We start from the raw sequence: 288,358 nt of genomic DNA, 5'->3' as shown, positions 1-288,358 counted from the left end.
TCTTTTGTTTTTTGTTTTCTCTCCACTTAGCACATGCCCTGAATTTCTTCCATACTAGGAAATAGAGATTGAGCAGACTCTTGTTTTTTTTTTCATTTATGCATACAAGAACTGGGGTGTAGGCCAGAGTTGTGGGGGAGGTGAGAGGATTCCCCAGAGACAGAGTGGGGAGCAGAACAGGCAGACTGACTGAAATACACTGCTGAGGGGAGCAGTGGGCGAGACAGGAGAGGTCTGCTATGCCATGGGGTTAGCTCCCTGGCCAGGATCGGTGGTGATAGCTTGACAGCACTGTCTTTAACTAATCCTTCGCCACCAGACTCTTGTTTATTTGATGGGTCGCCCTGGTGCCAGACCCAAGGATCAGCTGCTCCTTTAAGGAAGAGCCCCTGTCCAGCTATGAGCTGAAGCCTCCATCTGGCAAATCCTTTGGGGTTTCACTCCACTGTTGAGTTGGAGTCACACTCTCCTTGGGGCAGCCCAAGCCCAGGTCTGAGGAGGCTGTAGTATGAGGATTTTATTTATTTAAAAAGATTTATTTATTTATGCATACATGAACTGGGGTACAGCCAGAGGGGGGTGTGTGTGTGTGGGGGGTGGTGTGAGAGGATTCACCAGAGACAGAGAGGGGAACAGAACAGGCAGATTGACTGAAATACACTGCTGAGGGGAGCAGCGGGCGAGACAGGAGAGGTCTGCTGTGCCTTGTGGGCAACTCCCTGGCCAGGATCGAACTCGTGCTGCAGTGGCTGTGGACAGCTTCATAGGTTGTGTCCCAACCCTTTGTACCACCAGGGAGGCCCCCAAGGTCTATTGATTATTTCCCTGATAGTCAATCTGTGCTTTTGGGACTGGTGGGCACCCAGCTAGCTCTAAACTGTGCTTTCATGGACCCCCTTCTCTACCCTAGCCTATTTCTTTTTTCCTACATCCTGTTTCCCACTCTCACTGACTCTTAGCACCTGCTTCTCAGCAAACCCACCCAACACCCACCCACATACAGGACCACATATGTCCAGTCCTCTGCTGATGGATGCTAAAGTTCCTTCCGGTCTTTTGCTAACACACGCCGTGCTGGATGCAAATCCACGCATGCATGTCCTTACACACATGTACAAGAATATCTGGGGAATCAATTCCCAGAGGCTGATTGTGGGTCAATTTAAATTTTGCTTTTATACCCTTTGATATTCTTCCTCTAACACCCCCTCTCCCCTGAGGCTGTACCAGTTACCAGTCCCGCCAGGTAGGGAGGAGAGAATTATTTTCTCACACCCTTGTCAACAGAACGTTTAAAATGTTCCCTGCTTTGTAGGTGAAAAATATTATGTCACCATAGCTTTAATTTGCTTTTATTTTTATTATGAGCAAGGTTGAACATATTCTCAACTTCTTAAAAATGATGGCAAGCAAGTGAAAACATTATTTCATATTAAAAGCAAGCTGCCTGTGTAGACAATTTACATCAGAATTTTAAAGCTAAAATATAATACTTTAAAGAAATCCCCTGCTTGTGGAGGTCTCCTTGTGCTAAATTTCTAGATGTCTTTGGGTACAGATTCTCTTTCCTGGGCTGTTAAGGAAACTGGGAGAGAGAAGTTGGAGCGATCCTGTATGTTGGTGTAGGGGAGATTTTCTTAAAATACAGGAGATTTTCTTAGATTTCTTTATCACACTTGTGTAAGGAATTTTCTGAGGAGTGAATATGTTTAGGTTAAGACATTTAGTACATTTTGGTTTAAAATGTGTAATGAGTTAAAATACATTTTTGTGACTTGTCCTGAGTTGGTGATTAGAAGGTTCTCATTCCTCGCATTCATGACTGCGGGCAGCCTCAGCAAGATAAAGGGTTATGCCAGAAATGCTCACACATCCTCCTTTGCAGGGTGAGTCCTAGGAGGAGCCTCAGTAGTGAAGGCTGAGCCCTCATTTCTAACGTTATAGGAAAAGGACCAGTGGGATTTGTGCTATCTGATGGCAACTCAGCACACGGATGTGGAGAAAGAACCTTGTAAGATTCTGAGCGCTGGTTACACACCAAGGCTGGTGGAGCTGGCGTTCCCTCTCCATCCAGTTCAGAGGATGTTCTGAGGCTCATTTCCCTAACCTGGCTTCCCCAGGGACTGGAGACTGGATCAGGTTAGACCAGAGACTGAGCTGCTGTAACAAAGAAGCCCCAAAATACAATGCCTCAGAAACATGATGAAAGTTTCTTTCTTTTCCGTCTTCCACTGTGGGCTGGTCCAGCACTGGGTAGGAAGTTTGCTTTTGTGAACTCGATCAGAGAGTCAGGTTCCTCCTGACTTACTGCTTTGCCATCCCTGGGGTTTTGCCTTTATTCTTGTGACTGAAGCTGACTCACCATCACAGCATCCTTCCTAGGAGGGAGAAAGAGAGGAAGCTGGGCCAGCAATTTCCTTTTCAGGAAAGTGACAAAGATGCTTGTCACTTGCTCGCACTTTTCCTTGGTGAGAATTTAGTCATATGGTCACACCTAGTTGCTGGGGAGTGAGGTTCCAGAAGGATATGCCCTGTTAAAAGTCCCTGGGGGAGTGGAAAAGGCAGATGGAGGAAGGGAGTTGGGAGACAATTAGCGATCTCTGCCCCATGGATTCAGGAAAGGCAAATATTCTGTATCTCTCCACAATCATACCCGTTCAAGCATCCGGAATTGGTGCCAACAACGGGCACCATTCCTACTTTCTTTCTTAATCAATTTAGTATCAGAGGTGCCTGGTTATCTAAGATGGAAGCTCTTCAACCCTCTTGACACAGAGCTGGGGAGCACCTGCTATGTGTTAGGGACAGGGAGGTCCTCGTAAAGCTTCCGGGAGACTGGAGGAAGCAGACACTCAACAAAGGCCTCATGGCTAGAGAAGTAATTACACGTTATGATGCATTCCTTGAAGGAAAAGTAGCGTGATCTGTGGAAGAGTATGAGAGATGGATCGAACTGATAGCCGACATTGAAGAGAGTCGTGGAGGACGTGGTCTTTAAGCCGAGACCTAAAAAACAAGCGTCCAAGTTGGCTGGTGGATGAGGGAGCTGGTGGATGAGTGCTCTGGGTGGAGGGATTAGAATGGTGAGTGAGGGTCAAGGGAAAATTCTCCTACAGCCTTGCAGGCTAAGGGTATCACTTAGCAATTGTTGTAAATAAACTATCGCAAAATGTGGTTGCTTAAATGGCAGTAACTGATTAGTTTGTAATTCAGCAGGTGGGCATTGAGGCTGGACCCAGGCTGGCTGATTTTTGGGATCTAGGCTGAGCACCTTCCTGCATCTACAGTTAGCTACGGGCCAGCAGATGCCCACGCTTCGGGAGGCAGATCCCCGGGAGTCTGGGGCCCATGCACTGACCTCCATGGGGTCTCTCATCCCCGCCAGGCCAGCTCAGGCAGGCCTGTGCATGCCGTGGCAGGATTCTAGGAGAAAATAGAAGCATGCAAGGTCTCTTGAGACTTAGGCTCAGAACAGACCCGCCATCATCTCTGCCACATTCTATTAGCCAAAGCACATTTCCAGCCCAATCAAGGGGCGAGGAAACAGATTGCAACTCTGGATGGGAGGAGCTGCAGTCACACTGTGAGGACAGGTACTGGGAGAGGTATTTGCCCAATGCGGGGCATTTTTGTAAGCAAGTCAGGTTGTTGGGTGATTGGAAGGCAGAGAGTTTAAAGTGAGCTATAACGGCACACGGCCAAGGTGATTTGTGTTGCAGTGTGGTGGAAACTTTCTCGAGTTTGTCTTATCTTGCCATCTTGCTCGTGAACCCTTTGGATGCCAGGTCTGTGCTATCCTTCCCAGGGCTGGACATGGTGTCCATCTGCCAGCTCACCCTCCCTGGCTGCAAACGAGAATCAAAAGCTTGCTGTCTGCATCACCTCCAGGCTTCCCCGAGAGGTGCTGTTGAGGGGATTTCGTATAGACAGCTTAGCTTGTTTGGAGTTGCGAAGTTAATACCCTCACCACAAGCTGAGCTGTGAAGAGTCCCAGACTTGTCTAAATTATAATTTGTTTGTTGGGCCTTGAGGGGGTCTGGAACGCCTTCCAACTCCTCTCTCACACAATACACAAGCTTATTTGCCCAAACTGGCATTTCTCTTCCGAGCATCTTTTATGGCAGTGCTTTGCCAAGCGTGGTTGGCTGGTTAAGCTCTTGTCTCTCAAGTCACCCATCCTACTCCTCTCTGTCCTGTGGCTCTGGGGCTGGGGTCTGTGAACACCGTTCTCTTTGGTCAACCAGATGTCCGGTCAGTAGAGAGCCTGGAAAGGTGGAGGGAGAGGGATTCTTGTCTTTGCTGTGTACTCGCTCTTCTAGTTAACATCGTGCCAGCAATGACTGTCTCTGTTGGCACGGCAGATGAGCACCCTGGCAGTGCTTCTGGCTCTTACACTTCTTCCCCACACTTCTCAGAGAGGCCAGGTCTTCTCATTCTCTCAGCTCCGAGTCCCGGCTCTGTGGGGTTCTTCTAAGCTTCTAGGTCCTGATAACCCTGTATTCTTTCCTCTGTTTCTTAGGGATGGTAACTGCTTCACACAAGCAGTGTTTCTGTGTTAACTGAATTGGCCCCTTTTTGCATTTTTAGTTCTCTCATACTGTTAAGAAAAATGCTGATAAAATAAATGTGCAGTTTCTGTAGTCCTGCCTGGATTTCGATGATCACATATCGTATAACAGGTTATTTTAAATGGTAAGCAAGTTGAACATTTAAAAAAATACCCACATGGTGCAGCAGACCTCTCCTGTCTCGCCCACTGCTCCCCTCAGCAGTGTGTTTCAGTCAGTCTGCCTGTTCTGTTCCCCGCTCTGTCTCGGTGAATCCTCTCACCCCCGCCATACCCCTCTGGCCTGTACCCCAGTTCTTGTATGCAGAAATAAATCTTTAAAAAAAATTTGAATGGGCATTTATTTAGAATAATGTGGATGATGAAAGGAAATGTGCAACTACCACACTAAATACATTGGTTTTCCAGATATTATTGTTTAAGATTAAAAAAAAACAAATAAGACCTGTCTTAAAGAAAATCCTAAGCAGGTAATAGAAAAAACAGCACACAGGTGAGATAGTGAAGGTGTGTAATGAAGTTTGAAGGTGCTGAATGAAGGCATAGCTACCTGGCCGACTACCTAAAACAACAGCCCTCCTAGCAAGAAAAGGTTTTAAAGAAGAGTAAGATAGAAGGAGGGTGAGAAAGCCCATGAAATCGTATTTCCTGCATTTCTTTACATGCCCAGTCCCTGTGTGAATTACCAGAGTCCCAAAGTTAGCAGCCAAAGCCGGCCTTTCCCTGCACCTGAAAACCAGCTGAGCATTTGTTGGATTTGGAGGATAACTTATATATTCCCATCAACCAACAATGGAGCGTGCAGGCCGCCATTTTGAAAGGCATTCCTTAGCCAGGGCAGAAGTGAGCAGAAAGAAACCAAAGGAGGCACTAAAGTCGGGGGCCCTCATCCCTGTGACTGACCCGTCATCACTAAGTTGCTGGACTCTGAGTCCCTTTTCTGGCAGCACCATGGAGGTCAAATGCCAGATGTGGGGAGACTGCGTGGGTAGGCCAGTGGAGGGAGGGCCACGCAAATGTCGTCAGCGTTGCTGACAGGGAGGGCTGCCATGACATCCTGTTCTGAGAAATCTAATGCCACTGCCTCTTGCTTTAGTGACAAGGAGTTGAGGTAGTTATTTTTGTTCCGAGCAATCCCAGATGGGGAGAAAGCCAACCCACACAGTCTGGAGAGGGGGATTAAGCCTTCAGAGAAGAGACTTCACAAGCGTTTTCGAGGGTGGCTGAGCCTAACGAGGTCACCCCACTGAAACGGTGCCAGAAATGTGACTTGTACATTATGTGAAAATAATTAGAAACAAGTTGGGGGAGGGCATCTTGGTGTGAGATTGGTGCCTCTGAACACTTCAGTAAGGCAAACCTGGGGACCTGTCCCTCCATGACTGACACTCAGTGTCGTGGGCTTTAATTTTATTTCATTTCTGAGAGAAAGGTTGACACAGGTGAACTATAGACAGGAAGGGAGAGGAAACGAAGAACTATTTCACTTCTACCTGAAGGTGACAGCAGAAACTTTTCAATTTAGACATCCAGTCCTTCACAGAGACTTCTTAATCTTCAGAGAGATTCTGATGTGCTAAAATTTTCTGGTTGAATGTTTTTCTTTAGGAAACAATCCTTTAGGAACAGAGGTCCGGAGTTACAGGCAAAAGCAATTCAGAACCACAATTTTTCTCAGATAGCTAACAGTTCCACTTGGAATGATCAACATGATAGAGAAAAAAATGGTTCCACGGTTTCGACACTGATTTTAATCTTTTTGGAATTATTTCTACACATCTTAAATGGCATCCATCCTGTTGTTTATTGATAGGTTTTCCTGAATGTATCTCCACTAAAACTTTTTTTTTTTTAAAAAAAACAACATTGTTTTCTCAATCACTGAAGTTTGCTGCGTGCAAGGTCGAAGGACATTGGAGCAACTTTCTCCTTGATTTCTGGATTGTTTTTGTCGTATTCCTTTGCTCTCATCTGTAATCAGTGCTCAAGTCCCACATAATGGGGCCATCCATTCACCTATCCAACAATTGAGCAAGCGTCTCTCTCAGTCTATAGATATTTATCCTCTAAATTTTCATTCAGTGCTTTTTATTGTGGGTTCTAAGCATCCTGTGCCACGAGGTACCTGCTATTGGCCCAGGATCTCTCCAACATTTATGGCACCAAATGTCTGACTTTATATCTCACTGGTATCTAAGCATAAACATTCTAACTATCAAGTTCACGTATATCTATTAACTTAATAGGGAAATAAAAATAACACCAGTTTCCACTTATTAGACACATACTATGCCAGGCTTTTGTGGTTACCCTGCAAAAATGACATGGGCTTCTCCCTTACCCCCCAAATTTGGTTCAAATGTCCAGATTTATGTGCCACTCATGACACAGAAGGCAGGAAAATGAGGCTTACAGCTCACACAATAAGGCCTTTGGAGAGCAAGAAAGGAGGCTGGCTTAGCATGTATGGGGGCTAGAGGGTGGAACCGCAGTAAGGGACCCATGAGGGCTAAAGCTGTGGACTTCCTGCTGGTTGCAAGAGAGGACATCTAGGGTGGTTTTTTTTTTTTTTTTTTTTTAATCAGTTTGGTCAGACGTAGGACAGAAGGGAGAGAGGGAAGTGTGGCCTTGGAAGATATCAGCAATCAAATATCAAAAATGAAGTCTGACTCTTCATTACAATTCACCCTTCATGTTTGACTAATGACTGCAATGTGCTACGTTTCATTTAATTGAGTTTGAAGTTGTTTAATTAAGCCATTATGGTCCTCCCTGGGCTTGTATCTTGAGTGAGGTAAAGGAGATGAAAGTTCCACTGAGCGCCTCATTAAAGAGCCCAGCATTGTGAATATTGAGAAATGAAATGAGCGCTTTGGTCAAAACTCCACAGGAGATAGGCTGTAACTTGGCGAGCCACTTTAGTATGTGCAGAGACATGTGTGATGATGATTCACAGTTTGGGGATCTATGAAATGAGATCCATGGGGTTCTTTACCCTGAAATAGACAGCCTTGCATAAGGAGTTGCTATTTCTGTCATTGGCAAGACCAGATGGTCAGACTATTGGCAAAGGCCCAGGAGTCTGGAAAAGTGTGCAGAGGGCCTGGGTAACTCGCAGGGCATTCAGTTCTAAGATAACTTCCTGGATTTGAGGCGACTGTGCTGACCCTTGAGTCCCATCTTCTTTTAGGGATGTCCTGGTTAGAGATGGAAATCAGAAGCTTTCTAGCATGTTTCTTCACACTGAATATGAATGTGATCTTGCCTGCAGAAGTAGTGTGTAATGGCAGGGCTGTTGGTGTGGACCCCATGGGTAGCTGAGTAAAGTTGTACTGTGTCCCTTGATGGTGAAGTCATCACCATCAAGGTGATGTGATTAGAGGCTATTAAAAAAGGCAATGAGTAGAAAAGACTTAGCAAATCAACAAAATGCAAAGTATTTACCTGGTGCTGATTGGAAGAGTCAGTAATTTAGGTAATAATGTGCATGAGTGCCTCGATGGGGGGGGGATCACCCATTAAGGCTGCAGTATCCAGAATGCAAGGTGCCATTTCTTCTTTCCAAGGTTAAGAACAGTCCAAATTGGGCTATCAAATGCAGCAGTGGTGGGGATAATCCCCTCGTCTCTAAATAGGTCTTGCATTATGGGTTTTAATCTATGATGCACTGTTTTGATTTATGTTGGGTCTCATTAAATATTTCCATCAGGGGCAGGGAGATCCATGGGATTCTGTTTTTATGAACCTGATTGTAAGCGGCGAAGACTTCATTTAACTTTAATTTCTTTCACTTTGAGCCAGACCAGCTATGCCTGTGCGATATTTCAGGGTAAAGGGCACTTTGATCAAGGGGCATTTAGACAAGGCATTACTTCTGATGGCAAATGAGAGACACGCCATTTTGTCTTGTTTTATGTTCAGTATCCCCCCAAGGATTATAGGGTCCCACTAAATTTAAACCAAGTCTTTTTTTTAAAGATTTATTTATGCATACAAGAACTGGGGTGCAGGCCAGAGATGCGGGAGGTGAGAGGATTCACCGGAGACAGAGTGGGGAGCAGAACAGGTGAATCTACTGAAATGCACTGCTGAGGGGAGCAGCAGGCGAGACAGGAGAGGTCTGCTGCACTATGTAGGTAACTCCCTCGCTGGGGATCAAACTGGTGCTGCAGTGGCTGCCGATAGCTTCACAGTGCTGTGACTTAACCCCTTGCACCACCAGGGAGGCCCTTCAGGCACAACTTTAACTGGAAATAATGCCTGAGCTTGAAAGAAGCAGCTGGCTGAGAATACAAGGTGTCCGTGCTTTGGTGGAGATGCTGCCTGCCTTATGCACCGTCTGCATTGGCATCAAAGACTTGGCAAAATCTTTTTGTTTTTAATATTTTATCTATTTATTTTCTTACATTTTTGTTATTTTTGAATAGTATTTGATTTTTTCCCCTACAGTATAGTCCCCGTAGTTCTCCCACCCCCACAGCACCCCGTGATCCATCACTACAGTCCCTTGTGCTCTTCCCTCCCCTGTATTGTTGGTGACAGTCTTGAAAGGAGTCTTGTCTGGTGCCACGAAAACTGACCTTTTGAGGTATTTTTGCCACAAAATGGATGCACAATAGTACTTTCTTCTTACTTAAGCACGTGTGTTATCTCTCTGTAAAATAAATCCCTGAGCTCTTGATTGAATGCTAATCAGAATTTTCCCTTTTATGAGGGAATAAAAGGCCCCCTTGTTGAACAATTTGGTAGTGAATTCTCTCATGAACACACTTCCCGAGGATTTTGTTAGCCATGGGAATGAAGCGAGTATTTCCATGCAAGGCTCTTCACTTTTTGTTGTTGTTGCTGAGAAACTAGAGATTCGTTCATTCAATTACCCTGTAGGTGGAAAATTGTCCAAACTTACAAAGTTTAAAGGAAGAGCTTCTGCAGAAGGCAGCGGGGAATTATAGTCAAAATCTGAAGACACCTAGGATTACGCAGACGGAAACATAATTCAGAGATTCTCCCCATAGTGACCCAGACTCACTTCATGAAGGACCAAAGCAAATGATTAAGTGAATTCCATTTAATTTGGAGGATTAGGTATTTACTGATGCAACCCCACTCTCTGTTGGTAAAGAGAATCATAAGAACGTTAATTTTTTCTTTTCCTTTGCATTTTTGGGTTCTGATTTTATTTTTTGTAGGGTGGTGCTTTATTTACATCCCCTTAGCCAATGCTGTTCCAGTTTATGTGACCTAAAAGTCTGTGTGTTTCGTCTGTCCAAATAAACTCATATAGCAGTAAACCGTTTGGGAACAGGAGGATGTATGCGGTGGCTCTGACTGGGTTTGGAATTTTTAACACTTGATTTCATTGAAAAGAAAATTTGAAATTGATTTTGTGTTGATATCAAAGATCCCTCCACAATTCCAATTTTTTAATGTAAGCCAAGTGATCTCGGTAATCTCATTCTAACGTAATTTCGAGAATTGAAAATTTTTGTTTTAGGTGCAATTTTAGATCCATTCCCTCTACTACTCAAATAGACCTTGAATCTTAAAATACAAAAAATGAAACCAAGGCTTTTTTTTTTTTAATAGAGGCATGTTTTATTTATTTATTATTTGTTTGTTTGTTTTGTTTATACATGCACTGGGTACAGTCAGAAGCGTGGGAGGGTGAGAGAATTCACCAGAGCCAGAGCGGGGAGCAGAGCAGGCAGAAGGACTGAAGTACACTGCTGAGGAGAGCAGCGGGCGGCAGGAGAGGTCTGCGCGCCATGTGGGACCCTCCTCCGGTGGCCGGGGAGCAGCCGGGGATTGAACCGGCGCTGCAGAGGCTGCGGGCAGCTTCGCAACCCAGCGCTCAACCGCTGCGCCACCGGGGAGGCCCAAAACCAAGGCTTTTTCTTAAAGACAGTTTTTAACTTCTCTGCATTGGTGGGAAATATATTTCAAATGTAGAAAAAAAATTAAATGCAGGCGTTTTGGTGTACGTATTTCTGTGCATTTTTCTGCAAAGGAGGGGCATAGCTTCCTTCAGGTTTCCAAGCAACCTGTGATGCTCATAAAGGGAAGAACAGTAGCTCATGGCCAGTTCGGTTGCTCCTATCTCTGTCCTACCTGGTTCTAGTTATTCCCAATCATAGGTTAGGTTGTTGAGTTCTCTGTATCCCTTTGCACCCCAGCCAGCTACCCTTTAAAAATGGGGAAAAAAAACCCACAAAACAAAACAGGAAGGTTAATCAGTCCAGTTCTCTGGCCCTTAAATCAATCACTCCATCACTGAAGTTATGCATGCATTTCCCAAAGGTAAACAGACTTCTATTTAAATGTTATTGTTCTCATCAGCATTGGCTGTTTTCATTATAAATGTGCTGAGATGTTCTTTTCTAATCTAGTTTATAAATTATGCTTATTACTTTCAGATGTTGAAAAGAACTCTCTCTGTTGTTGTTCCAGGCATCCTTTTTTTCCAATATGCCTTTATTTACTCTGTTCATTTGTGATGAGACTTCATTACCTTTCTCAATGGCCTCTTTGCTTGTGTCGCCAGATTTCCTTATTCTACTATCCTTAGTGTTTGAATCACTTTGATTCACTTGTAGGCATTTTCTTCCTCCTCCCCTGCAATTATATGAATGTCTTTCAAGATCTGTGTTAACCCTTTTTTTCTCGCTGCAACAATTTTTCCTGGAGAGAAGTCACTACAAGCTCCCCCATCCTCAGGCCCCACCCGACTGCTGCCTTCTGCTTTCTCCATGAAGACCTGACCTGCTGAGGTGCGCTCAGGACTTTTAGCTGGTGTGTGGTTTATCTTAATAGTGATGTATTGATTTCATTGTTACCTCCCATCTATAGCAAGGAATACTGGTTTCCAATTACATTACTTATACGAAGTTTCCTATTTAAAAATGCACTTAAATTAAAAAGTGAGTAGATTTAAAGCTGGGGCTGACAAGCTTTTTCTGGAAAGGGTCAAATAGTAAATATTTTTGGCTTTACAGATCAAAGGGTCTGGGTTACCATGACTCAGTTTTGCTGTGGTAGCGTGAAAGGGTCCAGAGGTGTTCTACATGGAGGGGCGGGACAAAGTTTGCCTGTAGGTTTTGTGCTCACCCCTGGTTGAGAGGAAAGTCATTAAAACAAGGATTCAGGGAGTGAGTCTGAGCAGAAATCATAAAGCTAGAATAGAAATGCCTGGATTGAGGCACTTTGGTTTAGCTACCACTCTCTTCAATATGTGTTCTCTCCCACAACTCTGTATGTTTGTAGTGCTGGGAACACATATCCCCTCTTTTGGCCTCCACAGAAAGAAGATAATCACAGTAACTAATGAAGGTGACCTTGGAAGCACCGCCAGATGTCTGTGCATGTATAACCTGTAGAAGGGACAGGACAGGTCCCAAAGAAGCTTCCCTTTCCCACCAGATTATTTACCAGATTATTTACCTCCAGATTATTTACCTGCACATCACTACATAACCTCATGTTTCAGATGAGGGAGACTGAGATTCAGAAACATTAAGGAATTGCTAAAGGGCGCAGAGCAGGCAAGTGGAAGAAGCAGGATTTGAACCAGGTGGTCTGAGTCCAGCACCCACATGCTTAACCATGGTGCTGTCCATGCTGGAATCACCTTGGCTAAGGAGTTGCGTCTTCCTCTCAGGTGATTCAATACAACAGAATCCCGTCTAGTCTTTGGCAACTTGTAAACCTGCCCAAATACCCTTGATGTCCTCCCTCTCACAATTTCCCTGCAAAAGTGACCCAGGAACCTGGTATCTTCCTCTGTACCTGGACTGAGACTTATTTACCAAGCAGGAAGATCCAGGTTTCTCTGAAGATGGAGACACCCAGTCTGTCCATTCGTCAGCTGTTACTCAACATGATAGTTATTTGCCTGCTTGCAGGACGGAGTCACAGTAATAAAAGTAAGAACAGTTAAGCAACACTTGTGTTTGATCACTAGATGCTAGACAGTCTCCTAAGCACTTTGCATATATTGCATTAGAATTCATTAATCCAACTCTTTTTTTTTTTTTAAAGATTTGTTTATTTTTATACAAGAACTGGGTTACAGGCTAGAGGCGCGGGAGGGTGAGAGGATTCACCAGAGACAGAGCAGGGAACAGAGAAGGCAGGCGGACCAAAGTACACTGCTGAGTGGAGCAGCAGGTGAGACAGGTGAGGTCTGCCAGGCCATGTGGGTATCTCCCTGGCCAGCTGGGAATTGAACCGGTGCTGCAGAGGCTGCAGACAGCTTCACAGTGCTGCATTCAACCCACTGCGCCACCAGGGAGGCCCTATTAATCCAACTCTTAATTCCTAATTTATTAATCCAACTCATTAGTTTAACTCTTTGATGAGGGTGTATGAGTTTCCTGTGGCTGCAGGAACACTTTGCCACAAAATGGGTGACTTAACACAACAGAAATTCATACTGTTGTTACACTGGAGGCTAGAGGTCTGAAAAGGAGGTGTGGGTAGGTGTTGCTTCCTCTGAAGGCTCTAGGGGAGAATCCTTCCTGGCCCCTTCTGGCTTCTGGTAGTTGTGGACATTTCCTGGGTTATACCTGTATCTGCCTAGTCTCTGCCTCCATCATCAAATGTTGCTCTTCCCTGTATGTCTGTCTCTGTGTCTCCAAATCTCCCAAATCTTTCCTTACAAGGATGCCAGTTGTTACATTAGGGATCACTCTAATTCAGTAAGACTTTACCTTATTTTAATTACATCTGCAAAGTCCCAATTTCCAAGTAAGGTCACAGTCACAGGTACCAAGGGCTAGGAGTTCAAAATATTTATTTGGGGGCGGTTCACAATTCAACCTACAACAAGTAGATACTGTTATTATTTCCACTTCACAAATGGAGATCCAAAGTACTGAGAGTTTAAGAATCTGTCCAAGGTCACACAGCTTCATTATCTGAGCCAGGATTCAAACTTGGATATTCAGGGTCCCTATGCTCTGTAACCACTATGCTAACCACGGCTTTGCCTGCAGTGTTGCCTGGCACGCCAGACACACCAGACATGCCAGACACACCAGACACGCCAGACACACCAGACACACTGGACATGCCAGACACACTGGACACGCCAGACATGCCAGACACACTGGTGCCCTGCTGCAGCAACTGGCGACAATTAACACACACTGAATTGACTGAATTGGAATGTCCAAAGCCCTGAGACTGCATCCAGGTGGCTTCCAGGAGGCTTGGGGCAGGTTGGGGGGCTTGGCAGTACATGAGGATTCTTGTTTATCTCAACAGGGAATCAGGCTCTGGGGGAGGGGAGCTGGGTGGGCACATGACCAACTCCTGCTGCCACCTGGGTAATTGGTTTTCTGTGTTCATTTCAATAATGAACAATATTAAAGGAGGCTGAAGATGCAATGGAGATACAAGCATTGTGGAGGGAACAAAGAGATTTTGATGTGTCGAGTTGTGATTCTGGGGAAGATGAGGGACATGATAATCGAGTATTAAAACAGTAGAGATTATGCCGAGGCCCTGGCTCCATCCATCATCGTTCTGTCTTGGGCTGGTGGCAGAACTGAATCTGCAGAGATCCCGGCATTATCGTCTCAGTTTATTTACATCTCAAATCAGGTTGCACTGACAGGAGTGAAAGGCATTCCAGGGAAGAAATGTAACTACATGATATATTTCTTACAGAAAGTGCGAACACAATACAGACTATCTGGTTAAATATATCATCCCAGAAACGATCCAACTGCTGAATGCTTAAGTCTGCATTTTATATTTCTTGTCTTGAGACCATTATACACGCTTGAGACCACCTGCCTCTCCTGTGATCTACCTTTCTGATGAGTTCCGCTCCACCCCCCCCCCCCTTAAATGCTGCAGGTATCCTCCAGGATCTGTCTTCCACTATTTCCTTCCTACTCCATATGTGCCTAATAAAGTTTGTAGGGGCAGGGAGGACATTTCCTCTTACCCATTCAGGTTCTTCTTGGTCCAGTTGAGTAATCAAAACAGCACCAGACAGATTAGCAGGAGAAAAAGATCAATTTCATTATGTACTCAGGGAATCTACATACTGAATGAGGGTGCCATTTTCAGTGGGAGAAGACAAAGGCAAATATTCTGAGCTCAGGAATGGGATAGGGGTTCGGGGCGACAGGAAAAGAGGGAGAGTCACTGATGAAAAGAGCATGTGCCCTGTGATTGCACGTTGGCCCGGCCATGTAGCTTGGTGTCTCCAAAAGGAAGGTTTATTTCTGGAGATAACCCGGAATCCGAGTAATACCACCAAATTTCATTCTTCTAGGCTGTTAAAAGAGTGATAGGGTTTCTTTTGAGGCTACAGAGACTCAATTGACCTCACTTGGAAATAATCTGGGTGACATAGTGGCAAGTGTTGGGGAAGCCTGTTCTGAGCACCCTCGGCCTCCGGGGCTGGCTGTGGACTAATCTCTTCCAAATCAGTGGTGTCTTCTCAGGTGCTGGACTCTTGTGTTTTCCTTTTCGGTTATTTAAAGTCTTTTTGAATAGCTGCTACATTTTCAAAGATAAAATCCACACAGTGTAAACAGAGTGAGTAAAAGTCTCTCCTCCTTTCTTTTTCTTTGTCTTCCTACTTTTGCTTTGTAGGAAACCATTGCTCTTCATTTCTTACGACTCGTCCCAGAGGTTGTTGACACATATACAAGAAAAGACAAATAAATGATAATTTTGTCCTCATTTCTGCCTCCAATGTACCCCATCAGACACATATTCTGCACTTTGCTTTCTTCACTTCAGAGCATGCCATGACAATATATGGAGAACTGCTTTTTATTTTCTTCTTTAAGTTTAGCATTGCATGGTTCTCGTTGTGTGATTGGTGCACAGTTTATTTAACCAGGCTCCTGTGGAGGGACATTTGAGTTGTTTTCAGTCACTTGCTGTGATGGTTAATTTGATGTTTCAATTTGACTGGGCCACGAGGTGCCAGATATTTGATTAAACATTATTTCTGGGTGTGTCTGGGAAGATCTTTCTGGATGAGATTAATATTGGATACGGGGGCTGCCAGAGCATTGCCCTTCCCAGTGTGGGCAGGCCTGCCAGTCCATTAAGGACCTGAAGAGAATAAAAGGCTAAGTAAGAAAGATTCTCTCCCTGCCTGTCTTGAGGCTGCATTTGACTTCCCCCTGCATTTGGACTTGGACTCAAACAGAAGCAACACTGTTGGCTCCCCTGGGTCTAGAATTCTCAGTCTCCACACTGTTTTCCATAGGTGCTGGATCCTACATTCCCACTAAAAGTTTATGAGGGTCCTTTTTTCTCACATCTTTTCTAAGACATACTTGAGTCTTTTTGACATGGGCCATTCTCACAGGTGTGATGTCATATCTCCTGGAGAGAATCATCATGATCTGGATTGAATTCTGGCAAAAGGAGTCTGTATGTGTTGTTTTTATAGGACACAGCCTTGACCCATTGATGTAGAACGAATTGTGTTCCTTAAAATTCTTGTGTCGAAGCCCTAGCCCTTGCCGTGACTGTATGTAGAGGGGGTCAAGGTGAAATTCGATCATAGGGTGGAAACCTAGTCCTCTAGGACTGATGTCCTTTAAAGAAGAGGAAGAAGCACCAAAGAGCTCTTTCTCCTTTGTGCGAGTTCAGAGGGAAGGCCATGTGAGGACACAGCAAGGAGGGGCCAGTCTGCAAGCCAGAAACAAGGGCTCTCTTCCTGCCAACTTGATCTTGGACTTCGAACATACAGAACTATGAGAAAATAAATGTCTGTTGTTTACATCACCCAGTCTGTAGCATTTTGTTATGGGGCTTTGGCAGTCTATTGTACCCATGTTGTTTTAAAATAAATTTTAGTTTTACAAGTAAGATGCTTTCATTCTCCTTGTTAAAAAAACAATGTTCAAGTGTCTTTAACCATTACTTCCCTTCCTGGTTCTCTAGACTAGGGGTGGCAAATTACAGTTCTCAGACCACTTAATCCCACTTAGTATCCAAAAGTTTTTTTTTTTTTAATATTAAATTTTATTTTTATATTCCCCCATACAATTGCAAACGCCCCATTCTGACCCCAATCCTTCCCCTCCCGCCCCCACCCCCAAAAAGTGTCTCTGGTTCATAGTTTTTTGTTGATTTTGATTTTCACTTTCTTATATTCATTTTCTTGGTCCCTTATTTAAGTTTTCTAGATTCCTGCTATGAGTGAGACCATCCGGTATTTTTCTTTTTCATTTTGGCTTATTTCGCTGAGCATGATCCCTTCCAGTGCCATCCATGTTGCTGCAAATTGCATGTGTTTATCTTTTTTGAATGCTGAGCAATATTCCATGGTATATATGTACCACATCTTCTTGATCCAGTCATCTATTTTTGGGCATTTGGGTTGTTTCCAAAGCTTAGCTATTGTAAACAGTGCTGCTATAAACATAGGAGTGCAGGTGCTCTTTGGAATTGATGTTTCTGTGTCCTTTGGGTAAATACCTAGGAGTGGAATTGCTGGATCATATGGAAGCTCTATGTTTAGTAGGTCCAGAAATCTCCACACAGCTCTCCATAGTGGTTGGACCAGTTTGCACTCCCACCAACAGTGCACAAGAGTTCCTTTTTCTCCACATCCTCGCCAACATTTGTTGTTGCTAGTTTTTTTAATATGTGCCATTCTTACTGGTGTGAGATGGTATCTCATGGTAGTTTTGATTTGCATTTCCCTGATGACAAGTGATGTTGAACATTTTTTCATATGTCTGTTGGCCATTTGCATTTCCTCTTCAGAGAAGTTTCTTTTTAGCTCTTCTGCCCATTTTTTGACTGGATTATTTTCTTTCTTGTTGCTGAGTCTCATCAGCTCTTTGCAGATTTTTGTGATCAGTCCTTTATCATTAGTGTTGGGTGCAAAAATGTTCTCCCAGTTGGTGGGGTTTCTCTTTGTTTTTGTTATTGTCTCTTTTGCTGTGCAGAAGCTCTTTAATTTGATGTAGTCCCAGCTGTTTATCTTTCTCTTCACTATCACTGCTTTGGGTGATGTGTCTGTAAAGATGTCTTTGATGTGCAAATCCCGTAGTGTTTCGCCTATATTTCCTTCTATGTATTTTATGGTTTCAGGTCTTATGTCTAGTTCTTTAATCCATTTTGAGTTGATTTTTGTGTATGGTGTGAGGTAGTGGTCAAGCTTCATTCTTTTGCATGTAGCGACCCAGTTTTCCCAGCACCATTTATTGAACAAACTTTCTTTGCTCCAATGCATAGTCTTTGCTCCTTTGTCAAAGATTAGTTGACCATAAATCTGTGGGTTTATTTCTAGTACCCAAAAGTTTTATTAGAACACAATGTATTCATTCATATATTGTCTGTGACTTCATTTTCATGTCCGTGGAAAAGCTGATTACTCACCTATGAGACCATAATGCCTGAAAAACCTAAGATAGTAATCATCAGTCCTTTACTGTGTGTTGACCTCTGCTCCAGAGCATCACTAGAAGGAAGCAGTGTTGTTATTTGGCTTGAATTCTTAGAGCTTGTAAGGACTTTACTATTTGGGGTGTGTGTGTGTGTGCATGTTTATGTGTGTTACAGTAATGGTATCATATCTCTCCACACATTTTTTAAGGCAATAAGTCTTAGACACTAGTGCTTGTTCATAAAAACAGATTTACTTCATTGTTTAAACTGCTGCATAATATCCCATAGTATACAAACTTACTACAGTTTTTTTGCATGATCCTATTAATGGGCATTTTGGTTCTTGCTAGTTTTTCTCACAATAAACAATGCTACAACAATGCTGCACCTCCTGTGCACAAGTGTGAGTGATTCTCTGTGATTGATTGATGCCACGATAGGACTTGCCGGACCATGAGGATTATTTTTGAATAATCCATGCATTTACATAATTCAAAAATGAAAATTGATATACAAGGTGTACGTTGTGAAGTTGCACCCAACTTTTCTCTCCTAATATATCTTGGTTGTCTTCATCCCCATAGGTATTCATTTCTTGTCTATCCTTCCAGGTTTCTTTATGAAATGAAAGCAAAGAAGAATCTGTATTCCTATTTTTTTCTTATGTGAAAGGTGGCATACTATACACATCACTTTCTTTATTTCACTGTGTTTTCACTTGACAATGTATTCTGGAGATCCTCCTATAACCATAGATCTTGTTATGTAAGTACACAGAGTATCTGCCCATGCCTCTTAATATACTACTAGATTCTGTAGTATTTCTTTATGTTGCTGGACTGAGTTTATTTAATTAACTCCTTATAGAGGATTGTGTCCTTCACCACCTCCCTCCCTCCCCCCATCTTGCACTGAGACAAATAAGAAGCTAGCATTTTAAATTTCAGTAGACATCGCCATGTGATCATTCCAAGGGGCTGTGCCATTTACAAGCTCACCTGGGTGAATTTTAAGGAGCCAAAACAAAGGGGACCATTGCTTGTAGCTTAAGCTCCAGCCAGGTCAAACAGCTCGAAATTCCCAGAACATGACATGTTCTGTTAGGCATCCATGCTATTTTCTTCATTGGAACCTCCTTTTCTACATCTCATCTGGCTAGCTGACACTGAAAGCTTCCTCTCATGTTTTTTCTTGAAAATCTGTGAAGCCATTCTTCACCCCCCAGGTGAGTTGCTTCTTCCTTCTCTGTGTGGCCAGGATGCTTCGTGTCACATTTTTGCATTCAGGCATTGCTCATTTTATTTCTTAACCAGTCTTTTCTCCTTTTCTTTATTGAGTTGTGGATGTCAGGCCTCCCTGGTGGCGCAAGGGGTTAAGTCTCAGCAGTCTGAGGTTATTCGCAGCCAGTGCAGCATGAGTTCGATCCCCAGCTGGCCAGGGAGCTACCCACATGGTACAGTAGACCTCTCCTGACTTGCCCGCTCCTCCCCTCAGCAGTGTATTTCAGTCAATCTGCCTGTTCTGCTACCCACTCTGTCTCTGGTGACTCCTCTCATCCCTGCATCTCTGGCCTGCACCCCAGTTTTTGTATGCATAAATAAATCAATCTGTAAAAAAAGAATTGTGGACATCTTGAAGGACGAGATCATGTCTGTTCTTCCTTGTGTTCCTAAAGCCAAAGACAGTCCTGTTGAGGAATAGCTACTCAGTAGACATTGACTGAATGAATAAATTAACAAATAAATGATCACTAAAAGTGGAAATGAACTGACCAAATTGAATTTGGGCAATGACTCCATGGGTGTGTTTATCCACTAGTCTGCCAATCATGCAGATGAGCTTGTCTGCGTCTGCTGATGGAATTTCGACGTAATTTGCATGCTGGAGGGGGAGGCTGCCAATTCGCAGAGGATTCTTCTAGGCATTTGTCATTCATTATAGAACATAAGCTCACACTGGAGTTTATGCAGCACAGCCTCAGCCAATTAGAGGAGATTGTAGCTTTGGAAACAAACATCTGTTTGATGCTGGATAAATAATATTTAGAGTCTGGTGTTTTATGACTGTCTATATCACCAATTTGAATCCCATGTAATTTAGTGATTGTCCATGGGCAAGCCACAAGAGATCATTCCTATAACTCAAGTTAAAGCTGCAAAAACCCTGTCTGGCATTTTCTAGCACTGACCTTAAGGGAGGTCGCCTGGGATTGGGGTGCCACCTGGGATTGGAGGTAAGAGTCTACTCAGGGGTAACCATCTTACAGAAAGGATGATACAGAGGAACACCTCCAAATTCCGTGCTGGATAACCTTCTGGCAATGATTCATAGAATATTGGGAAGATAAGAATGTCTTCTGTTTGCCTTTCATAATTGGTTTTCCTGTTTCCAGGGAGAAAGGGGTTAAAGGAAATGTGTAAGGGAAGTATACCACTGATCAGGTTCCTTTCCCATGTAGGTACTTTCCAGATGCTTCTCTCATGATTTTCCCACTTGCAACTTATAACACTGTGAGGTCGGTATTATCAATTCCCATTTTACAAGTAAGCAAAATGCGTTGGAGGGACTTGTCCTGGGCTCCCAGCTAGTAGGTGGCTGCCTGGGGGTTAAAGCTGACTTGATGAAGCCTGTGCCCCAGGGCACCACCCTACCCTCCTTGAGGATGTGGCTAAAGGTATTTGACAGATCATGGACTGTGAGGGAGCTCTGATCTCTGCAGACAGTGCTGGCTGATAGGCAGACCATAAACTCTGCCTCCCTTGCTTCCAAATAAATCAGATGCATCAGCATCTGTGCCCATGGGGGTCTTCAGAACATCATCTAAATGCTTTGTGTGGAAATATGAGGACCTGGTGGAAAGTGCTTGTGGTGGACTTGAGCTTTTAGCAAAGGGTCATTGAGTGGCTCAAAGAGCAGAGTATTTGCTAAGCTAACAAACTGCCTCCCATAACTGTCCATGGAATTAAAAAAACATTTGGGCCACTGGGTTTCAACAGAACCATCTATAGAACTTTAAGTTTATATATATATATAAATATATATATATATATATATATATATATATATATATATATATATATATATATATATCTGGTCACCACCCACAGATATTCTGAGTCCATGGGTATTTTAAACAAGCTTTCCATGCTATTCTGATGCACAGCCAGAGTTTGGAATCTACAGTGTAGTCTATGGATCACTGGAAACAACAGAACTTGAATAAGGATTGCTTTCTTTGGATGCATCTTTTCTTTATCATGTCAAATCTCTCTCTCTCTCTGTCTCTGTCTCTCTCTCTCTATTTTTTTTTTCCCCTAGCAGTCAGAAAATCTTAAAAGCTTTTTGCCACTAAACCATCTGCTGGAGAAATCTCCCACTAGGTTTCAAATGCCAAACTGTTCCCAGTCGCAATTTCCTTTATTATTTTGGGGAAAAGAATAAATTGCATTTCTTCCTTGTGAAAGAAAATACTTTAAAAATAAAAATGTTCATTATGGACCCATAGTAGTTGCTTATAATTTAAAAAGAAATAGCTTTATTAGGCACATGTTCTGTAAGTTTACATCAGACTTTCCCCACAGACTTGATTCTTGCCTGGAGGATAGCAAGCATGGGTGATTACTGAGCCAGGATGCTCTGGCGGGCAGTGGTAACATAAGAATGGAGACCAATTTGGCTCAAAGAATTTCAGGAAGGCTTATTGACTTCTGGATGCCCATAGGCTTTATGGAAGCAAGCCACACAATGCTTCAAGCCTAACTTCAAGGTTTATATGGGTCGGACCCTTGTCACTTTGCATAATCCCCTTCCAGTTCAAAAGCTTCCCTCATTATCATAAAAACTCCCATCCTGTGACAGCCAACAGAAGTGTTATTAAGAGACTTGGGAAAAAGAAATGTGGAAATGCTTCCTTTGCCTTCACTTGGAGATGGTTTTCCTTAAGAGTCTCATTAGGTGATCTTCCAAGTCTTTGAAGTTTGTGTTCTATGGCAGATGGCTAGCTATCCACTTAAACCTCACGATCCCCTTTCTTTAGCATGGAGCAGTATACTCCTGGGGGGCGACATCCCAGCCAGGGCCCACGTGACCCTGTTCCCCTTCATCCAAGCATCATCATCTGATTAACAATGGAACATGAGCAGGAATGATACGTGTCTCTTCTGGGTCAGGGTTTGTTAAGAAATGGGTGCCTTTTCTGTTTCTCTTTCTTTCTTTGCCAACTGAGTACAGATAATTCCAAAGCCTAGAGGGAAGTGCAATCATAAAATGTAAAAAGCCTGGAGCTCTGAATCACTGCATGGAAGAAAGTTGCCAGCTGAACTGAAACACCCTCACTGGGCTTTTGTGTGAGTTAGAAATAAACTCTCCAGTGAAACTACTGGAATTGACTACATCTGTGTAGATTACCCCATTAACCACACTCTGGCTGATCATTGGTGTGCCAGAGATCTTCATCTGGCTTAAGGCACCTTGTCCTCCTGACACAGGGATACACTGATGAGACTAACCACTCCTTTTAATGCCCAGCATGGAACATCTAGGAAAGGTAAAGAACTTTGTCTTGGACACCATCCTAGGAGAATATTTGTTGTCAGGTAGTAACATGATTAGGAAAGGAAATTGAGGATGAGAGAGGACTGTAAACACAGTAGCCATTGGGACAGAGAGACAAAGAATGATTTCTGCCTCATAAGATAGGGGATGTTTCCCCTACCCCAGTCCTGGGCAAGCTTCCCATAACAGGCATTGCATCCTCCACTGTGCTAGACCTTCAGAGATAACACTGGTGTTAACCAGGGAAGAGGGTCACTTTGCATAGAATATGTTTCTTTGCAATACCAATAGCAATATCAATAGTACCAATAGCAATAAATATCTTTCAAAGTCTCCACAAACCAGGCAGTAGGCTAGGTAGAGAGAGGGCAAAATAAATAAATAAATAAATAAATAAATAAATAAATAAATAAATAAATGAATGAATGAATGAATGAATGAATGAAATAATTGGTCTTCAGCATGATTAGCAAGCAGGCAGAGTGACAGAACATAACAGTAAGAAATATTAAAGAACAGGGGCCAAGCACAAAGTGAGTAGCAGGAAGGGACCGACACCAGCCTTCACGCCAGGTGCAATGCTGGGTGGGAAGCCAGGTCAGCATCCAACATCTGGGTGAAACGTAAATAAGAATAAACAAGGTCTCTGCAGTCCCACTGGCCTTAACCATTTAAAATTAATCGTTAGAAGTCGGGCAGGCCTAAAGAGTGAGTCTTTTATGAAAATGTCATTTGACAAGTGAGTGGTGACCACAATAAAAGCTGCAAACTAGTGTTCTAGAATTCAGCCAGCAGGGTGGCAATTATGCCATTCTGGTTGGAGTCAACACCACGTTTTTTCAAATAAGTGCACATCTTTTCTTTTCTTTTCTTTTTTTTTTTTTGCAATGACAGATATTTTAAAAATGAACAATTTGCCTAGCCTGTGAACTGACAGATCAAAAGGGACACCAGCCTTTGAGGGAACCTGGGGCCCAGAGTCCCCAGACTAGGTAGTGTGACCCCTTCACATGCTGGACCATGAGCAGGCGGGGGAGGGTCTGGGGGGAAGAGGGAGGTGTTTGCGAGAGTGGCTTTTTCCAAGCAATACAGGAGTTTTTCATTGTTTTATCAATCCACACCACTGCACCTGGGACTCCGCATAGAATCGCTGTAAAAAATGAAAACACTATTAAGGGGCCTCCCCGGTGGCGCAGCGGTTGAGCGCTGGGTTGCGAAGCTGCCCGCAGCCTCTGCAGTGCCGGTTCGATCCCCGGCTGCTCCCCGGCCACCAGAGGAGGGTCCCACATGGCGCGCAGACCTCTCCTGCCGCCCGCTGCTCCCCTCAGCAGTGCACTTCGGTCCTTCTGCCTGCTCTGCTCCCTGCTCTGGCTCTGGTGAATTCTCTCACCCTCCCGCGCCTCTGACTGTACCCAGTGCTTGTATAAACAAAACAAACAAACAAACAAATAAATAAATAAAAACATGCCTCTATTAAAAAAATGAAAACACTATTAAGGAAAGATAATCTCGCCTTGATCCCAGCTCTAGGGATGACTGCTGCCAACAGTTAGTCCTTCCAGACTTTAAAAAGTTTTCTGCGCCAACATAGACAAGATCACCTGGTGCATGCTGCGCCACCAGCTGGCCTTTCCTCCCCTCTCAAAAAAGGGATATTTGCACATGATGCCATGTGAGCACACCAAGAATTACCCTTGCTCTTGCTTTTTCTTTTATCTCCTAATTAGAAGTTGTGGACCTGAATCGATACCATTATTGAAGTGCTTTTATGCGCGGCTAAGCTGCAGCCTCACATTCACGCAGCATTTTAAGTGTGCATCGTTCTTCGGTGTTGCTGAAAACCGTGTCAAGAGTTATTTCCTGTTGGGAAGGAGAAAATGGTGCAGCCATTGTGGGAAGCAGGATGGAAAGTCCTCGAATAATGAAAGTAGCCACACCATCCAGTTATCCCATTTCTGGATATTTACCTGAAAAAGTACAAAACACTGATTTGAAGAGATCTATCCACCTCATGTTCTCCGCAGCACTGTTTACAATCACCAAGAGCTGGAAACAACCTAAGTGTCCATGGGTGCAGAAGATTCGGTATAGAGTCACAATGGGATACTAAAAAAAGATGAAATCCTGCCATGTGACCTAGAAGGAATTATGCTTAGTGAAGTAAGTCACACCGAGAAAGACAAACACAATATGATTTCACTCATATGTGATATAGAGAGAAAACAAATAACTAAATGAAGCAAAAAATCTACTTTTGGACTGTAAGACCATTAAGTGGTCACCAGAAAGGAGGCGGGTGAATTAGGACAAAGGGAACCATTATTCTGGGAAGGATAGAACAGAACTCTTAGCAGTGCAGTCAATATAATATTTATACATGTTGGTTCTCAGCAATGAACACTGAAACTTGCAATGCAATGTTGCTTCAATAAAAAAACGATAATGGGGCCTCCCTGGTGGTGCAGCGGTTGAGTGCTGGGCTGTGAAGCTGTCTGCAGCCTCTGCAGTGCCAGTTCGATCCCCGGCTGCCGTTGAGGGCCCCCCTTGGCACGCAGACCTCTCCTGCCGCCCGCTGCTCCCCTCAGCAGTGTACTTCATCAGTCTGCCTGTTCTGCTCCCCGCTCTGGCTCTGGTGAATTCTCTCACCCTCCCGCGCTTGCATAAATAAATAAATAAATCTTTAAAAAAAAAGAGATAATGAAGAGACTTCTCCTGCAGCCACCTTTCCTCCCATTCCCTCCCACAGCTGTTTTTCAGTCTCACTCCCTTTCCTGGAGAGCTCTACTGACCTTGACCTCCTAAGTCAATGCTAGACTTTGGCAGGACCTACTGTGCGCCGCTCCTTCTCACCCAGTTCTCTGGTTCCTCTCGCCCCTATGCGCTTCCTGTCTAGCGTTCTACACCTTATCAGATGCTGGAAGCACCTCGCTGGTCTCCTGCCTTGATTTCTCCTTTAGGCTAGTCAGGCAGCATCTCCTAGCAGAAGTCGAATGGTGGAAAACTTTAAATTCAAGGTTGTGTTGTTTGGGGTCCAAGCTGTAAGGAGAGCAGATGAAGGCCACACACTAGGCCTTGCCTGTGCATGCCAGAGGGGCAGTGAGGGGCAGCACAGAAGACAGACACATGGAGTCGATGCTGTTCCCTCTGCCTGGAATGTTTGCTTGTCCCCACACCCAGCTAACACTTGTTTTATTTCTTTGCTCAAATATCCCTTACTCCCAGAGTCCCCATGCTGATTTAGGTCTACTTATTACACATCCCTGAAGTACCCTGTACATCTTCCCAGTCGCCAGGGAACTTCTTCAAAGAACCTGCATTTTTTCCTGTTCACTGTATCACTTTCACCATCACCAGGCCTGGCTCATAGCAGGTGCTCAGTAAATATTTGTTGAATGAATAACCAAGAGTCCAAGAACTCAGGCGAGATGAGGACTGGGTTGCACACCCCAGGACCAGCCTCCTGATGTCCATGGCTAAGGTGACCTGAAAGGCGAGGGTTCCTGGTCTACACCTGCTGCATGTTGTGGGAAAGGCCAGCAGATGTTCTGATGCTTCTAGATGTTCCTGGTGGGCTGTGTCAGATGGGGCTGCCAGCCAGGGCCTGCCATGTCAGGAGACCTTGGGGGAAGGAGCAGATCTCAAGCTATAGCAGATGGTAAGTGCTGTCTTTAGTCTTTAACATTTAAGGAAAAGAACTGGGAATAGACACTCAGCTCAGTGGCAGTTATGATGCATTTAAATAAGTCTTGCAAATCTTTTACAGAAATGCACATGCCTCCAAAATTCTTAATTGCACATGGATTTTGTAGGCACTTCCTTTTGCCCAGTTTTTTATCTCAAAGCCTAGTGCAGAGTGTGGCATCTACACAGCTCACAGGCGGGGGTTGGGTTGCAAGCAGAGGCAGCCCCATACTGAGACATAATGTCACCCAGTGGCCATGGGAGCTTGACCATCTCCCCAGGGAGAGTCATACCTGTAAGTGCAGAGACTGGGTCTTTTGCATCCTTACACCCCTCAATTTATTCTGTCTCTTGTTCTACCCAAGCCAATGTTGGGGACGGTGGGTAGATGCCAACTTCCCTCCCCTACTTTCCTAGAGGACAAAGATTTCTGAATCCGGGAAGCAGGGCATGGGCATTTGAAAATGGAGACACAAACACCCACTTCCTAAGGTTGTTGTAAAGAGCGGGTAAAATCGTGTATGTAAAGTGCCCCAGCCCATGAGTGACCCATGGAAGCTGTCATACAATTACAGCTCTGAAGAGGCAGAATGCCACATGCATCTGATCATGAGCTGTTCAGTCATAGGGCCCTGGACTTAAACTCTGGATTAGTCACTAGTTTTGTGAACTTGACAACATATTCAACTTTTCTGGACCTCAGTGTCCTCTTGGGGAAAAATGGTGCTAAGTAAGTGTCTCATTCACAAAGTTGATGTAGGAGTAAATGCAGCCATGCCTATGTTGTGGGAGAGACCAGCAGTCATTGGTTGGCAGCCTGGCTGGTCATTGAGTAAGTGCTCGTGGAAAAGGTAATCCTCATTAGCACTGTCATTATTATCGGGCAGTTGAGGAATGGGGTATCCTGGCTGCTGGAAATTATCTGGGTAAATTTGGGATTGCAAACTAGTTACCTCTGATCCGTCCAGTTATTGCAGAGAAAAAGACTGGAACTGTCCTTGAATATTCTGTTTTTTCACCCCCCACAGTCAGTCCACCAGGCAATTTGGTTCTCTCTTTAAAACACAGCTGGAATCCAGCTACTTCTCAGCACCCCCACTGTCATGGCTCTTGTCAGAGCTACCATCGCCTCACCCCTGTGCTCCTGCTCCTCCTGTCTGGATCCCCCACAGCCTGTTCTCTACACGGCAGCCAGAGAGGTGCTGGTGCAACCACAGATCATTTCACGTATCTTCCCTGCCATGATCCCCATCCTTCTCCCTCAAGCCCTCGCTAAGAAGCAAAGTCATTCCAGAGACCTGCGCCCGTCCGGCAGGTCTCGCTCCCTCCCTGACCCTCCCTCTCCACTCCTACCCCACTCCCTGTCACTCCATTCCAGCCACACCAATTCCTCTGCTGGTTCTTGCACACCCCAGGCATAGCCCTAGCCTGGGCACTCTGCATCGGCTGTTCCCTCTTCCTGGAGTGCTCGTCTCCTAGACATCCACCTGCTTTCCACACTCGGGCCATCTACCTGGGCCTGCGTGGCATCGGGCTTTGCTGCCTCTGACAAACTGCAGCAGCGGGGTGAGCCTGCTCCCATCGCTAAGACAGGAGTTTCCCTTCCGCCTGGCTTTCAATTCATGCTTGAGGTAATTAGATCTTGGGGGTGATTGACCATGGAAAATCAGTTCTCAATCACTCCTGAACACATAAAAATTTTCATGAAGACATGAAATAAAAATGTTACTGTGCTGGGAACACCGATCAGAAGGGTGATGTTTATGGTGCATTGTTAATTGGATTTCTGCAATGAGATGTTCCATCGGGTGGCGTTTATCTGATGAAACGTGGGCGGTGACAGCAGCTCTCGGCAATGACTCGGGGTGGCTTCGCCCGAGCAGCCACCCAACCCAAGGCTGGGGCGAGGAAAGAGGGTGGAAGAGGGGGTCGGGAGGCCTCATGGTCCAAACTTCTTATCGGTAAATTGCGTGGAGAATGCCATCGCTCAGATTTATCCATGATTTTAATGCATGTTGTGTTTGAGATAATGACCTGTGTCTGGACTTGCACAAAGCCCTGGAAATACTTCTATGAATTGTGTTTTATCTCAAGTACTGCAGCGGGCAGCATCGAGCACTGCCACCGATATCATCTACTGAGAACTCGCTCCCAGGTTCTTTATTAAGGTTTAATTAAATTTTATGTGTTATCAATTAGGATTAATCTACATTTAGTTTGAATTAGAGGGAGCCAATTATAAATAACACCACTTCTCATTTATTCCTGAATACAAAATGAAGATTTTTAAACTTCCTATGGAAAAACTCCCCAACCCCTCGGAACCAAATGTGCCCTTTAAAGAGTTTTATGCCCAGGAGGCTGTGAGTTCTATTAAAATAAAGTGAAAAAATGAGAATTCCTGTAGAAAGGTGTTACAGGCAGAAAATGGGAGTAGTAGGGGAAAGGCGAGGTGGCCCAAATTGTGAATAAAACAGACATCTGGGAGGAGTTGCAAGGAACTTACATTTTCGATTTTCACACTTTTAGAAAATATGTGGATGCGGAATCACCTGTATTGCAACACTTTGTTACAAATAGACACCGTGCTGTGATTCAGGAGGCCTTAGGACAGCATGCAATGCAAAAGACAATCCACTTCCCCACCTATGGCAGTGGCCTTGGACAAAACCACCCCCCAAGGAGGAGCGAGGGGCCTGTGCAGACAGAATGATTGGGAACACATCAGAAGTTTTGCTTCTGAATTTCTGGCTGCACGTGGTGCCACCAGCTAGGAGAAGAGCCGTAACACTAAAGATATAGTTGTGTTGTGGTAGGTGAGGCAGACACACATTTTTTCGGTATTAACCTGGAGCCGGTGGCAGAGACACTGAGGATACACTGTTGTTACTGGAGCATCTTTCTAGAAGAGGCCAGACCAGCTTGTGTTCTGTGGTTGTGTTCAGTGCTGTTAGTCAGATATTTTCCCTTCTTTCTGGGTGCAAGTAGCTGTGTACTTCGCCGCCTCCCCCACCCTCACTCCAGAAGTTGGATAAGGGCATAGACTTGATCAGCCGATGGAATGCTAGCGGGAGTGAAGACTGTCAGCTCCCTGTGGACGTTCTCAGAGGCGGCACTCAGCTTGCCATATTTTTTCCCCATTTCCTGCTGCAGTAACAGGGAAACCTGATGTGTTATGGGACAACCCCAGAAGGAAATGGGATGGCCTGGGTGTGAGTCCTCACCTGCATGCTTAAAAAAAACTTAGAACAAGACCCAAGGGCAGGCACACAGAGAAAGGTTAATAAAAGGTTTATTTATAGAGGAAATGAAAAGGAGGGGGGAATATCAAATGGGGAGATTGAGGAAAAGAGGGAGAAAGAGAAAGTGAGAGAGAGATGAATTGGTCAATGTGTGAGAAAGGTAGTGCTGTCTAAACTAGAACCCCAAGAGCACACTGAAGGCCCGCAAAGTCAAGAGATTGAAGGCCCACTTGTGTTTGGTTTTATACCAAGAATGGCTGCTTAACTCCACCCTGAGCTCCCAGCAACCCCCACCTCAGAAAGTCAAGAGTCATGGGGCGGATCCATGGCATATGGGAGCTGTAATCCTTGGCACCTGGGATCTCTTTGGCATGGAGATGGGGTAGAGTCCATAAAACATCAGTGGGTGGAGTTCATCAGGTCATACTGTTCCCCCAACAGGTTCAGAGATAGCCTTATCAACCTAAGTTGGGCAGAGTCCTCCCACCAACCCACATGGGTCATGTTAGTGTGAGTGAAAAGCAAACATTTGTGGAGTTCAGGCACTGAGTTGTTGGCTAATGGAAACTTCTCAAGCTTTGATTTCCTCTAAGTTTTGGTACCTACCTCATGGTTGTTATAGACTGAAAACAATGAAGTATTTGACACACAAAAATTTTTTTTCAACAGGTACTTACAAATGTTAGCTGCTATTGCCATTGTAGTTGGGGATGCCTATGTATGTAAGTATATATGTATGTATGCATCTCATCTAAATGACCCCATTGGTTTATTAAGCTCTTAGCACTGCAGTTTTTTGCACCCCGCCCCCCAAGCCTGATCACTGGTCCTGAAGCAGCTGCACTTGCTCTCCTTCCTTTAAAGCATTTCCAGAGCAGACAACGCCTTTGAATGCATAGTCCTATTAGTTCCTCTTTGTCCTTATAGCACAATCTCATAATCCCACAATATCTAGTTTAACAAAGTACAAAGGATAGCCTGTGACAGCAGTTCATTCAGAGAAGTTCTATATTTTCAATCAGTAGTTGGAGACCTGGTCTGCAAAGACCTTCTGACGAGTTGTGGTTCATGGGCTCCTCCACAAATATCCAGAAGTTGCAGAGTAACTTGGGATTTAGAACTGAGGCCTCTGCATATTTTCTGACATGCCCAATAAACAGGCATATCCCACACAACTTGTAGGGACTCGAATTCTTTTGGTGACCAATGTAACAAGTACGCCCTAAGACCTCTTCCCATGACACACAGGAAACAATCGTGAGACCAGTTCAACTATTCCCTAGACCTAGGATTTAGAATGTCCAGTTCTTTTGGATAGTGAGATCTTGTTCCAGAATCAGGGTGTGGTCTTAGTGTGTGCAAATTCACTACAGTTAGGAAGGTTTCAGTTGCCAGTGACAGAAACACAGCATGAACCTAGAAGGAAATGTACTGGTGTCTTAGCTGAGAAATTGCCCTGGATAAACCCTTCCAGGTTCCAGTAGTTCCGGGGTCTTCCAAGTGTGTCCTCAGTAATTTCTCTATCCCATTCTGACTTGTTTTCTCTGAATTGATGTTATTTTCGTCACTCTTTCACATGGTGGCAAAGAAGGCACCAGCCCTTTCGTTGCTCTTTTGTTAATGACCCCAACTAAAAGGATGAGCCTTTTTTTCGATAGTTCCAGGAAAGTAGTGGGGAGGACTCCAAGGTTAATTTTTCTAATCTACGAAGAACTTCTGCAAATTGGAAAGATTAAAAAAAACAATAAGCAAAAGATAGGAGTAGGCAATTTTCAGAAGAGGGGATGCAAATGGCTAGTAAGAAAATTAAATTATGGAGCCTCCCCTGGTGGCGCAGGTGGTTGAGCGCAGCGCTGTGAAGCTGTCCATAGCCTCTGCAGCGCTGGTTCGGTCCCGGCCGGCCAGCGAGGGTCCCACATGGTGCAGCAGACCTCTCCTGTCTCATCTGCTGCTCCCCTCAGCAGTGTACTTCGTCAGTCTGCCTGTTCTGCTCCCCGCTCTGTCTCTGCTGAATCCTCCCACGGTCCCACGAATCTGGCCTGTACTCTGGTTCTTGTATAAATAAATAAATCTTAAAAAAAAAAAAGAAAATTAAATTATGCACATTCCTTCCAGGGGAAGGGAACAGGTAAATAAAAATGACAATAAGATCATTTTAGAAATAGATCAAGTTTGGCCAAAATTGACATGATTCATAACCCATGACTTGTGATTGTGTGGTCATATTGGGAAGAGTAAGAATTGCTTCAGCCATTAAAAGAAAGTCTGGAAGTAGCTACTGAAATTAAAAATATACACACTGTTTGACTCAGCCATTCCACTTTGGGCAGACAGAAATAAAAATACAGATCAATAGAAAAATATTTATTACAACGTATCTATTACTTGCAAAAATCCGGAAACAATCCAAATGTCCAAAAATAGGAAATTATTGAGTAAATGATAAATTTTATATTCTAGAGTTTTAGTCAGCTATTGAAAAAAATAGTATATGGAGATATCCCTATAATCTCTTTTTCAATAAAAATAGCAAATTTGCATGATCTCATTTTTTTAAAAAAAGGAAATCTTTCCATGTGACTTTTAATGCATGAATTCATGAGCCCGGAAAAAAATATACAAAGATAGATACCAAACAGTTGACTTTACTTTGGAAAGGAAAGGATCATGTGAGCATATACTGCTAATGTAGTTTGAAAAGAAAATCTGTGTGTGTGCGTGTGTGTGTGTGTGTGTGTTTGTGACAAAATATCCCTTTGTTCCTAAATGTGATGTTGCATGGATCCATTTTGTGGAAAGTTGGTGAGAGCTCCTTTTGGCCTATCTTAGCTATGATGTTTGTACTTCTGTGCTCTGGACCAGGAAGGGATGGTCTCATCCATTGACCTTGGTCACGCTGGATCGTTCATCTGGAGTGGACACAGGGGCATAGGAGGTACGCAGGCATCTTACATTTCAGCAAGTATAACACATGTTGTGCCTGCACATGGCAGGTTCTCTTGAAGATGGGGAGAGGATGAGGGTGCTCCCGGTGGCCAATAGGCCTTTACTGTCAACAGGTCTGAGTCTTGTTTCATCTGCTTGTGTGATGGCTTCTGTTATTGGTTAATGTTGTCATATAGAGACTATGTAGAAGCCTAACAGTCACACTGTAATGAGTTAAAGCCCAGATAATTTTGACTTTGCTCATTTCCCATTTTATCTCATTGTTATTATTAATTCAATTTTTGAGACACAATGAGGGAGTCCATGTTAATCCTCAGATCACCAGGCTTTGTGTTTGTGTCACAATCTGTCAGTGTGTCCATCTAGCAAACATCTAGAGTTCTGGGGACGTGCTAAGCACACACCCCTTGTTCTCAAGGTCTGTGTTTGCCATGTTAACACCAAACACTTATAACTATCTGAAAAGGGGAAAAAATGAAAAATCTAAGTAATCATTGAGTCAAAGGGGAAATAAAGTAAAATCAAAGACCCTTTAGAGAATGAGACTATGAAAATATCAATAATACATATGAAAACTTATGATATAGCTTAAACCCAGCTATTGCCATTATTGTTGAAAATAAAAATGAATGAAGTTATCTTTAAACTGAAGAAGTGCAGAAATTATAAAAGAAAGAACCTCCAAGAAAGTCAAGAAATGCAAAATCCACAGATTCAAAAGCAGAAAACTCAAGATATGATAAATCCCAAGCATACTTTCTAAGAGATGACTCTTGGAAGAAAACCAATAATACAGGTGAACCTCTGGCAAACTGACTGAGGGGGGAAAAACAAAACAAATAAACTTATAAATGGAGAGGAACTCTGAACATCATGTGAAAGATGAAAAAGGCAAGATAATACAACTCTTTGTAAAGAAATGAAAAATCTCAATGCAGATTCTTTTGGGGAAATATGAATTACAAGTATGACTCATGACAAAGTAATGTCTGGAGAGAAAAATATCATATAAACTGAAAAAGTTAAAGTGTTACTAAATAGTGGCTCTAAAATAGCCTCCTTGAACAGAGGTTTTTCTAATGTGCTTTTTTCCCTCCAAATTTCCAGCAACAGCTTATTCCTATACTTGATTGACGGTTCCGGATTATAAAACGGCATGGAAAACTCTCTAATTCATTTTATGAGAACAGAACAAGCCTGAAATCCAATCTTGAGGAATATAAAGGAAGAGAGAGAGAAAAGAGAAGACAAAGGCATTAGACGAAAAACTATAAATAAAATAGCAAACAGAATTCAATAATGCATTAATAGAGGCATTCACCATGACCAAGTACAATTTCGTCCAGGAAAGCAATGACCTTCAGTTTTCAGATCATTTTATTAAAGAAAAAAATACAATAAAATCTTATAGATTCGTTAAGGCACCTTTCTGTAGCTCCCCCATCTCATTCTCTGCCTCCCTCCTTCAATTCCCTGCTCCTTATAAAAACCAGAGATAACGACTCTTTTGAAGTTGGTATTTATGCTTCTAATCTACATTTTGTATCTCACTAACTTTTAAAAGTGTCCATAAATATTTGGCTATATATTGTTTGGGGTGTCCTTTAAAAATTTCATAACTGGCTTTATTTTAAATGGGTCCCCCTGGAATTTTTTGCTTTTGTTCTGTCTGCATTATGTTCTTGTGATTACCCATGTTGATAAAAGTAGATCTAGCACATTCTCTGTGGAAAAGCACCGTAGTTTGCATAGCCATTCTTTTTTATACATGGACCTTTGCAAATAACATGGCGACCACCATGTCATCTTGCCCCGGTGAACCCAGGGCTCTAGGCTCACTCTCCCCTCTGCAGGGTGGGATTTGCATTTGTCCACATCCTTGCTGACTCTTGTGTGGGGTGGGGTTTTATTCCTGTTTTAATTTGCATCTCCCTGATTCCTAGTAAGGTGGAGATATTTCCAGTGTTCACTGGTCAGAAGTGTTTCTTTCTTTCTCACTTGTTTTTTTATATCCTTTGTCTAATTAGAAATATCCTGTTCTTATTGATTTGCAGGATTAAAAAATATATCCTGAATGCTGGTCTGAGACTCTTTAATAACAGGAAATTTATTAATCTAGTACATCATTAATATAAGTCAGAAGTACCCAGTATGTATGTTAAGAGATAACAAAAAAAAGCATTCAATAGAATTGACATTCATTCCTGATTTAAAAAAAAAATTTGTTTTTAAATCTAGAAAGAGCTTCTCTTTCAAATGAGGTGCCCATCAGACTTGATGAAACATCAGGTGTATTCCCATTAGCAATAAAGGGTGTTAATTGTGTGCCCCAAAATTCTTATGTTGAAGTCCTAGGCCCTAGGGGTCAGGATTGTGTTGGAGATACAGTCTTTAAAAGGTAAGGAGTTAATGGGCCTCCCCTGTGGCACAGCGGGTTGAGTGCCATGCTGTGAAGCTGTCCGCAGCCTCTGCACGTGGGTTTGATTCCCGGCCAGCCAGGGAGAAACCCACATAGTGTGGCAGACCTCTCCTGCCTCGCCCGCTGCTCCCCTCAGCAGTGTCTTCATCTGTCTGCCTGCTCTGCTCCCCGCTCTGTCTCTGGTGAATTCTCTCACCCTCCCATGCCTCTGACTGTACCCCAGTTCTTGTATAAATAAATAAAAAATCTTTTAAAAAAAGGTAATGAAGTTAAAATGAAGTTATTGGTATGGGCCCTACGCCAGTGTAACTAATCCTCATAAGAAGAGGAAACCAGGGCCTCCCTGATGGCCCAGGGGTTAACTCTCAGCACTATGACCTCTGTTGCCTAAGTTCGAGTCCCCGCCAGGGAGCTAACCCACAGGTAGCATCTCGCCCACTGCTCCCCTCAGCAGTGTATTTCAGTAAATCTGCCTGTTCTGCGTCCCACTCTCTGGTGAATCTTCTCACCCCCTCAACACCCTGCACCTCTGGCCTTCACCTGGGGTTCTTCTATGCAAAAATAAATAAAAAAAAAAAAAGAGGAAATCAGGGCACGGCTGTGTGTAGAGTGGCAACTCTGTGAAGACACAGGAGAAATGGCTGTTCAGAAGCCAAGAAAAGAGACCTGGAAGAGATCCTTCCTTCCCGGCCTTCAGAAAACACCTTGACTTTGAACTTATAGCCTCCAGAATTGTGAGAAAATACATTATGTTGTTTGAGCTACTCAGTCTAAGGTACTTTGTTATGGCAGCCCTAGCAGCTGAAAACACTCATCTTCACTGATATTATTTAAGTGTGTTGTGAATTTTTTGACCAATACCCCTATGGCAATACAGAGAAAAAAGAGATACAGCTGTGAGAGAGAAAGAAATCAGTGAATCATTTATAAGTGAGATATGAGAACTATGACAACCCCAATAGGTTAGTTCTGGAATGTGGTTGGATATGAGACAAACATCTAAAAATCAATAGTCAATAAAAAACTATTATTAAACATCTTATTTACAGTAGCAACAGAATAACCAGACTCTTTGTAACAGGAGATGTACATGAAAAAACTACAAAATTTTTCTGAGCAGCAGAGCTAGTTTAAATAAATAAAGAGATACAGCACTTGCCTAATGGGAGTATAGAGATTTAAATTCTTCCAAAATTAGCTTACAGACTTAATACATGGAATTTACATTTTTTTAGTAGCTTAATAAAATAATTCTATGGTTCAATTAGGACAATTTGTGAAGGAGCCATAACGGGGGACTTGAAACATCAGATATAATAACTTATTACAATGCTTTAACCACTAAAATAGGTTGACAAGCCTCAAGAATTCAGAACCAGGGCCTCCCCGGTGGCGCAGCGGTTGAGCGCTGGGTTGCAAAGCTGCCCGCAGCCTCTGCAGCGCCGGTTCGATCCCCGGCTGCTCCCCGGTCACCGGAGGAGGGTCCCACATGGAGTGCAGACCTCTCCTGCCGCCCGCTGCTCCCCTCAGCAGTGTACTTCGGTCCTTCTGCCTGTTCTGCTCCCTGCTCTGGCTCTGGTGAATTCTCTCACCCTCCCGCGCTTCTGACTGTACCCAGTGCTTATATAAATAAATAAATAAATCTTAAAAAAAAAAAAGAATTCAGAACCAGGTAGACAGCAGATTCTTAATCATGTATTACTTTAACAATCAGCAGCTGTGGGAGTAGAAAATAAATGATTCAAGGGTAATGTTTTAGGAATCAAAGGCGAGTGGAAGCTGGAATAAGGGAAGGTTGGAGAGCAAGTTAGACCAGAATAGGTGGTGGGTAGTTGTCAGAAGGGCAGAGAAACCAAGTGTTCATCCTCCTTGTTCCCTGGGATCTGTTGCAGTTGGCTTAGGCCCACGCTGTCACGGTCAGCACCAGTCTGGCCTTCCCCATCCTATCTCCCCTCCCTCTGGTTGTGTAGACCGTCTCTCTGAGCCACTCCCTACCCCTGTCCCTTGATGAGCCACTTCACTCAGTAGACATCATGCCTAGGGAAAGTGCTTTATCAAACTCATGAGGGTCAAGACCAGAAAAGTAGTGAATGTCTGGTAAGGAACACTCAGACTTCTCAAGAAATCACTCATAGCAGGAATTTAGAAGACCCAAATAAGGGACCAGGAAAATGACTAATTATAATAAAGTAAAAATCAAAATCAACAAGCAACTATAAACCAGAAACACACTGGGGCGGGGTGGGGGGTGCAGAGGAGGGAGTAGGATCAAAACAAGGGGGGTGGGAATTGTATGGGGAATATAACCAAGATGCAAATGCATACATTGTGCAAAAATGAAAAATGATGTAAAAAAATATAAAATAAAATAAAAATTAAAAAAAAAGAAAAGAAATCATGCCTGGGTGGATGTCCCCCAAGGGTGCCCTGATCATTCGTTCAGTAGTAGGGCTGGTCTCGGCAGCACAAGACTCCGGGGAGCTGCCAGGTGGGGGCAGCCCTCGCCCCACTGGCCCACCTCGCTCTCATCCAGAACTCAGGGGGGGGGCGGGGGGATGGCGGGGCGCCAGGCTAACCTGGAGTGCGAGCGCCCAGGAAGTGAGCTGGTCCTGAGCATCTTATTTGAGGATGAGGAATAGACTCTCACCTGTGAGCAGGGTGGGTGGTGTGCCGGGGCTTGAAGGAGGAGGCGGATGAGCTGTGAGGAAATGCTCTTGGTGCCATGTGTGCTCTAGAACAGCAACTGGCAAATTTTTTCTATAAAGGACTGATGGTAGCCATTTTAGTCTCTGGGGGCCATAGGGTGTTGATTGCAAATACTGAGCCTGCCCTTGCAGTGCAAAAGCAGCCCGATCAGCTCACTTTCCAAATGTTTCACACTCCATGATTAGTGTAGAGACCCGCCTTCTCCCTCCTTCCTGCCCCCCAGCATTGGTGGGGCTGCAGGGCAGGGGCTGCACCCTTGCTGGGGAAACACTGTGCATAAGAGTGTTCCAATAAAGCTTTATTTACAAAACAAGTGGCAAATGGGGTTTCACCTTTGGGCTGTGTATGCGGCGCCCTGGGCTAGAACTCCATTTTGTGGTTAGACCCATTGCCACTGCTTCCTTGCATGACACTGATGAATCATTTTTACTTCTTGAGATTGTTTCCTCATGTCTAACAGGGGGGTAATAATAGGTCTATAGGATTGCTGTACACAGTAAGTGTTCAAGAAATGGGGGTTTTGCTGTTAGTGGCATCATTATGATTAGTGTTTCTTGTCAGGAACAGAACGCACTCGGGGAGGTCACCCCAGGACAAACAAGAACCCCTCTCCCTCCTTTGGCTTAAAAATAAAGTCAGAACACTGATTCCGCTTAACACTTCTGTCAGAAGGCACGATTCTTTACATTTCCCAAGTCTGTAACATCTGTTGGCAGGTCTTTGGATATAATTCACATCAAATCTGAATTCCTGAAGGATCCAGGCTTGTTTTTCAAACTCCAAAGTGGGGGATGAGCTAGAGGTTTGTGTGGAACTGAGACAGGTCAGGGAGCAGGGTTGTTTAGGAGAATAAGTCATTGTCTCCATAAAGTCCTGATTTCTCAGGTGTCCGCAGTGTGGCCTTATGCACTTTGGCTAAATTTCTTCCTCGCTAGAGGAGTCATTTGTTGTGGGACATTTAGGAAGACACACATTTTCCTTCTACTCCTTTCTGCTCCACCAGACCGTCCCCAAGTCCCTGCTCTGGGGAATGCTTCGGTGGCAACATTGTTTTGTCACTGTCAGGAGCCAACATGTGGTCTCTGAAAAGCTGGCTCTATTCAATCAGAGAGCCTCTGGCATTAAGATGTCCGAATTATTTGATTTGACTTTTTTAGAGCTGATAAATCAGTGTCTGAAATCTGTCTTGCAGCCATTTCTGCATCCTTGAGCCTCGGGGAGACCAGCACTCCTGGATCTCTGGCCCCCAATGATGCTTCTGCTTTCCTGGCCCTCACTGCATCTCCCCCTCTGTATCTCCACGTGGCAGCCAGACTCTGCTTGGAAAAATGCGGATTAGATTATATTGAAACATTTTAATGACTTCCTACCAGTCTTAGAATAAAACCTGCACTTCTCATGCTGTCTACGAGACCCAGGGTGATCTGGCCCTCGCCTACTTCTTCCGCTTGTCTTAGGGGTACCAGCCACACGGGTCATTTCTGTTTCTCAAGTTCACTGAAAGGCAGAGGCTCTTCCACGAATGCCAGAGGCTCCCTCTTGCCTTAGGAATTTGGAAGCCTGTTTCCTCTGTGACAACATTTACATCATTTTCCTTTTGCTCTGTAACAAATAGCCCCAAATAGAGTGGGTTGAAACTGCACACCTCTCTATAATCAGGAATTGGAGGTCGTGGGTTCCAAAGGGGCCTTGTTGGGCTAAAATCAAGGTGTATGCCTTCAGGAAGCTCTACGGGGAAAGCCCTTTTCTTTGCCTTTTCTAGTAGAGACCTACATTCCTTGGCTCATGGCTGCCTTGAGACAGAAAAGAGTCCTGGTACAAGGACAGGACAGGACAGGACAAGGACAGAATTTGCTGTTCCCCTGGGCAGCTAAACAAATAATCAAAAGCAAACAAACCAAAATCCTGATTATTCTAGGCCTGGACTCCTGCTGCCTTAATTTTCTTGGCTCTTTGTTTTTTTTTTTTATTACTAACTTGCCCGGCCTGGGCATTCCCAGGCGGTCTTTCCACAGCTTATCAAGTTGGCAGCTATGGAAGAAGGAAGTTGCAGACCCAGAAGACAGAGAGGTTCAAACTGGAGCCGCAGGTGTCCAGCCTCGTGAGGTGCTCACCTTGGAGACGAGCCTACATGACCTCTGACCCCTGACTGAGCTGCTGGGTGCCCACAGCTAATCACAGTACATGGGCTCTAGCCAAGTTCATGCTCCTTCTTTGTCAGCCAATTAAGTTTAATTCCTTTGTTCTTGAATGCCAGTCCTAAAATATGCACAGAACTCTTGCACCCCAGAGAGTCTCTTATGCCCAGAGAGGTCTCCCTGGAGCTCTCTTCCCTTGCACTTTTGCTAATGGATAAAAATTGACTCCTGCTGGCCCTCACCAGAGTCTGTGCAGTCCCCTTTGCAACCTTGACCAGAGGGTCTCAAGAACTCTTTCCTGGTTTGGGAGCGGGACCCCTTGGTTCGCCACCACCCCCATCCCACCAACTCCCAGCAGATGGAGCAGCTGGCTGTGGTGCTCCCAGTTTACCAGCCTGTGTTGTGGGGGAAGTTGAGTGGGGCCGGGGGACCCCCAGATCCTCTCATGGGTCCAGTGACAGCATCACGCTCACCTCTTCCCTTTGTGATTCTTTGTGATTCCTTTCTTCTCTTCTGATTCTCCTGCCTTATTCCCTTTACAAGGGTCCTTGTGATTACAGTGGACCCAGCTGAAAAATACAGCCTAATCTCCCTAGATTTTGAGCTTAATCATATCTGCAAAGTGATCTCTTGTTATGAAAGGTGATATTACATTCAGTAGTGCTGAGAATCTGGAGGTGGACATATTTGGTGTGATCTGGGGGTGGAGGGGTATTCCATCGACCCCAGTGTGCTTCCTGACACAGCTGACTCCTTTCTACCTCTGGTCCTGATCTTAGTACCTCCTTAAAGAGTCCTTTGCCAAACCCATCTATGTAGGTTTCTCCCGATTTTCTTTTATAATACCATTACTTTTCTTTACTGCAAATTCCTTAAAAAATATGCCACCATTAGTTAAAAGCCTCTTTTAATTGGGCAGCCTGTTTCTTAAAGCTGAAGGCATCCTTACTGCGCTGAAAATAATAGCCTGTACCTCAGCCCCTTAATATCCCTAGCCAGAAGGGTCCTCGTCTCCTCACCCATAAGCCCATCCTGCCCTGCCCTGTCTCAGATCCTGGAGAAGGAGCAGACAGAGATGACTTTGGGACTCTTTTGGGATTGCTGGTGGGCAGTGGGTTGTGGGGGAGATGCAGAAGTGAAGGGGTGTAGCTCTCCATCTTTATAGACAAGACTCTCATTCACCCACGAGAGAGTTCCTGGCAGGACCTGTCCTCATTTGAACCAGCACATGGTCTGTCTGGTTAGAGCGCTTTCATGCATTAAAATTTATGGCATTAATCATGGCTCAGTGAGAACCTTCTCTAGGAGGAGTCTCTCTGTTTTAGGTTGGGTTCCCCAGAAGATGGGGATTTGTGTAAAAGTGATTTATTAGGAGGAATTCTTAGGAAAGCCTGAAGGGGAGTGGCAAAGTGGGAGCAGGGCTAGAGAGGCCAAGAGGAGGATCCTATCACCGAGCAAGGCCCCAGATAGGGTGCGTGTGGCTCAGCCCCGGGCCAGTGCAGGCGACTCCCCAAAACGTCCCATGGAGACAAGAAACCTGCTGAGTGTATAAATCTGTACCTGTCACTAACTGCTCAAGAGCTTCCCCCTTAAGGAAATGTATGTACATCCTAGATTTGACTTACCTTGGCATGCATGGGCAAAGTGAGAGTGGTCCTGACAGTGAGACGCAGGTGCAGGCTCAGTGGAAGCAGTGGTTCGTGTGTGGGCAGGACAGCGGGAGCCCTGCTGTGTCCTCTGGCCCTAGGTGGACCCACTAGTTGATTAACACGCGTTCATCGTTCTCAACTCTGGGCCAGGCTCGGAAGACGCAGGTCACAAAGACATGCCCCCAATCCTCCTGAAACTTACAGTAGGGTAGAGGAGACAGATGTCAAATTAAAAAAAAGAAAAAAAGCCCACAGTAACGAGGAACTGTGATTGTATTAGTGTGCTAAATAAAATAAAAAAGAAAACAAACATGGAGCCATTCCAAGGCTGAGTAACAACCAAATCAGCCAGGAAGCTGTCGAGGGTCAAATCCCACATGGAGGTGCCAGGCTGTTGGGATTTAGGAGGACAAGGCCACAGGGCGAAGGAAACCCCACTGACGAGCCACTCGTGGGTATGGAATCCCACCAGTGGAAGCGTGACCACCTGTCCACCAGGCTGACAGCCTCATTTGCATACAGAGGCCTGGCCCCGCCCCATTGGGTGTGGTGAGCACATTCCCTGCAGAGCTCCTGGGCCTGCTGCTTCACGGCTCCTGGGGTGTGAGCCTGCCTGACTGCTGCCCTGAAGCCCCGAATCACTCGAACCACAACTATGCCAGCTGCGGCGGAGGACGGAGGATGAGTGCTGTGGCTGAGAAGGATGGGTTCTTGCTGGAGGGGACCAGGTGTGGTGGGTGGGTGGGTGGAGAAGGCTTCTTTGAACAAATGATGTTGACCCAAGTGCTGAAGCAAAGTCTAAGCCCAGCAAGCAAGGAGAGGAGACTGGCATAAGAGCACCCTGGCAGCCGACCGCTTAGTAACTCAGGGGCCAGACCTGAGCATCAAGCTAGAAAAAGGTGCTTTTATTAAATTTTCAGCAGCCAATTTGCAGTTCCATATGCAATGCGGCTGGGATTAAAATCTGCCCCAGGCTTAATATAAATTGTGATTTTAGGCATAAATATAGGTCTTTTCTGGTAGTTAAAAAAAAAAAAAAAAGCAATGGTAGGAAAGACCAGCGTGAGCCAACAGAGCATGTGCAAGGGTCCAAGGGAGGAATCAACAGGAATGAAAAAAGGCTGGTGTGGCTGGAGTTCCTGGAGCGAGGGTGTGAGTGGTAAGAGATGAGCTGGGGGGTTGCCAGGGGAGGATTCTTTCCTGCGACTCACTTGACTTTTTTACGATTCTGTCCAATGTCTTTCAGACACAGATCTGTGGGTCATTCCAGCATGTTCCCTGGCAGCCCAGGGAACATGGGGACTTAGGGAGGATGTTAGGTGGGGGACAATCTATTTTCAACTGTTCATCTTTTCCCCACTGAAGCTTATAGCTGAAATTAATACATAAATTTACAGCCGCGAGTCAGTTGTGATAAATAATCCCAGAAGTGTTCCGATTATTTACATTTTTATGGAATCTTGCCTGAGCAAACCCAGGGAGCTCACCAGGCACTTGAAGAATTATGTCTTGTTCAAAACCAATTTAATAGCAATGGAAAATAAAGCCATCTGTGGGAACTTGTAGAGCAGAGTAGTAATTCTCTGCCAGATGAGCAATATACAAAAAGCACCAAATCAACCCCAGTGCACCAAGCTCAAAGAAAAGTAACAACCACAACTTAAATGAACCGTCCGAGGACATCAGGCCTCTGAGTGGCTCTGTCTTACACATGATGCGCGAGCATTCAGGTCACGTAGCCACTGAGTGGAGTCCCTGTGATGACTGCACAGCAGAGATGATTGGAGACACTTGTGCAACAGGGAAGTCAGTTCATTCAGTGGAGGGACGAGAGCATGGTTTGGGGCCAAAGAGTTGAGGTTCCTATCTGCATTCTCTCGTTTACTAGCTGGTGGGACGCCCCACGGGTCATCATTTCTGTGTCCTAATATGTAAAAGGGAATAATACGTGTTCGTGTTTTCCCTCCCAACCTAGCACCCTCCCCCATCTAACAGCATTTGCTTTCTCTTCTCCCCCACCCTATAATTTATCATTTTTAAAGCTTTATTGAAGTATAATTTGCATGCATTAAAATTCACCCATTTTGAAATGTACAGTTCGATGAATTTTTAGCAAATTTATATAATTGTGCAATTATCTCCACAGTTCTGTTTTAGACTATTTCCTTCATTTCCCAAAGTTTCCTCTTTCCCATTTATAATCAGTCCCTGCTTCCACCTTCAGCCATTTGGCTTTTCTAGAAATTTCGTGTAAATAGAATCATACAAGGTACAGTCTTATCTGTCGACACTGAGCATGATGGTCCTGAGCTCCGTCGACGCTGCCTTGCAGGTCTCAAGTCTGTTCTTTCTTGTGGCGGATACAGACAGGCCACATTTATTTAACCCTTCACCAGTTGATTAGATATTCAAATTGTCCAGTGCTTGACTGTAATGAATTGCTATGGACGATAGCATATACGCCTGGGTGTGGAAACATATTTTCATTTCACTTGAGTAGGTATCTAGGAATAGAAATGCTGGACTGGCTGGCTGGTAACTTTTTGAGAAACCGCCAAATTGTTTCCCAAAGTGGCTGTCCTGCTTTACATTCCCACCACCACTGTGAAGATGGCCGTTACTCACCCACACGCGGTTCGCCAGCCTTTTATTTAATCCTTCTAAAGAGTGTTGTGGCATTTCGTGGGTTTAGGTGGGCATTTCTGTGAAAGCTAACGCCGTGGAGGACCTTTTTCATATGCTTATTATCTACTGCTCTATCTTCTTGGTGAGGTGTTTACTGAAATCTTTTGTCCATATGAAAAATTGGTTTGTTTTATTACCGAGTTGTAAGTATTTGTTGTCCTGGATACACATCTTTTATCAGATCTGTGTTTTGCAAATATTTTCCTCCAGTGTGAGACTGGTCTTTTTATAAGCCACCTTTACCGTTTTCCCCCTTCTTTCTGAGACCCTCTTTCTGACACCTTCCAGGGAGGGATAACTGGATAGGCCTGGCCAGGGTCATATAACCAACACAACGAGAGGCAGCACTTTTTTTTTTTTGTATTTTGCATACTTAAAAAAAATATATATATTAATTAAAATTTTTTTTACATCATTGTTCATTTTTAAACAATATTTGCTTCCCCCCACCCCCTCAGGTGTAGTCCCCATAGAGTTTCCTTCCCCAGTGCACCCGTGCACCATCACCTCAGTCCCCTGTGCTCTTCACTCCCTCCCTCCCTCTGATCCCTCTCCCGCCTCCTTCCCTGCAGGATGTCTCTGATTTATAATTGTCTGTTTTTGCTTTGTTGTGTTTTGTAGTTATTATTTTTTTTACACTGATGTCTTATTGGGTTCCCCTATATTCCTGCTATAAGTGAAACCATACAATATTTTTCTTTTTCCTTCTGGCTTATTTCACTGAGCATAATTCCTTCTAGTTCCATCCACGTTGCTGTGAATGGCATGAGTTTATCTTTTTTGATTGCTGAATAATATTCCACTGTGTATATATACCACATCTTCTTGATCCAGTCATCTATTTTTGGGCATTTGGGTTGTTTCTAGGTTTTATCTATTGTAAATAGTGCTGCAATAAACATAGGTGCACAGGTGTTCTTTTGAATCAATGTTTTTGTGTCCTTTGGGCAGATCCCTAGGAGTGGAATTGCTGAGTCATATGGTAGCTCCATTTTGAGTAGACTGAGGAACCTCCAGACAGCTTTCCACAGTGGTTGGACCAGTTTGCACTCCCACCAGCAATGTAGGAGAGTTCCTTTTTCACCGCATCCTCGCCAACATTTGTTGTTGCTAGTTTTTTTGCTATGTGCCATTCTCACTGGTGTAAGGTGGTATCTCAGTGTGGTTTTATTTGCATTTCCCTGATTATTAGGGATGTTGAACATTTTTTCATATGCTTGTTGGCCATTTGCATTTTCTCTTTGGAGAAATGTCTTTTCAGTTCTTCTGAGGCAGCACCTTTTGATTGACACCCCACCAACCATCTCACTCTGCAAGGGGAGGTGCCCCAGAGTAAAGGGGGGTATATAACCTAAAGAAGGGGAGTTGTTTCAAGCATGAGGGGAGACACTGGCAGGCGACTGTTTAGTAACTAAGAGACCAGACCTGAGAATCAATCTAGAAAAAGGTGATTTTGTTAAATTGTCACCAGCCAATTTGCAGTTCCATATGCAAAGTGGCTGGGGTTAAAATCTGCCCCAGGCCTAGCTGTAAAATAGCTGTAAGCTATTTAAGGGATAAATATGGTCTTTTTTGATAGTTAAAAAAATTGAATGCTAGGGACTAGATTCACTTCTGTCTGTATAGTAATAGGGTGTGTTTTATGAAGAAGATTATGTACTATTTTCTTCAAGCGGATTTATATTTCTATGATTCAAATCAAATCAAAATGTAGACATTGAAAAGTCTCATTCCTAGGACTATAGGTAAACACTTATGAGTTTATTGTATACTCCTCTGGTCATTTTTAAATTTTGTTACAGAATTGATGAGTGGCTTGTCCTGGGTTTCCTTTCTGGAAGGTGTTGGGGGGTCTGCCGGAGGCTTGAGTAAGCAGGAGGTCTGTTTTATCAGCCCAGTTCCAGCTTCCATGGACCCCAGGTTTTTTATGGGTCACTGAGCCCCCCAGTGTCCTCAGTCATCAGCTTCATTTCTGTGGGCTGTTGCAAGGTCGTGGGCCTGGGGATGAGCATTCTACACCAATAGACTCCAGCTCTTTGTCTAGGGGATACAGAACTTCAGCCTAGAGTTTGGATTCTATCCAGTTCTCTAGAGCTTGGATCAGCAAACTGCAGCAGGAAGGAACCATCCTGCTGGCCACTTGTTGGCCACCTTGTTGGGCAGTTGTTTTTGTAAATGCCTTTATTGGAACACAGCTATATCCATTTATTTATGTTTTGTCTGTGGTTGCTTTTGCTTTACAACAGCAGAGCTGAGTAGCACAGAGAGACAGGATGGCTTTCAAAGCCCAACATATTTTCTATCTGCCTCTTTACAAAGATTTTGCCAACTCAGCTCTAGGAGCTGAAAAGGTCATGAGGTCTTTGCCTATAAAGTGCTCCCTGTGAAGTGCTCCACGTGAAGTGCTCCCTGGTGGTTAATGAAACCCTCTGTGTTTCAGCTCAGTCAAGAAGTCTGGGATGGGCCTCCCCGGTGGCGCAGCTGTTGAGCGCTGGGTTGCGAAGCTGCCCGCAGCCTCTGCAGCGCCGGTTCGATCCCCGGCTGCTCCCCGGTCACCGGAGGAGGGTCCCACATGGCGCGCAGACCTCTCCTGCCGCCCGCTGCTCCCCTCAGCAGTGTACTTCAGTCCTTCTGCCTGCTCTGCTCCCTGCTCTGGCTCTGGTGAATTCTCTCACCCTCCCGCGCTTCTGAATGTACCCAGTGCTTGTATAAATAAATAAATAAATCTTTAAAAAAAAAAAAAAAAAAGAAGTCTGGGAGTCTCTTTGTCACTCCAACTCCTCACCCTATGATCAATTCATCACCAATGACTGGAATTTTCCTCCCAAATGTTCCTCGATTCCACCCACTCCTCTCCATCTCCAGCCACATCATTTTTTTTTTTAAAGAGTTATTCATCTGTTCATACAAGAGCTGGGGCACAGGCCAGAGATGTGGGGAGTGACAGGATTCACCAGAGACAGAGTGGGGAGCAGAACAGGCAGACTGACTGAAATACACTGCTGAGGGGAGCAGCGGGCGAGTCAGGGAGCGGTCTGCTGCACCATGTGGGTAGCTCCCTGGCTGGGGATCGAACTCATGCTGTGGTGGCTGCGGACAGCTTCATAGGTTGTGTTGTAACCCCTTGTGCCACCAGGGAGGCCCCTCCAGCAGCATCATTGCTTCATCTCTTGCCTGGACCACTGCGGGCTGCACAGGACCCTTCCTCTTCTTCCTGCTCTCATTACAAAAGTTTCCATCCATTCCTCACAGAGCAGCCAAGTGAAGATCTGATTAGTCCAGCCTCCTGCTGAAAAATCCTTCCTTGGCTTCCTAATGTTCTTAGAACAGGGACCCGAACCCATGGTCCACTCTGCCTGCCTCCCCCTCTCTCTGCACTCTTCGACCTACACAGAGTTGTGCTCCCTCCAGCAAACAGGGCCTTTGCACATACTACTTCTCTGCCCAAATGCTCCCCACCCTTCCAGCTTTTCCAGTAAAGTCCTTGTCATCCTTCAGGTGTTACTGACCACATCCCTTCCTCAGAAAAAAGCCTCCGAGCTCTCACTATGTAACCCCCACTACAGGCACCTGCAGTGCTCTGTCCCCTGCATCTTCTGGGTCACAGCAGCAATTCTGTATTTGTGTGTGTGTGTTTGTGTGTGTGTATGTGTGTATGTGGGTGTGTTGTCTGTTTTTTTCACAAGAGCAGAACCTATATCTGACTTTGCAGACCCAAATGCCTGGCACAGTGTCCAGCACTAAGTAGAGAACTTCAATCAATAATAATCAGATTAAACAAAAAAAGATCAGAGGGCCTCCCTGGTGGTGCAGGGGTTAAGTCTCAGCACTATCAAGCTTTCGCCAGCCACTGTGGCCTGAGTTCAATCCCCGGCTAGAGAGCTGACCCACGTGGTGCAGCAGACCTCTCCTGTCTCCCCCGGCTGCTCCCCTCAGCAGTGCATTTCAGTTAATCTGTCTGTCCTGCTCCCACTCTGTTTCTGGTGGATCCTCTCACCCCCTGCACCTCAGGCCTACACCCCAGTTCTTGTATGCATAAATTAATAAAATAAACCTCTTCAAAATATTTTAAAAATAGATCAGATAAATAAAGAACAACTCTTACTCCATTCCAGCCACCCCATGTGAGTGATCGGAGAAATTCTGCTCCAGAGCTCGTTGAGGTTTTAGGCGCCAGAGTCTCAACTTCATCCCTGGAGAACTGCATTTAGCGGCGGCGCGAGCTGGCAGAGCCAACCTTGGCTGGTGTTGATTGAACACCACTCTGAGACAGCAGCTGCTGAATTCCTTCCAGTGGGTGTCTCCAGCCCCAGACAGGGCGTACAGCAAACTTCCCTCCAGTCTGTGCCCAGAGATCACTCATCCCGGGAGGGCTGCTGGTCACACTTGCTCCCGGGGCTTCTTCTGCCTCTGGTCTCCCTGAGCTCAGCGGGTGGAGAGGCAGATGCAGAAAGACAGGCAGCTGTCACGCCCCTCCCCCCACGGCCTCCACTCTCCATTAAGTTTTCCAGGGGATGCAGACACCGAATTTTATTTGTTTTTCTGGGCCTGAGCTGCCCCTTGACATGGCCGGTGATTGCTTTTTTAAAACCACGAAGGGAAAGTAGGTCCTTTCATCCACTGATAAGGTGCCAGGTGACAGGGAGATCAGCATCCCAACACATAAATCTGCAACTAATCCTTGGGAATCAATATTTTTCATTAAGAACCTGTGAGAGTTGGGCCATTATGGGGAAAATCTGTTTAGGTTGACACCTTGATGAAGTTATTCAGTCCAGGGGCTTAAGTCATTGAAAGGTAATAAAGAGCATGGAGCAATCTCGGGTCTGGTTAGGGGAGAAAACGATGGGAGTATTGAGCTCCAGTTCAGTGAAAAATGACCCCCTGATTTATCGGGGAATGATGGGGTGCCGGCTCTCAGCAGGTCAAGCCTGACACCATCGACATGGCGGCACCCACGCCCGCTGCCTCTCCATCTGCAGGCGCTGCTGTTTATAAGCTGCCTGGCAGCGGCAGGGCCATGGGAAGGATCTCAGGGGTCTCGGGATACTGCCAGCCTTCTCCGAGTCCACCCTGATAACACGCTGTGCGTGGAAGACGCTCTCCTGTCGGTCACGGAGACAGGCGTGGAAGCTGTCGGCAGCTCCATAGCGAGACTGATGCTGTTGCTGCTGTTAAACCACCTTTATGACCCGTCAGATGGGGAGCGGCTCAGTCTGTCACCGGAAAGAGCCGGGCTGACTTGGAGGCCATCGGAAAAGGCTGTCACACATTTCCTGTGCCCGCCTGTCCATAGACGACGTCCTCGGATGGGCTCTAGGCCTCTTGGAAGCGCATTTTCTGGGTCCCCTCCCCTCTCCCTCCTCCCTGCTCCCTATCATCTGACCACTCCTCCCCTCGCTGCCCTCCCCTCCTCTCTCCCCCTTCCCTTATTTAAAAAAAGAAGAAGCCCCTACCCAGGACCCTGGATCCCTCTTGTTGCGTCTCTTGTCTCTGAGCTGGATGAAACCCCCATTTCTGGTTTTGTGTTGGGAGCCCCATGGCAGATCCTCACATGTTGGGGGTGGACCATCTACACGACAAACAAGTCTCCACCTTGTGAATGTTCATCTCCTCTGTCACATCGCTGCCGCGCATCGACCAGGGCTGGCAGCAGCACCGTGGCTTCCTCTCACATTTTCATGAAGATCGAAAGAGTGGCGGCGTCAGAGGGTTTAGGTTGGATGCACTGGGGTATGATTTCTGATTTAATGCAGCTGAGAGACTCTGCCGGTGAGGGCGGGGGGGGGGGTGGGTAAAGAGATGAAAGGCACGGAGAAGCCCCACTGCACCGAAAAGCCTCACTGGCACGGGCTGGGGCGTGTGTGGGGACAGGAGGGTGGAGCCAGGAATCCAGGTGAAGATCTGAACTAAGGCATTTGCGGGGTGGGGGTGGGGGGGTGGGGGGGTGGGGGTTGGTGGTGGCTAGAAGCAGGTAGGTTCAAGGAGTAGCAAGAAGTCAAAGTGGTAAGAGGTGCTGACAGGATTTGGGTGATGAGGACAAGAGGTTACAGACGAAACAGGTGGGGCTGGAATTCAACAGAGACGACAGGGCTCTGAGGTATTTTTTTTTAAAGATTTATTTATTTATGCATACAAGAATGGGGGTACAGGCCAGATGCACGGGAGGGTGAGAGGGTTCACCAGAGACAAGGTGGGGAGCAGAACAGGCAGACTGACTGAAATACACTGCTGAGGGGAGCAGCGGGCAAGACAGGAGAGGTCTGCCGCGCCATGAGGGTAGCTCCCTGGCTGACTGGGAATCAAACTTGTGCTGCACAGGCTGCGGACAGCCTCACAGCGCTGCGCTCAATGTGCTGTGCCACTGGGGAGGCCCGGGCTGTGAGCTTTTAGTGAGAAGAGGCATTGAAATTCCGACATGAACAGGATCAACTAGAGAGAGAGGGAGGGAGGGGACAGAAAAAGAACCAAGGTCAGATTGAGGCTATCAGAGGGCGAGGGTGGGGAGCCCTGGGGGCATGGGGCTCAGGGGACAAGGATGGCGGATGATGGGTGCTTTGGGGTGCTCCAAAGAGGCGTGAACCTGTTCCTCTGCATGATACCCAGGGTTGTAAACCGACGTCAGAAAAAACAAAGAACCAAGGGTGTAGGGAAGGAAGAGACTGAGGTGTAGCCACAGGGAGAAGGGGAGCCATAGAGGCGTGGAGTCGTGGAACCCGTGGGTGCGCAGGGAGGGAGGAGCCATCTGAGGGGTTAAGGAAGGCCGCAACTCAAACTGCCCATTCAATCTGGCAAACGCCAAGTCACTTGTGAGCCTGCTCATTGAGAAGTGAGTGCAGATTGACCCTGGGACCAGCTTTCACGCTGTGTTCTGGGCTCCCAAGGGTGTCACCGCACAGAGCATTGGGAGTGGTGCCCCTGTTCCTCCAGGACCTGGATGGAAGTGGAGCTTCCGAGACTGCTTCAGAGATGCTTGGCTATGAAGAGGAGCGGAGGGGGCCACTCTCTAGGGGAGTGTTACCTTCATGCTTTTAAATTTGGAGAGACTTGAGCTATTGCTTTGGCATGGAAGGGAAGGGCATGGGGATGAGGGGCCTGTGAAAGGTACAGAAAAAAAAAAGAGGCAGAGAATTTGAGGGTCCTTGTGTAGTCCTTGGGGATGTGAATCAGGATTATGTTTGTGAATGACAACAACCTCGGATTAAAGTAGTTTATACGAGAGAGGAGCTTAGTTTTCGCCTCAAAAAAAGAAGTTCAGAGTCATGCAGTTCAAAGCTGGTGGTCAGATCCTTTTATCTGGGGAGTGACTCTCAACTCATGATCCAAAATGGCAGCTCAAACTCTTAACTCATGATCCAAAATGGCAGCCATCACATCTGCATTCCAATCAACAAGAAGGAAGAAGGGTCAAATTAGGTGTCACCTTTCCTCAAAGTTACACACAAGATTTTTTGTAAATCTTGTCAGCCAGAAATTAGTCACATGATACAGTAGCAGGAGAACCTGAGAAATGTAACTTTTTTTTTCTCCTGTGTGTTCATGTGCCCAACTAAAATGAAAGTTCTGCACCTCCCTGGTGGTGCAGGGGTTAAAGACACAGCGTTATCAAGCTATCACAGCCACTGCAGCACGAGTTCGATCCCTGGCTGACCAGGGGGCTGACCCACATGGTGCAGCAGACCTCTCCTGTCTTGCCTGCTGCTCCCCTCAGCAATGTATTTCAGTCAGTCTGCCTGTTCTGCTCCCCACCCTGTCTCTGGTGAATCCTCTCACCCCCTGCACCTCTGACTTATACCCAAATTCTTGCATGCATAAATAAATACATCCTTAAAGAAATAAAAAAATAACAAAATGAAAGTTCTAATTCTAAAGTAGACAGAGTGAAGAGATTGGGGAAGCTAATGGTCTCTGCCCCTGGAATACTGATAAGGGTTTGGACTAGGTATGTTTTGGACTAGGTATGTTTTGCCATATAATTTATCAACCCAAATGAAACATTTATGGGGGGAGCAAAAGGAGGTACTAAAAATATTGTATAGGTATGAACTGATTTAGAGCAAGCATGGGACTGTGCTAGGGGGACTGGAATGTGAAAGTATCCTCATGGGAACAAGGTCTTTCTGGTTGTATCTCATAATCCGGCAGAGCCTGAACTCATCCCGCTGGAACGCATGTGTCTAGCTTTCTTAGGAAGTTTCCTATAAATGCCAACTTCAGGTGACAACTCTTCTTTAGGTATTTGTGCTCACAAGGCAGCGGCCACCACTGATTGATTGCTTTGTTATGTGACAACTGTTTAATTCATTTCCCACTCAATTTCGCCACAGCCCTCTGAGTCTTAGGAGCAGATACTATTATCATTCCCACTTTATAGTGAGTCCACTGATGCTTGGAGAGATTCAGAGATTTTCAGAATCATTCAAAAAGCAAGTGGCAGAATTCAAATTTGAACTGGCATCTGGAGAACACCGAACGCTGATCTTGTCGCTCCTCTATCAAGCTTCAGCCCCCTTTTAAGCATTCACTTGCCTGCCTGGCCTGCTTACCTGCTTGTGTGTCCTTGGGCTTACATTATGATTCCACATGCCTCATCATTCAGGCAACTCATTTGAACCTTCCAGTTAGTTTCCCTTAGTTCTTCAAACCTTCCCTTGGGCTCCCCCCTCCCTTTCCTATTCCATTCTCGGCTCTGCCCGCCATCTTGTTTTCTATTTATTGACACCTCCATGACCTTGGGCCCATCAGGGACATCACATCAACTGGTTTTCCCACAATAGAGAGGGATGAAGATGAGATACAGAGGATAGGATGCAGCTGCAGAGAAGTTTGCTGATAGGGTGGTGGAGGTGTTAAGTTCTTCCTCCTGTTGGCCACACTTTTCTAGCAGGAAGAAATAAGATCTTAGGGATTAGCGCGGAAGATGGAGAAGATATGGAGCTGACCAAGGAAACTTAAAAGGATGGCCTAGCAGGGTGAGAGCCCTGCAGAGGCTGGGAGACTTACCCGTAGAGTTTCACCATCCCTCCCTAGGATCAGCCTCCCTGCGGTGGGAAGTCAGGGTTGTGGGAAGGCTTGTGTATATGCACCTGTGTTATTCTGCCACAGGTTACAGCTAGTTATTCACATGTCTCTCCCCATGACTAGCCTGTTGGAAACATCAGAATCCAGCCCTTGTTGATTCAAGTACCCCCTGGCACAGGCACACAGTTTGGTACCCTGAGAAGGTCTTCAACAGAAGTGCTAAATGATTTAAAAAAAAAAACAAACAGACAACCTTGGGGGCCTCCCTGGTGGCGCAAGGGGTTAAGCACCGCACTATGAAGCAATCCGCAGCCTCAGCAGGACGAGTTCGATCCCCGCCCAGCCAGGGAGCAACCCACATAACGCAGCAGACCTCTCCTGTCTCGCCTGCAGTGTGCTCCCCTCAGCAGTGTATTTCAGTCAGTCTGTCTGTTCTGCTCCCCGCTCTGTCTCTGGTGAATCCTCTCACCTTCCCCCACCCCCCCATCTCTGGCCTGTACCCCAGAGGTTGTATGCATAAATAAATAAATCTTTAAAAAAAACAACAACATGGTTTTATTTTTATCCAGTGTATCTTGACCTCTTAAGTCCTGGGTCTGCCTTTCATGCTTCATCCTCCATCCCCCCAAATCCTCACTTAAAAATGATTTAATCTTTTTAAACCATTTGTGCTTAATAGCCACTAATTCATTTAGTCATTAAAAAATTAGCCAGGCATTCAATAAAACAACAAATCACAATATTAAATAGCAATGACATGAAAAACAGCATTTACCTCCTTGCTTAAGCAGCTGGTTAGGGTTTTGTGATCCTGCTGTGCTACTGGCGCTGCAGGTCCTGTGTCCTCAGGGACCTGCGACCCGGTGCGCTGCCTCCCTCTTCCTGCAGGTGGCAGCGCGGAGAAGTTGTTAAACCGATGCATTTTGGAATCCGGTTTTCTGGGCTCCAGTCCTGGCACTGTCACCTATGAGCTTGTGACCTTGAGCGAGGTCTTTAACCTCAGTTTCCCCATCTACAGAATGGGGGAGAACAGACGCCCATCCCGCAGGGTTGATAAAAGGTCCTTTGCACAACAGAAGACGGTATCACTGCCCCCCCAACCCCCACCCCATGAGTCTGGGGGATGGACTTCTAGGCTGTGACCATCCGTGGGTTCTCCTTGGACAGCAAGACTCTCTGCGGCCACATCCCTCTGCGGGAAGGGAGGCGTCTAGCTTTTTAATTTTGCTCCCTGTGCTGTCCAAAGGCAGCATCAATTCTGAGCGAAAACGAATGTTTGCCTGCTGCTGGCTGGTTCTGTGCGTATTGATTAGCGACACAGGGGTGGGATGGGGGTACTGTTCTAGAAACACTCTCTTTGATTCCTCAAATAAATCCCCCCCCGGGTCCTGCTAGGAAACTAATTGGGAGTTGATTCTGATGAATAAATGTGCCGCAGCCGCCGGAGGAATTGACCAGGCCGGCAGATGGCTGGAGCATGTGAAACACTCTGTCGCGGCCTTCCAAGGGGCGCATCAATAATAGATCGGCTCCAGTCCTCGGAGAGGGAAGCATTTCTGCAGCAGGTATGAATTATGGATGCCGTTTAGGGTAATGCGGATCTATCTCAAAGGTTCCGCTCAGTTTATGTGCTAGTAAAAGCCGGCAATTTGCTTGTGTTCCAGCTATAATTTGCGCTACATTAAGGGACCCTCCTTTCTATAATGGATGTGCGGTTCAACGCAGGCGCAGTCAGGCTTCGAGGCGCGCCCCGGACAGACGCAAGCACAGCCAGATGTGGGTGTCCACAGGCGATCGCGGGGCGCAGACCCTTTGCTGACCAGGCGGGCAGGCGGCTGCTGGTCTTTCTCACGGTTCCGAGAAGCAGCAGCGCGCCCCTCCTTCTGCGCGTCGCCCAGCAAGTGCACTGGCCGAATGTCCCCAGAGGAGCGCAGAAGAACCCATGCGTTGTCAGTCTAGATGGAAAGACCCAGCAGTTTTGCACGACAAGCGGTAGGGGAGGGGGTCAAGTGCGTAGATTCTGCAACCAGACTGCCGGTGTTTGAATTCTGGCTTTGCCATTTCCAAGCTGCAGGACTTTCTGCAAATCACCCAGCCTTTCTGCGCCTCAGTTTCCTCCTGGCCAAATGATGGTCATAGTAGCAGCCAGGTATGTGCTGAAGCCCAAGCAAACCATGAAAGCCAACTCTACTTAGCAGGTATTTTGTGAGCTGGTTGTTAAAAACAATCATCATTTAAAATGAAATTTTATAAACTCATACTTAAATTATATTAAAACCAAAGGCAATAAGCACTTAAAACTCATCAGTTCCTAATTACTTCATTGCATCTTCGTATCACCTGTGTGCTTTTCTATTTATGTCTAGTGTGTCTGCGTGGTGGCAGTGATGTGGCAGTGTGCTACTGTCCAACTCCAAGGCCCATGACAGCACATGGTTCCTGAGGTTGGTGATGTGGGAGCATTTACACCAGGGGCATGGGCAAATGTTTCCCCCGGGAGCTGATTGTTAAACTTTTAGGAGCACACCATGTTACAGGACCCTGGCCCTAGACCTTGCTTACCTGATATTCCTGTTATTGAGTCCCTGGCTAAAAGGCTGGCCAGCCATTCACCAGTAAGAAACAGACCTTCCACCCTACAGAGACTGCCTGCCTACAGGCAATGACTCCAGAACCAGCTAAAACCTGATGGTTTTGCAGACTCAGATGACAGAAGACTCACCTAGAAGTGACCTAACCCACGCCCAGGCAGGCGACTTGAGGTGCTAAGGAGACATGCCACAAGGGGAAGCATGTGGCTCCTCTGTGCATGCCCTGTTACAGCCCGGCCCAGACATGCTTCCCGCTGCCCCATCTGGTAATCAGCTCCGTAAAACCAGAACCTCCACTGCTACCAGGCCAAATGTGGCCTAGGATATTTCTCTCTACCTCCTATTGTGTGATCCATAATTATGCTCCTCACTTGAAATTTCAAAATCTGTGGGGGATTTATGGGGGAAAGCCAGGAAAAGACCCTTTGGGATCTGTAACCCTAGTACTGACATAATACAATTGTTCGAAGGATGAAATTGTTAACGTGGTGAATATTGCTTTGAACAGGACTTGGCATCATATAAAAATTTGTTAGATTTTTTCCCATAGAATTTTACAGTTTTCTAACACAGACCAAATAAATGGCCACTGTGTTTGAGTGAAAACCTTTAAGGAACTGCACATTCTTCTTCCCAAATCTCCATGATCCATTCACCTAAGGAAAGACCTATTAACTCTCCCCTTGGGGTGAGAATAATCTCAAGTTTCAGAGAAAAATTAGGTTTCAATGTGCATGTTCTCCCGTTACAGACAGATACAGATATATCTCCATGAAAGGGGGGGGGGGTTTGTGCTATCCCCTCCACCCCTTCCATGCAGCTGCCTTGAATCACAAGCCCCAGCATGCCATGAAGCAGACCTCCTGAGTGGGGGAGCTACTGGGAACTAGCGACAGAGCTGAGTGGAATCTGTAACATGCAAGACAGGCAGGCCCGTCACTCCTTGCTTCTCTGGCTTGACTTGTGCCCTGGTTCTGCTGGGAAGGAGGCTTGGAGCAGAGACATGCAGAGACACTTGGAAGGGACGCTTGGGGAGGCCGCTCCTGGTCCTCAGCAGAGACACTGGCAGCCATTGCCCTGACTTCATGGTGGATTATCTGGCACACCTTAAATTCTGACTCTCTCCTTCAGCCCTGGCTCTCAGGGCCCTTGTGGCTCCCTGGGGTACCTCAGACTGTGGCAAGCTTTTGGGCCTCAGTAGCCTTGCTTCAAGCCTACCCTGCTTGGTGGGACATTTGTCCAAGATGGGATGGGTCATTTCAGAGTTTTATTGGGAAACTATTATTAGGAATATTCTTTCTTCTCTTTGCTTTCTGCACACTAGTTCTATGAAAGATCTTTCACACCAAGAGTCTGCTTCCTTTGTCTTTCTGTGGCACGTGGCTGGATCCTTTTTCGAATGTGCACTCTTTAACAATCTGGGGTCCCCGGGCGCCCCTCTGCCATGTGCTAGCTCTTCTTAACTTTTTAAAAGTAAAGGTAAGCTCAGACAAACTATTTCTTCAGTGAGGGTAAATATTCTAGTAGGTTGAGTAGGGTGGAATTCTGCTACCTACAAATTTGATCAAATTATTTCACCTCCTCAGCTCTTTTTTTTTTTTTCTTTTGGTTCAGCTGTAAAAAGAAGATAACAACAGATGCCTCGGGGGCTTGGGTTGTTCTGGTAATGTGCGAGCCAGTTTAACTTTTGGAATCTGCTTGCCTGGGTTCAGATCCTGCCTCTGGCACTTGCTGGCTTGAGGCCTTGGGAAAAACTCTTAATGTCTATAAACTTTAGTTTTCTCATCTGCAAAATGGAAGTGGTAACACTTCTATTTCTTGGTTGTTGTGCAATGAAATGGAACAATGTACTTAAGGAGTTTAGTACATTACCCGCATATAACAGGTGCTTAATAAATCTTAGCAGCGACCATAGCTATTGCCTGAAAATTATGCCTCTCACCACCCCTGGTAACCCAGGTGGTGGCGTGGGAGGGAGGAGGCTGGGCTGATCTGGATGGCTGGCCTGGGATGACTCTCCTTCCTTCTCTCTTGCATGTATTTTCCTCCTAAAACTGTTTGCCCTTAGCTGATGACCTTCCCACCCTGAGGACAAGCCCTTTTGGAGAAAATGCAGCGAAACAATACACCCCTGCGCAAATCTCCAAATCAACCTTCCAGAGCTGGTGTGAGGATTAAATGAAATAATGTAGGTGCAGCCAAGCAATTCATTAGGAATTTAATATGGTGGAAGAGACTGTGGAAGAATGAGTTGTGACTTGTTTTCTTAGCAGGAGGTTCATCGGAAAAGGATAAGATGTTCTTTTTCTTCTCTTGCCCAGGAGCATAAGTGGATCTTTGTGTCCTGAAAGGTGGAGTTTATACTCAAGCAGAGGGAAGAGTTAGTTACCCTTTGCCTCTTTGGGCTGTGGATGCCAGGAGTCTAGGAAGGAACAATGGAGGTCCTAGGAACACTTTGCTCAAAAGTAATGCCTGGGATGTTGTCTCTAAAGTTTGGGAACTCTGGGCAGGGCCTGAGGGGTCCATGGAAGGACACCCTGGGTCCAGGCTTGCATGGGTGTATGGCTGCCGGTCCCCCACCTCCCTTCCAAGAAGCAGAGCAGATGGAGCCACTGGAAGCTCAATGGGGAATCAAATGCCAATGTGACTTGGGGCTTTCCAAGACCCCAAAAGAAGAAAAGGGTTTGAGAAAGGAAGGGGGAGGGCCTAATAAATGAATACTAATTCACCTTGCTAACTCTGTTTTCTTGTGGGTTGGGTTTGAACTGGATAATATTTGGTTTAGAGAACAGTTCATATTTATGACTTGTGTAAGCGCTTCCCTGGCTGTTTCCTCTACTCTCCTGTTTCAACTTTATCACATTTAATCTGAGCCCCAAAGCAATTCAGAGGCTGAAACTCCAAGACTTAGGGCTCCAGGCCCAGGCTGACCTAGTTCGAATCCCCTCACTTGGCAATGTCAGCTTCAATCTTCATGCATCTCAGTTACCCTGTCCATGGCATGGGAATTAAAATAGTTGTGTTTTGAGAACCCAGTGCCTTAAACATAATAAAAGTAAAGGGTGGTGTTATTATTCTATGAGCTATAAATTAAATAGGGCCAAATAAAGTTCCATTAAGCAAAGGCAGAAATGGAGGTGCAGAAAGGCCAGACGTCTCCTCTGAGGTTGGGAGGGACATAGACAGTCAACTCTGGACACCTTTGCTGTCTAAGCCAGGAGGGGACATTTTGTTCCCAGTATTTCTCAGAGCCTGGATCCCAAGTCCAACCTGAATGTTCCAGGTCCTAAGAGCTTTCCAAAGCTATAAATATAAATGGAACTTTCTGAGAAAGCTGCTTGATCAGGGCTTTTGTTGAAGCAGACAACTTTGGCTTTGGCTCTTGCTCTTCATCAGCCTGTTCCATGAATCCGTTGTTTCAGTTTACTCTGTGGTTTCTACTGGAATCTTCCAGAACCACTTTTAGCTTAGAGGGGAGGTGGGTGGGATGCCAATCTCTGACAAAACACAGACAGTGAACAGACCCAGTCTAATTTAGTTGGAGTCGCCAATGAATCTGATGAGACTGTTTTTAAAATTTAAGTGATCTGTGTACTTATTTAAGTATTTTTAGAGCAGGTTTTCTGATTATAAAAGCATTATGTGGCAATTATGGAAAATTTGGAAGTCAGAGATCCTATCTTTTTTTTTTTAAAGGTATGCAGTTTAGTAAAAACCCAAATCTCTAAATTCCATTGGATTTAGAAAACAACTAACAACTTACAGAATTTATAGATTTTCCACTTTATTAATCAGTAAATCAATTAACCAGAAAATCTTTATTGAGAGATTTTTTGTGTGTGCTAAGGCTAGTCCTGGGATTGTAGTGAGAAAATAAAATGAAAAGCTCTGAACTAATAAAAGTCACACAGCCCCAGAGGAGACATGAGTCTAGTGACGTTGTAATTTGTGATCAAGGGTTATGTCCTGGGGGTACAAGAGTTGAGACAGATAATATGGTATGAACAGGGAGATACATGAGCCCCCAAGGTGACAAAAAGTCTTGCTGAAAAAATCCAATAGGGAAAATGTACTATTTCTTAGGTCACAAGTGAAGAAAAGATGATGCCCATCCATCCATCCATCCATCCATCCATCCATCCATCCATCCATCCACACTTCTATCCATTTATCCATACTTTGATCCACCTATCCATCCACTCATGCATTCATGCATCCATCCATCCACTCATGCATGCATGCATCCATCCATCCATCCATACATCCCTCCATCCATGCACTCATCCATCCATCTATGTACTCGTCCATCTATCCATCCATTCATCTATCCATCCACCTGCCCCCATCTATCCAACCAGTCAAAATTTTATATTATACTTAAAGTATAATATACTTGAGGGATAACTGACATACAATAAATGGCACATTTAAAGTGTGCAATTTGATACATTTTGACCTATGTATACACAAGTACCACCATCACCATAATAGAGAAAATAAGCATGTCCATCACCCTCAAAGGCTTTCTGTGCCCCTTTGAAAATTTCCTCACCTACCTTCCCAGGCAACGATTGATCTGCCTTCTGCCAGTAGACATCAATTTGCATTTCCTACAATTTTATCAAAATGAAATAATATAGTATAGTCCTTTTTTTCCCCACCTAGTTTCCTCCCTTTGGAATAATTATTTTGAGATGTATCCATTTTGTATCATGTATCAATATTTTATACTTTCTTATTGCCAATATTCCATTGTATGGTGACAAAACAGTTTAATTCAACTATTGATGGATATTTGGGTTGTTTATAGTTTTTGTCTGTTAACAAACCTGCTGTGAACATTTACATACAGTTTTGTATGGACATACACTCTCAGTTATACTTGGGTAAATTCATAGGTGTAGAATGGTTGGTTTATAGGGTAAGTACATTTTTAAATTTTTAAGAAATTTATAAACTGATTTCCAAATTGATTGTGCTATTTTATATTCCCACCAGAAGGATGTCAGGTTCTATTTTTGTACATTCTTACCAACACTTGGGAAGCTGAAGCATTTCAGATTTTTTTTTAAAGATTTATTTATTTATGCATACAAGAGCTGGGATACAGGCCAGAGGTGCAGGAGGTGAGAGGATTCACCAGAGACAGAGTGGGGAACAGAATAGGTGGAACTACTGAAATACACTTCTGAGGGGAGCAGTGGGGAGACAGGAGAGGTCTGCTGCGCCATGTGGTTCAGCTCCCTGGTCGGGGATCGAACTCCTGCTGCAGTCTGTGGCTAGCTTCACAGTGCTGTGCTCAACCCCTTGCACCACCAGGGAGGCCCAAGCATTTCAGTTTTATGATACTTTAATGTACATTTCTCTATAGGCTAATGAATGAATCTTTTTCTTGTGTGTATTTGCAATCTGTCTGTCTTCTTTGGTTAAGTAGCTGTTCAATTATCTTGACCAGTTTTTACTGGCTTGTTGGTTTTCATATTGAGTTTTGAAGAGTTCTTAACATATGTGGGATGTTTTATCAGCTATGTGATGTATCAAACCTATGAGTCTGTCTGTGGCTCGTCTTTCATCCTCTTAACAGTATCTTTTGAAGAGCAGACGTTTTAAAATTTGATGAAATCTAATTTATCAGTTTGTTCTTTTATGAATAATGCTTTTGAATCTAAATTTCTTTTAGCTTGGATCAGGTTATAAAGGTGTTCTCTTCTAAATGTCTTATAATTTTGTTTTATGTTTAGATTTGATATATGAGTTAATTTTTATTTATGATGTGAGGTGTGGATAGAAGTTCATTTTTCTTTTTGCATATAGATACCTAATTGTTCAGTTCTAGTCATTGGAGGGATTATCCTTTCTCCACTGAATTGCTTTTGTGCCTTTATTATAAGTCAGTTGTCCAAATATATGAGTCTACTTATAAACTCTCTATTCTGTTTCATTGATCATTTGCCTATCTTCTTGCCAGTTTCACATGTTTTGGTTACTATAGCTTTACTATAAGTCTTAAAACCAGATAGTGTTAGTGTTCTGTTCTTTTTTCTAAAGATATTTTGGTTAGCCTAGGTCCTTTGAATTTCTACATGCATTTTTGAATCAGTTTGTCAATTTCTAAAAAAAAAAAAAAAAAAAAAAAACCTGGAAGGGATTTCTATTGGAATTGCATGGAACCTATAAATCAAGTTGGGAGAATTTAAACATCATCTCAACAATACTGAATCCTCATGAACCCACAGTCTATCTCTCCATTTGTCTTTTTAAAATTTCTCTGAGTGAGACATCCTGCAGGGGAGGAGGGAGAGGGATCAGAGGGAGGGACGGAGGAGCACAAGAAACTGAGGTGATGGTGCACGGGTGCATTGGTGAAGGAAATTCTATGGGGACTACACCTGAGTGGATGGGGAACAAATATTGTTTAAAAATGAACAATTATGTAAAAAATATATATATAAAAAAGAAAAAAACCAAAGGCAAACCCTTTTAAAAAATTTTCTGAGTGATGTTTTGTAATTTTCTGTGTATAAATCTTTTATATCTGTTGTCAGATTTATCTAAGTATTTCATTTTTTTTGATGTTATTGTGATGGTATTCTTAAAATTAGTTTAAATTTCTGATATTATACAGACCTCTAACTGATTTTTATAAATGAGATTGTATCCTGCAACTTACTTATTGGTTCTAACAGTTTTTTTCTGTTTATTACATCAGATTTTCTGCTCAGGTGAATGTGTCCTCTGCAAATGAAGACAGTTTGATTTGCTCCTTTTCTATCTTGTTCCTTTTCCCTCCTTCCTTTTTTTTTTTTTTTTTTTATGGCAGTACCATGCCTGCCCCTCCTACCTGCCTGCCTGCTTCCTTCCCTCCTTCTCGCCCTTCCTCGCTCTCCCTGCACCCTTTCCCCCTCTTTTTTTATCTTCTTGCACTAGTTAGAACCTTAAGTAAGTGTAGACGTGATAAGAGAGAACATCCTTGTCTGGTTCCTATCACAGGTAAAAAGCATTTATTCTTTCATCACATTTGCTGTAGGTTATTTGTAGGTGTTTTTATGAGGTTGGAAAAGTTTCCTTTTGGACTTACATTGCTGAAAGTTTTTTTTCTTAATGAGATGAAATAATTGGAATGTCAAACAATGGAGCCGGGATTTGAATTTCTTAGTCTGATCCCTAAGTTTAAGTTCTTACTTTTATTGAAAACCTGTGTAGCTTCTTTCATCCACCTGCTTGTCTCTGTGAATCCAGTAGACTGCAAGATACTTCACGCTACTCCAGCACTTCCCTGAGCTTCCTTGCCCTTATGACCTGGAGACTGTGTAGCCCAATGCCCCTCCCCCTTGACCCTTCCTTGGCATTCCAGACTTCCGGGCTACCTAATCCTTTTTGGAACTTTTCCCTGGTTCTATGGCTCTGCACACCCTTGGCTCTCCAACAGCCACTCTGGCTACTTATTGGCTTCTTGTCTTCATTCTAGTCCTTCAATGTCAGCATTTTCTACAGTTCTGTCTTGGCCCTCCTTGTAGACTACATGTTTTTCCTAAGTGATCTCATTCATATTTGCAGTTCCCACTATCTTCTCTCCATGAATCGTTTCTCCATCATTTTTTTTCAGTCCCTACTCTTGATTTGAAATCTATGGTGTGTATTTCCTGCCACTTGGGCGTTCTGAAGGTATCTCAAGATCAGCTTGACTAACTCAATGGAATCTTTCCCCAAATATCTCCTTAAGTTTCATAAGTAGGGCCCACTGCTACCACCATTAAGCCAACCTAGGCATTAGTGATCAAATTGTTGATTTCCCCCAAAATATTGTTAGCAATTTATTCCTCTGGATAGGTCCCTACCCACCCCCGCCAGTTTCTCATTATCTGTTGACAGGCCTGTTGCAATAATTCCCTAAATGTCTCTTAACCTTCAGTATCTTGTTGCCCATATTGACAAAAATAGAATTTTCCCCACGATATTATTTAATAAATACTAGTCTTATTGGATTAAATAATAAGGTTATTCTATGATCTTCTCATATTGCCCAAACCCACTTTTCCAAGTGAATCCTATTAAAAGCAATACTTGATAACTATTAGCATAGCAAAAAAGAACCTCTTGATTTTTGTATATTTATAACAATAACAACATTTCCTCTTCATTAATTGATGCAATGGGTTACAGTGATAGACTTTGTGCTGTTAAACCATATTTGGTTGGTAGTGAAGGTGTAATACTCTTTGATAAAGTGTTAGACTTAATTTCCTAATAATTCTTTTATAGTTGTATATCTGTATTCATTAGTGAGACTGTGCATTGACTCAATTTTTATGTTTTCTTAAATAATGTAATTTTAATTTCATAAAAGTAATAATATCAAACATACACACATGCGGGCCTGTTATGAATCAGGTGTGGTTGTAAGAACTTCATATTTCATTTGATCATCACTACTAATTTTAAAACATTTTAAATAATGTTTTGCGTAGAAGAGCTGGGGTATAGGCCAGAGGTACAGGGGGTGAGAAGATTCACCAGAGACAGAGTGGGGATCAGAACAGGCGGATCTACCGAAATACACTGCTGACGGGAGGAGCAGGTGAGACAGGAGAGGTCTGCTGCACCCTATGTGGGTCAGCTCCCTGGCTGGGGTTTGAACTCAGGCCATAGCAGTGATGGTCCTGAGACTTACCCTCTAGGCCACCAGAGAGGCCTCTGATTATCACTACCGCTAGAGGCTGCCCACATTCTTTGGCTCATGACCCTCATTAGCCTTCTGTAAAGTCAGTAGTGTGAGTCCTCTTATGACATCTCTCCAACATGCTTTTCTCAGGTCCAGACACTCTCCTTCTGCATCTTTAGATGGTGCCTACTTTGGTGCCTACTAGATGGTGATTACTTTGGAACTAAGGTAATTATCCAGGGTAATCTGTTTCTTTTAAAGTTAGTTGATTAGCAACCTTAATTTCACCTGTAACTTTTATTAATTTGCTAAGTTACAACATGTTCTGGGGATTAGATATGGACATCTTTGTAAGGGGAGGGGGCAGTATTCTTTTGCCTTTTGCCTTTTCTTGTTGTCTTTGATATTCAGATATTCTGAAAATTTACTTTTACATTTTATGCTGTTGATCATCGGGGGCCCCTTTCAATTTAAATTCAGGTCTGTGAAATTTTCTTCTAATATTTGATTATTGCCCCCATTCCATCCCCTCTGTTGTGCTCTCTGGAACACCTTCTAGATGGATTTTGCTGCTTCTGGATGTGTCCTCCATTTCATGTACGTTTTCTTATTGTTTGGTGATTCTTGGTTAAGAGCAAGACGCTGGAGCTGCACTACTTGAGTTTCAGAAACCTGGATACTCCACGCATCAGTTGTGTGTTCTTGGGCAACATACATAACCCCATGGTGCCTGTTTCTTTATCTGCATAAAATGGGGGCAATAAATGAGCCCTTGCCTATGGGGTGGCTGTGAAAATGATGAGACTTAGATTGGCTTAGGCCCCTAGTAAACATTTGCTAAATGTTAGTGATTATTCCTTTTATCATTATCTTTGGATTTATGATCTTCTTTTCATAGATGAGACTACTGATTATAGCAGCTTAACTCTGAGGCTGGTGGGGATGGGCTGGGTGTGTGGCCAAGGGGAACTGACTGGCAGTTGGTGAGGAGGTTCCCTTTGTTATGCAGGTGTGTCACTGGCTGCCTGGGCTTCTGCCCTGCATCTACAGTTCAGAAATAGGGAGTCATGCTCTCCATTTAATCCCCATCAATTTCTGGGGCCTCAAACTATACAAACTTGGATCTGTTCTCCAGGGTTCATGCAATCATTTTCTTAAACAACTATCCTGTAAATCACATAACCTCTATCAAATACCAGATAACTATAAATAAAAGATTTCCCCAAACTGTAGGCTTCCTTGTAATGAACACCAATCTCTTGAGCTCCAGTTCAGTAAAAAGTAAAAATAAAAAAATCCATAGCTATAGATTCATATTAGCCTTTCCTACCATTTTAATAACCATTGTCCAAACACCAATAATGAAAGTATAAACCCTTCCCAGTGCAGAGACCAGCTTCTTTTGTTACAGAATCCAATTTCTTTCCTGATGGGATTTCTCTTTACCAAGTCTAAAGATAACTGTCCTTCTCTTTTTAAATATTTCTGACTTGGAATACTGGTAGGTAGGGCAGCTGTTGGTAACCAAAGTACAGAGAACCATTTCTTCATTCTTTCCATTGTTCATTATTCCTTTAAAACAGTAACAAGAAAACCATAATGAACGTTCCATGTGATCTTCATGCAGGACCTGCAGAGGTGACAGGGCCCAGCGCGCCTTTTCATAATTTATTCTTATTGTCTTTGTCTGGAGCTCTTGACATCATGCATGGCAGCCTCTTTTTCTCTCCCACAGCTTTCCTCTGGGCTGCAGATGTACAAAAATCCTTGGTAAAGGTCGAATTCCAAGGGAAAGGGTTCCAGATTCCTAGCCCTACTCTATGGAAGGGTGGAGAAGGTAGGAAAGACTGGGGAGAAAAGACCCAGCAAAGAAGGGGAGAGAGCGACGAGGAAGCAGCAGAGTGAGATGGGAAAGGAGACCTGGAGGAGGCCCTTGGAGTGGACCCATGTGAAGAAGCTGCACTTGCTTCGTGACCTTGGACTCGCACTGGGGACTTGGGGGACATGGAAGGAGACACTTGAAAGAGACAGAGACGTGGGTGAGAGCCGCAGGGGGAGGCTGACAGTGGCAGCCTTTACCTTGACGTGTACCTTGGTTTTGCTCTTTTCCTTCCAGACTTGCTTGTCCCTTTTGCCCCCTTCCTATGGGTCTCCACCAGACGGTGCCTTAGACTCAGGGCAAGATTTTAGGCCTCAGCCGGCCAGCTTTGGGCCAACCCTGTTTGGCTGGGCATTTACCCATAGGAGACGGGTAACTTTGGGTGTTCCATGGGGAAACTATTTTAACTTTTCTTTCTCTTATCTCTATTGCATACTAATTGTATTAAGTTATTTTCTGTTGAAGGCCTTATGTACTAGAGTATGTTTTATCTTTATGTGGCAGATGGTAGAACCTATTTAGAGTGTGCTGGTTTGGGGGTTCTGGGGTGTCCCTCACCCTGCCTGCTAACACTTTAAGCTTCTCTGAGCACTTAGGTCCTTTCCCAAAACTTTTGCACAGGAAGACTTTATTTGCATGGAAAATCATTTTCCTTTCTCCTGCTCCTTCTAGGTCCCTTCCTCAGGAAAGACTTCCTAGATTTCCAGGACCCATGTCTTCAGCCTCAGCACTTCTTCCCAGCAGGCAGCTCCAATGTGATTATGTAACGCTGGGCACGGGGTTGCTGTCTGTTCCCCCCCAGAACCTAAGATCCCTGTGAACAGAGGCCATTCTATTTTTTTTTTTTTGTCACTGTATCCCCAGTGCTTAGCAGAGTACACTGTTGGTGCTTAATAAATACTTGGCAGAGAAGGAAGGAGGTTGTGTTCCCTACCTTTGGGGTATTTCCAATCCTGTGGATTTGCTAACCACCAGATGTGTGGCCATGGACCCGTCACTTGCTGCTCTGTGCCTCAGTTTCTTCCTCTGTGAAAGAGATAATACTAATACTGGTCATAGAATTTTGAGAATTTAATGAAATAATGGATGTAAAGTTCTTAGAAAGTATCCTATGAATACTAAGCGCAATGTTCAACAAATCTTTGCGATCATGGTGACAAATGCATAATGTTCTTTGGAAATTCTGAGGCAGAAACCACTGGGTTGACACTGTTAGATGTCTCCATGAACAAACAAATGATCTTGGAGGCACAACCCTGGATGGGGTGGTCACAGGAAGGCAGCTCTGAGCAATGGTTTAATATTATTGTCAGAAATATGTCAGTTTTGGTAAGAAATTTTGGTTCACATTGTCTTTAAGATAATGTTGACAGGGCCTCCCCAGTGGCACAGCAGTTGAGCACTGGGTTGTGAAGCTGCCCACAGCCTCTGCAGCACGGGTTTGATCCCCAGCCGCAGGGCGAGGGTCCCACATGGCGCGCAGACCTCTCTTGCCACACCCGCTGCTCCCCTCAGCAGTGTATTTCGTTAGTCTGCCTGTTGTGCTCCCCGCTCTGGCTCTGGTGAATTCTCTCACCCTCCCGCTCTTCTGACTGTACCCAGTGCTTGCATAAATGAATAAATAAATCTTTTTAAAAAATACTTAAAAAAAAGATAATGTTGACAAATTGTGGAGAAAAGGATGAAGTGTGAGAGTTGAGATAACAAGGTGTTTAAAAATTGCTAGACTTGAATTCAAATATGATCTCTTTCCTTGACATCGCTGTGATCTGGAATAAATGAACTGAAATTCTTGGAGCCTTGGTTTATTCCTTTGTGAAATGAACATAATAATGCTTGACCAGGGTGGTGGGAGGATGAAGCCAAATTAAATATGTCCAGTGCGAGGCTCAGTGTGCAGCACGTAGTAGGTATCAGTAGTTATTGTCTCCTTTCTTGGGGAATCTCTTGGTCCAATGGAACAAGGGGAATGTGGGTTGTAATCCTGGCTCACTAGGGATTTGTCTTGTGGTGAGTCCCTTGTGTGCTTGACTTTGGCTTCTCTTCATCAAGAGAGTTGGTCTAGATCTCCAAGATTTCAGCTCTGAAAGTCCAGTAACACGAGATCTCATGTCCCCAACTTCCCATGCTCCAAAGCTGGGGGCCTGTGACCTTTGGGGACACAGTTTCTCCTCAGGTGTATGGATTTGCCATCATGAGGACATTCTGGGTCTACCTAAGGTAAAGGAAGATGGTTGGGTAGGACCAGCCTGGGAGATGCCAGCAGGAGATGGAGGCATTTCAGAGAAGGGCTTCTATTCCTTAAATGTCATTTTTTTTTTTTTAATTTGGGCAGGTCTAAATGAATCAAGTTGTTCTTGCCTTCATTTGTTCACCAGAAACTACTGAGTACCTGTTCTGTGCCAGGCATTGCAAAAGGACCTGGAAAATCAGCAACCGGGAAAAGTCACCCTGGGGCTGGGGTGGCAATTAACTTGTAAACAAACACAGGGAGAGAAGAGGCAATTGTGCTGGAGAGTGGTCTGGGAGGCCTGTCTGGGAAGGTAATGGCTGAGACGAGACCAGGAGTGTTTGACAAAATAAGGGGAAGAGAATTCCAGGCAGGGGGAATAGCAGGTGCAAAGCCTGAAGGCAGAAAGAGCTGGGAGCCAGTCTGATGAGAGGAAAAGGAGCAGCAGCAGGATTGGGTGGGTCTTGGAAGTAAATCTTGCCTTTCTTCCCAGAGCTCCTGAGCTACTGGAATGTTTCAGCCTGGGAGGGGCGGCTCACGTTTAAGACTTCATTTACATTTCAAGAGTGCTCAGAAACCTTTGGATGCAATTTTCTCTGCTGACTTAGGAGAATTAATTAGTTAATATCTGCATGACACTTGAAAATCTTGGAGGAACAGGAACACATTATTATTATTTCCCCATCGAGGCTTTCTAAATGGAGGTCTGAGTACCTGGGATTCTTGCCCAGAGGAGGTTGAATGAGAAATGTCCCGAAGTCCCCCTCTCAAGAAAACATTTCTTTCTCCTGCCCTGCTGGGAAATCTCACTTCCTTTTTATAAGGCCAGAGAGGGACTTGGAAATAGGGCCAGTTCTGACTCTGTAATTAATTTCAAAGAAAGTCTTTTACCTTCACTGCCTATAAAAAGATTAAAAAATAACTTTTGTTTAGGTAATGTCTTTCTCTAGAGAGCTCACTCAACTTGGTGGCAAGGAGTTTGATCTTTTTGCCTTGCTGTGAAGGAGGCAGGAAACCCATACAATCTTTTCATTTTTTTTTACTTTTTAAACATGTAAGAAATTACACCAAAGCTTTCCCAGCCACCTTCGGGGAGCCGGCTGTCTGAACGCTCCCTTCACTTTTCAGGTCCTTGCCCTTGACTCCATTTTCCTTCCTCCTGTGAATCTGGATTTTTGCTGATGCTTTCCCTCCAGTTAATCTCTGGCCTTGGGGTCTCCCTGGTGGTGCAGGTGGTTGAGCACCACACTGTGAAGCTGTCCGCAGCCTCTGCAGCATGGGTTCGATCCCGGCCGGCTGGCGAGGGTCCCACATGGTGCGCAGACTTCTCCTGTCACGCCCGCTGCTCCCCTCAGCAGTGTATTTCATCAGTCTGCCTGTTCTGTTCCCCACTCTGTCTCTGGTGAATCCTCTCGCCCTCCAGCATATCTGGCCTGTACCCCGGTTCTTGTATAAAAATAAATTAATAAAAACATATAAAAATGTATAAAAATAAAATGTATAAAAATAAAACCCAACTCTGGCCTTGTTTTTCCTAATACAGCTAATGTGGGTTGTGCCGTTGCTCCAAGGCAGGCACTCTGCATGCATCATCTCATTTAATTGGAACTTTACGGAAGTAGGGGTTGTTGACTTCCCCAATGTCACAGATGAGGAAACTGAGGCTCACAGGAGCCAAGGAGCTTCCTGAGCTCACAGTGCTTACAAACAGGCAGGGTTGGGACCCAGGCAATTTGCTGCCACAGTGCACATGCGGAAGCATCACCATCACTCTGCCTTCCAATTAAAACCCTGAATAAGTTGGATGTCTCCGCAGTTTCTCTGTGCCACATCCAGGGCACTGAAACCACACTCTATTTATTTTTTGGGTGGCAATACCATTTTTTCTTTTTGTGTATGTGAAGGGGCAGGCGGGGGACAGGCGGAGGTGGGGGAGTGCAAAGTGGAGAGAAATGCCTTTTATGGATCGTGTGCTAAACCTCGCTAAGTCGTAGCTGTGTCTTGGTGCCAGACAACTGAGCCTGCTGACTTCCTGGTACCAAAGGATGACAAGGCTTAAAAAAATCGACTGTCACTGCAGAACTTGGAACAGATTGAAATACAGAGCTTGAGTCATCTGTTTGAGATGCCACTCTTGGCCCCTGCCATGCGAGGCCCAGGTAGAGGTAGGAACACACTTACAAAAGGAACTTTGCTTTCATTCTGATGCCTCGGGATCCCTGTCTGGTGTCAGAGGATTTGGGGACGGTGCTGAGGCTTGGCAAGGCCCCCACTGATGGTGGCTGCTTGTCAGGAGGGGGCAGCTGAGTTACAGGAAGGGCCTCCAGTTCAGCCTTGGAAACACTGAAGTTCCCAACAGAGCCAGGGCGAGGGTGAGGGGGTGCACCCTGTGTTGCAGGTAATCCTCCCGCCCACTCTGCAGCAAATGGTCCTTAGGCCTAGGGATGCCCCATTCCTGGCACCCCCATACAGGTTCCCGGGGTCTGCTGCCCCTGCAATGTCAGCTCCATGATTCCCGAGCCTCCTGAATGTGGCAGACGCATTGTCTGCTTCCAAGTGTGGCTTTCACAGTTTGCCTTTGTCTGATCCCTTGGCTTCGTGGAGAAACCATTTTATTGTTTTAACAGGGTTTGTAAAGGTCTGAATTGGTTATGTCAGCTTAGGAATGCTCAGCCATTAAGTGGGTAGAAATGGAATGTATGCTAAGTGGACTTGAGGGGACAAGTCTTGATTGGAAAGATAGTTGGGGACTCACATGAGAAAAAGGGGAGGGATTCTGGAGTGTTTCTAGGATCAAAAGAGAGCCTCAAACGAAAACAATCAGCCTCCATACAAAATGGATTCATTTGGAAACAAAAGGCAGGACAGAGGGCAGACCAGAGAGAGTGTGCTGCTGGGCCCCACATGAGTGCTTCCTGGGCTCCAAGCCTACAGCCCCCTAAGTCACCCCTGCAGACTCTTCCCTTCAGCATCGCCCCAAGGGGACAGCAGTGCTTTTCATGGGAAATGCAAGTCACCTTGGGCCCTGTCCTTTGCTGATTTACTTATATTTGGGCATTTTCTTTCTAGTCTCCACACTCACTTAAATAGGGTTTCTGTATATTAATTTCACAGACCCAAGAACACATCTGGAGCCCACCCATGTGGAGCAGAAGGCCCAGGGCATGTTAAGTCCTGGCTGCCAGGGTTACAAGTCAATTAGCAATTAAGCAAATGTTAACGATGGGTGTAACAAAATGAGGACCTGCCTCACCTTGACAGTGAGATTGGAGAGAAATTTGGGTGACACCTAAAGAGTGGGATGGTACCAGGAAAGGGCAGTGCCCTGGCTCATTCTGCACAGTGTTTGGAAAATGTCTTGGGCACACAGCATGAGACCTGCCCATCTCTTGCACATGTGATTGAAACTGACCTATGGAGGCCAGAGGTGGTGAGCACAGCTTGCTGCTGTCCTGATTGTCAGCATCGTAAGGTCACAAAATACTTCAGGAAACTCGAGGATGTTGATAGTCATGCCCCGTAGGGGAAGTTCCCTGTTAGCCCAGAAAACACTGAAAGTGTCTCATCCAACCCAATTTTGTGAACATTGCTTCTGGTGGCAAAGGAAGTGCTGACCAGAGCATTTGACCTACTGACAAGCTGGAAGCTGTAACCTGATAGAGTCATTTACAGACTAAAGGATAAAGCAGGAGGCAGTAACTTTCTATAGGTCTTGAAAAAAAAACTTACTGGTGCTAGATTTTGAACCCATTGGTCTAGTAATTTAAGGGAAATAAATCGACTGTAGAACAATACCAGATTCAACTGCCTTGGGTCCACTTACACGCGGACTTTTTTTTTTCTATCTGTGGGCTCCATGTTTATGGATTCAACCACCCCAGCTGGGGGTTGGTTGAGTCAGGAGGATGCAGAACCTGCTGATTTGAACCATAGACTATAAATTACACTTGGATTTTCAATTGTGTGTGTGTGGGGGGGTGGGGGTTAGTGACCCTAAGTCCCTCAATTGCTTAAGGGTCAACTATTACATATTACATACATAGAATAAATAATTGCTATTTGTTATGTATGTATACATACACATATAAATATACAATTAGACTTTTTGATAATTGCATTTTTAAGTCAAGTATGCTGAGTACTTTGTTGAAACTTTCTGGCATCTCATTGGAGGAATCCCACCAGTAAAGTCTGGGTATTTAATCAGAAGTTTACATAAGTTCTGAAAAATAAGAAAGAATTGCTGCAAATAGCAATAAAGACCTACATTAAAAACAAAAGTGGCACCCACCTTAAACAGCAAAGTTGAGGACAAAGAAAGTTGAATGATGCAACAAGCAGAATCGAGACTTGACCTTGGCTGTGACAACAGTGGGTAAAGTTTGAGGAGTGTCAGGACTGTTCAAGCCTTTAACATAGAGGCATCCTCATGTTGAGCCATCTACCAGGTTGACCATAATGAAATCGGTTCTGTAGGCTGTTTCAGGATTTCTAGAGGTCACCAGGAAGGGAACAGGATCCCAGCCTCTCAACCTGCTCTGCTCTCTGATTTAGGGGTTACAGAGCAGCAGGAGGTTCTACCAATTTCTACCCATTCCTTCCCCAATATACCACCTCTTTAAGGAGAGTCCCACAACAGACCTCAAAGAACACCTTTCCTCTGGTCCTGTCCACACTGCACTGAGCAGAAATTCCTACAAGTTCCTGACATGTCAATCACACCTCATTTGTATCCTCAATTCGCTACTGGTGGGTGGAGGCTAGAGAGCTGATACCGGAATTGTCAGGCCTAGTCTCCCAGATAGGAAGGGATCCCAGGCTGCAGGGGCAGCGCTGAACCCCAGCCACTAGACCCCCACGGGTTGGTGTCTCACAAAATCACAGCAGGAACTTCGCAGACTCTCAGGCAAGCAAGTGAGAAGAGGCAGGTTTGTTTGTAGAAAGAAAAAGTTTATTGAGGAGGAAAGGAACAGAAATAAAGTGGGACTCCCAGGCCAGTAAACCAGGCCTGGGAGGGGCAAGGAAGCCAAAGTGGAGTCGTGTCTCAGGGAATATAGACCTTTTTTTCCCTCATTATTCTAAAGCTCCACCAGTCTCTTTGTGATTGGTTAGTTCTCGGCTGTCTCACTTAATTTGCTACTGAGTGGGGGATCTTCACATTCCTTATCTAACAGCTTTCTCTTTCCCCATTTGCTGCATCTTTATCTTTATGGCCCAGTCCTCTGGATGGGCATCCCTGCATTGAAGTTAAACAGCTGCCCTTCTAAGTTGTCCATAAATTAAACCACTCTCCATTTCTCCAATCTCTGCCTCCCTTTACCACCTGAAGGAAATCAAGGCCAGTGTTAACAATGTTGTCCTTGGTCCTGGGATGTTTGTTTTTCCAGGTGGAATTGGTTACACTCCTCTTGCTGCCCTTTTCTCTGAAGCCTTCCTCAATTCTCTGAGGTCCCCTCCTGCAGTGTCCCTAAAACCGCCTAATTCCTAGCTTGCCCTGTGTCTCAGAGCTGTGCACCCCATCAAGGATTATGAACATAAAAACGTGTCTGTTGAAACACATTCTAAACAGACTTTCCTAAAAGGTACACCAGTTTACACTGCTCAAAAACAAGAAACAGAGTACCTTCTCTTTTCCTTCCCTAGGTATTTTTTTTTTTTAATGCCTGCTATTATTTGGGAGGAAATTGCAGTGTCTTGTTGTTTGGATTTGCAATTCTTTCCATGAGCTCACTCACAAAGTACATTTCCTCTTTCATCCATGTCTGTTCAGGTCACAATGGGTTAATGTAAAAGCCCTGAGCCCCCCGCAGGGGAGCCTTGCCTTGGAGATACAACTAATTATATGGGCTCTAGGAGATCTCTGAGCTCATTTCAAGGTAGATCAGAGAAGATTTTTGAAAATGTATTCATCGCTGGGTGGTTTGGTGGAAGGGAGGGAGGGTCGGTGCTTCCTCAGGACTAATTTGTTGCTTGTGTGCAAGGAGACAAGTAGTTCTTGTCATCTGTTCTGTTGTAGGTTTTTAGTTTTTATTCTATAGCCAAGATTTGATATCACTAGAAAATACAATAAATTCATGGACTTTGCAAAAAATAAAATAATGAGTAGATTATTGGGGTGAAAAGGATTTTTTAAATTGAAGTTAATGTGGTTGACGAGAGGGGTCATGCAGGTGGTGGGTGAAACCAGCCAGGTCATGGAGGCAACAGGCAGGGGTGAGGCTGAGGAGAATAGGAGAGAAAGTTCCCCATCTGGAGAGGCTGCTCTGTTCACCTCCAGCTGCCTGGAGCCATGTGGGAATGTGCCCTGTCCTTTTCAAAAGAAGCTGGATTTTTACATGGAATTAATCGGCAGCTAAATTCAAAATACCTCTGCAGGTCACGTAAGACATAAATGATACCAACTACTGGACAGCACCTTGGGTCTAGATTGTGAAGAAATCCTTTTATCTTAATGATTTACCTCTTCTTGGGACCCTCACAAAGGGGGGGAAGATTAAATATTGGGTTCCACCACTTTAGGGCTTTGTTTCTCTTCTTGTGAAGAGACTGGTTTTTTTCAGAACTCTGCTCCTACAGACTCTACAAAGTAGAGAAACAAAATCACTATCCAATCCATCCACCCAGCAGTCATACCACCAAGGAAGGCACCAAGTGAACCATTAGAGCTGATGGTCAGTTTCTCAGCACTGTATAGAGTCTGAGCGAAGCTGCCATGGGCAGTTGTGCAGGTTGTGTACTGTTCAACTGTAGAGGGTCTTAATCACACTGAAGACCATATTGGTGTATGAGTTAAAATTGATTTGAATGTGATTAACTCAGAAAAATAGAGATAAAATATTTCCATTCAATATAATTAGCATAGAATTGAGAAATACACAAGCCAATAGGTGTGTCGGGGAGGGGGAAGTGAATTACCTGGGCGTGGTGGTGTATAATCAAGGTGTCACAGGGAGACGCACAGGAGCCATAGCATCAGGCAGGTTGAGGGAATGAGGCATCCACTGTGGAGTTCTGAAGACAAAAGGGTGTTTTCTGTTACCTATTTCCAGCTTCTGAACTAAGAAGAGTTAACATTCTCAGCTGTGAGCTCTTGAAGTAAGCAAGAACAAAGAGCTTCGTAGGTCTGACCCTCAATAAAATGAAAGTGTAGGGTCAAGGTCTACGGGCTTCTAGTTACACATAGAAATATTGATAAATGTGGAAAATGTTCATGATGTGTTACTAAATGGAAAGCAGCCTCCAAAATGACACACACAATGCTTGTTTTTAAGAAATGTTTTTCCTTTCCTTGCTGAAAAGTGAATTTTCCTTAGCAATAAGCAGGTATATAGAAAGCAAAAGATGGTGAGGCCTCACTCACTAAAATGTGGACCTGCTGACAATTGACCATTTATGCTTTCACTTTTTTCTTGTTTTCTGGGGTTTCTGCATTACTATTACGTATAAATAAAAACCACAATGAGTAGAATTCAATCTGAACATTCCTGATAGAAAGTTTTTGAATGGCACGCTTAACACCAGGGAAAATGATATTTGGTGAGTGAAAAAAAGATTGTAAATGGGGTATTTGCGGAGTGAGGCATGTATACAGCGTGTACAAGGCTGTGCGAGCAAGATAGTGGTTCTCGCTAGCTGGTGGGCCTGGGGCAAATTTTAGTTTCCTTTTCTATATTCTCCCTTCTAATAACTACACTCAGCATTGCAATACAATTCGACAACATAATTAAAATTTCTGTGATCATATCTACATGTTGTCATTGAAGTTAATAAACACCTGTAGCTACAAGGATGCCAGGAAAAAAGGTCTAAGTCGGGAAGCAGATTTATAAATATTCTGTAAGATTTCACAACTTTAAAATCTTCGTATTTGTGATCTTGTTTTGCTTCTTATTTTCATGTGGCAAAACCCTTTAAAAATGGAGAAAGCATTGCTTTGGAAACACCCCATTCCTGCATCAGCTCCTTCCAGAGCTCCCTGTTGAGTTGGAATAAAGTCCAAAGGCCTTAAGCAGACTCAGCCTTGGAAGAGCTGGCTTTGCTCACCACTGTCCTTGCTGGCTCCTGCCCCCGCCATCCTGACTCGGGCACACGCTGTTCTCTGTGCCGGGACACTCTTTCCCCACCCCACCCCCCCAAACTCCTACACAGAATTGAGATACCAGCTAAAATGTCACTTCCTTTGCTCTCTTGCTGCTTCCCCGTTTAGTCATCCTTATTTATATATTCTCAGCACATTGTACATCTTCTATTAAAGGACCCTCGACGCCGCTGTCATTGCTTGTTGAGCTCTCCCTGACTCCACGGAGGTGTGCTCGCCCGTATTCCTCATGCTTAGCACGGGGCCTGCAAACCGAGGTGTTCCGTGAAGACTGGCAGAGTGAACCAGGGGATGCTCACCTTCCCAGGCAGAGTAAAAAGGGAGAGCCGGGAAAGTCCCACTCATTGGGCAGCCTTCAGGGAAGGAGCAGGTGGGTGACACGTGCCAAGGTTTCCAAAGGTCTAGTAAATCCTGATGGCAGCAAAGCCAGGACTGGGGGCAGAGGCACTGGGCTCAGCAGTAGGACAGATGCCTGGCCAGGTGATGTTTAGTCCTGGAACGCAGGGATCACTGGCAGAGGCTGGAGGGTCCACTCTCCAGAGAGGCAAGGACTGCCAGTGGGTGGGAGGCGGCGAGGGGGTGAGGTGGTGGAATTGTAGGAAGTGACACGGGAAAAAGATTTGAGGTCCACACTGCAAAATCCATTTGGTCCACACTTTGGGACTTGAGGCAACACGGAGCCAGCCAAGATTGGTTTTATTATTTTGCACGGATATTTTACAAGTGGTTTAATCGGAAGCAACACCAACTCGCACTGTCATAAGTTTCATGTGACAGCTCTGAGTTCACACGCAGAGGCGCTGTGATCTCCATGGAAGAAAACCCCAAACATGCAAAAAACTCGTTTGATCTGAAATACTAAGCTATTTCATTCAAAATATGTTATCGGAAACAAGCTTAGAAACAGAGTTTACAGGCAGTGTCATTTGGCAGCATTTCTGTTCTGCTGAAACTCTTTAAAAAATTTATAGCAAGATCAACATTCTAATGCCAATAAAGGGAATTTAAAAAAAAAAAAACAAATAAAGAAATGGAATCACCAGTTGGACACAGGAGGATAAAACAAATCTTGTGCAGAAAAGTTACCAGCATGAAAGAACTTCTTAAATTTTTTAAAATGAAAATAATTTTAAAACATGCTCATTGTTTTTTTAAAAATGGCATGAGGAGAACAGACATTACAAAGCGGCTTTTTAAAAAAATTTTTTGTTTTTTTAAGATTTATTTATACATGCACTGGGTACAGTCAGAAGCACGGGAGGGTGAGAGAATTCACCAGAGCCAGAGCAGGGAGCAGAGCAGGCAGAAGGACCGAAGTACACTGCTGAGGGGAGCAGCGGGCGGCAGGAGAGGTCTGCGCGCCGTGTGGGACCCTCACCCTGCAGCCGGGGATCAAGCTGGTGCTGCAGAGGCTGCTGGCAGTTTCGCAGCCCAGCGCTCAACCGCTGTGTGACCGGGGAGGCCCTACAAAGTCGCTTTTAATGAAAAATAATATTCTTGCCTTACCCCTCCCATTTTAGTCTGTTCTCAGAGGCAACCTGTTTGAACTTTTTAAAACTATTTCTTGTAGAGGTTACTCCTGGAACTCTAAATAATATGCAAGGTCAGCAATTTCTTGTTTTATTATCTATAGGCGGACCCCCAAACCTGCCTGCTCTAAATAGGTTCTGCCATCCTCTGCTTAAAGACAAATATACTCTTAGTGTGTGAGAACTTCAATAGAAAGTAACTTTAATACAATGAGTGTGCAATAAAGAGAAGAAAAAGAATATAGTAAGAATTATTCCCAATTAAACACCCTAAGTTGCTCATCCCCTCATGGGTAAATGCCCAGCCAAACAGGGTTGGCCCAAAGCAGGACCACTGAGGCCCAAAACCTTGCCACAAGCCTAAGGCACCATCTGGTGGGGGCCCATAGGAAAGGGTGAGAAGGGGCCACGGAAGTCTGGAAGGAAGAGAAAGCAAAATCATAATGCAAGTCAAGGGCCTCCCTGGTGGCGCAAGGGGTTAAGATGCAACCTTTGAGGCTATCCACAGCCACTGCCGCACAGGTTCGATCCCTGGCCAGGGAGCTACCCACATGGCACAGCAGACCTCTCCTGACTCGCCCGCTGCTCCCTTCCGTGGTGTATTTCAGTCAGTCTGCCTGTTCTGCTCCCCACTCTGTCTCTGGTGAATCCTCTTGCCCCCCACACCTCTGGCCTGTACCCCAGCTCTTGTATGCATAAATAAATAAATCTTAAAAAAAAAATATAAGTCACGAAAAAGGCTGCCACTCTCAGCCTCCTCACGGGTCTCTCACCAACGTCTCTGTCTCTTTCGGCTTCTCCTTCCATGTCCGGAGCCCCTGGCACAAGTCCAAGGCTGAGAAGCAAGCGCAGCTCCTCACATGTCTCTGCTCCACGTGCTTCCTCCAGTGTTCTGTCTCCTTCCTCCTCGCCCCTTCCTCCTGGTTCGCTTCCTATCCCCGCTCAGGTCCACCCTTCCTTGGGTGGGGCAGGGAACCTGGAGCCTCCCCTTTCTGTGGAGACCACTCACCTGTGTGGTGAGATGCAGACTTGGGTGCGAGCCCCCTGGGGAGGCTGACAATGGCAGCCTTTATGCTGACTTGGGTTTTGATTTTGCTCTTTTCCTTCCTAACTTGGCTGGACACTTCTCCTCTTCTCCTACAGGACCCCACCAGAAGGTAATTTCAGCAACAAATTAAGGCTGAAAATTGAATTCTGAGACCCCTGCACACGTGAGGGCTATGACAACCCTGGAAGGGTCAGGTGGCCGGAGGCAGGTGATGGGCAGGTGAGAAAGGACAGAGCTTGGGGACGTTCATGCCTCTTTCTCTTAACAGTCCTTACCCAAAGGGTCAGCAGACTCTTGACTCTGCCTTCCAAACATGCCCAGAGTTGGCTGGGGGCTCCCGCCTCCTCCAGTGCTTCCATCCAGAGGTGCCCCATCTCTCTTGCCTGCCTGTTGTGCTCCCTTGTGATGGGCTCCTGCTTCTCTGCAGAGGTGCTCCTTTGGGGTGCCTTGCTTCTTGCTCAAAACCCGCTACTTCCCTTGATGACACGCTACTTCCCTTCCATCAAAACCTGCTCCGCCACACCTGGACCTTGGCTTCTGTCCTGACTTCCATCTCCTGTCCCCCATCACTCATCTCCTTGCTCCCCACCCTGGCTTTGATGTTCCTCACTCCTCCAAGCACACTCCCCCCGGGGGCCAGTGCACTTTGATGCTCTGTTCAGAATATTCTTCCCCCAGCAATCTGCATGGCTGCTCCTTCCTGAGCATCTCTGGAGGGAGTGGTAGTTAAGTACAAGAAGTGTAGGAAGAGACTTTTTTTTTTTTTTTTTTTGCGGAAGCCTGGCAGGAGGAGAGAAGACAACAGGATCCTAGAAGGAAGTGAGACTGAGGGAGGCTTTTAACAATGAAATGGCCCCAGGCGTGACTTTCGGTTAAAATAGAAGGAGCTGTCAGAAAGGAGGGAGCTGTGAATCCAAGCAAGAGAGAAAAGTGAATGTGGAGAGACTGTCCCCAAGGAGAGGGAGGGCATAAGATCAAAAGCATGAGTGGATGAAACAAAATAAATTAACAAGTTCAAGCCTGAAAGCCGTCATTTTCTCTATGAAATAGCCGGCAGGGTCTGGGTTGGTCTGGGCTAACTTAGGGAGCAAGAGGTGGCAATGTGGGCCGGAAGCAATCAGTTGCTGAGCAGAGCAGGAGAGGGAGATAATCAGGACCTCAAGAAAGGGTTCCCTACCTGCTGAGGGGCCAAGCAGCGCTGGAGACCTTGAATTTGAAGGTTTTCCTGTACGTGCTTGCATGGCTTATTTGTTTCCCCTGGCCATGCTCACGGTCCTGGTGTTATAGCAATAAAATCGCAATAAGGCCTAACATTTAGAAGAGGCTTATGAGTTCCTCCACGTTACAAATGAGGAAACCAAGGCGTAGAGGTTACGCAATTAAAGGTTGCATTAGTCAGAATGCTCTTGAGAAACAGGACCAGTAGGATCTCTTTCTCCCTTTATTGGAAGGGATCATTGGCTCACGATTACAGCAGCTGGCAAATCCCAATGTCTGCTGTCAACAAGCTGGAGACCCAAAGAGCACATCCTGTAGAACTGTGTAAGTACTGGCAGACTTGAGACCCAGAAAGAACCAGTGTTTCAGTTCAAGTCCAAAGGCAGGAAAGAACCCACATCTCTGATCAAACCAGGCAGACAGAGGGCATTCCCTTTTAGCAGGATGGGCCAGGCTTCTAGTGCCTGTCAGATCTTCAGCGATTGCCCGAGGCCTACCCCCACTGGGAAGGGCAATCCACTTTACTCAGCAACCTATTTAGAGGTTGATCTCCAGAAACACCATCTCAGACACACCCAGAATAACACCTGACCAGGTGTCTGGGCTTCCCTTGGCCAGTGAAGTGGACACGTAAGCTTAAGCAGCATAGTTGGGGCATCTGAGTGCAAAGCCGGGCAGTCTCCATCCACCCCGGGCTCCCACTGAATCACAGGGCAAGCAGAGAGCTCTTAGGGTCAGAATAGAACAGGAAAAGGCTCAGAGGAATAAGGAAGTCTCCAGCAATAAGGGCAACAAATTCCAATCAAACACCCCCAGGACTAGGGGCAACAGAACATTCTGGAACAAGGGTGATGAACAAAAGTTTGCTAAGATAAGGGCTGGGGCAGAGCCATTAAGGCAGAGTGAGTGAGACCACCAAGATCTAAGCACTCACAAAGAGACTGTGTTACAGGGTAACCCCGACATGAAATGGGTTGCCTGACTGTGGGTCCTTACCCGTGCGCTTAAAAGGCACTTATAATCAGACTCAACTGCAGGCACACACAAAAAGGTTAGTAAAGGGTTTATTTACAAAAGAAGGGAAAATGAAGAAAATGACTAACTCAGGGAGAAGAGAGTGAGATAAATTTGTGAACGCATCCTGCCAGTCCCCCTGAACTGGAACCCCTATAACATGCTGAGAGCCAGCGAAAAACCAAGAGCCCCCAGGGCTCACATGTCTGGTTATATGCCAAACCTGGCTGCTTGACTGCACCCCCAGGTCCCAGCATCCTCCCTTAGGTGGTGATGACATTAGGGGATTTGCAGTCCTTGGTATCCTGGATCTCCTTGGTCTGGGGTGGGGGTGGAGTCCATAAAACCTATTTGAGGAGTTTGTTCGGGACATCCTTGCCCCCTAACAACTGATGGAACTTTAGGATACTTAGGGAGAGAAGGTGCATATTCCCTGAGACACTGTTAGGGGGAAAGGATTTTCTGAGCTAATCCCATACAGGCTTTGTGGGCCCCACCCCCACTCCAGACCAAAGTCATCAAGACATTGGGAAAGACAAATCCCATCACCACCAAAGGGAAGGTGGCTGGGACCTGAGGGTGGAGTTGGGCAGCCAGGGTTGGTAAAAAACCAAACACTGGGCCTTGGGGTCTCTCACTCTGTCACTCGCCTCCTGGCTTCACGGCTCCTGGCTCGCGACCAGTTCTCAGAGCGCCATTTGGGATTCCAGATCGGCAGATCGGGTAAGACACATTTAAAACGTTGTCTCCCATTTTTCTCCCTGAGTTGTACATTTCCTCGTTTCCCCTTCCCTTGTAAATAAACCTTTTATGAACCTTTCGCGTGTGCCTGCAGTAGAGCATTGATAAGTCCTTTTAAGCTCGTGGGTGAGGACCCATAGCCAGGCACCCTGTTTTGTATTGAGGCTGCACTATAACAGTTTGGTGCCCACTTTGGCTTCCTTGCCCCTCCCTGGCCTGGTTGCCCCAGCCTGGGAGTCCCGCTTTATTTCTGTTTGCTTTCTCCATAATAAGCTTCTCCTTTCTCTAAGCAAATCTGCCTTTTCTCGCTTGCTTGCCTGAGCGTCAGCGAAGTTCCTGCTGTGGCTTTGTGAGACACCAGCCCATGGTGGTCTAGTGGCTGGGACTCAGTACTGCCGCTGCAGCCTGAGACCCATTCCTGGCTGGGAGACTAGGCCTGAAAACCTGAAATGATGGTGTCACCCCCAGAGTCCAAAGCTGAACATTTGCTGACCTGGCGGATGACAGGCAGCTGATGTAATGCCCCGAGGAAAATGCAAGGTGAGAAATACTGGTACTGCAGATATTATTAATCATAGTTATTGTTTTCAGAGGTGCAAGCAAGACTGGGGGGTACTAGAAGCTTCTAGGTATAGGTGAAACCTCTAGGTATTGCTTAAAGTATAGGTGAAGCTGCTGTAGGTCCTGAAAATACAGAGACTTCAATAAATTGAAAGTTTATTCTTTCTCATCATCTAGAGGAGGGCAGGAGGACTTTGCCAAGCCCAGCACAGGCCTTCCACCTCCAGGCACAACAATTTGGGGTGTTACCACCTCCCAGCTGGTGGGAGAGGGAGAGTGCATACTATCATTTTTTAGGATCAACCCCAGAGCTATCCATTCTGGTATCTTCAGCCCCACGTGGCTACTGAGCTCTTAAAATGTGGCTGGACAATGGAGGGAGTCAATTTTATATTTAATTTAGTTATTTTAAATTCACATTAAAAATTGATTTTAATCAGTTACTGGAAAAATTTTAAGTATGTTTGGGAGAACTTAGATGTATAATCTATTTCAACTGTGAATTTTATGAAAATAAATACAGATCACCTACTTCTGATGAAAATACAGTGTCTTTATAGAGATGTACTCTGAGTGTAAAATATCCCCTGAAGTTTGAAGATTGAATATAGGAGAAAGAATGTAAAATATCTCATTAATAATTTTATTTATTTATTTATATTATTATTATTTTTTGGATTGAGGTTACATTGGTTCACAACTGTATATGATTCAGAAGTATAGGGTCACATCTCTTCAGATGTATGTTACAGCACACCCACTACCAGGGCAGCCATACTCCTCGAAAGTTAACATAACTTGTTTCTTTTTTTTGCTTTTTAAAAATACAACGACTAGAAAATTCAGAATGACATATGTGGCTCACATTACATTTCTATTACACTGTGCTGGTCTAGACTTCTGGAAAATGTATACATCACTTAAACTTACATCTCCATTGGCCAGAAATCAGTCCCAAGACAATTACCTTTCTGCTTACTCTAGAAGAGAAACACACATACAACTTTCTCTTGTAACTCTAGTCACTCTTGCTAAATTGCACCTTAAATTTTGATGACACACTGGGCATTTCACACATATAATCATATGATTCTTTTAAGAACCAGCACCCAGCACAATGCCTGGCTCACTGTATGTGCTCAACAAACATTTGTTGAATAAATACATAAATGAATTAGACCATGTAGTGAAGATAAAAGGAGCCAGAAAATATAATTTGCTCATTCAACAAATACTTGAGCACTTTTTGTCCAAAACATGGAGAAAAACAGCAGTGAACAAAACAGACAAAAATTTACGTTCTCTAGAGGAGTGAAGATTAAAATAAACTAAAAAACCCATAACAAACACTATGGGAAAAAATACAAGAGAATGGACAAATGGAGAGATTGAGTGTCAGAGAAGCTTCTTCAAGGAGGTGACATCTGTCCAAAGACCTAAGTGAAGTGTATGAGCTCGACTTGGAGACATCTGGCAGAAGGAGCAGCAAGTGCAAAGATCCTGGGGCCAGAATGTGCTAGTGTTATTGAATGAACAGCAAGAAGGCAAGTGCAAAGCGCCTGGGGTCAGAATGTCCAAGTGCTATTGGAATAACAAGAAGGTAAATTGGTGGAGAGGAGTGGTCAGGAGGGACAGTGACAAAGGATTAAGTCACACAGTAGACTAATTCCACTTAGATTTTATCTCAGGGAAGGAGGCCCTGGAAGAACATTCTTCTGTGAAGCTCTTTAGAATTCTTGCTGCACCTTGTAAGCTATTCTAGTCACAAGAGGCAAGAAGGTACGTACAACTTGGGTCCTGATGGGACAAGAGCCAAGCTTTCTGTCTTTTGGTAAAGAGTTTTCCAAAATTGGTTTACTTAGCTGTGTTCAGCATCTCCACGTTTCCTTTTTGGCTCACTGAAGAGGGAGCAAAGCACTGTTTTGGGCTTCCTTCCAGACTTGGAATTAGTTTGTTTTCTATCTTTTATCACAAACATCCTGCTGCCCTTTGCCAGTATTCCTGGTAATGGAACCTTTTTGTTTTGTTATATTTTAATCTGCTTAGTGCATGCAGCTTGTCTATCTGGCCCCACAAATCACTGGTTATCATCACAGTCAATGGTCTGTGTCCAGCCAATTTCACAGACAAACACCTCTCTCCTGGTCACAGTCCCTGACGTGGGGAAGTCTGATTTACAAAGTCAATAAAAATGCATTCAGGGAATTACTGGATCTGCTGGCTTAATAGATGAGATTAAAATCTCCAAGTTTAGGACAATAAGTCATTTAACATACGTGAGGTGGACAGTGGGCTGTGGAAATGTCAGCTGGTCAGGGGCAGGCACCACTGAAGGGGATTTATTGGGAGACAAAAAGACTAATTGATAAAATTGCCTTCTTGCCTTTCCTTCCATGGAAGGGCAGATATCGTAGTACATTTGACAGGTCACTTTGGAGAGCAGACAATTTTTTGTAGTGGAAGATCACATCAAACAAAAATGTGGGCATTTTAGAGGGATTAATTATTTTTAAGATTTATTTATTTATGCATACAAGAAGTGGGGTACAGGCCAGAGGTGCGGAAGATGAGAAGATTCATCAGAGCAGGCGGATCTACTGAAATACACTGCTGAGGGGACCGGCTGGTGAGACAGGAGAGGTCTGCTGCGCCCTGTGGGTCAGCTCCCTGGCCGGGGATGGAACTCGTGCTGCAGTGGCTGTGGATAGCTTCACAGTGCTGACACTTAACACTTTGCACCACCAGGGAGGCCCTAGGGATTAATTTTTTAATTAAAAGTTTTCCTCATTACCCAGCTAATAAGTGGTCAGCAGACATGCTATAGATTGGCTTTCCTGGAAAGCAGGGGTAAGGAGAGCAGAACTGGGCAGAGGGAGCAACTGGATGGCGATGTAGCCGCAAGAAAGGCCTCAGTTGCTCCCAGGGTTGCTGGGATTAAGACAAGGGCCCAGGCCTTTGTTATGGGATGCAGGGCACAAAGGAAGTGTGCGTGTGAGCCCCGGAAATTGTCTCAACTGATTGTTGTCTGTGGCTAAAGCTGCCCAAGGCTGGGGTACATACCACAGTGTCCACTACAGTAAACATTTAAGCAAAAAGAAACAAAAAGAAGAAAATAAGACAACTATTACCCTCGACTCAACCATCCAGAGAAAGGGAATTTTGTCTTCAGCATCTATATTTTCAATCTTTTACATCATGCAGATAGATGTATGTTTTTGAAATGTGTGTTGTGGGTGTGTCTAAACACAAATAGGCACATTTACATCCACATATATGTGCAAAGATGATTCATACTATTTTGTATCTTGTCTTTTTCTGAATTTAGCATAAACATTTTCTCTGCATTAATAAAGATTAAGATGGACTTGTGTAGTCTTGTATCCTGCTAATTGACAACAAAGAATTTCCATTAAGGAACTCAGCTGAGATGTATATGTAAGATACTCACTACAGGATTATATATATGGGTATATGTATAATATACAGAATTGCTATGTACATATAAAAAGTCCAGAACAGCTGAGTGTACAACAATAGAGATCTGATTAAATATATAAGTTAGTTCTACCATGGCCACTAGTCTGTGGCTAAATATTGAAGAAAAGAATCAGGACACAAAACACTACCATTTGGTGGGAAGAAAAGCGTGTGTACATTGTAAAAATAGAATAGCTACCAACATGTTTCCAATGGTCACATTCAAATGCGGGAATCACAAGTGCCCTTCTTTTTAAAAATTTTTCATCCCCCCTAATCCAGAATTTTCATTTTATGATTAGAAGAAAGTTAACAAAATTTTGATTGGTTCCCAAATACTTCTTGTCATTGAGGTATATAGTTTATTTATTTTTATGTCTATTGAAATAACATTGATTTATAATATGGTATAGGATTGAGGGGTACAGGCACACATCTCCACAAACCTATATGCTCACCCACTACCTGATCCCAGTAATTCCCCACTTTTGGCCCAATGGGCTCCCTCCCCATTTTGTTTCAACCCTCACTCCCCCATTGATAGCCTCAGCTCCGCAGACAGATTTCAAGGTTTGTTTGGGTCTGCTTTTGTCTTTTCCCTTACCTTCTTTCGTTATATTCCATCCATGCGTGAAGTCACGTGTATTTGTCATCTCCTCCGTCATCCTCTCCAGTCCCACCCATGTTGTCACAGCCTCTGTGGAAAACAATATGGAGATTTCACCTTTAATGTTTTTGGAATATTTTGATCCAGCAATTCCTCTTCTAGGTATCAATCAGAAGAATACAAAAACAACAGTTTGAAGGGATATACACACACCTATGTTCACTGCAGCACTATTAACCATAGCCAAGCTATGGGAACAACTTGACAGCTCAATGACAGAGTGGATTCAGAAGATGTGGTCTACACACTCAATGGAATACTACTCAGCTATAAAAAAGATAAAATCTTGCCATTTGCAATAATATGGATGATCTCCAAACATTTTAATAACGCTTTAAAAATTAAAACACTAATTAATGTATATGGCAAAATAGTCAATAAGGCAAAATGGTATACAATGAAATTTATTTCTCTCCCATTCCAGAAACCTCCCTCTTCCCCAGTTCTCTCATTAAGACAAGAATTTGACCACTAGAGCAGTTTCTTTTCCATCTCTGTGGGAAAGTTTTATGTAACACATACTACCCAACAGCTCCCCAACTTAATATATCTTGGAGAACTTCCCAAATCACAGCATATAATCACCTTCATTCTTTTAGTGCCTAACTAGTGTTTTCTCACCAGTGGGAGAGGGAATAAGAGTGACTGGTAATTCCTAATATCACGAGACAAAAAGTATTTGTTGGATGAATGAATTTACTTAAGAGGTGGGAGGGGTTTCCATTCTCTCCTGTCTCATCTGGAGAGCATCGCTCTTCAGTCTTTTCTATCTCTACTTCTTCCGGTCTTTCCCTTTCTTCTCTATATACATGCTCACCACACGCCCGATTTACAGGGATGGAGGAGGAGGGAGGAGGGAAAGGAGGACAGGAAGCAAAATTAAAATACACAATCCAGGCCTCCCTGGTGGCACAAGGGGTTAAGCACCGCAGCCTCTGCAGCATGAGTCCAATCCCTGGCCAAGTTTGATCTCAGGCCTGCCAGGGAGAAACCCACATGACACAGCAGACCTCTCCTGGCTCACCCGCTGCTCCCCTCAGCAGTGTATTTCAGTCAGTCTGCCTGTTCTGTTCCCCGCTCTGTCTCTGGTGAATCCTCACCGCCCCCCACCCCCCGCATCTCTGGCCTGTACCCCAGCTCTTATATGCATAAATAAATAAATCTTTAAAAAAAATACACAATCCCTCTCAACTGTCCTTCCTCATTATTTTCCCCAAGCAACTGATAGATTCACCTACTCTATACCAGGTATTGTTCTAGAATATTCCAGTAAACAAAAATGTTAGCTTCTGCCACCACCTTCGAGTGGGGGAAGACAGACGCTAGACAAGTATGTCAGTGTTGATAGATATCTGGGCCTCCCCCTCTACAGACTGTGATCATTGTTCAGGTCTCCCCTCTGTGTACCTAGAGGGCTCATCTTGTGTGGGTCTGCTGACCCACACTGGCCAAGGAGACACTTTTTTCTCTGTTGCCCACTGGACTCTTCTGTTCTGTGTTCCCTGCTGTCCTGTTAGTTTCTCCCTGGTGACATAGGGCCAGCACTGGCATAAATACTAACAACCATCAATCCATGTGCAAATGCTGTAACAGGTTTTTCACATCTACAATCCTGCATAGACTTTAAATTATACCCATTTGCAGATGAGAAGTCTGAGACCCACAGAAAAGGGGGGACATCACGGCAGGCACCCATGTCTTAGGCATCCTTAATAGCTTAACTGAGCCACAGAAATATGTGTCATCCATCAGGCAATCTTGCTCTTTCCTTTTAAATGTTGGGGACTCGTGCTTTTGTGATAATTACTCCCAGCACCACTGATTTTTCACTCACTGGCTCTTGAATTTGTGCAACTGAAAATCAGTTAAATTATCTAACACAGACGACTAGCTCTGCTCTGTTTCAGGAACATTTCTGAACACTAGGGATACAAAAATTAGGATGGATGGAGTGAATCTAAAGGTGAGGACGTATATAAATGAGCACCATAGACTGCAGATTGGATGGTATAAAATGTAGTAGAAATAATAGTAACATAACAGCATTTCCTGAGCACTAATGTTACAGGGCAGGAGGGGCGCCCTGGTGCCCCCCAACCTGCTGTAGCACTCACAGCCGCCACACACGGTGTTCAGCACTTTACAGGCATGGCGTGGGCAAGCCTTGTGAGAACTGTGAGATTTTATAGACGAGGAAACTCAGGCTCAGAGAAAGTCTGTCCCTGACCAAGGAGTGTTATGAGCTAGAACGCAGGGCGCCCAATTAAATTTAAATTGCAGAGAAGCACATCCCATCCTTAGAACAAAAATGATCCATGGTTTATCTGAAATTCAAATTTAACTGTGTGATCTGTAGTTTTATGTACTAAATCTGACTGCCCCAACTCAAGGTCATCCAACTGGCATTGGGAACCAAATCTGTCTGCCTTAGAGACCGGGCTTGTGACCAGCACCAGGTATGTCACTGCCACACCAGGGCAGCAAGCACCCAGCTCTCCAGTGTGCTTCGGGGCAGATATTTCTTAGCCCTTCCTGGCCTTCGAGGGCTAACGTACCAGAATGGCTCAGGTCCTTGGAGAAGTCAGTGGGGTGTGTGTGTGTGTGCGCGCGTACACGTGTGCGCGCGCGTGCGGGCAGAACTGGAAACAGGAGAGAAGGCAGACTCCTGCCACCTTTGCCCTCCAGGTGCGAGAAGACAGCAGCTAAGCAGCAAAATGAGTGGCTCAGATCTGAGCGGCTCCTTCCGGAGGGAAATCAATGATTTAGTTAAAGCCTCGCCTGCCCTGCGCTGCGGATTGGGGCCGTCCCGGCGGAGCTGCTTTGCAGAGCCTTTTTATAAACCAGCAACAATTTACACTCCAAATGAAGTCCTAATAAACTGCTGCGGCAGCCCTGCCAGGAGCAGGCCGGGTAAACACTTCCTTTTAATAAAACACATGCGCACTGGTCTCCGCGGGGCTGGAGCGCGGTGCAGGGAGCACATCCAGGCGCCTGCAGCTGGACCTGTCCAGGGGTCCTCGGCAACCGCAGCGCAGGGTTTACCTGCGCGTGTGCGTCCAGGTCTGTGCTTCCGCTCTCCGGGTCCCTGGGGTTCAGCCAAGACGGCTCACCGTGGAGGCAGGAATTGCGGAGACCCAGACAATGTGTTCCTGATACCTGACCGCCCTTCTTGGCGCCCTGGCCTGCATGACCTTAGGAACTCTGGCCTGGAGTTGGCCTTTTGGATTCACGCACTTCCTCCGAGCTGTGTGACCTTGGGTATTCTTCCTTGACCTCTCTGAGCCTCACTTGGTTATCTGCAAAAAGGGGAAATAATAGCACCAACCAGAACCAGGCACGGCTCCATGCCTGGCATAGAGTGAGTGCCCCAAGGGAACCATGATTTGATTTTATTATTAAAATGGCATTCTATAGAATGACTATGAAGGTCTTAGCACATATAATACATGCTAAGTCAATGATATAATATTTATATAATTGAATGTATTAATATACAATGCATTATATAATTGAATGTATTAATATTTATATAACTGAATGTAATAAATACTAATTAATTGTATTAATTTATTGTCAAGCATTAATCAGCTCTATCAGGAACACCTTTATAACTTTGAGATAAAGTCACATTACTGTCAATTCTACCCATTGCCCTAACCACATCTTCTTGAAGGTAAACAATAGATTAATCCTGACAAACCTCAAATATTTGCCCTACTCCTGACTGTACCCTAAGTTATGTCTTTTTCAGGGAAAAAATGCACCAATTCTGTTATTTGTCCAGGCATCCTACCGACTCCTTGTCCTCCCAAGTTTAAAGTGTTATAGGGTAGAAGGTGCTACAAAGTCACATTACAAAGGATATGCATCTAGGAAGGAAGAGAAAATTGGAGACCTTATTAAATCAATCAGATACCATGAACTCACTTGAAACCTCCCAATCAGTTTATTTTATCCTTCCCCTGACCCCAGTTGGTTTTTGTTGCTTGTGACTAAAGACCATTCACTGATACAGAGCTGGAAGGAAGAATAGATTGGTGTCTACATCCAAGTCTTGGAGCCAATGGAAGAGAATGTTTCAAAATGGAAGCCATGGTCAACAGTGCCAAGAGTTGGCTAGAAGTCAAGTGACAGGAAAAACTAAGAAAGGCCCATTGAATTTACAAGCAAGTAAGTTATCTGTCACCTTAATAAGAATTGTTTCTGTGGAGAAGTGTGGGCAGAAGCCAGATGGAAGTGGAGAAAGGTAAGGTGGTGGAGATTAAGAGTTATAAACAACTCCGAAGACTCTTGAGTGATATAAAGCATGGAGGAGGATGGGGGTTAGGGAAGGGTTTTCATATTTTGTGTTTCTAGAAGGGAGAAACATGTGAAAGTTGCTGGTAGGGTGGAAAACTTTATTCTGAGCAACTCAACTATGAGGTAGCCCAGCCCCCATTGGGTTAATGGTGTCCCTTCCTTTTGCTGAACCTGTGGATTCTAATTCCTCTGTGGACTTTCACTTTCCTGCATCAACATCTAGCAACTTGCCTGATGCCCCAATAGAAATGCTGCCCATCATTTCCAAAAATGTCCTCTGTTTCTGGCTTATTACACAGTGTGAACATTGTTCCACGCACCCCCTCAAAATCCCCTACCCAAGATGTCGGGTTCTGGACGCTAGTGATGATGGGAAAGTCTCCTCACTCATACTCTGGAGGGGGTTACTTGATTTCCCCAGCTTGATACCAACCCCCCCCCACCCCATCCTGTTGGGACAGTAGTCAATGACATCCTACTTATATGGAAGTCTTGGTAAACTCAGAAAATCAGAAAAGGAAAACTTACCTCTTACATAATTAAATTGTATCTGGAGTGTTGACAGCATGCCCTGGAGGTTGAAGTGGAATGGAAGCCAGTTCCAGGGATAAGAATTAGGGATGAGGGCCTCCCCGGTGGCGCAGCGGTTGAGCGCTGGGTTGCGAAGCTGCCCGCGGCCTCTGCGGCGCCGGTTCGATCCCCGGCTGCTCCCCGGCCACCGGAGGAGGATCCCACATGGTGCGCAGACCTCTCCTGCCACCCGCTGCTCCCCTCAGCAGTGTACTTCAGTCCGTCTGCCTGCTCTGCTCCCCACTCTGGCTCTGGTGAATTCTCTCACCCTCCCGCGCTTCTGACTGTACCCAGTGCATGTATAAACAAAACAAACAAACAAATATAATTAATAAATAAATAAACATGCCTCTATTTAAAAAAAAAAAAAAGAATTAGGGATGATTAATCCCCTAATTTGAGTCCATTGTGAAGGCTGGAACCAACTCATGGAGTAAGTACATACTATCCAGCTCCACCACTTACTTGCTGTGTGATCTTACACAGGTGAATTGACTTCTCTGGACTTCCTCCTCATGAAATTGTGAGGATTAAATAAAATTTCCTCTGTAAAGTAGCATGATGCCTGCCCAATGAATTCCTCTCTCTTCTTTCATACACTATCAGTTATTAAATTATTCTCTCTTGACTCTAAACCAAACTGTCTCTGCCCAGCTTTGTGATGCTGGTACTGGGACTCGGCCTCCACATTTCTGCTGTGCCAGCTGCTCCATGTAATACTCTGTCAATAGGGGGCGCTAGAAGGAGGCTGGGAAACTGGGAGAGGAAAATGGAATTGGCTCCTCCTTCCTATTGCTTCCTACTCCTGGAAGTATCTTCTTAAGATACTTCTCTGGCCCGAATCCAGTTTCTAGTTGTCACAAAAGTCACAGACGAGTCTCATCAGACTCAGAACACCAGCAGCAGCTGGCTGGCACCCTCTACCTAGAGATTAGGGTCCCAGACCCACAGGGCCCTTCCTCCGAGCTGCTGAGTAATAGTAACGCTAGTCTCTTCCTTGGTTGCCCCTACTCAGCGGGGCTAGCTGCTTCTGCAGCGGCCATGTCTGTGACCACTGGATTCTCTTTTCCCTCTCTCAGTTCTGTAGTTATCAACTTCATACCTTGCTAAAAATTCCTCATGCAAATCTCCCCATTGCAATAGCTGCCGCACCTCCTGTCTCTAGATTGGAACTTCGCTGACAACCCCACGCACAGAACTGCACTTACATGTTTCCAGGGATCAGTCCCGTTGTCCTGAGTAGTTTCTTTGCTTGGATCCCAAGATAATGGATTTTCCTGGTGCAGTGCTCACCTCTCCTGGCTGTGGGGAAATGCAGGGGGCCGCCGCCTCTGGAGAATCTAACTCAGGCAGGAAGGCTGAGTTGAGGATCTGGCGGCCATCTTTTCAGTAAGTGCTCCTGGTTTGGGAAATCACTTTTCTGAAGTCAGGGACCAGATTTTTCCATCCTTGTTCCCAGGGCACAGGGCCCTGGCCCGCAGCAGGCCCCATGTGAAAGCTTGTTGAGCGAGTGGACAGACATTCGTACTGTTCTGTGGACAGTTGTCATCTCCCGTGGACCTGAGGACCAAGATGAACTGTGAATGATTCCATGTTTCTCTACCAGGAGGAAGAGCGTGTACCTCAGTAGGAGAGAAGCTTCCCTCAGTCCCGCTTGCTCCTAGAGGTGAGACCTGGGACCAGGAGTTCCAAGTCTAACGTGTATTAGGAATACAGCCAGCTGGAATTTCAGGAAAGCAGCCTATAAAATAAAGAAATACTGTTTTCAGGAAACACCAAGGCCAGCTTTTTCGATGGTGGACTTAGAACTAAACTTCTGCTTGGTTAAATGATATAAAAAATTGGGGACGTTTTGAGGAATTCTGGTGGGAAAAGGTCTCCCCCACCCACCTGGAGTTTTTCTTCCCCTAAGGTAGTAAAAGCAAGGCAGAGTAGATTATGAGTCCCTTTGGTAAGTGAAAACCATTTGGAGACAGTTGAGAAGTTTAAGGTGGTGTCTGAGACCTGGAAGCAGAGGATGGGACTTTATTACCTTTATAGACTGGGAAGAGCCACTAGGGGTTCATTCTTCTTTTTTTTTTTTTTTAAAGATTTATTTATTCATGCATACAAGAGCTAGGGTACAGGCCAGAAGTGGGGGAGGGTGAGAGGATTCACCAGAGACAGAGTGGGGAGCAGAACAGGCAGATCGACTGAAATACACTGCTGAGAGGAGCAGCGGGGGTGACAGAAGAGGTCTGCTCCGCCCCGTGGGTAGCTCCCTGGGTGGCCAGGGATCGAACTCATGCTGCAGTGGCTGCGGACAGCTTCATAGTGCCGTGCTTAACCCCCTGAGCCACCAGGGAGGCCCAGGTTTCATTCTTAACCAATATAACACTTACCCCTAGATGAAGGGATGTTGCTTAGCCATATCCCTTTTGTGCATGTTCGTTTATACTTGCTGGGAAATGTCCATTAATCGACGGGGCCCACTGCCATCCCTTGGAGGACTGGATCTTAAAGCTGGAACTGTGCACCTTCAGAAGTCTCCAGATAATGCTTTGTCAGCCCCACTGTGCAGGGTCCCCGGACAAATTTGGCTAATCATAGGTGGATAGACAATGCAAGAGCAGAAACTCTGACTTCACATTACCTAGAAAGTCTCTGCTCAGCTACTTTGCTGGGAGGAGACACTCATGTTAAAACAAGCCCAAATAACTCATTTCTGGGGACACTGACCCAAGGAGGAAGCATGAATGGCCTGCGGCAACTCTCAACCTGGCTGCTGAGAGCTGGGCTCTGCGTTGCCTGTGGGCTCACGGCCAGTCCACTGCTTGCATGCTTTTCCCTTTACCGTCAAAGGAGAATTTAACAGGGAATTTCTAAAGTAGAGTTTTTCTAAAATAGAGTTCTTTGCAGATCCACTCGACAAACCAAAGTCTGCTTGTAAACCCTCGTCTCCCTTCCACATTGGGAGAGGAGCTCTCCGCTGTTAGGAGGTAACAGCTGGGAAGCTGGTGTGTGGGAGGAGGTTTAGGATTATGGAGCTGCCGCTGCCTGCCGGAGGGACGCCAAGGGAGCCGGAGAAAGCTTGTTCTTCTGAATTAAGCTAATTCCATAGAACCAACCAAGCCTTTGTGTGGGAGGGGCTGTAGGCTTTCTGCACCTGTGTACCTGCATAAAGAGAAAGCTCAATGAGAAGTCAAAAAAAGAAGGAAGAGGCCCTCCCTGGTGGCACAAGGGGTTAAGACACAGCACAATGAAGCTATTTGCAGCCACTGCAGCACAAGTTCGATCCCAGCCAGGGAGCTACCCACATGGCGCAGCAGACCTCTCCTGTCTCACCCGCTGCTCCCCTCAGCAGTGTATTTCAGTCCTTCTGCCTGTTCTGCTGCCCACTCTGTCTCTGGTGAATCCTCTCCCCCTCCCCGCCCCGCATCCCGTACCTCTGGCCTACACTCCAGCTCTTGTATGCATAAATAAACAAAATAAATCTTAAAAAAAAAAAAGAAGGAATAGTAAGCGTGAAGCAGATGAGACAGACAGTGAGAAACGACTTGGGAAATCCCTGAGCGGCAAGGCAGCGGGAACATGGCTGGGGAAGAGAGCCCTAGAGGCTGCCGCAGATGGAGGATGCTGCCTCGTCCAGCACAGCATTAGAGCCCCAAATCCTCCTAGAGATTAATTAGCTTATGATGGAAGGACTCGTATTTACTTCACATGATTGTCTCTCCTCTTCAGGGAGCAAAGCAAAGGAGGGTGAGCAGAGCCAGCTCTTCCGTGAGGCCAACACAGGGGTCTAGGAGCTGTTGCTCTTGGCTGATCTCGGCCCTGCCAGCTGCTTGGACTTGCTAAGAAGGTGTCTGCATTCCAGAGCTTCTGTGGGATGCATGGTGTGTGCACGCATGTGCTCAGGAGATGGAAAATGGATGTAGACACTATTGAACCGGGCATTGCTAGGTAGCTACTTAGAACAAATGAAGCGATTATGCAAACAAAATAAACAAAAAAACGTGAGCAGTGTGTGATGGCAACTGTGCCCCCTGACCTGACTGGTTTTGGAGCAGCTGCCACAAGCCCCTCCCACAGGAAGCCGGCCATGTGGGGCCTCTGCACTGGTCACCCCTGCACATCGTGTTCATCTCTACCAGCTCACAGAATCCGGGGCCAACTGGAAGAGCACTTGCCGTGGTACTTTATCAGGAACATAGGTCAGTTGAAGTCAAGCAAATTACCTGGGGGTAATGAGGGGTCAGAAAAAAATAAACTAAGTTTGCAACCTTGATTTTAGCTTCTTCACAGTCTATGAGAGAAAAGGGAGGAGAGGCAGTCTAACTCCAGGTCCTGCTGGGAAAGTCACCTTCTAATTAGTACTAGTTGAGGACTGTATCTCACAGAGTGGGTAGGGTGATGGGGAACTCAGGATTCGCGTGGCCTGGGGTTGGCAAGGTGGTTTCCCCATCCATACCCTGCAGGGGTAGAGGCAGGGAGAGCGTGCAGGGCCGGCCTCTTGAGAGGTAGCTTCTGCTAGGGGACAGAGCCAGTCAGCGAGGGAGTCTCAGACAGATGCAGTGTGCTCACCTCTTCCCCACCGGCTCCTGTACCTCCCCCTTGGCCTGACCCAGCTGGAATGAAGAAGCTTGGGAACTCGGGGTGTAATGCTTCTGTTTCTACCTCTGGGGCAGAGGCTGGGGTGGAAGGGGGAGAAGGAAGATCAGAGGGACAAGAGGCGACATCTGGCACTGGGAATGGAAGCAACAGATGCTTGAGGATTTCTAAGGCTTCTCTTGGGTCAGCTCCAAACTTTCAGAGTTGTTTTCTACACTGTCAGGTCACCACCCCTACCTATGTTCTGACAGGAGCTGGAGCGCCTGGGAGACTGTAATCGCTGGTGGCAGCCCAGGGAATGCTGCAGGGGAACTTGGCTGGGGGTGGGCAGTCCAGGCCCATGGAGAAGAACCATCTTCTACTAAAGGGACCAAAAACTGGGAGCACCCGAAGCTTGTTGGCAGCTCCACAAAGACAGGGATCTTGTGCCTTGATGATCTTTAACAACTCAAGCAGTGCCCGGATACAGCAGGTGCTCAGTAAAGACTGGCTGAGGGATGAGATGATGGCACAGCATGGCATTCCTAGCATAGGTCCTCACTCCTGTGTTCCTCAGCCCTTGGCCCTCCCAGCATGATGAAGTATCCTGATCTTTCTAGAAACTGCTCTTAGAGAAACCCCAACATCAGAAGGACCCTAACGGGGAAACCACATCCCAGTAACACTCTGGGATTTCTAGGCTCAGAGAATAAAACCTAAAGCCTCTCCCCCAGCTGTCTCCTTCTTACCAGCTGGAAATAACGCTGGGAACAAGTGGCTTGCGTCTCTGCATATTTCTCACTTGGCGAATCAACAAGCGGTTGGATTAGTGCATTAGGTACAGAATGAATGGCTAATGGCATCTGCTGGAAGCTGCACAGAGGCTGTGAAGCTGGTGTTAGGGGACATGCTGAACTGTGGCATGTACCGAGGCAGGCCTCAGATCTTGGTCCTGAGAAGCCCTGAGAACAGGGCAGAGATAGATCTGTTCCTGTGCTTCTTCTTTCTTCAGGGACAACCCAGCTGACACCTCAACCCTGCCCTTTGGATTGTTAAATCAAAACCAAGGGCCAGAGACTTGTTTGCACTCAGTCAATTAATATCTATTTTTAAAATTTAATTTAATTTTGCATAGAAGAACTGAGGTGTAGGTCACAGCGGGGGGTGGTGGTAGGAGGTAAGAGGATTCACCAGAGACAGAGTGGGGAGCAGAAAAGGCAGACTTTCTGAAATACACAGAAGGGGAACAGTGGGTGAGATAGGAGAGGTCTGCTCCGCCATGAGGGTCAGCTCCCTGGCGGAGGATCGAACTTAGGCCATTGCTGTGATAGCATGGAAACTCAATCCCTAGGCCACCAGGGACGCCCCAATTAATATCTATTAAACCTATGTCAGGCATGTGCCAGGCTTGAAGACGAGGCAATCTTCTTACCCTCATCTGAGCTTACAGATGAGAGTACATATCAGAACTACATAGAATTTGTTTTAATACAGATGCCTAGATATTCTGATGTAGCAGGTCTTGATTGGGGACCAGGACTCATCATTTGTAGGAAAAGGCCTCTGGGTGATCCTAATACAGTTGGTCCTGGCCGTATCTTGAGAACCAACTGGTCTAACAGGAATCTTACATTGAGAAAGAGTCCCCAGATCAGATCCTGCTTCCCTAGCTTGGAATACTGCCTTCTTTTTAGGACATTAGGATCTCAAGTAGGCAGAAAGGAGAAAACTCTCCTATTGTCAAAATTATTCTTGAAGTTGTTCTGAAGGGCACCGCGTTGGGAGTTACATTATCTTTGAAAAATACGAGCCAACAGTTTTCCTTCACTAAAGGGAGAAACCTCTGGTTTCACCACTGGACATCAAATGAATGGCTGGCTTGGATGTCCTGCTCTTTAAAGTGTATTAATCTTTAGTCCAGATAGTGTGATCTTTTCTTTATCAGACGTGCACAAGGGATAGCAGATTCAAGGTGCCATTTTGGATTTACCCCGGAGCACACGGTTATTGAATGAACTAGCAGAAAGAAATAGCTTGTACTGTTTAAGTTGTTTCTTTTTCTTAATTTATTTCAAGCCCAAGGAGTTATATTTGCAGAAATAAATGTGCATATGATACAGCTCCATAACTCTAGCTAGATCATAGGAGATACTTGCTACTCGCATGCCCTCTTTTGAGAAGGCTCAGCTTGCAAGCCCACCATTAGCTTTGGAATTCTTTTTTGATTAGGTTCTATAGATTATTATACCATATAGTTTATTGTGCCCTATTGTACCCTATAGGTCACTTATGTGACCTATAGATTATTGTACCCAAGTCATGCGCTGCCCAGCCTTCGGGGCACCTTGAGTGAACAGCGCCCTGGAGTTGTGCAGTACACAACATGCACAACCTTATGCGTTGGCCCAAATTATATTCAAAGTCATTCATTCAGTTCCAAGGATCTGCTCCAGGTCTTTGGTTGGATGGGTGGGGAGTACACTTATTTTCTTGCTTTCAAATAAGATAGCAATGAAAACCCTGACAAATAAACCACCCAAGAGAATCTGAGTATCTGTAATTCCAATTACATTGAACATGAATTCTTCACCTACATGAGTGCCAATTTGTATTATTCTGAGTTCCACTGAAATTGGCCCAAGCCCCTGGGGCGCTTCTTGCCTACTTTCACTTGTTACCTTGGGATAATTGGTTTAAAACTGATTACTGGGTCACTAATTATGGGGCCTATTGACAGTGTATTTCAGCTTAGGGAAGCAATTAAAAAGTTCACCCTAATTAATCAGGGGTAATTAACAGGTCTTAAATTTTGTCAAGAGATTAATTATCAAGAAATCCAGAACAAATCAATGTGCATTCCAGGAGGGTAAAGGCAGGCTTGGTCATTAGAACTGGAGGTTATTTGGGCCATTCACTCACTCATTTAACAAATGTTTACTGAGCACCTACATGGTACCAAGCACTGAGCCCAGAGGCTCCAGGGGCTCTGCTGATATAACTTCCCTTTGGACAGGGAGTAATCAGATGTGTGAATAGGCACTTTTGCAGATGGCTGCAGAGAGCATCCCCAAAGGCATAATAATAGTAATATTCCTAGCTAATTGTCTTAAGCAATTATCATATGCTACATGCAGTGCTAGCAGCTTACAGGCATCATTTCATTATACATCTACAGTGACCCTTTTAGGTAGATACTGTTGGTTATTTAACAGATAAGAAAACTGAGCCCAAGTTGGGTTAAGAAACTTACCCAAGGACACCCAGCTAGGAAGTCATAGGGTTAGATTTTGAATCCAGGGAGAGTGCGGTATGCTCTGTCACATTTCTCATAGTGTCGGTGTTCTGAGAAAGGAGCAGTTTAAGTGAAATCCTCCCTCCAGGGCAGCTACTGGAAAGACAGTATAATGTGCAACGGCCTGGAGCCTGGGTTCTATCTTGGTGCCTCCACTAACTGTCTGAACTTGGACAGGTTCACCCCAGCTCCCTGTGACTCCATTTTCCTCTTCTATAAAACGGGTACTTAATAGTACCAACCTCACTGAACTATTGCCAAGATGATGTGTGTCAAACAGAGTAAATAGTCCCTGGACTTGGTAAATTCTCAGTACGTATTAACTGTTGACACTATTTATTATGGCCTTCTTCCAGATCCAGGCGTTTTGGTTTTGTTTTTTTGCCTTAGCTCTTATTTTCCCAGCTTACATGAGGTTTTAGGAATGACTTAGTTTGAGAGTGTTTTATGCCTTGAATTGTGTCTCTCCCTTCCAGTTCAATGTTGAAGACTTAGCCTCCAGTGTCTGATTTTTTGGCAATGACTGTCAAATCGGGAAGTGAGATCCCTTGGCTGAGGACCCTGGCCGTTGCTGAGCTTCATCTCCGGTGCTTTGCTGTTGAACAGTGTGCAATAGCGTGTGACTTCAGATTGTGTGAGACACTATTTCCTGAACAACTGGGTGGGTGAAAGGAGCAGGAACACATAATTTTTTAATTGAAAAATAAAGAAATCTGAGTCTTGCTCACTTGGCTCCTATTTTTCACATCGAGAAGTTCATGTGACAGCCCACTGGACCTGGTGGATCTTCATGGTCACCTATGCAGCTTTTGAAAGAAATCCTATTTATGTCCAAAGTCATGAAATTTAGGACATACAGACTGCCTTTTAGATATGTTTAGATGTTAATTTTAGTATGCTTCAAGAGTAAAGCATTTTGACGATAAAGAATAGAGAAGCACAAAAAAGAAAATAAAAATTATGAACCTCACCATTCAAAAAAGATAAAAACATGCAATTTGCAGCAACATGGATGGCGCTGGAAGGGATCATGCTCAGCGAAATAAGCCAGAAAGAAAAAGAAAAATACCGGATGGTCTCACTCATAGCAGGAATCTAGAAAACTTAAATAAGGGACCAGGAAAATGAATAACTATAAGAAAGTGAAAATCAAAATCAACAAAAAACTATGAACCAGAGACACTTTTTAGGGGGTGGGGCGGCGGGAGGGGAGGGATTGGGGTCAGAATGGGGGGGTTGAAATTGTATGGGGAATATAAAAATAAAATTTATTATTTAAAAAAAAATTATGAACCTCACCATTCTTAAATAAATTGGCTGGTTTTCTCTCTGCATCCATGTTTTTGAAATAAAATGGGGATTCTTCTCAAATCCTCTTGTAGTCTGTTTATTTTCATGAAAAATATATTTTTAATATTTTCCCATGCTGACGATTCTTCTCCTATCACAACATATTTGACCACAATCAGGAAAGAATTTATAGCTACAGAAAAGTACAAAGAACAACATAATAGACACCTACGTTCCCAGCACGAACAATTAACAACTGTTAATATTTTGTTTTGTTTGCTCCTAGTCATTTTTTTAAAAGAAAAAAAAAAAGCATTACATATGTAGCCAAATTCTCCCAGCAGTGACTCCTTATTTATTTTTCGCCCTTGTGAAAAGCATTATGAGGAATATGATTATTGAACTATAACTGTCAATATCCATCATTCTCTCTGGGTAAGGTCTTAGGAAGAGTGGATCTGCTGGATCAATTGGTGGTAAATGGTAATGGGCCTGTTCCTACATCACAGCCAACACTGGATTATCTTCATTCCCATTATTTTGAACAATCACATTGAAGAGTGGTGACATTTTGTTATTGTCTTAATTTGTATTTCTTTGATTCATACTGACATGAACTATACTGGTTAATTTATAATCATTCTATTGTGAACTGCATTTCAGCACGTCCTTTATTCTGTTGGGATACATATCTTTTCTTTTTGAATTGAAGGACCCTTTTCAGGATTATGGATATTTTTATATATAGCAAATATATTCTGCTGTGCACCATTTGCTTTTCAATTTATTTGTGGTATTTTTTGATATAAGTAAGTTTTGTGGTAACAAAATCCCTTCACCTTTTCTTATATGTTCTCTGCTTTAGTGAAATGTTTAGAAAATCCATCCCCATCCAAAATTCTAAAATGATTCCCTCCAAATGGTTTCAACTATGGCTTTATTTTTACATCAAACTTTAAAAATCACTTGAATTAATTTTGGTGTATGGTATGAGGTAGGGGTGGTATGATCTTTTTCTAAATGGTTATCATGCGTCTTAACTTCATTTAATAAATTATCCCTTTGAGTAAAAATGTCAGTCTTGCCATATATTGTATTGCTTTATATATATTTGTATTGATTTCTGGAAATTTTATTCTGTTTCATTAATTTGCATGTCCTCACGCCCTACTGCTCCTTTAGCGTTTTAATTAGCATGTCTTGTATCTATCTTACGGAGAGTTTCTTTTCTTAAAACTTTTGGCTATTCTTCGCGTTTTGTTTCTCTAGATGATTTATTCCTAAACAGGGGTGAGCATGAGAACAAGTTGTAAAGGTTTTTCATGATAAGCCTGACCAAGACTTGCGTTCTAGGAAAATCAGTGAGACTGGTGCATCTTTCAGAAGTAAACAGAGAAATAGAATCCTAGCTATAGAAGTAAATAGATGAAGCATACATGTAACACTCGCAGGGTAGATAAAGAGCCCACCAGTTGATTCTCAGCCCCTCTTGGATTAAGAACCACTGTTCCAACTCCAAAGGATGAAAAAATTTTGTAAAGCTATATTGAAAATTTTTTAACAAAATGTGGAAGGAGGCTTGGAAACAGCATGAGCAGAAAAAGTTGGGCCAGGAGCCCCACGGGAGCTCTGCAGTGACCTTGTGCATTAAGGTTGTCCTGTGTTCAGCCAAGAGGTCCCTTCATACCCCAATAAATGTGAACTGTACCATGAAGAGTGGCGTGGAGAAGGCAGCTCTCTGTTGCTGGGGCAATTCCTGCAGGGTCTGATAGCTGAAGGTTGACTGACACCTGGGGTAACAAGTCCTTCCTTGAAAGGAGGTCTGAGTGGTGAAGCATGCTGTTCACCACACATGGCCATGGCACTGTTTACAATCAGGCTTTTGCCTACCTCTCTATACTCCTTTAAAATTTCTCTCTCATCTACTTTCCAGGCACACTATTTGTTTTTTCAGTCTGTCAAATGTACGTGTTCCTTTCTGCCCCAGGGCCTTTGCACATACTCTCTCCTCTGCTTAGAATATTCTCTACATTCCTGACCTCTCCTCCTTCCCCTCATCCAGACACCTCCATTCATTCTTCAGGTCTCCGTCCAAGTGTTGTTTTCGCTGAGGAACTTTCCTGGCCCTCCTTCTACGTCTGGTTTTACTTAAGCTTAGTCCTCCACCAGATCAGAGCCAGGAAGTGAGGGACCCACTTATGCCTTTTTCATCAGGGTTCCAAGAGATGGGTCCAAAACTTCGGTGTGCTGGCTTGATGGGGTCAAGTCAGATTCTTTAGATGTCATGTGCTAATTTCCCTCAAAATTTAGCTTAGACTTTTTGAAAATTCTGTCTCTTCCCTGATGGTATGTTGGGGCTGGAGTTTAAAAGGAGAAGCAGCAAGAGACAGAATTACAGTGAGGGGCCTCAAATGGAAAGTGAAATTTAGAAAACATTCTTTTATATGTTTTCACCAATTTTATTAAGATATAATTGCTAAAACATTATAGGTTTAAGGGGCACACAACTTGATATATGTACCTATTGGGAAGTGATTACCACAATGATTTCAGTTCAAAGGTCAGTTCAGATGTCACTCTAGCCAGAACTCCATCTTGTATTAAATAATAAAAATTCAGAGTTTCATGTTACTGAATAATAACAGCATAATAGCCACAGCAATACTGCCCTTTATTGAGCAATTACTATGTGAACATAGTAAAATTTCCTGGGAACACAACCCCTCCCAGCTCTGGCAGACAAGAGACAAGAAAGCCATCTGCATAAACATGAAGTCTGTCAAACAGTTAAGCAAACTCTGATGCCTGTGGGGAAAGCCAGTCTTTTCACTCCCAATAAGGACCAAGAAGCTAATAAAGAAGACTTAACAAGGAACACCAGCCTTTGCGTTTCCATTCTTTAAAAAGGAAGATTAAATTCCCTCCTTGCCTTCTTCTGCACATACACAGCATCAACATACCTTTAGGTCAAAACAGTTTAGAACCAGAAGCCTCCCTGCCAAGAAGGATTACATTTTTAATGTCAGTGACTCACTGTTCCTCCCTATATAAACTAAATTCGAGCTTGTGTTTGTTGGAACAGTTCTGGAAGAGTAAAATCTGTCTGACTGTTTCTCATTTCAATTCTCTAACAAACTCTTTGTCTAACTATCATTAAGACCTTGTTTCCAATTAACAACTATCTAACACTATAGATGTATTTACCTGCCTTATCTCCCGAATCCTCCTTCCAGTGCTAGGGGGAGAAACAATCACTTCTCTCTGTTGCAGACACCGAGGCTCATGAAGGTTAAGTAATTTGCCCAGGATCACACTTATAATTAGTGACAGAGCTGGGCTTTGAAGCCTGGTTATCTGAAGACAGAACCACCAGGTCAAAGCGGCAAGGTCTGGTCTCTTTGATGATGGAACCTACCTGAACATCCCTGAGGGGCTGGGCTACTCACCCAAGCCCCTGGTCCACTGAAGCGCTGGGAGACCCAAGGTCTGCTGGCTGCTGGCTCTGCTTCCCCATCCCCCAGTCCTGCTTCCTCCTCCCACCAGCCCAGCTACTCAAGTCCCAGCATGCCCCGGGCTGCAGCCGGCCTGAGTTATGACACAACTAGCCTGAAAATTCCCCTGTAAAGGGAAAGGGGCCAATCAAATATGAGTTATTCTTATTGTAAGTTCCCCAAAGCCAGGGACCTTGTATGATTTATCTTGGTATAAGCCCCGGCACTGGGAACAGGCCCTGGCACACAGCATGCAATAAATGTTTATAGAATTGACCGGAATTTTCAGAGAGATGGGGGATCAAACACGCAGGCTCACACGCATGCACATGCACGCACACACACGCGCGTCACAGAACACACATGCACACTCTGCACCCGCACGCACACCTACACACACACTGATTTCTTCCCGTGGGTGTGAATTTGCTTCTGTGATCTTTTGTGTCCCCATGCCAAGTTTTGCCTAGAACCTCATCACTCATTTTAATTACATTATTGTGGGCCCTATTTGGCCTTTGGCTATTTTTGAGACCAAATTAGAAAATTCAAAGACAGCCATCTTTCTTCCCAAGAAACACATAGCAGTGCCCAGGGGCAGGAAGGGGAGCCCAGGGGTAGGGGTGGGGACTGACTCTTTCTTGGGAGTCCCTTTTGTTCTGTTTGGACTTAAAAAAAATATGCATGTAACATCTCTTCAAAGCCTAAAAACAGAGACATTTAGAAAAGAAAAAGACACTTGGCTTCAAAAACAACCACTGAGTTGCGTAAAAGCTTTTATAACAGGGTTCGTCAGAATTAAAGTTCAAGGCCTGTTCTGGAAGGAGTCACAGGCCCCTGGGGACAGGTTGCCCCACCCCAAGGGAGAAGGTAGCCAGTACAGGCCAGTGGCCCGCTGGGGCCTGGGGTGCAGATGTCTCCCAGATGAGTCAAAGTGGTGTCTCCTCCCAAGGGCTGCCCACCCAGGAGCCCTCCCTGCAGACTCTGCATGTTTAGTTATGCTCTTTGCTGGGTCAGTGACAGATCTGCAAGGATTAGGAGAGGTAAGCCCTGGAATCTACTCAGTAAGAGGAAAATCTGTCCCTTCATCCTCAGGCTCAAGAGGAAATGATTAAATCTGAGGAGTGGGGCTCGCAGGGCCGGGCTGGCTGCAACCTCTGAGTTCGATGTTCTGTTGCATCTTTTCCTGTGATTTCAGAATCACTGGTGTGTGGTCCCCAGACTTTATGGCAGCTGTTTGGAGCCTCAGAGTCAAACCCAGAGAGGATTGGGGTCTCCAAGGTGGACTGAGCACTTACAACCAGCTAATGAGAGAGTCAGCGCTTTCTTCTGAGTCCAAGATATTCCTAGAGGGATTAATTTTTATCAAATGACTTCTTAATGAGAGTCCGCTTACCTCCAAATTTGGAGCCTTTAAAGCTCCTGAAATTTAAAACTAATCAGCAAGCTGGACTGCTTTGAGTGTGGAGAGTTCACAGAATTAGAAGTTCAGAAGAGAAGAGAACACGTTTGTAACAGCCAGGAGCTAGCAGAGGGGAAGACCGTAGCTTGGAATTCAGCGAGTGACTTTGCTCTGTATCCCTGCAAAAGGCACAGAAATGCCAGTTCAGGGTTTGAAACTGGGGGTCCTGGGGCCTGGCTGTGACTTACACATGTGTTTTGCTTAGTCCATGAGTAATTTTTAAATCTTGGGAAATTTCATGTACAATTGTGGTTTGAGGGCCTCTTTGCAAAATAAGAGATTCTTACAGAAAGGACACTGGGAGGCTCATTCCTAGTCAGGGACCCAACACTGATACCAGGCAAAACCACAGGTACCCAGGGACCCCAGACTGGTAAGAAGAAAAACCTATGTTGCTTGGTCTAAGGGTTCACGTGCATCAAAGCAATGGAACTCTGATGTGCTCAGAGATTCGTCATCTGTGGATACATACAGGGTGGGGTGGGTAGAGAGAGGCAGAGGGGAGGGAAGGATCTGAAGACAGACTCCCAATCACACTCTGCAGTCACTCATCCTCTTGTGGGCAAACAGGCCAGGCCCACAGCTGAACAGGCCAGTCCCCAAAGCAAAGTCACCAGGAGAACCAGTTGCAGGCACTTCCGGCAGAAAATACAGGGCAGGGTTTGCACAGGCCCAGAGGGTGGGAGAGGAGAGTGAGCCAAATATATGTTTAAGCGAAGCCACCAGAGGGCCCAGATGGTGGCTGCCATAGTTTCCGAAGAGAGTTGGGTCCTGCCACTGCCAAAGCTGCCAGAGGGAAAAACCAATGCATTGAGACAGGCGTCTCTTCCTGCCCCACCAGAGAAGCATCCCTTCCTCTTGCATTTACCCTCCTTGTTTAACAAGTTTGTCCTGTTGTACTCTATGGAAAAGAAAGGATATTCCCAAGAAGATAATGTGGAAATTTAACAGCAGGTATTAAATAAACCACCCAAATCTCCCCAGGAATCTCCAGATGCCTGCATCAAAGGACATACCTACCCTGCCTCATCTCCCCCCTTTTTTACTCCTTTGTATAAATACCCCTGCCCTCTGCCAAAGGGCAGGATGGAGGTCTTTCAGTGTGCTACCCTCAGTTTGTTGACAAATTAAACCACTTTCCTTCTCAAACTCTGTTTCCTTTGATTGGCTGGGGGAAACTGAGGCCGGCATTGGTAAAAAACCAGGAGGGCCCTCTGCACGCACGCTGCATCCCTGTCCCCCTTCCGCCACAGTGGCCACACTGCTCGTTCCTTCTTCCCAGCTGCCTCCGGCCCCTCTCCATTCAGGCCGTCTGGTTTGCAGCATGCCTGGCATTGTAGTGTAAGCATCTTTGGCAAGGAGATGGGGTAGGGAATACCACCAAAAGTGCTGTCCTTTGGTCTCCCCACCACCTGCCCCCCCATGCCATGACACATTCTCTAGCAGAATTGACTGGCTTTGCTACATAGGTGACATTCCCCTGAGCTGCCATTGATTGTCCTTTCTGATAGACTGTGTGTGGTCATTTGCCACAGTCCCCACCTTTCCCTATTACCTTTTCAGCTGTATGTATTATGTTACCTGTCTGGTCCTTGTGGGTACATTTGAGTTTTAGTGTCCTGCCCCAGATTAATCACACTCATGCTTAGAAAGATCCATGGGGTGAACTATTTGGCAGAAAGGTGAGATCACTACTCCATTGGGTTTGGTTTGGGGGATTCCTTCACCCCGACCCACACTGTTCTGATTTGGCTTCCCCTATGACTCAACTTCAGTGATCTAATATTTCTCTTTTTGTAGCCTGTGGTGGGTGAGCTCTAAGATGGTTCTAAATTATTCCCATCTGGTACTCACTCCATTGCATAATTCCTCCCGCCTCGCCCCTTGAGTGTGTGTAGGACCCATGACTTACTTCTAACCAATAGACAACAGAGGTTACAGGACATCACCCTATGACTATGCTGCATAGATCATAGTGTTTGTCTTGCCAGCAGACCAACTTCCCTTGCTGGTTTTGGCGAAGCAAGTGGTCATGTTGGAAAGACCCATGTGCACAATCTCAGAGCAGCTCCTAATCAACAAACAGCTGGGAGTGGGGGTTGCATCTGGCTAATAGTCAGCAAGAAACTGAGTTCCTCGTTCTGATAGCCCTCAGGACCTGAATCCTACCAGCAACTCTATGAGTGTGGGGAGCTGACTCTGCCCCAGACAATTTGATGTCAACCTCATTAGACTCCGAAGCAGGAGATTCCGCTAAGCTGGGTCCAGACTCCTGAGCAAGAGAAACTGAGGTAGTAATTGTGAGCTGTCTTAAGCCTCTATGTTTGTGGTGATATTGTTATATAGCAACAGTTAGCTAATCCGCATTCCCATAGGATTTGGAGTTTCAACAACTACATTCTTTTCCGCTTAATCCTATCTCTGTCTTTCAGTAATTGTGTTCAAGGTGTAGAACTGATAATTGCTGCTATAATTTATTTTCCCAAATTTGGATCACCTGCCTTAAGAGTGGTCACTTCTTTTACATGGGGCTGGGGTGAGAGTATGGATTCACTCAACTCACACCTGTTTTGTGGTAGTCACTAAATGTATCCCACAATAAAATGCATATTCCTTGATGGTAGGGATTAAGACTCAGATTCAGGGCCTCCCCTGGTGGCGCAGCAGTTGAGCGCTGGGCTGCGAGGCTGCCCGCAGTCTCTGCGTGGCTGGTTCGTTCCCTGGCCGCCAGCGAGGGTCCCACAAAAAAAAAAAAAAAGACTCAGATCCAGGGATAAAAATGGCGGTCTTCTTCTGTGGGAGTGATTTCTGGTCCTCATCGTCTTCTGGGCACCCTGGAGGGTGATATGGTACAGTCCTTACTTTGGGCAGGGCCATGGGATTAGTGCAGAACAATAAGCTGGAGTAGAAGTTACTTCTGCTCATAGCATGCAATTGTCACAATGTCTCTCTTATGATGATCATGGAGCCCTTGAGTTCTATTAGCTGGTACAGCAACAAGATGCCAGAGTCTCCAGCACCCTGAGCCTCTAAGTAACTGTGTGGAGCACAGCCCGCCCACTGCCAACCTTGCTGGATATGTACGGTGAGGAGGAAGCATAACCTGTTGGGTTAATCCACTGAAATCCTAGGGTTAATATATTATCATAGGAAAACCTAGACCATCTCGACTGAAACATCTCTTAAAGACAGAAGCAAATTATGCCTTACTCTATTTCCTCTTTTATCGCTTATCTTTTTAAGAAAAAGCTGTTAAGAATTTTCTGGTGCTCCTGATAATACATCAGTATATCATAACTCCCACCCATCCTCAGAGACTCAGCTCTGTGTGAAGCCTCCCCTACCCCCCTCCCCCAGGCAGAGTTAGACAATTCCTCCTCCTGCTCCCACGGCACTCTCATCATACCTCTATTAGAGCACTTACCGCATTGTATTGAAATGATTTGTGTATGTCTGTCTCTCCCACCAGACTGTAAGTGTCAGAAGCCTCCTCTATTTCCCTCTTAAGAATCAGAGGAAAATACACCAAAGGAAGGATAAATACAGATAAAAGGCAGCTGCACTGTCTCTCCTCCACTTTCATCTGGCAGTGTTTCAGTTAAGACTCTTTGATTGCAGCTAACAGAAACCCAATCTTGCTACTTTAAGTGAGAAAGGAAAGTATCCGGAGGATAGAGTAGAGTTTGGAATCCAAGGCAAAGATGAACAAGCAACTCAAGAAATTGCAGGGACCAGTGACAGGACTTACCAGCTGCTTCTCTCTGGCTCTGCCGTGGGCCAGCGTAGCTTCCAACCTCTCCACTCTGGGTCCATCAGTATAGTTTTTCAGGAGAGAGTCCAACTGGCTCAGCTTGGGCTAAGCATGTAGCCCTGACCCAGTTCCTGACGGCCACGAGCAGTATCTTGCGATGGAAACCCTGTAGATTTGCACAGTCATACAGGTGATTCTCGGAGATAAGGGGCTTGCAAATCATCTAATAGATGCTTGTGTCTGATGCTATCTTGTCTAGCCTTTAGAAAAAAGCATCTACTTGCCTCTTAGTCTATAGACTCTCTCTCAACTGGATGCTTTCTGCTGAATTCCAACCAAGCACCATTCCTGAAGCCTGTCTTAAATGTCTGAACTTCTGCAGAAACGCACAGTCTCTTTTGGGATACCAGACTATGCCAAACTATGCCCAGAAGTTTGGGCAGCCTGGTTTGCCCTTAGCTGGTTACTCTTTTGACCTTGTTTTTTTTTTTTTTTTAAAGAATTATTTTGTATAGAAGAAAAGTAAGATGCAGACAGGTGAGAGGACTCATTAGAGACAGAGTGGGGAGCAGAACAGGCAGATCCACTGAAATACACTGCAGAGGGGAGCGAGTGAGACAGGAGAGGTCTGCTGTGCCATGTGTGTCAGCTCCCGGGCTGGGGATCGAACCCAGGCCACCGTGGAGTGCCGTTGCAGTGGTAGGGCTGAGACTTAACCCCTAGGCCACCAGGGAGGCCCCTTTCCCTGCTGTTTTTCCTCTTTAGTGGCTCTCAATATCCAGGACACTGGTTTCGACTCATGGGCTTTGTCAGCCTCACCCGAGGTTGATTGCTCAGGCAAGCCTGGCTGTTAGCTGGGAGCTGACAATCAGCGCTCCCATTTGAGACGCACAGAAAAGTATTTTTTGAATTAAAATGAAATGGATTACTAAAAGCTACGTTGTATTATAAGCCTGACTCCTTTTCTGGGATGGAAAACCAGAAACTAACTGGTGTCCTGCAGGGAAGAGCGAGTGCAGCCTTCTTCTGGAAAGAGATCACCTCCTCCTTCATTTCCTCCCTGCAAGTCCTGACCATTATTCCCATTAATTCATTCACTCATTCATTCAGCAGACATTTCTGGGTAACTGTTATTTCAAGTATTTTCTTAGGTCTGGGGATATCAAAATGAAAAAGATCTTTCCTTGCCATTAACTCAAATCTAGTTGGCAGGGGAGGGCTTGGTGTGTGTGTAGACATTTAAATAGGTAGCTGAAATTCTGGGCAATAAAATAGTCAGTGAAGTCTTAATAAAAGAGTGTGGGTTGTGGAGAAACCTCGTTATGAATCCTGCCTTCACCACTTCCTCGCTGTATAACCTTGGACGAGTTATTTGACCTTTCAGGATCTTAGCTGCCTTATCACAAAAGGCTAAAATAATGTCAGTTTTGTAGTGTTGTTATAGTAGATAGAATATTTAAAGAATTAGCATTAAGTAGGTAGAATCTAGCATACAATAAATTACTAATAGATAGAAGTTATTAATGTCATTACGAGATCCACATTATAAAACACACCTACATGTATGATTTCCAATCCTACAACATTGTCTGTCACAGAATGAGTCCTCCACAAATATGTTTTGAATGAATAATGAACCAACCAACCAGCATGCCTTGTACACTCATTTCATATTAGGCATTTGTGTGTGTGTGTTTATATAGTATTTTTAATTTAGAGAAAGATAAAAGTATAATACAGAAGTTAAGAACTTTGCCTTTGGTGTTTGACATATGTGTGTTAAAGAGCCTTGCTATGAACATGGGCTCTGTCTTAGGTGCATAAAAGCAAACCTCACAAGGGGCTTCTAGTACTAATGACGAGGTTGTTCTCTGGAGGAACTGGTAAGGAAGCAAGGAGGCAGGATAAAACAGAATAAGAAACTGGACAAAGATTTCATTTCTGTGGCTTCATTCTGGCCTGGTTCAATCCTGTGGGGACCTCTGGGGTGTGAATTGCACCTGAGTCTGTACTGTCTTGAGGAAGGGGCTGCCCAACCCTCCCTTGCCGCCTCCTACGTTAGCCAGGATTTGGCTGCAGCTGGCCCTGGGAGGAGGGTCATAATCTCTGCAGCATCTCTTTCCTCACAAAGAAAGAGAGTATGAGACCCTAACACTCAACATCAGGACCAGGTGTCATCCAGGGGACTGGGTGCGTAATTGAGAGCATGTTATGGGCTAAACGTATGATTGGCTCTTGACCAATGCAGCTTTGAACTTCCAGGGTCCACTTACATGGGGATCCCCATTATCAATTCAACCAACCTCTGATAGGAAACCCATGGATACAGATAAGTTATCTGTGGATTGTTGACTGTGAAGGGCAGTGCCCAACCCCCAAATTGTTCATGTTGTGTGTGGTACTGCCCTTAAAAATGATGCCCCTCCTTGCAATCTGTGACACACCAAGGAATAGAGGGATCAAGAGTTTAAATAACTCATCCTAGGTCATGCAGTTCCAAGTGGAAAGTGAATCCTGACAACTACTGTGTTCATAAAAATAACTACTTGCTGTTAATTAAATTAGCGTGTGCTAGGTAGTGACATAAACGCTTTTCATCCACCGTCCCATGTACGCTCAAAACAAACCTACAGGGCAAGTCATCTTATTACCCCTCAATTAAAATGAAGAAACAGATGCCAAGAGACATCCCAAATCACATTACTAGCTGTGGTATGGCCAGGATTTGAAGCTGGGCAGCTCACACTCCAAAACTGAAGAATCTTAATCACAACTCTAGGAAGATGTTATAAGGTATTAAGGTTTATTTCTTTCCCACAAAGTTCCCTTGCCTTTCTCCTACTTCCTTCCCCCTATTTGATCAGGGATCAGTCTCTGCGACTCTTTCCTCATAGGACATTTGAAGTGGAGTGGAAATCAGAAAAGAAAGCTTCTTTGGGGGGCTCTTCTCTCAAAATCTTAATCTTTTAGGGAAGAGGGATCTAAGAACACTATGTTGGTAAACTTGAGTCTGCTGTGCTAGAGGAGGAGGAAAAGGATGAGCAGCATCAGTAGGAGACAGGGGGAAAGAAAGGGAGAGAGAAAGAGAGAGAAAGAAAGAGCAACTGGCTTATCCCTGAGCATCCAAAATGAACCCCACTTTCCAGCAGTACTGCTGGGAGAAATCACAAAAACTCAGAGCAGAAAGATAGTGTGGAATTCCAGATAGATGGGACCATGGAAAGCCTCACAGAAGCCTCACTCTCCAAGCATTACAGAGAAACCCAAAGAGGGCTGTTTGAAAGGGAGCTGGGCAGACAGGACGACGGATGGACAGATGACCCAGGACCAAAGGCAGCAGTCACTCGATGCAAAAGACACAGATGTGAAACACCGGAGAAAGGAACAAAGTTAATTAACTTTTTCTACAGTTCAGAGGAAAAGAAAGTGTAGAGCTGAGTTGGGAGGAACAAGGAATATTTACTGCACACCTGGATTTGAAGTTCGAAATGTATACCTGTGGCTAATAGAAAAAGAATTAACCTTGGGGATGGTGGAGACAGTGGTCTGTGTCATGGTGAGTGGAGAGAACGTTCTGTATTGAAGTCAGCATCGCTGGCCATTGAAAAACAAATCCTTCCCTATCTAGTCTCTCCAGGATGTCCCCACCAGGATGGTGGAGGCACTGAACACAGGTCTCAGCAAATCAAAGTTAGAACCCTGATAGGGAGCTTAGAAGAAGCCCATCTGCCCAGGAATACAAATGGGGGAATTTGTTACAAATCAGGGCCCTGGATGGAAAAATTACAAAATCAGCCCACCCATGATAAGTTGAAGTGCCAAGTCTATATCTCAGTGAACATTAAGAATCAAATTTACATGATTGATAAGTGTCTGATTTCTAAAGTGATAAATTTACTTTTGAAACTTGTTCCAGGCTGCTGAACCCCCAAGGGTTCCCTGCAGACATAAATGCAAAACCATGCTGCAATAACATATCATAACCCTGGGTTCCATGGGACTCTCATGGTACAAACAGTACTCACTAGGCTTTAACTGTCATTAACAAACTACAAACCATAGGAAGAAACTGTCAACCACAAGGGAGAGTCAGCAGATACCACAAACAGTAAAAATTAGCAACTCAATAAATTTCAGGTAACAGGACAGCAATCTGAATGATACTGTAAGTTCATTAAAATTTTTGAAGATATAAAAGGAAAAAAAATCCTGGATCATTGTCATCAGTTAACACATAGAGATTTTTTGATTGGATTTAAAAATATAATTGCTATTGATTAGAGATAAACCTAAATAGTAATTTTTACTAATGGTAGAAAGGAGAACATAGCTCAGGTAAATATTAGTCAAAAGAAGGCTGATGTGTCAATAGTAGCACCAGATAAAATATTTAATACAGAAAAGCATAATTAGGGATAAAAATAATTATTTGAGGGAAAATTCACCAGCAGAATGTTGGTGCAACTAACAATACAGCTTCCAAACACATAAGGCAAATATGAGAGAATTACAAAAATTGGCCTACAACCATGGAGGGAGATTTTAGTAACCATTTCTTGAAACTGGTGGACCAAGGAAATGAAAAAAAAAAAAGTACAAATATTGAAGATTCAAACATCACAACTCATAAGCTTTGTCTAATGAATATGATGAGGATATAAAACCTAAAAATTAGACTATGTTCTGGTTAGGCACTTATGGGATATTTATTAAAATTTTCCAAGTCTCAAAAAATAACTAGCAGTGAAAATCTAGAAAAACAGCATCTAGAAAAACAGCACTTTTGGAGTCAGTGGTCTCTAGGTATCTACCCTGGGCTGGACACCGCCCTCTATTGGCTGTGAAATCAAAAGGGTACTAAATTGCCTTAGTGGTAAAAGAAGAAGGAAAACAGGAAAAGCTATCAAAGAGCATGGCATGCCTTAAGAATAGGTATTTTTTTTTGTAAAAATTGTGTCTGTGTTGCTGGCAGTGTAGAAGCAGTCTTTCTGGAGCCCTAAAGAAGCTCACATTTGTACACAAGGAGACAAAGATAACTGTTTGTTCATTGTAATAGTGAAAATTGAACGTCTAAAATGTAATGAAAGAAAAATCCTGTATCTATCTGCTTAATAAAATAAAGCTAGATCTAAAATTTTCAATTTTGAGAAATCTCAAAATCATAATGTTGAAGCTGCAGATAGCATAACATCATTTCTCTCCATTTTAAAGGTGCATCCACGTGAGTCAACATTCACGGAAGGATCCAGGCCCAGCTTCTGGATGTATTTACATGGAGTGTGCGATGCTCAGGGTGGGGGGTGTCTTTTGCTTTATCTGTGACATTCTGTATGTGAATGAGTGTGAAGCAAATATAGGAAAATGTGAACACCTGTGAACGAGTTGGGTGTTGAGAACGTAGATATCTGTTACTGTATGTATGAAACAGTTCATAAATAAAAATTTAAAAATTAAAGTGATCGCAATAAAAATACCTTCGTCGCATCCCTTATCCAGCAAAGTTCCCCAAACCACAGCTGAATGGCCAGTGCAGGGAGCAGCTCAGATGTGGGCCTTTGCTGGCATTTAGCTTGGGGGCAGGGAGACAGGATGGAAATTTATCTCATGAAATCAATAGAGGTAATTTCCTGGTTCAAAGCCATAGATGCACGCGGAACTACCCAACTCTGCAGAGGCCTGTACGCCTAGAGAGGAATCCAAGGGGGTGATGGGGCCCTGAGTTGTTCAGTGTCTGCCTCATATCCCCCCTCACTCTGGGTCTCAATTGGGGTGTGTGGCACGACTGGCCGTAGCTCAGATGCTCTGACAATACCACACTCGTGATGAATGATAATTGTGTTTTCTCTCCATCAGTGTATGGAAATCTGCTTATAGATTCGGATTACGAATTCTGGAAGCTTTATGTTTAATGATTTTTCACCGACCTTAAAGGGCTCTGTACCATTTCAACCGTGACTCTGCCTAAATTCTGGGCGTTGTGGAATTAACTCTGATTTTGCCCTGTGGAAATAACTTCTGTGATTGAGAAACCCTTGAAATGTCACTTCTCCCGTGCCCGAGTTTCTTGCTTGATTCAGAAAACAAAGCGAGAAAGAGAAAAGGCGGAAAGGCGTTTGGGAAAAGACTTTGCAAAGACTGTTTCTCTCGCCCAGGTTTGGAGGAGACCAGTAAATCCAAACTCCATCACCGTCATCCCTGCGGGGAGAGGGCAGCCCACAAGGTCTCGATGGTTCCTCTGTGTGTCCGAAGCAACTGGCCACAAAGTTCAGTTGTAACAGGATTAGACAATATAGCAGCAGGCAGATGGCTACAAAATCAAAAGGTGCTGAGTGACATACATACATGTTAGAAAAAGAAAATTGAATTAGCAGTGACATTTTTTGGCCCCTGGTGTTTTTTTATTTTTATTTTTTGATGTGGAAATAAAGACAAACTTTGATCTTTCTTACTCAGAAGCCGAAGAGGCCATCAAGGGTGGAATATTTCCTCTAATCTTGTTTCTTATTTCCAGCCCGTGTCCCTCCACTCCTCTGTTCCTTGAGGATGGGGCTGCATCCCCCTCTGAATGGATGCTGGATGCTTCTAGTGCAGCCATCCCAGAAGGGAAGTCATGCTGGGGGCCCGTGATCACCGAGGAGAGGGGCTTTCAATTCCCGAGATTTACTTGCTCTTCCTCAGCGTGGAAAATCCATAACCGGTGGACGTAAAATGTAAAACGGGGTGGGGAGATGACATGCAGTGAATATTGAATTATGAATGTCATAACAAGCAAAAATTTTCTTGTTCTTAAATGAAAAATTTCATTATTTTTTCAGGAAGAAAAATAAGGAAAAGAGACCCACCGACAGACACCATCTAAAATTGCCTTTTATGTTCTGAAGATAAAATGATGCAGTGAGTATCCAAACAGGAAAAGAATTATCTTCGAACACAAACACGAAAAGAAAAACAAAACAAAAAATATATATTTAGAACAGGATTCCTCATGGCTCAGACCTTTCGGCTTCAGCAATGAATGCTGTGGTAGACCCAGGTGGTGCCAAGATGAAGCTGAGAAAGGTAGATTGTGACTCAATAGGCATCCGAGTTGGTCGTCAGATGGCAAGGCCAGAGAAAGGTGTCAGAGAGCCTGGAAGAGGGAAGGGTATTGCAAAGATGTCCCAAAAAGACCTTGGCCTGGGGAACTGTGAAATCTGCAGTCAGGGTCCAGATGTTCTGCAAGGGTTTTAAGAAAAGGAGTGATGTGATCCTATAGATGCTTAAAGATATAATACTCTAGCTTGCTGTGTGAAGACTAGGTCAGAAAGTTGAGTAGGGTGGTGTACAAATGAGGAGGGTTTTGCATCTACCAGGCACGAAGAGTTGAAGGCCCTGGATGGTAATGGGGGGAAAGAAGAAGTTGGATTTGAGGTCTCTGGAGAGGAAGAGGCAGGCACCAGAGGACTTGTTGATAGATTGCATTGTGGGAGGAGTGAAGGAGAGAGGAAGGAGTAACAAGGTCTCTAGGTTTCTGGCCTGAGCACTGGGACGATGGCCTTGCCAGTTATTGAAGGGAGGTGCACATCTAGGGCGCAAGACCCCCCATGGACTGACTTTGAACCTGTTCATTTGGACAAGCTAAGACTTCCAAATGATGTGGCCAAGGAAGTCAGTGGATATGCAAGTCAGGAATCATGAAAGATGTTCTCAGCGTCATGCTTCTCTGCAGCTACACACCGCTCTCCCAAATCTTTCCATCGTCTCTGGAACTTTTAGACTGTTCCCTAGATGTCCCTCTATCCTCAGCCTCCTCTGTCACCAGCCTCACTTGCTTCTCCTTCAGTTGTCTTTACTCCAAGAAATGGCATGGCCACATTGAACTCTTGATCCACAATCCTTTCATCCATTTCATTGGAACCGCTGATGTTTCGATTATTGAAATGCAAAAATTTGAAGTTTCCATATGACTTAGAATCAAAACCAAAACTTACAAAAACCCAGACAGTCTTGCATGATCTGGACCCTCTGACATTATCCCTTGCTACGCTCACTCACTTACTTTGTTCCAACCACGCTGGCATTCTTGCTGTTGCCCAAAGACTCCAAGCACATCCTATCCCAGGGCCTTTGCACTAGCTCTTCCTTTTGTCTGAAACACCCCTGTTTCTCCACCTGCTACTTGGTTCCCTCATTTCCTTCATGAGGTTCAACTGTCACTTCATCCATGGGACTTGCCTTGATAAAGTAACATGCCTTCTCCTCATCACCACCTGCCATATGCTATTGATTTGTTTACCTGTTTGTGCTTGGTCTCTGTCCACTAGGATGCAAGTCCCATGAGATTATTGTCTATTATACTCACTGTTGTGTCCCCACAGTCTAGAAAAAACAGTGCCCAGCCTGTGGTACAAACAGAATTGTTGCTGGTGACTAAGAGGAAAATAATCTGGAATTTAGTTTCATTATAACCTCCCCAACATTTATCTTTCTTAGTTGTGAGGTAGGGGCATTAACGTGTGCCCTGCCTGGCTCATGGGTCTGCTATAAGGCCAGATGATTGCTGTGGTCAATGCCCTAATGTTCAGACAGCAAGGGTTAGGCATTTTCATTGGCCATAGACCGTGGCTGAACGTGCAAAAATGCAGAATGTATGGGAATGAATAAAATGGAAGTTTGATACTTGCAAGCTGACCATAGCTCTGAGACCTATAGCAGGAGAGGGGGAGGCAGAGGGCTCAAAAAAGGAGTGGGAAGAGCCCAAAGGACTGTGGTGATGGTTCTTAGGGTGATGTGGTGGTGGGAGAATTATGGGAACGGCACCTGGAGGGGGGGAATCAAATAGTGTCCAAAAATGAGCAACATTTAAGAAATGTAAGAAAATAAAATAATAAATTAAATAATGTAAGAAAATAAAGGTAAGAAAATCAATAAATTTTTTTAAAAAGGAAGTTTGATAATTTCCTGTTATAATTCCATGACGGGTGTGGGGTGGGGGGTTGAAGGAGGAACTTGTTTATTCTCATGGGAGTTCCCTGGCGAGTTCCTATCTTAAAATGATGAGTACATGAAAGATAGAAAGGTGGGCACCGGACCAAAGGTGAATATAAAAGAGCAGTGAGCGTGGACAAGAATGGTTGCAGGGAGGCTGTGGCAGGAAAAAAAAAAAAAGCTAAGGTTTGCAAAAATGTTAAGGATGAGAAAAATTGATTTGGGGGCACAGTTGAAGCAAGAAGATAAACGACAGGATTGTGCCAACAGATGACGGATTAAAAGCAGAACTCAGATCTTAGTTTGTTTCCAACAAAGAAAATGGTCTCCAGATTTCAGATAAGGCATCCTTCAACGGAAATATGAAAAGGAAGGTACAATTCTGCTTCATGGAAGAAAGTGGGGCCCCAATGTCACTGTTATGCCACCCCCTCTCATTTCATGGGTCTTTTTCATCTCCCCCCAAGCTTGGCACCCAGGCCATCTAGGGAGTGTTCCCACCCACTGCACGGCTCAAACTAGGGAGGCAGGGAGTCTGTTCTTCTCCACAACCACACTAGAAGGGGCGTGAGCTGGTGAGCACAGGCGTGCTTGGGGTGTGTGTGTGTGTGTGTGTGTGTGTGTGTGTGTGCACACACACACACAAGGGTACTTCTTCACCAGGGAGGACAAGAGGGTATGTCTTCTGAGAGCAGTGAATGAGGCTTTATTGTTGCCAAGTGTTTCCCCCACCTGAGACAGGACAGTGTGGGGAGCAGGAGTGTTATTGCTCCCCCGTTGCTAATAATTACAGCATAGACAGATATTTGAATTTTCCAGCTTCCTATTAAATATTCCAAGAACTGCTGATTAGATCTTGTGTTCTTCTGGGAGTCCTACAGTGTTCCCAGGATGCAGAACATCCTGGGCGGGTTGTTGGAGAGATGCCTCCAGTAACCACCGCTGGTCTTATTCTTCCAGGCGATGCCCCGGTTGTTGGGCACCGATGTCGACATCCCACACCACGCTCCAGCCCCACACGACAGCCCACATCCCACATGCCCACCACGCTCTGGCCCAGCATGACAGCCAATCAGACACTTGCTTCACATTCCAATCCTGCATCAAGACTAGTCTTGTCACTGGTGGAAAATACATTTCAACATTTGATTATTGCTTGGATGTGATTCCCTGGAATTCTGGAATGGCTTTGAGCTACATTAATTTGCTTTCATTCATTGATAGATCTTTTCTACTAAAACCTGCCTCTTTCCTCTACCCTCTGGCTGTTCTTGCCCTGTCCTTTTCATTGACCAAATAAAGACTTTACTCATTTGTCTTCCTGCTAGACTGATGCTCACGGCTGAACTCTGGACTGGTCACCTAATCATGGGGATCCAACTTTGACCCCCATTATGTGCCCATTTTCCCAGTTCATAGGAATGGGCTCCCATCTGACCGCCAATCTTTGTTCTTATTCTCACAAATTATTTATGCCTTCCATCTCCCCTGGAGACTCCACCTGCCCTCCAGCTGGGGGCTGAGGGCTGCCCCCCGGGAGGGGGGTTCTTGGGTGTTGTCTGCCCGGGTGTCTGAGCCCTGCCCTTGGGGGCCTTTTCCTGCCACTTGTCCTCATTCTTCACAGCAGTGGTTGTGCTAATCAGCAGTCACACGCCTTGGAAACCATCACCTGCTGAATGAACCTAGGAGAGCAGCCCCTTCCTACTCGCCATGGCTTTTCTTTCTAGAAGGAGAATCTGGTCTAGATCATGGTCTGTCTGCTCAGCCTAATCTATTTTACTGTGAGTTCTGAATTTCTCAATACTTTAAAATATGACAATTCTAAAGTACATAAAAGTGGAACTCCCAAACAACTGTTAGTGCCCAGTTGACATCTTGAGGGGTAAAGACTGAGTCTAATTCATCTTTGGGACAGCGGGAAGCCACACATTTTATGGTAAGAAAATCCAAATTAGAAAATGACACTAATCTCTTTCCAAAAAAGGCAAAATTCCAGGAAGCTGAATAGAGTTAAGTGGCAAAATCTTGAATAAAGCCTTACTTTTTGCTTGGTGAGCACTTGGAAAAGAATGTCATGATCATCAAGTAACTTACATGAAATTGACCAAATTTCCCAATTCTGGGGGTTTAGCTCCAGGGTTATGTATACCATACAAGTTGCATATGGCATAACAATCTCTTTGTAGTAAAACATATCTAACATCAAACTTACTTTCTAACCATTTCTAAGTGTCCAGATGAATGGCACTGGTACCTTTATGTGGGTGTGGCATCATCACTGCCACCCAGCCACCCAGCTCCACAGCATTTGCATCTTCCCAAATGGAGCCTTTATCTCTACTTACTCACAGCAAATCTCTGGGGGGCCTCATTCCCCATCCCCTACAATCACCATTCTACATTTCATCTCTATGGCTGTGACCATTTCTAGACACCCCGTGGAAGAGGAACCTGATAACATCTGTCCTTTTGTGTCTGACGACTTCAGCTTAGCAATCATGTCTGCAACATTCATTCATGATGCTGCACCTTCCTCCTTTGGCTGAAGAATAGTCTTCCAATTTTAATGAGATGCATTTTTCTCCCAATACCCTACAGATAAACAGGAGAAATGGGTACTGAGGGATGGGATCCTGACACATGACTGAGTGCATGTCATCTGGGGAAGAAGCTCCGCAATCATTTTATCTGGACTTCCTTAAATGAGGACCCTAGAGGGCCACCAGGCTGACCACTTGGAATGACACGACCAGCTCCAGCCACTCTCACTCTGGAGGATGACCAGAATGTCAGCATAGCCAGGGCACAAGACTGAAGAAGGGGAGGCAAATTGACAATAGCAAATGGAATCTACTAAAATTAGGTTAAAATGTGTGTGCACAGTCACGCCCGCCCCCGGCAGCAGCACAGGATGCAGTAAAGCAGGTCTAAGAGCAGCAGGACCAAGGCTTGTGGGTTTTAATTGACCGCAAGCTCAGTCTGAGTCAACAGTGGGATGTGGCTGCCAAAAAAGCAACTAATGTGATTCAAAGATGCATTAATAGAAGCACAATGTTCTGGGCAAAATAGGCAGGAAATAGTTCTTGTCCGGCCTCGCCAGTTAGGCCACACCTGGAATTTTGTGCTCAACTCAGTACCACAGTTTATGAAGGAGAGAAAAAAACCTGGAGGGCATTGGCAGAGGGCAGATGGGCTGGAAAACGTGCCTCCTGGGCTGGGGAGTCCAGCAGGTAGAAGAGGAAACTGTGCCACATCTGGAAGGCTGGCTTGTGTGGCATTAGGGAATGGAACTATGACTTGTGGATGGAAGTCATGGGAAGTGTTCTAGTTGGAAAAATAAGCCACTTCCTCATAGTTGGACCTATCAGATGATAGAATGGGGGGCTTTGGGCTGAGTTCCCCATCACTGGCGGCAATGAGAGTAGATGGAGAACAGTGGCTCACAGGGGCAATTTTGCCTCCCAGGATCTAGAGACATCATAGATTATCTCAAGCTGGGGGAGGGATGTGCCAATACCTTGCCACCCCTAAAGAGAATTCAAGAAAACTGAGATAACCCCGGTCAAGTTCACTTGGGCAGCTAGTAGCGAAGACAGGCTTTGAACTCAAGTTTGCCCAGCTCAAGAGTCTACAAGTTTTATGTTTACCCTGGACATCTTCTACTAGACTGGTAGGAGTGATTTGGAATCTAAACATCAAAATGTGTAGAGGCTATAGGGCTTGGCTACATAAAACCTGAATGGTGCCCCGCTATGAATGTTTGATCTAGAATGAGGACACCCCCTTAGGATGAGTTCACTGTACAGAGTATCCCCTGGAGCAGAAGAACAAGGATTTTTAAAAAGATTTATTTATTAATATATTTATGCATAGAAGAACTGGGTGGGTGCAGGCCAGAGGGGTGTTTGTGGGAGGTGAGAGGATTCACCAGAGACAGAGTAGGGAACAGAACAGGCAGATTGACTGAAGTACACTGCTGAAAGGAGCAGTGGGGAGACAGGAAAGGTCTGCTGCATCATGTGGGTAGCTCCCTGGCCAGGGATTAGCTCCCTGGCTGGGGATTGACCTCATGCCTCAGTGGCTGGCGATAGCCTGATCGCGCTGAGACTTTAACCCCTGCACCACCAGGAGGCTCCTGAATTCAAGGATATTTTAAAGCTGTTGGCCTGACGCTTTCTCCAACTGGTCTTCTTTAGGACCAAGGATTCCTAGAGATGAAAGCTGTGTGATGGGTCCCAGTGGAAATGGAGAATGATGATGAGTGGGTGTCAGCCTGGTAGTGGAGAGAAGGCAGGAGCCTCTGTCTAGTTTCCCCTCTCCCTTGCCAGGTGTAAGCCTGGGATGGGGTTATTTTAGGGACTGTTAACAAAGGAAAGATTCTTTCAGCTTGACAGGGTAGTGGTAAGGGGCGAGAAGACTCCCACTTTGGTGGGAGTGTTTTGGAGAGATTTAGTTTAGGGCCTGAGTCGGGGAGAGAGGGCTGAGATAGTGTAATTCTCCAGGAGCAATGTGAGGTGTACCTGAGGCTCACGCATGGCCCCTAGGCCACAGTCCCCCAGATCTGTCTTGCTGTCAAAATCACCTGGTGTTCTTAGAATTACAGTTCTCGAGTTGCAGCTCGCACCTACTGAATCTGAATCTCTCAAAGCACTTCACTGGGCCAGAGATGACTGGCTTGGTTTAAAGGATCCAAAATCCTGCCTGGGTTTACCTTTGGGCTTATGCCAGAGGCTTGGAGGCCGACCAAGGTTCTCACTAGAATATAAAGTCAGGGGAGAGAGTGTTTCTCCCAGTGTGGGTGCTTCCCAGTGATGGCAACAAGATAATTCCAGGTGTCACACAACCATCAACTCACAAAGAAAGTAACTCTCTCACGAACATCAGTCAAGCCCTCTGATTCCATCAAGGAGGCTCTTCAGTCTGGTACAGGAGATGTCTTTGACATCTCCCTGCTTATCCTTTGGAACAAGCAGAGATCAATTCTTAAACTCAGTCTCTAGTGGGAAACAACACCTAAAGGATGTAATAACACCTTTGAAACAACTTTATGATATGTGTGTTTAAGGCAACCTTCAATCTTGAGAAAGATGCTGGTTTTTACTTTGAGTAATGATCAGGCTCTCTTTAAAAACACATTATTTAAGTCTAAAAGGTGAAATGATAGAGAGAAAGTTCACAGAAATAATCATATTACTGCTACCTGAGCGAGCGGACATCCTAAAGAAGCAACACCCATGAGGGAAAAGTGGGAAACAAAACCCTGGAATATTCCCATTTCTCAGACTTCCTTCTCTTAGGAATCTCTTAGGAAAGGACACAGTGGAAAAACAGCTTTCCCCCTTCCATGTATTCTTTCATCTATTCTGAGAATAGGGGATTCTAGACATGAGCACACCATCTTCATTAGTATGTTAATAAATGATCTGAAATGAGTGACGGTCCCTCCAGCTCACAGTTTCATTACACAGGCCTTGGGGTGGGTGGAGGTGGTGGGAGGGGTTGGGGAAGAGGCCATTGCTGATGAAAATAAAGGAGCGTTGCCAAGGTCTGCAGCTAGGCCTCCAGCCATCACTGTACGAGCAGGGAAGTGCTAGAAAGTTGTTTGTGTGAAATGGAGTGTGAACTGCCAACGTGTTATTGAGGTGGAGGAGCAGGGAGCAGAGATTGAGGGGAAGAAGAGCTGGGATGCACGGCCAGAAGGAGGGACCCACTTAGCAAGCATCAGCTCCCCTGCCAGTGGGAGACTGGGGGAGTCTGGCTGTCCTTATTCATAGAATACCAGAGAACGCCGCAGCTCACACCCGTGTGTTTGCTACCGCATCTCCATCAACAGATGGAGGTAATAAAGAAGCTAAAAATGGAAACACAAACTGGTGTGTAGCTTTGTTGTGGCCATTTGTCACAGAACAGTCAAGAATCCCTTGTGGTAAGTGTGCTTGTCAAGGTCACCTGTGACCTATTCGGTATTAAATCCAGCAGATACTTGGCTGGCGGGCTGGCGCAGGTCAGGGAGGCCATTCTCCTGGGGCGTGAGGTTGGCCGCTGCCCACCTGCGATCAGGCTCAAGCAATGGCTTGGCTTCCCCGGGGCTTCTGGAAGCTGTTAGTCCCAGCATTGGTCAATAGCCTATGTAATTAATCAACTTAAAGGGAGTGCTGGTTAGCAATGGTTCTTGACCCTGACGGTGCACTATAATCACCTAGGGAGCTTTAAAAAAAAATAATACCAGTCCTAGATTTCACCCAGGACCAATCCGGGGACCTCAGATATCAGCATTTTTCAAATTCACCCCAGATGATTCTCATGTGTTGCCAGGGTTGAGAACCGCTGAGATAGATCAATAAGGGGCCAAGTTCAGACACACGTGAGATGCCAATCTTGTTCCCTCTCTCACCCGTGACCCTCTGCCTCTTTCTTAGACACTCTGAATTGGGGTGGAGGTAAGGAATTGGCACCGAAATGGCAAGTTCATTAAAAACCAATTTGATGCACTTTTACGATTGCTTCCAATTTTATACAAATAATGCTATCAATGAACCTATCACCTTATGTACAAACTTTTGTACATATCCACATACTATTGTCTTGGGATAAATTTCTACCTTGAGTAAAAAGGTATGAATATGTTCTACATTAGGTAATAGACACTGGCAAATGGTCTTCCAGAACATTTGTGCTAATTGGCATACTCAAGTATGTCTGAATATGCCCTTTTTCCATGAGCTCGATGGCTTGGAGTTTGTCATTTAAAAATTTACTGGTACTGGAGGGAACGGGGGTAGAGGGTAGAGCAGGGAAGGGGCTACAGCTTTGGCATGGGTGGTTTGGTGCACATTTGGGAGAATAAATATGTACCCCCAAAATTATAATGCAAAAATTATTGTCTAACTTTATTGGTGATCATTTCTACTTAACATTATTTTATTTTGCTCTTCTTCAGTGTTCAGTTTTTCATTTGTATATTATTAGTTATTTGCATTTCTTTTCTGAAATGGTTATTCAGACCATTTTCCTATGTGGTGGTCATTATTTTTACTGCCTTTTTAAGACTCATTATGTATTAAGGGTATTTTTTAAAAAGATTTATTTATTTATGCATACAAGAACTGGGGCACAGGCCAGAGGTACAGGGGGGTGAGAGGATTCACCAGAGACAGAGTGAGGAACAGAACAGGCAGATTAACTGAAATGCACTGCTGAGGGGAGCAGCGGGGGAGATAGGAGAGGTCTTCTGCGCCATGTGGGTAGCTCCCTGACTGGGGAATCGAACTCATGCTGAAGAGGCTGCAGATAGCTTCATAGTGCTGTGCTTAACTCCTTGCACCACCAGGGAGGCCCTATTAAGGGTATTAAACTTTTTGTGTTATATACACTTCTAATATTTTGTGGGTGTGTCATTTGCATTTAGCATTATATTGAAAACTTTTCAGACATTTTTTAGATATATAATGTGAACTGTTTATATAGTTCACACATAAGACAGATTTGCCAGTCTTATCCTTTAAGGTATCGCCACTGCTTTCAATTTTAAAAAGTTATTGTTTATCTCAAAGTGTTCTTGCAATTATTTTATAGAGTGATTTCTAACATTAAATACTTTGATTTTGCCTGGAATTTGTTTTGGTAAACAAACAGGCTTAATTCCAAAGCCAAATGCCAACTTCATCACATACTGAGCATGAGGGTTGTTTGTGAATTTTTCTCTTTTGCTCCATTGCTCAAGATGTTGTCTATTCTGCCTTGAACTACTACCACACTGTTCAATTATGGCAAATTTATCATTTGTCTTAAGATAGTGCAAAAAGTACATCATTCTTAATGCTTACTTTCAAGTGCATTTTCTCTATTCCTTATGATTCCTACATGAATATTTATTTTGGAAAAGCCTTGTAAAATTATTACAGACTTAATGCATGTTAAGGTAATATTGTTTGCAAATATTGACAAATAGATCTACAGGGTCAAAGAGCAAGCCCAGAGATGAGAGGCACAGTACTTTATAAACTGTGAGAAATGAGAGTACTATTTAGGACTCAATTTGGGGCAACTGCTTATCCAATTGGAAATCATTAGAGTGCCACCTCAGATTACGTACAAAAATGAATTCCAGGAAAATTGGCAAAGTCTATGAACAGTCACTTTACAGACAAGGAACCCTAGATAGCCAAGCAACATATAAAAAGAATTTGCAGAAATTTGCAAATTAGAAACAATTCAATAGCATTTTCCTTCCATATGATTGGTAAGATTATTTTAAAAATATAACTTCTCTATAGGTGGCACAGAGTGAACCCCAGGACCCCACACTAACTCAAACCACATCAGCACAAAGGAGGCAGGAGAAAGTGGCTGGGGGAGTAAGAATTAGCATAGCTCTGTTCAAGGGCGGCTGGCCAGGGTCTACACCTTGTGAACCCACCCAGAGACACATAGAAAGGGCAGCTATGAGCAGGACTCTGCCGGCTGCTAAAATACTGAAAAACTTCTCATTTGGCTGGTTGCAAGTGCTGGAGACCCTGCACTGCCCAGGTCACTTTAAACCTTCCCCTTAGCCCCATACTGTCCCTTGAAGGTAGGCAGCATCATGGTCCTGAGTTTCCCCCTGCACAGAGCATGGGGACCTCCCTCCAGCCCCAGGGTGTGCTCTAGACAGCTGGGGATATTTCACTGTGTTGTCTGTGTTAAAAGAGGTCCTCTCGGAAGCATGATTGCAAGAATAATAGGTTGTAAACAGCCTAAGGCGGAGATCGCTAGCTGCCCAGCAAACATCCAGCCTCTTTTCCAAACAACAGAACCCATTCACATAACTGCTTATTACAAAGAGCTCAGGTCCCAGTTTTCCTGGCAGCTGGGAGTGGCCCATAATTAAATTCCAGCCCTTGAGAGGTGAGCAGACATTACTGTGGGACTTCTGGGAAATCTTAAGGGGTTGGGCACCCTGTCACCCTGTGCTCTTCTTCCAGGCAGTCGCCTGGATTGAGGATGTGATTGTGGGAATTGAAGCGCCCATCTTCAACCACAAGGAGGTGGGGCACAGCCAAAGTTACTGAGAGTCAGAATGTGGGTACTTGATAATTTTATAGAGCTGCCACAGGGACTCTGGACGTCCTTCAAGTGAGACCAGCCAAGTCAGACCCTATTCAGACTGCTGTTGTCTGGGGTTTCTCAGTCATAGGCAGCCAAGTTTTATCTCAGTGAGCACAAAGCTAAATGCCTATTAACAGGTTAATGGTGAAATCAAACATAACATGTAAAAATCTAAATTGGAAACAACTTGACATATGTGAAGAAATTCTTGGCAAGATGGGGTCATATCTCTACAGGCTTCCCCCATTCTCTGAAAGTAGAATGTCCTTCATTGCTGTGATTTGGTAGGTTATTTTTTGGGGTCTGGGAATACTCAAAAATTTTGCAATATAAACACATGGTAATAGTGTTTCTAGGCTCCCAAAATACCCTACCAAATATACGAACCAAAAATATAACAACCCAATCCCGTCATAGGAATGTGCTACTTTCCAATGACAGGGGAAACTTGGAGGCAGCAACAAGTCCAGTGAAAAAAGCAAGTTTCAGAAGATCCTAACCTTGAATATACACTTCTCCCAAACTACCACAGAGTACGCTGGTGTTTCCAATCCATCAAAATATAAAAGAAATACAAAACATATGCCACCTAAACTGTGATGGTGTTAGTTACTTTTGGGGATTAAAGAAAAATTGGGGAGAGGAGAAAAATTGCTGGGTGGATGGGCAATGGATGCCTTGCCGCGGGCAACACTACCCTGTGTTTTTTTTTAAAAAGAGGTCTGATTCATGTACTACCTGTATAGAATAAATTAATTAGGTTTCCCACTTATCCACCAGCTGACCTTCTTAAACTGTTTACCTGCCCGTTGCTTGCTGCCGGCAGGGCCACATTGGAGGTCGGAGCTGACAACGCTGATCGGGTGGAGCAGCCTCCTTGGTACACAGAGATTAGCACGAGCCACTGCTGAGTGCTTCTGTTGGAGAATTTCAAGTTTCTTCCAGAACCCCTCCATCACACAGGTTGCGTTTTTCACCACACCACTGCGTCTAAAGACATGAAATGAAAGTATTCATCTATAAGGACAAAGAAAGGCAGAGGACCAACAGCAAGTGAGAGATGGCAATAAAAATTGGAAATGTAATAGGGTGGTCCCCAGGAAAGGGGGAGGTTCCAGGTTTCCTGCCCCACCCAAAAGGAGGGTGGAGCTGAGCTGAGAGAGAAGCAGCTGCAGAGGAGACTGAGGAAGGAGGAAGCAGAATGGAGATCCAGAAGGAGACCTGGAGGAGGCACATGGGGCCAAGAGACATGCGAAGAAACTGCGCTTGCCTTTTTGTCGTGGACTGGGTGACACAGACGTGGGCGAGAGACCCGTGGGGAGGTGACAATGGTGGTTTTTGTCTTGATTTTGATTTTTCTCTTTTCCTTCCAGACTCGTCTGGCTCTTTCTGATCCTTTTCTGTGGGTCCCCACTGGAAGATGCTTTAGACTTGTGGCAGGCTTTGGGGCCTTGCTCTGGGCCAATCCTGCTTGGGTGGACTTTTACCCACAAAGGGTGAGTGGGAGAGGAGACTTAGGATTCAGTGGTCTTTTGAGGCATTGAGTTGTAAAGAGAGGAATATAATTGGAGCTCTGATAGGAGGGGGAGATGGGATTAAGACAAGGTTCATTTTTCTTTTCTTTTTAAGATGGAAGAAATAGCAACGTATTCATATGGTAATGGAAAGACCCAGTGGAGAGGGGAGAAACTGCTGGCACTGGGGAAAAAGGAAAGGACGGCTGGAGTTGTGGCCTTGAGCAGAAAAGCCTGGACTGGATGTCCAACGCAAGTAGAGGACACACAGACCATCAAATCACATTAACAGGAGAGAAAAGAAAGTATATGGACATAGCTGCAGGCAGGTGGGTAGAGGTGGTGATAAAAATGCTCTCCTGATTGCTTCCATTTTGCTATTGAAGGAGGAAGTAAGATTATCTGCTGATGGAGAGAGGGAGGAGGAAGTAGTAGAAGTTTGAGAAGAGGAGAGAAGGAACTAACTAGTTGTATAGGAGAACAGAGAATAAGCAGACTGAGGAAATGTAGTATAATTTCTAGGAAGTGTTAAGGGCCCTCTTGAAATGAGAAAGAATACATTTTAAGTGAATTTAGTCATTAAGCTTGTGCATTTACTGTGCTCATCTGTGCGGGTGCAGGCCTTGGGCATCGGGTGGACAGATGCTTATCTGTGGAATTTAGACTGAATAAAGAGGGAAGAGGGGACATAAAGCAGTGATCAATGGCTGGAGAAGTCAGTCCTTTAAGAAAAATTGTAGTATGTCCTCATGGCTAAAATTATTGTCTTCCAGGCAAAGGAGTGTTGACGGTATTACCTATCTATTTATTCGAAAAGCACTTATCGAACACCTGCATGAGCTATGTCCAGAGAGGATATTCAGTTACATCCCTAGAAGCATTTAAAATATCAAGGAGATAAGTTGGATCCAAAGCAGGCGGGGCCTTAGGTTACTACTGAGAACAGACATTGATTTTATTTTATTGTCAATAAAATTGTCAAGTAGGTTGAAAGATGCTACCTGGTGGAAAAGTACATCTGTATCAGTCAAAATTACTTAAGTCAAAAAGATAATCTATTGATGAATGTAACTGAAAAATCTGCAGAATAATACTGGCTAACATTTAGTGAGGGTTTGTTAGCCAGAATCTGTTCCAAGTGCAATTCATTTATTATCCTGTTTAATCCTAGTGTTGAACCAGGAGTTGAACCCAGGCAGCAGTTGCTCCCCGTTGCTGTATTACAACCACTAGGCTTGACTATCTCTTGAAGAGACAGCTGCAGGCAAAGCTGGATCCAGGGATTCAAACATTATTAGAACTCAGTCTTTTCACTCTCCCCTTGCTTACTTTTTATTTTAACCTAGGTAACATTAGTTTACAACACTGCATATGTTTCAAGATTATATTTTCTTGCCATGCCCAGCACCAAATGTCCATTTACTGTCCACTACTAACCAATAGGCCCCTTGTATCCATCCCCTAGTCCCTCGAGTATCCACATTCTGTTGTTAGAATCTAAAGGTTTGTTTTTATTTTCTTTATATTATGCAAATGAGTGATATCTTATAGTATTTGTCTCCTTCTGACTTCTTTCATCTAGCACAATCCCCTCAAGGCCCAACCATGCTGTCACAAATGACAAGGTTTCATCTTCTTTTTATGGTTGAGTCGTGTTACATGTGTGTCTATACTACATCTTCTTCCTCCATTGCTCTGTTGTTGGGACTTGGGCTGTTTTCACATCTTGGCTATTGTAAATAGTGTTGCAATAGCCTAGCGGTGCATATATCTTTTCAAGCGAGTGTCTTCATTATCTTCAGGCAAATACCCAGTTCACCTTGCTTACTTCTGTGTTGAATCAAGTCCCAGGATGTTAGTAAACATCATTCATAATAATGTTAAGTTAAAAAAAGAAACCCCACACATAAAAACAGTAGATGTGGAAGGACCCATAAACAAGCAAACAATGTATTTATAGTTGCAAGGATGTAAATAAAATGTTGATAAGAGTTATTTCTGAGTGTTATGATTTGGGGGTATTATTTTCTTTTTATTTATTTATTTTTAAAGATTTATTTATTTATGCATACAAGAGCTGGGGTGTAGGCCAGAGGTTAAGGGGGTGAGAGGATTCACCAGAGACAGAGTGGGGAGCAGAACAGGTGGATCTACTGAAATACGCTGCTGAGGGGAGCAACAGGCAAGGCAGGAGAGGTCTGCTGCACCATGTGGGTCAGCTCCCCAGCTGGCTGGGGAATCAAACTCATGCTGCAGTGACTGGCGATAGCTTCATAGCGCTGTCCTTAACCCTGAGCCACCAGGGAGGCCCTATTTTCTTTTTTTAGTATTTTCATTTGTTTGTACACTGGGGATATAGTTACTGTATGATAAAAACATTGAAGGGAAATAAAAAACTAAGAACAAATATCTCTAAATGTTTCACCAGAGTTAAGTATTCATTCAATCGTGTGGCACTAAGACCTGTGTCCCAGGATATTGATGCTTTGGGGGTGACCACAGCAGTAGCAACATTCTTTTCAGCTTCCACTTGGTTAGGGGGGAGGAGATGAGAGGGATTGTTGCCGGATCAGCTGTACCATATTATTGTACAAGTGAAGAAGCTTAGTGTCTTTCTTGACATTGCAAATAATCTAGTTTGGATACATTTTGAAATGAAATATTAGTTCTTCCTTGGAAGACCTGGTCGGGTAATACTTAGTAGTCAACTAAGAAGGAGAAAAAACCAAGGAATTACATCAGGAGTATATAGACCAAATTCCAAATACCAGGCTGAGCTGACACTGTTTAGTCCCTGCCCCCAAGGAGTTTACAGTCTCATCAGGAAGACACGACAGCAATATAGGATAAGATATTTAGGTTAAATCATGCAGGCGGGGAGGTGGGGGTGCTGAATTGTACCCCCAGGGAAGATCGGGGTAAAGCTGATGGTCAGTTTCACCCATTCTTTCTCTTATGCACTAGTTTCCTCTTTCTGCCTGCAGCATCTGTGAGAATATGGAAAATTCAACCTAGGTGAATTCCCTTATCTACACAATAAGGATAGTAAATAATCTCTATCTTATCTGCTTATTGAGAGGATTAATTTAGGTAATGCATTTAAGTGCTTAGCCCAGTGTCTGATGCTGAATAAATGCTCAATAAATTATGCCTGTGATGATGATGATTGTTAATAACAGAAGTGAACTAGCACAGAGAATGACAAAAGCTTTACAAAGCATTAAAACCAATCATGGTTTCCTGCTCTTCCAGATTTGTGGTTACTGGTCTTCTAGATTTGATGCCCTTGATAGGCCGTATCTGGAGATTTCTTGAGCTGTTGCTCCAAGATGTCCAGAGAATGAAGATGTATAAAATCTTCTCTCATCCTCACACCCAACCTCTTTCCTAAGCGTAGACTATTCATTCACATTCTCTACGTTCGGATGTGATCTTTGCACTTGACACAACTCGCAGACCACGTGACTCCATTTCAAGCTCCTTTGCTTTATGAGAATCACCCTCATTGGGACATTTCCTCATATTGTACAAAACTTGACTCTAGGGAAGAAAATGAAAACTTACATGGAAATAAAATTGAAGAATAAGTCTCAATTAGGTTCAAAGACTTCAGGGAAAGAAAATTCCTTGTTTTATATTTTCAAATTCAAGGTATGAAATGCTGCCTATGATAGTGGGAAGAAAGACTGAAGATAATGCGGGTGCAAAAGAGAAAATAAAGAGTCAGAAAGAAAAGGAAGAGAAAGAAGTGGATTCTGTGGTTGCTCTTCTGTTTACAAGCCCAGTTCTTCTGTCATCTCATTAATTCTGGAAGCTATCTCTCAGTTCTTTTTCTGTGTGAGCTATTCCAAATTCCTCTTTCTACTTACATTAGCCAAAGTCGGTTTCTGTTGCTTGCAATTCAGTAACCCTTACTGATTCATAAATAAAGAAAAAAAAAGCAGTTAAGAGTGGGAAGAAAAAAAATAAGACAGAGAGGAGCAGAGAAGGTGGAGAAAGTAGCTGGAGCCCATGACTGTGTCAGATTTTGAAGGGCTCCTATTCTAGGGTGTGTATAATCTTCAAAATAAGCTCTCCACCTCCACAAAAAATCTTTGTAAAGCTTTTGTCATTCTCTATGTTAGTTTACTTCTGTTATTAGCTATCACCATCACCATCATCATCATCATCATCATCATCACAGACATAATTTATTGAGCATTTATTCAGCACCAGGCACTGGGCTAAGCACTTAGATGCATTACCTAAATGAATCCTCTCAATAAGCAGATAATATAGAGATTATTTACTATCCCTGTTGTGTAGGGATAGTATGTCCACCCGCACATAATTACAATGGTCTGTGTCCCCTGTAATTTAGGTGGCAATTAGTTTTTTAGGGGGGGAGGTGTTCATTGGGACTCTTTCAATTGTGAGTATCAGAAAAATAACTCCAGACCTTCCTCAACTTCCAGTGGGGTTCCATCCTGATAAAGCCATCATAAGTTGAAAATTCATTTAGTACAGCTAACCTACTGAGCAGCACAGCTTAACCTAGCCTACAGTACACATGCAGCAGAAGACACAGGTGGGCGTTTTTCCAACATGATGGAAGGGAAAGATACACAACATTGTTCCAAAATAGACTGGTCACACAGTATCCTGTTAAGACCTTGGGATTGATTGCATGGCTGGAAGCTTCTCCCCAGCATCCAGAGATTACTGCTCCTCAATATAACTAGCTCAGGAAAATATCAAATCCCAAATTCCAAGGACAAGCTGTAAGTCAAACCACCGAAGTTGGGGATCATCTGTAATCAGTTAGTGCAAAAAAGCCCAGTGACTATGCTTCTGACATGGCTGGAAGGGAAACAGCAGGGATTGGATTCTCTGTCTTTCTTATGTGTTTTGTGTTTTTGTGTTTGCTTCGTTCTCCTGAGTCCCCCTCTTGATGGCAGAACTGACCATTGGAAGTGTTAGGCATGATTTGTACTAGGTTACCATCTCAGAAGAAAAAGTCTCTTTCTTCCAACAGTTTCAACAAGAGTTCTGTGGTTAATGGTCTCTGGAAAGATTTGAGCTGATTTCCATTTTGAAGGATGATTAGAAAATTATGATCATCTGGTCCAGTCATATGCCCACTGGCACATAAACCATGCAAGAAAAGAAGGGAAAACTCTTTCTCCAAGGTTGGTGGAGATTACTAGTTGTCCCCCATAACTTTTCTTCAACTTTCTAGTAATAAAAACATTCCAATATTTGCCAGGCATAAGGCCAACCAGCATTGAGACTACATTGCAAGGGAGATCTTGAACTAGAAACTCACATTCCTATATTCATTGCCCTGACCAACTTAATGTAAGTGAAAGCAATGCAGACGGTGTCCAGGAAATTATCTTAAAGGGATATGACATGTCTAAGCATGTTCTTTCCTCCTCACTGAGGGTCAGAATGTGGACAGGCAGGAAGGCTGGAGATGAGGAAGTCATCTTGGGCCACGTGGTGACTTTGAAATGTAGGAAATAAATGGTAAATAAATAAATGCCGAGTCTCTAATGTTATGGTGCCTTACCAGCCAAGAACCACCTTCATCTGCTTTCATGATAGAAGAATAAACATTTATCTCATCCAAGTGGGTGTTATTTGACAAACCACATAATCCAACATAATATTACCTGATCCCCTTAAAGTAGAATCATGGTCCTACTCTAAAGAAATGGGGGGGACCTATTCTAAAGAAATGAGGGTGGGAAGTGCCTACTGCCTCACTCCCTGAAATATTCTACCCATCACAGTTATTACTCAGGTTAGAAACTTGAAGCAAATCTTCCTGGCCCTCATATATCTGAATACTCAGGAACTTCAGCAATGAAATTATGAATTCAGAGATAAAAATAATTTTAAAATTGCGCCAAGCAGAGACTTAAAAGAACTAACTCTATCCATGCTTTTTTTCCCTTAGAAAAAGTGCCTGTCAGAGTGGATTAATCCACATTTAACCTTGTAATTTTAACAATGAAGTACAGAAACAGCAGGCTCATAATGTGAAAAACTGTTCAAAATACATATTAGAACTCCTTTCAACACATTTGTTTTGACATTTTTATTAACAATTTGAGTGAGGAGTTAATGAAATTGTAATCAAACAGAGAGATGACAAAATGCCAATAGAGGCTCATGCCTTGAATAATGGATCATCAAATTGCATACCAGAAAACCAAGAGGGGTTTTGAAGGTCATCATAGCTCCCCATTTTAGAGCAGAGAAAACTGAGTTTCAGAGAGATCAACCCATTTTCTTTCATAAGATCACACCTGGAATCCAGGGCTACTGGGGCTCAACCTTTCTACTTCCTTCTTTGTGAATAAATGAAAACTACACTATGGTTGAAGATTCAAGAACAATGGTTCATTTTAAAAACTTGCAGCAGTAAGCTGATGGGACAAGATAAAATCTAATCAGGTCAAATGTACAAGGATCTACATGTTGGGTCCCACAAAGCCCACTGTACAAGCACAGTGTGGGGTAGATGTGTCTTAATCAGCAGCCCTTGTAAGAAACACTCAGAGAGGCTACTTTGCTGCAAGCTTGAGATGTCAGCAGTGTGCTGTAGCTATAAGGAAAAGAGAACGGAGTCACAGGTGGCGTTGCTAGAAACAGAGTTTACCGAAGGGAGGTGAGAGTCCTGTTGAATTTTCACTTTACACTTGGAATTCCTCATTGAGTTCCAGGTGTCAGATTTTAGAAATGGGACAGACAAATTAGGTCACAGTCAGGATGGAATTACGTGAGGCATGGCCAAACAAGGTTAGGCAACTGCAAAGCACTGTAATTAAGAGCTCGAATCCTGGCGTTAGGTTGCTTGTTTTAATCCCAGTGCTGTCAATTACTAAGTATGTGTTCATTAAGCCTTCATCTCACTGTCCATAAATTAGGAATTATAATAGCACCTGTCTCCAAAGATACACAGGATAGTGCATGTCAAATGATTAGCACATTACTGGCACAAAACAAACACTCAATAAATGTTAGCCACTGTTAAGGATTCGAAGTGACTGGGGATTTGGTAACAATCTCATTGGTTGTGGTGAATATTAAAGGAGTTAGCACATTCCTACCGCTTAAAACAAAAACAGCAATTATTATTGCAGTAGAGGGCTCGACCTAAGGTTTTAGGGATGAACCTGATTTGGGAACAAAATATTCCCTGGCTTAGGCTAAAGCCCATGGAATCAGACCAGGTTAATTCCTTGAGGAAGGATCCTGAAGAAGGATGCTCACTTGTGAGTGTTTTTGTTTGTTTTGCTTTGTTTTGGGAGGGAGGGACAGCGTGAGAGCAGTCACTCAGACTTTCTCCAGGGTGTTAATTGATGAACACCCGGGAAAGGTGACATGGCATGGTTGCATAGTGGCAACTTGGCTGTGTTCTTGGCTGAGGTCATTTAGACCTGTTGCAATGCACCATTCTGGTCCACCCGTGCGGCCACTCAGAGCGGTACTCGAGCCTGCTCTGAGCGTGGCTCCTGAGAATTGTCCCGTGACTATGGTGCAGGGCGCACTCGAAGTGGAATTGCTCCTGGATAAGTCCACCTCGCACGCCACAGCATCCTGGCCCGCAAAGACGCCGTGGGACCCTGGACAGCGCCCCGGGGGCCAGTCCGCCACTAGAGGGCGGCCGCTAAGAGAGGGACCCGCGGGCGCGGGAGGGTGCCGGCGCCTCTGAGGCGCGCTCTCCCTCCAGGCGCCGTGGGCGGCGGAGTGTCAGTGGGGTGGGGGTGTGTGCTTCATGGGTGTGAGACAGAGCAAATCGCCTGGGTGTGAGTCAGCGCGCGGGGGGCTAAAGAGCTCCATGAATAGTCACGGAATTTCACGCTCAGCTCCTCCACCCATCCCGGCTCGAGTGTGCGTCCCGGTGCCGCTGGTGTGTGCGCTCCCAGCACGCACGGTGTCCGATTTAAGGTTGTGTGTGTGTGTTTAGTGCGACGGGGGTGGGAGAGCGAGGGCAGGGTCTCTGTGGGTGTTCCCAAGCCCCTGCTGGAGATTTCTCCCTCCCCCACCCCATGAGGGGTGTAGGGGTGTGTCCGGTCAGGGTACGCGTGTACCAGTGCAAGCGCGCGCGTGTGTGAGTGTGGCGGGGCCGTGTATCAGCGTAGCGTGCCTGCTCCCCGGTCTGTGGGTCTGGATGCTGGCGCAATCTGGACCCGGGTCCCCACCCCTGGGTGTCGAGAGCCCAGCGTGGTGGGGGCGCCTCGCTCCCTGGCGGAGTGAATGCCTCAGCATCCTCTCTCCATCGCCTCAAGCTGGTCAGGGCGCTTTAGGGAGCGGCCTGCGTGGGGAGGGCCTGGGGCTGTGTGTCCAGGGGGGAGTTAGAGTGGGGGTGCAGGGGGCGGGCCAGGTCCCCGGGTGGGGCGCGGGCTCGGGGGACCCGCGCGGCTGACGTCAGGCGACTCCTTAAATAGAGCCGGCAGCGCGCTCCGCTCGGCATTTCTCCAGGAGCCGAAACCCGGCCCGCGCCAGCGCCACCGTCCGACCCGCCCGCCAGCCGGCACCGCCGCGCTGCCGCCGCGCGTTCGGTGCGCCGCGCTCCGACCATCGGGAATGGGGCTGCGGGCGCGGGGTGCGCTCCGAGCCCGGCGCACGGAAGAGCCCAGCAGCGCCCGGAGGCGCCCGGCTGCCCGGAGCCCCACCGCCTAGGAGCAGGAGATGCTGGACGCTCAGCCGCCTGTTCCCCCAGGAGCCGCCGCGCCCGGGATCCCCGGGCATGGTGCGCGCCCCGGCCCGCAGCGCCTGGAGAGGACGGCGCCCCCTCTGCGCTACCCAAGTGGCCCCGGCTGCGCCGCGCGAGCTCTCTAGGCGGCCCAGGGCCACAGCAGCTCCGCCGCTGGCGCCCCCTCGGAAACCATGACCCCCGGTGCGGGCCCATGGAGCCATGGCCTATAGGGTCCTGGGCCGCGCGGGGCCACCTCAGCCGCGGAGGGCGCGCAGGCTGCTCTTCGCCTTCACGCTCTCGCTCTCCTGCACTTACCTGTGTTACAGCCTCCTGTGCTGTTGCGACGACCTCGGCCAGAGCCGCCTCCTCGGCGCGCCCGGCTGCCTCCGAGGCTCCGACGCGGGCGGCCAGAAACTTCTCCAGAAGTCCCGCCCCTGTGATCCCCCGGGGCCGACGCCCAGCGAGCCCAGCGCGCCCAGCGCGCCCGCGGGCGCCGCGCCCGCCCCTCGCCTCCCGGCGGCCAACCACTCCGGCTCGCCCAAGCTGGGCACCAAGCGGCTGCCCCAAGCCCTCATTGTGGGCGTGAAGAAGGGGGGCACCCGGGCCGTGCTGGAGTTTATCCGTGTGCACCCGGACGTGCGGGCCTTGGGCACCGAGCCCCACTTCTTCGACAGGAACTACGGCCGCGGGCTGGACTGGTACAGGTAAGAGGGGGAGTCTCTCTCCCCGCGCCTGGTCTCCTGCCGGCTCCGTCCTTAGAGCCTTTCTCGCGTTTTCTCTTGCCCTTGTGTGGGTTCAGGCCGGCACGTGGGGGGACTCTGGCCGAAGAATCTACCCCGAACTTCCCAGTGATTATGTAGACGGGCACGCGGGCTCCTCAAGCGCAAAGGGCAGTTGTCTCTGGAGACGCTGGCGTGGAAGGGAGATCTGTAGCCAAATTTCTGGCGAGCCACCCCCCACCCCCTCAGGGCTGGCTGCGTGCCTCGCTTTTGGGGTAGAGCTGATTACCCAGGGCCAGGGGAGATGGGGGCACATGCTACCTGAACACTGCCCTAGTAGCCTCCCTCCCCAAGCCCTCAGCAGCCCTCCCCCGAACCCCTCCCCCCCTCCCCCCGCAGGTCTTCCTGGCTTTTGAAAGACCCTGAGAGAGGAAAGTCGGAATGGGGTCCCCTTGAGGCAGGTCTCTGTGCTTGGAGGCCCCAGAGCCCAGGTCTAGTTAAGAAAGCTGGCCCTGAGGTGTCTGGGTGAGAAAGGTCCCTTCTGAGTCCCAGTCCAGGCTCCAGCTAATCGCTGCTGTATCAGGCCTGAGACCCCCTGGCTCTGGCCTGGAGTTAGTGGTCTTAGACTAGGGGAAATACACCCTGTGTTTGAGTCTAGGCTGGGCACGGTAGTGCTAACACATTCTTCAAACTCTCTGAGCTTCAACAGTCTCTGCTCTGTGCAATCTCCAAGGCCTTTCTAAAGTGCTTTCAAAGTGTCCAAAAGACACGGCTTGGGGACACTGCAAGGGGCGACGTGGCAAAGCCAGCAGCCAGCATGTGGAATCTGGGGTCCTGGTAGGCACCTCACCTCCAGTGAAGAGTGGTCAGGATCCCAGGGCCAGGAGCTGCCACACATGTAGACTCTACCACCCAGTGCGCAGGTGGGGGTGGGCATCTCCCAGGCTGGAGCTGTCTCTGGATGGCCTGAAGCTTCTGGAAGGTGGCAGCTTCCTCTGTCAATGGCCATCACCTCCCAGCCCTGTGTGGCGCTGACATGTAGCTCTGGCTCACATGTGGGGTGGTGTCATGTATGGGGTCTCCACAACACATAGTTCACAGAATTCTCACCATTGTCCAGACCCCTAGAAGACTTTCTAGAAATGTCTGCATAGTAATGGAACTGGGGAGGGGAACATGGTAACTGACGCCATAGTTGAGGCTAATTAAAAAAAATGTTTTAATAGAAGTTAACTCTTTAGGAAGGAGAAAGTCATAAGCATATTGGACAAAGGACAACTTTATTAGAGGATCCCACAGGGGTCTCTGGATTTATAAGAAGGGGGGCAACAGGGCTGACCTGTCACCATGGCCTGGGCCCTGGTGGTGGGGGCTAGGGGCGGGCATGCCTGGCCCCCTGGAGACAGATATTCAGTCCATTTCTAGTGGCGGCCAGCTGGGGTTAGCTGGCTGGTGGGTGGCCCAGCACCATCACGCCAGCTTAATGGAATAGGCGGCACAGAGTGGCAGAGCTGATGCTTTCCAAGCTGTGACCACAGACATCCCATCTGGGTGCAGGAGCACGGCGGCAGCCAGACCCCAGCTTGAGAAAGGCAAGTGCCTCCAATAGCAGAGCCTTGGCGGGGCCCCCTGGCCCCCACTCTAATGCACCACAGGTTTCCTCGATGGAAAATCTGAAGATCATTATGAATTCCTTGGCCAACGTGAAGTACCTTTTAAGTGCAAAATGGCAAAATTTGGAGCATCTGGCTCTCAGATATTGTAACCTCCACTAAACATGCAGACCCTGACCCCAGACCCTGCGCACCCCTTTGCTCGCTCCACTGCCAGCCGGCCTACCCCAGGCCTCCTTCCCAGAGCCCGTGTCATTCAGGGATGGCTGCTTTTTATTTTTAACCTTGGCATGTGTGATTCTAAGCCAGCTTAGCTGTGAACCTTAGAGATGGGAGCCGTGCCTTTTTTTTTTTTTTTTTTTTATAGCACATTTGGATTCTGCTAAAATTCTCAGCTGAGTCTTGGTAGGTTTTATTTAACATCAAGTACACTGACAGCTCTGCTTCTTTCTCTACTCCCCCCACCCTTTTCCAGGGTTTGCGTTCCCTTCCCGTTCCCCCTTCCTATTTCTAAAATATATTAGCTCAAGGTCTGGCACTAATGGCCTGTCCCCATCCCTTCCCCAAGAAGTCTGGGGAGCCCCGGCTCAAGGAAGGGCAGTTTGTACTTCTTTCAGTTGCAAATCCACATCCCCAGAGTCCAGGGCTTGCAGTGTGGACTACCATTTCAGCATGAGGTAATCCTGCCCCATTTGGATGCAGTGTCCATAATTTCCAGAACATTTCTCTGTATGTGTTTCATCCTTCATCACTGCTCAAGGAGTAGGCATTAATTGCAGAAATGATGAGGATTTCTGGGATCCTCTGCCACCCGGGTTCTCACTTCATTTCTGAATCGCAAGGACCCGGAGAGCAGGTGACCTGCCCCACGGCCTGCGGGGTGAACACTACACCTCCCCAAAAGTGAGAGCATCTGGAATGGGACCACAAAGCACGCTGATGAAATTCGGGAGCAGCATCCACTGCATGCACTATCCCACAAAGACGTGCCCAGGGGTGTGCGTGCGAGTGTGCATGTACACACATGCGCATTTCCAGCTAAGTGCTCTAACCACTGTGCCACACAGCTGTCCACTGCGAAGTGAGCGTCCACTGAGTAGCCCCTCTGTCCACTGTGGGAGATTGTGTTTTCCAAGGATGGCGTGCAGAGAGGCAGGCAGGGCATCTCATTACGATCTGCCCATGGCAGAGCCCCCAGGCATAGCTCCCTGGGCCCAGAGGCCCTAATCCAGATAGACAATGGAGAAGGCAGGAGCTTCACCTGCAACCAGAGGAGAGACATCCTTCTGTGGGTAAAGGGAGAGAAAGCAGGAGGCAACGTGCTAGAGCCAGAAAGACATGACTGGTCAGGGTCCAGGAAGCAGAGTTTGAAGTTCCCGCACCCCAGCCGGAACACCCTCTTGGGAACCAGCCTGTTTTCAGCCCCCTGAGAAGAGCCCAGCCCTCTGCAGCGGGGTCCTCCCCTTGATATTTTTCAGAGGTGCTGTCACTGGGCTTACTTCACCTGTGCATCTGGCCTGCTTCCCCCACCTGCTCGCCTCCCCAAGCTGGGCCCGCAGGGCGGGCAGGAGGGCAGGGAGGGACCCGGGACCGAGCTGGTCACCTCCATGCGGTACCTGGGTGTGCCCTGCCTGAGAGAATGTTCCGGCAGTAACACCAGGAAGGCCATTTTGAAGAACCAATGAAACACTTTCTATGAAGGTGCCCTGGAAATTTCTGTGGTGTATCGATAAAAAGGTCAGGCAGTAATGTCACAACATTGCCACGGTCACTTCTGGGTACTGTTAGGATGAACTACTGGTTTCTGTCCCTGCTGCTGTTACCAGATGGGGCTGAGGAGTCTGTTCATTGCTGGTTCCATGATAAACTAGGAGACGGCCTGGCCTTAGCTTCTGCTTTCAACTCTTCTAGAATTTTCTTTTCCTTCCCTTCCCCCTTCCTGGCTATGGTGTTGACAAGACATCAATTCACATTTCTGGGTGTCAGTTTTCTCACCTTTAAAATGGGAATGACGTCTGATCTGCTTTACAATCTTGTGAAAATTCCGTAAGGCAGTGTGTGTGTGAAAATGCTTCTCCCAATCTAAGATTATATTTGAGGGGGCGATCCCTTACCAAGAGTCAGGTGTGAGACAGAATATTCAGGGGCTCTGTCTTTTATAAAGAGATAGAAGCTGTGCATCGTCCAGTAATTTTTAGAGTCTCAGGGGAAGCTGAGTCTTGGGTAAAGTGTCCTCAATTGCGTTATTTCAGGGGTGGCAAAGTTGTGGTGGGGGGAGTATGAAGAGGAAGTGAATCTTCTCTAAATGTAGTGAAATGCCAATAAGAGCAAGTTAATACGTGATAATTGACTCTGTGCTCTGGTGCAAAATTTTGATCAATGAGCCTGTTCTGTACATTGTAGACTTCAGAACTCTGGTTATTTATCTGTTCAGCCTCAGTGGTGTTCTGGGGATGGTGCAAGGCATAGAAGACACAGCATTCACCCTGGAGGCAATAGTCTAAGTATGAAAAAGAACAAAAAGCACAGAAGAAGGTCTGTCCAGCTCATTTCAATCAAGAAATCAAATTCAAATAGCAACGGAGAACTCTAGAAAGGCAAGCTTTAGGAAGAAAGAAAAACAGAGGCAGGAGGCAGGAGGCAGGAGGCAGGGCACTTCTGTATGAAGGAGTTGACGCAAGAAGACTTTCCCCTTTATGAAGCTGGTCACTGAAAGGTTCGGCGCGGTAAAGGAGAGGAGAGCCAGGCTACATTTCTCAAAGGGAGGGAAAGTTTATTGCGCCCCGGGCGGACCTCACAGACCCAAGGCGGGGGTCAGTGGAGTCACGCACGTTGTTAGGGGGAAGCAGGGTTTTATAGGGTGAGGAGAGGTCAGATGGGTAGTTGGGCTCGTAGGGCGGGAAAAGTTTGTAGGGCAGGTAGAGGTTCTTTGTCTGAGAAGAGACTCCTAGGGGGAGGGGGGAGGCTCATTGTCTGAGTCCTTCAGGCAGGTATTCACATTCCTGCCCCCCAGGTGGGCTTCCGGGTAGGCTTTTGCATTGTGGCCTGCTGCATGGACCTTTCATACCAGCCTTTTGTTGATAGGAAAAGGGGCGAAGGTTCTTTCTTTGGCTACTTCCTGCTGAAAGGGGGCAAAGACCAAGGGGGTGGCTCAGGCCTGGTTATGAGGGTCTTCTGTAGGGACGCGAGAATATGGGTGGAGAAGGAGTTGGTTAAAGGTGGTAGGAGACATTTCCCGAATGCGAGCCTATATGAATTTTAGGAGGCAAGGAGCGAAAAGAAAAAAATAAGGTTATCATTAGTATTGGCCCCAAGAGTGGGAGGAGCCATGACACTATAGGATTTTGAAAACTTGTCAGCGGAAAGTTGGAGTCCCCGGTTTTACTAGTAATAACATTCTTCCCTGAGGAACAGGCAGGTACCCCCTTTATTAGCTGTTAACAAGTCCAGAGCCCCCCGGTTTTGGAGAGTGACCTGTGCCAGGGCGGTGAGCTGTCTTTGTAATGATGCTAAAGACACATAGGTTTTTTCTAAGGAGGTATCCTTTCGTAAAATTCCTGGGCAGAAATCAGGCTGTGTTCCAGGGCCCCACCTGCCATACTTGCAGCTGCTATCGATGATGCCAGGCTGATTCCAACCATGATTGGAAGAAAGGCTGCCCGCTTAGTTTGATGTGGTGAGAATAACCAACCTAGCTCAGACCGTCTGTACAGAGTTAACTGTGGGGCCACGAGGACTTGGATACGTGGGCCTGGAGTAGCAGAATTACTACACTGAGAGAGAGTCTCATTGCACCAGAAAAAGTTTCCCTTTGCTGTTGTTCGGAGTACAGAAGTAACCGAAATGTTAGAAGCACAGGAATGAAAGCTGACAAGGGCATCAGTTTGATAGCAGGGGTAGCTGTGATTGGAGTCCCATAGGGGGACTGAGAGTTGGGGAGTCTGGCAAGCAAGTTGGGGAGTCTGGTGGTAGTGGTATTGAGATTAATTGGAACTGCCACCAGTAGAGGCCTCCGAAGGGAAGCACAGAGGAAACAAGAGGAGGTGTTAGTCTCAAAAAAGTCTTTTAGGAAGGTTATAGCGTTTTGGATTATATGAATTCAGGTTGAGGGCGTCTCGGTCTTTTCTGATGTTAGCTAATTTTATAGGATTTGTTCTGAATGGAGGATGTCCTGGGAGACTTGGACTTTTTGTGGCATTTTGTGTCGGGACATATTCCTTTGAGATGGACAGTGTTGCCACTGGATAGGAATGCCAGCCAGTGTTAGGGTGAGAGTGATAAGTGCTGTGCATCTGGCCTGTGGGCACTCCGCAGTACCCACCTAGTGGGTGGTCTCAGTGGATCCTGAGACAAAGGTCTCCCTAACTTTGAATTTCCATACACAGGACACTGAGCTAGGGGAGATTTTTGACAAGAAATGCACATCCTAGTAGGACCCAGGTTATAACATACATACTGTTTGTCTTCAGGGGCACGTTTGACCCGTGATAGATGGTGCCAGGAGGGGTGTCCCAGAAGTTTTACTGCTGTAGGCGTGGTGAGAATGACCGTGTGTGGGCCGGTCCACCGAGGCTGCAGTGGCTTTGGCTGAAGCGATTTGAGCAGGACTTGGTCTCCTGGATGCAGTGGTAGGGAAGGTTGGTTGAGGAGGTCGAGATCCGAGGCAGGACTGGGTAAGTACCGGTCTGTGTGTTCTCGGAGCAGTTGCCTGAATAGGGAGAGGTCAATCCTGTCCGGGTAGGTGTCCACGCAGTTGGTGAGCTGCAAAAGAGGGTAGGCGAACTCCCCTTTGAGGTGACACGTGAGCACAGGTTTGACGACGGGAACATATTTGTTAGACTTTTGCACTCAAGGAGGGGTGGAAGAAGAGCAGACTCAGGAATTGGCATTCATTAGGCTCCTAAGTTAGAGTGATGGAGGGGACTGATAGAGAATAGGGGAAGGGTCTGCAGCAGAGTCAGTTGTGAGAGCAAAAGTCCTTGCATCCGCCTTGTTATTCCCTGTGGTAACGTAAGAATTGTCAGTTGGTGTCCTTTCAGTGGAGAATGGCGACTTCAGTTGGAAGCTGCAAGGCTATTAAAATCTTAAGGATAAGTTTAGTGTTCATGATGGAGGCCCCTTGGTGGAAAGGAATCCCCTTTCCTGCCAAATCGCAGCATGACTGTGAACAATAAGGCAGGCATATTTTGAATTTATATAGATGTTGACTTTCTTATGTTTGCTGAGGGTAAGGTCCCTGGTTAAGTGCTATGAGTTTTGTCTTTTGGGAGGTGGTTCTTCCGGGCAGTTTTCCTGTGTCGATTACCTGATCAATGGTAACAGTGGCCTAGGCCACCCTCCGCTGACCGCGCGCATCTTCACAAGAGCTGCCAGTCTACAAGCACAGGAGGCATCTGACAAAGGAGAGTTTGCGCATCTTCCAGGATTTCAGGACAGAAATGGGCGGCAGAAAGGGGACCAGAGACAGGCAGGAGAGTGGCTGGGTTGAGAGAATTAGACTGAGTGAGACTCACTAGAGGGTTTTCGATAAAAAATACATGGAAATTTTGTAAGCAGGAAGGAGTAAGAGTGGAGAGCGAGCGGCGAGACAGGAGGGCCTGAAGGTGGTGCGGGGAATGTACTTAGAGTAAATTTGAGGGATTTTCGGGTGAGTAGAGCTGTTGCCGTCAGGGCTCTAAGGCAGGGTTGCCAGCTCCTAACGGTGGGATCCATCTGCTTGGAGAGATAAGGGATAGGATGCAGGGCTGGTCCGAGAGGCTGGGAAAGGCCGCCTGCCGCAGTGCCCCGACGTTCGGCTGTGAACAGGAGCAAAGGCTTTTCTGGATCAGGAAGGGTAAGGACAGGTGCCTGAAGAAGGATATGTGTGACCCTGCGGACTCTCCGGGGGATTGGAGAGGCCCTTCAGGGAGGCTTTTGCTGCATTTTGCAGTGGCGTGGCTGGGAAAGCAAAATTAGGGATCCAGTGACGGAAAAGTCCAACCTAACCTAGGAAGGAAAGGATTTGTTTTGCCGATTTAGGGGAGAGAAGGTCCCGGATGGCCTGTTTGTGGTCCACCGTCAGCTGTTTGGAGGAAGGAGTTAGGGGAAGACCCAGATAGACGACTGTGGGAACTGAAAGTTGTGCTTTGAATGGGGAGACACGGTAGCCTTTGGAGCACAGGAAGGTGAGGAGTTGTGCAGTGTGTTGCTGAGACAGCGAAAGAGCAGGACGGCAGAGGAGGAGTCAGCAACACACTGGAGGAGAGTGAGGAGTGGAGTATGACATGACGGGAGATCACTAGCTCATGCCTGACCAAGCACATGAGGGCTGTCCCGGGAACCCTGAGGCAAGACTGTCCAGGCCAGTTGCTGGGAGGTGTGTGTCCAGATTTTTTCAAGTAAAAGCGAATAGGAAGTAACATTGAGGATTTAGAGGGATGGTAAAAAAGGCATTTTTGAGGTCAAGCACAGAGAAGTGTGTAGTAGAAGACGGTATGTGAGACAGAAGGGTGTAGGGGTTTGGCACTCCGGGATGGATAGGCACCACCACTTCGTTAATGAGGCGAAGGTCTTGAACTAGGCGCTAAGAACCATCAGGCTTTTTAATGGGGAGAATGGGAGTATTACAGGGCGAGTGGATAGGAGTAAGGAGTCCCTTTCCCAGGAGTCGTTGGCTAATGGGTTTGAGACCCTGACGGTGAGTGAGGGAAATTGGAAACTGGGGGTGAGAGGGAAAAGAAGAGGGATCCTTAAGGCGAATGAGGACTGGGGTACGATGGGTGGCAACAATCAGGATAAAGATATTCCAGAACACGGGGTTGACAGTGGAGGGAGACAGTGGGTAGTCCTGAGAAGGATGGGGAGATGTTTGGAGTCGTGGGAGGGTGAGAGCAGCGCTAGGGTGTTGGAACCATGAGAGAGTAGCCCTGAGTTTGGTCAGGAGGTCGCGACCCAGGAGTGGTGTGGGGCAAGAAGGCATGACTAGGAAAGAGCGGACCAGTGGTCCTGAGCCGAGAAGAAAGGCCGTCAACACCCGTAACCGAGGCCTGAGAAGGATAAACTTGACCGGATTAGGAGGGGAGGACAGAGAAGGTAGACCCCGTGTCAACCAGAAAGGAGATGGACTTACCTGCTACCTTGACCGTTACCCTGGGCTCCTCAAAGGTTATCGGAGTTGATAAGTCTGGGCCTCTTCAGTCCTCAGCCGCCAAACCCAAGACCGCCGGTGGCAAGAGTTGCAGGGGCTGGAAGGACTGGCCCACCACAGCCAGGCGTGGAGGGACAGTCACTTTTCCAGTGACCCTGGACATTGCAGATGAGGCACGGTCCTGGCGGAGGGCGGGGGTTGGGGCGTTGTCTGGGCCAGTGGCCTTCTTGGCCACATTTGAAGCAGGCTTCGGCGGCGGTCGGTTGGTTGGGGCCCATGGGGCCCATTGTCGTCCTCTGTCGGGCAGCAGGCGCTGCAGTCGTTGGAGGAGCAGGGCCTGGAGGTCTCAAGGCAGCTACTGGGGCCTGAGCTTGAAGCTCAGCCTTCTGGCGACTGCAGGGTTCCCTCTCTGCCCTGTCCCGTTCCTCCCGGTTGTTAAATACAGTAAAGGCCATGTTCAGCAGATCCCGGATAGGGGTTTGAGGACTGTCTTCAGCCTTTGGAAGTCAGGAGAGTTTTTTGAGGAAGACAGGGTAATCTTTCAGAACTTATGAAAGTTTATAGGTTTAGGCGCTGCCGGTTGGAGACCAGCTAGGGGACACGTCAGAGGTCAGGGTGGAAGAGAAGATAACATGTAATTACATGCATGGTCATAGGCTTGGATACGATAATGAAATTTAGGTGTAGGTAGTGGGATCGTTTGTGAAAGAGCCAAGACGCTTTTCAAGTTGGGAGAGATCAGACAGAGAAAGGAACATGGACTCTAACTTCTCCTCTCCTTTAATCCCATCCACTTCCCTGCGGGGAGGGAGAAGAGGATCAGCAGGGAGAGGGTATGGCACCAAGATGAAAGGTTCGGCGCGGTAAAGGAGAGGAGAGCCAGGCTACATTTCTCAAAGGGAGGGAAACTTTATTGCGCCCCGGGCGGACCTCACAGACCCAAGGCGGGGGGTCAGTGGAGTCGCGCACGTTGTTAGGGGGAAGCAGGGTTTTATAGGGTGAGGAGAGGTCAGATGGGTAGTTGGGCTCGTAGGGCGGGAAAAGTTTGTAGGGCAGGTAGAGGTTCTTTGTCTGAGAAGAGACTCCTAGGGGGAGGGGGGAGGCTCATTGTCTGAGTCCTCCAGGCAGGTATTCACATTCCTGCCCCCCAGGTGGGCTTCCGGGTAGGCTTTTGCATTGTGGCCTGCTGCATGGACCTTTCAGTCACCACATGGCACGTGCACCGATGCCTGGTGTGCACACCCACACGTGGGCAAGTACACACACAGTTACGGTGTCTGCAGACATGGGACTTTGTAAGGACTTTTCCAGCCTCGGTCCAGGGGGAGGTCACTTGCGCTGATTCAGTGAAACCATTGAGCCCATAAATCCGCGTCTGTCTTGTAGTTCCCCGTCCCCCACAGCAGCGGGGATGCAGTCATTCCAGCACATGCACAGGTCTTGCCAGGTGCTGAGGAACATTCAGAAGAGGCACGCACCACTGTCCTCGCTCAGGAGGCTTTTTGAAGATCTGGCTTCGCTCCCCGCTGGAGCTTAGAGGGACAGTGGATGAGCCCGCCACGAAGAGCAGGCTGCTTCTCAAGCCTTTGGCATGTGGATGTCTAGGGGTGCGGTGAAGACCACACAGCCCCAGTGCTTTCCAGCCAGACCCACATCATTGAGGCTATTTTGGATGAAAAATGCAACAATCTCTCACATATTCCAAGCAGTGCGGTTTTCCCACCTTTTAACATCTCTGAAGTTAGAATGTGTTGGTGTTTATTGGGGTCTTAGACTCAATGAAAGACACTGTTTCCATATTAGCTGAAAATCCCCTCTGCTGTGCTCTGCCCGGGAGGGCAGTGGACCTTCCAAAAAGCCAGTGACAAGGGGGCTGATCCCTGGCTCGGCGGGGAGCCTCCAAGAACCTGCTTATCTCTCCAGCCAGCAGGACTCTCTTCTGCTGGGTCAAGGTGCTGTGCCCATTTGAGATTCCTTACTGCTCTCCACATCAGCTCCCTGAAAGCATCCGTCCTAGAATAAAGGAAACTGCAGGCTGATCTCCACCCGGGAGGGGACAGAAGCCATGGTGGGTGTGTTCCTCAGGGACTGCTATAGTGCACAGATATTTGGAGGCACACCCCATGAGTCCCCAGCAGGCTGTGGGTAGAGTCAATGCCCAACAGGTGCTATGCTGCAGCCAGCACGCAGATTTGCAGAATAACTTCCTTCCCTTTGGGGAGACCTCCATGAATCACTCCAGAATGACTGAGTGACAGAGTGGGTGGGGAGGCAGTGGGAACACACAGCTCCCTGTAAATCGGGGTCCACTGGAGGGCTCGGAGGGGAGGCAGTCTCTGCGTTCCAGGGCTCAGCTGCAGTGGGGAGTGGGTAGATAAGCACCCAGGCTGTGAGTCAGGCTGGAGGGGTCTGAAAGGTCACAGCCGACCTAAACCTGTGGGAATCGCTCTCTCCTCCAGAGCTCACCACGGGGCGGGTTAATCCATTTATTTGTCAAACGCCTACCATTTGCCAGGCTCAGTGCCAGGCTGCTGTACGCTGGCTCTGCTGCCACTGTATTCTCCTAATGGGCTGCACTGAGGGGCTGAAGTGCTTTGTAGTCCACGGGCAGCTTGATAAGGTGGGTAAAAGCCACCCGCCATGGAAGTAACCTAGCATTTCAGAGGTAATTGCTGCCTGTCAAGCGACACAGTGGGCTGTCAGCCCAATGCTGCTTCCACGGGGCTTCCTCAGCAGGATATGGCGGTGGGCGAGGGCACAGGGTTATTGTTACAGCCCCTGATCTTCCAAGGCACATGGGCCAGAGGGATGGGCTGGGTTTCCTGGGCACAAGTCTCGGCCACATCTTCCCACGCTCCGGAAGGAGAGGCACCGATGGTGAATGGCTTCTCTCAGTGTCTCCAGCCACCAGCTCGGACCAGTGCTCCCCCAGTCAGAAAACTAGGGGTGTCTGCTCCGGGTGGAGACCCAAGGGTTTCCCACAGCCATCCAGGATAGCAGGGTTGCGTTGCTTGCATGTTTTCTGAAGGTAGCATTTTCTGGGCTTGATCTACGTGATACAGACTCATCACGTAGTGTCATCAAGATGGCTAGGGCGCTGTGGGAGGTGGGCCAGGCGGCCAAAACGTGGCACAATTGCTACTATTCTTAATAATTTTGTTGAAGCCGGCACATTTAACATTATGTATTTTTAATAAAAAGCCTTTTCATAAAAAGGCATTTTTTTTTCCTTCGGTGTCTATACTGATATTTTAGAGCAGATGATGTAGTCACATCAAGTAAACTTCATAAGTGACGAAGGAGAGTCAATGAAAATCATTCTCCTCCTTCTCCCCCTGCCTTCCCCCTGCAGCCCCTCCTCCCAGAAGCAACTGCAGGGACCTGTTTGTTGGTGTTTCCTCCTGGAGCTGTGCGGGGCCTTTGGAAACCTAGCTCATATTATGCAAACATAATCCAAGTACATATTTTTTGAAAAAACAACTGTCTTTGAAAACTACTCTAAATGGTAAACCAGCATCATTTGCGATAATTACAAAGCAATCATAAAAAAGCAATAGATTGAAAACAAAAAAAAAGCTATTAAATTTTTGCTACCTAAGGTGGCTAGAATGTTCCAAGTCTGCAGCCTGCTCTTTGTTTACAAATGGGTATTAAGGGGTGCTAGTCGCAGCAATTAAAGAAATACTAATATCGGTGTGAGATGCTCCTCCTTAAAGTAATCAGATATGAGCGCGAAGTGGATGACACGTTTCTCACTATGCAGTTTGCCTTTTGTAGGTGGAGTGTAGCCCTGACATCACCCACATGGGCTCCACAGGATGTCATGAGAAAATGCTAGAGCTGGCAGGAAATCCGGCTCCGTTAAATCCAGTGATGCTTCTAGCTCTTTGAGTTCCTTTGATGTGTTCATGATTGGATGAGACAAGTCAAAGGGAAACTCAGAACAAATACGAGCATTAAGAAGAATAGTTTGACCTGCAGTATTTACAAGCTCGCTTACCTCGCCTTCAGAAGGAGTTTCCAGAATAAAGAGGAGAGCAGGCATTGAAAGGAATGAGAGCAAACTTGTAAGGTTACCACCACTTTCTTCACTGGTGGCATTGGTGGGCAATCAGTTTTGCTCTTTCTCCAGAGCCCCTGCCTCTGGCTGCTTCTCATCATGCGCATTCCAGCTCAAATGTCAGCTCCTCCACACTGCTGTCCTTAGCATCCCAGGCTAACTGGCTCACCGTCCTCATCAGCCCCTCTCACGCACACCATCTTGTTTAATAACTTCCTTCTCCTTATTGCAATCTGAACTTATCTTGTTCATTTTTGTTCTTTCCTTACTGTCTCCCCCAGGAGATTAAAATGCCCTGAGAGCAAGCAACGTGTCTATCTTGTTCATGACTTATCTGTGGAGCTCAGAACTGTGCCTGACCCACAGTTGGTGCTTAGCAGAGAGTTATTGAGTGACTAGGCCTAGGTTTGAGGGATGACTAGGAGTTGATGAGTCTGTCCCAAGGCCACACACTGACCCACCTCTGTATCAGTCTCTTCACTCAGGGGTCTCTGGAGACAGGGAGAGAGACAGGGTAGGGTGCTGGTGAGGAGGTCGGCACTGCAACAGATTATTTACTGACCATCTACTCTGTGCCAGGCAATGCTACAGTCACTGGGGAGAGAGCAGTGAACAAACAGGAAGACATCCCTAAATTCCTACAGTGCTTACTTCCTTGGAGTGGGAAGGAGACAGTCAACAAATGAAGAAGTAAATAGTATCTGTGTCAGATGGTCATAAGCACTGGGGAGAAAACATAGGGAAGGGAGCATGGAGAGTTCTCAGGTGGGTAGGATAGAGAGTTCTAGAGTGGTTGGAGGATTCACTGAGAAGGTGGTGTTGGAGCAAAGACCTGGAAGAGGTAATGGGCAAAGTATGCTGTGATCTGGGTGAAGAACATTCTAGGCAGAGGGAAAGCAAAAGCCAAGAAGGCTCTGTGGACAGCAGGGTAACTGACATGATTGAGGAACATCTGGGGGCCAGTATGGTGTGGCATGAGCAGGGAGACCAGTGATGGGGCTTTCGAGGACAGTGTGAGAACCTTGACTTGTACTCTGAGTAAATGGGGCAATGATAGACGGTTTGGCGCTAAGAAGCCATGTGATCTGACTTACACTTGAGCTGCTATGCAGGGGAGTGAGGATGGAAACAGGGGACTAGTCAGAAGGCTTTGCAATGGTCATGGTGGAGGGGGTGAGAGGCGGGCAGAGGCTGGATACATTCTGAAGTGATAGTTGCATGGGGGCAAGGTGTGAGAGTGAGGAGTCAAGGAAGATGATGGAGATGATGACAGTGGTGCCGGTGTCGCTGGCGGTGATGACATCCACTAAGGCCTTGCTGTCTTTCAGGCCCTAAGGTAACAGGCTGGGATTTGAACCTAACATATTTCCCAATTCAACTGCTGGCTTGACTGGCCAAGTGTCGAGCTGTAAATGTCCTTGAACTAGCCAAAGAGTGGAAAGTCATGGTCTACAGCAGCTGGTAGGTGGGGGATGCTTTACCCTCTCTTTCCAGGGATCTTTGAGGCCCTTTTAAAAAATGCTGTGCTTAGGTAGCCTCTTGAGATCCTTTGAAGGTTGAATAAATTTTGCTTGGACCCAGAAAAGGCTCAGGTGACTAAGTGTGCGTGTTACCCAGTTTCTCATCCTGTTCCAGCCTCATCAGCATGCGTGGCAAGGTAGTTGCCTTGATGGCATCGCTAGATTTAGGGGTCTTGTGTGTGGTTTCCTTCCAGCAGAATTGAACACTGTCACACCTTCCTGCAAGATAATTGAGATCTGAGTCTCCCCTACTTCCCCAAAGCTGCTGGAGCATGGGGAGATGTTCTCTGCTGGCAGCCTCTTTGCAGTGCGTTTCTGCTTTGATGGTTTTAATGAAGATATGAAATCATCTAACAGCCTTCATTTCGCTCAAGTGAGATGGCTTAAAGTAGAGGTAGCATTTCCCAGGATCAATCCCCATTTTCAGAAGTGGTTGGTTAAACTCTTTGCAGTTTATGACCACTTCTGGCTGAAACAGTGTGGGATCTGAATTATTAATTCTGTGAAAAATGAGTTAAGTCACTGCAAAGCTCCACGGTGGCCAAATCCTGACTTTAAGCCCCCTTTCTTGTATTTTCTCTAGTGCCAACATCTTCATTAAATAAGAAATTCTTGGGCCATTTGGCCAAATCTCTGTCTGTCAGTCATTTTGCCAGGAGGAAGGAATGTGACTTAATTCAATTGTCCTTTCCTGCCAAGGATGAAGAGGAGGAAATGGGTGTAAATGACTCAGGGAGGTACTTTTGTCAAAGCCATTTTTATAGGTGCTCAAATTTGGACATCATTCAAATGACGACTGTGCAAGCAAGGTCACGTCTACAACAGGAAACTCTGGACAGCTCCACCCGCCCAGGTGGAAGATGCCAAGGGCAGCGTGCGGAAGGATGGGTAGCTCTGAACGTGTAACGTGAGCTGGGCACAGTGACCATCATCACTCTTCAGCCCCATCAGTGTGCCTGGCGAGGGAGCTGCCTTGATCATTTTGCTAGAGAGAGCTTCGATCCCACAAAGAAGCTGTCTGGAGCATTGACCCCATAACACACTCAACCCTACAGGGAAGGATGTCTGTAGGCGTCTACATGGCCGGCCGTGGGGCACTAGAGAGAGGTGGGGACTTGTTCCACGTAGATGCTACTCATTCCATTTAGAGGGAACAAACACTTGTCAACCCCAATATATATTTTTTACCCTCCCTCTATCATGAGATCTAGTTTTTTTTTCCCCTAGAAAAAGGTTGAAATATGGCATAAAAATGTGAGCCCTCAATTTATAATTGTGTCTCACTGAGTCACAACCTTTATAAACTACTTGTAGTCCGAATAGGACACATGTGTGGGCTGGATGTTAAGCTGTTCTTTCATGATTCCGAGAGGGTAGACCTTAGAAACAGGTACGATGGCTTCCTCATCCTGTCTCCCCCACTCATTAGCTGGGGGTTAAGTGGTGTCACCTTTGTTAGCTTTGCTCTCTCCCCTGTAAATGAAGATATCAAGTGTTCCTACTTCCTTGGTGGTTGTAGGGATTGTAGTAGTAGTGATTCATGTTGTAAGTATGTGTATATTTTATTATTACAGTCATGGGTCCCCCTCCCTGGGGTGTGCTTGGAGGAGGTCTGGCTGTCACTGAACTGATGATGCCTGGAAGAGAAGAGGCATAACAGGAACCATTGTCAGGCAAGGAGAGCTGGGGACTTATCAGTTGGGCCAATGGCAGGAGCATCTGGAGTCAGGATGGCCCATGGCTGGAGAAACCCATCTGGTTGTAGAATTGGCCCCTAGGAAGGGAACCCCCCCTCTCCTCATTGTCATTCATGTGTGTGCCCACGAATCCTCCGAGCATTTTGAGTGTGTGAGGCCATCTTGTTCCAAACTGCTTCTTCTTGGGATGGAAGCACTCTGCATCTGGGCCTCTGTGCCCAGCTCACCATGTTTGGAGTTCTCCATCTTTCTTCATGCGTCTTTTGGCTTCAGTCAACTGATGATCAGAGGTTCATGTTTTAGAGACGACTTTACATGTATAGAAGGTGAACACCTTTCTGACTCGGTGGCTTGGTGTAGGCAGAACTTCAACCTGGACAGCAGGGTCTTTCTAACAAAGAGAGGCCAGTGGGATAGGCAGGGGCTGACCAAAAAGACCAGCCTGGGAGAATTTCTGTTTGGCTTTTGTCAGTAGTGGGCATCCACAGAATGGGAGAAGAATATTGGAAAGGTAGGACAGAAGAGACTGGAGGGAGCAAAGAAGGCAGCCACCCCTCAGGAAAACAGCTTGTGTCATAGAGTACATGATTCCCTTTAACACCCGGCAAAGCTCTGATGTGAAGGGAGGTCTGTTGGGATGAGCTGCATGATCGGTGTTGAGTGCCTGGATGCAGAAGCCACTGGTGGAAGAACTGGGAGATTATCCCACCATTGTCTTTGCTTTGGCACCATCTGTCTACAAGCCTCCTTAATCATAGGGTCATCAAAGTTCTATGGAAAATCTCACACAACCTTCTGTCATGGGAGTGCCATCGTCATGATGGATGTTTGGACCTTCTACAAATATTTTTATTTCCATGGGATGAAAATCTGCTCATAATTTTTTCTTTAACATATTTACTCAAATATGAAACTTTGCATCACCATCTTAAATGAGAACCATCACTTGCCCAAAATAGAAAGCAATCATAAAAAAAAAATGCACAGAAAACTGAACAATGCAACTAAACCCCAGCTTGATACCATTTCCTGTGCCAGGTGCTGCTTGGGGTACCCTCTTCGTTCTGTGAAAGAGAGAGATCAGAACTGGTAGCCGTGTTAACTTTTTAGCACCTGAGACTTTCTCCATGATGTAATCAGAAGATTTGAATAGAGCGAAAATGGAAAACTAATTATTTTCTAATGACGTGATTAGCTGACATTTAAAGTCACATCTATGTGCCTCCTACATTTTTTCTTAACACTTTGGGAACTGCTGACCTACCCACCTAGATCCCTCTTGCTTTGATGTCACTGCCTGATTTTATCATAGTTGGTTGTCAGGGTCCATCAACAGCTTGGGAGGGACTGGCTGACATTACAAAATCTGGGTGGTTTAAAAAGCTGTGATTCCAATTTAAATTGCAAATTGATGGGGCATCATGGGAAAAGCAAATGCAGACATGAAGAACTGGAGAAAAAGATCCAGCTATGCGTATTTTAGATCTTTTCCCCTGGATCAGTTTTATATAATTCTATGTGGACTCTAGGTATGATGAGTTCCAATATCTGCTCTCTAATATATTACCTGAGGGCTCACCCAACATTTCTGTACAAGTCATTTATTGTTCCTTAAAAAACGGTAACTTGGATGAATCTCAAAGGCATTTTGCCTAGTGAAAGAAAGGTTACATATTGTATGATTCCATTTATATGACACTCTCCAACAGACAAAACTAAAATGTTGGAGAACAAATCAGTGGTTGCCAGGGTGCAGGGTAGGGAGGGTGGGACTATGAGGAAAGCTGGGATGGGCAGAAGAGGGAATTCTTCGAGCATCTTATTGGGGCAGCGGTCACACGAATCTGTACCTGTACTGAAATTCATAGAGCTCAACCCCAGTAAAATTCTATTTCACTGTATGATGCCTTTAAAATTAAAAATGGTTTTCTTTTTAAGACATCATAACTATAGAAGTCGGTTACCGAAGGGGACCCCACACGCTTCAATAGCATGTGATTCTACTCATAATTATCGCAGAGAGCTCAATTCCCGAACCTTTGGAGTTCAAAAGCCTCTAACGTCTATAATATGAGTTAGAATCAAGGATGTGGGTGGCCTTTAAATCACCCCCAACCCGCACCCACATTCCTGAATGATACTGGGGGCTGAAGTGAAGGTTGGGAAGTTTCCTCTGTAACAAGCCAGAGGGACGTCCAGTCTGGCTTCCGCCTGAAGGTCTGAGGTCAGGACTTATGGGGGGGCAGCAGCAGGCATGCATCTCATAAATCAGGGGGCTGGTTATGGACACGAGGCCGGTAGAGGGCCTGGGAGGAGCAGGAGTGGATGTGGGATGGGGAAAAATGGGTCAGAGCCACAGCGGGTGAGGTACCCCAGGATTCCCCCAACAAAACAATTCCCAGTCTACCAACATCATGTGTGACCTTCAGAGCACCAGACAGCTATGAGGAGGGGGCCAGAAGTGTCGCCCTGCTGACCCCACCCCACCCCACCCCACCCAGAGCCAACTCAGCAAGGACAAGCATTCCTGAAGGCGCCCTTTCCAGCCAGAATGCCTCTCCCTCCCTCCTGGGCTGGGAAGGACACCCACTGTGGCCCGGAGGTGCCCGCAAAGCCCTCTTCCCACTACTGGGGAAAAAATACCCAGGTCCTGGCACCCCACCCGCTGTAAACCCACAGTCACAGCTAAAACCTGGCCATCCACCTTATGCTTCTCCTGTGGCGCCTGCAAGCAGACCCGGTGACCACCAGAGAGGATCCCGCAAAGCTGCCTGCCTGCACGCTGTATCTGCAAAGCGCCCCTGCACCCACAAACCCCATGATTGTTGATTCGTGGCGGTTCGAATGGGTTCCTCATCCCGCAGTGACTAAGACATGGCCGGGGTGGCTGTTGGAGCAGGAGGCAGGGCCGTGAGCGATGCCTGTCTGTGGGCGATAATTGAACCCGTGGAAGTGACAGCAGGAACTCGGGAGCCTGTGGCTGGGCGGGACGTCACGGGCGGGGGTGACCAGAAATAAATGAACACCCTGACGGGGAGGAGCGGCCGGCGAGGTCAGCGCAGAGACCCAGCGAAGCAGAGGGGATGGCTGCCGAGGTCATTCCCCAGCGCCCCCAATCTGTGTGGGTCCCCGAGGCAAAGCTGGCTCCTTATTACTCAGTTTTCCATTCCCCAGGTCATTCATCTGCGTGGACTCTGCCGCCAGCAGCTTTGGTTATTTGTAGTGACCTATTTCAAAAATGATGGTGATCACACTGTGTATCAAGATATCTGCGCGCAGCACCCCCCATGGTGCTCCCCCCAAAAGGAGGGTGACCACACCTGAGAGATCCTGTACCTTCAAAATCTTAACAAGGATGTAAACCAATGGTTCTTCATTAAAAAGTAAAGAAAAAAAAAGTCTGTTGTTTATGTCCCCAACATATAAAAACCTTTACTTTTTCTGGTGCTTATCATCGATAAGTATATGAGTCAGCAAATAAAGATATATCCACACGGTGGAATTCAGCAGAGCAGATCAAAAAAGAAAAAATGTGGTGATATGGAACGATCTCAAGATTTATTGTTCAGTTTAGAAAATAAGGTAAAAACATAGGTTTTTTTTGTGCAAAAGGGGGAAAGAAAAAATATATATTCAAACTTTCGCATTTCTACATAAATAAATTAAGGAGGAAATGCAAGAAACTTATAGTGGGATTAGGTACATGGGGAGGAAGGAGGCTTTTCTCACTGCAAACCTTTTACTTTTTTTTGAACCATGTGAGTATATTCTTCAAAAAAAAATTAAAATAGAAGTTGTATACTGTGGGGCCTCCCTGGTGCGCAAGGGGTTAAGCACCGCGCTATGAAGCAATCCGCAGCCTCTGCAGCACGAGTTCCATCCCCGGCCGGCCAGGGAGCTACCCTCATGGCGCAGCAGACTTCTCCTGACTCGCCCACTGCAGTGTGTTTAATGCAGCAGGGTGCTTCAGTTGATCTGCTTGTTCTGTTCCCCACTCTGTCTCTGGTGACTCCTCTCATTCCCTGCACCTCTGGCCTGTATCCCAGCTCTTGTATGCATAAATAAATAAATCTTTAAAAAAAAAAAAGTTGTATATTGTGGAAAAAATAGGAAAGTAATGAGTGAAAAAGTCACCCAACATTGTACCCCTGGTTGTAGCCACTTCTAGAGTTTTGCTTTTTACCACTTCAGATAAATCGGGTATATTTTATGTACCATTTCACATAAAGGTACCATATTATTGTGTCTTACACATCGTTTCATCATTTCTAATGTCATTTAACAATATGGCTGGGTATCTTTCCATGATAATATAAATGTATCTACAGAATAATTTGAAATGCTTAAATAACATTTAGTTGTATAGACATGCTATGAGTTACTTAATCAAATCTATTAGTGGGCATTTGGCTTGTCCCCACATCTTGTTATTTAAACATAGAAATGCCAGCAGCATGCATTTTGCCCACGGCACCCTCGCCTCAGGCTAATCTCCCGCAGAGGAATATTTGCAGGGTTTGAGAATAAGTATGCTTGAAGAAAAAAAAAAGAAAGAAAGAAAATTGCCAGCTTTCCTCTACCTTTCTGACTGTGTCCCTGAGACATTTGCACTCTGCAGAGCCAAACAGGGTTCCCCCCAGTCTGATCAATGCTGGTAATTAATGGTGTATTTGATGTTTGCTGATTTAATGCATGAAAATGATCTCTTTAACTTGAAGACTTTTGATAACTTAAAAAGTAGTTATTGCCCATTTGTGTTTATTTCCTGAAAATTTTGGATAATTGCTTTTCCTGTGGGAGATTTTTCTTTTTAAAATGGGATGCTTAATGATTCAAGATGCTCACTCTCACTTCATACTTAAGCCATCAGATTATTTCAGATATGACTCTGGTGGGTGAATAGAAGTTGGCTGGCTTTTATATTTTTATCCAGTCTAATAATTATCTCTCACAAGCTTGAAAAATTTTAGCTGTGCTCTGATTACCAATATATCTGGACTTTTCCCTGCCATTCTCTGTTCACTTTCCTGGTTTCTTTCCCCCTCTACTCCCGACTCTGCTGTTGGATTGGGGGAGTTTATTTATTCCCTTTTCTTCCCTCTACTGGGGTGGAAGTTGGTTAAGCCTTTTCTGTGCTTTTTTTTTTAAAGATGTATTTATTTATGCATACAAGAGCTGGGGTACAGGCCAAAGATGCAGGGGGTGAGAGGAGTCACCAGAGACAGAGTGGGGAAAAGAATAGGCAGATTGACCGAAGTACACTGCTGAGGGGAGCAGCGGGCGCGACAGGAGAGGTCTGCTGCACCATGGGGGTTGCTCCCTGGCCGGCTGGGGATTGAACTCGTGCTGCAGAGGCTGCGGACAGCTTCATAGTGCTGTGCTTAACCCCTTGTGCCATCAGGGGCCATCAGGGAGGCCCCTTTTCTGTGCTTTTAAGTTACCCCACATCCCACCAAACAAAGCATCAGCAAAAGTGACCTGGACCTAGGTCATGGCTTCAAACCTGTCCCTTCCCCAATACCATCCTTCATCTGGTTGTCCTGTATTTTACGCCACTTGCCTTTATGACTTTACTATTTATCAACATGGTATGTCTATATGGTTTAAACAGTTAAACAATATCATTAAGGCTTATCATGAAAAGAGCCCACACCAGACTCTTCACATTCTGATGCTTCGGCTCCCTCTACTTCCAAGTTCCTCCATGCCACTGAATAACATGTTTATGTCACTATGTCTTAGAAATCACAAGAAAGATTGTCTTGGGAGTTAAAACCACACCTCTCAATGACTCAGGTAAAAGAAGAATTTCAAGACTGTGACTGTGTCGATAGATGAGAATGAGCTTGCCTACAATACTTGCTAAAACCAGTCAGATGCAACCAAAGCAACCTGGCTTTGATATTAAATGACAAAACTGAATTGACTAAGGATTCAGCCCCCAAAGTTAGAAGAACAACAACAAAATTAAGGAAATAAGGAAGAAGTTATTTGGAAAGAAAAAAATCAGAAACTGAATTGAGGAAAACAGTAACATTGATTAAAAAAATAAATCTAAGAACTGATTCTTTAAAATAATAAAATACACATATTTGTTCTGTTTAATCAAGAAATATAGATAACACAATAGAAAAAATTAATAGTGAGAAAAGGATGTAGCCACACATTAAAAAAGTCACAAATGCTGAAGCATCTTTATGATGCTGAAAAGAATTAGGAAAAATCTAATATGTAAACACTTGGCACATAAACACTTGGCACACTCATTCACTGCTGGACACGTGGGTGGGTTGTTCCCATAGCTTGGCTACCAGCTTCAATGAACAGAGGAACACACACATCCCTCTGGAAGAAGCTGTGGAATCTATACACAGTGGAATACTACTCAGCTATGAAAACAATGATGCAATCTTGTCATTTGTGATGACATGGATGGAAATGGAGGAGATGATGCTAAGCAAAATAAATCAGAAGGAGAAAGACAAATACAAGATAATTTCACTCATATGCAGAATATAAAGAAACAAAACAAAACAAAGGAACAGACAAAGCCAAACCAAAACAAACCTTAGAAATCTGAACTCTGTGGAGTTGAGGCTACCAGAAGGGAAGGGTTAAGGATGGGGAACAACAGGGGAGGGGGGCCCAATGGACAGTGGTGAAGGATTATGGCTGCTTTGGTGACTGCATGGCATGGTAACATAAGAGGTGTGACCCCAAATCATATGCAGCATGGTAGACCAGTATTACTTCAATAAAAAATAACATAATTAAAAAAAAGCTCCATTGCAGCTTCAAGATATTTTCCTAGCATGATTTTTAAAAATAATTTTCCACCTGGCATTCTCAAAGGATGTAGGTAGCATTTTCTCCAAACTCTATCTGCTAATAAATTGCAGAAGAGCTAGATAAAATGTAGGTACTAGATAGAATTAAAGAGAAATAGCTAGAAACAAGCCCCCCTCTATCCCCCAGCAGAGAATTAAAGAGAGGACACAGAGGTGGACAGAATGGGCTGTGGCAGGGCTGCTGCTGAGGACCTCGACCTCTAAGTTTTTAAGTCATCTCAAATAATGTATTTTCTATTTCAAATATTCCATTTGATGTTGTCATTTCTTCTGCAGTTCCATGATAACAACAGAAATTTCTGTTTGCTGGATCTGGTCCTCGCCTTCTTTTCTCCATTCATTTATAACGTTCCTTAGTTGTTTGTTATTATTTCTCACGCAGTTGTCAAACTTGTACGAATTTTTTTTTTTCAGTTACTGTTTTAATTTGAGTCCTTTGCAGGCTGAAGATGATCTTTCTGCTTCTCTTGCACCCCAGTAGTAATTGGTCCAAGTTTAAATTTTTAGTGCAAAATCCTTTTTAAAAAAGACCATCTCTGAACACACGCCCTGTTTTATAGACTGGGCGGGGGGCTGGGCAGAGAAGTTCCATTATCAGCTGGTTTGTTTCATTCTTTGCAAATGGCTTCATTTTTCTTCTCCCTCCTTAGGTGCCTTTACATATAATTTTTCCCTATTGTTTCATTTAGAATATTGGATCGGGGTATGTGGGGGTGTAGTTCTGAGCTGCTCTCACACCTCTATTCCCATTTGCAGCAGCCCCCAGCACTGCCCGCCCCCCATAGTCATTCAAGTCTCATTCAGCTTTCTGGATTTGTCCTCTGTGGCTCTTATCTCTTCTGCCACTTTTTTCTTTTGCTTCTGAATTCTGTAAATGTCTCTTGAGTTGTTTTATTCACTGGGGTCCCATCTCCACTTTTGGCCACTATTGACTTTTGACTTGTCCTCTTCACAGCCACGCTGGTGCAGCTTTCTGAGTCTTGCTGCGGATGCAACTGCAGATTCTCTGACATTCCTTTTGTTTCTGGCAGTGCCTCCACTGCTTTGATATCTACTCTCTGCACTCACTCTGGTGACCTGAACTCCCTTATCCCTTCAAGCATCTGATGACCCTTCTCTTTTCCCTATAGGAGTAGACAGGTGACCCGTTCTTAGGATAGTATTCAGTGTGTGTTCTATGAGAAAGTATGCGGACCTATTTCTTACTCTTTCAGATCCTAAAGAAAAGATATATTTAAATTTTTCCTTATTATTTCAGAGACCTGCCAGTCTGCGAGGCAAAGGAAGGGGCCCAAGGGGGCATGAGCTTTGCTTTTATACAAAAATATATTCCCTCTAAGATCATTGTGGAAGCAAGAAATTGGGTTCTGCGGGGGGAGAGTCTTCCAAAAATCTGGGAGACCTCCATTCTGGGGAAGACCCTAAGATTCTTGGAGAGACAATGAAATGACAATTACAAGCAGTCCCAAGACATAAAGCCTAGTCAAGAGCTCTCGATTTCTTTTATTCCCTGTTAAGTACTGTGTAGGGGTTGGCCACCATTACCCATAGTTCCTTCAGACTGTGCCAAGGCTGGTAGCACCCACTCAGCATTGGGGGAAAATGACAGAAGGCTTTACTTGCAAACCTGCAAGTGCATTTCTCAAGTACAAAAGGTAAAAACTTGCCCTAAGTTGTAGGATGGTGGGGATTGGAGCGAGGTGCTAAAGGAGGGGTGGGAGCAAGGAAAGCCCTTTGTTTTACCCCCAACTTTACTGAGCTGTAATTGACATGGACCCTGTATGTGACTTTAAGGTGCAAAATGCATCAATGTGATACTACATGTTGCAATACGATTATCTCCAAGTAGTATTAGCTGACGCCTCTCTCATTTCACATAACTACCATTTCTTGTTTGTGGTGAGAACATTTAAGCTCTATTCTTTTTGCATCACTCAACTATATAAGAAAGTATTATTAACTATAATCACTATGATGTACATTAGTTGTCCAAACATGTTCATCTTCCAGCTAGACGTTTGTATTCTGACCAATGTCTCCCCATTTCTTCTTCCCCTAACCCCCAGCAACCATCATTTTATGATCTGCTGCTCATAGTATTTCTAGTAAAGTCCTCAAGGACCATCCACATTGTTGGAAATGGCACAATTTCTCATGGCTGAACTATATATATTAATGTTAAATTATATTTTATTATAATATTATTATATAGCTTGCATCTTTTTCATCCGTGATCTGTGGATGGACACTGAGATTATTTCCTTATCTTGACTACTGTGAATGTTATGAAAACTTGGGAATGCAGACATCCTCTTGATTTCCTGTTTTTGTTTCCTTTAGGTATATACCCAGAAGTGGAACTGCTAGATCACACAGTAGTTCTTTATCCCCCCCACTTTTTGAGGAACCTCTGTACTGTTTCCATAGTGGTAGTACCAGTTTACATTTACCAACAGCACACGAAGCTTCCCTATTCTCCATATCGTCACCAAAACTTATTATCTCTTATCTTTTTGATGATGCTTATTCTAACAGTGTGAGGTGATACCTCTTCATGCTTTTAATTTGCATTCCCCTGATGATTAGTGACACTGAGCATCTTTTCATTCATGTATCTCTTGGCCATTTGTAAGCCTTTGGGAAAATGTCTATACAGTTCCTCTACTCATTTCTAAATCAGATTTTTTTGGTTATCGGTTTGTATCAGTTCAGTTCTTTATATATTTTGGAATATTAACCTCTTACCAGATACGTAGTTTGCAAATATTTTTCCCATTCTATATATCACCTTTTAATTTTGTTCATTATTTCTTTTGCTGTGCAGAAACTTTTTAGTTAGATGTTTATTTTTGTTTGCTGTAATTATTTGTGATTTTGATGTCAAAGCCAAAAAGTTGTTGCCAAGACCCATGTCAAGGAGCTTTTGTTTTATTTTTCCTTCTAAGAGTTTTACCATTTCCAGACTTACATTTAAAGCTTTAATCCATTTCAAATTAATTTTTGTGAGTAGTGTAAGATAGGAGTCCAATTTCATTTTCTGCAGGTAGTTATCCAGTTTTCCTAATACCATTCATTAAAGAGACTATCCAGAAAGCCCTTTGTTTTGCTGGAGGTGGAAATGTGAATCCAGTGTGATACCCAACTGTAAATGTTTTTACTTCCTTAATTATAACACAATTTTTCCTAATTTTCATACAATCATATATATTGAATGAGCAAATTAGCATGGTTCTTTTTCACAAAAGTAGATTCAGGGCTCCACAGATAGTACATAATTCCCTTTCTGATTTCTGAGTAGTTTAGCTTCTGGAGTGTGACACTTAGAAGCAGAAAAACAAAGTGGTCACCTGCAGGGACTCTGTGGTCAGGTGACGCGAGGTTTGACACCTGCCTCCTCTTCTGACTTGGGCAGTGACGTACCTGTTTGCCTATGTACAAAGCAGGGAACTAATCTACTCATCCCACAGAGGTAATGTCAGGAGTTGACATGTGCTTAGAAGACCGCACCCACAGCAAGAGCTATATAGTAGTTTCGACTAGCTCATAATTACTGTTGCTAAACATTTAGGTCTTATCTCACTATTAATTTCATCTGTCACCAATTTTCTGCAAGTAATCAGAGATTTCAGCCCCTAGAAGTGGATTTTCCAGAGAGTATGCTCTAATCCTGGTCAATAACCCTATTATCTGCCAAACCGACTCCCTTTTTCCCTTTGAGATACCTGCTAGATGAGTGTCTCTTGCTTGGCATAATTACCCAGCCCATGGCCATTAGAGATAGATATATGGTAGGATATTTGCTTTCTGTGGGCTCTGTATCAGGGAAAACCCCCAAGATCCTAGTAAGACAGACTCACCACCTCAGCCCCACCACCAGTTGTCCTACCACTGCACTTCCTCCAGCCTCTCCTCTTCTGACTTGAAGTCTCCCCTATCTGTCCTGGGCAAACTGTTTGATCACATGCTGCAAAATTGCAGGTTGGTTGAATCTTCCCTCCATCTGGTCTCATCTTTACCTTTAATTGAAATATATTGGACATAGAACATTGGGGAAATTTAGTGCACAGCATGTTGATTTGATACACTTACATGTAGTCATTTGATTGCCATTGTAGCAATAGTTAATACTTCTATGTTTCTTTCTTGTGGTTGTAATAACTAAGATCTAATCACAGCAGATTTGGTGACTCTACTACAGTATTATTGTCTATAGTCACTTTGTGGCGTACTAGGTCTCCAGTATGTATTTATCTACTAGTTGTAACATTCTACTCTTAAACAACATATCACACCCCAGGCCCTAGAAACCACCATTTTACTCAGTATTTATGAGTTTGGCTCTTTTAGAGCCCACATATAAGTGACACATAGTATATGTCTTTGCTGGAGACAAGGTGCAAGTAGTTTAGAGGATGACTCCCTAAAAGCAGGAACAGTGGAATGGGGAGGGGATGCAGGGAAGGGAGGAGAGTGGATCATGGATAGCTGGTTGGCACTGTGGTGACTTGGGCTCAACTCTGCTTGACATCTAAAGAATTTTAAGAAATCATCTGAAAAATGCCTTAAAATCATCCCTCCAAATCCCTGCTATGAGTGAGACCATCTGGTATTTTTCTTTTTCTTTCTGGCTTATTTTGCTGAGCATGATCCCTTCCAGCTCCATCCATGTTGCTGCAAATTGCATGAGTTTATCTTTTTTGATTGCTGAGTAATATTCCATGGTGTATATGTACCACATCTTGATCCAGTCATCTATTTATGGGCATTTGGGTTGTTTCCATAGCTTAGCTATTGTGAATAACCAAAATTAAAATGCATACATTGTGCAAAAATGAAAAATGATGTAAAAAATATATAAACTTCAAAAAAAAATGAAAGATTGCAAAAAAAAAATCATCCCTCCAAATAACTATTGGTTCTGAGTGTCTCCAAGGGGTGTTTCCTTCCTCGTGCTTCTGATCTGCCCCATGTGGGGGACAAGCAAGCACCTCAACTTTGGGTAATGTCCTGGGGCCAAAGATCATGGAAACTCAACAGGTACTTAAGAAGGGGTGTTATTGGGATTCAGAGGAACTAGCCACTGCAGCTTCTGCCGCCACTCAAGGTGGATTCCAGGCTAGGAAGTCTTTTACAGCCTCGCCCACGAGCTGAGAGAAGTCAAGTTCGCTAGTCTCTCTTCCAGAGACCATCCTTTGGGCAGATGAGGACATCTCCCAGGGACCAGGAACTAAGCATTCAACCAGGGACATCTAATTTGCTGCTCACTATTGCTCACTCAGCAATGACCTGCAGGTCCCCCAGTTATTTAGGCTGAGCTTGGTCTGGACAGAGAATCAGGGGCTCAGTCTCATCATGGTCTCTTGCTGAAAGGTGTCCAATAGGCCTCTGTTTGATCTCACTCCTTCAGACCTGACCTTCTCCTCCAGGTGGGAGTGCCTGGAGACACAATGTCAGGGAAGCCAACCATCCCTAGGGCTCTGCCACCCGCCTGTGTCCACTCAGTGCTGACCTCAGATGGGTGCAAAGGAGCCAAGTCTTCACAGACCAGTGACAGAAGCTCTGTTCTCCAAGGGATGCCCAGGGATCCATGGGGGGGAAGGCAAGCTTTTCCCAAGGGTGTTGTCCAAAGAGTTCTTCTCCTAGATCAAGAAACCCATGTTCTAGCTCTAGGAGGTCATCTACTTGACTTTGACCATAGACGAAGGCTGTGCTTTTAATGTCATTGTCTTCACTTGTAGAATTAGAGAATTAGATGACATTTGTATATCCAGAGTGAAGAACAAGTCATAACCCAGGTGGCTTTAGGTGATGCTTGAGGCGAGTGGGATGATATGTGCTCACGCTGTATCCATCCAAACAGTGAAACCATCATGCCCTCCTCAGTCTTCATCCTCTCAATCCAGCTTAGTAAGGAGGAGGTCTCAGTTCAGTGCTCAGAGGTCTATAATACCTCGCTACGCTGTGACACGACCTAGGTAGAATTTAATCTTTGTTTTCCCTCTGTATTTATTTTTATAATTACCTGCTATTTTTAGCAAGAGATACTGGTTTCCTATTTATGATTCGAACAAAGTTTTAGAAAACAAGTATGAAATAGATTAAGGAAGGAGAAAAAGTAGTGAATGGACTTTGAACAGAAATATAAACAGTAGTGCAAAGAATCACGAGAGTTGTATGTGAATTTGGAACAAATGGACTTAGGGCTCCGTAGCCTCACTCTAGAATCTCTGAGCAAGACCCCCTGTACAGTTGAAGTTGAGACTCAGGCGCCATATTCCACAGCTCAGGAATTTGAATGATCTGCTTTGGATCTCTTTGGAATACCCACCTAAGCCCCAACCTTCCAAGGAAACATGTCTGCACCCTTGGATCAAAGAGGCTTTTCTGACAGCAGGAGGAGGCTTCTCTCTCTGACAGCAACTGCAGGAGGAGCCTTAAAAACCAGCAACAGGGCCTCCCCGGTGGCGCAGAGGATGGAGTGCAGCGCTGTGAAGCTGTCCACAGCCTCTGCAGCGCGGGTTGGATCCCGGCTGGCTGCGGAGATACCCACATGGCATGGCAGACCTCTCCTGCCTCGCCCGCTGCTCCCCTCAGCAGTGTATTTCAGTTGTCTGCCTGTTCTGTTCTTCACTCTGTCTCTGGTGACTCCTCTCACCCTCCCGCACATCTGGCCTGTACCCCGGTTCTTGTATAAGTAAAAAATAAATCTTTAAAAAATAAAAAGCAACAAATCGCTGCTTTGGCAGCTTTGACATCCTTGTTTAGTTCAATCCAGGTGTGTTGTCACTGGATCATTTGGGCCAGTGTCCTTTCTGGGGAGAAAATCATTATGAAAAGCTATTGATTAGGTGTCCACAGCTGTGGAAAGTCAGCAGCAGATGCTCCTGGAGCTGCATTTATAAAAGGGCAGGGGTCGTTGAGAAGGGCAAGAATGTGACTGAGAAAGGAGACAATGTGTTTGAAGGACAATGGCATGTGAAGGCAGGTGGCCACTGTCAAGTCAGTTCTTCCTCGGGCCAGGTAGTAGGGTGGAGGGTGCAGGTGTGTGCTAGAGTGTGAGCTGCTACTGTTGACAGAGTGGGGAAAAGTTCTAGGGCTGCTGTTTCTTCTTAGAAAATCCTGCCTTGGTCACATCACCTTAGGACTCAGGCATTGTGATGCAGACCTTGTGTCATCACTCAGTCCCAGCACTGCCCAGCTCAGCCCAGGGCCGCTCCTCATGGTGCAACTATAGCACCCAGCTCCATACTTGACAGCACAACCGAGTTGACACCAGTACCCTCTCTGTGAGCTGCATTCCACTGTGATGACCACAGCACTTGCTGACTGCCCTTCCTAGCTGCACTGAACATCCCTAACCCCCTGTACATACCGCGAAATGAGGCACAGCCTTGTCCCTGGCTATCTCCTCTATGCCTAGGAAAGTGCCTAGAAGCCTAAGAACATAGATAACTGTTTGTTGAATGAATAAACGAGTGTTTATATCACATGGACAGGGCAGGACTCAGCAAAACTCACAGACACCCACTGAAAGCACATTGTACCATTAATTCACAGCTGCAAATACATGAAAGCTTGAAAAGCTACTCAGGAAATCTGGAAGGAACTCTTGGAATGAACAAAAGTGAAGGAGGAGTATAACAATATTCCTTTCTGCCTATAGCTTTAGAATAGTTGTGATTTTGAATGGGCTGTCAATCACATTTGATAAATTAAATCACACCTTACAGCAACATTTTTCAATGCTGTTTTCTTCTTGGCACAAAAGCTGCCGCATAGGTAACTTCTGCGAGTTATGTGAAAATTTCTTTCCTGGGTAGCAGCAATACCACTCTTTTTCTTCAACTCAAGGCAGCATATTATATGCTTTTTTTAGATGACACACAATTTACCCCCTCCCACAAAGATTATAATATGCCCTACACCTGCCACTCCTGCTAGTTAGAATTAATGTCTCTGATGCTTCTAACTTCGTTTTGCTCATAAATTTCTCTGGGAATATAAGGAAAGCTATGGTCCCATCACCCTCAAGTTTATAAATACATACGTGCACCATTTTGCAAGGATTCATCTTACTGCATGGAAAGTGATTGCTTTTAAATCCATGCAGTATGAACATCACCTTTTCTAAGAGCTGTGATAATTTTTTAATGTAAATGGTCACTTTCTGTAAAAAGAATGCTAAAACTTTGTAAAATAAGTCCAAAGGTAGCCTTGAGCTTTATGCCAAAGGAAGATTGGTTATAATGTAACTGATGTTTAGTCTGTATAAGAAACTGAAATTATGGTGCTGGGTGCATCTCATCTTTGACATCGAATCAATTCTGACTTTTGGTTTTGATGGCAACTGGCACCTGACTTTACAAAGGTAAGCAAGAGCAAATAGAATCAGAGAATCCATGGGTAGCTTTGTTCAAGGGGAGCCTTGAGTCAAAGAGCACAAGATTTCCCCAAGACTTCTTAAGTAGAATTCATGCCACATCATTTCCTTTGTACTTGTGTCAGGGAGGTCGACTCTAGCCCAGTCTGCATATTCTCTGCTTGGCAAAGAAACTTCATTATTTCAGAGATGTCGCCTACTTTTGCAATTACCAAAAGGTGCTTACAAAATGGGAATTCTTTGATGGTGTCAGAGAGCATGTAAGAGGTGAAAAAGAGTTGCTGACTGCACTAGGGAGGGAGAGGAAATTTTATCCAGCTGCATGTTAGAGAAATGCATGAGTTGTTATCATTTTCTCCACTACCTACCTCATGCTAATAGGAGAAATGTCAGTGGTTCTGAGTGGATGATGACTTTTTTTGGATGCCCTCCTTACATCCTTTCCCCTGACCCACATCTGAGCCAGCCCCAAGCCACACTGATACTCTCCTTCAACCTCTTTGGAAGTCACCTGCTCTACTTATGTTCTTTTTGGGGTTATACTTATATTTTAACTTAAATAATGTGGAATTTATCAATATTTTACCTTCCCCCCCAAATACAAGCACCTTAGCATATCAGGTCCTATCAACACCTCTGTCTTCATTGTTATTATCTAGGATTTTAGTTACTCCTCAGATCTACCATCATTATCACTTCTTTTTTTGAAAAACAGTAAAATCAATGTAGTTTTATCCAGAGGTTTTCTAATTCTTTTGTTCACTATTGCTTTCACCCACTTCCATTCCTTTCTCCTAAAGCACCCCCTTTAGTAATATTTTCACTAGAAATTCTGTTACTGTATTTTTTTTGCCCTGAAAAGGTCTCTATTTTGCCTCTATACTTGATCAATCATTAGCTCATTATGGAATTTGAAGTTGGCAGTTATTGTCCCACAGATTCTGGAAGATGAAATTCTAGCATCTTCTGAAATTTCTCATTGCTGTTGAGAAATCTGTGCCGAATCCAATCCAGTTGTCATTTCCTTCTAGACTTGTCCTTTTATCTCTGGTTGCTTTGTTACTATCTCTTTGGTTTTCTGTAGTTGCACTACAATGTAGCTAAGTGTGGGTTTGTTTTCATTGTATTTTGATCAGAGACGTTTTGTTTCCTAAAGCAGAGGAACATTGCCTTTTATTAATTCTGGAAAATCCCCAGCCATCACATCTGAGTGTTTTCTTTTCCATTCTGTCTGCTTCCTCCTTCTAGGGTCTCCTGATAGCCGTATGTTGCACCCTCCTGTACATTTCTCCCATCTCTTTGCAGTCTCATGTTTTTCTCCCTTTACTCTCTGTGCTGACCTATAGAAAACTGCCTTTGTATTTTTCACTTGACAGTATTTGTTTTTGACCAGAAAAAAGCTCCAGTGTGGAAAGGCTAGAACTTGTGAACACTTGGGTTTACCTATTCCCTGCCCCATAATGTGCTATTGTTTCATTAGTGTTTCTATGTTTTTCTTATCATCTCCTTAAATATGTGAAATGTTTATTTTTAAAATTTTATTTTAAATTGCATTATTATTTCAAGTTCTTGGGAAAACTCATCCTCTTTTGGTCCATGTCTTCTTATTCTCCATTATGAAGGATCATGTCTTGACATGGTTTGTAATTTTTTATTTTGAGCTCATCTTAGCTGAGGTTGTTTTTGCCATGTGAGAGCTGTTTCTACTGGGTGATGATGTGTTTGCTTCTGGGGCACTGGGGCAAAGTTTTGTTTTAATTTCTTACTTTGGGGTTTCTGTATCATGTGGGTCAAGAGCCCAGGGTTTCAATTTCTCAAGACATAGTTGTTCTTCCCTGAGACCCGAATAAAGACAAAGCCCTTTATATTTCCCCAGGACTAATTTCTCTAGAACTCTAGAAGACTAGAGCTTCTCTCTAGTTTTCCATCCCAATGATGGCAAATATCCCTTATTAGGGCCCCAGTTCAGTGATTTTGAGTCTCATAAGCTTAGGGTCATATCTTTGGTATTTTTAGGGTCTCACAACTCCATCCACTAAGCCCTATAAATGGTCTGTTGTTGCTGTGGGTCACTGTGGCATCATCCTAACAGTATTCTCTTTATTTCTGGCATTCAGAGATTTCCTTTCTTTTCTGGTGAACTTGTCTATTGTTTTTATTGTAATATTTTATCTAGCATTTCCTTTTTTAATATACATTTTTATCTAGCATTTCTATTGATAGGAAAATGTTAGCTCAGGCTACTTTGTTATAGGGCCTCATGATACATCTTTAATCACAGCTACATTTGTTTAGCAACATGATAAACAACCTAGTAGGCTGTGGAAGGTAAGGCTTTTGTGTCACAGCAAATTCAACTTTGGCAGAGTTTCATTCTTTTCAAATTGAGATTTCTTCTCATTACCCAAAACTCCTTTTGTCTGATGTCATTTTGGGATGGACTGATATGAGTTAGGTTTTCAGGCTGGTTGCTGCATTGGACCAAGAGACCCAAACTTGCTAATAATTTATTATTGGTTTTGTCAGTGGTGTCCCCAATATATCTCATTGCAAACACTTTTCATCCTCCCACCTATATTGCTTCTGTTGTCTTGTGTTTGCTATCACTTTGTACCCTCATGTAAACTTAGTGAGATCCTGGACCATGTCACATCCTTGCTTTGTATCATCCACAGTGCCAAGCACATAGTAAGCAGTTAAAAAAATCTGTATGCTATATAGGAACTCATTTGTAATTGGAGATATTAAAATGATAACAATTTGAGATGTCATTTCACACCTATTAGCTAGCAAAAATTAGAAAAATGCCACATGTTGAAGTGGATAAGAGGATATAAGAACTCTCATGCACCACTGATGGGAAGTAGACTGGTATAATTCTGAAGAGCAATCTGACATTACTGTCAAATTATACGTATCAGACTCCAAAGTTCCACTCCTGAGCAATAACCCAAAGGCAGTCTCACGAAGTCCATAAAAAGACATGTGGGAAAGTGGTGGCAGTGTCCTTAAGGTGGCAGGGAGTGGCCACAACATCAATGTCCATTCCTGGGAAAGTGGGTGGGCAGGGAGGGGAGACTCAAAGCACGGATGCCTCTGCCGCATTTAGCATTAGCAGATTAGATAAACACAAATGAATATGGCCAGACTTTCAAAGTCTAACACCAAGTGAAAAGCACAAGTAAGCAATTGAGATATTCAGCACAATACCACTTATGTAAAATTTTAAAAAACCACATGCAAAACAATATACATTTTGCAAGAACATACTCAAGCAAAAAGATGCACATTAAATATATAAGAATGGATTACCTCTGGGAGAAGGGAATGAAGATAAAAGCGAATGCATTAATTAATAGATACATAGAAAAGGGGCTCTGCACAGACCATCGATGATAAACCACAGAGCAAGGAGTATGATTAACTCTCAACACATGATGTTAAAAAAAAAAATAGGAACGAAGCATTTGTTCAGTTGGGAGTCTCATTTTCTCCTTGAATTCTTGCCTGATCAGGCCAGCCTGTGCTTTCTGCAATCCTGTAATTCTTATTTTAATATGTGTTCTCTCCCTCCAACTCGCTGAGAAGCTTTTTAATTGCAGGAGTTTTATCATTCATTGCTACCTGGTTAAAGCAAGATGTAAGTGGAAGAGGAGGGATTCAAGATCACAGGAGCCTCTTCCACTAAGTCTGTGACCTTGGCCAAGGTCAGGGCCTCTTTCTGAGCCTTATTTCCTCATTTAGAAAACAAGGGTAGAGAGGACTTTGGGGTTTGTTACAAGGACTAAATGAAGAAATATGAACTTTCCCCTCTCGTGTAGTACCTATAGGAGATATTTCATCAATGCCAGCTAGCATCCTCTCCTTGATTAGATTTGCTATAGTCCCCAAAATACTACAGGTGTTCAATCAAGGTTTTAGAACAGAAATGAATGAATGTTCACCTTAGACTGGTACAAAAGAGGGTGGCTTTAGCTCTAGCTAAAACAGAACTTCTGTGGGGCATTTTAGAAAAGCATCAGGTTTTTGATGTAGTTGGGAAAAAAATCTCCTGTGAGAACCTTCAGAAAAGAAGTCTCTACTTTCACACCGCACGCCTCTGCCACCCCACACCCCAGCTCTGTTTCTCTGTGTTCAGTCTGGAGGACTCTTCGACTTCTCACTCACCTTGTTCCCCGCTGGTCTCCGGGAGAAGTACGCTGTGTATTCAAGTTGATTTCTCTCTTGCTTTTGTTCTCTTCTGTCTGTTAGAGAGACCATAACTTAACGTGAGGCTGGATGATTATCCCCAGCCTGCCGCAGAGGGAAGAAATCCTGACACTCTACGGTGGACGGTGGTGATTTTCTGAGGCCTTTAGATTGATTGCATTCATCCGAGCAGCAGGTTATATACGCTATAAAATTATCCAGCTGCTTTCTAAAATCTTGCATTCAACCTGAGAGTCTTTAAAAGCTTTCACATTTTGAACATTTTAAATCCAGCAGATTTGGACAATGCAGCTGACTCACCGTGATTTGGATGGGTGTTTTTACCTCTCTATGCCTTGTTTTTCTCATCTAGGAAACGGGAATGATCTTCCCCTGGCTTATTTAAACACCCAGAGAGTGGTGAAGTCCGCAGAGTGCCCTGAAGAGCACATTCTGCAGAAAGACAGTCCTGCTCCAGGCAGTTTGCACCTCCCTCCAGTGTTATTTCACCTCTGCCCACCAGCAGGACCTCACATTGCACGCACACTTACCTCTTGAAAATAATCTGGTCCTCCGTTCCTTTGAAATAAGCTAGCCCCCAGGGACTATGAATATGAGCCAAGAGGAAGAAAACCTTTTGCTAGAATGTTGACCCGTGGAAATGTTGCAGAGCTCATCGCCTGTACGTGAGAGAACCGCCATTGCGGTCAAGTTCTTGTTCTCACTCAGTGGAGACAGACTGAGCGGGCCACATGGGGCTGCAGCAACAGGCACGCCCAACATATTGACGACTTAGATTCGCACAGCAAAGGTTTCTTTCTTACTCAGGCTGCATAGCCTCTAAATGTGGCCCCAGGACCTCAGCTCAGCCTGTTGAGGTCACTCACGGCAACCCTCTGAGGGAGGCTTCATCTCGACATGGCTTCCCAGGTTGCCATGGAAGCAGGAAGGGGCGGTGCGAGTACTGACTCTTCCAGAAAGGCTTGATTCAAGCACAAGCCAGGCATCTTTGAGATCTGCTTCACCTGGTTGCCTCCATCCCCAGCTTCCCATCATCACCTGCCCCAGCCAGCAGAAGACGCAGGGTCCCCTAGAGTAGGGCCCACACCCATCCTGAGAGCCGCAGCCATCCTGACTCGAGGGCCCTGGCTAGGGCAGAGCGATACCCCCTTGGCTTAGTGTAGGGCATCGGCCCCCCGGGAGCAGGGTGCTCCCACAGGATGAAATGCAAGGTGCCCAGTTAAATTCGAATTTCAGAGAACAAAAAATGTTTTAGTATAATTAAGTCTCAAATATTGCCGGGAACATACACTGAAGAAAAGCATTCTTTTTTTAAATCTGAAATTAAAATTTCAGTGGACATCATATATTTTTACTTGCTCAGACTGCTAAGCCTGCGTGGGAGTCCCTCCCCAAACCACATGCAGGGCAGGGTGTTTCCTCCAAAGCAAAATTGGGCTGGAGCATTATAGAATAAGAGACAGTGTCTCCTGGGTGATGTAAACCACAGTTGTTCACTGTAATGACCGTGCCAGGACCGCAAGAATGTGAGGCCCTTTCAGTGTAAGTGTGTGGCATAGCCTGAGCACAGTACCTTCCAGTGACACACACCATTCTAGCCATCCATGGCTGTGTACCGAACAGCCTCCCATCTTAGTCCCTTAAACCAATACTTTATTACTATGTCTCATGACTCCACGGGGTGCCTGGGCTCAGCTGGGCAGTTCTGGCACAGCACCCCTTACGCAACCACAGTCAAGTGTCAGTTGGGACTTATCCCAGTCCTGCTGGGATGACTATGCAGGATGGCACGCTTGCGTGGCTGGCCGCTGGTGTGCTTGGCAGCTGTGAGCTCAGCTGGGACTGCTGACTGGCGTGCCAGCTCACGGCCTCTCCATGTGGCTTGGGCTTCTAGCAGCAGGGCAGCTGGATTCTCAGAAGAAGCATCTCAAGAGCAAGTGTTGCAAGAGGACCAGGTAGAAGCAGCAGGACTTCTTTTGACTTAGCCTCAGAAGTTCCAGAATATCACTTTCGCTGCTTTCTGTTAGTCAAGCATGTCATCAAAGGTGGTCTAGATTCAGGGGCAGAGAGGAATGACCCCTCTCTTAGAGGGAAGGAATTGATAGAGCCATCTTAGAGATTATTAAGCATGTGCTTTATATAATTTAACTCTGACATCAACTATATCAGATGGAAACCCATGTCACCCCATTTTATAGATGAAGAAACCAAATTTTTGGTCAATGGAGGCCAAGGACTTGTCTTTAACCAGCTAGTAAGTGGTTGATCAAGGAATAGAACTTCAGTCTCTTGATTCCAAGTCAATGTTATTTTTTTTTTCTCCATTGCTACCCAGCTCTCTCCTCTTTGGAGTAGCAAAGAAGCTCTCATGTATTCCATATATCCCTGATTCTTGGGGGTTTTCCACCCCCTCTTCAGTCTCCTCTAGGATAATTTAAGCTAAAAGTTAAAGAACTTCCTAGACTAATATAATTTCAAGCCAATTATGGGCTGGTTTGGATTATTAGTCCATGAATATTCATGCCCATCTCCCCTGCTTCGTGGCTTCCTTACTCAGCTCTGTTATCACATGTGACACGCTTTGCTGATTTGACACCATCCATGACTTAGAGCCTGCTTAGGACATTGGGCTTGATCTGGTACTTCAACCACCCAGAACATGTCCCAGGTAGGCAGATGATCCAACGGAGATTCGAGACAGGTGAAATGGAGATTCACCTGACCTGAAGCTCAGATTCCAGCCCAGCCGAGCCCAGCCAAGCTCAGCCTGGACCAGGGGTCTCACCTGAGAGTGATGTTGCCCACCAGGGAACATTTGGCAGTGTCTGGAGACAGTTTGGGTTGTCGCAACTAGGGGCTGTGGATATCTGGCAGAGGTGAGAGATGCTGCTCGCACCCCTCAATGCAGAGAATAACCCCACGAAGAAATAATTACCTGCCCCCCCCCCCCATATCAGCAGTGCTGAGGCTGAGAAACCCTGGGCTAGATGAGTGAACTTCCAGCCCAGCTGTAGATGTGCACAAAAAACAACGCAGCTTTATTAGTAATGGCAGATATAATGGCAAATGTGAGAACAGTGTTTCGTGAAGCAAACTCAATAAATGTTCCTTTCAGCTACACTTAGCAATCTCCCTTCCAGCTTTGCCCCCCAGTCATTTCCTCTGGCAAAGGGAGACCCGGTAGATCATGCTGGATTCCTGCTGGTTCTTTAGATGCCCTGGGAGAGAAAGGCGCCACCTTAAGAGCCACAAATTCCTCCATCCAGTTCTCTGCCATTCTCTTTCTTGCCTCCTTAATGACTCTCTGCCTTGCAAAGTCCGCCCCTTCCCCTCCTGGTCACATTCAATTTGTCTGAAGAATTTTCTCCAGCTGGTTTTTAATGCTTGTTTTCTCCTGCAGAAAAGCTTAGCCTTTTCTCTCATCATCCCAGGCTAGACACTCCAGCCCTGACAAACATCCGCCCTCGATGGTGGCTAATGTCTCAGGAACAGGATTTATTCCGAATCTTTTCAGAAAAGATGAAGTCTTCTTTTGGGTCCTTTATAAAATCCCCACAGCCCTTAAGAGCTTTTTATGAAGTGTTGGTTCCCAGACTGAGAACAGAATCAAGTTCTGACTAATCTACACAAAAGAAATAATAGAAACATCTTTTTACTTATTGAAGAACTTTTTTTACTCATCCCATATTATGTCATCTTATCTTTTTCACACTCTTTGAAGGGTTTTTAATTGAGGCATAATTTGCCTATAGTAAAGTGCACATATCTGAAGGTACAGCTGGATCCATTTTTGCATTTGTGTACACCTGTGTGATCACTACCCAGATGAAGATCCAGAACATTCCATCACTTCAGAAAATCCCCTTTTGCCCCTGTGGGTAAATCACTGCTCCCTATTCTCTTTTCCATCACCAAAGATTAATTTTGCCTGTTCTTGAACTTCATCTAGGTGGAATCATACAATATATCATACAGTATTTACTCATTTGTTTCTGACTTCTTTTCACCCACATAATGTTCTGAAATTCATCCACATTGTTGGGTGTCTCATTTACAGGATTCTGAATGGCCTCTTCCATGAAGAAGAGAAAAGATTCATTTAAGTTTCTACCACTGCTATTTCAGGACTCCACAAGTGGGTAAACAGATAACAAAGGACTTCTGGAAAAAATGGGTACTTTTGGGGCCTCCCTGGTGGTGCAGGGGTTAAAGACAGCTCTATCAAGCGATCGCCAGCTGCTGCAGCATGAGTTCGATTCCCCCAGCCAGCCAGGAAGCAACACACATGGCGCAGCAGACCTCTCCTGTCTCGCCTGCTGCTCCCCTCAGCAGTGTATCTCAGTAGATCTGCCTGTTCTGCTCCCCACTCTGTCTCTGGTGAATCCTCTCACCACCAATACCACCCTGCCCCCAACCCACCCTGTACCCTCCCCGCACCTCTGGCTTACACGCCAGTTCTTATGTGCATAAATAAATAAATCTTTAAAAAAAAAAGAAATGGGAACTTTCACACACTCACCTGAGCTCCCCCTAACTCTCATTAGTTGGAAAACCTGCCCTGGTTTTAGGTACTAGGAATGGCTTCACCTGTTGGGTACAACTCAAGGAGTTCCTGCTAGACCAGTACAGGCAAGGCTGGTCTGAAGGTGCCCTAGAAAGCGACTCTCATCTCCCATCCTGAGGGAGGTGGGAGATGCCAAGGGCAGACAGACATCTCAGCACAAAAGCCAGTGAGGTTGGGGTTCCCCCAGGCTGGAAGGCTGCCATTTGCAGACAGCCCACAAAAGACATCTCCCCATTGCCAGCAGCCAGAGCAAATAGAAGCCCACTGCGACGGGCACCGTCCCAGGCTGGTGTCTGGTTGAGCACGAAGCCTGACAAGCTTATTGGTCTAAGCAACTTGGCTCTTCTTGAGTCAATTTTGGTGATTTATCTTTTCCTAGGAAAACAGCATTTCAGCCAACTTTTCGGTAATGACCAAGAACACACGTGATCTTACAACTGTTTTCTGAACCTGTGGTGGCTGGCTGGCTGGCTGGGGGAGTATTATTTTAACAGTGTGGGAGGTGGGATTGAACTTTCTGAGCCCTCAAAACTTGGCGTCGTCTTCTGACCCCCTTTATCCCACCCAGGTGAAGTCTGGGGCCAGGCTGACTTTGTCCTTTATAGATCAGCTGTACACTGAGTGTCTGTGGAGTTCTGTCCCTTGAAAGTAAATCTTCACCCGGACACATATCTAGATTCGGGTGCCTTTTTATAATTTTGTTTTCCTAATATGATTTGTACTCTTCTAAAACACCAATCTGCTGGTGTTTGCATCTGATTTTGCTCCTGGAACTTCAGTTTTGCTGTTTTGTTTATGGATATAAATTTTCTATGGGTGACATCACAGAGCTTCTCTGTCATAGCCCCCATTGCTTGCCATTCCCCCCTACCTTTTCCCTCCTAATCTGGTGGAACTTCCTCCTGATCTGGGGGAACTTTCTAGAGCTTGTCCTCACCATCACTTAGTTGCTTTTCTACATTGTTCGTGTAGCTGTTACTGTATCAAATGCATTTTTAAATGGCTTAATTTTGTCTGCCTCTAACCAATCATCATTTTTATCTCTTTTCCCCTTTTCATGTCATCTTTTTGCTTCGTGGTGTCTGCATTGTCTTTAACTTTCCTGAAAATATAAAGTAGGTGCTATTCGGATTACTTCTATTCCCTGCAGTAAATCATTTTCAAATGCGCTTTTGTCCTCTGTGCATTTTATGAACACAGTCTTCATAGCTTATGCCCTCATTCCTTTTTATTATATTTAATTGATGCCAGCCCTATCAAGGCCTGGTATTTCCTCCTATGCACAGGACAATGCAATCTTCTCGTAATTTCTCTCACATGAATCCTGAGATGGGAGATTTTGCTATTTCAGGGATTGAGTATCTTGGGGAACCAGGAAGGAAAGTGAGGTCACAGACAAACTTCTCCACCTTTGCCAAGGCAAAGGATGGCAAGGATCAAACACCCTAGGTATCCAGACACCTCAAAACCAGAGGGATATTTGTGAGGTTCAGGCAACATGAAACAAACCCAGAGTGGAGTGGCTTAAGCAAAGGAGAATTTATTGTCACATAAATGAAAAGTCCAGGAGTCCTTCTGACTTCAAGTATGTCTGAGTTTAGGGTGCTATGAGACAATGCAATACCTCTCTCTCAGACTCCCCTCCATTTCTGGTGTTGACCTCATTCTCAGGCTCTTTATGATGGTATGATGCCTGCTACAACTTCAGCTCTCAGAGCCTCCCAATTTCAAATACAAGAGATAAGTTATTGTCCAGCATTTCCAAGAAAAGTCTAGTTCTACACTCGCTGGCTCTGATCGGGTCACGTGCACTCATCACACCTAGGAGGTGGATGTTTTGCCTGGGTTAGATGTGATTCCCATGCCCACTTCTCAAGCAGGGATTTTTTCTCAAAAGAAATGTTGAGGGGCTCTTACTCTAAGAAGGGTGGATGGATGGTAATGGCACAAAAAATAGTTGTTCGTTATGGAAGACTTCTCCCCTGACTGCCATAAAACCACTCCACTTCCTCAGAGCAGTAAATTGTGAGTTGGTTGAGCAGGGCTGCACTGTACTGTTGGACAGGTTGTGCACTACACAATTAGGCCACGTCTACAGGAGCCCAAGTCCCATCACGGACACTGTAGATTTGTATAACTTTTACAGATTTCGACAGATGATAGTATCAGATGGGTTATCTTTTACTATTTGCATAAAAGTGCAGGTTGTATCAAATGGGGGGGGGGGCTCTCCAAGACATTACTCAGTGATTCTTTTTGCAAGCTGCAATCCTCTCCCTGAGCTGCCTGTCCTGATACAGCTTCTTCAACTTATTTTTGCATGTTTAAGTATGGAAGTCCTCAACCTTGCCTTGTCTCTGAGAGATAGAAACCCCATTGCTGAGCCTCCCTGGTGGTGCAGGCGGCTGAGCACCGCACTGTGAAGCTGTCCGCAGCCTCTGCAGCGTGGGTTCGATCCTGGCCGGCCGACAAGAATCCACACGGTGCAGCAGACCTCTCCTGTCTCACCCACTGCTCCCCTCAGCAGTGTATTTTGTCAGTCTGCCTGTTCTGTTCCCCGCTCTGTCTCCAATAAATACTCTCACCCTCCAGCGCATCTAGCCTGTACCCCGATTCTTGTGTAAAAATAAATAAGTCTTTAAAAAAAGAAAAGAAAAAAGAAACCCTATTGCTAACATGAGACTGTTCATTCCGGCTCTCCCCTGCCTAGCCCCCAAGTATGTGTCTTCACTAGGAAGCCAGCTGTCCCCATCCCTTACCTCTTCAGTTCTGATGGTGGAGAGTAGAGGAAGTCCTCCTGGGGGAAGCAGGCTCAGCTCTGGAAGAGCAGGAGAGGCCCGCATCTGTTTCCATTTGGCGCTGATATATCATCAAGTTGGCACTGACCTTGAGCTCCCAGGAAGCAGCAGTTTTGATTTTTCTCTGCTTGGGCATGTCATGTTGCTTCTCTGGGCCTTAAATGAGGGAGCAGGGCTGAGTCATCTCTGAAGGTTTTCCAGATCTCAGATCTGATTCCTGGGGGTGTTCTTCAATTGTAAGAATAAAAACATTTCAACAGATGCTACATAATCTCAATAACACCCTTTATTCAATGTTAATATATAACATATGAGGCACAATCTAAGTGTTTAATATGTATTGTCATTAAATCCTTAAAACAACCCATAGGTATATGTTAATATCATCCATTGTTCAAATGTACGTGCATACTTATGTATTTATTTATGGAGTAATATTGGTTTGTAAGATATATAGATTTCAGGTGCATTATAAGTCAACATCTGAATATACCTCATTATTTATGTTCACCACCAAAAGTCCAGTTTCCATCTTCTGCCATACAATGGGTCCCTTGTACCTAATTTACCCGCTCTCTCCTCCTTCCCTTTTGGTGTTTTGTTCTTATAGTCTGAGAATTAGTGCTTAATTTCTCATTAGTCCTCTTCCTTTATCTTCCACATCCATGAAATCATACTTTGGCTTTCTCTGTCTGACTATTTCACTAAGCATAACACCCTCTAATTCCATCCATGGTATTGCAAATGACAGGCTCTCATCTTTGTTATAGCTGTGTAATATTCCATTGTGTATGTATAGACCATATCTTCTTTATCCAGCCATCAGATGCTGAGCACTTTAGTTGTTTCTACCTCTTGGCTATTATAAATCATGCTGCAAAGAATGATAGATGGGGATGCCTCTATGTTTTCAAATTTGTGTTCTCCTATTCTCTGGGTAAATACCTAGAAGTATATCACCCCATTTTACACATGAGAAAAATGGGCTCATAGAGCCAAAGGGACGCCTTTTTGTTTAAAAACAAATTCAATTGGGTCTCTTACCCATGCTTCTATGTGAGACTTCTTGAGGATGGTAACAAAAATAATATCCATTTTAATGATTCATCTTCATGCAGCTGATGTGGATGAGAATGTGATATGGATCCAGACAGGGCTGGATTCAGATTTTGCCTTCATTATCTAATACCTTAAGCCTTTCTTTTCTCTTATGTGCAGTGGAGACAATATTATGTGCTTCAGAAGAAGGTCAGGATGATGGGATGATTTCCTCTGATCACTTAGCCATAGTATAACTGCTCAGTAAATGCTCCTTCCTGACTTTTTGCACTTGTTTCCTTGCTAATCTTGCCTTTCACCATTATAACTTTTTACACATGAAAATATGATCTTTGGTTGTTTCCTAAGACACGTCTGGCATCTTTCCCACGCGTGTGTTATCCAACGCCATTTTCTTTCTTTATGATAGAGGCCCTTTGAGGGTATTCCTTTTAGAAAGCACCCCTTGCTACTTCCAAGTTAGCCTCTTGCTGAGTATTTGAGATGATTTTCAAGCATAAACTGTGGGAAATGCGTTAATATCATTTCCTTTCTAGCCCCATTTCAAAATGAAAGGGAAATGTTTGGGGAAAAATTCACTTACAACTTTGGCCAGATGCCCAAACTCTCCAAAGAGTCTGACAAACAGAACAAAGTTGAACTCTCTCTAAATAAAATCCCCATGTCTCTGATTCTTCACTGGGGAAGGTTCTTACAGTGACCCATTTGCTAATGATAGCCCGGACATCAATAATGGAATGTGAAAGACAATCTTCTAATCAATTTTTGTTTCTGCTCATTTAGATTAAAGCACAGAAAATGCCCAAATGTTCCATCTGCTTCCTCTAAGATTTCTGGTAGGCTGGAGCCCAATTATGGCTGCCTTATCCATTTTTAATAATCTACTTATGATCATGCAAACACAGGGTGTGATTATACCCACATCAGCTTCTGTTTCAGAGCTTCCATTTCCATCCATAATTAATAAGCCACTCGGTGCAGTGTAGGGGAGCTGAAGGAGAGATGTGAGGGATTCTTAAGTAGGATAGCTTTTTGGGTGGTTGTTCATTCATTCATTTTACAAACCTTTCCTGATGTCTACAACCTGCCAGGCACAGTGCTAGACACCAGAGGTAAAAGCCCCTGCTTTGGCCCTTGTAAGCAGCTCACACTATGGCGAAGATATGTAAACACATATGTTTGTGGTGTGACTTGTGCTTGTTTTTTACCCAGAAAATTCAGCTGCCGAGACAATCAAGATGTTTTATGTTCTCAAATTAAGAAGTATAGGATAATTAGAGTACTATATTATTACAGATATAATTCTAGGAAGGTCTATTTTGGAAGCGATTTCTTCTGTTTGAGGGGGAGTGAGCTATTCTGGGGAGGTAGTCCGATTTAGTAAGGAGAGAGAGTAGTTAGAGCTTGAAGTATACAGACAGACTGCCTGGGTTCAAGTCCCCGCTTTGTACTGTGTGATCTTAGACCAATGCCTTCACCTCTCTGAGCCTGTTCCTGCACTGCAAAATGAAGGAGTTGCCTTCCTGCTTGGGTTTCTCTGGAATAACTCGAATTTGCTTTAGAGGTTGCAAATGTTACATCACTGTAACAAATAATACTCTGTATCTTGTTGATTGGAAACAGGATAAAACCGCAGTCTTTGTTTTATGACCCTGTCCTCACCCATTTCTCCTGGTCAAATGTCTCCCAGGCTCTGGAAAGACCAAAGCCTTCAGGTTAGAAGTGTGCACTATTTTGCAATGCTCACGCTACAAGTTATGGTTCGTGTTTGCAAACAATTCAAACCGCCTCTAATAATTCTTTGCACAAAGGGGATCGTTTGAGAAAGATATTGGGGCCTCACAAATTTGCAGAAGACTAGATAACTGAATTTAGTGCATGTTCTGTTATTATTTGCTGAAAATGTAATTGAATCAATAATTTACTGCTCATTCTCATCGTCAGTGGTGCAGCTGCCAGACTCCCTCATAGCCGTCCGGGGCTGTGTCAGGAATCCGGCACGTCTACCCTCCTGTCTCCAAGTCTTCCTTGGGTCACGGAGGTCTCTCCTGCCAGAGCTGGCTTGTAACCCACCTTGGAGGAAGCCTCCACCTCTGCCTTCAAATTCCCACAGCCAGTCTGGATGGAAAATTCCAGCAATCTATAACCTGTGATTTATAGCTGAATTAAACCTACAGACGTTCATCTCTGGCAGGCGTTGAGCAGTCCCAAATGAAGGTGGCAGGAAACAAATGCTCTCCAGGAGGAAGAGAGTCACTTTCATCTGGTCTTGTCCAGAGGGGTTTTTTTTAGAATGGTGGGGAGGGGAGAGGATTTGAACAGAGATGGGAAGATGCAGTATTTGGGCAGATAGCAAGAGAGTGCGTGGGGATGAGTTGACTGCAGAGCCTGTCAGCTCTCCACTGCCTCCCCACCTGGGGTCCAGCCACTTCATTCTTCAAACATGCAATCACATCCTGCCTCAAAACCTTTGCACTTGCCCTTCTCTCTGGACTTCTCTCCTGCAGCTAGCACATGGCCTGCTTCCCCATCTCACTGAAATCTCTGCTGAATTCCTTGGAACCACACTATTCCTAATTGCAACCAGTGCACCTGGGCACTCACCATCCTAGGTCTGAGTTTTATTCTCTTTGCAGTGATGATCACTTCATACTATATATTTATTTTCAGGGGGGGTCTCACCCCTCAAGGCAGCAATTACCATCTGTTTTTTTCCCTGTTGGCAATTCCCCGTACCCAGGTGAGGAGGACAGCTTGTAGGCTCCCAGGACTTATTTGTGGGAGGAAGGAATATAATAGCCACAAAACAATCACAGGCGTTGGAGAGGTAACTTGCTTTTCTGGCCTTGGAACCCCAGTCCCCGCTGGGGGATCCATCAGGACTCTAGGAGGGTGGGCACCCAGTCTCAACTGAGTCTCTGCCTGTGACCTGCAGGCAGCTGCCCCAGCTGCATCTGAACCAAGCTGAACCCAACTGGCCACTCTGGAAAGTGTTTCTTATTTCAGAGAAGCCTGGAAGGCCGGGCTGGCCCAGGAATGTCTGGGGGCCCAGGAGGGCTGGAGGAGCTAAAGTCCCCAGGAAAAACCTCTCTCTTGTCCTCTTCAGCAGGCATCTCTTCCTTCATCTGGATACTAATTCATGCTTAATCCTGACTTGGGGGGAAGCCTCCTTCTAGTAGTCATGGGCCAATGGAACTTTAAAGAACAACATATAAACCTTTTACCAGAGCCTCTGAGATCTTGGCCACTGCCCACCTCTTGGCCTCCTCTCTTCCTCCCTCCTTGCACACCAACACTCCAGCTTCAGGGACCTTTCTATTTCTTGAGCCCATCAAGCTACTTTCCTGCCACAGGACATTTGCACATCTTTCCTAGAGTGCTCTGCTTTCCAATCTTGGCTTCCTGTCATCATACAAACCTGAACCCACCAGATCCCATGGGGGAGACCATTCTTATCAAACGTAGCTCCCTCCATTCTCTTTCTTTCCTTGGGAACATATTTCACTGTTTAATTTTCACTGCTGGTCTGGCCAACCCCACCTTGGGGATGTGAACTCGGTGAGCGAGGTTTCATTTTTCCTCTGGTTCATTTACCATTGTAGCCTTAATGCCTAGAGCAGCACCCTACACTTCATAGGTGCTCACTAAACATTTGTTGAATGAATAAATGAATGAAGGCACAACAGACAAATTAGGCATTCTTGTTTTTAGATCTAAAGGCAAGTGTTGAGGGTGTGCATCTCATTCATGAGGCAGGTTTCTCTTCAGTTTCTTTGAAGAGAATCAACAGCAAAGGTTGCAAACTGGTAGACTGTGGACTAGATGGAGCCTGTGGATTTGTTGAAGTGTTTGATTGGCCTCCTGCAGTGTTTTAAAGGCAAACTAACCAGGCATCTGTTCTACTTGCAGTCCCAGCTGCTTAGCATCCATTCCCTTATGCTCTTTCCCTCTCACACATTTCTGTTACTTGCCTGGCTCTGGCAGCGTGCAAGCTTGCCCTCCCTGGACTATTAGATCATTTGGGCTCAGGACACTCTGCCACCATCTCTGAGTCTTACTACTATCCTCCTGGATCAGAGTCCCTTCTCAGGGAGCTGGCTGGAGAACTGGTCTTCTTGTGGGGCAATCACATTCCTATGCTCGGGGTAGCAAGGTGTGACTTTCATCTTTCCAGAGAAGGTGAGCAAGATTGACAGCCAGGAGGAAGAAGGACAGGGGGAGAATAAAGGTTTGGAACATGCCCAATGGGGATGCAGGTGGCAGCCCAGGAGAGCAGGAACCATGGCTGTTTTGTTGACTACCAGCCTCCCCAGCACTTAGCATAGCTTGGAACCCAGTGGATGCTAAGGAAATACTAATTGAGTTAAAATTTTTAAGTGGTCATAGGTAACCTGACAGTGCGTGCTTTGAAATTACTCTACCATCAACCTGGTAAAAAGCATGCAGGTGTCCAATGAAAAATTTCACATACCTGTTCATGTCAGTGAATCCTAAGAAGGCCCTGGTACCAGCTTCCTGCTCCCATGAACTCGGCAGGAAACAACTCCACCCAGGGTGAAAGATGGCCCTCAGGAGCAAAGGAGCCTTTTGCAATGTATTAACCATCCATCCAAAGTAAAAATCCCATGACCTCTGCAGCATCATCCAACTTCGCCAGTCACGGGTGTGCTGTTTGCCTCTCTGTCTCACCTCTACTTCCAAGTCTCACACGTCTGTGAACAGCCCTCCCTCCAGCCATGGGCTGGGCTCAGGGTACACACCGAACCGTGGTCTCTGTGGGGCTCTCCTGCTGACATGAGGACCTTTCCATTTTCCACTGGGGTTGGAACCTTTCAAATGTACAGGACATTCTCTTAAAAGGTAGAGTGGAAATTGAAGTCTCAAAGTAACATATAAACTTAAAAACTGAGAATGTGGGGGGGACCATCCGTCGTCTACTTCACACTGTCCCCAGGTTGAGGACTCACTATTATAGTCAGCGTGTAATTTATCTACTTCTGGAGGCGCTGACGTGTTGGATGTCTGACCCTCAGCGACCATCTTAATCAAGCATCCTCTGGTTAAAAACAGCAGAAACGTGTTCAAATTAGGTAAAGCAGAAAGAGGGGCTTTATTATAATGGGGTAGGGATATTTTCACGAAAGCAAGTACAGGAAACTCGCAGGCCTCCATGAAGAGCTGGAGCCGGAACCGAGGAAGTAATTACCTGTTGGAGCACATGGCAAACATTAACTAGGATCTCTGGTTCTCAGTTTCAGGTTTCCAGGAGAGATTGCGTGAGTGCCTGAGCCTGGGCCAAGTGTCTGCAGCTGGTCTAGTCCAGATCACAAGGGGCAGGCTATTCAGTGCAAACAGGATTGCGGGGGTGACTCCTGTGTGTGAAGGGACTGCTTGCTGAGGGGAGCTGTAGAGGATAGTCCAGAATCATCTATTCTAGGGACGGAGCACATGCAAAGCACACAGTTTCTACTTCTTGCAGGAACATGTCCTCAAGACTCTGTAATTAACAAGTAAACCCAAGAGTGGCTGAGCTAGGGGGAGGAGGCGATAGGGCCAGGGCAATGGATGCTGGGGAGAACGGTGGGTGCTTTGGTGGTAGGACAGCCATGGTGACCACATTTGAGAGGACAAATCCTATGCTCTCAAAATATTAACAAGGATGTAAAACAAAGGTACTTCATTAAATAAAAAATAAATAAATGAAATTAATCAAAAAATGCAAAACGGATCTCTGGATAGGTAAATTAAAGGGAAAAATGAAAACTCAAATGCACAATATTAGAAAGAACAGACATCAGATTTTTAATATGTATGTATTGCATTTATTAACAGGTTTAACCTTATAAATAAATGTTTTTCTAGGGTAAAAAAATTGACACAGAAAAAGAGAAAAACTGAGAACATACTAATGACCATGGAAGTATTGGAACATAATGTCCAAAAATAACTGCTAAGCAAAAAATATTTGATGTATGAATTCAACCAAATCTTCAAGGAAATAGGTGATTTATGCTGTTCCAGATATATGAAAAAGTATTTCCTGGTTTATTTTATTAGCAAGTAACTGGATTTGCCCAATATTGAACTCTGAGTACAGATACAGAAAACCTGAATAATAGAAAGAGGAGAAAATAATCTTCAGCTAAATTAGCAAAAAGAAATACGTGTCCAGAGAATTTAAGGAGGGAAAAATGTATTGTAGCATTCTTCCAAGAATGTTAACAGTGATTGTTACTAGGATTCCTAATAATATAATTAAAGATTTTAGTGGGTCAAAAGAAGAAAAAAATGCACAATTGGGACAACTTTAAATTAGGGATTGATGAAAATCAATGGCTACGACTGAAAACAAAATACTGAATTAGGACTAGAGGATAGTATTTTTTCTATTGATTTGATTCATTTTTTACATTATGTTTAAGTGGCATATGAAACTAGAGCAATAGTATACTGTCTGCAATTATTTAGTACTGTTCTGGAAGGGATAGCCAATACAATAAGACAAGAAAAAAGAGGAAATAGACACAAATTCTGAAACGAAGTCACTTTTTTTTTTATGATTAGCAGATGATGGTATTGTCTGCCCATAAAACCAGAGAGAATCATCTGATGTTCTATTAGAATTAATAAAAGAACTTAACGTTTCAGCAGAGGAGGGATTGTCACACACACAGTGGAGCTCAACAACATTGAATATGTTGGGGGAGGAGAGTTATTTACAACAGGAAAAAATATATATAATATATATATTTTAGATTTTTTTAAAGTTTTATTTTGTATTTATACAAGAGTTGGGGTACGGGCCAGATGTGCGGGAGGGTGAGAGGGCCAGATGTGCGGGAGGGTGAGAGGATTCACCAAAGACAGAGTGGGGAACACAACAGGCAGACTGACAAAATACACAGGTGAGGGGAGCAGTGGGTGAGACAGGAGAGGCCTGCTTGCCATGTGGGTTGCTCCGAGGCTGGCGGGGATTGAACCCGCGCTGCAGAGGCTGCAGACAGCTTCACAGCACCGCACTCAACCGCCTGCGCCAACAGGGAGGCCCCCCAAATTAAATATTTTTTTAAATGTGCAGGATCTGCATAAACAAAACTAAAATTTTACTGGATGATATAAACAGAAGTTGACTGGAATAAATGGAAGGCATGTTATGAACCGGGATCAGTGACCCAATTCTCCCAAAAATCATCTTTTTCATTCAATTAAATGTAAACTCAAAGGAAAAGGAAAATCTTGACTTTTAGAGTCTATCTGGAGATTGGTAAGAGCTAAGGAAAGTTTTGAATATGCAAAGTAAGATTATAATTTTTTAAAAGATTTATTTATACAAGTACTGGGGTACAGGCCAGATATGTGGGAGGGTGAGAGGATTCACCAGAGACAGAGCAGGGAATGGAACAGGCAGACTGAATGAAATACACTGCTGAGGGGAGCAGCAGGAGAGACAGGAGAGGTCTGCAGCGCCATGTGGTTTGCTCTGCGGCGGTGGGGATTGAACCAGCACCGCAGAGGCTGCGGACAGCTTCACAGCGCGGTGCTCAACCTCCTGCACCTCCAGGGAGGCCCTAAAATTATAATATTAACAGACAATTTAAGTTTGTAACAGTAAAAAGTATCCTACTGCTAGAAGGACAAAATTCATGAAAATATTTGAATTTAATATATGATAAGGTGGCATTTAAATTGGTGGAAGAACTTGTTTAACAGTATGGAGACAACTGGCTGAACATCTGGAAAATTCTTATTTCTTCATACATATCAGAACATCTTCACCCGATCACAGATTTAAATGTTAAAAATGAGACCTAAAATATTATAGGTCTAGAAAGGTGAAAATTTTCTAAGCATGTCACCTAAGGCAGAAAACATAAAGGAAAAGACAAAGGAATTGGATTCCATAAAAATCTGTAGACAGCAAACAAGCAAAAAACCCCACAAAGGTAAAGCAGGTGAGAAATGTAATGATATATGCAACACTTAGAGTCAAAGATTAGCTGTACTTAACTTTTAATGATTAATAATATAGCAATAAAAAAGAGAGATATACCCTAATTGCCAATTGGACAATGAACATGACTAAGTCATATATTAAAGCAAAAAATCAAATAGGCAATCTACAAATGAAAAAAAAAAATAGCTCAACTCAGTAGTCAGGAAAAAAGATGTAAAATAATGATAACATTTTTTTCGATGAAGGTGGAAAAGTTCCTCTTGTAGTCAATTGATACATCCACAAAAGCCTTTGGTCAAACCCAGAAATCCTGCTTTTAGAAGACAATTTCAAGAAAGGGTGGATGCATATTTAACCTAAAGAATTTTAATATAGGTGTCTTTGAATATTTAAAAATTTAAATATCTGATATGAGACTGATATGAAATACTCTACAACTATTTAAAGAGATGAGGTCCATAAACTCCTATAAATGGAAAGTATTAACATGAAATATTAGCCACTGTAAATTTATCAGTTTACAGTCCAACACATTCATTTAGTGTGATTCAGTTTATTTCTTAAAAAATAGTGTAGATGTACAAAAATCATGCGCACAAATAGAAACACTAGACGTCTGGAAGAATCTACAACACGCTATTCATAGTGTTTATCTCAGCATGGTAGGATTATCTTCATTTTTTCCTTTTTTACTTATCCGATGTGTTATTTCCATGTAAATCAGCCAGAGAATGCAAAGTCAGGAAATATTTTAAAGTCAGCAGCAGTTAAGTTGCAGATCCATTTTTGAGCCCAAGCTCTACCCAGGACTGTTGTTAATCTAAAGATGAATTCCTCCACCACTGTGCTTCATCTCGGCATCCTGGGCATTGATTTGTTTCTTTTTGGAGTTAATTTTGCTGCCGCAGCATTCTAAGGCCTCCTGAGCTGGGGCTGCCTGTTTAACTACTAGTCCTTTGTGTCTTTTGCCAGATTTATTCAGCAGTTTATCTAGCGCTTCTCCTAATTGAATAAAACCCATAATTTCATTTTTAAAATACACGGGCCCATTAGTGTCAGTAATTAGACATTAACAAGTATGAAGGTGGCCCATTAGAGAAACAGCAGCTTTAGGAGGCTCCGCCGTAGAGTCTGCAGGGGGAACCACTTAGAAATGCTGTCTCCTGAGGATTTTTGATGGACCTGTTTGTGATCGTCTGAACAGCAGTGGGACCTACAATGAAATTAGCATTTTCCTGACAGGTACTAAGCAGCGAGACCTGCAGCTGGGATTTATGTTGTTGGAAGAATAGAAGGATGCCCAGTCAAGCCAGAGGCGGGGTTCTCAGGAAAACTAGGGCTGTTTCTGATGTTTCCTTCTGATAGAAACTTCCCTCATCAGCCCGGCCAGACAGATGATTGAGCAGAAGTTCCTCCACCCCATTCCGGAGGCCTCACGGTATTAATATAGTTAAAGACGTGGCTTGGACATATGTGGGTTCAAATCCAGCTCTGCCGCTTTCTGGTTCTGTTTACCCCCAGGCAGGTTATTGCAAATAACACTCAAGGTACGGTGTCCTCATTCAAGATTATAGAGTGTGCCAGAGCTAAAGCCCCGATATCTTCAATTTTCTTTTAATTTGGGTCAGGGGAGGAGGAGCACCCCCTTTACATCACCACTGGCCCAGCTTACGCTGAAGGTAAAGCTTTTAGGGTTTCCATCTTGGGTCAGTCACAATTTTTTTTTTAAAGATTTATTTATGCATACAAGAACTGGGGTGTAGGAAGAAGTTACAGGGGTGCGTGAGAGGATTCACCAGAGAGAGAGTGGGGAGCAGAACAGGTGGAAGTACTGAAATACACTGCTGAGGGGAGCACGGGAGAGTCAGGAGAGGCCTGCGCCATGTGGGTCAGCTCTCTGGGCGGCCGGGGATCAAAGTCATGCTGCAGGGGCTGCGGATAGCTTCATAGTGCTGCGACTCAACCCTTTGTGCCACCAGGGAGGCCCTCACCATTTCTTTGAAAAAAAAAAAAAAAAAGTGGGTAGAAAATGCTAAGGTATAGTGAACACTTAATTTGAGAGTTTTAAAAACACAGTTTTAAATTCTTGCATTAAACATATCTGGTAGGAGTAGTTATTGGTGTCCCTGGGTTTATAGATGAGGAAACTGAGACTTAGAGAGAGACGTAAAGGCTGGCTTAGGGTTCTGGAAAATGTAAGTGGCTCATGTGGAATTTGCATTCAAGCCCTTTGAGTACAGAGTGCAGCTTGCACGCCTCCATGCACCACCTTCTTGTAGGTGTGCTATGCACAACATAGCATTTTAAAGACAATTCCAGGGACTCCACAGACCCACTGTAAAGTCCACCAGGAATGCCCACTAGGCAATGGTGGTGGGGATAATTGAGAATTTGGGGATTTGAATGTGTCCAGAAGCTGACTGCCTCTCACCCACTCTCAGGCAAGCAACCACATCTCTTCTTGGATCACTGTCAACACCCGTGTTGACAGATTCTTGCTGATGCCCTTTCTCGCTTCTGCCTGGCCCTGGCCCTACAGCCCAGGAGAGCCGCTAAAACATAAGTTGGATCAGATTACTCCCCTGCTTCTCATTCAGAGTAGCCTCCAAAGTCCTTCGATGACCTCCCAGTTCCCACACGCTGCCTCTCCTGCTTTGTCTCTCTGGCTTCCTCCACGGTGTTCTCCTTGCACGTTCTGTTCCAGTGACACTGGTGTCCTCCCTCTCCCTAGACGCCAAGTGCAATCCCACCTTGGGGACTGCCCACCTGTGTTTGCCCTGCCTGGAACATGGGCTCCTTTATCACCTCCTGGCCCCACTCACTGCCTTTAAGTCTGCTCAGTCTTGGTTTATCACAATGTTTCATTGTACAGCATTGTACTTCAATATCTCTATAGACTCCATTATGATCACAACCAAAAGTCTAGTTTCTATCCACCACCATACAATGGCCCCTTTTACCTGTCCCAAATCCGTCATCCTCTTCAGGAACCACCTGAAGGCTGTTCTCTTATCTTAGCGTTTGTCTTTGTTTCGTTTGTTCATGTGAGTAAAATCATATGGTGTTCGTCTTTCTCCACCTGACTGATTTCACTTAACATCGTATGCTCTGGTTCATCCATGATGTCACAAATGGCAGTGTTTATCTTTTCTAGAGCTGAGTAGTATTCCGTTGTGTGGACATACTGCATTTTCTTTCCCAATTCATCCAGCAATGGACACTGAAGATGATTCCAATTCTTGGCTTTTGAAAATAATGTTTAAATGAACATGAGGGTGCAGATGTCTCTTCAAATTAGTGTTTTCATCATCTTTGGATAAATAGCCAGACGTGGAATAGCTTGGTCATATAGTATTTCTATTTTAATTTTTTGTGGACTCTCCATACTGTTTTCCATACTGGTTGCACCAATTTATGTTCCCACCAACAGTGAAACACCCCTTCTGAGAGAAGTCTTCCCTAAAACCCTTCATAAAATTTTAGCCTCCCTTATCCTTCATCATCCCTGCCCTCCCTTTATTTTTTTCTCTGCAGATTCTTCTAGAATCTCTGAGATGCTGTAAGTTGTGTTTATTCATATTATCGCCCATCTCCCACAAACATGTGTTGATGGAGACAGAGACTTAGTCTCTTTTGTTCAGTCTTTCTCTGGACTTTGAAACAGTGCCTAATACTTAGTAGGTGCTCAATAAATATTTCATGAGTGAATGAACCTGGCCCAATATCCATGGAAGCTGGGACTTGGGGGCAAAGCCCCAGAAAAGCCAACATGCTTCTTAAATTGAAAACAGTCACTGCTGGTCGCTTTGTGGACGAGAAACCCATGTGGCTGAGGCCCGATGTTGGTCATTACAAGGGGTCTTTCTCAGGCCAGGTTAGGCTCATCTGAAAGTTGCACATAGGTCTGAAATTGCCCTGTGGGGAACCGACCAGGTACATAGGCATTTCGTTGGGTGCCAGTGGAACAATTATAGATGGTACCTGTGCTGCTCCAGCCTGTTTATTGTTGATGGGAGTGAGAGCTGTGTAATGTCAGTACCCAAAGATCCAGTAGCTCAGCAGACACTCTGAGATGAAAATTTCAGAACTTGGCTTGTAAATCTGCTCTCTACACAGAAGTGGGACAGTCTTGTGATTTGTCAGCAGAGCATTAGGATGTCAAATCGCAGCCCTGGAGATAAACTCAAGTAAAAGACTATTTAATAATCCACCCTTCACTTCCCATATCGACCCTAAAGATTATTATTCCAGACTTATTTTCCAGGAGATAAGTTCTCCCTTAAACTCATTCTGATTTTTATTGTCATTTACCCTGAGTTTTATCTCTTATATCAAAATATAGCAAATGCTTCTCTTGGGCAATATTTGGCTTGGAGTTTTGTTTGGCTCACACAGTATTTTGAGAAAAAAATTTATTGGGTGCCAACTTAAGCATAAAAACACAGCAAAAAAATTAAATTTCTGGCTTGCCTTGAAAAATGGGAAAGTTGGACAATAGTGACTTGCTAACAATCAGTTGGAAAGAACTGATTCCCTCTTTAGATGAAGTCTGCAGCCTATGGCTCCCCACCAGCCCCACCCAACTGGGTCTAGACATCTGTTACCTGCCTGAGCCAGGTTGAGGGCAAGCCGCAGCTCCAGCATCCACCAACAGGTGGTGGGCTGCTCTGCTGAGGTGGGAGGAGACCCTAGAATGTCAGATCTTCCCAAACTTCATCCCAAGGAATCCATAATGTGGACTCGTTAGGTGATCTGCCTCCCTGCCTAGGACCCTAGTGTTATAAAGAGGCAAAATGGGAAGGAGCTATTTTTAAGACTTCTAGACTTCCAGCTACACTCTGCTTAGAACAGGCTCTTAAGCCAGAAGGCCTGATGTCAAATTCTGGCTCCACCAATCATCAGATGTGTAGCCACACACATGTATCTTAGCTACTCCGTGCCTCGGTTTCCATATCTTTGAAGTGATGATAAGAATAGTTCTCACCCCACTGGGTTAGGGTTGGGGCTTAAATTGTTCATATCAAGCACCTGGCATGTAGATTGTGGCCAACAATTTTCATCTCATTCATTGGACGAGGGGTCTTGGGGGGGTCCTGGAAATGCGTGAGGTCTGAGTAGGCAGAGCAGATTGCAAACCCTGGCTCCTCTGCCCCCAGGAAACCATACCACTTCCAAGTGTCTCGGCTCCAGAGCCTGTGGAAACAGATCCAGCTCTCAGGTTGCAAAATGGGACGGGTAGAGCCACATAAAACCAAAAACATTTAAAGCCAAGTTCAAAGCTGGCACAGAACAGACAGACATTTCAGCGCTCATGGAATCTTCTCATACTTTAATGGCAAGTTTCTTGGACCGTTTTCCCTCAGCGTCAATGGATTTCCAACTGAGACTTTGGGGTGGCATAACTTAGGCTGGAAGAGGGGGTGCGGGGGAGGAGGGTGGCTTTTTGTCCCTGCTGCAGGTCACTTTCAATACCTAGTCATGTCCCTTGTTCTTTAAGCTTTATAAATGACCATCCTGAGATGATTTGGACACACAGGCATTAAGCCATGTCTAGTCTGGTAACCCCAAATCCACGTGTTTTACTTTTCTTTAGTTGTGGAAGGGAACACTCCAAAATGTAGTGGCTTAAACAATAGCTATTTGTTAAGCTCATTGACTCTGCATGTTGACAGAGGGGCCTGAGCTCACCTGGCCAGTTCTTCTAGTTGAACTTGCTCGTGCAAGTTCTGAGACCAATGAGTGGGTTAATTGGGGCTGACTGGTGTGTGGTGGTCCAGGCTGCTGAGCTACTGGGGACCCCCATCTCCACACGGGCTCTCGTCTCTGGCAGGTTAGGCTGGTGGTGCTCAATGGCAGCCAAGGTGCTCCAGAAACAGCAAGAGAACAGGGGTCCAGGCTTCCCAGTGTCCACATGTGTCACATTTGCCACTGTCCTGTTGGTCAAAGGAAGCCAAGTGGCCAAGTCACATGATTGTGGGAAGGTTCTGCAAAGTTAACATAGAAAAGGGAGTTATTGTGGCCATTTTGCAAGCAACTGATCCCAATATGACCATAAACCGTGCTGGGAAACCATTCCCTGACTTCTATTGAGGAGAAATCCAGGAGGGGAAGTGCTCTTTCTCCCCAGACCCCATCTCCAAGTTCTTGCTGGGAATTTGTCCCTTGGTGACTGACCAGCCTTCCAGAGGGTTCTGTACCTGCTCTTCACAGCCTGCTCCCCTTGAGGGGTTCCCATACTGGTTCCCCAGCCTGTGCTTCCTGCGTGAGGCCACAGCTCATATGACTGTGAGTCGGGGTCTCCTGTAAGCCAAACTCTGCCGAGCCATATGCTGTCTGGGAAAAGGCGTTATTCACCCGGAGCAGCGCTGCTGAGAACTGGCAGAGGCATCTGCTGGGGCTGGAACCTGACACTGGCAGGACAAGTCCTGGGACGGGCTGTACCTGCTGCCCCAGGGAACCGAGCCAGCTGGAAGACGGGTCTCCTGCTTGTCAGACTTCTGGCTCTTCTGACCCTAGGCTACTAGCACCAACAGGGGCAAGGGTTCTGAGACCCCAAGATCCTCAGTAGAGACTCATCAGGGTTTACACCCCAAGCACTCTGCTGGTATCTGGACCCTCTGGGACCTTCTACCCAGTGGCAAGGCACCATGGGCTCCATCCCCCTGGCTCCCCAGGGTGGCATGGATGCAGTGAGCAGGATGCTTACCTGCAGCTTGAATATAAGGGCCAACACCACATCACAAAGAAAGGCTATTGAAGGCCGTACCCTACAGGGACAGTCATAACCACACCCAGTGTTGACGGAGCTTTCACAACGGACCAGGCACTGTGCAGAGCAAGCACCCTCCGAGGTACTATTATCGCTGCTTTAAAGAAAAGGGACAGGTGACATGGGAGGTGCGGTCAGTGGTGCTGGTTTAGCCAAAGGTGAGCAGAAAGGACAATGATCAAGCCCAGCCCGTCTGTCTGTCTGCTCCGGGATCGGTGCCCTTAACACCTGGATTGGGGAGATGGGGAAATAGAGGGGGCCATGAGTGGCTGGAGGAGCTGCTTGGAACGGGGTGAGTTTTATGTCTGTGGTCCAGTGATAATTAGTGCTGGGACCAAAGACCGCCAATGACCACCCTGTGGGAGACCTACAATCGCTGGGGCTCTGGAGGACATTAGACAGGGACGTAACATGACCCGAACAATAAAGAGAGGTAAATCAGAGTATATGAGGAGATGGAAAGTGATCCAGAGACTAACAACACAAGAAATGAGTATAGGAGTGCTGGGGAGGGCTGTCATCTCAAGCAGGGTGGTCAGGGAAGTCTTCTCTGAGAGGGTGCGTTTGACTACAGACTTGCAGAAGGTGAGGGAGGCATGGATCTGAGAGAAGTGCATTCCATGTAGCAAGAGCAGCAAGTGCAAAGGCCCTGAGGTGAGTCTGCTTGACCTGTTCAACTGCAAAGTCACCCAGTGAAGCTGCAGTGGAGTGAGGCAGGGGGAGATGGCTGGAGAGGACGCCAGAGAAGTAAAGCGATGATGCTGACGGACCCAGGCGTTCGCCCAAAGTCCTGTCTATCTGTTCCTGCAACAGCCTTGGGAGGAAAAGTGTGAAAAATTCAGTCAGCCATTTTTTATTGTTTGTATTAGCTGAACAACAGGGCTGGGCCAGGCCATCTAAGCAGATTGTCTGGGCTCTGGCTACACATTCAACACTAGTGCTATTAATATGTCATCACCCACCCAGCGTCTGTGTCTAGACAGCCCCAACCCAGGCTCTGCTTACTGAGCAAATAACTATCAAGTAACTGATTATCTCCTGGAATTGCAACAGAATCCACCAAGAGTTTTGGTGTCTGGTAGGACATCCCAGGAGCCTTCACCTGCCTGCTGTTTCCTGGGGTGAGACTGGTGACCGGCGCTCTCCTATCCCAGGACTATTACTGAGTTCCCCTGGAGGAGACTGAGCTCCTCCTGTGGAGCATGTTTTTCCAGGTGCCCTGTGTGTTCTGTGCCATGACCTTGAAGGGTGAGGGAGATGGTAGATGGAGCAGGAGGCTTCGCACCCTCTTGGTACCCTGGTTGGGAATCCATCCCAGGGGCCTGCCATTGAGCCTCCATGGCCCCAGGGAGCTGGCTCCATTTACATGAGATTAATGGTGTCTGAGGTGTGGCGTGGGGAGGAGAGAACCTGGAGCTAGTGAGCTGAGCTCGTGGCAACATTAATGTGGCTGCACACCCAGCAGGCACTGCCATCCGTCAGTCTGTCAACCCCTGGGGGCCACTGGAGTGTAAACTAATTGGGAGGTAACAGCTACACTGCCAAATTCTTCCCCCAAATGTTTGGGGCTGAAATCTCACCCCATGCACTCAGAGAGGGTGAGGTGATCTCTTTCATCTTCTGCCATCAATTCGGGGCTCAGGGACCTCTGACCTGGGAGGGAGACCCTGATTACCAGGTATGGACTGGGTGAGTCAGGGTGACGTTCATAGTCCCTCGGGTTGTAACATAGAGGCTCCTTGCAGGAGGAGGTCATGGGGCCATCTAAGAACATTCTACCATCCTAGACTTGAGAGAGCAACTGAATGAGGCTCAGCTTTTCTGGTTCTGTCTTGATTTATATTCTTCCCAATTAAGGTGTGGAAAGAAGCTTTGGGTTGAAAAGGATTGCCAGCATCTGTTATGCCTCCCAGCATCCATTCTCGTCTCTCTGACGGGTACCAGACCCCAGTCTTCCTTTGGGGAACCTCTCTTGTACATGTGATCCTGGCTGAGGACCATGCAAGACTGCACTGTCCACTGAGGCGGGCACATGACCTCAGCTGGCCAGTCAGCGAACTCCACCCACCTACTGGCCGTTGTGATTTGCCCAGGGATGGCATGTGATTCAAACTGGGCCAATCGAAACTTCCCTAAGTTATGACGTAGGGGCTCTGGTAGAAATAATTTCCTCTGGAACTCAAGTTGAGCCAGTGGACATCTTCCCCAGTTAAAGGGCGCCTGTAGTCTGCAAAGTGAACCCACAATCTCAAGCTCAGCAGAGCCCACTGATGGTGACGGGGAGCCCTCGTGACACTGTTAGAGCCCCAAGATCCAGCTGGGCCTGGGCCCCCTGAGTATGTGCAGCAGTAAACCCCCTCGCTGTTTGAGCTGTGTTTCTGTCACCTGCAACCGAGGGGCAGACCTGAGTTCGAACCCTAGCTCTGCCATCTACTTCTGTGATCTGCCAGCACTTCCCTCACCTAAACTCACTTTGCTTCTCTGCAAAATAGCAATAATAATGACACACACTTTGTAGGGCTGTCGGGAGGAGTAAAGGTGCTCCTGACTGTTTCTTGACACTGACAGGTGCGCGTTGCCATGCTGGCTCCCTTCTGTCCCTGATGCAGAAGGAGACCTGGGAGAACACTCTGGCCCTTGGCAGGTGGTGTAGACATCAACACAGTTGGAGGGTTAGGGCAGCATCCATGCCAACACCACCAGCCTGGCGCTGTACTCACTGTGCCTCGTGCACTGCCACTATCTTCCTCTGTTCCTTCACGTCCTTGACACCCCCAGCCTCCAGAATGCATGTCCAGCCACACTGAAATAGTGAGAATTAAAGGCAAACAAACTGGGAGAAAGCAGCGCTTGCAGGAAGCCTTCGAGTACAGAACAAAGGTTTATAATAGGGCCAAGGGCCCTGCGTGGCAGAATCCTAAGTTCTCATCGAAATGATGACAGGAAAATTTCCGCTGACCTTGGGAGGCTGCAGAAGTCATTTCATGACAGCTCAGAACTTACGCCAAAGGGTCTGAGCTGACTTTGTTTGCCCTGCAAGAGCTTAAGTTGTCGGTCCTTTGCCTGTTTCTCTTCGCCCAGCATCTTCTCCACTTTGTGGCATTTCGTGGATCCTTAATAAACATCTGATATTCTGGTTTCCCTTCAGAGGATTTAAGTCTTTCATCTTAATAAGCAGCTGGCAAAAAAGCCCAAGCCCGTGGCCTGGGCACGCAGGCTGCAGGCGCAGCTAGTAGGCGATAGTGTCAGGGGATGTTTGATTTGGTCCTTATGTTTGTTTTGTTTTGGTTTTTGTAGCTGTTGATGTTGTTTAAAAACACTTGCCAAAATTTTATAATTAAGCAATTTCACATGAAAATCTTTATTTCTGACTCCATTAAAAAAATAGCATATGTGGGATTTCCAAAGAGAGTCTTGGGGATATTGAGGGAGGTGAACGTAGCTGCGCTCGGATTCCCAGACCAGAGCAACGTTCCTGCTAACCATATGCTCCATTTGGGGCAAATTCGGATCACTTTATAGCCTTGCAGAAGATTATAAATTGCAAACAGATGCCAGTTCCAGAACACGTTTACCATTTGTGCTGCCTTCCCTGAGGGTCCCGGGTGAAAGAAGGTGATAGTAAGAAGCGCAGGTAGCAGTTCTCGCCTCCTTGTGTGAGCGCTCAGGACATCAGCACAGCAGGCGGGGTGAGTCACACAGAAGGCAGAGGCCAAAGGAAACTTTAAAAAAGTGGGGGGAGCTTTTGGGGGGCCACTGAGCGTGAGTTGGAGCAAGAGGAGCAATTTTTCCCGGACAGCAGAGCTCTAAGATGGAAGTATTAAAAGCTGCTCCAGGAAGGCTGGCCTGGCCGTGGGAGATGGATGGGAAGCTCAAGGACTCACAATTAGCGCTGGCCCCCAAAATGAAGTGAGCTGTCTTGGGGGATCACTAGAGTGGCTCGGAGAAGCACTACCTGGTTTTTGTTTTCTTGTTTTTGTTTTTTGGCTGGAGGATAAAATATTAGAAGACAGCTGAGCTGTGTACCTCCCTTCTGCTGAGGTTTGAGGTGAGCAACTAATCACCCCCTTCCCCACTTCCTGGTTCTAAACTAAATTTGAAAAACAGATGCAGGTGGAGGTGAAAATATTTCTGGTGAAGCCAGAGGGGAGAATGCATCTTGAAGCCAAGACCGGAGAGTAGGCATCTCAAACCTCCCAGCGCCCCTGACACTTGACTTGGGGACAGTCTGTTGAGCAAGTTGGGGCCCCACCCAGCCAGCCAGGGAGAGGCCGAACCTGCTTCACCCTCTTTGGGGTCCAGTGGAGAAAAGCCAGGAGGGAGGCTTCCAGAGCTGTCTCTTGAAAGCAGAAGAGGCGGGTCCTGCCTCGGGTGGGATAATGGGTCCCCTTTCCAGGCTAGTCGCAGGGACAGAGGGAGAGAGAGCGACACGGGCGGGGAGAGCTGGGCCACGCCAGGCCCCGGGTCACCACACGGGCGTCCATCCTGACGGCTGTCGCTCCCGTGCCTTCACGTGCCCGCGGCTGTTCTTGGGGCTTCATGGTCTCTATGAATCTCATATTAGCTCGTTTCATCCTTGCAGCGACCCAGCGAAGGATTCCTATGATTGTCTCTGTTTTCTAAATAAGAAACGCAAGTTGCAGAGCAGTTAAGTAGCTTCCCCGGGAACACACAAAGGGCATCACAGCCTGTTCTCTGGGCGCCCCCACAGCAACGGAGGGAGCAGTGGGACGTCCTTCCCGGGGCGTCTGGAGAGGAGGACGTTTGCTGGGGTCTCCGTGGCCCCCCGAGGGCCCCGTGACAGAGGGCACTTCCTGTCACTTCTCCCTGGGGCCAGGGACAGACCCCGCCGTCCCACCCGGGCAGCTGTGGGCTCGGCCGACTCAAGCCGTGTTGAGCCTCGGATCCCTTCCCTGGACTCAGCTTTTCTACCTATAAATTGGAGGGGGACAAATCCACTCTCAGTTTAACCCCTGTGTAGAGCTGGGACGGGGTAAATGTCCACCGGGACCATCATTTCTTTTGGCCACATCCATCTTTAGCCCTGAACCCCTGTGCTTTTCACTCTTTGGGCCACCCCACCCTCACCCCAACACCTGCCTTCACTTGAGGTTCCACGAGAGGTGTCGTGGAAGAGGAAAGCCTTCCCCTCCTTGGCTTCCTATTCAGGAACCCCCACCCCCAGAGCCAGCTCCCTTCATGATTCCTGGAGAGAGAACAGCCGACCCCGCCCCCCAGGAGGAACTTGAGGGTCCCGTCCTCACATCTCACTTCCTGCCACAGGGCCTTCTGTGTGGCTCCGTGGATCCATTTTGTCCTAGATTTTTACCAGGCATGCTCATCTCCTGGGGATAAAGCGGGGACTCTGTGTCCAGGGGGGACGTGCCCCTCCCCTGTGTCAGGAAGAAGCCAAGTATTTGCGGAGAGCGCCGACCCGGAGGCCTGGCGCGGTCACCCGTCACCCCGCCGCCCATGGCTGCCAAAAAGCTGGAGTCGGAGATTTGGGGTCTCTGAGCCCACCCAGCTCTCTCTGCTGGTCAGAGCGTCAGAAATCAGCCTTTCTCTCATGACCCACATGGGGGCCCAGGCTTCCCCCACACCCCAAGACTGAGAGCTAAATGTGCATCGCTGCCTGGGGAGCAGTAACACGCAGATTATCTTCGAAGCCAAATCACCCTGGAGGCTCATTGCTTCTCCCTCCAAATCCTCTCAGACCACCCTGGATTCCACTTTATAGCTGGAGTTAGCAGCACAGTTAAACCCAAAGCAGCCCGTTTATGAATGTGAGATGCCAAGTTGCCCTGCAAAACATGGCAAAGTAACAGATGCTTTAGAGCAATAAACAAACTGAAATATAGCTTTTCTTTTCTTTCTCTGGTGCTAATAGAAAACTTTTCTTGGGAGGACCGCCTGGCGAGGGTGCGGGAGCCCAGGGTGTGTTTGCCTCCCTCCACCGAACCCAGAGCCTACAGGAGCCACATGGGGCCACGTTTGACCCAAACCTCAGTGAATGCTTCCTTGCATGAAGCCCGGGGCCACAGTGAGCTTCGTGCAAAATAGAGACCCCCTCCTGCAAACCCGGCTCCATGGGGGCCAGCGTGGTAAAGCAGACGGGGGCCAGGGCCCCCACATGGCTGTGCACCTTGGGCAGACACATGTTTACAGAAGAAACAAATGATCAATGGTGTCTAATGTTGTAGGCGAGCCAAAGAAGTTTTTGAAAAGTTGCCTTGGATTTATGAGATCATGGGTGGCGTAGCAAGAAATGGATAGAAGAGGAAGTGCAACATCTGTCCAGGGAGAGGAAATCTACGTCCAGAACCAGAGACACTTGGGGTGCTCTCCTTCCACTCTCCGCTCTGTACCTCGCATTTCCAGTGTTGCTGTGGCATCTTCGTTCCATATATGACTGTGAGTCACAAACTTCAGCAGATTTCCTAGCACTGGAGTGGCTTGTGCGTGCTCCGCGGCCTCCCTCGTCCATTCTCTCAATGCTCATTTCAGACCTTTCATGCCACACCATTAACAGCCCCTCAGCAGGTCCCGTTGCTCCCCCAAACCCTTCCGTTGCCCACCCACCCACTTCCGTGTTTGCTCCCTCAGCAGACACCATGGTGGGCTGCCCAGAGCACCTGGCTTCATCCACACCCAGGGGGCTGTGGTTCAGGGAGGGCATGCTTGACCTGGGGAGGGGAGGCCAGCTGCCGACAAGCTCACCCCCTGGGAGACAGCCCTCAATCAACAACAGAGTCAGTGGGGAAATGCCCCAGCCATCTTGTTCTCCAGCTGGGACCGCTCAGGGGGCTACTCCACGCTGTCCCCCACAGTGTCATGCCCCCGTTGCCGCAGCAACACCACCCTCGATAACACATGCTCTCTTGCCTTCCTTCCTGTGGCAGCCTCACTTTCCTGTCTTCATGAATCACCTTCGAAATATATTTCTTGCACTTGCACCCATATCTCTGGGTGTGCTTCTGGGGGGAAATCAACCTGGATGTGCCCTAAGCCCATCGCTGTGCTTCTTTCTCTCATTCCAAACTCACGAACAGACCCAGGGTCTTCTATCCATTTCTTGCTAAACCACCGATGATCTCATAAATCCAAGGCAACTTTTCAAAAACTTTGTTGGCTTGCCTACAGCCTTAGACACCATCGATCATTTGTTCCTTCTGCAAACTATGTTGTCCAGTGGTTTCCATTTCATCATCATGTTAGTGAAGTCATGGTTTCACCACATTAACACTGGTTACTCCTCTTTTATTCAACACGTGGGGCCAGTGTGATGAAGCTGTCCCACAACATCAGCCAGGAACCCACACCCTTTCACTCTTGTTGTTCTGCTATCCTTGGAGTGTCCTTATCTCCATAGTCCAAGGCGGCTCAACCGGGAGCAGGGTGGAGGCATGGAGGATGAGCTGGGATGAAGGCACATCATGTCTGGTGGATTTAGACAGATGGCAAAACTTAGCTGCAAGGGAGGCTGGGAAATATAGTCTTTACCTGGGTGAACAGGTGCCCAGTTAAAATGGGAATTTCTAGTATGACAGAAGAAGGGGTAAGAGGTCCCATCCACTTTAGAGGACAACCAGTCACATGTTTCCTAGTTCTCATCCTTTTACACCCTGTTTCTTCAGTCTTCTGCCTGGATCTTCTCCCCTTTTCTGTCCATTAAGCTTTTATATTTGAGATAAGGATTCTCTTTTCACTCATACCCTACTTCTAATGAAGCTCCTCCATTCTTAGCTTCAGATTCCTCTTCCTTTCTTCCTCCCAAATCTAACCTTCCAGACTTCTGTTAATCATTTCACTTGAATTTCCCAATTCCTATTCTGAATTATCTCCTTCATATACCAAGTAGTCCTCAAACTTAACAAAATCTGAACTGATTTTTCTTCCTTCCCTTTACCCTACATATCCTCTCATCTCCTGCATTGGTGAGTGCCAGATTTCTTTCCTTAGCCATTTGGACTGGAAGCCAAAGAGTCACTGTGGACCTCCACATGGATGTCTAATCCTCTCTCTCTCCCATCACATGGTAACTTCAAACCTTCATCATTTCTATTATATTGAAAAAGTTCCCAAACATGTCTCCTTCCCGCCAGCTTCTGTCCCATCCACTTTCTCTGCCAATTTGCCGCTTTGTGGTTGCACAGTGGTGGTCTTAGGCCATATTCACACCATAAATATGATTTTTTTTATCTACATGGTATCTTTTGAAATCATAAGATTGCAACCTCTGCAAACTGAGATGCTCACATGGAAATTCACATTTCTATATTCAAACCTGCATATCAGCAATTCCTGGTGTTGAGGAGTGGCTGCCTCTTTAAGATAAAATGCATTCTCTCCAGTTTTCCAAGAAAAAGTTCAATGGGCTTCACTCACTTGTGTCTTCTGTCTGGTCCCTGCAGGCATGTGAGTTTCTGGTCCCTGTTCCAAAATAGAAATCTGATCATCATTACAGTGATGCTATCCAACCTACCTATTCATAGCCAGACAAAGGCCAGACACCAAGGCTGCCTTGAAAGTCTCCTCTGCATTTAACCCCTTCCTGTACTTTTGCAGCCTTTTCTTCCCCACTGTCTCATACTCGCCTTTCATTCTTGCCTCTCCGGGCTTTCAGTTTCCTTAGAATGTCACTTGTTCACTCACATAACATGCTTGTATCTAATGTTCTCCCTTACCCCACCCATTGGGCAAATTCTTCCTTATCCTTCAATTTCAGCATCTCTGTGGGAAGTCATCTTATCTTTGCAGTCACTGGAGTTGAGTCAGTGTCACCTTCTAACTTGCTCTCATCACACCTTAAATACATTTTTGCCTCCAGCGTCTCATGGTTCTGTAGCTATTTGTCTCCTCTGCTAGATTACGAACTCCTTAATTAAAGCAAAAATTTGTTCTCAGCACCAAGGACAGTGCACGGCATAAATGAGTTAGCTTCACAACAAATGTTGAAGGAACTGGCTAATGAAACTGTACAGTAGTCATTGCATCAGGAAAATCAAGATCACCCCACTTCCTTTATGATCTGCGCGTCACTGGCAAAAACTTAGACATACACACATACATGCATTTCCTGGAAATTGGCAAAGCAGGAACACAGTACAATGGCATCTGACTCTTGAAACTGCTGGTGATAATTTACAATCAACATCAAACATAGTGGCAGTGATAATAAGTAGAAAGAGAGGCTGAGCAGAGCAGTGTTACATTGTTCACATACAGGGCACTGTACTAACACTTTATGTACATTGTATTTCATCCTCATAGAAGCTCTGTAAGAAATTGTATTAGTCAGGGTTCTCCAGAGAAACAGAACCAATAAGATATAAATAGAGATAGATATGTACAGATACAGATTTTTATGTATGAGGAGATTTATTATAGGAATTGGCACACATGGTTATAGAGGCTGAGAAGTCCCACAATCTGTTGTCTGCAAGCTGGAGAACCAGGAAAATTAGTGGTGTAATTCAGTCCATTTACGAAGGCCTGAGAACCAGGGAGCCTGCATCCGAAGGCAGGAAACGATGATTCCCAGCACTCCAAGAATGAGTTGGCCCCTCCTTCATCTTTCTGTTCCATGTGAGTCCTCAAAGGGTTGGACGCTGTCTACCCACATTGGCGAGGCCACATCTCTTTCCTCAGGCTACAAAATCAGATGCTAATCTCGTCCAAAACACACTCACTTACACCCCAGGAATGATGTTTTATCTGCTGTCTGGGCCTCCCTTAGACCAAACAAGTTGACACCTAAAATCCACTCATGACAGAAACATAGGACTTTCTCCATTTATGTATGAGGCTGGAGTGTCTTGCTTCTTGTGTTCCCACTTCTGAGTGGTGGAAACTGAATCACCACCCAGATCTGAGTTTTTCATGACACTGAAACAGTTTCCTTGGGGCTACACTTTACACACTCAACGGGTTTGTTACCACAGATAGGGCAATGTGGGTAACTGCTTATAATCTTTTTCTGGGAAATAATGGACTTTGACAGATATATTTCCTTAAAGATAAAAATAAAACAGACAAAAGAGCTGCATTTGGCCTAATGACCATTCTTAGGTTTGAGTTCAACATATAGCAATTAAATAGTGACTACCTTCTTCCATTTAAAGATTCTTGGTAAACTGAGGAAAAGACCATTTCTCCTCCATGACAATCTTGTACAATCAGAAAGAACAAAAAAAGAAAGCTTTTGACGTCTTGCCTTTGACCTTGCTAATCAGAAAATCACTTTTCACGTAAGTGCTTACAGTTAATTCATAGTGAAAAAACGTTAACCTATCAGACATTCCACTAATCGTAGTAATTACTATTATTTCTTTAGGGATTTTCTTCCTAGAGGACCATAGCTTTCTTTCTTTTCTTTGAGCCATTGGAATGTTTTTGACAATCATACTTTTAAACACTTTTGCCACATTTTCCTTATTTGGTTATTTAATAAGCAAATTATTCATAAATTTGACACAGGAGGTAATGTGAATATTCTTTGCAACTGTTTTTTCCAGTCATTACAGGGTTTCATAAAGAAAGCTCCATTACATACATCTTTCTGAAATTGATGACCTCTGCATTCCCTTTGTGAAGATATTATCTTCCATTGCATCTCCCAGTGCAAAAACATGTCTTTGTTTTGCTAACTTGCCAAGCACTGGACTCTATGAAAAGTATATTTAATTTGCATCCATCCTCTCCCTCAATTAGTACACTAATCTTATGAGGTAAACACCGTAATTGGTCCCACTTAGCAGATGAGAAAACCGATACTTAAGAACTTACCCATGTTTTTTCATTTAAGTGGTGATAAGTTAGACTTAGAAGCCACGTCAGATCAGCTCCAGAGTCTGTGGGCTTAACCACTAAATTATTGTGCCTTCTAAGTTTTAAAAAGCTATTAAACTAACCGATTGCATGAGAAGTGCCTTTCAGTGGGTTAAGTAAAAGACTTTGTCTGCTCCCCGGGCATCCTGCAACTTGCTAGAGGCAATTGTGTGTAGAAGAAATCACCTGTGTTTAATAGACAAGGGCCCGGGTTTGCTGACATGTTTAGCTAATCCACATAGAGATTGCTGATGAGGATTCTGGTTAATTAGTTGTGGAATTTTAAAAAACGAGCAGATGTGCCATGGTAAAATGCGTTCTACTTCCTGAACCCTGGGGGAAGCACTGGGTAGGTTCTGTGGTTGTGTGTACTTACATATCTTGATTGAACATTCAACAGCATGTTTTGCAAGACTCAGGTATCCTGGCTATGTTCCAGCAGGAATAATTACATTCTGCTTCAGCTCTCCCTATAGTCTCAGACAGGTACAAGATTAATTATAACTACAGGTGACAAGCACCTACTATGCACCAGTCAAAGCTAGGAAACTTTCTTGTATCATTTATAATCCTTTCCACAATCCTGCAGAGTAAGTTTTATTTTACTCCTTTATGGGGTTACTGAGACTTAGGGAGAGGTTACTGGCTTGACTGAAGCTACACATAAGTAAGTGGCAGAAAATGGATTCAAATTTAGACATGTCTGGCTCCAAAACCTGGATTTTTTTCCCCCTTCCGCACTCTTCATTTGGAAAAAAAAATGCACTTGATAAAAAAGTCAAAGAATGCAAAAAGAATATGTAATGAAAAACAAGTTTCCTTCTATTCCTTGGCCTTGCAATTTCCCTTCCCTGCTCCCCCAACCACACTCTCAGGCATCATCCAATATATTCTGTGCATCTATACCTTATTTTCTCTTTGAAGTTGCTGTTATAAGTTGCTTGGCTGAAATGGAGCTAAGGTTCTGTACTGAAGTTTCCTATTTAGAATTTATAAATGCTTTGGGAGCAAAGTGCTGAAGGGTTTTGTATGAATATCAAACAAAGAACAGACTGTTCTATACATCTTTCAGAAAAACCATCAAGAACAGCAGGTCATATCTTTTTATATATCGTTGGAAGGGGTGGAGGATACCAGAATATCTTGGGGGTAATTATGCCCTTCCTTTTGATACCCAAGTACACACACAGTTGCACACACACAGAGAGAAAAGTTATCATTGTACGTAGTATTTTCTAACTTCCTTTCTCAACACATGAATTTAATACCAGCATTTTGCCCATGTCTTAAACACTTTCTGAAATATTATTTATAATCACAGCATAACCTTTCCCTAAGTGCCTATACCATCATTTAATCAATGCCCTATTGTGTACATTTAGGTTGAGTTTTATTATTTTACCACTTTAAGAATACTGTGTCAAGCATCTTTATAATACATCTTTCTGCAAATATCTTGGCATTTCAACAGGATAAATTCTAAAGAGTGCCCTCCATGGAGTTGAGATTTATTTGCAACCTGAGGATTATATGAGAGTGTCTATTTCTGTGTGCCATAGATCACAAAAATAATTCTTACTTTTGTGGTAGGTCAAATACGATCTTATTTGAACATAATTTATGTCTTTGATCCCTAATGAATTTGAATATTTTGCCAATTTTATATCTTCTCTTAGGAGCTGTTTGTGTTCCCCTCAGTATTCTACTGGGATGTGTTTCTTTTTGTTTTATAAAACTCTGTTTACTAAATATGGTAAATATTTCCTATTCTATATGGAACACAGTTCTTTTGCATTTTACTTCCTCTTATGATTTTTTTTTGTCTTTTGAAAATTTTTATGTGCTTTCTTCCTCTGGTTTCATGTTTATAAAGTCTTCCCAATTCTCAAGAATATAAACACATTTTACTGATATTTTAACCTTTTACCTTATTGTTGTCTTTTTAACCTTGCATTATTTCTGCATTTGAGTTAAAATTGCTGTAGGTGTGAATGAGGAACACCAACTCCACTTTCCCCAGATGGTTAGCTAATTGTCCCAACAAAGTCCCAATAATCCATCATTTCCTGACTAATTTTTAAATACCACCTTTATAGCGTGCTTTTTATATAGTCATGTCTATCTCTGATTTGATATTCTGTTCTATTAATCCATTGCCTGTTTCTGAGCCGGAACCATGCTGTTTTAATTACTACGGCTTTACAACATAAATTGTGTGACCTTGCCGTATCCTCCTAGTGATTTGCCTCCCCTAACACCATGCCGTCACCCTTATCTTTCATCTATTCATCCAAAAGAAACTTCATAATTGTAATATCAAATTCAATTTTTAGAACCTCTTGGGATTTAGATTGGCATTACATTTGATTTATAGATTAATTTGAAAGGAATCGATGTCTTTCTAATATGATGATTTCCTCTCTTTCCATTTATTAAAGTTTTAATTAGATTGTCTATAAATTATAGAAGAGCATTAAAATTGTGTTACAGGCATCTTTGTCTTGCCTAACTTAATGAGCCTCATAGCCAGGAGGTTACCAGCGTAGGCACAAGAGTCAAGCACTCGAGTTTATACTCTGTCTTCACCGGTCTTTAGGTAGGTTACTTCTCTGGGCCATAAGATTTCCTTATGTGAATACTAAGACTAATCCGAACACCTAAGGCTAATCATAGGCTCATACCTTATGATACTGTGATGAGGTTTAAAGAAAATAATACCTGAGAAGGTACTTAGAATTGTGCCCACCACGTGCTCACAAAAATGTTAGCAACTGATGTTATTTAATCCTCCAGCTAGTGCCCATGGAGACCGACATTAAAAGTTTCTGAAGGTTGTTGCTTTTTCTTAAATAGTAATGGATGCTGAGTTTACTAAATGCCTTTTTGGAATTTGTTGAGATGATCATTTATTCTTTTGACCTATTTCTGTGCTGAATTATGGTTCTGTATTCCAGACATCAATGGGACAAGGTAGCTTTCCTGTAACACATGGTGCTTTGGTAGATATTACTTGAAATGTTGACAGGGCAGTTTCTCTTGAGAGAGATCTTCTACTTGTGGACCTGGGATAGAAAGGTCCCACTCTTGGTCTCCTTGGAGGCACAGAGGTTAAAGTCTCAGCGCTATCAAGCTATCCGCAGCCACTGAGGCATGAGTTCGATCCCCAGCCAGGGAGCTAACCCACATGGCGCAGCAGACCTCTCCTGTCTCGCCCACTGCTCCCCTCAGCAGTGTATTTCAGTAGATCTGCCTGTTCTGCTCCCCACTCTGTCGCTGGTGAATCCTCTCACCCTCCACACCTCTGGCCTACACCCCAGTTCTTGTATGCATAAATACATCTTTTAAAAAAAAAAATCCCACTCTTCACCATGCCTGGTGCCTGTGAGCTGCCTGGTTCAGTAGCCCCAAAAGGATAATGTCCCCCATGTCTGCCCTAACTGGAGGAGGATCCCAGCAGGGCTGGAGAGTCAGAGGGAGCTCTGCAGGTCCAGTGGCTCCATCTAGAGACCTCTAACATTGTGGCTCTGCCAGTCCCTGTCACTCCACCAGGTGCCTCCAATTCTCCAGCTATTAGGAGATTCAAGCACCCTCTTTCTTCCTATTACTGGCATTCCCGTCCCTGCAATCACTGCATTTCAGCTTCTCTTCAATGCTTGTCACTAGTTAGCTTCCATTCTTAGAAAAATAGGTCCTACTCATTGTCTGGCACCAGCTCTTCACCCTTCCTCCACATGTTGACTTTCTACCTTTTGTCCATTTATTATCAACTTAGCGGTGATGCAAGAGGGAGTAGAGATGAACCCTGCATTTGATCCACCTTGTACTTTAGAAATTTTACTAGGAATTTGGCCCTTTATCAATGTTAAATGAGCCACTTTGTCTCAGTTAATGGCTTTTCCCTTGGCTTCTACGTCTTCTGGTATGAATATCGTGATGCGAGCTTTCTTTAGACTGACACTTGGCTGATCTGTCTTAGCCTCTCCATTTTCATACGAGATGTTTCTGTCCCTGTGTCTGGGTTAGTCCTGTAAACACAAATACACTCTAGGTTTTATTTTAGAATGAGAAGTCTTAACGGGTGTCGTTTTAAAAATTATGGTATTTGCCCTCCGGACTATAGTTTTTAATATGAACCTGATCAGCTGCACAGCTACACCTCTGTACAGCCTCCTCAACAATTTGGCTATTTTTTCCCTTGTTTTCCTTTTTTTTAAAATTAATTAATTAATTAATTATTTTTATTTATACAAGCACTGGGTATAGTCAGAAGCACGGGAGGGTGAGAGAATTCACCAGAGTCAGAACAGGGAACAGAACAGGCAGACTGATGAAATACACTGCTGAGGGGAGCAGCGGGCGGCAGGAGAGGTCTGCGCTCCATGTGGGACCCTCCTCCGGTGGCCGGGGAGCAGCCGGGGATCGAACCGGCGCTGCAGAGGCTGCGGGCAGTTTTGCAACCCAGCGTTCAACCGCTGCGCCACTGGGGAGGCCCTCCCTTGTTTTCCTTTCCTGTCTCTTTCTTAACATGAACTACATTTTCTTTGCTTTGTTACTGTCCAGTGTTTTGGAAGATATGTGTCCTGTTTTTAATTCTTTATTTTGCAGTTTCTTTTAAGATGATAAATGAGTACACAGTACCTTTGGGTAAAGAATTTCATGTGCCTTTTATTCTGCCCCGTCTGTTTCCTGTTTTAGTGCCAACTTTCCAGCCATTATTCATTTAAATAAATTTTTATGGAAATAACATTGGTTTATAACATTGATAAAATTCAGGTGCTATAATTATATGACTGCCATATATGTCACTACAACTGCATTATAATTAGACCTGTCTCTACTGTGTGGTGATCTTCACCAAAAGTCTTGTTTCATCCACTCATTTAATCTGGGGTCTGGAATATGATTTATCAAATTTGATTTTTTTCAACTTTATTGAGATATAAATTACAGTTTTATATCTTCTTTTTAAAGACAAAGTACATGTATTAGCTATTTGGACTTAGTGCTTTGTTCAGTCCCAATCATTGTCCTTTCTGCACAACTTTTGCACTCTCCAGCTTTTTCACATCATCACTCAGGTTCTTGCTTTTTTTTTTTTAAAGGAACTTTTGGGAGAACAAGGTGGACTGCTTTACACACCATTAGATATCTTTCCTTCACCTTCACAAACAAATTGGCTAAGTTCTAAGTATTGGGAGTCACACATTTTTTCCTGCAAAACTCTCTGGATGGTAATTGTGTTTTTCAAACATGTGATGCTACTGAAAAGTTTTTATCTAGCTTGAATTTTAGAGAAATGGTTTGGTTTACTTTATCCATACTGGGTACCTATGACACTTAAACAACTTTGGCATTTACATATAATTTTAAATGTTTACTCTGGTGCATGTTTGTATAGAGGATGGATGGGTGGATGGATGGATAGATGGGAGGAAAGATGGACGGAAGAAAGAATGGATGGATTTATAGATGTGGGTTTTACTTGGTTTGGACTTAGCTGGCCTTTCATCTTCCCACGTAGCCATCTTTTATCTCTGGAAATGTCTCTTTAATGAAATTTTCCCACTAGCTCTGTCCAATTTGTTTTGGGTTTCTCCCTTAATAACATTGCAAACAATATGTTGCCTAAGACGGCTCTGTCTTCCATGCCACCTTTGGTCTCATCTGCTCCATCTTGCAAAATTCTCCTTGAGAAGCTAGGATCAGGTTCAGGTCTGCTCCGATGTCATTTACTATGCCACTAATTCTGTTTTTCACTGCTGCTGGCGTAGTTTGCTGCTACATTTTTAGATTCTCTGCCATACCACCTCGCCTCATCCATATCCATTTTTCTCTAATCCTGTTGTCTTTTTGCATCATCCTGTGGTCTTTTCATGCAAGCCAATGCTCACCTTTTGACCTTTGGCTCAAATATCCTTCTTGGGAATTTGCTGACCATTCACTTTCCTTGTAATAGTTGCTCTTTTTTTTCCCCCATCACCCCAAGATATAATTATATATTTTACTTTGCCACTGTCTCCACCAGATCAGAGGCTCCAAAGGGGCAAGCACTGCATCTGTTTCATTTGGAGCCATGATCTCGGTGCCTAACCCAGTGCCTGGCACACAGTGTAATCATCGTTTGTTGAAGGGGCACGTGTCCACACTGCTCTGGCTTCGGATTCCCTTTGGCTTTACCAACATTGCTTTGAGCCAGAAGTTCCCAAACCTTAGTCATTAAAGAATCGCCTTTTTTTTTTTTTAACCAGATTCATGTGCCATTTGGACTATTATTTACATAATCTTTGCCTTTAGGTCAATTTACATTTTCTATGTTCAATGCTTACTTGAGCCTCATCCCCAGCAGTTAAATCTGTTAAGGGAAGCTGATGTTCTAGTTCCAATTTTCTAAAATACATTAAAATAAACACATAACTGTAATAAATGTAGATTTCATCCACAAGTCCCCTGCACCCCTGGCTGTATTTGGGGACCCCTCTGTAGAGAACTGGGGCTACTGCATTTCCTCAAGGAGCCCTGCCTTTCTGACTTGATTCCTCCCCCATCGACTCACCAACAAGCATGAGTCACTCTATGTTGGCTGCTGTGACGAGATGGCACAGTGACAAGGACAGAAGATGCCACAATCAGCAGGGAAGACACTGTCCCTTCCTGATGGGGTCTACAGACAGATTGGGGGAAGGTAGTAGGAAAACAAACAGGGATGTGTGATTGTTACAGAGTGTGCTTAGAGCTGTGAGGGAAACAAGTCATGGGATTTAGAGAGTGACATTTGAGAGAGGTGACATCTGAGCCGAGACCTGAGGATGAGAAGGATGGAGTCATAGAGCAGCTGGGGGAAGGGTTCCAGGCTTAAAGGACAGCAAGGACCTGGGGGGCAGGAGAGGGTAGGACTGGAGAACCCAAGAGGCTGCTAGTTCATCTCCCAAGCATCCTGAACGCCTCCCAGAGTCAAGACACAGAGCCGGGCCATTCTACAGCTCAGAAGCCAGACGTGTATGTAGGCTCCCCAGTTCAGGGGAGCTTGGACCTGCAGAAGTTTCAGTCACTCAGCAGCCATTCATGTGGCTTCTGGCACATAGGAGGCCTGGGTGACATGTGACTTTCCCCGCGGACTGCGCACCGCTCTCCTGGTTCCCTGCATGATCAGAAAGCCAACTCCCCGCTGCCCCTCTGCCTCCATGGAGCTTCATGCGTCCTGATGCAGCTGGTCTGCGGGACACACGTGGCAAGGACTCCTGTCCTGTCTGTGGTCGATTTCTCCCAAGGAGGCAACAGGAATTGCTCGGGGACAAGCAGGTGTTCACGCCATTTGCTGCCGTGGAGTCACCTCCCACTAGGGGGCACTGTAGGCTGCAGGAAGGGGGGCAGGCCGGCAGACTGCATCCTGCACAACTTACTACCCCCTGGGGCTTCTAGAATGTGAGAATATAAAACTTGGTGTTAGAAAATGAAAACAAACTCACTGACTCATCCAGTTATTGGGGAGTTTGCAGAGGCCTGGAAAGTATTCAGAACTGCTGGGGTCCAGGGGTCCTTAGAGTGGAGGCCTGGGCGGGAGGGGGGGGTAGTGAGGGGGTACAGTGTTGGGGGACACTCCAGGTGGGGATGCACTGGTGGAAGCTGGAGGGGCAGGCCCCTGCGTGGAGGGTTGTGTCCTTGCTCGTAGGAAACCTTATGTGTTTGGCAGCAGGAAGCGAAGAGGCTTTGAGTTTGAGTGCCTCCGTTATTCTCTGTGGCGCATGGTGCCAGCTCATCTGCCATGAAGGGCCGAAAGGTGTGCCCACCTGTAGGGAATGGAGAAACTCTGCGATAGTCCTTATGCAGAGTGGGAGAGCGAGCTGGCCAGAGGGCATGGAGCCCTTTGAGTTGGCAACCAGGTGTAGAGCAGAGGCAGCCAGTCCTCGGGCATCAGTGTGACTCAGTAAGTACCTGTTCAGTTTCCTCACATTTTGGAGGGTGCCCTGCAGGCCCCTGGGGAGGATCTGTCATCCCACCTGGCAGAAGTGGCTCCCAAATGTCTATACTGGGTGGGAGGCAGAGGTAGGAGCGACAAGCCATTGGGGGAAGGGTGGGAAGCATCTCTTAAAGTTGCTATGAACACTTTTCACTGAGATTAGCTTAGGAGACTTCAGAGAGGGTGAAAGTCCCCTAACCCACCACTTGGTTGCCTTGGCATGACTTGGGAGTCCCCAGCTACATCTTTTCTCAAGGTGTTGATGTCACTGGGGAGAGCCACGCAGGAGCCAGCTGCCTGAGGACGGAAGCTGGAAGGTGGAGGCTCACTGGGGAAAGGCCCTGAGCTGCTGCCTGCACCTTCCTCCGTGGCTAGGGGCGCTGTGAGGGACCCGGCTGGGACCTGGGTTGGAGGAGACTGATTCCCAGTTGGGTTTGGTTACAGATTAGATGTGGGTGTTGCTGGGGCAACCAGTGGGGGGTGGGGCCATTCATTGAGGCCCACAGGAGAAAATTGAGGAAAAATATGTGCATGGAAAAGGACTAGGAAGGAGGGAAAAAATAGTGTGTTCCCAAAGTCAATGAAGAGCTATGTTTCTCACAAAGTGAAGAGGGCGTGTCCAGAGAGCTGGGACCAGACCAGACCAAGGAAGGGCTGGCATTTGGGGTGCTCAGAAGAGCCACCTCCAAGGGTCATAGGGCAGGAGACAGATGGGACAAGTTGAGGAGGAATGTGACGTGAGGAAGTAGAACCACTGAATTGTATTTTAAGAACTTTGCAGGAAAAAGGAAATACTTAGCTCTATAACCAGAGAGGGTGCAGGCGTGACTGAGTGGCTTTTTGAAAATGAAAAAGCCTTAAGCTCGACCGCATGGGACTACAGTTAACCATACTATGTTGGATATTTGAAAGTCGCCAAGAGAGCAGATCTCCAAGGTTCTTATCATGAGAAAAAATATTAATTTTGTGGTCAGCTAGACTTACGGTATGATCATTTTGCAATATATACTAATATATACTACACCAAGGCATAATGTGTACACCTGCAATGAATACATTATTCATCATATATGGCTAAATGATAATTACATGAGAGAGAGGTAGACAGGAAGAGAGGGAGGAGAAGACAAAATAAAGGGGGTATTAGGCAGAGAAGGAGGAACCTGTTAATGGTTGGATACAATACTTAGTGGTTTCCATGTTCATCCAGCCCAGTGAAGGCTGCATTATTATTACCATCCACCTGCTGCAATGAGGAAATTCATGCGAAAGTCACAAGGCCGAGAAACAGAAAAGCTACAGCTCTAATCTGGGTTTTCTGAATTCAAATCATTCACAGCTCTTCATCCATCAACTAGCTAATTCCGTTTAATGCAAGAAACATTCCCTGCTGTGCAATTCGTGCCAGTATGGCCAGGGCTGTTATAAATCCTTGCTGCTTGAAGTGTGGTCCATGGACCAGCAGGTCAGCCTCACTGAGGGCAGCTTAGAAATGCAGACTCTCAGCCCCGGTCCCTAGACTCACCGAGTCAGAGTCTGCATTTGAACAAGAACCTCCACCCCTGGGATTCAACTGCACTTGGAATCTCATCACAGACTCAAGGGAACTGCTCCCTGGGAAAGACAGGGTAGGGTGAAGGATGAGAAGAAGCTAAGCCCAGGTAGAGAAAGAATAATTCCAGAGTTTCCTCTCTGAGAGTGTCCCCACAGTCAGACCAGGCTAATAGCAGATGGTGTCTGGGAAATTGAGGTCTAGCTGCCTGCAAGCATATTGGAACTGTACGTGGAGCAGCAAGACCCATTCATTCCACCCTGCACCACCCTCTGCCTTTCAGAGCCAGCCTCCGACAGAGCAGCTGTGTGTTCCCAGGCTCCCACCCTGGCTTCCCAGCCACACCTCGGCTCTTCCAAACATGCTCCCTCCCCCTCCCTCCACAAAACTCCTTCCATCCAGGTTCTCTGCTTCCTAAACTATATCCACGGAGGCTTTTCAACACTGCTTTGCACTAGCTAGTTTTTCTAACTACAAAGAGTACATGCTCATGGTGTAGAAAATAAAAATCCGTTGAGGACAGAAAGGTGGAAATGAAGTTCCATTCTACAAAACAGTCCACCCACGGTTCCTCTCTGGATCCTGTGATCACTGTATCCTTCTAGAGATAGCTGGTGCCTATCCACACTTAACAAATATGTGCGCATTTTGTATGTAAACAGGCATATCTTGAGCTTCCTGTTCTGCAACTTGTTTTTTTCACTTAATTATATGTTCGTGACTCCTTCCTGTAGACTATCTATAGATCCACCTCATTTTTTAACAGACACATAATAATCTATTGGATGGCCTCACTGTGGTTTATTGAACCAGTCTCCTACTAATGGACTTGTAGGTTGTGCCTGGTCTCTGTTATAAGCAATGCTTCAGTAGCCAGGTGAATGCTAGCTGCTGTAACAAGCAAATCCCCAGATAAACATGTATTTCTAGCTTAGGATGATGGTCCAAGACAATTGTTTTCCTAGCTGCAAAAGGTTTTTCCCTGTCCCTTCCGCTTTTTGGACCTGCTCTCTTCTAGAAGCTTAGGATTCTCTGCATTTAGCTAGAGCTCAGAAAGGACAGCAAAGGGGACATATCTACTTTATACGCTCTTTCACCTGGCGGTAATACTGAACTTCTACTCACTGTCTATGGCAAGAACGAGTCACAGGGCCCCCATCTGGATTCAGGGGGTGCTGGGAAATGTAGCCCAAACCTGGGGAGATTTTCTGTAGAAACAGAGATGCACTGTGGAGGGAGGATCAGGTCCATGTCTCCCCATCTCTGCCAAAATGGCTGCAACAAACAGTCTTGCACAGGTATCTACATGCTTGTTCAAATGAATTTTCAGAATTGGAAGTGCTGGGCTAAAAACTGTGTGCATTTTCCCTTTGGGTGGATAATACACAGTCGCCCTCTTAAAGATTGCAAGATTTACACACCACCAATGTTGGAGCACTCAGCTCTACACACTCTTACCAGCTATATAACTGCTATTTTTGAAAAACTAATTTTCCAGTCTTACAGGTAAATAATATTATCTCCTCATGGTTTTTATTTGCATTTCTTTAATTCTGAGAGAGATTGACTATCTTTCGAATATTTATTTTCCACCTGTGACTTTTTCAATTTACTCTTCTCATAGCCTGTGTTCCTTTATTCTACCAGTTGATTCTCTTTTTCTTATCGATTTGAAGGAACTTTAAAAATATATAAAACGTATAAACATATACATGAAAAACAGATATGAAGTTAAATCTTTGTTTCTTTGTGCAAATATCTTTCCAGCTAGTCATTTTTCCTTTTATTTTTATTTATGGTATTTTTCTATTCCAGAGAGTCCCATTTTTAATGTAGTCTAACTTCTCAGTCTCCCTTCATGATTTTTGTCTCATGCTTAGAAAGCTGTCCTCATGCCAAGATTAATTTTATATTCTCACGTTTTCTTCCAGTGCTAGAATCACACTTGGATCCAGATTTTGCTACTTGCTATGTTGCTTTGGCGATTGATTTTATTTCTCGGTGTCCCAGTTTCCTCAACCCACAACAGGAATGCAGAGAGTACTGCTTTGTAGAGTTAATGTGAAGGAATGAGGTGGTCCGGGCAGAGAGCTGAGAACCACGTCTGGTCCTCAGACATGGCACAACGGTGCACTATTAGCTTGTCTATTGTTTCAGTCAGCTCAGGCCCCTATAACAAAAAGACCACAAACTGGGCAGCATAAATAACACAAATTTATTGCTCACAGTCTGGAGACTGGAAGTCCAAGATCAAGACGCCAGGTGACTTGTTCCGGTGACTTGTTCCGGATGAGAACTCTCTCGTTGCTGGTAGATGGCCATCTTCCTGCTGTGTCCTCAGATGGCAGAGAGAAGAGAGCTCGCCTTACAAGGGCACCAAGTTCGTTAGAAAGGCCCCGCCCTCATGACCTAATCACCTCCCACAGGCCCCCCTCTATTGGGGGTTAGACATCATAGAAACTTGGGGGTGGTGGGGACACAGATATTTGATCAGGAGCGGACCACATGTGTGGCTGACATAGCTGCAGGCCATTCCTTTTTGTTTTAAGATATACAAGATGACTTTTGATGTACGTGCACTTTGTGAAATGATTACGGCAGTCAAGTTAATTAACACATCTATCACCTCACATAGTTACCACCTGAGTGAGTGTGAGAGTGTGTGTGTGTGTGTGTGTGTGTCAGGAGCACCTATGCTTGACTCTCAGCAGATTTCAGGCCTATAATCCATGTTGCAACTGGAGTCACCACACCGAGCACTGGCTCCCCAGAACCCACTCACCTCATACCTGACATATTGCACCCTTTGACTAACACCTTCCCATGTCCCTCACCCCCTGCTCCCCAGGTTCTGTGAAGTTGACACATCGATTCCACACGTAATTGCAATCCTGTAGTATTTGTCTGTGTCTGGCTCATTTACTCGGTCATAAAAAGGAAGAATCCCTACTACTTGACACACAGATCATGGCGGGGGGCCTGTGCTCAGGGGAGGAAGATGTGAGCCCTTTCCTATGGTTAGCAAGTGACAGAACGCAAGCTCAGGCCTCCATCCCAAACCCTGTGGTCACAGGCAGTCGCTACAGCCCCACGAGCCCCCCAGTATCTCCATAAGAAACATCACGTGAGAAGAATCCCTTTCTGGTCCCCATCAGCCACAAGGCAGGACTCAGGACCAGTTCCACAACGCACAGGTATGGGGCAAAGAATGGCCTTCCTGGGGAAGCACGCAAGCCAGGTCTCAGAAGAGACAGGATTGGGGTGGCTCTGTCTTCTCACCATTACGCTGGAGGATGTGCCAAGGCTGGACAGCTTGGGATATACTCAGGGGAAGAGACTCCTCCACCCCCACACCCCATCTGCTCCCCTTCTTATAGGGCAGGGGATAGAGCAGCCTTGTCAGTGGGGGATAATCAAACTCCTGGGACACCAGGCCTCTGGACTTGATGCCAGCTCTTTACAGTTGACCAATTGACTGGCAAATCAGCCCAACACCTGGGTTCCTTGATCACCCACAGGTCAGGCACAGCTCCTCCAGCCAGAGGTGGGGAGGGAGCCACCAGCTTTTGGTCAGTACAGCCATGTGACACATAAGGACATTGTGGTCAGCGGCACAGGTGACAGTGGTCCCTGTGTATAACCTAAGTGTGCAGTGGACAGTCCCACCTAGGTTTGTGTAATTACACTCTGACACTTGCATGAGGAAATCACTTAGCGACACATCTCTCTGTGACAGTCGTGAGCCCTACCTCCTGTGACCTTACACTCTAGGGCGATGACAATGTGGGAGACAAAGACAATGTGTGGAAAAAAATGGAAGACATCTATAGTGACTACTATAGAGCCACAACAGTAGCAAATGCCTAACCCTTCTGGGAAGGGGGCAATAATAAAGGGCAATTAGGGGAGGCTCCCTGGTGGAGGTGACAGTGAACTGATTGCTGAGAGAAGAAAACATCTTGTGGAACAAACTATGCAGGGCTTCGCCCAGAGGGCCCCACATTCCAAGATCCCTTAGCATGGAGGCGGGTGGGGAGAACGCAGAACAGTCCAGTCTGACCAGAAAAGCCACATAATTCCCATTGAGGACTTTATCCTGCAAGCCGTGAGGAATTATTAATAGAGTTCAAGCCGAGACTTAGTCCCTGGAACCTGGGTCACGTGAATGTCAGCATTTACGGCTGTGGACTCGGATGCCAGCGGTCCGGTCCCGCGACGCCAGAAGGGCCTCATTTCCCGCCCAGCCAGCCCGGGTTGCAGCGCGGCGCTCAGTCGCTCAGGGTTGCATAGGTGTAGTTGTGGGACCCCGTTTAAACCTTCTCCCTCCTCTTCGGCTCCTAATTATCCCTCTGGAGACTGCAATGGTTTTCAAGGAGCCTCGTTGTCGTGTTAGGAGCTAATAAATCACCGGAGCCCCCGGGCAGCCAGGCCTTCCCCAGCCCGCAGGCAGGTGTGTTCAGATTTAGCAGCAAAAGAAACCTCCCATCGGCAGCACCCGGAGGGGCCAGGGCTGAGAGTCCCCAGCATGGCGGGCTCATCCGGGCCACTCGTGGGACACTCGGGAGCGCCTTGTGAAGAGGGGAGGAGGCCGCTGTCTGCCGCCTGAGTGACCAGAGCTGAGGCAAACAATTCCATTTCCGGAGAGCCTCAGGCCAAGAGAAGCGCATTTAGATTTCTTTTCTTTTTTCTTTTTGCTAGGGGTGGCGAGAAGTCTGGGTTTTTTCCGGGGGAAGAAGGAGCCGAGCTGTTAGTGGCCGGGGAAGGCCCCAGATCCTCTTCTTCCTCATTGTTCCCAGAGGGAGCTGCTCTCTCTCCCCTCTGGGTGCCGTTCGTCTGCGAGGTGCTGAGAACACAAGTGTGACTGGCCTTCTCCGGGCACTCACAGTCTGCAGTGCAGGGGCATGAGCAGGCATGGCTGCCCTGTACACACCCCCATGTGTACACACTGTATTACAGAGTAAAGAGCACCCCCATTTCCTCAGGAGGGGCTTTGCTTCAGGCTGCCCTCCCACGCCCCTCTGAGCATAGCATCATGGCGAGGAGCTTGTCAGAGACGCAGATTCCTGGCCAGGGCCCAAAGCCTGGTGGTTGGGAATGTGCAGAGAAGGGCCGGGACTCGGGGCAGTGCATCCCTCGTGCCATCTCAATACTCACGAGCCACTGTGCTAAACTCCGTGGTCAAAGCAGCACGCAGTGTGGACTCATGGATCTTAGCCCTGGCGGCCCACTGGAATCATCTGGGGGAGCTTTAAAATTGTGGCTGCTGGTCCCCTGCCCCCAGATGTTCGGATTTAGTTTGTGTGGGCTGGGGCCCGGTCCTGTGCATCTCCAGAGGCCCTCCAGCGGGTCCCTGTGTGCAGCTCAACGCCAGAGGGAGCCTTGGGCAAAGGCCAGTGCTGAAACAGAAATGGCATGAGATGTGTTCCTTCAAGTCTCATTTTCCTTGCCACGTTTGGAGGTTTGGGTAGAAGCAAAGCTTGGCCTCCCTTCAGTCTTGACACCTGAGCACCATGGCGAGGGTGAAGGCTTAGAAATAACACAATGACTTCCCTCCCCAGACACCTTCCTCTGCCCAAGGTCAGAGTATCAAGGAAAGTGGCGGGGGGGACTTCATAAATGAAAGTCACTTCTGGGAATGAAGCAACTTCTCCACGGGCACCTTCCTCACCACTGGGTCTGTGATCAGTTAATTGTGCCAGGACGGCAAACATGGATGAGAAACATACCCACATTGTTGACGATTTGTTGCTATAAATGGATGACATCGAATAAGTTCCACGCATAGGTTGGAGTAAGTTCCACAACGGGCTGAGGGTCCTCACAGGTGGATGCACAAAGTGCCAAGAAGTTAGAAAAAAGCATTTGCAGAGGGCATAGCCTTGGTTTTGGACACGGATAGGGGAGCAGATATTTGCCAAAATGAGTGAGACAAGAATGATCCAGGGTCTTAAAAGATAAACAAGAAGCTCAGCAAGTGTAAAACACATGAAAATGCAGGACCTGTTTGGGGAGTAGATTTTGTGTGTAGCATGACCTGAATACAAGGTCACCAGCAAAGGGCGAGGTATTAATTCTAAAAAGGTAGGCAGAGGCCTTGAGGACCAAGTCAAGGACAATGGGCTTTATTCGATGGGATAATAGCTGACAAGACCAGGTTGGCTTCCTTACCTGGCAGGGGAGATGCCGTGATCACGAAGGTGACTTTTCCAGAGCAAGACTCATCCATTGCATTCCAGATGTGCTGACCCCTGCTATTTCCCCAAACATGGGAAACTCGACTGCCTCATGTGTGGCCACGGGGGACTGTGTTCGTGCTCTCCCCTATAAAAGAAAAAAGAAGATTGGATGTGCTTGAGAAAGATGTTCCTGGTGGGCACAGAATGCAGAATGGATTGAAAGGGAGAGGACAGCAGAAGCATGGAGCTCAGAGTGAACGCTGTTTTCTGGGGTAGATGACAGGGAATAGGTACACCACCTGAGGTGGTGCAGGAGGGCCTAGGAGAGAAGTGGGAGGTGAGAACTCACAAGAATAAAGACTTTGATGCAAAAAAGGAGTCCAGAATGATAACAAGGGTTTCTTCCTTTGTGAGTGGATTCATGGCCATGGCATCTGTGCAAACAGGCAAAATAGAGACGAAAGTCAGGGGAGGAACATGATGAGTTCCGGTGTAGAGGTGAGACGTCTCAGTCTAGAACATGACAGCGTGGCAAGTTGGATCTGCGGCCCCAGGTTTTTGATTCAGCAGTTCCTCGGGGTGGTTAAAGACTGGAAAGGAGTGAGGTCATCCAGGAAAACCAGGTAGAAGGAAAAGAAGTGAGAAGGGTCTAGATGCTTTGGGGAGAATTGAGAAGTTGAAAAGGGTCTATACCTCAAAGTAAAACTTCATTCAAAAAATATTGATGGCACAAATAAATATTGACTTTACTTGTGTCATTGACTATGGCAGACTCCGGAGGTACAAATAAGGTCCATCCTGCCCTGCCCTTGTGGTGCTTATAATCCAGTGGGATAAGCATAGTTTCCACAGAGAGGAAGCCAGGTGGTAAAAGGTAGGCTAGAGTGTGTGGATGGAAAGCAACAGAAACCATTTCTGACCAACTTATTGGAAAAATGTATTGGACGGATGTGTAATGACTCATAGAACACAGAGGAATGTAGAACCAGGTCTTAGAAATGGCGAGAACCAAGATAGCAGAAGGGTTTGGCACCAGAAACTGATGAGGAGTTTCTTTCTAGGCTCCTATGCCTAGTTGAAAGATTTAGTCCAACCATTTCAATCCTTAAGATACATTTTCATCTTTATGACATAATTAGCGCTGGCTTATGACATAGTTGGCCTTACTGCCGTCATGTGCCCAACCAACCAATCTGCTAAAATTTTATCCAGAGCTGACGTGGTTAGTGCCTCAAAGGAAAACCTGGGGGCTGTTGCCAGATGCAGGGGAAATTGTTGCTGATCAGATTAAAGTAACAGATGTGAGGTAAGGCCAAACTGAGTGTTGGACTATTCTTGCAGGAATTCTTGCAAAGTTGCATAGAGAAGAAAAGAGGCTGAAGATTAAGAGGGTTGCATGGTGAGGGGAAAGCTCAGCTGCTGCCTAGCAGCTGGAAACAAACTAGCAAACTAGAAACTGTGACATAAGGAGGAAAAATGAGTCTTCAGGAAAAGTGTAATTTCTCACCACTGCACCCTACATGTACATAGAGTAGGAAGATAGGTGGACAGACAGACAAGACAAACAGTATGTATACAATGTATGTATGTAACATATGTGTGTAATATATGTATGTAATGCATGTGTGTATACACATGTGTCTATAATCTCCTTGCACATATCACATAGGGCTCCAGGATTCTATTTCAATGATCTGAGGAAAAATAAAGAGGGAAGGGTGCTTTGCCTGGGAGAGCGAACCTTTGAAGTACACAGCCATCATTTGCACCACAGGGTGGCATTGTGTGTATGATGCCGTTTACAGCCTGGTTTTTGTGTCTTCTGAGTAATTGTAATTTGGTTTTGCAGCGGATATGCCAATTAGGAATTAGGAAGGTGAAGCTTCATGTGAGAGCATAGCCAAGGGACTGATGGATGCTCTGAAGATGTTTGGAATTGGCCAGAATTTTCTAAACCAGTAAGCAAAAAGATGTGTTCATCAGTGCTCCTGGCAAAAGCTCATAGCTCCTTAGTCAAATAAGCTCAGGAAAAGCTGTACCCCCAAGTCTTTTCTTGTATAGTCTTTAGCGCATTAAAGGATATTGCAAAGAAATCTGTTTAATGGGTTGTCAGATCAACTTTATATCAATAACCCCCATGCAGTTGGGAAAATCCTTAAACAGTTTAAATCACTGTGACATTTGTATAATTTCATCTACTCATCATAAATGCCAATACCTAATTACAACATGTGCCAGCATCATACAATGTGGCCAGATCTCTAAAGTAGGGCTAAAGAATTCTGTTCAAGTGCACTTCTGAATGTTTGCTAATAATGATAGCCTACTAAAAAAATGAATGACTACTCAATATTAATAAGTACTATTCGAATTTTCAACTCACTGAGGTCCATTATAGACTTTGGCCTGGAAGCAGTTTATCGGTTGTGCCAGCCTATCAGTTGCACAATGAATTTGCAGTTTCAAGGGGATCATGGTCAGGGGTGTGGGGACAGTACAGGGGACAGGATCCTAGGCAGGTGAACCCCTGCCTACCTTGCTTTCTGAGACAACCAGGAGGGATGCATGTAACAGTTCAAGAAAAGGAGAGGAAGGTTGAGGGAATTAGGGGTGACAACACCCATCTTTTAGTGTAGGGGAGACTGGCTGTATATTAGGGTTGTGCAGGAGTAAGGTTGGAAGCTGGTGATGAGAGAAGCAGAACACTTCCTATGAAGACTGAGAGAAAGGCCTGGAAAGACAAATATAAAAGATTATTGAGCAGTACTGGGAGCTCACTTGAAGGTAGAATTGATAAATATAGAAAGGATCCAGTTGTCCGGGTCAGCAATTTTCTCTATTGCTGTTTGGCAACCTAAAGACAGAAAGGGCGAAAGGTTGGAAGGATGCATTATTACAAACCCAGAGCAAGCAGTTCAAGGAAACTGATGGTAAAGAAGACAACATCTCATCTGTTGAAATGGTTGGTACAGAGAAAAGTGCAATCAGAGGATCATGGATGAATTTGAAGATCAGGTATAATGAGTGGGAGCCTGGTAAAGGTGGGAGGAAATAAAGCTGCCATCTGTATTAATTTTTTCTGGCTGTCATAACAAATTACCACAAACTGGATGGTTTGCAACAACAGAAATTTCTTTTACAGTTTTGGAGGCCAGAAGTCTAAGACCAAATTGTCAGTGGAGTTATTTCCTTCAGGAGGCTCTGAGGATGAATATGCTGTTTCCTTTCTAACTTTTGCTGACTGCCAACAATCCTTGGCATTTCTTGGCTTGTAGATATATCCCTTCATGGTCTGCCTTCTTCACTGTCTCTTTCTCCCTCTCTTCTAAGGATACTCCTTATGGGCCTAGGGCTCAACCTAATTAAGGAGAACCCCATCCCAAGATCCCTAACTGGCTTATACTTTTTCCCCAAATAAGTTCACATGCATAGGTTCTGGATGGACCTATCTCTTGGGCGGGGACGTGGGGGGCACCATTCAGCCCACTACACAGTGCTGGAGTGGAATTTCAGAGTGAATCACTTCAGAATGAGGGCAACTCTAATGATGAGACTCAAGGGATGATCATGGCCATGAGGATGAGATGCTAAATGGGAAGAGAAAATGGGTATATTTGGTCAAAGAATTGTGTGAGGCCAGGTTGTTGGGTAGAGATGATAATCAGAGCTCAGAAGGATGCGGGGAGCCAGGAGGTTGCATTCCACAAGAATGTGAACATGACTGCCTTGGTCGCGTTCTCTGGTCATGACTGCTGGTGTTGGGAATGAGTGAAGGATGAACTAGTGATGGAACGTTCTCAACTCTGCATTTACATACATCATCTGAGCAACATTCCCAAAGAACCCACTCCCAATCAGTTGGTTGCAGAAGGGGACTAGACAGCTGTGGTTTTTCATTCCCTTGTGGTCTAATATCCATCCAGGTTTAAGAAAAACTAGTTTAAGATAGAGCGTGACCATAATGAGGAGCGAGTGGTGTTCCCCTCCGTCTAGACCTGAAAGAAACACAGGTGGGAAAGAGACTTCAGTGCTTCCCACCATCAATCCTTAATGCCTCCAGCAGAGACGTTGTCAGCCATGGGGTCGAGAGTGAGAAGTTGCCTCCCAGCTGTCAGACGGAGGTTCTGATCCACCCAGAGTTCTGAGGGTCTCTGGGCTTATGCCAAGGATGTATTTCAGATGTGTTCCAGCAGGAAGAGAGATCAGAATTCATTTCTAAAATCCTTACTAGTTCTCCCTAACCAACATTTCCCCCCCAAAAAGATTTCCTTAATATAGTTGAAGTATCTTTCGCCAGAACAATACTTACTGGCTTCCTTTGTACTGTTCTGAATATGTAATAAATGCATTAAAAGTTTCCAGCAGCATAAAAGGTTTACAATAAAAAGCTATTCTCATTTATCCCTGACCCCTGGCTCTGCTCCCACTCAAGTGCCCTCCCCAGAAGCAATTGCTTTTATCCACTTCTCCTGCATCCTTCCCGGAGGAGAGGCCACATCTTGCCTTTTTTCATTGAACCTTCTAGCTTGGAAATCATTCCACTTTAGTACACACAGATCTACCCAGCCCTATTAATTAGCTGGTCTGTCATTTTTTTTTAAACCCATACAGATGGACATTTAGGTGGTTTTTTCTAAAGCAACCCTGTTAAAGATTTGTTTAAAATCAACAGGCATTCAAGGTGTTGGAGATCTAATGCACAGCACAGTGATTCTAGACAATTACTACTCTATTATATACATCGAACTTGCTAAGTAGTAGATCTTACAGCGGCTTCCTCGCCATGTAGGCACAGGTGGCCTCCAAGGCCACAGCAGAGAGGCGAGGGACTCCATGAGCCAGCTGGGCGGAGAGAAATGACCCCTGGGGACCCCCCAGGCATCCCCATCTGATGGTACGTTTCTTGTGCCCACAGGAGTCTGATGCCCCGGACCCTCGAGAGCCAGATCACGCTGGAGAAGACACCCAGCTACTTCGTCACTCAAGAGGCCCCTCGACGGATCTTCAACATGTCCCGAGACACCAAGCTGATCGTGGTGGTGCGGAACCCGGTGACCCGTGCCATCTCTGATTACACCCAGACGCTGTCCAAGAAGCCGGACATCCCGACCTTCGAGGGCCTCTCATTCCGCAACCGTACGCTGGGCCTGGTGGACGCGTCCTGGAATGCCATCCGCATCGGTATGTACGCGCTGCACCTGGAGAGCTGGCTGCGCTACTTCCCCCTGGCACAGATCCACTTTGTCAGCGGCGAGCGGCTCATCACCGACCCTGCGGGCGAGATGGGGCGCGTCCAGGACTTCCTGGGCATCAAGAGGTTCATCACGGACAAGCACTTCTACTTCAACAAGACCAAAGGTTTCCCTTGCTTGAAAAAAACAGAATCGAGCCTCCTGCCTCGGTGCCTGGGCAAATCGAAAGGCAGAACTCATGTACAGATCGATCCTGAAGTGATAGACCAGCTCCGGGAATTTTATAGACCTTATAATATTAAATTTTATGAAACTGTCGGGCAGGACTTCCGATGGGAATAAGCCCCTGGGATGCCCGGGCTCCTCTGCTTCTCTGCTCCATGAGATTCACCCCTAGAGCCTGTAATCCTCTTCCCCTGCAAAGCCAGGCTGTGCCCCCCACCATCCCACCCAGGGTTCCTGCACAGCCAAGGCCAGGAGACTAGGGCGTGGGGAGACCCTGCCCCTAGCTCTCCCCAGGCTGTCCAGGCAAGTTGATCTGTTCCTGGTGTGTTCAGTCAATTCCAAATCATTTCCCTCCAGCCCTAGGAAGCCTTGGGAACATGCTTTAAGAAGAGTGGCTCTTCCAATTTTGATAGATTTTATAAGTGGCGGGGGCTCTGTTGCTATGAACACAGCAGGCTGTCTCTGTCACCGTCCACCGCTGAGTGGGCTTGTTAATTCCGAGGGGCATGAACCTCCCCTCTGAGCTGGTCTCCCGAGCAGCCCTGTGCCGTAGGCTTGTCCTCCTGACCTTAGCAGCTCATCAAGAGGCTGCAGAGCCGGAAGCACCGCCTGGTCACTCCTAGGAGACAGGTGGTTTGATGATGAAATAAACCAGAGGTTTCAAAGCCTGTGGTCTCAACACTGCCTGAAGGGTAACTGTCTTTGGAAACCACTCTGTGACTCTCCCCATTCCCTGTGGACTGAAGCACATAATTCCGCTGTTACGGGTACTTTCCTCTCACGAGCTTTCATGTTCAGCATGCAATGGAATCATGCTTGTCCATGTGAAATAAATATGGCTCTCTCGTGTCCTTAACACTGGGCTTTGCTCTGTATCCCGAGCCCGGAGCACAGCTCCCTCATTCAGTTCCTCTCATGCCAGATAGGACTCGTCCTGGGCATGGTCCTGAAGGCAGAGAGGAGTGGGGATGGCTTGGGGGGCAGTGAGGGGAGCAAAGACCACATGGGTAAGAAGCAAGGGGAGAAATGGGAACAGAGGTTCTTGCTGGCAGAGGCTGGGGCAGACACATCCTAGGGAGATCTGTGGGGACATCTTTCTGAAATATGAGTCTCAGATTAAGTTTAACAGCCAAAGTGCCAACCTAGAGGCCCCGGGGCTCATAGGACACCAGATCCGTGTTTACTCAGCCAGTATGTCTTGAAATACTTTCCAACAGTTGCAACCTGGGAGTGTCCATATAAAAAAAGGGGTTTCCAGCTTCTTCGTTCTGAATGGAGACTTGGCTATACTGAGCCTGAAGTCCAACATGGCAGCAGTTGGCTGCCGCCTTTGCATGGGGGTGTGCTCCCCAGTTTTTCCATCTCTACCTAACCCCCCTCACCGGTTTACATTATCTCTGGCCGCTGTAGGCATTTGGCTTCACGCCCCTGCTTTGGGTGACCCCCTGCATGATGCCTAAGACAATCCCAGTGACACTTGCTGGTTCATCTCCTTGCTCCAACCTCACAGTAACAAGATTTTCTTGACTATTTCAAGCCTCTGGGCCCTTGCCTCTGTGCTCGCTCCACCCGTCTCCAGCTGACGGAAACCCACGTTCCTGTGAGACCACTCCAGAGCACCAGCTTGATATTTGTGAAAACTTCCCCAACCAAGCCCAGTCATCTGCTTCCCTTTAGTACTTTGTATGTAGCTTAGTGGCAGCTTCTATCACGCGGTTATCATTGTTTGTGTAGAGATCTGTCTGCACAACGGGCTGTGAACTCCCCAAGGGTCGACACGGTATCTGGCCAACATGTAAAAGGTACTTAGCAGATGTTTGGCGGATGGATCCATGAATGGGGAGGACGGATGTGGCAGGCCTGGGAGCATGAACAGAAATGTCCAAAGCAGCTCACTTTTGGACACGCTTCGCAGATTGTTCCATGGTACCCTCAGGGACGGATCGCTGAGTCTCTAGGCCACTTTGCCTTTGTCCACTCGCTCGGGCATGGTAGAGGGTCACTGAAAATCAGGGTCTGACTTGCAAGATTGGAGGACACAAAACCTAAGATATTCAATTGTTTCTTGGTCCATCATGCTGCCCAGGGCGTCTTACAGATCAGAAGACAGACTGTGGTCTAAGGAGCCCCTTCTGCCCCCGTGGGCAAGGAGGGGTCACTTGGAGCTACCACTGTGACCAGAAGGATGGGTTGTAGGTGGACATGAATCAAGTGCCCTCATATATTCCCAGCCAAACGCATCAAGTGTCCTGTGTTCCTGGTCCCTGGTTTGGCCAAAGCAGCGTTCAAAGGGAAACAAAATGACGTTAGGACATAAAGCAAAGAGCCAGGAAAAAATGGGAAATTCACTTGATTATCCTGACTAGGGACAGTCCAGTCAGAATTAATGGGAAATCTGAATGTTGAGTGCCCAAATTCAACTTTATTCTTTTGTATTACAAGAATTCCCAGACTGAGTAGCCTCTGAGTATTAATGAATAGGTCAGAGTCTATTCTAATTAGCATATCAATCATGGTATGCAAATGAAAGATGCTAAAGTACCTTAAAAACCCATGCTTGAATGAGTAAAATCCAGTGTACATGAATCTGCTCAGCAAACTGATATTTAATCCACTGCAAATGTACCCTTTCGCCCAGATCTCCCAAGGGCAAACTTGCACAAATTCCAAATTAGTACAGTTTAAATAGATGAAGTTTGACTCTTCGGTCTGAGACTAAACAGGCTCCTCCATGTGTTGGTAGGTAGGCGTGTGTGTGTGTGTGTGTGTGTGTGTGTGTGCGTGTGTGCGTGCATGTGTGCGCGTGCCCGTGCATGCGTCTCACTAACAACCCAGGGTATATGTCAACTCCATAGTATCAGAGAATCGGTCTCTTTCCATGCTAGTGCCTGCAAGTCACAATGGCTAACCCCATGTCTGCAGAAAGAAGCAGGAAAGTAAGTGAAGTCTCCCAAAAGAGGATAATCTGGTCTACTGACTTGGAGCCCGGTAGCAAGAATCTATGTATCCAGGTGTGCCTGGATCTTGCATGGGGAAAACTTCAGACATGCCCAGATTGTCAGATATGGGGGTGGGGACACTGGAGGCAGCGGGGAGGGACCCTACATGACAGAATTGCGGGTATGTTTGACTTTCTCTCTTTGTTTCTGAACTAGAAATGGAATAAAATAAAATAAAATAATAAAATATAATCAAGAAGGAAAGCTGTCATTGACGGAGTCCTGATCCTCAGGGTCAGCTGCCACAGAGCTTGTGGACCAGAGTCTATTGTCATGTACAGTCTGACCATTGTCAGTTCAAACCCTTAATCTCTCAGTAGCAGAATGGGGGCATGGGGTTCAAATAATCCTCTTCCAGGGGAGGTTGTAACATCCCTTCTACTTATAGCTTGCTCACTTTGTGAATGGTGCCCCTTGGGCATATGCTAGGGTGGTGGTAATCGAGTTCACTCACACACTTCTAGGTGGAATGCAGTTGTTTGGTCACAGTTAGATGCCAGGGGAGCTATGAAATGTAATGTTTCATTTGGGTGGTACAGTGCTCCGTGAAAGATGGGCTACTCTGTGGCAGACATTGGGGGAACGCCTCGCTATCTTGGCTATAGAACAGAATCTATGCATCCAGCTGTGTCTGGGTCTCTCTCTGAGGTTCTGTGAGTGTCTATCTGGGAGTGTGTTCCTCCAAACCTACGAGAATGTGCCTGAGTCTGCGTTAGCCCTGCCTGACCTTCCCTGCCTCTTTCTAAAGACAATATAGAGGACAGCACAACTTTGGAAGCCCTGTAGATCTGAGTTTGAATCCTACTTCTGCTCTTTCCTAGCTGTATGACTTTAGCCAAATGGTCTAACTTCTTTGAGCAAGTTTGAGCATCAGTAAATTGGTACAGAAAACTTATGGTCCAAAATAGATGTTGGTGCACCAGCCATCACATCTGTGTTTCAGTCAAAAAGAAGAAGAAAAGAGGGCCTCCCTGGTGGTGCAGCAGGTTGAGTGCTGCACTGTGAAGCTGTCTGCAGCCTCTGCAGTGCGGGTTCTATTCCCGGCCGGCCAGGGAGAGACCCACATGGCATGGCAGACCTCTCCTGCCGCCCGCTGCTCCCCTCAGCAGTGTCTTCGGTCCGTCTGCCTGTTCTGCTCCCCGCTCTGTCTCTGGTGAATTCTCTCACCTTCCCGCACCTCTGACCTGTACCCCAGTTCTTGTATAAATAAATAAATCTTAAAAAAAAGAAGAGGAAAAGAAAGATGTTAGAAAAACTCATCCTAATCAAGTCAGTCCCTTTTGAGAGTTCCCAGAATTCTACTCAGTAATTTACACTTACATCTCATGGACCACCTCTAGCTGAAAGGGAGACTAGAAACCATAAACTTTTAGTTGAACTCTTTGCCTCCCTAACAACCCAAGATTTTAATACTAAGGAGGAAGGAGTGGATGTAGAGAGTGCAATGAACAGTCTTTGTTACAATAAAACGCCAACTGTTAGAAAAAATGGTCTTTTAGATTGCCAACATTTTCTAACCAATCTTCAAAATGGCTCCAGTAAAACATGGATGGAACTGGACGGGATTGTGCTACGTTAAATAAGTTAGAAGGAGAAAGACAAACACCAGATGATTTCACTCATATGTGGAATAGAGAGAAAACTAATCAACAAACAACAACAAACCCACAAAGGAATTGACAATGAAGCCAAATAAACCCTAGGAAGATGACTGGAGAATGGAGGCTACTAGTGGGGGAGAGAGGGTGGGCACGGGGGGAGAGGAAGGGGGAACAATGACCCATGGTAAAGGACTAGGTGTGTCTGGATGGTGGGCCTGGCCTGGGAACCTGCATCTGAGGTGTGGCCCTATCCCCCAAATCACGTGCAGTGCTGTAAACCAGTGTTGCTTCCATAAAGGAGAAGACAAATGGCTCCACATTTGAGGCTTCCAGTGTGTCTCCATATCCTCTCCACTCAACTCCAAAGGCGTAGACCTGCCCTAAGCAGAGACCTCCCTGCCTTCAACTCCAGCTAGGAAATTGGCTCTTAGGGAGAGGTATGTTGGGCCAAGAAGGGGCCTCTGATTGCGAGCTTTTGCCAACTTCCCTTCCCGGAGTCAATGCACCGCCCCACTGCCCCAGGGCAATCACCAAGAGACCAATGTGAGGTCTCTGGATGCAGAGGGAGAAGTGGGCTCCTCAGAGTCCTGAACCCTCTCCCCAGAGGCTGCAGGGCCAGCTCTCAGGTGTCCGCTCAGCTGGCCCTGACTCCCCATGGCATTAGCACTCCTGCCCTGCTGCCCAACCAGGGAACACTGGGAGAATAATCCGAGGCCCAAGTCCTGTTGAGCAGGTGTGAGCCCGGTGCCCGCCATGACCCTGAGCTCGGGGCCCGGGGCAGCCTATTTTCCACACACTACAAGGAGTCAGCTCGCATTTCACCTGATGATGTGAATACAAACATTTAATTCACCCAAATTCAATTACATCCCGTCAGAGAGAGGAGAGAGGTGGTGGAAGTCGTGTGAGCAGTTAACCCGCCACCCTCCTCATGAGTACATGCTCCAGACACCCTGAGCAGGGCTGGGGATCTTTTGTCCCAGAGATCCCTGCCTCCCGTCACAGGAGTCACACTGCAGACTGCGATTCTGATGCTGATTATTGACTCTTTTCCACCCCCTGCCTGGGAACCTCCCTTGGGTGCCCAACTGGATAAACAGGAATGTGTGGGACCCACTGAAGGCAAAAGGGGTTTTACTGACTCGCCTTTGTCCTGTGGCCTGTTGACTTGGGAACCCATTCAATAAGAGGCAGCATTGCTGTATTTGCGCCCCTCAATTTGCCATCCACTTCCCATGTGCCCACACACTCAGAACGCAGAAGGGACCAGACCACGAGTGAAAGGTGAGAGCAGGCAATGGGACAGGACATCAGCGCCTTCCTGATGCCTACAGTACCCCTCCTCCTGCTGGGCCTGGGGGTACAGGGCTGGCTCCCCTTCACACTCAGCAGAGTTTGGAGGGATTGCTCCCAGCGGGTGCCACACGGCTGATGTTTATTTGCTCCCGCGCCTGGAAGGACTGGAGATGAGTCTGTGACTGACACGTGTCGGCTGCTCCGTGTCTGGCTGGGGCATGACTGACGACCTTGACTAATTGGATCACAGCTGACTGACTGCTTTGTGGGCGCGGCCCGCCCAGCGCACCTCAGCCTGGAGCTCATCTGAGGGTGCTGGGGCAACAGGGTGGCCACTGGCTGCTGCTGAGGGGCCTGCAGTCCTGCCCTCTGGCTTCTGGGGAGGGGTGGGTCTACTCCTCTCTTGGCTGAGCATAGGATGCATTTACAGCGCGACTGCGGCTGCTCCCAGCCCCTGCCCTGACCCTCCCTCCACACTGGGCATCTGGCTGTATCAGAGCCTGCAGGTCTCTCCACCCAGGGGGACCTGGATCTCCCAGGGCTCAGCTCAAGGCTCATCAAAGTGGCATCTCTGAACCCTCACTGCAGCAACTGCAGCCATTCAGAGGCCAGGGGACTCTGGGAGACGTGGAAACACAAGGATAAAACGCAGAGGCTGAGTGAGTATCCAGGACAGCGGCATTTACCCAGGACTTCAGTCCCTGCTTTGAATACTAGGAACTGGACTTGTAAACTTGTTAAAGGGAATCCCATCCTTTCATATGCTTTCTATCATTCTGCCTTTGTCATAGCAGAGATTTAATTCCCGTTTTGTGGAAGGAAGAAATGGAGGCTGAGTTTTTTTTTTAAGCGACTGTGCTAAGGTCACACGGTCAGGACTGAAAATTGTCTTTGGAGAGGATCCTGACATCACAGAGGCTATTAGGCCTGAGAATGAACAGACGTTGTCCTTTTGCTAGCATTCTTGAAGTCCAGTATGGTATTTATCAGGATTTCAACATTTAATATCTGAGAAATGGAGATAATATGAAATTGAGCATAAATCCTGGTGTTTTGTTTGTGGCAACAAGGCCAGCAGAGAGGTGTGGGTTTGACCCAAGCCTGCCCTTAGAAATTAAAGTGACATTCAGAGAGTGGAGTTGCTGCAGGGCTCAACATAAAATTCCAGATCAAAAGTTAAATCACCAAGAGGTAGCAAGAACCACATCACAAAATGTACATAAATGCCCCATGTTGATGGACCTCCAACATAGCCCTGAGGCCCCTAAGAGTCAAGGCAAAGAGGAAAATATGAGCTAATAATGATGTGAGCACAAAAGAGAGAGGATCAATTTCCGGAGGGAGATTTTTACAGAAAAGCTGCTGGTCAACATAATGTATTCTTGATAATTACTTTCACAGGAAATCTTAGGATAATCCACATATTAGTCTTTCTTATGGAAAATAATGATAAACATGAAATAGTAAGAATATGGAATAATGGGTCTATTAAGGGAATTCTATGGAGATCAAGGTGATATTGGGCAGAATTTCAAATGAGGGGCTGCTCTGAATGATAAAAGGATAAAGCCTGGAGAATTCTGAGTGGGAATAATTATTACCTTAGCCTTCCTAGAACATCAGCCAGCTGATTTGGGCATTAGCTGTAGGCAAATGATCTACAACTGAGGACACTGGTGAGCATATGAAAGGGAAGTACCTTCTGATTTCATGTAAAAGTAGAAATGAAGAAATAGTGAACCAAAATGGCAAGTTATAATGAAAACAACTAAACGCTTGATTATTCTTTAAAAAAAACTGTGGGTGGGGGGATTTTGTAGGAGTAACTATTGACAGCACCAAGAATTTGTCTCCCAAAATGTCCTGAGTTAATTACAAAATTCAATCAATGCCATGTCACTGAACCACCAGTTATTGCCATGGTCCTGGTCTTGAAGATTCTGGGGGGAGAAAGTTCCAAGGTCCCACTTTCACCTTGTGGCACATGTGCCTGCATAAATGTGACCCCAAGCTAGGGTGGCCCACCTTTTCTCCAGTGATATTTTTCTAAAGTGTTTTGCCAAATTGAGTCATGAAGTGGGACCAGGCCAATGGCACATTCAGCTGCCAATATTCAGCTGTCTGAACCTGCAAAGATGGCAATCTCGTATGGTTCCCTCTAAACCTTCAGGAATTTAGGAAAAATTGTCATCCACTGTACTTGTAGTGTCTAACTCATTTGAGTCCCTCAAATGTATTTAAAGTCACATCTGAACAAATAGATGGATTTAAAACACTGTTTTTTCCCCTTCTCATATTTTATGAAATGATATTATTGAAATTCTTCTCATTAATCTTTGGCATCATGGTCTCGTTTTAAGTGAATCTAATAGATCTCACCCTGCATGGCTGGGAGTCCTACTTTATGAATCCATGACACGAGGGAATTTTCTCCCCATTCCATGCCTATTCACAGGACATTTCAGACCGCTGATCTTGCCAGTGGTGCCATGCATGATCCCAGAAATGAATCATCTTGCTTCTTAAGAGGAGCTTAAAAAGGTTTGCTCACATCTAGTACTTTCCCTGTGAGTTCACATCTCAAAGAATAACGACTAAGTCTGTGCTCAATTTCTTTGCCTTCCCTGTTACCAAGTCCATCCGGCGACCTATATAAACATCCCAAATTAGCATTGAGTCAGCTCACATCAGCTTCTACAAACAGTTCTTCGTGGTTCAAAATGAAGTAATTTTAGACACTGTCTTCTAATGTAGAGACTTTATAAGGACTTAAATATAAGAGGACTCCATCTTTTCAAGGGGAATTCTTCAGTGGTGGGGGGAGCCAATCCCTCCTAATATAAGCATATTTGGAGACAACTTTCATTTTCAGTACAAGTGTGTAGCAGTTAACCTTTGGGGCAATTTTGGAGCAAAATGGCCCCAGGTAAGCAAATGAATGAGTCATTTGAGAGGGAAAAATAATGTTTCTCATTTGGATGCCAGTTTTTTTTTTTCTCTTTTGCGAATTGCAGATTTTCTTTTTGGCATGGTTCATGGATGGCTAATTCTACCTGGCACCCACTTAGCCCACAGGTTTGGCTGTTTTGTGTTGGCTCCAGTAACATGTGAATATAACCTTGGCATTCCAGTGGATATAAGGATACCAGTTTCCCTCTTTGCTATGGCACTAGAACATGTCTCTAGTTCACCTAGGAATTGCATCAGATAGTGGAAGGACACAATGTCATTTGATGTCATTTTTTAAAAAATGGAAAATTTGCTATCCTACCCACTCTGATTCTCACAATGGAATTAGAAAAATGAAAGAGAGAGAAAATGAGAATTAATACCCTTGGATCAATACTAATAAGATCATCTGACTTGACCCATAAATGATTTAAATGATTTATACATATTTGAAATCAAAGCCAATAATACATCAAAGGTCTTAATTTATTCATTCTAACTACCCTACTGAGTGGAACAGAATGAAACCACGGTCAACGGTCAACTAACTGAACTTCAGCTGCCCGTCCCTCATGGAGAACATTAGGGCAAGAGCTTATGCTGCAGTTGGGGAAGTGGAATGAGACACTGGGGTTTCAGGGAACAGTAAATTTTTAAGATTTATTTATTTATTCATACAAGAACTGTGATATACACCAGAGGTCCGGGGAGTGAGAAGATTCACTAGAGACAGAGTGGGGGGCAGAACAGGCAGACTAACTGAAATACACTGCTGAGGGGAGCAGCGGGCGAGACATGAGAGGTCTGCTGCACCGTGTGGGTCAGCTCCCTGGCTGGGGATTGAACTTGTGCTGCAGTGGCTGCAACTGCTTCATGGTGCTGATGCTTAACCCCTGTGCCACCAGGGAGACCCTCAGAGAACAGTAATTAAACCAATGAATTTAGACATTTGACCATCACCTTGCACTGGTTATCAGGTGTGATTATCACCTTAATCTTTCCCTGTGAATCACTCCTTTTTATTTATTTTAAAAGAAAACGTGTTTCTATTATACCTGGAAAATAAGTCCTACTCCGCCTTAGCCTTTGTAATAAGAATGTCATTGTCACCTCCCATCTGCCTTGTTCTTTTTTGTCTTTTTTTCTCAGTTAGTTGAGATTTTAGATGGAAAGAATAGAGTTGTAACTTCTTGGGTCTCTCGAATTCAAGCAAAGCAACTTTAAAAATTGTCGATATGCTACCAGAATCCTCTCACATCCCCACAATGAGCTATTCGTTCCACTTTGGTTTACAATAAATATGGACAATGTTATGGGATGTTGTAGAAATTTATCCTTGTTAGTAGGTGAAAAAGAACAGATTTAATGACATGGAAATGGAGAATTTATATGGCTGTAAATCCTAGACTGCATGGGACAGACCCACGATTGATAGTCTTGAACTAATGAATGGGATGGGACTTGGGGCATCGAGAAGGGAGGGGGGAATCCCCACGACAGGGGAGGGTGACTTACATGGCAAATTTAGGTGCTCTAGATGCTTGCCTGCCATAAATTGGGTTCCTCTGATAAAAAGGTTATTCTAATGATGACTCCAAATCTGGGTAATATGCATTCTCGAAGGTACTGTCAACAGAGCACTTCTTCTGCAGAGCACTCTTCTCTGCATTGTCATGATGGACCTTACCCCCACCAGCCAAGTCATATGATCGTATTAGTATTTTTCTGGACACCTCAGAAAAAAAGCATATCTGGACATCAGGGGGGAGGCCTATCCTTTAAAGCATATGTCCAAACTCATTGAATTGTGTACATTAAGCATGTGCATGCTTTTTTCCATATACAATTATATCCCCATAAAGCTGTGTAGAGAAAAAAAAAATACTCAAGACTCCCCCACACAGCAAAAAAGTTTTTTTGAACTTCCAGGGGATGCTAATCTATAGGCTCCACTTGAATAGCAAGGCCTCAGAGGTCAGGAAGACAGGGAGGGTATGTCACTGGAATTGGGAGAAACTTCTAGGCATCAACGCTGAGTCTGCATCCCCCATACCCTGCTGAGCGTTCGGGCCTCCCCAGATCTCCCATTGACAGTGTTATCCTCTGTTCTACTACCAAGAAATGAGTTATTTCCAAAAGAACTTTTGAGAGACAACCTTAGTTAACTTTCTGAGTATTGCAACCTTTGACTATAAAAGAAATAGGTGCCCCCCCCAAAAATAGATGTGCCACAAATAAGGCAAATGGTACCATTTGTTAAATTTCCACGAATGGCTTCACAAGGGGCTTTTTGATTGTTTCCTATATGTTTGATATTACAGATAAACTGTTAAATAAAAATAATGGATATACAAGTGAGAGAAGGAAAGTTATAAAGGATAAAGATGACTTATAATTCCACTACCCAGCTATACATCTGGGTATTTAGCCTTTGGAGGGGCAGAAAGGAAATTTCCCCCATTTCCCTGAGATCTTCTGAGCTGGGTCAAGCAATAAAATTAATATCAGACAGATTAGTAGGCGAAAGACAAATGTAATCATGTTAGGTTATAGATTCTAAAGCCAATCAGGAAACATGAGGAGACTATATCTATGTCCTGAGCCAACGAATGGAGTAGGGGCTGGGCCTTCCAAGAGAGAGGAGGTGCACCCCACGGTCAACAGAGTGTGACATGTGACAAAGACCAGATGTCCTGTAATTGCATGTTTGTCCTGCCATGTAGATACGTTTCTCTGACAGAAAGGTTATTTCTGGTAAAAATCCTAGTTCTGGGTAACACCCCCAACTTTCATTGTATGGGGAGTTAGGAGGTGGCAAATTTTATTGAGAGCCTTCAGGACCTGAATGACCTCAGCTCTAAATCATGCACATGCCAAGGTGACACATCTCAGGGAGACTTATTCTTCACCTGTAGGGCCTTCTTCTTGTTAAAAGGACATCATAATTGTGCCAGTACATGTGTCTAGTGCCCTTCATGCATCCCAATGAAATGGCCACAGGAAAATAATCAAAATGGGTGGGAGGAAGAGGATCTGTGTTGAGTAACAGAGCCTGCCAAGTCACGGCCTGATGAGGGACTCGCACAAAGGGGCCCCTGTGACAGGGACAGGGTAGGACATGGGGCAGGAGACTGGGCCCCAGAGCTGCCACCTGGCTGGCCCAGGACCACACACCGGTCTGTGAGGAGGCCCTGGCTGTGAGCACCTCCCCGGGACAGGACTCTCAGAGCAGTGGCTGCAAACTGATGCAGCCAAAGGCCAGGCTGAGAGGAAACTGCTAGGCCCATTAGGAAACTCCTCTCTGCTAAGCTCACTCCCCCTGACACTCAACTCCTACTCATCCCAGGCAACCAAATTCCAATCCAGCAAAAGAAAACTACAAAAATACAAGCACCCATTCTCCCCTTTGTCTGAGGCAAAAGGACCCAGGAGGCCCCATGGGCTCTGGGTAGAGTCTGTTCTTTGAAACCCGGAAAGGGAGAAGAAGCTCTTCCCCTGGAAAGATGCCCAAGGAAAGAAAAATTAATAAGGGGTGGGTGAGGGGAGACTAAGAGAAGATTGGGGAGTATAAATAAAAATTGTCCTTAGACATAAGCCAAGAAAAATGGGAAAGATTTTTGGGCCTCCCTTGGTGGCACAGGTGGTTGAGCGCTGCACTATGAAGCTGTCTGCAGCCTCTGCAGCGCCGGTTCAATCCCAGCCAGCCGCGGAGATACCCACATGGCACAGCAGACCTCCCCTGTCTTGCCCGCTGCTCCCCTCAGCAGCGTATCTCAGTCAGTCTGCCTGTTCTGGTCTCCGCTCTGTCTCTGGTGAATCTTCTTACCCTCCCGCACATCTGGCCTGTACCCTGGTTCTTGTATAAATAAATAAATAAATCTTTAAAAAAAAAAAAAAGAAGAAAAAGGGGAAAGATTTTTATAAGTATTCCTATCTCATGTTTTCTGGAGATTTGAGAAGACATTAGAGTTTATAAAAAGATGGTAATTAAGAAATCCTGGGTTTAGCCTAAAGAAGGGAGAGGTCAGGGTGAAAGTCTTCAGATTGAGATAATTGGGGATCCAGTTTTCACCCTGCCACGTGTTAGCTGTGTGAACTTGACCACTCTGTGCCTCAGTTTCCCCATCTGTAAAAAGGACTGATAAGAGTAGCCCTCATGTTGTTGCAGAATTCTCCAGAAGATGAATGTGATGATAGAAGTCATTTTTTGTCACTAATGTTACAATTTTTTTTCCTCTTAAAAAAAAAAAAAAAACACCAAATTTTAAAACGCACAGCTTCTGGTTTCTAGAGGGTGGATTTAACCTGCCTGTTTATTTCTAGTCCCTCCTTAAAATGCCTCTGAAATGACAGAAAACAAAAACCCTAGCTACCTTGGGAGAGGGAGAGTGGTGTACCAACGTGGGGAGGTGCTGTGGGGTCCCAGAAGATGTAAAATGGATGTGGACAGGCTGCGGGGAAACTCCTCTGGGGCTGAGGGGCAGGTGTGAAGCAGCCTTGGCCAGGCAGGCCGCCTGCCCGCCCGCCCAAGGCTCCCTGGCCGGCTCTTCCTGCCCAGTTGGAGGAGGAAAGGCAGGAGCAGACCCTCCCAACCTGGGCACTGATCAGGAAGGATTGGGTTGGGGGATGAGGGTCTGTGTTGGGTAACGCAGCCTTTCCCAAGCGTTTCCATGGGGCCAGGTATTGTTGATTTTTCCCCCATGGCAGGAGCCATTGGGGGAGTTACACAATGTGCCTGAGCGTGTGTACGTGTGTGTGCAAGTGTGCGGATGGGCATATGTACATGTATTTATATTCCAGGCCTTCAGGCCCAGCCCTGTAAGCTCCTCTCTGTGGAAGGAAACCCGGTGGGAAGTTTGGGGAGCCCTCCCTCCGTCAAATACAATGGCAGCTGGACTCTGTGGCAGAACATGTCACTCCAAACCCCTGTGCAGAGATCTCCCTTCCTCTGGGGTCCCTGCATCTTCCCAGAGCAAGAGGACTCAAAGCGACATGGCGGCTTGTTCATAATTTCCATGATCCTCAGTACCAGCTACTAAGCCGGCAGCCTACTCCACATAAGCAATAATAATTTATAGTTGCAGTTAATGGGCTGTTTTATAGGAACCCACAATTATAATTGGATGTCAAGTGTTGTGAATCTCAGCGGATGGAAAGCGACAACCACTGGGGCCTGGTGTTTAATTTTTTAATGTGATTATTAAATTTCCCATCTCCTTGCTCCTCTAGCTTCTCTCAACGTGGTTTCCAGCTGTGGCCCCATCTCTGTCAGTGCTGTCCTCTCAGGCCCAGAATCTTGAAATTTACTTCTGCAAACCTATTTCTGGTCCTCTGACCTACTGAGCTTGGGTGACCCATTGTCCTTGGCCTGCAGAAATAGGGCAGCTACCAACTTTTCTGATTGGGAAACTGCCCCCCACACACACACACTCCTCAAAAAACCCTAGTCAAGAAAACCTCCCATGTTCCCAGCTTTGCTCAGCTCAATTTGCACAAACTGAACTCCACGACCCAAGCCCATTCAGAAGGTGACCACAGGGAGCACCTAAGCCCACGGGCCATAGGCTTCCAGAAAGGACTGCCTTGGAATTTTGCAGTCAGAATCTGTCCTTCCAGGATACAGATTAACACGGGATTCACCGTTAGCAAGTATCAGGGAAGTGTTTGGAGAAGCAGCAAGCAGACTGGGGAACCATGCAGAATATACTTTTCTATGTCCACTCCTGAGTGAGGGAGAAGGCAGAGCCTTCCTCTAATCAGGGTGGGGAAGACCTTCCAGGAGAGGATATGCCAGCGAATGGTTGAACAGGAAAAGGCAGGGACAGAGAGAGGCTGGTCAGATGTTACTGTCTGGTGGTGACCCCATACCCACCTGCCCCATCCATCTCAGATCCCAGCTCAGCCAAGACCCCAGTGTCAAAGCCAAGTACAAAACCTAGTCCCAAGTTTAGCCAAGAGGAAAGCTGGGCAAGAATCCAAGAATTTCCTGGGCAATTGGGACACCAGCCAAAGGCTGATCCAAGTATAACCCTAGAGCACTCTCCAGAACCTATTTTAGAACAGTGTCAAACCCAGAACCCAATGGGGTACTTTCCTTGAATTCAGTCTTGTACAAAAGCCATAACTGTGGCTAAAATCCCATAAATTCCTTATGTCAGGTTAAGGAATAAGGTGTGGAGTCAAAAGCACAAATTATTGAATACCATCATCCAATAATCATTACTTGATTCCAGAACCTTCTGAGCTACCATTTCTCTATTGGAAGGGAACCCCATGCTTAACAAACCTGTCTCATTGCATCCGAAATATCTTATTTCACACGGACTTGCAGTTCTCTGGGGACAGAGACTCATTCCATTCAACTGGGAAATCCCAAATTTAGCACAGGGCCTGGCATAATAAACACTGGCTCAATGACTGGTGGAGGAACAGGGGTTTCCTGAAAAGCAAGATGGTCTTTGGAGTCCATCAGAGTGAGATGAGAAGCCCTATGCCGGCATTTCTTAGATGTGTGACCTTGAGCGTGTCCCTTCACCCTCCTCTGCCATGAAATGCCATGGGGGGAACGTGGAGCAGTGGATCTAAACTGCCTAGTACAGAATGTTGGTTTCCTTTTTCTTTCTCCAAGGGCAGACTCTTGGAGGATGATATTAGATAACATTTTTTTTTTTTTTCTATCCATTACTGAATGCAAGATCCTCAGAGAGTTTCCAATTCCTAGAGTTCTGGTGACAGGCCAGGTCCACTGCTCCATCCTGCAGCCCGATATTCTTATCATGCATCTTTCCAAGATGGAGTCCCCGTAGCTTTTTTTTTTTTTTTTAATAGAGGCATGTTTTATTTATTTATTTATTTATTTGTTTGTTTTTGTTTATACAAGCACTGGGTACAGTCAGAAGCGCGGGAGGGTGAGAGAATTCACCAGAGCCAGAGCGGGGAGCAGAGCAGGCAGAAGGATCGAAGTACACTGCTGAGGGAGCAGCGGGCGGCAGGAGAGGTCTGCGCGTCATGTGGGACCCTCCTCCGGTGGCCGGGGAGTAGCTGGGGATCGAACCGGCGCTTCCGAGGCCGCGGGCAGCTTCGCAAACCAGCGCTCAACCGCTGCGCCACCGGGGAGGCCCCCCCGAAGCTTTTTGAATTAGTTGACTGTTGCCACGATAGGCCATGTAACAAACCACCCCCGAACGCCAATAGTACACAATAAACTAGTGTTGCTCAGGAACCCCTAGGCTGGCTAAGCCATTCTGCTGATCTAGAACATCACTGACTGCTCTCATGCATCTGCAGTCAGCTGGGGTCCTCAGCTCTGCTCCACAGGATTCTCACCCTCCTGCAGGCAGCCAACGTGGGTCACTGCACAGGCAGGGGAAGGGTGCAAGGGAGGAGGGCAAGCCTACAAGCACCCCTGAAGCTGGACTCAGATGTCCTACAGCCTCTTTCCAAGGCAAAAAGCTTCCTCCTACCTAAATTTCTCTCAGTTTCTCCCCTCAGAAGATGCCCCTCCCCTCTGCAGCTTCCATGCCAGCAGGTAAACCCAGGTCAAGGGGTGTTACTGTCTCTGTTGGCAAAGAAGCTTCTGGGTGAGCTCCAGAGAGGACGAAAGAAGACTCCTAGCCTGAATTTTCTCTATTTTCTCACACACCCTCACAAGGAGGCCCTAGTTTCCAGAGCAAGCACAGAACTCTGTCTCCCGACAGGAGGGACTTTACCTTATGAGGAAAAGGGATTCAGAAAAGGGAAGGCTTGGGATCGTTTTTGTAAATCAAAATACCTTCTGTGTCCTCCTTTGCCCTTTGAGCTTAAGAAGAAATGACATGCTTGCCCTGGGTCAGAAGCCTATCACAAGTCCCCTCCCTGCCACCCCAGCCTTCCTCAACCTTAGTGCTCTTGCCAGTGACAGCGATAAGAATGGCTGACCCCTTGGCCTTCCTGTTGCTGCTTTGGGCCTTGCCCAGCCCTCTGGACACGAGGACAGGAAGAGAGAGCCGAGCAGCAGATGTCAGCACCACTGTCTGGCGCTGGCGCTAGGCCCACCTGCCCTACGGAAGCAAGGCCTGTTGCTGACTCAGGTCCCAGGCCAGCCCTGACCCCATTGTCCAAGGCCACAGGTCATGGAGCTCTCCGCCTCCCAGGAAGCATTCCTCCCAGATGCCCACGTGGACAGGCACCAGCACGATATTTTTTATCCATTCCATGTTTTACCCAAGTCAGTGGGAAAAACCAAAGGTACCTGCCAAGACCAGTTCTCTCAAGGCAACTCATCTACACAGCACAGACGTTTCCCTGCTGCCCGTGTCTACTGCTACCTTCCCCCAGGTGACCCTAACAGAGCCACCTCCCGTCTCTCCCCAGCTGGCGTCTATTTCATTTGCATTTTCTCAAATGTGGTTATCCTAAGGCGAGAGGCCATCGCCAGGGCCACCAGAAGTGGGGGCCCTGTGGACTCGGTCTTCACTGAGACCCACATTTCCCTTGGTGAAAATCTGCTCTTGGGGCCAAAAAACAAAACACGTCCCATGGCGGTTTGTGCCTCATTTTCTCCCTTAGTCTTTCTCCAGACAAGACTGAGCTGACCGCTATGGTTTCTCACCCAATTCATTTGACTTCTACGCATTGGCCACAATATTTATCTCCTCCTCTAAGCAGATTCCCTTCTGATCAATACCGTCCACTCAAGACCTCCCTCTTGGGCTTGGGAGGAGGTAAAATGGATAATGCATTTAAGTTCTTGGTACAGAGCTCAAGCAACTCGATAAAGATGAACTGGCAGCACTGCTGTTAGCATTAACATCGCGTCAGCACTGGCGTGTGACCATCCTCCTTAGAATTTACTAGGGTCTTAGCATTAGTTGTTACTTCTGTGTCCTACACATTGTTTCCAAGGCAAAAAGCTTCCTCCTACCCAAGTTTCTCTCAGTTTCTCCCCTCAAAAGATGCCCCTCACCTCTGCAGCTTCCATGCCAGCAGGTAAACCCAGGTCAAGGGGTGTTACTGTCTCTGTTGGCAAAGAAGCTTCTGGGTGAGCTCCAGAGAGGAAGAAAGAAGACTCCTGGCCTGCATTTTCTCTATTGACTTGACCCAAGCAGAGGCAGGTGCCTGGACACTCGGTGGCCCTGGGGAGAGAAACTGTGGGTTTCCCTTCAGAACTAAGATGAGGAAACCAGCAGCTGGCAGAAAAGGAATATGACACAAACTCTGTGCTGGAATAGCTATAAATAGGGGAAGTCAATGGAGTGGAAAGGAAAGCATTTAACAGCTAAGTGTTCTTTGCAACAGCAGGCTCACACCTCATTTTATCAGACATTATTTACACAAAAGAAGGAGCTACGGTGCTTATGGCATCATTAGGCAAGGATTACATCCTTAACTGGGACTGCAGAGGCCCAGGGGAAGCAACGTCTCTAGAACTCCTCAAGGGCACCCAGGAAACCAGTGTGGCCTCAGTCATCCCGTAGTCAGCCAGAAACTCTGCCGCTCGTTTTCTCTCTCACTTCATTCTCAGTCCGCTCTGTCTCAAAAGTCAGGGGTGCAAGGATGTGACCCCTCTTCATTTTCAATAATCAGCCTAATTTCCCATTCAGAGCCTCCTGGGCTGGCTAGAACCTCTCCCTCAGTCTCAGGGCATCCCCCAGCTCAACCAGGTTGTACTGGCAAGGCCCTGGGGTCACATGTCTTGCCAAGACTCGGGGCTAGGGGTCGTGAGCCTCAGTCACCTCTGAGAAGTCCATCATTCCTCTGCATTCCACCTGCGTGGAGTCCTCTCTGCCGCTGCTGGTGTGGGACCAAGGATGTGTATTGGGGCTGGGGACCCGGTCCCTGTGGTCTTGATCCTGGATACGACCTGTTCCCATTTCTCCCTGGGGTCATTCTGCCTCCCCACCACCCCAGGGACCCGCTGACCTCTCTCCCCAACCACAGCGCAGAGAATATCTTTTTTTCTTATTCTTTCGGAACCGCCCCCCCTCCCACCCCGCCGCGCTTTCCTGAATCTTCCAAGCCACTCTGCCTCCTCCCATCCTAACACGTTTAGGTTTCAGCAACACCGACAGAAATCTCAGGGGGATACTTCTCCCTTCAGCCCTGACACATTTCTCCCTCAAGGCGATCAAATACTGAGTCTGCCACCTGCCTGCATGGGGGGAGAAAATACAATTTGATGCCTCATGGTATTACCCAAGCACCAGCATTTAAGAAACTGCATTCTACTCAGAAATCTTTCCTTTGGGAACACACCTGTGCGCTCAGAGGGTTGCTGGTCTGTTGCCACCAGGCCTGGAGGGTGTCAACTTGCCCCCAGCTCCTACCAGGTCGGGTGTTTGTGCCGGAGGGGTGAGGTGTCCAAGGAGGAGGTGGGTGGAAGAGTCTTTGGAAGCATGGGAGAGAACTGGGCCCACCCCGTCCTGTAGTTTGTGCCCCACATCACTCTGTTTGCTCAGAGACCCTCTAAAGAATCAACCAGCTGCAGGTACCGAGACCCAGGAGAGAAGCCTTTGCCCATGCTGGGGTCCGAGGGTCTCTATTTTATGTAGGTTGATCAGGGAAAGTCCTTCTGATGAAGTGACCTTGAGCAGAGATTCAGGGGTCACTGAATGATCCCTGATGGGGTCACCTGCGGGGGGGGGGGGGCGGTTGCTGGAGGAAAGCTGGTGGAACTGAGCACAAGTGGTGAGGATGACAGGGTAGGAGAGAGAACCTAGGAAACATGAAAGGCAGAGCCGGTCGAGTGCCTGGTCCTGACAAGAACCTGGCTTGATGCTAAGCACAGGTTTCCCCTGCTAATTGAAACTAGAACATTCTAGTTGGGTGTGATTTACCAGGTTATACCAGGGGAAGTAGGAATATTCAAAGATTTTCCCATATACATGAACATTACATTATATTAACATGGTAATAGCATTCCCAGCTCAAAAAATAACCTAGCAAGTCATACTAAATAGGAACCTCTACTTTCAGACAATGAGGGAATCCTGTCTCAGGAGGAACCACCGGACAGTTTTAACGAGGAGAAGACCATGAAGCATGTGGAAACTATCTCTCAGTCTCAGGTATGCGGAATGGATTGTGGGGAGACGTGGGCATGGGGTGAGGCCAGCTGGGTGGCCGGCACTGTAGCACAGCCAGACAGTGATGGTGGCTTGGACCAGCATGGAAGTGGGAAGCCTGAGAAGTGGACACAGGCAAAGTATATTTTGGAGACAGAGTTGACAGGTCATGTTGAAACACTGGATGTTGGAGGTAAGGGACAGAAAGAAACCAAGAAAGAGCACGACATTGTTCCTCTCATGGCCAAGTTCACAGTAGATCACAAAAGACTTTTTGTAAGTAGCAAGCTCCAAGAGTCAATTTTTTAATCACCTGGTCTTGGAACTTTCCAGAAAAATGTTCACTGTCCTTTGTTGCCTCCTCAGGCAACAAGAGCTTAGAGCTTATATTTCTAACCGGGTAGTCTCCTAAAATGGGAACAATTCCCATCAAACTAGGATCTGATTGAGGCTGAATAAAACTGGTGGAAGTAGTGATAAGTGGATTTTTCCTCCAGCACCCCAGTGGCATCAGCCTCTGCTCAGACACCTCCCGATAATGGGGAACTCATTATGTCTAAAACAGTCTATTTTGGCTAGCTTGATTTCCTAATAAAAGCTACTCTTTGAGCTGTCAAAAATCCAGAAATAGTACAAATTAAAACCAGACCAGTAAAATAGTATTTAATAAGAATCCATTGTGCACAGAACATTTCATAAACTGGGAATCTTCAAATTTAAAACTGAGATGAAGTTCAGAGGAATGATATTATAGGATGGCTTATGAAGTAAAAATGAGGAGGTTATTTAACCTTTACAGCGATTGGTTATGACAATGAGAGTTTCCAGAAAGGAGGGGGGTGGTTAAAAGTGATTATCTTACAGCATTTTAGGGAGACAACTTCAGTTTCTATAATCTAAGTTATGTTTTGCTATATGCATGAAAAAAGCTAAGCTTAGTTTGGCTTATGTGGCTTAAATGGTTTTTGTTTGCTTGGGGGATTTTCAAGTCTGGTCTCAGTTTTGTTTCATTTTGTTTTATTTTAACACAACCAAATGTAAGCATCTATATATCTTCTGCTTGAATTTATTTTCCTTCAATGCATAGGGAGTTGGAAGATCAGAAAACTGAGCTCTTTATAAGAACAAGGGATTATTCCTTGTATAGTCTTCCATTCTCTCGTTTCGCTTCATTTATTAGCTGGTCCTTCTGGAAGGGTCTCCTTTTGAGGGAATGTATGAATGAGCCCCCTACACATACATTTAGATAAAGTCTGTCAGTCTAGGCCAGCTGCTATAACAAACAAGCCCAACATCCTAACAAGTGAACAGTAAAACTTTATTTCTTGCTTATATCACAGAGTAAATTCTTTGCCACTCCTCCAGATAAAGATGGGGTCTTTTCCTCCTCCCATTAGATTTGGGTTGACCCCGATGACTGGCTTAACAAATGGAATTTGCCAGAAATGATGCTGTGCCAATTCAGATTAACCTGGAGCTTCAAGTATGAGGACACCCAAGCTAGCCTTAAAGTGTTGAAGCTGCTTCATCAAAAGCCCTGCCATTTACTTACTGAGTTCTCCTGGGTGACTGGCTATAGCGCACACTGTTAAGGCCAAACCAATAGCCAGTTGCCTATGTTTGATTTTGCGGCCTGCCACTTGCTAGCTACGGGACATCATGCAAGTTCCTAGACTATGCTGGTTCTGTTTCTTCATCTGGAAAAGCACATACTAAGAATGTCCACCTTATAGAGTTACTATCAGCATCGGATCAATGAACAGATGTCAGGGGCTTAGTGTAGTGTCTGGCCCAAGTGTCATGGCTGCTGATGTGAGCAGGAGGAGGGCGCTGCTGAGTTCGGATTGGTTAAACTGGCTCAGACTCAAGTTCTAATATCAGGGAGAAGTGGTTGCTGTCCTAGAGTGGGTTTCCAAGAAGCAGGCCTTGAAACAAGGATTCAGGTGCAAGTAACATTGCTGCTCTCAGGAGTCAAAAACAAAAAACAAAACAGTGGGGCATGGGAAGGTGGGACTGGGCAGGGGCGAGGCCGGGGCATGGTTCCAAGCAGGGCAGTTTCTATTTCCACAGCAGAACCTAATCCTAACTACACAATGATACTCCCTGACAACCCTCCGGGCTGCAGTCACTAATGTCTTAATATTAGTTAGCGCTAACTTTTATTGAACAAATGCCATGTTCTAGGTTCTGTGCCAGGCACTTTCCATACTTATCTTGCTAATTTTCAAGCCCTGATGAGCTATTACATCATCATAATAGGTCCTAACAGACAAATAATTCACTCAAGTTTCTGTTTGTTTAAGTAAATATCTGGTGGTGTTTAGTTCATTAGATTCTGCAGATGAGCTGTCCCCAGAAACAAGAGCTTCCTCTGAATAATGGCTGGGGAGATATGCACATTTATTTATAAATCTATTGACCGATGCCAACTTCCCTAGTGCACTGAGATCTGGATGGGGCCTACGTGGAATAATTGCAGATTATTCATTCTTAAGTGAGGCCAAAAGGGTGTAATTGCAATGTAGCTTGAAGCCCTCAGTCTGGCAGGGCCCAAGGTCAGGGCTGATGGATAGGTTTCACCCTGAGCACCAACCCTGATTGATTAGCAGGCACTTGGAGCTATAGTTAGGGATCTTTAGGCTCTATCAGTGAGACCGCTGAGATGGATTAGTGATGTCTGCATGGGTGGAATGGCGTGTCTTATTCCCTTCAGCTGCTGTAACAAAAAATACCATATAAACTTATGGGTGGCTTATAAAACAGAAAATTATGTGTCACGGTTCTTGGGAGCTAGTTCTTGGGACCCAGGCACCAACAGATTGTGTGGGGGGACAACAAGCGTACTGACACGAATTGGGGGGAAGGGGTAGGTAGGGTAGGGCAAGGAAACAAGCATTTAGACCAGAACGCCCTGGTGTGAACTGTAAGAATACATGGGCCTGAGAAACCTGCGTTCATAATGCCATTGCACAGATGAGGAAGCTGAGCTCCAAAGCACATAGTTATTTCCCCAAAGTCACAGCCAGCAGGAGAAAGCTGGAATCACAGGGTGGCTTGAAGCTTGTTGAGCTCAGGGCTGACGTCCTAATATGCAGCTAACTCATTCACACCAGCAGCCGCCTGGCCCTACAGCAGCGAGGGCCTAACGAGGACGCCTCTGACTGGGGCTTCAGACCCAGGAGGCAACTTCCACTTGCGCCAACCCAGCCCCCGACGTCAGACCCAGGCCAGGACCTACCTGGCCAGGTCAGAGCAGGCTTTGGCTGGGCGCCACCCCCCACCCCCCACCCCCTCCCCGCCAGGCCCGTCCCGACCCACCCCGCCCCGCGGGGCCAGCGACCAGGCAGGAGCCGAGCCGCCCAGCGTGCGCGCTGCCCTCCGCAGCCCCAGCGCTCAGCTATTGATCCTGGCGCTCCCGGCAGCCGCCTCTGCCAAGAGAGGCAATTTACCACCAACTCCGAGGTCACAGGCGGGGCCCAGCCGCCCGCTGGCGCTTTGAAGCCGCTATAAAAACCATTTAAAGGGCCACTTTGTGCGCCGCAGCGCTGCTCTCACCAGAGGAGGAGGGAAGAGCAGGAGCTGCGGGCCCACGCGCCCCGGAGCCTGCTGTTGAGCCTCCAGCTGGACTAGAAACCCCAAGACCTGTGCTGCTCCTTTCCCCGCCTCGGGAGAGGCTGCAGGAGCTGCGGGCGGTGTGCAGGGCGGGAGGGCGCCCCAGGGCGGTGTGCAGCCCCCCCACCCCCTCAAGCACCTCCAGGGCGCCTGCCCTGCGCCTGGCACCCGCCCACGTCTTCGCAGCTGCACCACCTGCGCCTCTGCGACCACCTTGCCCATTTCTCAAAGGCAAACCCGAGGCTCAGAGAAGGCTGTGACCTGCTGCAGATTTCACAGCTGCTAAATAGCCAAGCCGGGACTTAAACTCGGGTAGTTCAACGCCAAAGCCCAAGGTGTTCATTAAATCGCTAAGGGGTCCGCAGCACCTGCGCGTGCCTAAAGGCCATCACCCCGGCCTCCAGGGCAGCTGCCTCGTGTAACGGGGCTGGACAGCGACGCAGGATGCAAGGACCGCGCCAGGAACTGTTGGCTGCTCCCGTCTGTCCCCCAATTCTCCTGCCCGCCCCCCCCAACCCCCCCCCGCGCCCCCCCCCCCCCCGCCCCAGGCTGTTCCTGTTCCTCCTGGGCTGGTGCCCGTCCTGCTCCTCTGCCCGTTCCGCTGCCGCCACCTGCAGGTGAGTTGGCCACTTTCTTTTGGGCCACGGTTGAATCCACTCATTTATTCATTCATTTGGTGCGTCGCTCCGCAGACATTTATTGATTTCTGCTCTGTGCCAGGAGCACCGAACTGGGCCGTTCTTCTGGGTAGGGGCGTTCGGGGGAACACACGGTTCCCACCGTCTAGCAGGGGAGACAGACATTTAACGGAGCTGTGGTGGTTCAGGGCAGGTGCCCCGGGGGAGGGTCATGTAGGTGGCCGTCTGAAGGAGGAGATGCTATGCCGGCAAAGAAGAAATGGCAGCAGAACAGCGTGGACAACGAGCCCCAGCTGAGCCCCAGCACAGGCAGGATCTCCTGTTCCATTAAGAGAGGAGCCAAACTGACCCGTGTGGGGCTGAAGCTGTGGTTTCTGCATATTCGCTGCATTGTTTGAGATGGTCAGCGGAGATGTCCTTAGACTCAGGCTAAGCCTCATGCAAGCACAGCTTCCCTGCAAGCACCCTGCCTTCTGGAGGACAATCACGCATCTCAGGGGAGGCTCTGAGGTAGGAAGGAAGCTGGACTTGATTGCAAAGGGCCTTGTGAGCCAAGACAACTTTTTTAATAAATTGAAGTAGCGTTGGTTTCTAATATAAGTTTCAGGTGCATATCATTATGATTCAACATCCACATAGATTACCTTCCGATCGCCACCAAAAGTCTTCTTCCCACCCCCCACTGAGCGCCTTTACTTCCCCACTGCCGCCTCCCCCTCTGGTTATGACCAATCTGTTCTCTTGACAGGGATAGACCTTGAGGAGCTGCTGCTAAGTGAAGGGAGAGACAACTCCTGTATTACTTCATTCCTAGGTAGACTATCACAAAGCCCGGTTACTCAACTCTTTTGGCTTTTCTCAAGCAAATGGCAAGTCAGAAAAATGTGGAGTACTTTAGGGACCCTGACCAGATCTCCCACAAGTCATTGTGAGGGTTGAACAGCACTCAGGGAAGCCTGGGGCAGGAAAAAAAAAGAGAAAGGGAGGAGGGAGGAAAGAAAAACACTTGCTTCTTGGATTTGAAATCCTATATTCAGGCGCTGAGAGATGAAGGCCGAGTCTATGAAAGCCAGACAGGATGTCTCTGCCCATTTGGGGTGCCCTTGGTCTATGGGAATGGCTGACCCCTGGGGTAGGCCTGGAGGGAGTGGATAGGTCAGAGGTGCCCTGACTTTGCCAGCTTTCCCCAGACACTTAGACCTGCCACGCCCTTCACCTTCTCCTTACGGAGACCACGGAGCCTGCTGTGCAGAGCCCTCCCTTCTGCCCATCCCTGGTGGGGGTTCCTGGGCATCTTCATGCTCTGTTCTACCCACTGCTGCCTCCAGCGGAGGGGCACATCCTGTCTTGCTTGGGACTCATTTCTGTCTTTACCCTGGATTCCACACTTGGGTTTCCACCCAGTGCCCCATCTTTGGATCTTCAATATTTTTTCATTCCCCTCCCTGGCAGCGAACTTGAATGTCTGGAGCTAAACAGATGGCTCTTTCCCTCCACCTTGCCACTTTGTCTCTCCACTGTTACACTTGTCTCTAAACAGCAGCCCGTTTGTCCTCTCTCTATGACATTTTGTCTAAGGGCAACAAAGTGCCCACACCTGGAGCATTTGCTGCCTGCAGTTCTGTGCTGTTTTATGCAGGAGCTCATCCGTGTCCACATGAGTTATGATCTCATTTTACAGATGCGGAAGCTGAGGCTGGGGAGGGAGATGAAGTCAATGGCTCAGTCATAATCCTAAGTCCTGCCTCTAGCCATGGAGTCGTAGTGGGCTGTGGGTGAGGGCAGCCTGCTGTCCTATTTCCTGCTGTGCCCTGGTAAATAGGAAGCATTTGCTAAATATTTGTTGAATGAATGAATAAATGTTCAAACACTTTAGTGCCTCTTTGCCCATTTGTCTAGAGACCTTTCCTGCAAAGTTGTATAATTTGGTAATAAATACATTTGGTATAATGTTTAATGTATCATTGTGTTTCATAATTCTAGGATTCCTTTATGAATTAAATATCTTGAAAAATAAGATAGAGTGGAATTCAATACAATTTTGCACCCATCTATCTCTCGTCTCCATCCTTGCTGTCAAAACACCAATGCCTTCTTAAACAGGAGAGAATGCTGACCACATATTAATTTGATTTAGCTCATGAAATACACTCAGGCATGCACAGTTAAAAAAAAATTCAAGAAAGACAAAAATAATCAAAAGGGATGAATTTGGCACATCTTGTACAAAATGCTGCAGGTCTGAAAATATTTATTGAGCAAAACATACACATTCTAAAAGGTTATTCAGTAGATTGAAGAGAAAAAAGGCATCTACCCAAGAATAAAATAGTACAGTTTTTTTTATGCTTCAAAAAAATTTAAAACTAACTCAAAAATTCCCTAAGGCAAATTGAAGAAGATATATCCTTCTATTTATATGAACAGGCAATAGGCTGAATTGGCTTTAGATAAATTAGCTGGTAGCAAGCAGCATGGGTTAGGTTCTGCCGCAGTAACAACTTTCAACTCTCAGTGACTTAACACAACACGCTCCACACTTCCAACACTGCTCCAGGCTGTCTTTATTCCAGGATCCAGGCTGATGGTACAGGATATTCTTGAAATATTATTGAAAGGAGATAAGCCCTGGCCTGACATTAAGACTGACATATGTCACTTCAGCTCACAGTTGATTGACTAGAGCAAATCTCATCGCTCCACCTGAGCTCTGCAGGGCAGGGATGTTATAATCCCCCCACAGGGAGGCCACCATGTTAACACCCTTCACTTTGGGCATATGGATTTAGGTAAATGGTTAATAGGATACTTTCTTTCTCTGCTCCGATACAGCCTTCCTTTAGGTCACAAACTTTAATGTGCATGAAGCCACTGGGAGCTAAGTAATGCAGACACCTGGGGTCCACTTCCAGAGTCTGGAGGAAACTAAAGAGACACAGAAATGAAAGGCAATGTGGGTCCTGGACTGGTTCCTGGAACAGCAAAAGGACTACTGGGGAAGCACTGGTGAAATCTGAGTGTGCTCTGCAGTTTACTAAACAGAACTGTGCCGATGTTAATTCCTGGCCTCAAACACTGCACTGTGGCTGTGTGAGATATTAACACTAAGGGAAGATGGGTGAGGGAGACACAGGAACTCTACTATTTTCTTGACTTTTCCATAAGTCTAAAATTATTCAAAATAAAAAGTTAAAAACTGAAGTTATTATAAAATATTCACGTCACGGGATCATGGTGATATTAGGAGATCATAGCCGTAAAGAGCAAGGTGCTATATTTTGTCCCTCTGTCTGCTCTTCCTGTGGAACCTGGTACAGTGGCCGGAGTTCTGCAGCAGCACTAAGTGCCTGGCTTATTGAATTAGCTTGAGAAAAGGAAAGAGAAGCTAACTTTATATTAGTCACACTTAGGATAACCCCGTGTGGAAGGAATTATTATCCTCACTTTATAGATGAGAAAGTAGAAGCACAAGAGGGTTTAGAGCTTATAGGACAACCATTTCTGCCAAAGCTACAGTGTGACCACCCCTCCCGACAGCACTTCAGTGGAGGGGAGCACTTTCTGCAATCCCAGGCACCCCACCCCACCCCTTCCAGCTTCCTGCTTCGTGGGCTCAGAAAACAGGGCTGCTTCTGCCAGTTTCCTGCTGAACACTCGGATTTCATTAGCAAGCACAATCCTAATTGAACTTTTATTCACTAGCCACAACTCGGCAATTAATCAAGCTTCTCCAAAGCTCAGAGCATGTGTTCACTTCCTTTTAGGGAGAGAGAGAAAGGAAAGCAAACCTCAATCCTCATTCCTAGGGCAATGTACCCTGCTCTTGTGCTGGTTTCTGCCTCTCCCTGTGTTCCCAGGAAACTGCGCACTCAATAATTTCTAAAGAAGGCTGTTAGATTCAGGTGGTAATCACAGCCCCCTTCTGGCACATTCCCTGGACTCCTGGCCTCATTAGAAATCCTCTCATTGCCTGCTTCCAGCCTCTAGCTTGCAAGTAAATGCTGGCCTCTGCTCTCCTTCCTGCCAGAATCTCAAGGCACCTCGTTTACTTTTTTCTTAATGTAACATTTATTGTCGTTTTCCTCCTGTTCTCTGATTAAGGAAGGAATACGTGCTCATTGCAGAAAAATTGGAAAATGTGAAAAATCACAAAGAGACTGAAACTCAATCATACTGCCCCCAGCCAGAAATAAGCACTGCTAATAGATGGAAACACAAGTGATCCTTGACTATCTTAAATATGACTTTTGTGCAAATTGCACGATATGTCAAAAATCTCTAAATCAGAAATTCAAACATCAAGTATAAACAAGGGTGGGGCCACTCCATCACACAGGTCCAGGGGGTACCACTCACATTAGTCTATGGGAAAGAAGCCCTCTGAAGGGCTGTGCACGAGCTTGTCAACCAGGTACAAGGCCTGTGAAGACAACATAAAACAAGTTGCAGGTAAACAAAAGGGCCATGCCAGCTCCTGAGAATTGTTGCAATGTAGGGATGTAGGACCAGTCCTGCTAGAATCTTAGCATTTTTCAAAAAGAGCTAGAAATCTGGAATTTCAAATACAATCATTTAATTTTTGAATGCTGGCAACTAATTTGACTTTTAAAAAACCCTGCAAAACAAACAGGCCTCGCCCTCCCCTGGTGGTGCAGCGGTTGAGCGCTGGGCTGCGAGGCTGCCCGCAGCCTCTGCAGTGCCAGTTCGTTCCCTGGCTGCTGTCGAGGGTCCCACCAAAACAAACAAAACAAAACCAAAAACAGGCCTCATCTGGACTGTGGGGTAGCAGGTCAACCCAGGATCTTCCCCACTTCTGGCCCAACTTCTCCATCCCTTCCCATTCTGACCCCCATCAGCTTTAGTCTCTCCATGGAGTGGCTGAAAGATTTCTCTTCCTAGGCAGGGAGATCCACTGCAATAGTCCTATACTCCGGTGGGCTGGCAAGAGGACCAGACACTTCCCGTGCCCCTTCTCTGACATTCTCTCCTCCTTTACAAATGGTTAATGAACACATTGTCTTCCAGTCACATAAAAACCTCTCTTTGAGAGTAATTTGGGGGAATACAATGTTCAGTAACATTTGAGCCCCCCAGCGATGCTTTGATGGATGCCTCAGATGAATGTTCAGAGGGGAGATTAAAGACTAGGGGTGCCCAAGCACCAGCCCCCCATCCCAAGAAGTGGAGGGAAGTGCCAACAGGGCCTGGGGAATTGGAGATGCTCATGACTATGTCCCTGTTAAGGAGGACAATTGACCTGTTCTTTATTTTGAGACCACATTCACTCATATGACTATGAAGATGTGTCCCACCCATTGGATTATGAGCTAACTGGGAATAAGAGTCTGGTTTTGTTTCCTGATGTGTCTCTGGTGCCCAGCAGAGGCATTGGCAGAGCAGAGGTACTCAGTGAACACCATTGAGAGTGGAGGAGAGCCCATGTGGGTACTGCAAACCCCTCTTACCCTTGGCCAGGGAATAGTACCTCTGAAGAGTGTGCCCCTCCACATGAAATCCTCTACAAGTCAGGATATTCCTTCTTTTGTTTAAATTCTCTAGGAATAGTAATCCTCTGTAATATGTAAGCCCACTATTTCACTTTCATAGAGGAACTCCCCAAGATACTTTTAGCAAAATGTTATGTCTAAAAGTACGAAATTTGTGACTGTTCTTTCAATATTTCATCTCTGTGTGTATATTGTAGTTCATACTTCATAATCATGTCTTTCATACGACCACATAACTATTTTCCTGGGACAATAAATATTTTTCTGTAACGTTTAGAATTCCACTGTATGACTGTATCATAATTGTATTTCCTGTCAATGAGCATTAGACTGCTTCCAATTTTTTTATATTGGTGGTAAACATCCCTCTCTAGAAAATATATTACTTATGTTTTAAGTCTCTTTGCATTACATTATTTTGTGTTAAATTGATCAAGCAGTATGCCTATTTGGATGCACAAGTTGTTTTACATAAATATGGTACCAAACTCCTGTGTGCTGTATATGAGTATTCATTTCCTCACCCCTTAGTCATGGTAAATTAAGAGCTACTTTGTGGGGAGAGACACCAAACCACTTAGATGAGGCATCAATCAAAGCATTTCTGGGATGCTCAAATATTACTGTATTTGAGCTCAAATATTACTGTATTACCAAACAGAGGCTCTTAAATGGTTGGAAGTAATGTTGATGAGTCATTTATACAGTAGGATTAAGACCTTTCAAGAGACTTACTTAAAGAATAAATGGTGGTCACATTGCTATCTAAGGTCCAAATACTTGTGAGGATGTTATTTTGCTCAATGGAACATGCAAATTCAGGGCCACAGCTGAAAAGTTGGGGCACAGCCAAAGACACTGAAGATTGACTTTAAATTGTTTTCCTTCCCCATTCTTCCCCACATAAAACTCAGCCACTCTGTCTCGTAATTACTGGACAAATGTTTAATGAACATCATTTTTAATGAGTATTTTGCATTAATTAGAATGACAGCCATGATAAATTTGTAGCTGACAAAAGCTGAAGAGCAGTATTGTATGCCCCATTTTTCAGGGAACTGGTCTAAGTACGCGTCCTTTCATACGTTTATATAAGCAAAGGAAAATATGGATAATAACACATCATTTTTAACAGTGCCTATTAGGGACATTAGTTTGTAGAGAAGAAAAAAAGATGATTAATTTTACTTTCGTTGCTTGAATTGCGTCAATTGTTTGATGAGTTTCAACAAGCACATACAACTTGTATTATTCAAATGTTTAATTTTTAATTCTGTTTGAAGAGGCACCAAATTGTAACATTGAATAGGCCACAATTCTCAGTCCATGTCTGAGTAGATATTATCTTCTTTGAGATCTTTGCTGAAAAATCAGCAGTATTAAATATTGATGATATGAAAATAGCAATAGGTATCTCTTCTTATCCTTAACTATATAGGATATATCTAGTATTTTGCTTTTAAGTGAGTGTAGATATTGTTTTAAGATAGAAATTCCTCATCATACTAAGGAACTATACCTTGATTCCAATTTTACATGGAGTTGTTAAGAAAAAAATGAATATTAATAATTATCGAATGTTTTTCTTTTTTTCAGAATCTACAGAGTTGAATATTTGGCTTCATTCTTTGTACCTGATAATACAATCAGATGTTTCACAACTTTCGTGACATTAAACCATCCTTGTATTATAAGACTAACCTGGGTTAGATCATACATCATTACACTTTTAGTACAATCTTAGAATCAATTTGATTAGAAATGATTTGATTATAATTTTATTTAGGATTTTTATATCAATATTCAGAAGGAAGTTGATCACTTTCTTTTTTGTGATATTTATAAATCAGATCTTATCAGTTAGAGTAGCTTCATTTAAAAAAAAAAAACACCAAATTTTTCTTCTTTTAATTTGCTCTACCTATCCAAACAGTCTGGAAGTCACTTGTTCTTTGTTTAAAAGATCTCACCTATAAAACCGTCTGAACATGGAATCTTTTGGGAAGAATGGTTGTGCTCATTTGTTTAGAACTTTGCCCATTTCTTCCAAGGCTTATTTACATCTGCTTTTTTCCTTAGTTTTATTCATTTGTATTCCTTAAAAATGATCCAGATTTTCAAATGTATTTGCATTGTATTATAGTATATTATTTGGTAATTCTTTTAAAATATCCTCTAAATTAATAATTATGATTCCTTTCCTATTCTGAATGTCACCTATTTTCTTAGCTTTCCTGCAGATTTGTCTATGTAATGGTCTTGGATGTAGCTTTCCATTTTTATTGGTCTTCGCTTTTCTAGTTAAATTTATGGTTGTTCTTTTTATTTTTTTTATTTATTTTTTTTTTCATATCTCTTATTTATTTTTTTTAATATTAAATTTTATTTTTATATTCCCCCATACAATTGCAAACGCCCCATTCTGACCCCAATCCTTCCCCTCCCGCCCCCCACCCCCCAAAAAGTGTCTCTGGTTCATAGTTTTTTGTTGATTTTGATTTTCACTTTCTTATATTCATTTTCCTGGTCCCTTATTTAAGTTTTCTAGATTCCTGCTATGAGTGAGACCTATGGTTGTTCTTTTTAAAACTCCTCTTTCCTGTTTTCCTTGGTGTTATTTTATTTCTTTCGCTTCCTCATTGTGTTTTTTTTTTTTTTAATTTAAAGAGCAGGTTTATTAGAGACAGGGACAGAAGAGTAAAAGACACTTGCATAGACACAAGCTGGCAGGGAGAGCTGCCCTGATAGGAACAGATTTGGGAGAGAGGCCTGCATGGCCGCAGGCGGGAGACCTTGAGGAGAGCTGCCTCCGCTGAGGGAGGTCAGAGAGGAGAAGCCTCGGCAGGTACAGGTCACCTGCAGGCAGGAGGCTGCTGCCCTGCGGAGGGACAGAGTCGGTGAAAGGACGCACCTGCATAGTCACAGGTGGGCAGAAAAACTGCTCTTCTTCCTCATTCTTAAGGTCAAAGCTCATTACATTATTCTTGCTTTTTACTTGTTTAATGACTAAAGCATTTGAAGGCAATTATTTCTCCTGAAACCAGTGTTCACTTTTCTCATGAAATCAAATGTTACATTTCCTTTCCACTTGCTTTGAAATGGTTTATACCCACAGCTGAGTTTTTAGGAGTTTTGTTAAATAATTATTTCAGAGATTATTTTAAATTAAAAATAGATTCATTATAGAAAACAAAAAGAAGGGTAAAATCATGCAGAATTCTACCATCAGACGGCGGGGTACTTCTTTCCATCATTAGCACATATTGCTGCTTCTGTCCTTTTAAATATCATATGACCTTTTTGTTTCAAAAGTCACCATTCCTTCCTAGATATCACAGGTGTGGTTATTGGAACCTCTTGCTACTCGTGAGGTCCTCCAGTAATTTATAGAAATGTAGAGAGAGATTCTAGATTTTTGTGGTGGCTTCTTTCTGAGAGAAGATAGAGGACCCGTGGCAAAGATGTCATATGTGAACCTATTGCTTTGCCTCCGTCTTTTTCAAATACCCAGGCGTGGTGGCGGGCAGCTGTGTTCCCAGCTACTTGGGAGGCTGAGGCTGGAGGATCCCTTGAGCCCAGGAGCTCTGCCTGCAGGGTGCTCTGCTGATGGGGTGTCCGCACTAAGGGGGGGAATCACTTAAGTGAACTCCAGGAGCCGGGAACCACCAGGTTGCCTAAGGAGGGGTGAACCCACTCCAGTCAGCACGGAGCAGGTCAAATACCCAACCCTGGCATCAAGTGAGCAGCCAAGAGAACAAAAAGACAAAGATTCCTTATGCCCACCACCCCCGCCCACACCTTGCCCAGGACAACTGGACAAAAATTTACCATCACAGGTCTCCCCCGTGGCGCAGCAGTTGAGCGCTGGGTTGCGAAGCTGCCCGCAGCCTCTGCAGCGCCGGTTCGATCCCCGGCTGCTCCCCGGCCACCGGAGGAGGGTCCCGTATGGCGCGCAGACCTCTCCTGCCGCCCGCTGCTCCCCTCAGCAGTGTACTTCGGTCCTTCTGCCTGCTCTGCTCCCCACTCTGGCTCTGGTGAATTCTCTCACCCTCCAGGCTTCTGACTGTACCCAGTGCTTGTGTAAATAAATAAATAAATAAATAAATCTTTAAAAAAAAAATTACCATCACATCCCCAAATTTACAACCGTGCAGCCTCACTTTGTTCATCTATAAAACGGGACACTAGCTCATAGGGTACTGGTGCCTTGTAAGATAATACACCGAAGAATTTACCTGCATATAACACACACTCCCTGAATGGCGGCTGCTGCTGTGAAACCCCCACGATTTTCGAAAAAAGCAAGACCAACAAAGATCTCACTTCTCAGCTGAGACTCAAGGGGACCTCCGAGCCTGCTACTCATCTGCAGTTTCACAAAAGCAATTAAAGCTGGCCGCGATCCTGACTCTCCATCGTCCTTGAATCCCGAGCTACCCTATGGAGGGAGGAAGCCAGTGCCCTTCCGCGCATTCCCGCGCTGTTTATTATGCCAGAGAGGCAGCTCAGACTCATTACTACTGCGGAATACAGGCCCCCAGGGGCTGAAGTGGAGCCGGATAATTACAAGCAGATCCCTAATAGGTATGGACTCAATGGAAACAAGTCAATCAGGAACGCGGCAGTTATGTCTAAACTATTCCAACCCACACCCCAGCCCAGGAGACTGCTAATGAGGGCCAGGACTCTGAGGATGGGGCGCAGCACACCAGCGCCCCCCTGGAGAAGGCGCACTGAGGCCATCCTAATCCCCACCCCTCCCTGAGCTGCCCCAAGGTCCAGAGCTGGGACAACCTTGTGGCTACGGGTTTGGTTTGATTTCAGAATCTTCTCTGAGAGTGCAAAGAGAGGATTCAGGACCCACAAACTGTGAAATCTTGATCAAAAATTGGAAGTAAACCATGCCTTTTGGGATCCTCCAAAAAAAAAAAAAAAAGATGGAAACTTGAAGGCAGTTCATGCCACCAGCCAGCTCTGTCATTCTTGGGCACCATACAAAATCTTTGTGTTGGGTCATGGCTCCTCCGGGGATGACTGATCCCCCCCCCCATTATCCTGAGCATCTTCCCCATCACCTCTTCCAACCCCAAGCAGAAGAGAAGCCGTCTGGGCAGATCCTGACCACCATTCCCCCAGCCTCACAATGGCACACATGTCCACCTGGACACTCAAATACCCAAGCATGGTGGCGGGCACAGGTGTCTTCAGTGTTCACGAGGACATCTGTCCAGTTGGTGGGGTGCACAGCCTTGATGTCTCCCCATCATGAGCCATACCTGGCACTTCTTGGCACCTCCGAGCAGGGCCCCTTATCAGAAATGCTAGATGCTTCAGCTCTAACCTTATTCTCCCTCTTGCCCCCATTTGTCTCCATGGCATTAAGGCCCAAAGTCTTGTCCTCATTTTCTTAATCTGTGGACTTCTCAGCTTGACATCCTTCCCTGAATACCCCAGGCCCCATAATCCCTCGCTTCTGCCGACTGCTTTCCACCCACACCATCGATCCCCTGTTCCTCTGCCACTTCCTGCCTAACCCAGAATCTGTTCAGGCTGCTGGGAACTGCCTCAGAAACTCACACAAATGTCACTACAAATTCAGGATCTCCAGCGTCTGTTTCACTCTCCAACCTGTCTAAGAATCAGTTGAAGACTGAAGTCAAGTGTAAATATGTTTTGGTTTAATTGTCAAACTCAATCAAGTCTTCTTGCTTCACTGATATGTTGGTGCTTCTACCTAGGAGAACCTGTGACTAAGAGAAGACCAACTAGCGCCTCCGAGCCAAGCAGCAACAAGGTTCTGTTTTAATAAATGGGATATGACATTATCACTATTGTCCCACTGAAGAGACCACCACACTTGCCCTGGAGACAGCTCCAGAAGCTTCTGGAATGAATTCCTCACCACCCTGCAGTGGAGTCTGGTGGTAGCATTCCTCACCGGTCACTTGCCCTTGCACAATGACCTCAATAAGCAAGGGGCTGTCCACGCATCCAGGACTATCACTCAGAGCCAAGGCATACAGGCCCAGCGGCTTTTCTTATTTCTTTTTTTTTAAAGATCCATTCATCTATGCAAGAACCAGGGTACAGGCCAGATATGTGGGAGGGTAAGAGGATTCACCAGAGACAGAGCGAACAGAACAGGCAGATGTACTGAAATACACTGCTGAGGGGAGCAGCGGGCGAGTCAGGAGAGGTCTGCTGTGCCATGTGGGCTTTTCCCCAGCTGGCTGGGATAGAACCTGCACTGCAGAGGCTGCAGACAGCCCCACAGTGCAGTGGTCAACCGCCTGCGCCACCAGAGAGGACCTCAGAGGCTTTCTTATCTCTAAAGTGAGGAGGAGGCTGGGTCTCTAACAACCCACCTCCCCATCCTTGAGAACTAGAGCACACGGATTCCTTGCTTAGGGGCAAGACTTAGTCATTTGATCCATGGAAGTGGTGCATGAGGGGTCAAGAAGAGCAAGACTTTCCCCCCAGAATATGTACATATGGTCTTTCTTATTAAAAGCAAACAATAGGGGCCTCCCCAGTGGCGCAGTGGTTGAGTGCTGGGTTGCGAAGCTGCCCGCAGCCTCTGCAGTGCTGGTTCGATTCCCGGCTGCTCCCCGGCCACCGGAGGAGGGTCCCACATGGTACGCAGATCTCTCCTGCTGCCCGCTGCTCCCCTCAGCAGTGTATTTCGTCAGCCTGCCTGTTCTGCTCCCCGCTCTGGCTCTGGTGAATTCTCTCACCCTCCCGCGCTTCTGACTCTACCCAGTGCTTGTATAAATAAATAAATAAATCTTAAAAAAAAAAGTGGAAAGAAAAATAGAAATTTAAAATAAATAAATAAATAAATAAAAGCAAACAATACATTACACTAATTCCTTAAACGATGACACAGTTTATCTATACCCCAGGTAGCGCTAGCCATCAGGCCATCGATCACCCCCTCACTGGCCTGAACAGCTGCCTTTGAAACTCCCTGAGCCACCGAGCCCTGCTCAGTGACCTTGGTGACCTGTGTGGTCTGAATGATGGGGCTCATTTGTCTTTAGTGCTCACACTTGTCCCCTCCCTATCAGCAAATCCCAGGCACAGGCAATAGGAAATGAATAGTATGGGAGGCCAAAGTGGGTGCAAGTAGTAGGAATTAAACTCACTATGGGATCCCAGGGCTAGTTCTGGTCACTTTCCTCATTTCCATTTGGTATTAAATGAGATAACAAATCCAGGAGACTTAAAACTGGGCCTGGGACATAGTAGGTGCTCAGCTTGGGCTGGTTGGCCTATAATGGTAGGCAACGTCATGTAGTAGTTGGGACTCTAGCGCCGCATTCCTCTGGTCAAAGCCCATCTCTATCACTCCCATGCTGTGACCTTGATCTAGTTTCTTAGTGTCTCTATGGCTTAGTTCCTCCTCCTTGATTTGGAGATAATAATAGTCACAGTCCCATTGGATTGTCACAAACAGTTGCTTGGCGCATAGGAAGCAATCAATGAGTATTACGTGCTTTTATTAAAAAGATGATGATGATGATTAAAGGACTTTTGAAGCCTATGTACCATCTTTCTTTCTTTTCCCCTCTCCTTTTAGCCCCACCTACCCTACAATACCCATACCCAATATCCATGGATCCTTTCTGTCTTTGCAGGCATGTGAGAGAGGTTTCATATTTGTTTGGTAGATGAAAGATTTATTCTTTGACCCTCCTCCCTTGGAGAGGTGGGATCTGATTCCCTTGATCTTGAATCTAGATTGCTCCTAGGGACACTTGGCAACAAAATGCAGCAAACATAATGTTTGGGGTTATGCAAGGCTGGGTCAGCTTCAGCTTGAATCTGAGGGAACACTGGTTATTGGAACACCCCTTCTCAGAACACAGCACCAGGCTGTGAGAAACCCATGTCACATAAAAGGACCACAACTGAGGTCTGCACATCAGCCAGCAACAATCACCAGCCTTGTGGATGGTTCTGGACACCCACCCTGCACACCTTCGATGACTACAGCCCAGCTGCCATCTCCTGCATGGCAGACCCCAAGTAAGAACCACCCAGCAGAGTCCAGTCAGTCCACAGAAACATGAGCGATAAAAGTGACTTGTTTCAAGCCACTAAGCTTTGGGGTGATTCAATACAGCAGAAATAAATAACCAGAACAGTGTCCAGTCTTGGAGCATGTCAGTACAACTGGCCACCTGCCACTGTCCTCAAACCCTGCCTCCCCCCCCCCCCCCCCGTTGCTCCCTCACTGCACGGCGGGGCCTCCACATCACAGATCCTAGAGCTGAGCCCGCAGGAAAGGTCCAGACAGGGGTTTGCTCAGAAAGCCCAAGAGGCATTCAATGCATTGTAAGTCACCCAAAATCCAAGAGCAGGGGGCTGGTGAGCTTGCTGCTCCCCACTGTGTTCCACAGACACCTGCCAGAGCCTACCCTGGCTCGAGCTCACTCTCCTCAACTCCTGACGTAGCTTTTCCCCAGCACCTGCTTCTCTCGCGCTTCTCACCAATGTCCTCATCCATCTACACTTTCTCTTTTCTCCACATTATAAATTCCGTTGCTTCAAACTGTCCCTTGATGGTGACACACACATGAACCCAACCCACTAACCTGTCTAAACGCCGCTTGGTCAAATGTCCCAGACCCAATTCCTGACAGTGAGGCAGTCAGAGGCCCAGCCCTGGCCCAGCCCTGGGAAGGCAGCACCATGGTGCCTGGTGAGGTTTCCAACAGCAGAGGCGGGTGGAGGACAAGTCAAGGGGACCCACACCCCCAGAATGACTCTCTCGCATTTGTGTGATCGGGGGTGCCATCCCTTCCCCTCGAGTCTTCTGTCTCCTCCATAGAATGAAATTGTTCCTTCAAATGTGCGTGTGGGGAGGGTATGAGGGGGCTTGGGGGGGACTTCTGGAAGTTGTTCCAGAATCTAAGGGAAGCAAGTATCTCCTTTTCTTTTACTACGCAAACAACTCTATCCGATAGGAACGTCGGTCTTCCTCACTCAGCTGGGGAAACTGAGGTGAGGCCAGATTAAGAGGGGTGCTCAGCTCACCCAGCCGGTCAGTGACTCAGAGGGACCCGGATACAAGCCCGTGTCCAGCGGGGCTCCCTGAACCCCATCTGTGCCCACAGTCGGAGTACCCAGGAGGGAAACGATGTAAAAGGAGCGGCTGGGAAGGCCCGGACAGCCCCGTGCTCCTTGCAGACCGAAGCTGCTTCCCGCAGGCGCCAATGCTGCGTTCTGCGAAGCATCTCGGGACGCGGGGGCCTGGTTAGTCATAATGAGCTGGATGTGAACCCAGAGGCCTCGAGGAGAAAGGACTGCTCACGGTGAGGACCCCAGGCCCGGGGGATGGTGCGTGATATCGTAATACAAGGGAGGGGAGACGGCTCCATCTCTATGAATCCCAGTCGGTGGAGATCTGTTCCAGAAACAGGCTCGCTTCTGCGGCTGGAGCCGTGGGCAGCGGCCCTGCTCTCTGTAACCCTTTGGTCTTTACCAGGCTGTGCATTCAGAACATGTGCTGGGTCCTGGCCCAGCTCAGGGTGCTCCCTCTCACCCCTCTAACGAGCGCAGCCCCCAGGAGGGAGGGCAGAGGCCTGCGGGGTCAGCTGGAAGGGCTCGGTCTCCTCCCTACAGATCACCGGCCAGAGAACAGGCTTCGAGGGTCTCAAATGCGCATCTGAATTTCTTCTCTGCGTGTCCCTCCCTGGCCTGAATACAGATGAAGGCAGTGGCCGCTCAGGGGCTCTCGAGCCTTTTTTAGTGTCTTCCAGGAGACAAGGGAGAATCCTTCCACCCCGGGGCTCTCAGCTGGGGATCCCCCAGACTGGGACATCAGCATGGGGGTGCCTGCAGAGGAAGCAGGGATGCTGAGAGCACTCAGCATTCCAATACAAATTCTGTGGACACCCTTTCATGGACTCATTTTGTAGGTAATTTTTTAAAAGCGCATACGGGTGAGTGGAAGAGATGATCATCTTTCATAATAGCCGTCTTGATGTCGCACTTACTCTTCTGAGAATTAAAATATTAACTCACTTAACACTTTAACATTTTAAATGGCACGATCCATTGTGATTTTCATTTTATAGAAAGTCATAAAAGATTTTCAAAGAGCTTAAGAAGGTTTTCTCAGGTTAGACATCTAAACGGCGAGGCTGAGGTTTCGACCTAAACAAATGGGCACGAGAGTCGTGTCAGCTGACTTTTGCAACGTGACAATCATCCACAATCCAAATGACTTTAAACAGCACCCAGTCATTATTGCTCATGGTTATGCCAAGGGGCAGGCTGGTACTTCTGATCTGGGTCAGGTCAGCTGATCTCTGTGGTCAGCTGGCAGCTTGGCCAGAGCGGGGGTGGTCAGGGTGGCCTCCCCCCCAAGTAGCTGGTGTTTGGCTCCACGTCCACTGGGGGTGATGGGCCTGGCCTGGCTACATGCCTCTCATCCAGCATGCTCTCCCACACTTATTCCATGAGAAGTGGGCGCCAGGGACCCATGATGGATCAGAGAGAAAAGAAGCCAGTAAGCAAAGGTTGCTTGAGCCCCTACTTGTCTCATGTTTGCCAGCATCCCACTGGCCAAAGCAAGCACAAGGTCAGCCCAGGGTCAGCGTGGGAGGGGACTGCCAAGGTTCTGGACACAATGGGGGGATAACCAGGAGCTATTTTTACAATCTCCACAATAGTCTCAGCTCAGAGCCACTCACTAACCCGCCTCTTCGGCTTCCAACAGCCTTAATACAACTCTGACTCTCAAGAGGGCAGGGAAAACCTGAAGAATCTTGTAGCCCAAAGGACCAGATACACCTCATCCACACCAAATCATGCTCCCCACCCCAAGTCGGCACCCCACTATTGCATGCAGACAGAATCTGACAAAGCACCTGTGAACAGAAAAGATGGTGGCTTGTGAATCAGGGGAATTGGAGTTACCTGCAGCAAGCTGTGTGGCCTTGGGCAGGTAACCTCATGTCTCTGGGCCTTAAGGACTTTATTCCATTAAATGACCCCACATATTTAATAAACAGTGGAAACTGAGTGTTTATTAAATAAGTGGGGTCGTTTAAAATGCAGTTGTGAAAATAGATGGTCCTTGGCCCACATGAAGCATTTAACATAGGGGGGAAACTGGTGGTCATTGAATAATCTGAGCAATGAGCGCGTAATCACAGACCGTGGGGGGTGCTCCGAAGGACGGAAGCCTAGGTCTGTGAGAGGTCAGTACGAAGGAACTCGGGTAGGTCATGAGGGGGGAATGAAGGAAGGGCCCCCACAGCTGAAGGGGCGCTGAGAGGAAGACCCCAGGAGGGCTGGGGATGACAGCGAAGTGTCATGGGGACAGTCTCCATGGACCTCACGAGCATCTCCATGTCTTGACAGCAGACTTCCCGACCGCCTTTGCCCTAGGCTGCCTGTTCAAGGATATTTGTACAGAAGAGCTTTGGATGATGTCATTTTGTTTTGACATCGGCTATTTCACTTAAAGTCAGTTTCCCAGAAGCTGGCCCAGAAGTTATGTGGGGACTTACTGTGGATCTGTAGCGCAGCCATCCCAGGCCGGGCAGCTTCACAGCTGGTGCAGGCAGACGGAAAAGGGAGCCTTGGAGCCCTCAGTACCCTTAAGATGCCTTTGAGGCTGAAGCAGGGGACCGGACACAGCTGAGCAGCAGGCAGGGAGAGAGCAGCTGAGCCCAGCCTCCCAGTCGCCGTGTCTCCCCTTCCAGCCCTCGCTTCTCTGCCCAGGTGTCCGTGTTTACATATGCACGTGCCCGGAGCGCCTGCTTCTCGCCCAGCTGTCCGTTATCACAGGTCCATGTGTCCTGTGCTCGCGCTTTTTGCACTAACATGATATTGCGTGTGGGTAACGCAGCCCGGGACGAAAGCAAGGCCGCGGTGGTAGCTGAAGGATAGAGGCGGGAGATGAAGAAGAGCCTGGGCCGCTCCATTTTCCCTGCAGTACCATCAGCCCCGGGGCGGGGGCAGGCGTGCTCAGTGCCCTGTCAAAGATTTGGGTTCCCCTCTGGCGCAGAGAGCATCCCCTGAGCCTCTTCACATCACCCTGTAGGAACCAGGGCCCAAAAACCAAAGCAAAATAATGATACTCTGGACTCCGCTGTCGCCGTGAGCAATCAACCGTCTTTTTCCCTCTGGCCCTGGTGTCTCGCGTCTTCTGCCACATCCACGAAGCTGTGCAGGCCAACGGGTGAGCTGGGAAGGCAGAGCCCCGGGCGGTGCTTGCTACGCACAGGTTCCCCAACAAGCACACAGATGGAAGCTTGAGGACAGGTGCGGCCGTGGGGGAGGGGACGGGGTGGTGTTCTAGGCAGAGAACTGCACACACAGCTTTGGAGGTGATGGAGAACAAGGAATGGAGGGCGAGTGCCAACCAGGAGTGGGAGGAGAGAACTTGATGGGGACGGAGAGAGCGAAGCCAGACGGGTGGCAGGGCTGGACAACCGTGGGAGGCAGAGAGACGTTTTCCGAAAGGCAGCGTCAGCCACTGAAGGAAGTTGGACAGACTAGCCTCAAAATCCTTCAAGGGAGATACTGAATGTTCCACCACCTTAGCCTCCCAAACCTTTTGTACCTCCACACCCCCGAAGACACAGACTTGGTTGCAGCCCAGGTTGGCATAGCAACCGATGATGTGGCTGTTTCCACCATGGTTTTATTTTTTGCCGGCTCTAGACTGTCAAGCTGGCACTCGGTGTATCTGGGCAGCGCGTGCTGGGCAGGAGGAGGACAGGAAGGCTGACTTGCCACTGGCTGGGCTCTGGACAGCGAAGGAACCTGAGACCCTGAAGCATCCTTTCTGGCCGGATAATCGCTGCTGCTGTGATCCACTCAGGCCAGGCAAAATGGCATCTTTCCTAGAACCCCTGATATGGGGTTCTAGACACACAAGAAGTAGAAACTAGTTGAATATGGCAAGAGAGATCACACCTGGGGCTTTGGAAGTGGCTAATCCTCTTATGTGAGTATCTGTGGTATACACGTGTAAGGGAGGAAATGACCACAGTGCAGGTTTTCTGATCCAGCAGACCGGGTGAAGGAGGAGTCAGGGTCCTCAGTGGGTTTTTTTTTTTTGCAGGTCTTTTATGGGATTACCAGGTACACGGCAGGCAGGGGTGCTGGGGGGCCAGGAGGTTGGCAGGCCTCCCAGCCCCCAGCAAATCCGCACTCTCTCTGGGCTCTCTAGTGTTCTCTGCTTCTGCTTCTTGGCTTCTCTCTTGGCTTCTCTTGGGCTTCTCCTGCTTCTTTCTCAGCTTCTTCTGGCGTCCCCATGACGCCGCCCTTAAAAGCACAGTCTTAGCCCAGGTGAATCCCATCTACATAGGCCCACACCCTACCCCAGGTGCCCGCCATCAGGCATGCATTCGGGACCGCAAGGATCCATCATCCATCCTGATGGTGGGAGGGCAGAAAAGCCTGACATTTTCTTTACCCTACAACACGGTATATTTAAGTGTAAGTAGACTCAGCCTGCCTAGGTTCAAACCCTGGCTTCCCTGACCTACTAGCTTTATAACCTCAAGCAAATTAATTACTCTGTGCCTCAGTTTCCCTATCTGTCAAGTGGGACCTAACTTGGTGGGGCCTAACTTCCTCATGCCCACAGCCGCTATCATAAGCTGCTATCATAAGGTTATCATGAAGATTACATGAGGATTAAATAAAGTATTGAGATATTCAATCTAAATATCATTTTTTCTATCTAATTTAAAATACTAAATTATTTCTATGCACAGCACATGGTATGTATTCAGTAAATATGCACAATCATCACTATTCTCATCACCTGCCATTTAAGACCTCCACCATTCAACTCCCACCAGAGCAGGCTCCATACAACAAACTCAACAACTCTAGTCAGTACATCATATTCAGAGAAACTCTTGGAGTCTGTTGGAATCCCTGCACTTTGATATTTAAAACCTGCCGACATGTAGAGTAGGGGCTCACTCCATCCTGATTTATTGATGACGCCCCAGAATTTACAAACGTTCCAAGACCGAGGTGGATGGGGGAGGGGTGCCCACAATCGTCCTTGGGCTCCAAGGTCTTCAAACTGGGGAGTTTTTCCAGTCAACCCACAGAACACAAGAGGCAATACATCATTTCTGCCACTATGTCACTAAGGGTTGAGGAGCCTTGTTTACTTGGGACTAGATAACTGACACAAAACCCACAGATTCCTCTCCACACTCCAGAGACTCTGGAGCAGGGTCCCAGGGGCTACTGCTGTGACCCTGGCAGGTTTCACTCCCGCAGTTTCCTCCAGCGGCCCACCCACCCTCTCCTGGCTGTAAGAATCACCCACAGAGTCCTGGGCCTCCACCTGGTCCCTCTGAATCAGACTGAAGAGACTAGATGTGCAGATGGAAGACGGCCAGGCCACAAGTAAAAATAGAGCTCTGGGCCATTATCAGCACAACCAGCCCAGGAAGCTGCACAACCTCTGTAGCCAGCGGCCCACGTCACCAGCCCTTGATCAATAGCTTCCTTCATTTCGGGCCCTGCTTACAATTTAGGAGCAAGCAGAGAAATACAAAGCTGCCCCCCCCTAACCAATCACATGGGATCCCCCATGCCAGTTATCCACCTCCACCTTCCTCATGCCCACAGCTGCTATCAGGGCACCCCCAAGCCTTCCTTTCTCCCCCATAAAGCTCTCCCACTCTCTGCCTGCCTTGAGTTTCTGCCAGCACTCTCCCTAACTGGAGCAAGCTCTGAATAAACAGGCTTTGTTTGTCCTTATTGGGTGGTCTTCATTTATTTCCACAGAATTTACATATTAATTAGGAACAAGCGATTGTTATCACTGGGGAAGTTTGGAGGCCCCTCCCCCATTCCCACCCTTTTGGTGCTGGAAGGGCGTGAGGGAGCAGCATCTTGGGCATCACCCAAGAGAGTGATTGAAATGCACACGTTGGGCCCCTGCTCCAGGCCTACTGATCAGAATCTCCATTTAACAAGATCCCCGAGGTGACCCTTCAGCACATTAAAGTGTGAAAAGCATTGATGGGAGCATTGATCCAGGTCAGGGGGTCCCAACCCTGGGTGCGCATTACAATCCTCCAGGGGCCCCTTAGAAAGCCAGGGCTGGTCTCCATTCGGCGTCTGATTTAATTGGCCTCACCAGGGCACGGGTGCCCGTGGTCTTAAAAGCTCCCAGGCGGTCCTCATCCGCAGCCTCTGCTAAGAACCAACCTAGGACAAGGATTCTCGCTCTGGTGTGCGTCCCAATCATTCTGGAGAGGCGCCAGGGGCACAGAGGTCCAGGCTTGATCAAGGGAGATCGCCCCGGGTTTGGTGAGAATTCCAAGTTCCCAGGTCACGTTGAAACGAACCAAAGTAGGAGAACCACTCTGAGGGGCAGGGTCCCCCGGAAGCTGCTCATTCTGTGCTGGGCACGACCCACACTTCAGATGAATGAACAGCCCTCTAGGGTAACCACCCTGCAGGCTCATGATCTGGGATCCCTGATGAGAAAGCAAGAGACCACAAGCTCCTCACGAGGAGATGAGGCGCTCAAGAGATGGAACGACCTCATGGAAGAAGAGCAAATATTCCAGCCCTTTAATTACACCGTGTTAAAACTACCTAAGTAGGGCCCCACCTGGTTCTCGGGGAGCAGCGAGCAGACCCAGCCCCTGATACTCCCTTCTGCTGAACTGCATGAGCTTTACTAAGTTATTGCTTGGTACCTGCAGGATTAGAGTCTCCATTAAATCTATTTCTTGGAGAGCTCAAGGACCCAGAATCTGGGAACAGTTCTGTTCTTTCTCCCTCCATCCTAGAGCTCTTCTTCAGTTCAAGGAACAAGGGAACCAGGGTTTTGACTCCTCAAAGCAGGGTCACCACCTAGTGGTGTAGCAGAGTAACTGCAGGCTCTACCTGGCGTTAAGAAAATGCTGTCAAAAACACGACTCCCGTGGGTGGGTAGAAAGGTCTGATTTGATGGTGAAGAGTGGACTTTGAAAGGTGTGCTGGACCCCATTCCTGGCCCACTCTCTGCTACTCCCCTCTCTTCCCCATGAGATTCCTAGCTCTTCAGTTTGTTTGGGGAGTCTCCCCTGGGTGCTGGCTAGCAGGACTCTGTTTTGGCTCATGGTTATTTACTTCGCTGCATGACCGCTGGCTTGGTTAGTGTGCCCAGCTTCTGGATGCAACTATTTAGTCATTGGACTATTTAGGCATGTTTGGGCCATAATTTGAGCCTCAGCGAGGCTCAAGCCTGCTGCTCTTCCCCAGCTGTGGATAAGAGATGTTCTCTCTGCTTGGATATGTGTCCACTATATAGACCTTTTTCCCTTCCACAAGACACAGGGAAACTGATCCATCCTTGCCCAGAAAAAAAACCCAAACCACATAAGGTGGCATCATCTACTCCCCACTGTCAAATGGGGTCACTAATCAGCCACCAGAGGTGTCCTTGCTTCCTCAAAAACTGCAGTTTAAGGTGCTGCCCTCACCTGGTTTCTTACTCCTCCCTAAAGCATGAACCAGGATCAAGAACTAGACACTCTCCCCTCAAGGAGTAAGAGTGAAGCTGGGATTAATGGGGTTTAGGGGTGTCTTATCTTTTACAACATCCCAGGAAAGGGTAGAGAACGGCCAAGCCAGGTGAATAGCTCACTCTTTTCCCTGGATTCTTTATTTTGACAGAAATGACTATGATGGTGAGAGAAAATCACCCAAGGAGATGGAGACTGATGATTCATTCATTTGTTTTCTCTAGGCAAATATTTAATGAGCACTTACTATATGCCAGGTTCTGTTCTAAGTGCTATCTCACAGCTTGGAGCAAAACAGAAAAAACAGGGCCTCCCCTGGTGGCGCAGGTGGTTGAGCGCCACGCTGTGAAGCTGTCCGCAGCCTCTGCAGCGCCGGTTCAATCCCGACCAGCCGGCGAAGGTCCCACATGGCGCTGCTGACCTCTCCTGCCTCGCCCACTGCTCCCCTCAGCAATGCATTTCGTCAGTCTGCCTGTTCTGTTCCCCACTCTGTCTCTGGTGAATCCTCTCACCCTCCCACACATCTGGCCTGTACCCCGGTTCTTGTGTAAAATGAATAAATAAATCTTCTAAAAAAATACAGAAAAAACGTGCATGTGCTTCTGGACCTGAATTCCAAAGTGGCGAGATGGACAATATAAGATAAGGAAAACACGTAGTGTGTTAGCAGTAAGGGCTAAGGAAAAATTAAATCAGGCAATGAGAAGGTAGACATTTGAATGGAGACCCAAAGATGGGGAGGAAATGAACCAAGTGCATATCTGGGAAAGGAACATTCCAAGGGGAAGTAAAAGCAAGAGCAAAGTCCTGACATGGGGCTGTGCCATGTCCCAGGAGTTACAGGAGAGCCAGTGACTGGGAAGGGTGAGTGGAAGGAGGAGTCAGAGATAAGGACAAAGAGGCGCTGAGTGGGTCAGAAGACAAGGGTCTTGGGGGCCCTTGTGGAGTTTTGAGCAGATGAGTGACAAGATCTAAATTTTGCATAATGGGACCAATTTGACTGCTGGATGGAGAATGGACTGAAGGGGCAAAGGATTCTGAGAGGCACATGTGGAAGCAATGAATCCATTTAGGAAGCAAGAGATGATGGTGTCTTGGATCAGGATGAGCCTTTGCAATGGTGAAGGTTGGAAGGGCTGGATAGATGGGTAGGTGGGTGGATGGGTGGGTGGGTGGATGATGGATGGATGGATGATGGATGGATGATGGATGGATGGGTGGATGAGTGGATACATGGGTGGGTGGGTGGAAGGGTGGGTAGGTGGATGGATGGGTGGATGATGGATGAATGGATGGATGGATGAATAGATGACAGGAATGGAAAAATCCCATTTCCCTGATTTTCATTGTGTTATTGTGATTGGTCAATTTTAGAATAGTTCAAGTAGCTGACCACCAAGCTAAGTACATTCCACCAGAAACAACAATTGTAGCTACAGTTGAAACCCTGAGGAGGGAGGACCCTCAACAGACACCCAGGGAAGCCAGACTTGGAGCCTCTCTTTCTTTCTTGTCAGCCCAGTTGAGGTGAGAGACATTCTAAAACTGGACTTTGGACACTGCAGGGAATTTTCAGTACATGTGAAACATCTGCTGACTTAGGGCTTGGTGCGCAGTTCTTTATGTAAGCACATTTTACATAACCTTGCACAGAGAAGGCTCTAGAGATCATGCCTGCCCTATTTAGTAACTATTCCCAAGAGGACTGTCTTTAAGGGCCCTTTGTCTGAGTGACATGGAGAGAGATGGCACCTCGCATGGGCAAAGTGTCCCAATACTTAACCAATGTGTCTTGTCCCTGCGACAGCCTTCGTGATACCTCCAGGCTCTCAGCCCTGCCCAGGCTTCTCTCCCAGCTACGCCTCACCTCACCCACAGGGAGACTGGAGACAGCAAGTTTGTCAAAAGTAAAACCCACTTTGACTAACTCAGCAGACAATGCCTCAGGATGGCTTAGTCCTGCAATGCCCAGGCTACATTCAGTCTGACCACAAAAGCTTCTTCTGCTCCTCACAGTCATTAACAGCCCTGAGGTCAGTGGTCGTGCCGGCCTGAGCAGTGATACACAGCCACAGCCGGGTACGCGGCCACCGGGGCGCAGGTGCTCACTGGGGAGCAAGCGGCAGACAGACGAGGGTATATTTTCCCCTTTACTCATAAAGATACCTGCAGAGCAGCTAAGTGAATACATCTGTGAGGGTCTTGAATCTCTCTGTGTCTCCCTGTCTCTCTGTCCCTGTGTGACTCTGTCTCTCCATGTGACTATTTCTCTGTGTCTCTCAGTCTCCGTGTGACTCTTTATCTCTCTGTGTGACTCTGTCTCTGTGTCTCTGTCTCTGTGTGACTATATCTCTATGTATCGCTCTCATTCTGTGTGTCTGTCTCTGTCTCTGTATGATGCTGTCTCTCTGTGTGACTATTTCTCTGTGTGTCTCTCTGTCTCTGTATATCTCTGTGTCTCTTTGTCTCTCTGTGTGACTCTGTCTCTGTGTGTGTCTCTCTCACACACTCACACACACTCATATACATGCACTCTGGATATATTTTGCTTTTATAAATAGCATTGGCGAACATGTGCTGTGATAATGATGTCTGAGAAAGTTAGCCAAGGAGAGAGGAAAAATGTCTTCATGAGAAAGAAAAAAAAGAGCCACATGAGCCACATCTGGAACAAAAGTTCAAGGGAGAATCTCAAGTTATCATTAAGATGAAACAACAATAGGGACGTAATTGTCTGTTGGCCCTCTCAAAAGCAAGTGCTCACTTTAAAAATGGAGCAATCAACTCAAGTGTTTAAATTTGTCTGTATAAAAAAAATTTAATGAAATAAAAACTCCTTAAAGAAATGTACATAGAAATATGTAAACAGGTACTTTCATTAAAAAGTATGATTCAAATGAATAGTTGAAATGAATATCTTGATTACAAGCTAATAAAAAAAATGAAATATAAAAACATAAGAGAAATATCATAAATATGTGTTTCTAATGATCTAATAGACTAGACATCATGAAAAGTATCCTTGACACCAAGCAGGTAAAAATTCTTATAAACGATAAACTAAGCTAGGATGCAAATAACAGAAATCCCCCACATACCAACATATGAAGTGAGGGCTGAAAATAGAGCGATGAACTGACAATAGTACAGGCATGGGATAGTTACTAATCTCAGTGACCAAGAGGTTTCTATAGTTTTATAGATTTTCACAGTTACATGGGGAACATGTGAACAAAATCCTAGACCTATCCCTGATGGGAAAATAATGCCGAGACTCTCAAAGAAGATACCCTTGCTGAAAAGTTTGATTAGAAAATAACTCACCCACTGGCACAGAGACTAAAGAGTTTTATCTGATGCCTTTTGGACTCAGGCTGGTAGGCAAAAGGAAAAAAAAATTCCCTGAGAATTCCTAGCCACAGAATTACTTTTATGTGCATTTGGGGTTTAAATTGTACTCCCTACATGGCTTGGAAAACTTCAAGATGAAAAATTAGTAGAGTGATTCATTTGGTAGCAATTCAGGGTATCTAGAAGAAGAAAATGCAGATTGTCTCCAGAGGTGCCCACCCTCCACCCAAACCCCCCAGAGACCACAGGTAGTGTTCCACTAAACATTGGCTTACTATCCAACACTAGAATCACACAAATAAACCCACAGCAGAAACAACCAACATAGAATTAAGCTCCCAAGAACTTCATGCCATAGAATAGTCAAATTCAGAAGTGAAAATTATATATTTTTTAAAAGAAGAAATATATAAAATACTATCCAAAACAAACAGAGCAAGATTTTAAAAAACAATCTATCACTTCTGGAAATACAAAGTAAGTTAAGTCAAAAAATTCAGTGAACAGATAAAGGGAAAATAATGAACTAGCAAGGTGACCTGAAAAACCACTCATAATATTGCACAGAGAGATGCAGAGATACAGTAATGAGTATTTGAGACACTGAGGGAATAAAAGAAGGGAATAGGAAGAATGAAGAAAAGCCATCCTTGAAGAAATGCTGAGAATTTTCCAAAACATATAAATAAATTAATCCTAAGACTCAGAAAGCACACAAATACAATTTTTAAAAATTCACAACCATGCACATCAAGGTGAAGCTGAACTATATTCAAATTATTCCTCCTTGCCCCCCACTAAGTGGAAAAACCTTGAAAGTCACAAAAGGTATTAAAATTTAAATGACAGAAGACTTCTCCATAGCAGCCATGGAAAATTGTAAACAATTGAAAGCGATGTCAATGTGCTAAAAGAAAATAGTTGTCAACTTAAAATTGCATATCTAGCTGAACTATCATTCTCTAACAAACACTAAATGTCACTTAAGACCATAGAATAAAAAATATCTCTACTAAGCAACAGATAGAGAAAGTATTTCAGGAAGAAAGTAAATTGCTGAAGACTAAAATACACAAAGAAATGTGTATACAAGAGGGTCTGTGGATGTGGTGGTCCTACATACATTTGATCAGAACCATAACAGCATGAGGCATCTCAATCCTAAAGCAGAGATGGCTTTTGAGGACAATGAAGTGTACAGATGATGTACACTCCCTGTGAAACATACTGATCTGGAAAATCTTTTGCCATCAGAACCTTCCAAAATCTTTTCTACAGCTCCCTCTACTGCCCCAGGGTGCTCTCCCCTCTGCATGAACTCAACCTGCAACCTCATCCTCCTTCAAAGCTACAGAACTGTTAATTTTCTAGATAATCCTTCCAATCCATATGCCAGCTTTCTGCTCAACTGACTGCTATTCTGAATAAAACAGTCTGATGCCTCATTTTAGTTGCAAACATATTAAAGACACTTATTTTACATTAACCACAAAGTTTTCTTTGCCTAATGAAGACATCTGTTTTTTTTTTTTAAAAAAAAAAAAAAAAAGAAGAAGGGCTGTTGGAAGCTTTTGTTAATTTTCTCATTGGTCTTTGATTCTATAGATAGAATTTTCCAAGCTGAAAAAATGTGAGATAAATCTTCAGTCATTAAGTCATCTGAAATTTCTGTGTCTTTTTTTCATTGCAAAAACCAGGGAAAATAAGACTAGACTGGGAACAGATAAAATCTCCATTTCTTAAAACAAGGTTACATGGTAAATAAGCCCTCTATTTAGACCTTGGTGATCTAATATATTGCTTCTCCATGAGTTGAGCTCATGCTATTCTGCCATAGAAAATTGGAAGAGAACTATATGTTCATGTGCTGAGGACACGGCTTTATTATCCTGAAGCAAGATTTATTACCATGGACCTCATGAGAAAAGTAACTCTGATTCTTAACTACAATCATAAAAAATAGCTCGATATCAGTCTTGTAAAACTGAAAATTACTGTCTTTGGTAGACATTCCTCAAATTCATTTGATCAATATTAAATGACCATCTACCAAGTTAACATTTTTTGGCATCTGTGTATATTTTGCTGCTAACTCAACCCACAGACTCTTAGGGAGACTGTGTTGTCGACAGCAAATGTCCTTTAGACATTTGGAAATGTTCCAACTTGGAAGGTTTTCCTAGTCCTGGCTAAATAACAGTGTGTACATATTCATGAGGCAAGAAATAATATGGTTTGTTTGAGAACTATGAATATTGCTACTGCATGAGTATTTGGAGAGCAGGTTGTAAAATTGCAGAAATAAGTAGGGGTCAGCTCACAAAGACTGAACTACCCATGCAGGCCAGGTTGCAACTTTATCTCATTACTAGATTTCTACCCAAAGAGTATTGCTGTGGAGAAGTAGCATGAAGACATTACATGTCAAAAGGCATGAGATATGTTCAATGTAGCACACAAAGGTAAATTTATAGCTTGAAGTGATACTAACATCTAAAAAAGAATAAAATAATTCATCTTAGACTTTTGAAAGGAAAATAAAAGGAGTAACTAGGCTCTCAAATCTCATTTTATACCTTATGTTTTCTATTTGTTCTATCTCTTAAAATACTCTCGTCCATTTTTAAAATCATATTCAGATTTTTACTCATCCCTCAAGACCCACATCAAACAAGTTCTGTGAATAGTTTGACTACCTTTATTGACACAGTATCTTGCAGATAATATTTTCACTTTTATCATTATCTTTATGTCTGTCTCCATCCCTAGATTGTCAACTTCCTAAGGACAAGAACTTGTTTATCTTTGCATCCCCAATTCTTGGGACAGCATCGCACATACAGTGGCTAATTGTTCACATACATTTAGTGAATGAATGAATGAATGAATGAATGAATAGCGCCCATGGAGCTGGACTTGCAGATGAATGTATACAACAGAGGCAGACTATTCAGTCCCTGGGTAATCAGGGCCTGTGTCTCTGTCTGGGTCCTGGGAGAAGTCTAGCTCACAAAATTTAATAATGCCCAGTAAATATTTTATAATGAACTGAAAGGATCTGGTCCACTACAAAGTAAAGAGCCAAACCTCAGGAATATGTTTATACCGATATCCCAAAGGATCTGGGGTCAAATATCTGTGGCAAGGAAGTAATGCAAAATTGAGCTCTGGGACTGCAAGAAATATCAGAGGGCTCTTGAACCTTATCAACCACCATGGTCCTGGGGACATTTATTGAAAAATTTATTTATCAGGGTTGGTGACCCCTGGATTTGAATTTGCCTGTCTACTCTTAAAGCTACTCATTAATCTGCAGAAAGTTCTCTGAATCTTGATCATTACAGTCTTATTAGCATATCATTAATTTCTATGTAAAGCAGGGGTCATAGACCATCACTGTGACATGATAATTCCTCAAAATGTAGGGAATTGAATGACTTAAATTCCTAAACAGAAATGAGAAGATATATTTCAAAAAATGGTTCATGATAACTGACCAAGAAATATCATTGAGTAAGAAATGGTATTTTGTAGGGTAGAAAAGAGAAAGTCAAAAATTCCAGGCAAGGCTCCTACTTAAAAAGCTAATGTCCAATGAAGATTTGTCAAAAAATTAAAATTACAAATACAGATGATACAGTAACTCCACTTCTGGATACTTACCCAAAGGAAATGAAAATGTTAACTCAAAAAGACTTACACACCTCCATGTTCATTGCAGCGTTATTTACAATAGCCAAGATATGTAAGCAATCTAAGTGTCCTTCGATGGATGGATACCCAAAAAAAGTGGTGTACATAAGAAATGGAATATTATTTGACCATACTAAAAGGGGAAAGCTTGCTATTTGCAACCACACGAATGAATCTTGACGCTTAAGGGCATTGTGCTTGGTTAAATAAGCCAGACAAATACCATCTCGTCTCACTCATAAGTGAATCTAAAACAAACCAAGCTCTTGAATAGAGAACATTCAATGGTTACTGGGGAGAGGCAGAGGTAGCAAAATGGAAGAAGGGAGTGAAAAATAAGGAAATTTCAGTTAGGGACTCTAGTTAATAACTCTGTATATTTTGAAAGTTGCTAAGAGAGTAGATCTTAAAGATCCTCATTACAAGGAAAAAGAAATCCTGCATGTGGTAACAGATGTTAACTAGACTTATCATTTTGATCATTTTGCAGTATACAAATATCAAGGCGCTATGTTGTACACCAGAGACTGTTATGTATCACGTCAATTATACCTCAATTTAAAGTTTTTTCCAAAGTGCACATGTAAACCTCAAGAGCTGTACAGCATTGCTGTCCGATTGAACTTTCTATGCTGCTGCAAGTGACCATTGCTGCACCATCTGGTACATGTTGTTTTTATTCATGCATCTAGGCAGACACAGAGGGGATCAGACACGATTCACAGCAGCTTTGGACCTGGCATAACAAGCATTAAGGTGACTGAGACCAGGTAAGACTAGAGTAGGGATTTACGACGGAATGTTCACCGCAACACGCTGTCTACCTTTCCGTGATAGGAAATACCAAACACCAAGCAGCCCCAGACCCAGCACCCAGGCTTGACAAGCAGCCAACTCATGCATAATTTTGTTTAATCTAAAACCCCACCCATTCCACCCTACCCCACACACTAGACTATAGAGCACTATATTTTTGTTTGTTATGGAAAACATCATATACATCCTAACGTAGGCAAAATAGTACAATGACCCTTCATACGCCCCCCTCCCAACTTCAACAATTATCAAGACGTGGCCAGTCTGCTTCCGTCTGTCCTTGTCTCTCCTCCCATCCTTGTATTATCCACAAGCCTCAAAACATTTCATCTATGAAGAGTCCATGAATGTGTCAAAAGGTGAGGACAGTATTCGTTTTACACAGCCACAGCTCCATTATCACACCCCAACAAAATTAGCACCCTTTTCCTGCTATCACAAAATATCCAGTGTTCAGATTTCCAATTGTGTCATAAATAGAAAAAAAATGTAAGGGTTTATTTGAATGGAGAATCAACGAAGGTTCGCAGGTGGCTATCTGCTGAGACGTCTCTCGAGTGTCTCTCACCTGCAGCCCTCTTCTCCACCACCACCCACTCCTCTCACATTCCTGGCAATTTCTTTGCTGAAGAAACCAGGTCATTTGTCTGTGGAATTTTTCACAGTCTAAATTGTGCAGCACTATTTTTAATGACAGAACATTGGCACCCATAGATGCTGTCCACCAACAGGAAGCCAGTTAAATAAATGAGGATGTTGCCACACAATGGAATTTATAAAAGCTGTGTGATTAATTTTCATCAAACAGGTAGATGCGACCAAACTTTAAGCATCTACACAGGGCTGGGTTCTATTCCAGGTGTTAGAGCGGTGACCCCTTGGAGCCTGTATTTTAATGGAGGGCGATAGACAATAAGTACTTACGTAATTAAAATGCATAGTATGTCAGATGGCGGTACGTGCAGTGGGAAATCAGGCCACAACATAAGGAGGCAGGGACAGGATGGTTACAATGTGCAGCAGGAAGAGCAGAGAGGCTCATGAGAAGGTGGAGGTGAGAGCAGGGAGCTTGTGCAGGTTTGTGGAGAAAGCACTGGGGACAGAGGCAGCAGCCAGTGCAAAAGCCCGGGTGGGACCATCACGAGAACCCTGGACTTCACTCTGGGTGACATGGAGCCACAGGACTTTCCCGTGAGAAACTGAAAAGGGATGCGATCGTGCAGCGTGACTAGAGAAAGGGACCAAACTCCCTCTGGGGCCTGGTCCATGCGTGCTTGGAAAGAAACTACCTAAGGGGAAGGAAGTTGGACCTCGCTGGGCTGTTCCTCCGCCAACCCCTGCAGCTGAGGCTGTGCCTCCGATAATGACGGAGCCTCTCACAGGGGTCAGCGAGAAGGTGCGAGGGCCCCCGAACCCCTCCTCTGAGGCTCAGGACAAAGAGGTCTGCGGTACGTGAAGATTTTAGGAGGACCTTCCTACAGGAAGGTCAATTCTATGGTGAGACCCCACTTCCTGCAGGCTAGCCTGGGTGCTGGCAGTCAGTCCGTCCCTCCAAGTGCCCCTAAGGCAAACTCCACCTGTTTTCATAAATGAAGCTGTATTGACACAGACACGCTCATTTGCATGTTGTCACAGCTGCTTTGGGAGTGCACAGGCGGGAGGGGAGTCAAAGACCACGGGCCACAAAGCCTAAAATATTTACTGTCTGGCTCTCTACAGGAAGGGTTTGTCCTGCTGCCCAAGCCCACGGTCCCTGCAGTGGGGGCGCAATGTGTCTATGCAGAGTCACGCCAGGTTGTCTGGGACCTGTCACCACCATGCTGGGGGGCTCCTGCCTGTGGTCTGGGTGGACTTCCTGAGATGGGCGGGGGTACATGGGGTCCTTCTGCTCCTCCTCTTTTTTTTTTTAAAGATTTATTTATTTGTGCATATAAGATCTGGGATACAGGCCAGAGGTGCAGGGGGTGAGAGGATTCACCAGAGACAGAGTGGGGAGCAGAACAGGCAGACTGACTGAAATACACTGCTGAGGGGAGCAGTGGGAGAGGTCTGCTGCACCATGTGGGTAGCTCCCTGGCCGGCCAGGATCGAACTTGTGCTGCAGTGGCTGCGGATAGCTTCATAGGTTGCATCTTAACCCCTTGTGCCACCAGGGAGGGCCCCTCCTCCACCTTCTTTTCCACTGAGAACTTGAGAACTAGTTCACGTATCACCCTCCCCCAGTAATCCATAGGGTATCCTCATGGATTCAGACTACTTAACCAGCTCTGGGCCCAGACCCCAGCCCTCCACCTGGACACAGCTACATAACTTCTTTGGACCTTGGGCTCCTCCTCAACTGCAAAACAAGGCTAATGGTCTCCTTGACAGGCTGCTGAGAGACTCACAGGGCCTGGGGGCCTAGCGGCTGGGCTCACAACTCACATCCCACCAGCTTAGCCAATGTGCAGTTCTACCTGTGTGCAATTAGAGGTGTTTCACCCCTGCCTGGCTCTAGCTTCACCGACCTATCATTGTCATTGCACTGTGGTTGTTATCAAACAGGCCCACTGTCGTCAGGGCAGCCAGGACCAGTGGGTGTCATGCTTTCCAGCAAAGCTTCACCCATGCATCTTCCTTTGGTAGGTCAGTAAGATGACGGAAGAATGGCTGACTCAGATGGTGACTTACAAAACGCTGTGCAAATACAGCTAAGTCCTTCGAGTCCCATCCCACGGTGGAGAGACCCTGTGATGTGAACACAACTTCAAAGGTGCTGCAACTCTTTCTGGTCTCTGACTTTGGGATTCTGGAGTCCAGGCGACACAGCCGCGGCATCCTGTCACTCACCACGGAGGTAGCTCCCTCTTGCCATCCCAGCTGCTCCTCCAGGTCCTAATCAGTGGGGCCCTTCTGCCCTGCCTGTCTCCCCTTGCTTCCTCCCCCCACTGGGATAGGGCTGGTAAGACCCCACAGCTGCCAATGCAAGAAATGGAGAGTGAGCGAAACAAGCCATTCCAGTTGGGCGGAGAGTCGGGTGCCGGGGAAATTTGAAATGGTTAAGCCCTAGATTGATCATCCCTGTCAAAAGCCGTCTGCCTGGCATCGCCTGTCTTATTCTGTTCAATTATTCATCCATTAGAAAGACACATCAAGTTTTTTACTAAATAGGGTTGAACTCTAGTTTGAAACCCACTATTTTTCTCAATTATTCCTCTTTCTTCCACGTCCTTCCTACAATCCATGTCTTCTAGCTACTCTGTCTATACACTACACCTTTTAATACGTTGAATTAACGAAACTAATTTCCATTTTATGAAACCACTCCCACGCCGGGGTATGATACTCCAGAGCTGCCGGGCTGGGTGCTCACTTGTGTTCTGTTTTCGAGTTGAGGAAGGCACTCAGCGGTTGAGTCTTTTCTAACATTCATCGTGCCTTTTGCCTTAGCCTCTTTCCTTCCATCATCTCGTAACAGCAAGACCGAGGCTTGATAACAAGCTAGGCTGAATGCAAAGCCAGTGGCTCTCATGCTTTGTGTGCATAAAAATCACTGGAGAGTTTGCTAAACTGCAACAACCTTAACACCAGAGATTCTGGCCCAGCCGGTGTGAGATAGGCCCCAGGGGTGCCTGTGTCTCCAGGCTCCTGAGTTGCGTACACTGAGGCTGCTGGGCTGCAATGCTGACTTATTGTACACAGGTCTCTGGAGCTGTACTAAGATAATAAAAATAACACAATTGCTTATTGAGCTCTTACCAAGCATTGTTTACTGCTGTTTCCTGAGTGCATTATCCTATTTAATCCTAAAATAATAACCTGAGAGAGGTACCACTATTAGTCTTATTTGTTCTCAGAGAGACCGAGTAACTCTCCCAAGTCACACAGCTTCGACAGTCCTCAGATTCCTTCACAGACTGTCCTCCTTCTGGACCTGTGATTTTTTTTTTTAAGACTTATTTATTTATGCATACAAGAGCTGGGGTGCAGGCCAGAGGAGCAGGGGGTGAAAGGATCCACCAGAGACAGAGTGGGGAGCAGAACAGGCAGATCCACTAAAATACGTTGCTGAGGGGAGTAGCAGGTGAGACAGGAGAGGTCTGCTGTGCCATGTGGGTCAGCTCCCTGGCCGGGGATCGAACTCGTGCTATAGTGGCTGCTGATAGCTTTACAGTGCCGAGACTTAACCACTTGCGCCACCAAGGAGGCCCCTGGACCTGCAACCTTAACCAAAGTTGACCTCAACCCATGAGTGGCACCCAACACACTGAGGATGGTGCCAGGCTGCTGGGTGGCCCCAAGACCTCACGTGAGCGGGAATGGCCATCAGTCTGGGCATCGATGGTTCTCGTGGGTCCCTGCCACTGACACACGTACCAGCGGAATTCACAATACACCTCCACAGACAGAACAGTGTCTACGTTGCTTATGGGTAAAATGTAAACAAAATGCAAGTATAAATAACAACTCACGAGCACCGCCATGATTCCCGGGTCTCACAGTTAAGAAAACAGCATCAGTGCAGCCATCGATCATTCTCCTATGAATTTGGCCAAGACGAGAGAGTCCGCAGGCCTGTGCAGTTCTCAGTGCCTTGTCTGTGAGGGGGTGCATGAGAGCCATGCATGAGCACCCCAAAACCCACTCTAACTGGCAGAGTTGGAGCGTAAACCATTTGAAAACCTCATCTCTTGTCATCTTGGTGATACCTCCAATTTGATCTAAGCAAATCCACCCTTTCCTGATGAGGTTGGTGAAGAGCAGACTCCAGCCCAGGGTCAGCCTTGAGCAGGTGGCCCACACATGCCCCCTCTGCCCTAGCCAGGCTACTCCAGACGGGCTCAGCACATTCAGAACTGTTGAGAAAGGGGGTACTCCCTGGTGGTGCAAGGGATTAAGCAAATCACTGTGAAGCATTCCTGGCCAGGTTGCTGACCCACATGGCGCAGCAGACCTCTCCTGTCTCGCCCACTGCTCCCCTCAGCAGTGTGTTTTAGTCCGTCTCCCTGTTCTGTTCCCCGCTCTGTCTCTGGTGACTCCTCTCACCCCCCACACCTCTGGCCTGTACCCCAGCTCTTGTGTGCATAAATAAATAAATCTTTAAAAAAAATTCTATAGGACAAGGGCAAACACGGGGGTCCTGGCCAATGGGAGGGGTTGATCCTTCTACCCTTGAAAAGAACTTGCAGCAGCAGGAGAGCTGAATTCAGAAACTATCCACTTCCTGATAGTTTCAAACCCCTGGATTTTCTGACAGTTGCAAATGAAAGACTAACAGATGCCCTATACCCCTTCTTGCCTCCTTCCAACCTACCCTCCACACAAATGCCAGATGATTTTTCAAGTGAATATGTGATAAGTTCCCAGAACTACTGCTAGGTCACAGCCTGTTTGTCCTGTCTGCATGATGAAGATCCCTGGGGTTCCTGAACTACTGTACCCTGAGG

At 45.7% G+C, this 288,358-nt stretch overlaps 1 protein-coding gene, 2 long non-coding RNA genes and 1 other non-coding gene across 4 annotated transcripts; 3 read left to right on the top strand and 1 right to left on the bottom strand.

Moving 5' to 3' along the window:
• Window positions 1–109,420: 109,420 nt before the first annotated feature.
• On the bottom strand, window positions 109,421–138,039 carry LOC119241835 (uncharacterized). Its single transcript, XR_005124378.1, has 3 exons — window positions 137,988–138,039; window positions 128,272–128,459; window positions 109,421–109,581 (listed from the first exon to the last, which is right to left on the bottom strand). It is a non-coding gene; the product is annotated as an uncharacterized LOC119241835 (long non-coding RNA).
• LOC119241834 (uncharacterized) lies at window positions 116,023–128,537 on the top strand. The gene is made up of 3 exons (XR_005124377.2): window positions 116,023–116,125; window positions 116,231–116,309; window positions 128,296–128,537. It is a non-coding gene; the product is annotated as an uncharacterized LOC119241834 (long non-coding RNA).
• Window positions 137,484–229,860, top strand: HS3ST2 (heparan sulfate-glucosamine 3-sulfotransferase 2). The gene is made up of 2 exons (XM_037507427.2): window positions 137,484–138,376; window positions 228,416–229,860. The coding sequence occupies exons 1-2, from the start codon at window positions 137,892–137,894 to the stop codon at window positions 229,032–229,034; spliced, it is 1,104 nt and encodes a 367-aa protein (XP_037363324.1). The 5' UTR covers window positions 137,484–137,891; the 3' UTR covers window positions 229,035–229,860.
• On the top strand, window positions 223,485–223,648 carry LOC119242484 (U1 spliceosomal RNA). The gene has a single exon (XR_005124492.1). It is a non-coding gene; the product is annotated as a U1 spliceosomal RNA (small nuclear RNA).
• Window positions 229,861–288,358: the final 58,498 nt, after the last annotated feature.

This window comes from Talpa occidentalis, unplaced genomic scaffold, assembly GCF_014898055.3.
Source record: "Talpa occidentalis isolate TD23 unplaced genomic scaffold, MPIMG_talOcc4v2.1 talOcc4.12, whole genome shotgun sequence".
NCBI classification, from domain to species: domain Eukaryota; kingdom Metazoa; phylum Chordata; class Mammalia; order Eulipotyphla; family Talpidae; genus Talpa; species Talpa occidentalis.
This window is presented reverse-complemented; position numbering and strand designations above follow the sequence as displayed.

Coding starts and splice junctions, on each gene's coding strand:
- HS3ST2 (XM_037507427.2), top strand. CDS start 137,892: ATGGCCTATAGGGTCCTGGGCCGCGCGGGGCCACCTCAGCCGCGGAGG. Junction 138,377..228,415: donor CGCGGGCTGGACTGGTACAG/GTAAGAGGGGGA, acceptor TTGTGCCCACAG/GAGTCTGATGCCCCGGACCC.